Below are 288,358 nucleotides of genomic sequence, written 5' to 3'. Positions count from 1 at the left end.
ACCCTTATCCCATCACCCTTATCCTCCATGGTCCATTTTGCTGCCACTCCCTTCTGCCCTCCATGTTCTTTTGTGCTGCCACTGCTCCTCCTGCCTACCCTGCATGGTCTTTATGAATCTCCTTCCCTGCCTACTTTTGCCTGTGTCCATCCCGTACCCATTCCTTCTGTCCTCCATGGCTCTTTGTGCATGCCCCAGCCCCCACTCTCTTTCCCACCATGACTGTTGTGCTTCCACTAACCCTCCCACTTGCTATGAATTCTGTACCACCACAGACCCTTCCACCTGCCATGTGTGGTCACCTTGCTGCCCCTATTCCCCCCGCCTTCCTTCCTTCCGTTGTCTGTGTGTATGTCATTATAGTCTCACTACTGCCCTCATGGTGTGTTGTGCTTCCACTGCCCATCCCGTCTGCCCTCCATGGTCAGCTTGCTGCTTCAGCCCCCTCTCTTGCCCTCCTTTTTCCATGTGCATGCCCCTATCCCCTCCCTCATGCCCTTCATGGTCTGTTATGCTGAAACTGTTCCTCCTGTCTGTCCAGAATGGTCAGCTGACTACCCTTGCCTCTTTCCTCTCTGCTGTTCATGTGCGTGGCCCAGTCCCCTCCCTATCACGTGCCATGGTCTGATGTACTGTATTGATGTCCTTCTTGCCTTGTGTGGTGTATTGTGCTGCCGGAACCCCTGACACTTGTCCTGTAGGATCAGTTTAGTGCCCCTGCCCATCTCCTTCCTTTCTTCTGTTATCCATGTCCCTATCCTATTCCTCCTGTCCTCAGTGATCCAATGTACCATCCTTGCCAACATTTTGAACTTAGTGAGAGAGAGATTTTGAAAACAAAAACCTGATGAATTGATTTTCCCCACTGACATAAAAACAGGAGATTTTAGGCAGGAGACTGATAAAATAAAGCCCTTTTGGGTTTAAAAACATTGTGAGTCTCCTACATGAATCGAGCCTGTTGGCAGGTATGGTTGTACTGTCACTGCCTATTTCTTCTGCTCTCAATGGTCTGTTATATTGCCACAGCCTTTCTTGCCTGGCCTGAATGGTCAGGCCCCCATTCCCCTGCTCTCCATGGTCCCTTGTGCTGTCACTGCCCCTCCCGCCTGCCCAGTGTGATCAACTTGTTGCCTCTGCACCCTACCCTACTCTCAATAATCCTAGTCTGTGTCCCTGACATCTGCCTCCCCAGGGTATTCTATTGTACAGCTAGATTGCTAACATTCTATATTTATTACAAATTTGTGGCACGCCAGACATCATCTTGACGTAATCAAAACTGTAATACCTAAAGCATTTCCTTTAGAAATTATAAAAATGAGAGTCTTATTCCCATTGAGATTATGGTTAGAGCTATAAAAAACTAAAATGAGGAATATTTTCAGAGTTCTCGAATACCAACAAAGCACTTTTAAATTATTTGCTATCTTGATTTTTTTATCCAGTTGATCACTTGATTATATGTTGCAGTGATGTTATGTTCAGAGCTACAGACTTTGCAACTAGGGACCCAGGTTCGAGTTTCAGCGTCCTCTCAACATTCTGTGATTCTGGGCAAATCACTTAATCTCCCCATGCCTAAAACCCTAAAGGAATGTGTTCTTGTGTAATTTAAGTGATGCCCATGTAAAGCACTCTAAAACCTTCTGGTCAAGAATGTACTTTATAAAACAGGAAAAAAAGTGTTTTGCGCACTTCTGTCATTGGGCTAAACTTGGGCAACATTTGGGTGATATTTGTAATCTATTTGGGCTCTTTTTTCTGTGGTGGGAGACTCCTTTGTTATGAAGCTCCCTAATCTCATCATTTACTGCAGTATTCACAGTAAAAAATGCTTTCAGTTATCTACTTTGATTCCATCAAGATGGCGGTCCGATGTGCCACACTTTTGGGATTAGTTCAGAAAGTGCATGTTTCAGTCTACATGTAAGAATGTTTTAATTAAATGGAATGGGAAGATATTTGAGAGCTCACTTAAAATGTGTCCTAATTTTCCTTTCTACAGCACTAACCATAGTTTCTATGATAAATAAAACCTCTCATATTGATGTTTTCTAAATTAAGGCCCATATTGATACTTTTTTAGCGCCACATTTGTGCGACTTTTTAGCGCAAACAGTTGCGGCATACAGTTGTATTTTGTAAGTTTGCGCCTCTTTTGCGTCAAAAAATGACACAAATGCGGCGCTAAAAAAGTATAAATATGGGCCTAAATGATTTAAGTTTGACCAGTTTCATTCAATAAAGGTGGCTTCTCTTTTGCCACACTTTTGTCAGATGTAAGACTGTTAACGCTATAGTTGTTCTTTAGAACACTCTGGCAGGCTGCAGTAGAACACAACGGAGTCAACTGACAGGCCCCTCCTGTTGAAGTACAACAGGAAGATATTTGAGAACACACTTAACACATGTCCTATCTTTTCTTTCTACAGCACTAACCATAATTTCTATGACAAAATGAACCCCCTGATTCTGTTCCTTTCTAAATTTAAGTTTTACCAGTTTGATTCAATCAAGATGGCTTAAGGGGCACCACACTTTGGTCCTAAGTAATACTGTTAGCACTCTAGTTGTTCTTCATAACACTCTGGGAGACTACAGTCGAACACAAGGGAATCAACTCACAGGCTTCTCCTGTTCGAAGTCCATGTTTTATCGAGAATGTCATACTTCATCCTCGTATGGCTGAGAAAGATAGTAGGAATTTGCAGAAAATATGATCTCATTTTAGCTTTTGGAGCACGTTCCATAACGTCTGTCAGAAAATCATGAGAAAACAGTTTTCTCTCAAACATGATTCATGAAATCCCAGCAGAAGGCTTTTTCACAGGGTAAAAGCACCTTAGCAACAAATGGCTTATATTACAACTAAAATCTGTTTTCACACTTTATATACTCTCCTTTTGTGACCCTTAGAAGTTGCCATTCACTATAATGTATTTCAATGAGTGTTATCATGGATATTGGTCCCACGATGGCTGGCATCACTTTCTGGTTGAAGTGCTGACAGACAATCAGATCTCACCATCAGATCTGTGCGTAGGCTCTGCCCAGAGATACACATTTAGATTTGCTCTAATATCTTGAAAACTACTGAAGAGAATTACACCAAATTAAAAAAGGATGATCTGCGGACCTAAAGTTACCTTTTTGCCACATTTGGTGTAATTCCGTCCAGCGGTTTGGCCTGCAGGTGTGTCTAAAGAGTCTATGGGAAATGAACTTTTTGCACCACCCTTTTTCTCGACCCACGCTTGACTGATCATCCCAAAACCTTCCATGCACAAGAAAACAAGTGGACACATGTCTTTAGGAAAATTTCGTGAAGATTCGTCAAATGACACCAAAGATATGGCTAAGTCATTAAAAAACTTTTTCTATGGAAACTAGGTCCTAACTGTAACTACCTATTGGCGAACACCAGTACTGGCGAGCACCAGTAGATTTTATATATATATATATATATATATATATATATATATATGTATATATATACATATATATTATATATATATATCACTCCATCTCCCGTGATCAGCGGCACCATCACAGACTCGTCCACAGCCAAAGGATGATTTTTCAATGATGATTCTTTATTGATGAATATAGCTACACAACACAAACAAACATATAGCCTTTAACTGGGCATACTTATTCATCATGATAGACACCATTATAATACATTGTCCTTTTACGATTTCATTGGCCCTTAAACATTGGAGTGGTCAATCCCACACCCCTTTGGCATACTTCATTTTGTTCTCATGGTAAATTCAATTTCAGGTGGCAATCCATGCTTGACCAGTGATACATTTTAAGATTGCCTTTATGTTTCACTGTACATCAATGCCACTCGTTTAAGCCACAAAATCCAAACAATCTTAATTTAAAGTCACCTTTAGAGTACCAAACCACAAGTCAATTCCATGTATCCAACGGTGACCCATGACCATATTCCTGATACATAATCACCAAATACACTCAGAATACATAATTCTTTCACCATTTTCCATTAGTTTAACATACCGCATCGGGGTAGGCCATTATCAATATGCAATAATTCAATGATTCACATAAGTTAGGTACTAGCAAATTAAGACATGAAAGAAAAGTAGTGCTACCATTTATTTTCTTAGCTGAGCCCCCGGGAGAGAAAACATAAATAAAAGCACACATAGGTCTTCAGGATAGAGGTATCCTGACTCCATAGGATATATGGAGGGGTCTCTAAGGAAACCCTCATGGGCAAAAAAATTCTCAGTTTTTTTGCAGCGGATCACAGCACAACACCCCACTGTAAATCTGTGATGGATCTACGGATCGAAGCCCAATGGAAAAAAAAACTCATCCACTCACACACCATGCCCCTGTTGTGCGCTGCGTGAGGTGAATGTGGGGAGGTTGGCCACAGGCGCTGTGGCCAACCCCTGCCACACAGGGCGCGCGGCAGTGAGTGTATTCATGTACAGTATTTATATATAACTTTACGTTAAAAAACATAGAAATTCAGTGAAATAAATAAAGGTTACAGGGACATCATAGTTAGGTTCACGTTTTACTCACAAAAAAACATAGAAATTCAGCAGCTAGAGTTACACTTATAGTTATACTTATCTGAAGAAACTATAAACATATGCCGTAAATATCTTTAGTCCACAGATTATAGTTTCTTAACATAAGTACGGGTATGTGTTTCTTCATTTAGCTGAGATCAAGGAGAAGAAAGGGTGGGCCTCACTTGAAGGGTCTTTTTGACCTTGAACAGAATGCCTATGCAGCTCTGCCCCTCTGACAGTCAACTGTCAAGGGGCAATGCTCCGTAAAGTTTATTCAGCAGCCCCTTGCTAACAAAGAGAGCCCAGTCACCATCCCCTTAGCATCAGTGTCTAGATCTCTACCTTTCAGCAACAGGAATGTGGGCAATACACTTCTGCTGTACGGAGAAGCTCTCTTTGCCATCCAACATTTGACTTGGTACAATGAGGGGCATCAAAAGGGATCCAGTTTGCATTTATAATTAATAGGGTGAGCCAAACGTGAGTATGAACATCACAGGACATCCAGCCTAACATTTACAGACTTTTATTCTCAATGTTTTCTTTATATCTTTTCTCACATTGCTATGATTTTGAGGTTACTGCTTCTTTCTGGCACAGTCTGAAACTCTTGGTATTTCCAAGTACATGTCTAGACATTACTCTTCACATTCAACCCTTCACCTAATTAGCTCACCTTGCTGGAGCAGTGGTTTAGCGGACATAAAGCAATGGTCAGTCTCACATGATTCCAGTGGCTATCAGAAGTGTGCCATATATTACTACCTTTGCTTGCAAATTATGCTGTTTCTCTTTATACTCTTGTAACCTCAAAATGCATTCTGTCTCAAAAAGCATCCTTTATATTTCTAAATCCAGCATGAAAAACCGACCTTTAATTAGGACTTCTGATTGTTGCCTCTCCCATTATTTTAAAGGGCCCTCTCCTATTTCATCCATGCCATGCCTCCTCTCTCTAAGCACAACCTCTTTAACTCACATGCATCTTTGCCTTAACACATAAAAATATATGTTGGACTTGGCCCTCCCTGCAGGGTCATCCGCAAACCTTTTGCCTTCAACCTCATGTTTTCTGAACCCATTTTTGTCATTTTTTTATTGCTTTGCATACTTTACCATTGCTAACCAGTGCACAGTGCTTGTTCTTTGCTCCTTACACATGCTAATATTGGCTTATACCTGATTGGAGCATTTCATGTAAATTTTCCTAGTAGTTTATGAAGGAAAGTGTTAATTTTATTAAAGGCACAGAGGCGTGTATTATGCTTTTCTGTTCTAGCTTTAATTCAACAGCAGCAGTCAAGAACCAAACAAAAAACTACAAATCCCATGGTCTGGAGGACAGCAGGTCAATGGGAGAGAACTGTGTAGGATCACAGTGACCAATAACAGTATAGTACTACCTATAATACTCAGCTGGACTGGAAAGTCCTCTTTTCTTGCTGCCCACAGTCAAGATAAGTATTTCCTAAATATATATATATATATATATATGTATATATATATATATATATATATATATATATATATATATATATATATATTTAGAGAGAGAGAGAGAGAGATACTTTCTTATTTGGTCTCTTTTAAGTTTAGTTACATGATATGGTGTATCTACTTATGAATTGTATGTACCGGCCTCCGTAGTGTTTTTCTTTTCATTGGCATGTTCCAGCACTCCCTCAATCGGTAGTGAATACACTTACCAGTCCCAAGATTCACAGCTTTGTGACCTCAAGGTTCATTGGTTTTTGATAAATGGATGCAATTATATTCCAACATAGTCCTTGCTGGAAATTATTTGTATTCATCAACACGATATGTGTTTATTCTTCTCCATCAATAATGAAATAAAATCTCTTCTCTCGAAAGATAGCCATGTATATACCAATGTACTTTCATTGGAAACGTTCAACAGTTCCACAAGACCCAATGCATTTTGGGCCCAAAGGCCCTTCTTCAGGGGGTCAGTAAAAAAAAACAATAATTGTACAACATTGTGAGAACCACACCGCTACCCTTATAACATATATGACTATACAAAGAGGTGTCGATTCACCCCGTGTTGCATGCGGTTAACTTGTGTAGCATCACAAAAAGTGCTACCCCAAGTACCCCTCTCAACACAAAACTTTAAATTAAAACTTAACCATGGTCTCACTGAACCTCAGCATGCTAATGTCATATTGGTTAATCTTTAACTCCACAGTTCAATGAAACACCATCCTCCATGGGGGGCATGTCATCACTATCTCTCCACACCCCGGTAAGAGAAAAACTAAAGTAAAAAAATATTGCATTCATTGTGCCACTTTGTAACCCTTAGCTCCACATTATGAATGTATAATGTGTGCAAAGGGTCCGTTCCCGCCGTTAGGTGGATTGCAAAAATGGGGCAGTGGAATCTAAGAAATTCCACTGAGTCATTTGTTTGCAGCTACTTTTAATGCCTGCTCAGAGCAGGCGTTAAAAGGAGGCACACCATTGGTTACATTGGGCCCCTGTGTACTGTTCAGGGTTAGCGGTATCATTTTGGCTCTAACCCTGACCAGTACATCAATAGCGTAAAAAATGTTGATGCTATTGCCCCCTACCCTGCGCCATGGTGCCCCATATTTTAAATACGGCACACACATGGTGGTGGTAGTGGGGCGCCAAGGGGCGCAAGAAAAGTGATGCTGCACTGAGTGCAGAGCCACTTTTCTCAAATCTGCCCCACAGTTAGCCCTGTATTAATGATAATTAATGCTACAATCAATTAAACTAACATACCCGCGTGTGTAAAAAACTAATTTCGAATCCACTTAGCAGTATCAATATGCATCCAACGCATTTCCCGCAAGCGTTCACCCAAATGTGAAAAACAAATGCCCTGCACTGACCTCTCCATTAAAGGCCCTATCCCATCCTAAAACCCAAAAAATAAACCACCCGTACACTGTGCATGGTGTTCCCTATGATGAACCATGAAGCAAAAAACAACTGAGCGAAGGAGGGTCGGGGTGTTCTAAATATGACGATGTGTTTCACAGCAGTGAAACACATCAACAATGTGCAAGATATATGGATATTCATATAAATCACACATTGAACTAGTGTCTACAAAAGGTGTTATTCAAGCTCAAGATGTGTAAAAACACGTGAATCACAGAGTCAATGCATCAAAACAGTAAGACTTATAAAACCTAAAAAAATCAAATGAATTGCAAATACAGAAAATAATAATCAACATCAACATCTTGGGCCAGATGTATCAAGATTCCAGTTAGCGATTCTGAAATAGTGATTTTTAAGATATAGCTATTTAAGAAATCCAAAAAGCAATGTATCAAAATTGAAAATCACTAATAGCGATTTCTTAAAATTCACAAACGCAATTTGCGAGATGTAAATACCGAATCTCTAAAAAAATTGCGATTCGGTAATTGAAAATTACAAATAGGGAAAACGGCAAACCGGAACAGCCTGATGACATCACAACCACGAAGTGAGTCAGCCCATGCTGTTTCCAGGAGCCACACCCACAGGAGCAGGGAGAGAGACACAGCCCAGCACCAGGGAGCCAGCATGTGAGCAACCCAGGACCAAACAGTAACATGGCCAATGCTGGAAATGGGAAGGAGAAGGGAGACAGGAAGAGGAAGAATTGGAGGTGCTCACTGAGGAGGTTGTTAGGAACCGTGACAAACTATTTGGCAAGAAGTCACTCCAAGTATCTGAGAGTGAGAAGCAGAAACTCTGGTCTGACATCCAGACAAACATTTGCGCAGTGGGTGTTGCGCAGCGCTCTGTGGAGGAAATACACAAGTGATGGTACGACTTGCGTTCCCATGCCAAAGAGAGGGTGGCCAGCAGGCTAAAGGAGGCAAGGAGCACCGGAGGCGGACCATCCACCCAGACACCGTCCACCCCCATGGAAGACCTGGTGGAGTCCACATTGCTTCCAGAAGCTGTCAGTGGCGTTACTGACATTGACACCTCAGGGACACCCAGAACCAGCAAAAGTAAGGCCAGTAATTATGTGTATCCCCATATGTGCATGTACAAATGCCCCTTAGGAAATAGATATTAGCTTAATGCAGAGTGAAAAGTAGTCCATGTCACATCTTACATACAACACAACTATGCCTTATGGGAGTGGTAGTACACAACCCTAAGGTGAATACACAACATAGATAGCAAGATAGTGGTCAGCCGCATAGAGAAACACCACAAACAACTTATAGTGACACGATTTAATTGTACATTTAAAGCAACAATGCGAAATTCTGTGAAAAATGCAAAAACTATCATGCTGCACATTGTCCTTGCAGATGCCCCAGTCCTTGCTGCTGCAGGATCTGAAAAAGTGGGGGAACCAGAAACACAGCCACAGTCTGACTCAAATACCAGTGAGTCCTACAGTATTGCTCCTACTAGACGCAGGGCAAGGGTGTTACCACTCCCAGAGTATAACCTGGACTCAGATGAGATGCCAGAAGATGAACCCACACCACCCCCAGAGGCTAGTCCCACAGGAAGACAGCAGTTCCTGCGGCAGTGACAGTCAACTCCCCTCAGGAGACGCCACGATGCAGGCAGACAGTGCACAGATGAAGGAGAGGCCCATCAATCTTTGGCGGCCTTGAAGCTTCCATGCTGAAGATGCAGCACCTGCAATGCAAACACATGAGGTCACTGCACAAACAGTTTGTGTCTCACAACTACAATATGGGATTACTATACAAGCAGTTGGAGACTCTGACTGAGGGTCAGCAAACAGCAGCTGAAAACACCAAGGAGTTGACACACGCCATTGGGGAACTCTGCACTAAGATACGGCAGGAGCGCGTCAGCCAACGCAGGCGCCATCACCAATTCTTGGGAAGGTTTGATAGCTTCTGTAGATCCATCAATCGGCTCGCAAATTCAACAGCCTTGATATCACGGCATGCCGTGGCCACACAGGTGGAGATGGCACATTGCAGTCAGGACGTTGCACAGGGATTGGTGAAAATAACCAACGTATTGGATGCAATGCAAACAGCATGCAGTGCCACAACCAGCAAACTGGGTGTTGGGGATAGTGAGGAGTCCTCTACCCTCAGCAGTCTGACAGTCCCTGTGATTGATCCGAGGCGTCGCAGTGCCAGACACAGTACTGCATATGAACCGCTACAAGAGGTGCCAGCGAGGGCACTGAGCACTCAAGTGGAGTGCGTGGACGTAAGAAGTGATGTTGAGGGCTACAGGGGACTACCTAAACATGTAGGTATACAGTTATACTATGATACTAATAGTGTGACACTGTTAATTGTTCATGTCTGCCTATTGTGCATAGCTATGTCCTATTGACACATGTGTTACCTGAAGTCAAGGTAAAAAAGATGCTAACTACAGAAATACATATTATTGAAGTGGAGTTGTCATTACTTACATCAAAAATGGTTGCTCGTGATGTCAGCACGTCTTTGCCTGCCCTCTGCTGCACTGCTCCTCTGCTGGTTGAAGGGGTGGTAAGGGATCATCATCCTTATCTGAGTCCGGCTCCGTGAGTTCCACTGGTATGCCCCTGGTGGTTGCTATGTTGTGCAAGATAGCATGTGTGGCCACAATTTTGCATGTCGTCTCTGGGCTGTACTGTAGTGTACCTCCACTCTTATGGATGCACCTTAAACGGCTCATCAGCAGCCCAAAAGTGCGCTCCACCACATTGCGGGTTGCCCTATGCGCAGCATTGTACCTCCTCTCTGCTGGAGTTGCAGAGCACAGGTAGGGCATCAACACATAGGTGCGCACAGTGTAGGCACTGTCTCCTAAATGCACAGAGAGTAAAATGAGTATTTGTGATATCTGACGTCACACTTACCTCAATGCAAAATTGTAAATTATCAAATTACCTAGCAGATATCCTTCACCAAACTCCCCAGCTAGCAGTCTTGCATGAATCCCGCTGTGGCGAAAGATGTACGGGTCATGTGTGCTCCCTGAGTATCTGGCCACGAGATCGGTAATGATGTAGGAGGCATTGTATATCACCTGTATGTTCATAGATTGATTGTTTTTACGGTTGCAATACACATACTCACTGGCCGATGGTGGACAGATTGCTACATGTGTCCTATTGATGGCACCTAGGACATATGGGAACTGTGCAATCTGGTAGAAATTCATTTTAGTTTGTTGTAATGCCTGTGGGGTGTTGGGGAATCTTATGTACAGTTGTATTCTTCTCAGCATGGCATTGAGGAATGCGTTGAAAAATCTAGAGAGGGCACTCTGTGATACCCATCCTGCTGCTGCTATGACCCCTTGATAGCTCCCTGAGGCTAGCAGGTGCAGGGAGCATGATATCTACACATGGGTGGGTATGCTGTTGGTCCTGTGTGTTGTGCGCTGCAGCATGGGTTGTAGCTCAGCTATCAGGTCAAGTCTCATGACTGAGCTTAACCTGTACTTCTCATAAATTTCCTCCTCAGTCTGGTCAAAAAGGGTAATGTGCACTCTGAAAATGCGCTCCTGTCTCCTCCTCCATCTCCTCAAACCTGCCAAGATCCTCATTCTCCTCACCATGACATAGAGTGCAGCCATTGTGGAAGAGTAGCTGAGGCATTCTGGGCCTCTTTATATAGGTTGCATCTGGTTACCACCTGGTTTCAATTTGTGATGAATTGCATGTGAAAAAGGCCATTCTGCGAATAATCGCAATTTGCGATTTTTTGATACATCGCATTGCGAATCGGTTTTTGCGTGTCACAATCAGCGTATCGCAAATAGCGGCCCGATTTAGTGGATCGCTATCTGCGATTCGCTAATCGGTGTCTCAATTTGCGTTTCGCAATTAGTGATTCGGTAATTCATATCGCTATTTGCGATACGCTGTTTGCGACCCGCAAATTCATGTCTCATTCGCAAAAAATCACTATTTTAGTGATTCTTTATTTTTGCACTGCGAATGGCTTTCATACATTGCAAAAGGCATTTTTGCATTCACAAACGGCTGATTTTGCGATTCGCACCGTTTGCGAATGCAAAAAGCTTTGAGACATCTGGCCCCTTATGCACTACACCTTTTTTGCTGTTGCCTTAAAGATATATGTTCTTCGCTCTTTGTATGAAGCACACATATTCCAACTTACCGAAAATACCATGCGGTTACATAGGGGGTCATTCAACGGTGTTGCAGGTGTGCGACGGGTGCAGTTGCACCCGTCGCGCTTTTCACTGTCTGCTAGGCAGACAGTGAAAAGCAGGCTGGGGCCCTGTTAGGGGGCCCCTGCACTGCCCATGCCAGTGGCATGGGCAGTGCAGGGGCCCCCAGGGGCCCCAGGACACCCGTTCCCTCCAGCCTCTTCCTGGCGGTGTAAACCGCCAGAATCAGGCTGGCGGGAAGGGGGTCAGAATCCGCCGGACCCGGTTTTCTGACCGCAGCTTTACCGCCGCGGTCAGAATGGGCAGGGAAGCACCGCCAGCCTGTTGGCGGTGCTTCCTCCATTCGCGCCCTGGCGGTCGGAATGACCCCCATAGTGTCTTATCCAAAACAATTCTGTTTGAGAATGTTTTTTCCAATTGTCAGTCCCAGGTCTAAGAGGTACTACTTCTAATATCTGAAACCGTAGTTACGAGCTATTATGTCCTCTATCAACCCAATGGTTGGCTACACTAAAGTGCTTGTTCTTATTACTAATGTTACTTTTGTGTTCTGTGAAATTAGTTTTAATTTTTCTTTCCATCTTCACAACGTATGCCATGCCACAAGGGCACTGTAATATGTACACCAAATCCTTAGAATTGCATTCAACAGAATTTTTCAAACTGTAATATTCACACGTCTAGGGTGTGCAACAGTGTTCCCCACAGTAACAGTATTGCAGTGAATACAATTTAAGCATTTCTGCATGCCACAACACTTGCCCTCTTTCTCACAAGGTTTGGAGGACAAAACTTCCTTGGTATTTCTTGATCTGTTGTGCCCGAACAAGGGCTTTTCAACAAATAGGTCCTTGAAATCTAGTTCACATTAAATGATTTCCCAGTGTGTGTTGATTATAATTTTAATTGCCTGTGACTTATCCTGTGGAATATTTTAACACACAAACCATTCTCTTAGAATCTGATTTCACAGTTTAGCAAGAAGGTTTTCCCTTTGTAATGTTTGAACTCAGTGTATTGATTGATCCAACACTGATTGGGTTCAATCCCTGGAAGGAAACCTGATTTGGAATTAAATATGTGCCACTTACAATTCTTCTTGATCAGAAATAATTCTCTTCAGCCTGATCAATTGCTAGAATGGTAGATGACTTTTCAGAGCTGGGTGATGGAAATTTATAAGTCACCAGTAAAATAGGGCCTGAATAGCCCATAAGGCAGGGTACAGTGTATTTAAAAAATGGTACATGTACTTTTAACTTTTACATGTCCTGGTATTGGAAGGCCTACCTCTCAATAGGATAAAATTGGGTAAACATATTACATTGAACAAATGACAACCTTCAATTGGGAGCAGGTAGGAATCTCACGTTTGGTGGCTAAAGAACTGTAGTTTAAATCCACATTAATGGTAAAGTAGGATTTTAAGTCACAATTTTGAAAATGCCACTTTTTGGCATTTTCTTGTTACATCCAACTGGTGTCTGCAGCCTGTATCCTGGGTAACGTGACTTGGTATAGCTGACAGTTGATCTTTGTGCATTGCTCCCATACAGTGAGACAAAGAGGTAATAGGCATTGACAGGATGGGCCATCTTGACTTGATGAGGGGAAGGAGCTGTCTCTTACCACATTTGCACATCAAAAGGACTATGCCTGAGCATACCCACAAAGAGTTTGACACTAGTCTTTTGTGACCCAAGACAAGGCTGAGCCGGGTCAAAAGGCAGAAAATGACAAACACCTCCTAGGGCTGAAGCCTCTAGAAACTTCTCCTACTTCAAAGTGAGTACCAGCTATAGATAATGGACACTCAGACTGAACTCTTCAGCAACCCTTCCCACTAATAAGCACACAAAACCCCTATTGATTTTAATCTACAACAGAGGAAACTTGAAGGGATGTTTGAGTGCCCTAAACTAATTCCAATAAATATTAATTCTGGAAAAAACACTAAACTTGGGTTCCAGAGTAGCATGCTGTCCAGTGTATAGCGCATCAATGCCAAATCAGGGGTAGTAAGAGCTACATAAATGTAAATATATTTACAATTGAATAACATACGTTGCTGCAGCTAGCCCAGTCAAAACTGCACCAAGACACCCTGCTCCCCTCATCAGACACAATTTGTGAACACAATACTGAGGCAGCATAATACTGATGCCATCTCGGGCCTCTTCAATCCTTATAAAGCCACTCCATGTCCCCCTCAGCTCCCTCTTGAAGCTGTTTTCTCCCTTTGTGACGCTTTTTTGTTTTCCCCTTCCTCCGTCGTTCCCTTATGTGTCTTTTGCTCGCAGCAAATGCTTGGGGCAGAAGAGCAAGCCCCGTCCCTCAAAAATAAGTGCCGGTGCTCAGCACCGGAAACAACAAACACAAATTAAGCACTGAGTGTACCCCACTTACGACCAGTACTACACAATGATACCCAACATTAAGATCCTCTGACAGCACTGCCGGCGCACTGTGGTGGAGTTGTCATCATAATAGAATGGTGATGCTTTTACAGTATTAACACTTTCCACCTTGTGCTTGCACATTCTGCATTATCCAATTATGTATGGTTTATTTTCTGCATGGTTTATTGTCACTAATTAATGTTTGTTTAAAATATTAATGCTTTTCAGTTTTAGAATTAAAGTGGTTCAAAAAGCATTCAGAGAGCATCCTTCCGCCTTTTTAAACATGCTTGATGCTCCGGCTATCATCCAAGGTTTTTGTGTACCAGCCAATGTCAAGTACAAGCTGGACGCATCGTTCAATACAAAAAATATTTTATGATTATGGGAAACATTCCAAGCATTGATATTATGCAGGTATAAGAGATAATTACAGTTAAAAAACTAGAACAGAGAAGGTAACAATAGTTTATTTTTTGTGGTTTGAACTGGACCATGCCACGTCGAGGTTCCCCCTCGATCAAGAAGAAATTGAAAAATGTAAAGATCTGTGCAGGTGCTAACGGTTATTTAATGTCATTGCTAATTTTCTAAGACCTGAAGGTGAGGACATTATAACTGTATTCCAACCAATGAGATACCTGAATAAGATAACTGGTTTAGTCTCCCATAAAAGCTCTGATAATGAGGAATGTGATCACATGAAATAAAGCAGCCCTACATCAGCAGGCAGATTGTTTTACAGTCTTTAATATAGCAGGGCAGGTTGGGATTAGTTTGATAGGGTTACTGTTCAATTCAACCAAGGAAAGGAAGAACTACATTTAAATGCAAAGTGCTCCTGTCTGTAAAGGTAGGACTGGCCAAAGGTGTGTGTCATAAAAGGCACAGCAACGTGGCAGCAACTTGGTTGAATACAAAGCCACTGTAAGAATTTTGTAAAGCTCCCACAATGAATAACAATCCTTACATCATCCACTGCTGTGCCACTACTAAGACATTCAATGAGCTCTTAGAGATTAGCACATTAGATGGTCTTGCCACTCTTCAAGAATAACTGAAACACCTCATTCTACGTACAGCAGCACAGGGCTAATCTGTCAGAAATGAAATATTCATCCATTTGGATTTGATAAGGAGGCAAAGCCTGACTGTCCCCAAACTAATAATGCAAGATTACACTGAACAATAAAGAGAATCCATCGACCACACAAGTAGAGTATGGATATCAGATGAGCGGACACCATAACCATCCATAACCACCCAAGAACTAGAATGTTTACCCATCAAGGGATGGTAGACACAATTATGTTCCAACATATCACTGACTGTGCTTGATTCTACTTCAGATATAGGAGCAGCAACACAAGTGCACTTGTGCGAAATATACACATTTATCATGCCTAACACCAAACTTTTGGATTTGTTTTTGCATTTGTCGCCCCAAGTGTGAAGGGTATCCCAGACGTGGGTCCCGTGCTTGCTAAGCCACCAGATTCAAGCTAGTCTGGTTGATGAAGGGTGATTCCCTGAAACCGGTGCCAGGATGATTCTTTCTGGTCTAGGGAAGACCTGGCCCTGCAGTTCGGGCCGGGCTGGTCCCATGGGGAACACGGTCAAGACTGATTTGCATATGGCTGGGTCCAAACTGGAATGGCATGGCAAGCAAAATAACTGATGGATTAAACCCAGATCTGTGACTGAGGTCAAAGTTTGATTTGTTCTGCATTCCGTCCATCATCTGTTGTTGTTTCAACACCAAAATATTAGCTGCTTAGACCACAATCGCAACCCGCATCCTTCCAACCAAGCACAAAAATTACAACATGCTCTAGTGTTCTATCTATTTATTAATTCTATCTGTCCCACTGCAAGCTGAAGCAGAGAGAGAGAGAGAAGGCTGTATAAGAGTACTAGCCTGATGATAAAAATGAACACCAAAGCATACCCTACAGTGTAGTGTTCTACTCGCCTGTTAATGCACACCAAACCCCAGCTCCTGTCAGGACAGCTAAATAAATACAGCTACAAAACAAGGTATGATGTTAAAGCACGTCCAGCTTTCTAACATATATCAAGGGGTCAATGCATCTATTGCATAGATCAGAATAACTTGAAAATTCCCAGGGTCTAATTTGCAACTAATATCATTAAGTTGAGAATTTATATCACCTATAACCAATCTGAAGGTAGTTCCACTAATGTTTTTTTAATATATTTTATTAATTTTCTCTGCATATCTGAGGCGTTGTGTCAACCCGCTGAATAAAATGAGTTTCAAAGATCCTATATTAGAGATTACTAAAAGCTCTAGAGCTGGTTCTTGTTAGACTCGGCATCCTTGGCGTGGTTTCCGCTGATGTTTTGCCCTATGACCTCCTGTTTTTCTTACTCATTTTTGCTGCCTTTTTGGATTCTGTCCTCTTTGCCACCGCTGACCAGTGCTAACGTGTAGGTGCCCTGTACTCTATAAAACATGATAACATTGTCTTCACCACAGTGGGCAAATCTAATTTACCTGAAAGTACGTAATATGTGGGCCTGTACATTAAACATTCCAAGTCGGCCTGCAGCACTGATTGTGCCACCCACCACAGTAGTCTTTTCAAACATGTCTCAGGACTGACACTGAAGAACCTGTGTGCAGTTTATTGTTGCCATTTCAACCTGAGAAGTGTACCCACTTGCCAGGCCCGAACCTTCCTTTTTATTACATGTAAGACACCCTTCAACTAGGCCGTAGTCAACCCCAAGGGCAGGGTGCATTGTATTTAAAATGTTAGAGAAGTACCTTTAAGTTTAACGTGTCCAGATAGAGAAAAACTCTGAAATTAGTTTTTCCCTATTGCAAAGAATATCTCTCCCATAGCATTGGGATTACCTTAAAACATCCTTTAACCCCTTCGCTGCCAGGCCTTTTCCCCCTCCTGTGCCGAGCCTTTTTTTGGCTATTTGGAGCAGTTCGCGCTTAGGCCCTCATAACATTTTGTTCACATAAGCTACCCACGCCAAATTTGCGTCCTTTTTTTCCAACATCTTAGGGATTCTAGAGGTACCCAGACTTTGTGGGTTCCCCAGACGGAGGCCAAGAAATTAGCCAAAATACAGTGACAATTTCGTTTTTTTCAAAAAAATGGGAAAAAGGGGCTGCAGAAGAAGGTTTGTGGTTTTTGCCCTGAAAAGGGCATCAACAAAGGGTTTGCGGTGCTAAAATCACCAGCTTCCCAGCTTTCAGGAACAGGCAGACTTGAATCAGAAAACCCAATTTTTCAACACAATTTTGTCATTTTACTGGGACATACCCCATTTTTACGATTTTTTGTGCTTTCAGCCTCCTTCCAGTCAGTGACAGAAATGGGCATGAAACCAATGCTGGATCCCAGAAACCACAACATTTCTGAAAAGTAGACAAAATTCTGAATTCAGCAAGGGGTAATTTGTGTAGATCCTACAAGGGTTTCCTGAAAAAGAAAAATATTGAAATTGGGGTGAAAAAAACATAAATTTTTCTCTACGTTTTACTCTGTAACATTTTCCTGCAATGTCAGATTTTCGAAAGCAATATACCGTTACGTCTGCTGGACTCTTCTGGTTGCGGGGATATATAGGCCCATATTTATACTTTTTGACGCTAAACTGCGATAACGCAGTTTAGCGTCAAAAAATTTTGCGCCGTCTAACGCCATTCTGAAGCGCCATGCGGGCGCCGTATTTATGGAATGGCGTTAGCCGGCGCAAGCAGACCGGCGCTGCCTGGTGTGCGTGGAAAAAAAACACGTAGACCAGGCAGCGCCGGCGTTAGGCAAAAATGACGTTAGGGCGTCTTAAAATGGGGCAAGTCAGGTTGAGGCAAAAAAATCATCTTAACCCGACTTGCGCCATTTTTTAACGACGCCCATCCCCCATCAACATGACTCCTATCATTGTAAAGATAGGAGTCATGCCCCCTTGCCCAATGGCCATGCCCAGGGGACTTCTGTCCCCTGGGCATGGTCATTGGGCATAGTGGCATGTAGGGGGGCACAAATCAGGCCCCCATATGCCAAAAAAAATTATTAAAAAAAAAAAAAAAAATACTTACCTGAACTTACCTGAATGTCCCTGGGGTGGGTCCCTCCAGCCTTGGGTGTCCTCCTGGGGTGGGCAAGGGTGGCAGGGGGGGTCCCTGGGGGCAGGGGAGGGCACTCTGGGCTCATTTTGAGCCCACTTGTCCCTTAACGCCATGCCTGACCCAGGCGTTAAAAAGCGGCGCAAATGCGCCGTTTTTAGCCACGCCCACTCCCGGGCGTCTCTTTTGCCCGGGAGTATAAATACCACGTAAAGGCCTGGGAGTCATTTTTTAAGACGGGAACGCCTCCCATGCATATCATTAACGCAAGGAAGGGGTTCACGCTAAAAAATGACGCACATTCCGGGAACTTTGGCGCTAGACGCCTCTAACGCCATAGTATAAATATGGCGTTAGTTGGCGTTAGTTTAGCGTCGAATTTGCGTCGAAAAAAACGACGCAAATTCGGCGCAAACGGAGTATAAATACGGGCCATAGGGCTTGTAGGTTCATCAAGAACTCTAGGTACCCAGAGCCAATAAATGACCTGCACCCTGCAGTGGGTTTTCATTCTATGCCGGGTATACAGCAATTCATTTGCTGAAATATAAAGAGTAAAAAATAGCTATAATGAAAACCTTTGTATTTCCAAAATGGGCACAAGATAAGGTGTTGAGAAGCAGTAGTTATTTGCACATCTCTGAATTCCGGGGTGCCCATACTAGCATGTGAATTACAGGGCATTTCTCAAATAGACGTCTTTTTTACACACTGACTTACATTTGGAAGGGAAAAATGTAGAGAAAGACAAGGGGCAATAACACTTGTTTTGCTATTCTATGTTCCCCCAAGTCTCCTGATAAAAATGATACCTTATTTGTGTGGGTAGGCCTAGCGCCCGCGACAGGATATGCACCGAAACACAACGTGGACACATCACAGAAAACAGAGCTGTTTTTAGCAAAGTGCCTACCTGTAGATTTTGGCCTGTAGCTCAGCCGCCACCTAGGGAAACCTACCAAACCTGTGCATTTCTGAAAACTAGAGATGTAGGGGAATCCAAGATGGGGTGACTTGTGTGGCTCTGACCAGGTTCTGTTACCCAGAATCCTTTGCAAACCTCAAAATTTGGCTCAAAAAACACATGTTCCTCACATTTCTGTGGCAGAAAGTTCTGGAATCTGAGAGGAGCCACAAATTTCCTTCCACCCAGCGTTCCCCCAAGTCTCCCGATAAAAATGATACCTCACTTGTGTGGGTAGGCCTAGCGCCCGCGACAGGAAACGTCCCAAAGCGCAACGTGGACAAATCCAAATTTTTGAAAGAAAACAGAGGTGTTTTTTGCAAAGTGCCTACCTGTAGATTTTGGCCTGTAGCTCAGCCGCCACCTAGGGAAACCTACCAAACCTGTGCATTTCTGAAAACTAGAGACCTAGGGGAATCCAAGATGGGGTGACTTGTGTGGCTCGGACCAGGTTCTGTTACCCAGAATCCTTTGCAAACCTCAAAATTTGGCTAAAAAAACACATGTTCCTCACATTTCTGTAGCAGAAAGTTCTGGAATCTGAGAGAAGCCACAAATTTCCTTCCACCCAGCGTTCCCCCAAGTCTCCCGATAAAAATGATACCTCACTTGTGTGGGTAGGCCTAGCGCCCGCGACAGGAAACGCCCCAAAGCGCAACGTGGACACATCCAAATTTTTGAAAGAAAACTGAGGTGTTTTTTGCAAAGTGCCTATCTGTAGATTTTGGCCTGTAGCTCAGCTGCCACCTAGGGAAACCTACCAAACCTGTGCATTTCTGAAAACTAGAGACCTAGGGGAATCCAAGATGGGGTGACTTGTGTGGCTCGGACCAGGTTCTGTTACCCAGAATCCTTTGCAAACCTCAAAATTTTGCTAAAAAAACACATGTTCCTCACATTTCTGTGGCAGAAAGTTCTGGAATCTGAGAGGAGCCACAAATTTCCTTCCACCCAGCGTTTCCCCAAGTCTCCCGATAAAAATTATACCTCACTTGTGTGGGTAGGCCTAGCACCCGCGACAGGAAACGCCCCAAAGCGCAACATGGACACATCCACATTTTTTAAAGAAAACAGAGGTGTTTTTTGCAAAGTGCCTACTTGTAGATTTTGGCCTCTAGCTCAGCCGGCACCTAGGGAAACCTACCAAACCTGTGCATTTCTGAAAACTAGAGACCTAGGGGAATCCAAAATGGGGTGACTTATGTGGCTCGGACCAGGTTCTGTTACCCAGAATCCTTTGCAAACCTCAAAATTTGGCTAAAAAAACACATGTTCCTCACATTTCGGTGACAGAAAGTTCTGGAATCTGAGAGGAGCCACAAATTTCCTTCCACCCAGCGTTCCCCTAAGTCTCTCGATAAAAATGGTACCTCACTTGTGTGGGTAGGCCTAGCGCCCACGAAAGGAAATGGCCCAAAACACAACGTGGACACAACATGTTTTTTGCAAAGTGCCTACCTGTGGATTTTGGCCTCTAGCTCAGCCGGCCCGGGGGGGGGGGGGGGCAGAAATTCCCTAAAATAAATTTGACCCCCCAAACCCCCCCTGCCCAGGAGCGAGCCTTGCCTACGGGGTCAGTCCCCCTACGTGACATTGGCGCCTAAAAACAAATCCCCGGTGCCTAGTGGTTTCTGCCCCCTTGGGGGAAGATTGACCTAAAATCGGCCAATCTGCCCCCAAGGGGGGCAGAAATGGTCTAAATACAATTTGCCCCCCAGGGGAGCGACCCTTGCCTGATGGGTCGCTCCCCATCTCTAAAAAAACAAACAAACAAAAAAAAAACACAAAAAAAAAATTGCCCTGGCGCCTAGAGGTTTCTACCCCCCCCCGGGGGCAGATCGGCCTAATAATAGGCTCAGGAGGGGCAGAAATGGCCTAAAATAAATTTGCCCCCCCAACCCGCACCCCCCCGGGAGCGACCCTTGCCTATGGGGTCGCTCCCCCTGCGTGACATTGGCGCCAAAAAACAAATCCCCGGTGCCTAGTGGTTTCTGCCCCCTTGGGGGCAGATTGACCTAAAATCGACCAATCTGCCCCCTAGGGGGGGCAGAAATGGTCTAAATACAATTTGCCCCCCAGTGGAGCGACCCTTGCCTGATGGGTCGCTCCCCATTGCTAAAAAAACAAACAAACAACAAAAAAAACACCCCAAAAAATTTGCCCTGGCGCCTAGAGGTTTCTGCCCCCCCTGGTGTCAGAACGGCCTAAGAATAGGCCGATCTGCCCCCAGGGGGGGCAGAAATGTCCTAAAATAAATTTGCCCCCCCAACACCCACCCCCCCCCGGGAGCGACCCTTGCCTACGGGGTCGCTCCCCCTGCGTGACATTGGCGCCAAAAAACAAATCCCCGGTGCCTAGTGGTTTCTGCCCCCTTGGGGCAGATTGACCTAAAATCGACCAATCTACCCCCAAGGGGGGCAGAAATGGTCTAAATACAATTTGCCCCCCAGGGGAGCGACCCTTGCCTGATGGGTCGCTCCCCATCTCTAAAAAAACAAAAAACACAAAAAAAAACACAAAAAAAAAATTGCCCTGGCGCCTAGAGGTTTCTGCCCCCCCCGGGGACAGATCGGCCTAATAATAGGCTCGGGGGGGGCAGAAACGGCCTGAAATAAATTTGCCCCCCCAACCCCCACCCCCCCCCCGGGAGCGACCCTTGCCTACGGGGTCGCTCCCCCTGCGTGACATTGGCGCAAAAAAAACAAATCCCCGGTGCCTAGTGGTTTCTGCCCCCTTGGGGGCAGATTGACCTAAAATCGACCAATCTGCCCCCAAGGGGGGCAGAAATGGTCTAAATACAATTTGCCCCCCAGGGGAGCAACTCTTGCCTGATGGGTCGCTCCCCATCTCTAAAAAAAAAAAAAAAAAAAAAAAAAACACAAAGAAAAAGATTTGCCCTGGCGCCTAGAGGTTTCTGCCCCCCCTGGGGGCAGATATGGCCTAAAATAAATTTGCCTCCCCCCCCCCCGGGGAGCGACCCTTGCCTACAAGGTTGCTCCCCTTGCGTGACGGCGCAAAAAAAAGATCCCTGGTGCCTAGTGGTTTCTGCCCCCCTTGGGGGCAGATTGACCTAAATCGGCCGATCTGCCCCCAAAGCGGGCAGAAATGGCCTAAATACAATTTGCCCCTCCAGGGGAGCGACCTTTGTCCAAGGGGTCGCTCCCCATCTGTAAAACAAAAAAAACAAAAAAATCCCTGGTGCCTAGTGGTTTCTGCCTCCCTTGGGGGCAGATCAGCCTAATCAAAATAGGCTGATCTACCCCCCAGGGGGGCAGAAATGGCCTAAAATAATTCCCCCCCCAGGGAGCGACCCTTGCTTAAGGGGTCGCTCCCCTTGCGTGAAATTCACGCAAAAAAAAAAACCTGGTGTCTAATGGTTTCTGCCCCCCTTGGGGGCAGATTGGCCTCATCAAAATTGGCCAATCTGCACCCAAGGGGGGTAGAAATGGGGGGGAACCCCACAGAGGGAGCGCTAGCGCTCCCTCTGGGTTCTGTGCACAGGACGTAATGGTTATGGTAGGTGACAGCTATACTTTGTGACTTACCTCTAGATAGCCCCAAACAAATGACACTCAGATGCATCTCCATTCATCTGCATACTGATGAGTTTTCCTAGGCAGAGGGAACAGGAGAGCTTGGCACTTACACTTCAATAGGTGGTATCCTGTCTCCACACAAAGGTCTGATTAACCCCCACAGATAACCCAGCAGATAGGGCTAGGATGAAAGGGACCCTTGTGCACTTCATTGAACTGCATTGGCGGTGTCCAGTTCAGCGGTGCTTGAGACGGCGGTGCCCAGTTCAGCGGTGCTTGAGATGAAGGGCCCAGTTCAGCGGTGCTTGAGACGGCGGTGCCCAGTTCAGCGGTGCTTGAGTGAAAGGGCCCAGTTCAGCAGTGCTTGAGACGGCGGTGCCCAGTTCAGCGGTGCTTGAGACGGCGGTGCCCAGTTCAGCGGTGCTTGAGTGAAAGTGCCCAGTTCAGCGGTGCTTGAGAGGGCGGTGCCCAGTTCAGCCGTGCTTGAGACGGCGGTGCCCAGTTCAGCGGTGCTTGAGATGAAGGGCCCAGTTCAGCGGTGCTTGAGACGGTCGTGCCCAGTTCAGCGGTGCTTGAGATGAAGGGCCCAGTTCAGCAGTGCTTGAGTGAAAGGGCCCAGTTCAGCAGTGCTTGAGACGGCGGTGCCCAGTTCAGCGGTGCTTGAGTGAAAGGGCCCAGATCAGCGGTGCTTGAGACGGTGGTGCCCAGTTCAGCGGTGCTTGAGTGAAAGGGCCCAGTTCAGCGGTGCTTGAGACGGCGGTGCCCAGTTCGGCGGTGCTTGAGACGGCGGTGCCCAGTTTAGCGGTGCTTGAGATGAAGGGCCCAGTTCAGCGGTGCTTGAGACGGCGGTGCCCAGTTCAGCGGTGCTTGAGTGAAAGGGCCCAGTTCAGCGGTGCTTCAGACGGCGGTGCCCAGTTCAGTGGTGCTTGAGACGGCGGTGCCCAGTTTAGCGGTGCTTGAGACGGCGCTGTCCAGATCAGCGGTGCTTGAGTGAAAGTGCCCAGTTCAGCGGTGCTTGAGTGAAAGGGCCCAGTTCAGCGGTGCTTGAGACGGCGGTGCCCAGTTCAGCGGTGCTTGAGTGAAAGGGCCAAGTTCAAAGGATCCGACCATGGTGTGCAGGTCATTTGCCACCTGTCCTGTGGCTGGCGGGGCCTTCCTGCCCATCTGTCGGGTGGCTGGCGGGGCCTTCCTGGTCTGCAGTACCAGGCCTGTTGGTGTCCTCCTGCCCACCTGGGATGGGGCGGGTGGGCCCTCCTGGCCAGCTGGGCTGATGGCGGTCTCCTCGGGCGTGCTGCCCTTCCCAGCCTTCCCTGTTCGCCTGTGGCCCTTCCCCACCTTGGGCGGTGTGCCACCTGCCTCCACACTTCGTGCCGGAGCCATGGTAGGGATTTTAGTGCCTGGGGTTTTCACCCTCTCGCGCCGGCCGCTGACTATCTTCGGGTGTTTCTCCGGGGGTGGGCTGCCCGTGCCTTGGCTCCGTACTGAACTGGCTGCCCTTGAGGGTGGGGGACCCCACAGTCCATGGCAGACTGTCATCCCAGGGCCCGGTTTTGTGGTGGATGAGGTGCTGACTGGAGTCCTATGAGATGGACGGGGTGGGGGAGTTGTAGGAAAGAGGTTAAGTTTGGACAGGAATAGCAATTTAGGACCAGTGGGACGGGTAGGTGTAGTGGGTATGGGAGTGGAGGAAGAGGTTGTGGTTGTAGGAGTCTTAAGTCTGATGTCTTTGGGTGCAGGTGCTTGGGCTGGAGGCTGTCGTGAGGTGGATGGCTGTTGGGTGGGTGGCTGCCTGCGTTTGTGTATTTTGGAAGAGGGGGAGACAGACACACTGGGAGAGGACACAGGAGACGTGTAAATGGTAGTGGGGGTGATGACTGCACGTGTGCGGGGGGTTCTGGTGTGTGTGCTGGAGATGGACGTAGTGGCTGAAGATTTTGTGCATGCAAGTGTGAGTGGAGACGTGACAGGGAGAGAGAAGGGAGACGAGGAGGAGGGGGACACAGTTGAGGCAGTGGGTGTTGGTATGTCTGTATGTGGATGTTGCTTGTGTGAATGCTTGTGTGATGTGTGGTGCTTATGTCTGGATGAGCTTCCCTTGGGTGTTGAGGTGTGTGCAGGCTGGTCTGATGGTGTGTCTGGGATAGGCAGAGGTACAGGTGATAGGGTATGGGTGGAGGAAGTTGGAGGGGGGAGGCTAGAGACAGGGACAATGGCTGCCATCAGTGCTGAGGCCAGAGTCTGGAATGATCGCTGATGGGCAGCCTGACCAGAAGGAATGCCCTCCAGGTATGCATTACTCTTGTGCACCTCCCTTTCTACACCCTGGATGGCATTCAAAAGGGTAGACTGCCCAACAATGAGCGTCCTCAGGAGGTCAATGATCTCCTCACTGAGGGCAGCATGGGTGACAGGGGCAGGGCCTGAGGTGCCTGGGGCGAAGGAGATGCCCACCTTCCTGGGTGAGCGGGCACGGGCCAAACGCTGAGGGGCTACTGGGAGGGCGGTGCTGGTGCGCTGGGTGGCGGCTGTACCTGTTGTTGCGGGGGCACGGATGTTGCCGCCACCACAAGGGAGCTCCCTTCAGAGGACGAGTCCGTGTCACTAATGTCTGCACGAGTCCCCGCTGTGGAGCTCCCCTCGCCCTCCGTCCCACTGGTGTATTCGGAATCCGTTGCATGGCCCTCCATGGCCATGTGGGATGCAGCTCCCTCGTGCTCCGATGCCACTTCTCCTCCGCCTGATGATGCTAATGCACACATGAACAGGAAGACCACAAAAAAGGGGGGGGGAAATAAAGACATGTTGAGTGCATGCATTGGCGACACCGTTGGCGGAGAGGACAGACACAGAAGCCCCCTGCACTACGCCGCGAACTTGGGGTCCACTACTCAATACGTGGGACATGGCCTACAAGCCTATGACGACAACTGCACACATAGATGACACAGGGCCATGGATAACTGTACTTGGCACCCTACAGAGGTGGGGGGCGGGAGCACAGGGCCATGCCTTACGGAGGGGCCTAGCCTACAGAAATCGCCCTGGCCTAGGGATACCCACAGCCCTCCTCCCCCACCCAGACACCTCCACTGCGCGCAAAGTCAGCAGAATGAGGTTGTACTCACCCCCTTGTGTCTGCTGTGATGTCCTCACGCGCCCATCCAAATCGGGGTAGGCCACCGCCAGGATCCGGGACATCAGGGGGGTCAAAGTCCGACTGGCACCCCTCCAACGTTGGGAGGCCATCCCAAGCTGAGCGTCCGCCGTCTTCCTGCTCCAGCGTCGGATGTCCTCCCATCTCTTCCGGCAGTGGGTGCCCCGTCTGTGGTGGACCCCCAGGGCCCGGACGTCCTTGGCGATGGCACGCCAAATGTCTATCTTCTGGTGGGCGGTGACCTATGTGAAATGTACAGGGGGAGAAAAAGAGTCATCACCTTCTGCACCCTCAATGTGAGTGGCCCCCCCATCCCTACCCTTGCCATGTGGCACATCCTGTCATCCGTCGTTTGATGCATGCCTCATTCGCTCCCCTCCCCACCATCTTTCATCCACCCGACTCAACACAGGCATTGGCCACAAAGCATGGTCCCAGTGTACTTACCTGTTGGTCTGGAGGACTGTAGAGTAGCGCATACTGGGGGAGGACCCCATCCACGAGTTTCTCCAATTCCTGAGCAGGGAAGGCAGGGGCCCTTTCCCCAGTCGCATGAGCCATTGTCTCTTCCAGACCGAGGTCACAGCAGCACGTGCAGTGTAGGTCCTCTCCTGTCGAAGATCAGGTATCGAGTGTTTAAGCAGATAGAAAATGGCGGTCACGCCCGCGGCGGTGCGTTCCGCGGCGGTGCGTACCGCGACCGCCGGCGAACATCGTCATTGGCTCCTGAGACCCATAGGGTTCAATGTTAACCAATGCTGCTTTGCACCGCGGTCTTCGACCGCCTACCGCCACGGTGTGCCACGCCAGCGCATTGACCTCACATCTCATTGTCACACTTCACAGGTCAGGCAGCCGCCATTTCAAGGGCCCACATGGCTTACTTTTAACTGCGTCACACATACCTAGGCCTTGCATCAACACTCATACAATCCATTCCATGCATTCGGAATCGTGTTTTGTGCAAACTGTGGTTACGTACCTGTGGGCTGATTGACTCTGTGCTCGCTGTTGTCCTTCATAGGCACCGTCCGCTGGGACATGCGAGGAGATGGAGGAATCTTCCTGTGTACAGACCGCTGGTAGACCTGTCGACAATGGAGGAAAGACATGTCATACTGACATACAGGCTTGACCGAGCCACTATTCAGGAACTGTGTGCCCAGCTGGAGCCACACCTGATGTCACCCATCCGCCAACCCACAGGGATCCCACCTCTAGTGCAGGTGCTGCCAGTACTCCATTCCTTTGCAAGTGGGTCATTTCAAACAACAGTGGCCATATCATCAGGGATGTCCCAGCCTATGTTTTCCAAGGTGTTGTCCAGAGTGTTGTCTGCTCTTCTGAAATACATGCGGAGCTACATTGTTTTCCCTGAGGTGGAGGATTTGCCTACAGTGAAAGGCGAACATCGTCATTGGCTCCTGAGACCCATAGGGTTCAATGTTAACCAATGCTGCTTTGCACCGCGGTCTTCGACCGCCTACCGCCACGGTGTGCCACGCCAGCGCATTGACCTCACATCTCATTGTCACACTTCACAGGTCAGGCAGCCGCCATTTCAAGGGCCCACATGGCTTACTTTTAACTGCGTCACACATACCTAGGCCTTGCATCAACACTCATACAATCCATTCCATGCATTCGGAATCGTGTTTTGTGCAAACTGTGGTTACGTACCTGTGGGCTGATTGACTCTGTGCTCGCTGTTGTCCTTCATAGGCACCGTCCGCTGGGACATGCGAGGAGATGGAGGAATCTTCCTGTGTACAGACCGCTGGTAGACCTGTCGACAATGGAGGAAAGACATGTCATACTGACATACAGGCTTGACCGAGCCACTATTCAGGAACTGTGTGCCCAGCTGGAGCCACACCTGATGTCACCCATCCGCCAACCCACAGGGATCCCACCTCTAGTGCAGGTGCTGCCAGTACTCCATTCCTTTGCAAGTGGGTCATTTCAAACAACAGTGGCCATATCATCAGGGATGTCTCAGCCTATGTTTTCCAAGGTGTTGTCCAGAGTGTTGTCTGCCCTTCTGAAATACATGCGGAGCTACATTGTTTTCCCTGAGGTGGAGGATTTGCCTACAGTGAAAGGTGATTTCTGTGCCCTTGGACATATCCCCAACATCACAGGTGCTATTGATGGGACCCATGTGGCTTTAGTACCCCCCAGCAGGAGTGAACAAGTGTACAGAAACAGAAAGAGTTATAATTCGATGAATGTACAGATGGTGTGTTTGGCAGACCAGTACATCTCCCATGTTAATGCCAAGTTCCCTGGCTCTGTGCATGACGCCTACATCATGCGGAATAGCAGCATCCCTTACGTGATGGGCCAACTCCAGAGGCACTGTGTGTGGCTAATTGGTGACTCTGGTTACCCCAACCTGTCATGGCTACTGACCCCAGTGAGGAATCCCCGGACAAGGGCAGAGGAACGGTACAATGAGGCCCATGGGAGAACTAGGAGGGTGATCGAGCGGACCTTCAGCCTTCTGAAGGCCAGGTTCTGCTGCCTCCATATGACAGATGGATCCCTATTGTACTCACCAAAGAAGGTGTGCCAGATCATCGTGGCCTGCTGTATGCTTCACATCCTGGCTTTGCGACGCCAGGTGCCTTTTCTGCAGGAGGATGATCCAGATGGTGGTGTTGTAGCAGCTGTGGAGCCTGTGGAGAGTGAAGAAGAGGAAGCCGAAGAGGACGACATAGACAACAGGAACACAGTAATACAGCAGTATTTTCAATGACACACAGGTAAGAATACACACCGGCATATTACATATACTTAACCCCTACTACCTCTCTACTGTCTGACCATTTCCCCCTGTGTATGGTAACTGAGTTGTGACTTTCACTTCCAATTTCAGAGATGTGGGCCGTACTGCGTGACATCTGCTTTGTTTCCCCATGGACTACAGCTGTGTGACAGTGGTATGTTGGCATCACAATGTAAATATGCATTTTGGGACGGTAATGTCTAATACATTAGTACAAACTCACAGCCAGACTCCTGATTGTTTTGTCGTATAACTGTTTATTTCAGTGATCTATATTGGTGGGTGGTTGCAAGTCGGTGAGGGGTGATGGTGGAGGATTGTCCATGGCAGAGTCCAGACTATTAGTATCACAGGTGCATTGTCCAAATGCCTGTGGAAAGTGGAGCATGGGCAGTATAAGAATGGACAGGGTGTCAATGTGGGACAGTGGGATGACAATCAGGGAGGTATCCTTTGCTGGCGGGGGTCTTGGCATCTTACTCTGTCTTGTTCCTGGATCTCAGGGCCCGCTTGCGGGGTGGTTCTCCTTCTTCAGGGGGTGGGGTGCTGGTGGCCTGTTGGTCCTGTGGCGGGGCCTCCTGTCCACTAGCGCCGGCGGAGGTGGTAGGCAGTTCTTGGTCCATGCTAGTGTCAGGGGCCCTTTGTGGTGCCACAGTGTCCCGCAATGTGGTGACTACCTGATTCAGAGCCCCTACAATGGTGGCCAGGGCGGAACTGATGTTTCGTAGTTCCTCCCTGAACCCCAAATACTGTTCCTCCTGCAGAAGCTGGATCTCCTGAAACCTGGCCAGGACCGTCGCCATCGTCTCCTCCGAGTGGTGGTAGGCTCCCATGATGGAGGAGAGGGCCTCGTGGAGAGTGGGTTCCCTGGGCCTGTCCCCCCTCCTGTCACACAGCAGCCCTCCCAGTTCCCCTGTTTCCCTGTGCCTCTGTCCCCTGGGCCGTGTGCCCACTACCACTGCCCCCAGGTCCCAGTTGTTGTTGGGGTGGGGGGTTAACCTGGGTGCCCTGTAGTGGTGGACACACCGCTGATTGACGTGTCCTGGGGACTGAGGGATGGGCCCGCTGGGTGGGTGCTGTGCTGGTGTTCCCAGAGGGGGGAAGGTCTGCTATGGGCTGTGTCTGTCTGAGGGGAACCGACTGTCCCGAGGTCCCCAATGGGCCGGGCTGGTAATCTAGATCCAGGTCGACAGAGGTGCTGTCCTCACTGTGGGCCTCTTCTGGGGGTGGAGTGGACATTTGTGGACCCTCCTGCGCGGTGACGTGGCGTTCGGGTCCTGCAGGGGTATAAGAGTATGGTTATTGCTTCTGTGTGTGCCATAGCGTGTAATGGGTGGGTGCCCTTGTACCCCAGTGCTGGCATTCCCGTGTGGGGGCTTTTGTGACGGTGATTTGGTGGGGGATGGGTATGTGCAGTGGGCATGCTTTGCTGATGGGTGTCCATGCTTTGTGGTCGCATGCAGGGATTGGTGTTGGGATGGGTGGGCTGTGATGGTGAGACATTTGCAAGGAGCAGGATGTGATGGGGGTGAGGGTGGGGGTATGAGTTGGTATGCTGGTGGGGTGGGGGGGATGAAGTAGTGATGATTTGACTTACCTGAGTCCATTCCTCCAGATACTCCTGCGAGGCCCTCAGGATGCAGGATCGCCAAGACTTGCTCCTCCCATGTTGTAAATTCTGGGGGAGGAGGTGGGGGTCCGCCGCCAGTCCGCTGCACCACGATGTTGTGCCTGGATACCATTGAACGCACCTTCCCCCGTAGGTCGTTCCACCGCTTCCTGATGTCGTCCCTATTTCTTGGGTGCTGTCCCACAGCGTTGACCCTATCGACTATTCTGCTCCATAGCTCCATCTTCCTGGCAATGGTGGTGTGCTGCACCTGTGTCCCGAAGAGCTGTGGCTCTACCCGTACAATTTCCTCCACCTTGACCCTGAGTTCATCCTCGGAGAACCTGGGGTGTCTTTGCGGTGCCATGGGGTGGTGTGGGTGATGTGTGGGGTGGATTGTGTGGTGATGTGTATTGGTGTGTTGTGTGAAGTGCGTGGAAATATTGCTGGGTGAAAGTAAAATGCGCGTCTGGGTCCTCAGTTCTCTTTTTCTCAGTGCGTGGTCCCGATTCTGTAGAAGTGGGGGTTTGTGGGTGATGTGGGTGTGTGTTTTATATTGTGTTGGGTGTGTGGGAGTGGTGTGTGTTTGTGTCTCAGGTGTGTGTATTTTGAATGGTCCAATGTGGATGTGTTTTGTAGGAGTGTGTGTATTTTGAGCGCGGCGGTGTGTACCGCCAATGGAATACCGCGGTTGAAAGACCGCCGCGTGGATTTGTGTGTCGTGATTGTGTGGGCGTATTTCTGTTGGCGTGACGGTGGAGGTTTGGTCATCGCCAGTTTCTCGCTGGCCTTTGGTGTGGCGAACTTTTGTGGATGTCTGTATTTTGGCGGTTTGCCTGTTGTGGGTCAGAATGACCGTGGCGGTTTACCGCGGCGGTATGTTGGCGGTCTTCTGACAGCGGTAAGCGGCTTTTACCGCCAAGGTTGGAATGACCACCAAAGTGACACTTGCATTAAAGTATCATTTCCTCACAATATTCCCAATCTAATAGCAGCCAGTAAAAAACCTATGGTCCATCATCCAATGATGTTCAGATTGTAATAACTGCAAGTAATACAAGGCTGGTCTGCATTTCCTGATATTAAAAGACCTAAGCAGTGGCATGAGAAACTGCTTCCTAGGAACAGCATACAATTGACAGAAGAAAAAGAAATGTAACATGGACTGAGTAGACTTTAAGTCACAAGGTCATTGGTCCAAGTCTGAGCCACTGTATGTATGTCTGGGGTATGAAACTAGAAGGTGCACTATGTTAAATCTAAATCTGAGCAAATACAAACGCTGATAATGATGCTGTATACGTATACAAATAGGGCTCCATGAAATCAGCTGTTACTAATAAATTTTGGACAGTCAAACTATGTTTGCTGAGCTCTTGACTTTTCCTTCTCCGATCCTGCATGGAGAAAAATTCAGCTTTTAAACATTTTTTTTTATATAGTAGCAATGTCCTGTGGGCTATAAAAGCAATTCGGCCTCCTGTGCAGGGTAAATTGTTTCTTGATGTACCTAAGCCACGGTACAGGGTGAGCATAATCTAACCGTAGACAGTCAATAATTATATATTGGTTAAAATGAGTTTCCTGCTTGACCAGATGGAGTGCCACAACAACAATGATGCCAACTTAACACGATCCTCTAGGTATGAAAGGCCCAAATTAGCGTGACAATCATAAATAGGTACACAAGTAGGAACAGATAATAATTTCTTTAAAAAACATTCTCATTAGTCTGTAGGTGCAAAGTGTTGGCATAACCCCAAAGTACAAACGGAGCAACATCAGGTCTTATAAATATTAATCAGTTGCTTCTATAATTTTATCAAACTGAGATTTTCTAACCCTCATAAGTTGTGACCATGTACATTGGGAGTCAAAGGGTACCCCCACGTACACTAAAGATGAGACACATAACATTTTGGTACCATTTATACACTGGGATTTCAAATTGCTCGAGACATGCCCACAGACCATAGTGTGTCTTAGGGATGTTAGTCGAGAGGCCATGACCACTCATGAATGATACAATTAATCAGCAGCCCTTATAGACCCACAGCTGTTCTCAAAATGAGGACATAATTGTGCGCATATAGCAATGCAGGGATAATTCTGGACCCCACCCTAGGCACATCTGCCTCCACAAGTGACAGGTTTGCATCCAAATCATGAATGTACAAACAGAAAAGGAAGGGGGTAAGTACACCCCTGTCTCACCCCTTGTTTAATCCTAATTGAATAGGTATATTCACCATTAATCGCATATCTGATGCAACCTGTCATTTCGGCTGAAAACTGGACCAATGGATCGTCCATCCCCATGTTTAGCATTTTCCCCCATACCTGCCCTCTGTTGACTCAGTCAAAAGCTTAACTCAGGTCCATAAACGCTAAGTGTAGATGACCAATCTTAGACAACATGTATTTTCTAATAATTACGTGTAAATTTAGGCACTGCTCGACAGTCCAGAGGCCCTTGTTAAAACCGATCTACACTGCAGAGAAGATAAATGTTTCAGTGACCTTTGTCTCCAATGATCCAAGAGGATCCTATCAAGTTTATTAGCTGTACAATCAATTAAAGGAATGGGTCGGTAACACCGAGGATGGGCTCCATTGCCCTTCCTGATAATGGGTACTATGATTGAGTTCCACCAGGACTTAGGTGGGCCTACAGTCACTGCACTCCTTAGGTCATTCACAATTAGGGGAGCCCATAAGTCTACTTTATCTTCAAAAAGATCAGTTGGTACCTCATCTGGGGGCCATGTTACTGGGAATGCGTTTTAGTATAGATTTAATTGCCCCTAAAGTGATCTGTGCCAACTCTGATGTACCTTATTGGGGAATGTCTACCATAAAACCATTGCAATTATCTAGATCAGAACTACTGTCATAGACTGTGGAGTAGTGCTCTACCGATTTATGTTGTGGTATGGTGACATCCAGGTCTCTCCAAAAAAAGGAGCATTAACAAATTTCCAAAAGAGACAAGAGTCGCTGTAAATGCTAGCTACATGGAGCTGTTCCCATGCTTCTTGCATTATGGCCAACTTCCTCCTAGTTATAGCCTGTTGGTACTGCCATCTACATTGCCTTGCTTCCACCATCACTTGGGTGTCCACTTGAGGGCCAGAAGGAGATTTCCATGTGTCAATGAACAAGCAGCATTAAACCCCTTCTGATGGGGGGGGGGGGGTTGCCAATATTCTCAAAGATCAACATTTCAATTATGATGCTGCAGATGTCATTATGTGCATTCAGAATTCAAACTGAGTTTTCATCATCTGACAGGCATACCAACAGTTGATTTCATTTCCTAATTACAAGGTCAGCTAGGAAGATTTTTGGGTCCACTGTTGCCCTTTTGCAATGGATACCTTTATTGCGGTTGGCCATTGAGTAGAATAGAGTAGGCAGGGTAGGACTGGACCTTGCCCACAGGTAAAAAAAGGGTCAATGCTTTTTGATCACTCATACAACTATCTAAGATCGAAAAATCAACAGCCTTGTGTCTACATTTTTCTGAGAAAATAATAAAATCAACTAACCTCCCAGACTGTTTGCCAGTGAGGGTAGTCTGTTTTCTTTTTTGGAAAGCCGTAAACTCTAGTGCAAATGAGAGCAAATGTCTAGTAATCAATTCTTAAAGAGCATCATCACAGGGGTTAAGATCAAAATGAGAATAGTCCTCATTATCGCATCCATCATCACCACAAACAGAGGTTCTAGAGATGTTGCTGAGCCTAAACTTGAAAACTCCATCCATTGTTTACCGTAACATCTCCTTTTAGGGTGTTCAAGACCTTAATGAGAGCTAGGTAGAGTGAGTCTATTATTTCTGTGTTTTCAGACTAAGGGGGTCATTTTGACCTCGGCGGTCTTTTGACAAGACCGCCGAGGGACCGCCGTGGCGAAGACCGCCAGTGGTGGCGGTTTTCGGCTCGGCGTATTATGACTGCTGGCAGCTCTCTGTCCTTTTTCGGACGGAGAGCCGCCAGCAGCCATACTGGTGGTCGGCGGGGAAGTGGAGGTTGTTCCACCTCCACCGCCACGTCAACAGAACACCGCCCACCGAATCACGTCCTGTGATTCAGCGTGGCGGTGTTCTGTTGACGGTGTGGTGGCGGCGGAGCAGCCCCCATGGATCCTGTCCCCTCCCGGAGGATCAACAGACCAGGTAAGTTGATCGTCCGTTAGGGGAGGGCGGTGGGGGGGTGTTGTGTGTTGTGTGGGTGCATGGGGTTGTGCGTGTGTGTATGTAGAGGGGGTGTGTGAGTGCGTGTATGCTTGCGGGGGTGTTGTGTGTATGGGAATGAGTGCATGTATGTCTGTAGGTATGTCTATATGGATGTGTGCGTGTATGTCTGAATGTGGGTGTGCGTGAATAACTGTGTGTGGGGCTGTTGGCATGTATGTTGGTGTGTGTGTGTATGTGTGTTGGTGGTGCCTGCGTGCGTGTCGGGTGAGTATGTGTGATGTGATGTTGGGGGTAGGGGTGGGGAGGGGGGTCCTGCCACCTTTGGGGGGTGGCAGGGGTGGTGGGGGGTGTAGGGGAAGGACTCGGGTGGGGGTGGGGGATGGGGGAGACCCCTATCAGTGCCAGGGAAGGAATTCCCTGGCACTGATAGTGCTTACCGTCATGGATTTCATGGCGGTTCCAAACCGCATGAAATCCATGGCGGTCAGCCGGGTCAAAATACCGCCGGCGGTATTGTGACGACCACCGGGCTGGAGACCCAGGTCTCCAGCCCAGCGGTCATCTCCACCCTGGCGGGCGGAACGGAGAACTGGCGGATGACCATGGCGGTAACCGCCATGGTCCTAATTGCAAAATTGTTACCGCCAGCCTGTTGGCGGTCTTACTGCCGCTTCTCCGCCATCCGCCAGGGTCGTAATGACCCCCTAAATTATTAAGATAAAATTAATACTAATAAATGTTCCCTTGGACTCTAACAATAAACATATTATCTGGAAATTTGGTGAATCAAGGTTCATTTTAAAAATCTTGCCATATAGGGGGTAATTCCGACCCCGGCGGGCGGCGGGCGCCGCCCGCCGGGCGGAAACCACCCAAACACCGCACCGTGGTAAAATGACCGCGGCGGTGATCACAACTTTCCCGCTGGTCCGGCGGGCGATCTCAAGCAGATCACCCCGCCGGCCCAGCGGTTAAGCCCCAGCAAAGATGAAGCCGGCTCCGAATGGAGCCGGCGGATTTGCTGGGGTGCGACGGGTGCAGTGGCACCCATCGCGATTTTCAGTGTCTGCTTTGCAGACACTGAAAATCTTAATGGGGCCCTGTTAGGGGGCCCCACGACACCCGTTCCCACCAGCCTCTTCCTGGCGGTGTAAACCGCCAGGAAGAGGCTGGCGGGAAGGGGGTCGGAATCCCCATGGCGGCGCTGCATGCAGCGCCGCCATGGAGGATTCCCTGGGGCAGGGGAAAACCGGCGGGAAAAAGCCGGTTCCCCTTTTCTGACCGCGGCTTTACCGCCGCGGTCAGAATTGCCCCGGAAGCACCGCCAGCCTGTTGGCGGTGCTTCCTCTGCCCTCTGCCCTGGCGGTTTACAAACCGCCAGGGTCAGAATGAGGGCCATAGTGTGGCAGAGATCAGAGTTAATAAACCATCCCTATGGTGGCCCATTTTAGAGTAGCTAGCCACAGTGAATACAGAAACAAACCCCTCAAAAATAGTGAATTACATGCCGAACCCTCTTGTAAACATAACGTGTTGGTTTCTAATAAGGTCAGACCAAACCGCAGTGTTCAACTTATCTAATAAACCAGCTACATTCCAGAATAGGCAATCCAGGACTGACATAGACACACTTTCTTGTGAGATGGAGGATGCATCAGCTATAGGCTACAATGCTTCTGCCTAAACAGTTTCCCTCTTTATTCTTTAGCTGAATAAACTCCTCAGCTTGGTTGTTATGTAGCATAGGGATATTCTTAAGCACTATCATAAAACGGGTAGCTTGCAGTGGAAATTGCTAAACCCTTTTGCCTAACCTGGGGACATGACCCTCATTGGTGTGATCCACCACCCTGCTCTCCATTGCCATTTCTTTGCCTGGTGCAAGTGTGTAGGGGACTCTCCCCAAGTTCCTAGTGAGTGGAATAAGGCTCTGCCAGCACGGGTGTCCCATTAGACGGCACAAAGCCGCCCAATGAGGCTAATGGTGGCTTTGTCAGTGGGCAATCATTCTCTTTTACAACCATACTCTTCTCCCGGCTATGCCCTTATCTACCCTCATAGATAATGGAGGGGAGCTCAGGACCCCTGGACTTCTATGTACAACCTTACTAGCCTACCATCATCAAGTTTAATGATGCATCTATGCTCTAAAGTACTTGGGTTCAAGAGATTTGGCCAGAGTTGCCTCTACCTCCTTGATTTAAGCATGTTACAAAGTAGTTTTATCATGGGCCGGCGTAGGGGGCAAAGCATCAACTCTATTATTTCTGCAAGCAGAAGATACATTAGTATCAATTTTACTTAAGGAAGTCACTTTAGAAATGTTTGTCGGCTTTCTGCTGCATATATTTGCCAGTCACCCTTGACCTTATGGTGTGGGGGAATCAATACTTTCCGTACTATCAATGGGGGAGTTACTGGTATTAATTACTAACTCCTCATTGAATACACATGGATTGGCAGACATCTTTCTGGATTCTTTGCTTGACACATGAACAGGGAGAGTGCCGACCACATTAGTTCCGGAATCTTGGCCCGATTTAACTGCTTTCTTAGTGACCCCAAGTCTTTCTTCCACACATTTAGGGCCTGATTACAACTTTGGAGGAGGTGTTAATCCGTCCCAAATGTGACGGATATACCACCAGCCGTATTACGAGTTCCATAGGATATAATGGACTCGTAATACGGCTGGTGGTATATCCGTCACTTTATCGTCACTTTTGGGACAGATTAACACCTCCTCCAAAGTTGTAATCAGGCCCTTAATCTCTTTATTAAGGAAGCCTATAGCAGTTGTGAGGAAGCTAGCTATATTATGGTTAAGCATCGGTCTTTCGAAGGGGACAAATGTATAACTGATTTTCTTTTACCCATGACAAAGGAGTCCACCAGTAACTATTAAGTTCCTCACAAACAATAAATAAAATACAATAAAATGAAACCAAGAGTGATGGCCCAGCCCAGCCTTAGTTGGCATCCGACGGGTGCAGACTGGCCTGCTCTTGGCCTGGTCTTCTCCCAGGTGCATGCCACACATGTCCTGCATGCAGAAGAGCACTGCGCATTAAAGAGGACTTCTCCAGTGGCCCCCTCCTCCTCTCTGGGGCAAGGAATGCCAAGTCGATAAAAGGCATTCAATAAAGATCCAGGTGACTGCTGCATGTGGGAGGGCAGTCTGTGTTAAGTAACTTTTTCCCCACGGCCCCCTCCTCCTATCTGGGGCAAGGGATGCTGCTCAATGTAGTCCCAGCAGGATAAGTGGCATGCAACAAAGATCTAGATGAGTACCATTTCCCGGGGAACCCCCATGGTGCAAGAGTACATTTGGAATATTGCTGAATTATTGATTACCCTTTAAATCAATGATTTTGAGAGGGAGACCATGGCAAAAGTATGCTCACGCCCCTCGGAATGATGGCCAAAGTGCTCTCTTACTGTAATGAACTATGTGATCTTACTTAGAAAAATGATTATAATTAAATGTTAATGATTTTTAATATATAAAAGGGAAGCCTTCGAAGGGGTCTCCTTTCGATACCTTGTAGGGCGTGGGTGGGCCTCAAGTTCCATTAGGTCACTGGGCTGAAGAGATTTCAGCTTTTTTTGACGAATTGTTTTGTCTCTAACCTCCCATAAATCTATCCCTTTACTCTTCTTTTGTCGCTTCCCTTAAAGGACGTAGTTGATTTGTATGCAATTTCTAGATAAAACATCTCTTTTTCCTTCGTCCTCTTCCGCTACCTCTTTCTCACATTTTTACGCACCCTTTTCCCTTTCTTTCCTTCCCCTCTCGCTCGCTCTCTCCACCCCAACCACGATCATGTCGCCGTATGGCCCTGATTATAGGTGTGCCAGATTTCACAGGTACAAATCGGATATTCGCCCACTACCCCAGCCCAGGATGCAGTAATTAGGGGGTCTACAATTTGCTCTTGACTTTCAATTTGACACATCGAAATGGAGAATGCTGTGCAAATTGTGATTAACATCTCTATTTCTGGGGTGTGCAAACCTGCGTGTTTCCCTAATTGTGGATTGATTCACCCACTCTGGGGTCTCCAAAGTGGCATGTTGCCGCTAGTTGCCTCCAGATGCCTGGCTCAAAATAGAGGCATTGTGCCTAAGATGACCACCCGTCAGTAAATTTCACGGACTGTCCGTGAATTTTCTTTTATGTCCATTGCCCATGAAGGAAGTTTCCACGGATGGCATTTGTTTGTAATTTTAGCTTTTGTGCCAATTAGCCTTTGTGCAAAAGGACAAATAATTGACAAATAGTTGATATGGCTCAGCTGAAGCAGAAGGAAGTGGGTCTCCTGTGCAGTGATTCTGAGGGAGGGGCGGATAGGTATACTAGAAACCAGCATTCTTGTCAGGGCATAAAGGCTGCTTGAGTGCCCTATATGTGTTAATTGATAGAGTTCACTTTAAGCTGTCTGAAGTGAAAGAGTTCTTCTTTTTGAGAGGTATTGTTAGGGTGTTCTATGCAGAGCTGTGAAGTGTGTGCTTTTAATGGACAGTCTTAAAACTGTTTGCACAAGGTGCAATTTGCATATTATTAAAATGTACACTTTTTATCTTTAACCTAAATTTATTTCGGCATTTTGTGGCAGTCAACCTTATAATGTGTGCAATGCAAATTTAAAATAGTGACTTTCAGATTCACAGTGCTTTCTGTGAGGGGCAGGGACCTCTTACCCAGGCTGCTGTAATTATGTGATTTTGCAGCGATTTTCAGATAATTATAGATTTTCCACATTTGCTATATAATCCATAATCTGCAGCACAATCTGCAGATTTTAACAAAAAAGAATTGTTTCTACTTCAAACGTTCAAAAGTTACTCAAAATGCAGCAGCAAGTGTTGCCGCGCAGTGAAAGACCTTTGGCAAAGGTGGACTTGTTAGCTTTTTGTTGCTTATTGATATATTTGTCCATTAACATGGTACTAATAAGGTGCAACCAATGCCCAGACATTGTTACCAAGTTAAACTAGCATTTGCAATGCAACAGATCTCGCATTTATAACTGGACTTCTTTTGCTACATTAATTGGTCAACTCATATTTTGGTCCTTTTTGCCACATAATTCCAGTGGCCCTGCATATGACTAAAGGGTTAGTAGGCCACTGGAATGTTTTTTCTAACACAGCCCTAAAAATACAAACTACTCTAAGGTGCAAAGAAAAGTTCCAGCCATGAGAGAGCTTTCAATAAAACTGAATGGTGGCATGGTTTATTATCTTGGGGTCCCCATTAACATAGTGTGGGCACCCATAGATGATGTAGACAGAATGAGCAAATGGTGAACGTTTTGAAGGTGGTCCCATTGTCCTAGGGCCACCACAGGCTGAGTTAGGAGCAACATTATTTTGTGAAAAGGAAAATCCTGCAAAGCATTATGGGCCGAGTTTCCAAATGCTACAGATATTGTAGTATGTTGACTGTAATGCTCAGAACAACCCCTAGAGGGCACCACAATAAAAATAGAATTTCTGGGAAACAAGGACATGTAACCATATAGTTGCCCCCTAGAGAGCAGAACCATATGAAAACAAAATGGCAGAAAATATTGTAGTGCCACCATAAATTCAGCCCCTTGAGTGCATAGTTCATTACATATTTTAAGGACTAGCAGGCATACTGAAATTATATTAAAAACGAGGCCCTTAAAACACAAACTACTCTCAGCTGTAAAATAAAAGTTCCAGCGATAAGAGAGCTTAAAAAGACAATCCATGGGTTATTATTTTTGGGTCTGCACTAACCTTGTGTGGAGATCCAGTGCAGGGACCCAGTGATGATCCAGAAAGTTAAAGTGTGTTGTGCTGAACATTTTGGTGGTGGTTCCATAGTCCTAGGACTACCATATGCTGAGTTACGAGCAATTTGTTTTCTAAAAGGAATGCCTGCAAAGCATTATGAGGTGAGTTTCCAGACTACTGTGAATATTGTAGTATTGTCTCTCCCGCAGTGCCAGGAGAGCTGCTTTGAGGATTTCTGTGTTTTTTACGTAAAGCATTTATCAATTACAAACATTTTTGTAAAAACTATGGAGTGTGAAGGGGAGAGCCAAAAGAAATGACTCTGATTATGTAACAGTGTGAACAATGTGACTAGCACTTCATTAGAGCCAATGGCGTTTGCGTTGCTGTTCTGCACTTGGAGCACCATGGCCACCATGGAGCATGAAGAGAAGAGAAAAAAGAAAAAATGGTTTTCCCACTCATGCAATCATGCAATAATCCATGTAACAGGGTCTGTGTGCAAGGTGGTAACAAAACTTCCCCAAGTGAGACAAATGTAAAGCATTTATCAATGACATCAAGGGATTTTTGAGAGGCAAGCCCACGAACGAGTGAAGGTGATGAGCGGGAGTTGGGCATGGTTAAAAGCCCTCAGAATACTTACAACATTTAGGGAGACTCTAGCAACACAAAAGGATGATGGACTTTCAAACACTCAACCCCAATTTGTGTTGCTAAAGTCACCCTAAGTGACCAGGGTATGCCCAGATGTAGGTCCCTTGCTCATTACGCCACTGGATTCAAACTAGCCTTGCTGATGAAGGGTCAGGCTGGAGTGTTCCCATGGGGAGCAGGGTCAAGACTGATTTGCATATGGGTGGGTCCAAACTGGGGTGACATGGTGATGAAGCAGAAAATGAAGGTTTTGGTTTATTAACGCTTAAACGTAGTGCTGAAATAATCATGTGTGACTTTAACCGAACTAAATAAGATTGTACGGGGATAAAATGTGCCCTCAGAGTAGTTTGCCATCATTTATATGCGTGCTTTATATAACGTGGTGTATTAGAATTGCACTAATCCGACATAATCATAAACGTGTGCTACGATTTGCTTGTTTGAAATGTTTTAGCTTAGCATTACTTTAGCGGAGGCTTTGGCCTAGTTGCCTGGTCTCACGGTTTAGATGCTCGTATTTTTCCACTGTGCTAATAAACGTGTATTTTTGCTTGAAGCTGTACTTTTCCACAGAAACTGTTCACATGCTTATCTTAAAGTTAGTGCCAGCTTGGCATATTTTCTCTTTAATTCAAGGTCGACTTGCAGGTGCGGACAATGGAGGCTCTGAAAGTGAGCTAATTGGGAAACAATGTTGCGATTTGCGTACCCATCTCCAAGGATAATGTATGCTTAAGTAAAAGCTTGAGAACTGTCGTTTTTGATTGGTCAATTTGAAGCTAACCTATGAACCCTCCAATGGAGACCCTACAGGACTCGAACTGTTGTCTATAAAAATCAGGTGCACGAGAAGAAGGTAGCCATTTGCCCGCGATTACGAACATTCGGACATCGTAGCTATTATGGCCCACTTTGCTGCGACGCCATTTTGAAAGAGACTTTGATTCTTTCTCTAATCGAGAGAAAGAGACTTTAATGATTCTTGCCCTAGAGACTTTAACTTTGATTTGTCCCTTTGCATGAAGTAGTAGTAGTTTTACTTTGCCGCCGAGAGGCAGTTGCCCCGTCCACCCTGCCCCTTTTGTCCCGTCCCATGCTGATCGAGGAACAGTACCCATGCTGACCGAAGAACTGTACCTGTGAGACGAAGACTTCCTTGTATGCTGATCGTAATTGGTAAATATGAAAGGAAAATTGTAAAATTGCATTGTGTTTCTTTTAGGTAACCAACTGCTGATTTTGATAAGGGCCCTAGCTAGGAGTTTTCTAAATTAATGTTGCTAAATTATTTTTGCATGAAGTCCCACATGCCGATGCTAATTTGAGGTTAGATGAGGATTCCATATGTCGCACGATGCAATTGGAGATCTTGTTATGCTGACTAAATGTATGCCATTAGTTCATTACAGATTATTGTATTAGTGATTTGCATTGCTATTATCGAATGCCTTGTGATTCAAATGCTACATAGATTACACTTGTTTCGACGTTATGGACAGCTATTAATGTTCATATATGTTTATCACTTGGTGTTGAGAAACATTTATATTGTGCTAGCTTTGTTAATATAGGGAAATAAATTCACTAACTTTGCAATAAACTGGTGTGGTTCTTCCTGACTGAAAGGTCAGGGTTCGCCGAAATGTATTCTGGATTAATTGTTAAGTGTTATGTTGTTCAAGGTGTTGCTTATGTTCGTTATTGATTATTGATTTTGATGAGTGTTAGACTTTTGCTTATGCAGGGTCATCCCCAGTCTTTTTTTTGCTTCCTGCCTCCTATTTTTTTCGGACCTGTTGCTGTTGGCTTTTCAACTCTGAGCACTTTACCACTGCTAACCAGTGCTAAAGTGCATATGCTCTCCTGTTTAAATTGTATGTAAGTGGTTTATCCATGATTGGCATATTTGATTTACTAGTAAGTCCCTAGTAAGGTGCACTAGAGGTGCCAGGGCCTGTAAATCAAATGCTACTAGTGGGCCTGCAGCACTGGTTGTGCCACCCACATAAGTAGCTCTGTGATCATGTCTCAGACCTGCCACTGCAGTGTCTGTATGTGTAATTTTACACTGTAAATTCGACTTGGCAAGTGTACCCACTTGCCAGGTCTAAACCTTCCCTTTCCTTACATGTAAGGCACCCCTAAGGTAGGCCCTAGGTAGCCCCAAGGGCAGGGTGCAGTGTATGGATAAGGTAGGACATATAGTAATGTGGTTTATATGTCCTAACAGTGAAATACTGCCAATTTCGTTTTCACTGTTGCAAGGTCTGTCTCTCTCATAGGATAATATGGGGGCTACCTTTAAATATGATTAAAGTGTAGATTCCCCTAGAGAGTAGATGGACATGTGGAGTTTGGGATCCCTGAACTCACAATTTAAAAATACATCTTTTAGTAAAGTTGATTTTAAGATTGTGAGTTTGGAAATGCCACTTTTAGAAAGTGAGCATTTTCTTGCTTAAACCATTCTGTGACTCTGCCTTGTTTGTGGATTCCCTGTCTGGGTCAGTTGACAGTTGGGTTGTTTTTCACCTCACACCAGACAGTGACACAAAGGGAGCTGGGGTGTGATCTGCATTCCTGATTAGCCATCTCTGCTAGGAGGGAGGGGTGGAGTGGTCACTCTCATCTGAAAGGACTGTGCCTGCCTCTGACAATGCTGTCTCCAGCCCCCTGGTGTGTGTCTGAGGCCTTGCCTGGGCAAGGCAGGATTTCACAAGAAGGTGTGAGTCCCCTTTGAAGAAAGGTGACTTCAAAGACTAAAATGGGTATAAGAAGGGCACCCAAACTTACAAACTTCAGAAACACTTCTGGAATCAAGGGGAACCTCTGCCTGGAGAAGAGCTGATCGCTGAGGAACAAGTGCTGCCCTGCCTGTGACTGTGCTTTGTGGAGCTTTCCTGCAGTGCTGCTTCTGCCAGAGTAAGAGGGCAAAGACTGGACTTTGTGTGCCTTCCATCTTGAAGAAGAAATCTCCAAGGGCTTGATGTAGAGCTTGCCTCCTGTTGTTGAAGTCTCAGGGATAGCAAAGACTTCTTCCTGCCAGCACCTGGAGTCTCTGGAGAGACCCCTACTCTGCTCTGTGGTGCCCTTCCAGTTCCTGGGACCCTGAAAGGAGAGGCTGGCAGCCTAAGGACAAAAATACACGCACCGAGCACCGTGCGGAGAAAAGATCGACGCGAATCCGATCGCGGCTGAGAAAACGACGCGACGCCGGTTCCGCAGCTGAGAAACGACGCCGCAGGAAACGCGACCGAAAAACCGACGCCCGGAGCAGGAGAAACGACGCGCAGCATCGCTGACGGAGGCTGAGAGATCGCACCCTGTGCCGCGGGACTTTCGGATCGTCGTGTGGCTGGCTTTTTCAACGCGCACCGCCGTGCCGAGTTGTTTTCGACGCACACAGCCGTGCAGGGATACTTTCGACGCACACCGCCCGTGCGGGGTTATTTTTGACGCAAACCAGGTACATTTACACGCTAGCAGCGCTAGTGTGTTGTTACAACTACCTAAAGACTCTTTTTATTTTAAACCTTTAAAAAATCATAACTTGACTTGTGTATGTTGGATTTTTGTCGTTTTGGTCTTGTTTTGTCTAGATAAATATTTCCTATTTTTCTAAACTGGTGTTGTGTCATTTTGTAGTGTTTTCATTAAGTTACTGTGTGTGTTGGTACAAATACTTTACGCCCAGCACTCTGAGGTTAAGCCTACTGCTCTGCCAAGCTACCAAGGGGGTAAGCAGGGGTTAGCTGAGGGTGATTCTCTTTTATCCTAACTAGAGTGAGGGTCCTTGCTTGAACAGGGGGTAACCTGACTGTCAACCAAAGACCCCATTTCTAACAATGAGATTGATCGATTATGAGTACAGAGAGTTCCCACTAAGTCAAAAGATTCATCGGCCTAAAGAGCGTCCAAAACAGGTAAAATTATTAGTACGGTTCGCTCTATCAGTAGATGGTAGCAGAGGATGGTTACATCTTTTGGGACCCTGTACTATTAAAGTACATGGTGTTGAAATTAACAGTTACGTCTTTTGGGACCCTGTACTATTAAAGTACATGGTGTTGAAATTAACGGTTACGTCTTTTGGGACCCTGTACTCCTAAAGTACATGGTGTTAAATTAACGGTTACGCATTTTGAGACCCCATTCGAGAGGTTGAATTAGATTTTTCTTGGATAAAACGGATTGACAAGATGATGATGGGCTAGGTCCACCGCGACTTTCCCGGGATCTCGGAGCTTGCGAATGGAGAGAACGGAGGTGTGGAAACAGCGCTGGCGGTACTTGTGATGGTATGAGTGAAGTTAGGGTTTTGCGCTTGCACAGCTTATTGCCGCAGGGTGTGTGAAAAGGTTGCAAGGATTTTTTTTTTTTTTTCTTTTTGAGGATAGCGGAGGTGCGACTCCGAGTGTAGAAGTAGTGAAGTCGTCGAACTTCATAGAGATATCGGAGGTGCGGCTCCGAGTGTGAGAGTAGGGAAGTCGTCGAACTTCATGTGCGTCTGGCGCTTTGTGCATAAAAAGGTCCACGTGGTTGTTGTTGTTGAGACGGGCCCTGCGAGGTCAAGAGACTCCGGAGTATGTTGATCCATGTTGTGGTCTGGGCGGTTTAGTAGGTTGATCGGGCGTGGTCAACGAGTCGGTACGTGTGTTAGGGAGTGAAAGAAACTTCGACTTCGGGCTTTGACAAAGATTCTAAGTGCACTAGAACAGATCATTGACAAGTTGAGAGTAGGTCTGCGGGTCAGATTTGCTTGCGAATGTGGGGACTGAGAAAGACGGAATAGCGGCCAGAGGCTAGTGAAAAGTCCCGAGGCTAGTGAAAGGTCCCTAAGGTCCTGAAGCGATTGTGTTACCCTTCCTGTAGTAAACCAACAGATCTGTTTTATTTTTTGGTAGCTCGCAATATATGCAAGAAGTTGTTACGAGGGGAGGTGAGTGAAGGAAGACTAGCTGCGAGGCTTTGTCAGCCGCAGTGTGTGTGAGTGTGACGTCACTAAGAACCGCGCTGGGATAGGTTGGTTGCAGAGAAGGGTCGCGCACGGATTGGACGCAGTCCGTGGGACTCGATTGGAAGGGGAAAGGCAGGTGAAGAGTATTCCGGGAATTAAAGTCACCTATTGATTACAAATTGTGTGGAATTAAAGTTACCTATTGATTATAAACTTTGTGAAATAAAAGACGAGAAAATGAAATTCCTTAAAGCATTTAGGAGCGCGATGAAGGGGGAGTCTTACATTAAAGCGAGCGTAGGGGAAGAGACGCCGCCCGAGGGTACACCAGCTTACATTGTAATGGAAGAGAAGGGGGTAGCTCCGTGTCTTTGGCTAAAGCAATGGCACAAGTTGACAGAGAAACATGGGAGCGTAGCGTTCCCAATATATGGGACTTTCAATATAAAGATTTTAGAGAATTTGAGGTTCACGATGTACGACATGAAGGTGCCTCCAAGGCCAGCACAGTTTGAGGCTCTAGCAATATGGGAACTAATGGCCAGACAGCAACAGCAGAAGAAGTTTGAAACAAGAATGAGGAAGGTAGAAAAGACACTAGCGGATGCTAGGTGGGATAATGCACAGAAGGTGTGGAGATCAGATGTATTACAGGGGATAAAATTGTTCCCAGCAATTACTAAGGAAGGAGAAGAGACAGGTAAGAAAGCTACCTGTAAGACAGACAGAAAGTGTCCCAAGGATAGAGAGGACGAGGAAAAGTTGAGAAGAGAAGAGGAGTTAGAAGATGAGGAGTTAATAATGGAATTGCTGAACGACCGTCCACCACCTTATGCGGAAAATGGACAAGGTCCAAGTACCAGTTCTGCCCCTCCGGCACCGGTACAGAACAGTGAAACTCAGAGCCCAGGAGCATCATCGGGACCAAAGGACCCGAGTCTGCTGTTCACCCCGCAGGTTAGTAGACTATATCCAGATGTGCCCGTGTTGAAACCAGCAGAAAATTATCAGCCGCAAATGCCAGGGTACTACAACAGTGATAACAGTGGAGGAATGATCCTAGATCCAACCGTAAGGGGCGTACAGAATGGTTACAACCCAACAGTGGCACAAGCTGAATCAGCTCAGTTTTTGATGCCTCAAAAGCAGATGCAGGGAGGAAACGTACATGCTCAAATGACGGGGAGCCAGATGGGCATGCCGGCAATGATGACCCATGGTGTGGGAATGAACATGCCTCAGAACATGGGGAATGGACAGAACCCAGACGCGATATCACTACCCATTACTGTAGGTCCAGCGGTACCTCTGTATAGTCAGCCTAATTCGGGTCTGAGCAGTCAGGGATCAATGCTGCAGAATGGGACAGAAAGAAGGTGCATAGAAAACACTCCGGGGATAACTCCGATAGCGACTCAGCCCAATGGGTCTGGATCCTTGATGGAGTTTAGTCCCATATGTGCTCAGTCAACACTGGTGAGGTCGAGCCCCCCACTGATAATACCTCTCACGTCGAACACTGAAAAGCTGCCACAGCCATCGATGGCAGTCGATGTGAACGCCACGCTGATGGGGGTGAATGCGCAACAATTGACACAGTGGTTCAACAGTCTAAATTCCACGCAAAGTTGAGGCAGTGGGAAAGGAGAAGAGTACCTGAATAGGATGAGGCTGAACATGGAAGCACAAGAATTGGTGGAAGGGAATATGGGTGTGAACAGATTAGAGTCCTACACGGAAGAAGAGCTGAGGTATCTATGTCCAAAGATCACGAAAGAAGTAAACAAGGTGCATAGAAGTTTGCAGGAAGTAGCGGACAGAAATGGGATTGACATAGGCAAGACGAAACACTTGAGCAGGAGCTATAGGTTGGATTTTAGGACTACAGATTTTGAACACATGAGATCAGCAGGCATGAAGGCACACCTTAGAGAATTATTGCAGAGTGCACAAGTGTGGAGATGCTTAGACAAGTGGGAAAGCAGGTGGGTAAAGAGGAAGGATAAGAGGAGGGACAGTGCTACAGAACACAATGAGAAAAGACCGCAGAGTAGTGATACAGTAACAATGTTACCAATGAGGGAGACAGCAGGAGGAAAATTGGTACATGTACCATGGCACAGAAGCGACATTCAGTCTTTTACGAATGATTTTCCCAAACTAAGAGAGAAGCCGATTGAATGGTATCAACAGACTGATAGGTTTGTGAAGCTTGCGAAATGTCTCTGGGAAGACCTGAACACTCTGTTCGAGATTGTGGTTCCGGCAGATTTGTGGGAAGATTGCAAAAGAGCTGTAGGTTGGCCGACAAGTGAACCAGAGAGAGATAGAGAAACGGGTGCACCATCACCTATGGTGATGAGTTTGTACTATAAGGTGATTGAGCATTTGAAGACGAAGGTTGCCGCGAAAAATGTGGATTGGCAGAAAATTGATCGAACTGCCCAAGAGGTTAAAGAATCGATTCATAGTTACTATGAGAGGTTGTTGAAGGCGTTCAAGAATTACAGTGGCACGGAAACGATTGAGGCAAAGGACATGCTCCATTTTGTGTTCAGATTTGTGGAAGGGCTGAGACCAGAAATAAGCCAAATGATAAAGTCGCATTTGATTTGCTGGCAGTCGAAACCAATTGATGAGGTCTTGACTTATGCGAAATACTGTAGCGACGAAATTGAAGTAAAACAGAAAAGGCTGAAAGAGAAGGTGATGATGATGCAGCTTAAGGCAGCTCAAACAGGTTTGCAAGGTCTGCAAGGTTTGCAGGGTTTGCAAGGGATGCAAGGGTTCCCACAGCAGGTACCGCAACAGCAGTTGCAGTTGCAGGGAAACATGGCGTTTCAGCCACAGGCCAGAGGCAGAGGAGGTTTTGTGAATAATGGTCCGGATTTGAACACTGTTGTGACGGGTGTGCAGGCAATGAAGAAGGTGAAGCCGTGTCACGTGTGCGGAATCGTCGGTCATTGGAAACGCGAGTGCCCGATGGTGGTGCAGGAAGGTGCAGGTGTAGGTGCAGGTGTAGGTGCAGGTACAGGTGTAGGTGTTGGTCAGCAAAACAATGATGTCAATGCATTTCAGACAATGAGGGGACCGAAATTGAGAGGTCCAAACTCAAATTTTCAGACTGTAAATCAATTGCAGGGATTACAGCCTATGCAGCCGCAGCAGATGCAGATGCCTCGTATGCAGATTACGCAAATGCAGCCGATGCAACAGCAGTTACCTATGGTACCTAATCAGCAAATGCAAATACCTTTGGCACCAATGAGTCAGCAGCAAGTGATGGTTCCTCCGCAGGTAACGGGTCAGGTAATGAGTACAAACGGCACAGTACAACAGTTCCCATTACACAGTGAGAGTGGAATAAACAACGTATGGGAGAGTGAAAGTTCAGGAGAAGAAGGAGATTGTGTGCTAGCGGCATCCTTGGAGGTTGATCAAAGGGGTCCGTACGTAGAGGGAAGACTGATGGGTCATCGTGTCTCATTCTTGGTTGACACGGGAGCCACACGGTCAACAGTTAAGAGCAGTGAAGTTCCAAATTTGCCACTCTCAGGGAGGACAGTTCAAGTGGTGGGAGTAGCAAACAGACATCTGACGAACCCAATTACAGATCCGGTACCAGTCAGCATCGGTAACTATCAAGGGGTACATCAGTTTGTGGTATGCGACTCAAGCCCGATAGCACTGTTAGGGAGAGACCTGTTATGCAAATTGGGTTGCTCGATCATGTGTTCAAACGAAGGGATAACAATACAGACGAGCAGTGATGGGGAAGAAGAGGACAGTGTAGAGGGGGATGAGATGGAAACTGTAGATGAAGAGTATCCTCTGATTTGTCTTTTCCCGATGATAACTGAAGAAGATATCCCAGCAGAATTACGGGAAACAGTCGGAAAGGAAGTGTGGGACATGACAGGGAAAGAGGTGGGATTGATGAAAGGAGTGGAACCAGTAAAAGTGATGGTAAAGCCCAATGCGATCTTTCCCCAGACCCCACAATACCACATGCCACAAGATACCCTCATGAAAGTTGCCCAACTCATTTACGAATTTGAAAAGCAGGGAGTACTGAAAGAAGTGTTAAGCAGCCCATGTAATTCACCGATAATGGGACTAATAAAGCCAAGTGGGAAAGTCCGACTCGTGCAGGATTTGAGGAAAATAAATGACATCATAATAAAGTGCTGCCCAGTAGTACCGAATCCAGCTGTGATAATGTTTCAAGTCCCTTGCGATGCTGAATGGTTCTCAGTCATCGATTTGTCACAGGCATTCTTTTCTGTGCCTCTTCATGAGGACAGCCAATTCCTCTTTTGTTTCAAATTCCTAGACAGAGTGTACAGTTGGTGTCGAATTCCTCAGGGGTTTTCTGAGTCACCGTCAATATTCAATCAGGTTTTAAAGAAAGATTTGGAAGAATTAGAATTGCCATTCGAGTCAACCTTAGTACAGTACATTGATGACTTACTGGTTGCATCAAAGACAGAAAGCAACTGCACAGCTGATACCATTGCTCTATTGAATCATTTGGGAAGGAATGGACATAAAGTGTCCCCTTCCAAATTACAGTTCTGTCAGAAGAAAGTGAAATACTTGGGTCACCAAATAGAGAAAGGGTCACGGAGAATAATGAAGGAAAGAGTTACAAGTATACTCCAAATGAGTCCACCAAAGACAAGGAAGGAGGTGAGGAAGTTTTTGGGAATGGTGGGATATTGTCGCCAGTGGATTCCCAACTTTTCGTCTCTAGCAAAGCCCCTACTGAAATTGACCCAGAAGGATGCCCTGGATGAAATTGAGCTGAAAGGAGATGAGATGGATGCTTTTGTTGAACTGAAGGAATGCATGTGCAGGGCTCCAGCTTTAGGTATGCCTGATTACACGAAGCCTTTCACATTGTTTTGCCATGAACGTGATGCATGTTCTTTGTCTGTCTTGACCCAAGCCCATGGTGGCGTGAACAGACCAGTAGCGTATTTTTCAGCTACTTTGGATCCGGTTGCAGCAGCACTCCCAGGGTGTTTGCGCGCCGTAGCAGCAGTTGGTATTAGCCTCACTCAGAGTGAAGGAATAGTGATGGGACACCCAGTAACAGTCATGGTCCCTCACTCAGTTGAGATACTTTTGACCCGCTCCCGAACACAGCACATGACTGGAGCAAGACTCACAAGGTATGAAACGATAATTCTGGGCTCACCGAATGTGCAGCTGAAAAGGTGCACTACGTTGAATCCAGCAACCTTGCTTCCTGGAGAAAATGCTGAAATTGAGAACGCTGAAGACGTCGAGCATGACTGCCTTCAGGTGACTGAATTTTGCACAAAACCTCGACCAGACATCAAGGATACTAAACTTGATGAAAACGACCAAATTCTTTTTGTTGATGGTTCATGTCTAAGAGATGGGATGGGGATTTTGAAAGCAGGATATGCTGTATGTACTGTAACAGGGGTCTTGGAAGCGGGATGGCTTCAAGGAGTCTATTCTGCACAAGTAGCAGAACTTGTAGCCCTTACCAGAGCATGTCAATTGTCTGCTTTGATGAAAGTCACCATTTACACGGATAGTCAATACGGGTTTGGGATTGTGCATGACTTTGGACAACTATGGTCACAGAGAGGTTTCCTGACTTCTTCAGGATCCCCAGTGAAGAACGGGGAAAGAATAAGGGAATTGTTACATGCCATTCAAGTGCCAGCCGAAGTTGCAGTGGTAAAGTGTAGTGCTCACACGAAAGGACAGGACTATGTGTCTCTAGGAAATGCATATGCGGATCAAGTCGCAAGATTCTGCGCCTTGAACTGTATATTACTAAGGGATGATTGGAATACAATAAGTGAGCCAGAGTTAGAACCAGCGGAAGCATTTGCCTTGAAGGTTGTAGATACAATAGAGGAACTAAAAGCATTACAGAATAATGTCAGGGAGGATGAAAGAGATTCCTGGATCAAATCACAATGTATAAAGAGACAAGATGAGTTATGGGTTTCACATGAGGGAAAATATGTTTTGCCAAATAGTCTCTTACCACAGCTTGCGCGGTTCTATCATGGGCAAGCTCACCTAGGAAGAGATGCCATGATAAGATTGTTCAAAACTGATTGGTTTAACCCCAGATTTCGCCAAGCTGCAGAAGCAGTTTGCCATCGATGTGTCACTTGCCAGCAGATGAACCCAGGGAAGGGAACAGTTGTGAACGTGAGTCACATTGGTAGGGCAAGCGGTCCTTTTAGCCGTATGCAGATGGACTTCATTGAGATGCCTGTGCATGGAGGTTTAAGATATGTGTTGGTGATTGTGTGCATTTTTAGTCACTGGATTGAGGCATACCCCACACGTAGAAATGACAGCCTTACAGTTGCCAAGCTATTGTTGAGGGAGTTAATACCACGTTTCGGATTCCCGATCTCTTTAGAATCAGATAGGGGAAGTCACTTCAATAACGAGGTGATAAAGTTACTTTGCGAAGCACTGAACATTGAGCAAAAGCTGCATTGTAGCTATCGCCCTGAAGCATCAGGACTGGTGGAGCAGATGAATGGTACGCTGAAATCGAGAATGGCAAAAATATGTGCATCGACAAATTTGAAATGGCCTGACGCATTGCCCTTAGTGCTAATGTCAATGAGAAACACTCCTGATAGAAAAACTGGATTGTCTCCGCACGAAATTCTCATGGGCAGGGCTATGAGACTTCCTGCAGTTCCCGCAAACATGCTTTTGAATATTACAGATGATATGGTGTTAGACTACTGCAAAGGACTAGCTGACGTGGTTCGCTCTTTCTCTCACCAGGTGGAAGCGACCACCTTGCCACCGATCCAAGGTCCAGGACACGCACTGAAAGCAGGTGACTGGGTCGTGGTAAAGAAGCACGTGAGAAAATCGTGTCTGGAACCCCGTTGGAAAGGCCCTTTCCAAGTGATCCTGACGACAACTACCGCTGTGAAGTGTGCGGGGGTTCCCAACTGGATTCACGCCAGTCACACAAAGAAGGTGTTGTGTCCCACAGATGAGGAAGTTGAAGCGCTGAAAGTGCCAGTGCCTGATAAAACAGTACCGAGTGCTGAGAAAGAACAGAAGCGAATTGAAAGCGAACAAGCAGAAGTGGGAGAAAAGGAGATATTATTGGAAAACGAAGAGTGCGACTCACTTGGGGAAGACCAAGTAGAAAGTTCAGACAGCGACGAAGAAGCTGCAGGTGACAAAGAACCTGAAGCAGCTGAGGGTAGCAAAAAGCCTGAAGCAGCTGAAGGTGACAAGGAGCCTGAAGCAGCTGAAAGTGATAAAGAGCCTGACGAAAGTAACGGTGACGAAGGGCTCGAAAAAGGTGAAGAGCCGGGAGAGCCTGATCAGAGGAGGGCTTTCCCAGAAGCAGACGATACAGAAAAAGAAAAAGAGAACGTGATCGATTACCCGGAAGAAGGGGATAAGGCAGAACAGAACGAAAAGGTTCAAGCTTCCACAGAAAAGATCGCAGGTCCATCAAACGGACACGGTGCAAAAAGAAGACTAAGTATCTCACCGATAAAAGAAAAGGGTAAAGAAGGTTTGAACGAGGGAGGAAGACCAAAAGTGAAAGAGAAAAGAAAGGAAGTGACTGTCGTGGAACAATCGTCAAGTGAAGAAAAAGACTTGACAAAAGAAGAAAGTACCAGCGAAGCCGAGTCGAAAAGGGAAGCAAAATTGAAAAGAAAAAGGATACCAAATAGGAGGTATTCCGGTCCTGAATGGGCATATGCAGTCAATGACGATTGGACTGACGAGTTTGTATCTCTAAGCATCGAGAACGAAGAAGAAGAAGAGATACCAATAGAAAAGAAAAGTTTCATAGACTCTGTTGATTGAAAGGGTAATAAATGTTTGCTACAATATAACGTGAAGGAAACCACCAGCTGAGACATTGCTAAATCGGATGAGACCTTTGCTATACTGATAAGGACGGAGTTATTGCCGAATTGAGACAAATGCTGCTAACCGATAAGTGACTGGCCTTTTGAAGAAGACGGTGTGAACATTGTGCTCGTTCAGCTTCGTAACTGAATTGCTAAATAGTTTCATTTATAAGTGCTTCTAGCTCTCTGATTCTATACAGATCATGACGCAAAATAATAGAAAGAAATATTGTAAATATGTGTGTATAGGCTTGGTAATTACATGTGTAATAATAATAATGACAATTGTGTTTGGAATGCATTGAAAGGGTGAGAATGAGACTATTGCTGCTTCTACTATTGCTCCTGTTACTGCCACCGAACTAACCCCGTTGAAAAGGCTAGCACAGGATGAGAGACTCTTACATGATAAGAAAGAGCTTTCGTATAACGTTTTCTATCGCTTACTAACAGAGTATGTTGAAACTATGGATGCGAAAGATTGTTATGTGTGTACCCAGATACCGACATCAGTAAAGGAAGGGGTAACCTATCACCACATGCCTCTTACATATGGGATTACATGTAGTATAGTAATGTCTAGGTTTTATGGTCAATCTAACATACAGTATTTTTACTCGAATTATGATGTTACCTTTGCTTATGTTCCTATAATAGCGCAGCTAAGCCAGACTGCAAAATATTGGGATTATAAAATTATGAGGGACTTTTTCGAGCCAATGCAACCTTTTGAAACGGCTCATGTTCATAGGGAGAATCTTACTTGCTCAGTCTCTGCTGTAGAAATAAGCTTTTTAGATCGCACAGATGATAGAAGGGCACAAATGAATGCGAAATTAGAAAAGGAGCTGCATAAGAGGACTTCAGTAGATAACTATGATTTTGCTGCTATAAAGACACAAGGGAAAATAGCTTTAGATGCTTGTTCTGTAGGGAAGTTTTGTATATATCGAGGTGAATCTTATTATGACAATATTTTTGTAGGAGCGAGTGAATGCAAACATACGTTTATTTTTAAGGCCAAATGGACATTCATGATGAACGGACTTGACCCTGTCATTCCAGGGGTATATTACATTTGTGGGCATAATGCTTATTATCGTCTTCCAAAGGGATGGTGGGGGAGATGTTATTTGGGTATAGTGTTCCCAAAGGTTTATCAACTGGATGACGTATCGATGATTCAAAAGACATCTGGATCTCATAGTATCCAGAAAAGAGAGACCGCAGCTGCTGTGGTAGGTGATATATTTGGAGCCATGATTCCTTCATTGGGAGTTGTGCTGAATTCCATCAAAATAAGAAAGTTGTCTACTATAGTGGATAACATGTTGACAAAGTTTTCAGGTGCTATAATCCTGATAGATGCTGAGCTTGCAGCGGAAAGAGCTATGACTCTTCAAAATAGGCTTGCTTTAGACATTCTTTTAGCAAAGGATGGAGGCGTTTGCAAAATGATTGGTGCACGTCACTGTTGTACCTATATACCGGACAATAGTGTGAAGATTAAAACTATGCTTGCTAATCTAACAAAAGAAAGCGCAGATTTGAAAGAATTGAAAGAACCAGGAGTGTGGGAAAAGATTGGAAAGGGAATAGCTTCAGTGGGACATTGGATTGGGGGAATTTGGAATGGAATATTATTGAAAATAATAGAAGGAATATTAATATTAATAATTTGTGTATTTGGAATTTGGGGAATAAAAAGGGGAATAATAATGATTATGGAAAGAATAAAAAGAAGAAAGGAGGAGAAAATAATGAAAAGAATGGCAGAAGAATACAAAGCGCAAACTAGGGGAACTAAAAGGAAGAGGGAACTGACAGAATTTTAATGGAATAAAATTTGTGGGCGTGGTTTGTGTGATGACAAGTAGTCATCAGAGGAGGGATTGATGAAGCAGAAAATGAAGGTTTTGGTTTATTAACGCTTAAACGTAGTGCTGAAATAATCATGTGTGACTTTAACCGAACTAAATAAGATTGTACGGGGATAAAATGTGCCCTCAGAGTAGTTTGCCATCATTTATATGCGTGCTTTATATAACGTGGTGTATTAGAATTGCACTAATCCGACATAATCATAAACGTGTGCTACGATTTGCTTGTTTGAAATGTTTTAGCTTAGCATTACTTTAGCGGAGGCTTTGGCCTAGTTGCCTGGTCTCACGGTTTAGATGCTCGTATTTTTCCACTGTGCTAATAAACGTGTATTTTTGCTTGAAGCTGTACTTTTCCACAGAAACTGTTCACATGCTTATCTTAAAGTTAGTGCCAGCTTGGCATATTTTCTCTTTAATTCAAGGTCGACTTGCAGGTGCGGACAATGGAGGCTCTGAAAGTGAGCTAATTGGGAAACAATGTTGCGATTTGCGTACCCATCTCCAAGGATAATGTATGCTTAAGTAAAAGCTTGAGAACTGTCGTTTTTGATTGGTCAATTTGAAGCTAACCTATGAACCCTCCAATGGAGACCCTACAGGACTCGAACTGTTGTCTATAAAAATCAGGTGTACGAGAAGAAGGTAGCCATTTGCCCCCGATTACGAACATTCGGACATCGTAGCTATTATGGCCCACTTTGCTGCGACGCCATTTTGAAAGAGACTTTGATTCTTTCTCTAATCGAGAGAAAGAGACTTTAATGATTCTTGCCCTAGAGACTTTAACTTTGATTTGTCCCTTTGCATGAAGTAGTAGTAGTTTTACTTTGCCGCCGAGAGGCAGTTGCCCCGTCCACCCTGCCCCTTTTGTCCCGTCCCATGCTGATCGAGGAACAGTACCCATGCTGACCGAAGAACGGTACCTGTGAGACGAAGACTTCCTTGTATGCTGATCGTAATTGGTAAATATGAAAGGAAAATTGTAAAATTGCATTGTGTTTCTTTTAGGTAACCAACTGCTGATTTTGATAAGGGCCCTAGCTAGGAGTTTTCTAAATTAATGTTGCTAAATTATTTTTGCATGAAGTCCCACATGCCGATGCTAATTTGAGGTTAGATGAGGATTCCATATGTCGCACGATGCAATTGGAGATCTTGTTATGCTGACTAAATGTATGCCATTAGTTCATTACAGATTATTGTATTAGTGATTTGCATTGCTATTATCGAATGCCTTGTGATTCAAATGCTACATAGATTACACTTGTTTCGACGTTATGGACAGCTATTAATGTTCATATATGTTTATCACTTGGTGTTGAGAAACATTTATATTGTGCTAGCTTTGTTAATATAGGGAAATAAATTCACTAACTTTGCAATAAACTGGTGTGGTTCTTCCTGACTGAAAGGTCAGGGTTCGCCGAAATGTATTCTGGATTAATTGTTAAGTGTTATGTTGTTCAAGGTGTTGCTTATGTTCGTTATCGATTATTGATTTTGATGAGATTGATCGATTATGAGTACAGAGAGTTCCCACTAAGTCAAAAGATTCATCGGCCTAAAGAGCGTCCAAAACAGGTAAAATTATTAGTACGGTTCGCTCTATCAATGGTGAACAAAAGAACAATGGATTTAACCCGATCTGTGACTGAGGGTGAGTGTTTGAAAAGCTTGAGTACTCAGTCCATCATCCTTTTGCGTTGTTTTAAAAAATGCCCCGTAGAAGAGAGTATGAGACAAATAGGAAAATATGCGAACATGAGATCTTAATGTACACATTCATTACTTGCAGAAAATGTTCAGGAAAAAAATATTTTTTTGTTCATTGCCATATTGGAGTATCACAGGGACATTTACTTAGGACAAGCTGTACGTAGGTGGTGCTCCTCATTCCCTAACTGCAGGCACAGCACTTACTACCCCTCATACATCATGAAGATAAAGCCGGAAGAATGAGTAGAGTTGTAGAAGCCATATTTAATTTGGTAGTTTAAAATCATTGACCGAGCCAATGCTCTACAGCAGCATATAGTAGTCCATTGGTAAATTAGGAGATCTGAGAAGGTCAACAAGGGTCATGTCAACTAGAGTCAATGAGTGCCTAATGTTACCTCTGTTATCACCGGCTTTTTTGGTGGATTTATGTTTATAGAGTATCATATTCAGCATTGAAGCTTTGCTGAAGAGAAACGGATCGGTCTCTACTGCCTGGCTCTGCACTATCTTATTTGATACACAGCTTCTTATCTGACTGTCTATGAACTGGCAGAGTTAATTATATTAACTGGCAGTTCTCCTTAATGTGCCACTGTGGTACAACCTGACAAATGTATTCTAGTCGATGTCATGAGCTGTGCGGTGTACGATGGGTGTGACATGCTCATTTCTCGACTCTACTGGTAGGGCTTCACAGCCATTAATCATTTTGATTTAGCCTGAACTGTACCGTAAATAAATAAAAAATCTGTCAACACAAGCTAATTTTTATCAAATAAACAATGTGATACAACCATGCCTGTTTATGTAAACTTGAAAGTTTTTGGTCAGGGAGGAACTCATGTTTTGTATTATGTAGTGTGCCATAGATCCTGACAGTCGTGAAGTTGTGCTCTTGGCTGCTGATGGTGGGCAGCAGTACTCATTTATGCGAACTGTTTTTTCATCATTTGAAATTGAGCCAGTGCAGACAAAAGGCAGTAAACAGAGAAAGGAGCAGGAGGATGTGATAAAGGAAAACAGTGGAAAGAGGGAAGACCGTCAATGAAAAGAAACCTGGAAGAAGAGTGAGAGAAAGAGAACGGAAGTGTATGTGGCTGGAAAAAAAGAAGCAGGAAATGAAATTGATACTCAGCAGTCCTGTTTTTTGCCCGAGCTAGTGACAAACTCCTACATGAAACTTTAGGCTCCCACACTTATTGACATAAATAAATGTGATGTCTGCTTGCAGTAAATTTGTCCCCCTACAGTTTCTCAGTTCTTGTGTCTTTTACTTGTGATGTCACCAGTAAAAGATTTCAGAAATGCAGTAAATCGCAGTTTGAACGCAGATTTGTTTTTACTGTTGTCCAGACTGTCAAAGGCGGAATATAAGACGGGCCCTGACCCGTGGTTGAAGCCATTCATCGGGAAAAGCACTTCCGTGTCCTCGGTTCTACGGCTCCTACTGGTTGGTAAATTCAGCCTTCGGTCTATTGTTCTGTGGTTTTTCAAAGAAACTCAGATATAAACATTTGCATGGTGCTAACTTTTTGTGACAGGGGGAGGTATATCGGTAATGTTAAACCAATATAAAAAGTTCAAAGCTAACTCACTGAGGACTGATTTGCAAAAAAACAAGCAACGACATGTGGGGGTGATGGGGACGGCCAGACACGAACAGGAGACTCAGGGGCGGATGAGAGGTGATGGGGACGGCAGTGTGAGCTGATTCAAATCGCCATGGCCGCCATGAGCATCAGCGAGAAGGAGGGAAACAACAAAAAAAGTAGCTCAGTCACAGTAAAAGATATCAACAATCATGCAATAATCCATGTAAAAGGGTCAGTCCTCAAGGCTGAAACAAAACTGCCCCAAGGCGGGATAAACATAAAGTATTTATCAATGTCATCAAGGGATTTTTGAAAGACAAGCCCATGAACAAGTGAAAGTGATGGACGTGAGTTGGGGGTGGTTAAAAACCCACAATATTTACAACAGGTCAAAGCGCTTAGGCGTTCGACCTAAAAATGATGAAATAATGAAATAATACTATTAAAAATTGTGCCGTATTATGCTACATAATTTGCCTTTTCATGCTGCATAATTTACTTAACACTGCCACATAATTTGGCCCTTTGCTGTCGCATAATTCCAGTGGCCCTACTCTTAGCACTAAAAATATACAAGTCACTATTCCCTGCTAACGAAACAAGATTCAATTCCATGTGTCTCTGGTTGCCCACACATACATCTGCAGTGATCACATTAATCAACATAGGTTTCATAATATAAAATTGTGTATTTTCCACTGATTTTTCATTTAAGGTATGTATTATGTTATATGCAAATGCCTGATGGTGAAAGATCAACAAAATAGTAATGGAATATTTTGCTGTTTTTAGCCACACCTATGATTCCGCCTCCACGCTCATTGAACTCATCCGAATTGCGCTTTGACTGCTGCATTGACTAGCTATGTAAAGTCTGAAGAAGCTAGTGGTGTTGGCATATGGTTTCCCGTAGTCCCTCACCTTCACTATCTACCTTTTTTGATTTTGGGTTTGATACTGTGTCAAATTAACCTGTGATCCGCTAGAATTAGTCATCCCAGTGGTCTGGCGGTTTGGCGGTCATGGCCGTCATGGCGGTCCTAATCCACCTGGGCAACGCTGCAAGAAGCGCTGCCTTGGGGATTATGACTTTGTTCTCCGCCAGCGATTTCATGGCGGTAGGACCATCTTGCAAAGGCTGGTGGAGAACGGGTGCAGTTGGCATGGGCAGTGCAGGGGCTCCCCAGGCCAGCTCCATCACAATCTTGTACACCCTGCGCACTACAGCATTGCCGCCGGCTCGATTATGAGCTGGCGCCAATGCTGAAGGGGGTTTTCCGCTAGGCCAGTTGGTGGAAACTGAGGTCACTGCCGCTGACCCAGCGGGAAACCCATAATGGGCCGACAGGGAGGCTGCCTCAATGGCGGAAACCTCCCCATCTGAATTTCAGCGGATAGGCTTTTCTGTCTGCCAAAATCGTAATGAGGCCGTATGTGTGACCAGGAGCCTGGGTTCAAATCCCGGCTTACTCACACAACTAAATTGTGTGATTTAAGTCAAATCAACTTACTTAGGGGGTCATTCTGACCTCGGCGGTAAAAGGCACTTACCGGCGGTCAGAAGACCGACATAACACCGCCGCGGCCACGGGAAACCGCCACGGTCATTCTGACCCGCAACAGGCAAACCGCCAAAAACCCGACATCCACAAAAGTCCGCCACACCAACGGCCAGCGAAAAACTGGCGATGACCAAACCTCCACCTTCACTCCAGCAGAAATACGCCCATTCCATTACGACCCACGAATCCACGCGGCGGTCTTTCAACCGCGGTATTCCATTGGCGGTACACACCGCTGCGGTCAAAATACACACACAGCTCCAAAACACTGCCACATTGGTCATTTTGAAACACACACACCTGATACACATACAAACACCACTCCCACACACCCAACACAATATAAAACACACACCCACATCACCCACAAACCCCTACGACCACCATTTATTGACTAAGGCCAGAGAGAGACACCACCAGCTAGTACAGAGCATTCACAGGCACATAACACTATCACTCACACAACATCCACGCACAAAACACCACACACCACCACACTCACCACACTCATCACCACAAACGCCACCCCACACCTCATCCACACCACCCCATGGCACCCCAAAGACACCCCAGGTTTTCAGATGCTGAACTCAGGGTCATGGTGGAGGAAATAGTTCGGGTAGAGCCCCAGCTCTTCGGGGCACAGGTGCAGCACACCACCATTGCCAGGAAGATGGAGCTATGGCAATGAATAGTGGACAGGGTCAACGCTGTGTGTCAGCATCCACGGAATCGGGACGACATCAGGAAGCGGTGGAACGACCTACGGGGGAAGGTGCGTTCCATGGTATCCAGACACAACATCGCGGTGCAGAAGACTGGCGGCGGACCCCCACCTCAACCCCCAGAATTTACAACATGGGAGGAACAGGTCTTGGCGATCCTGCATCCTGAGGGCCTCGCAGGAGTAGGCGGAGGAATGGACTCTGGTAAGTCTAATCTCAACTACTTCATCCCCTCCCACCCACCGGCATGCCAAATCATACCCCGCCCTCCCCCCCACCCCCATCACACATCCTCCTTGCTAATGTCTCACCATCACAACCCACCCATCCCAACACCAAGCCCTGCATGCGACCACAAACCATGGACACCCATCACCTAAGCATGCCCACTGCACATACCTATCCCCCCCCCAAACCACCGTCACAACAGCCCCCACAAGGGAATGCCAGCACTGGGGTACACGGGCACCCACCCATTGCACGCTATGGCACACACAGAAGCAATAACCATACTCTTATACCCCTGCAGGACCCGAACGCCACGACACCGCCCAGGAGGGTCCAGAAATGTCCATTCCACCCCCAGAAGAGGCCCACAGTGATGACAGCAGCTCTGTCTCCCGGGACCCAGATGACCAGCCCGGCCCATCGGGGACCTCGGGACAGTCGGTTCCCCTCAGACAGCCACAGGCCACAGCAGACCTACCCCCCTCTGGGAACACCAGCACAGCACCCACCCAGCGGGCCCATGCCTCTGTCTCCAGGAAACGTCAATCAGCGGTGTGTCCACCACTACAGGGCACCCAGGTTAACCCACCACCCCAACAACAACAGGGACCTGGGGGCAGTGGTAGTGGGCACACAGTCCAGGGGACAGAGGCCCAGGGAAACAGGGGAACTGGGAGGGCTACTGTGCGACAGGGGGGGGACAGGCCCAGGGAACCCACTCTCCACGAGGCCCTATCCTCCATCATGGGAGCATACCACTGCTCCCAGGAGACGATGGCGACGGTCCTGGCCAGGTTCCAGGAGATCCAGGTACTGCATGAGGAACAGTTTATGGGGTTCAGGGAAGAACTCTGAAACATTAGTTCCGCAATGGGCACCATCGTTGTGGCTCTCAATCAGATTGTCAGCACATTGCGGGACCATGTGGCACCACAAAGGGCCCCTGTAACTAGCATGGACCAAGAACAGGCTACCACCTCTGCCGGCGCTAGTGGACAGGAGGCCCCGACACAAGAACAACAGGCCACCAGAACCCCACCCCCTGCAGAAGGAGAACCACCCTGCAAGCGGTGCCTGAGATCTAGGAAGAAGACAGAGTAGGATGCCAAGACCCCCGCCAGGAAAGGATACCCCCTGATTGTCATCCCACTGTCCCACATTGTCACCCTGTCCAACCTTAAACTGCCCCTGCTCCACCTTCCACAGGCATATGGACAATGCACCTGTGAGACTGAAAATCTGGACTCTGCCATGGACATTCCTCCACCATCACCCATCACCGAATTGCAACCATTACCCAAAATTGAGCACTTTAATAAACAGACTTATTGCACAAAAATAATCTGGAGTCTGCCTGTATTTTTGAACAAATGTATTACACAGAACTGTGCCAAAATGTCCAGTTACATTGTGATGACAACATACCACTGTCACACAGCTGTAGTCCATGGGGAAACAAAGCAGAGGTCACAGTGTGGGGCCCACATCTCTGAAATTGGAAGGGAAAGTCACAACTCAGTTAACATACACTGGGGGGAAACTCAGACAGTAGAGAGGCAGGAGACTTTAAGTAAATGTAAAATGCCGGTGTTGATTCTTACCTGTATGTCATTGAATATACTGCTGTATCACTGTGTCCCTGTTGTCTGTGTCGTCCTCTTCGTCTTCCTCCTCTTCACTCTCCGCAGGCTCCACAGCTGCCACAACACCACCATCTGGACCATCCTCCTGCAGGAAAGGCACCTGGCGTCGCAAAGCCAGGTTGTGAAGCATACAGCAGGCCACAATGATATGGCACACCTTCTTTGGAGAGTACATTAGGGATCCACCTGTCATATGGAGGCACTTAAACCTGGCCTTCAGGAGGCCGAAGGTCCGCTCGATCACCCTCCTAGTACGCCCATGGGCCTCATTGTACTGTTCCTCCGCCCCTGACCTGGGATTCCTCACTGGGGTCAGTAGCCAGGACAGGTTGGGGTAACCAGAGTCACCAATTAGGAACACACGGTGTCTCTGAAGTAGTTCCATCAGGTAAGGGATGCTGCTATTTCGCATGATGTACACGTCATGCACTGACCCAGGGAACTTGGCATTTACATGGGAGATGTACTGGTCAGCCAAACAGACCACCTGGACATTCATGGAATGATAACTTTTCCTGTTCCTGTACACCTGTTCACTTTCTCTGGGGGGTACCAAAGCCACATGGATCCCATCAATGGCACCTATGATGTTGGGGATATGTCCAAGGGCATAGAAGTCACCCTTCACTGTAGGCAAATCCCCCACCTCAGGGAAAACGATGTAGGTCTGCATGTGTTTGAGCAGGGCAGACAACACTCTGGACAACACCTTGTAAAACATAGGCTGAGACATCCCTGATGAAATGGCCACTGTTGTTTGAAATGACCCACTTGCCAAAAAATGGAGTACTGACAGCACCTGCACTAGAGGGGGGATCCCTGTGGGTTGGCGGATGGGTGACATCAGGTCTGGCTCCAGCTGGGCACACAGGACCTGTATAGTGGCTCTGTCAAGCCTGTATGTCAGTATGACATGTCTTTCTTCCATTGTCGACAGGTCCACCAGCGGTCTATACACGGGAAGATTCCTCCATCTCCTCGCAAGTCCCAGCGGACGGTGCCTAGGAAGGACAACATGGAGCACAGAGTCAATCAACCCACAGGTACGTTCCCACAGCTTGCACAGTACACGGTTCTCAATGCATTGAATGGCTTGTATGAGTGTTGATGCACGGCCTAGGTATGTGTGACGCAGTAGAAATTTAGATATGGGGGCCCTTGAAATGGCGGCTGCCTGACCTGTGAAGTGCGACAGTGGGATGTGAGGTCAACGCGCTGGCGTGGCACACCGTGGCGGTAGGCGGTCGAAGACCGCGGCGCAAAGCCGCATTGGTTAACATTGAACCCTATGGGTTTCAGGAACCAATGAGGATGTGCGCCGGCGGTCGCGGTATGCACCGCCGCGGTAGGCACCGCCGCGGGCGTGACTGCCATTTTCTATCTGCTTAATCACTCGATACCTGATCATCCACAGGAGAGGACCTATACTGCAAGTGCTGCTGTGACCTAGGTCTGGAAGAGACAATGGCTGCCGCGACTGGGGAAAGGGCCCCTGCCTTCACTTCTGAAGAATTGGAGAAACTCGTGGATGGGGTCCTCCCCCAGTATGCGCTACTCTACGGTCCTCCAGACCAACAGGTAAGTACACTGGGACCATGCTTTGTGGCCAATGCCTGGGTTGAGTGGGGTGAATGAAAGATGGTGATGTTTGTTTCATTTTCTCCCCCTGCACATGTCACATAGGTCAGTGCCCATCAGAAAATCGACATTTGGCGTGCCATCCCCAAGGACGTCCGGACCCTGGGGGTCCACAACGGACGGGGCACCCACTGCCGGAAGAGGTGGGAGGACATCCGCCGCGGGAGCAGGAAGACCGCGGAGGCTCTGCTGGGGATGGCCTCCCAACGTAGGAGGGGTGCCAGTCGTGCTTTGACCCCCCTGATGTCCCGGATCCTGGCGGTGCCCTACCCCGATTTGGATGGGCGTGTGAGGACATCATAGCAGACACAAGGGGGTGAGTACAAGCACATTCTGCTGATTTTGCGCACATTGGAGGTGTCTGGGTGGGGGAGGAGGGCTGTGGGTATCCCTAGGCCAGGGCGTTTTCTGTAGGCTAGGCCCCTCCGTTAGGCATGGCCCTGTACCCCCGCCCCCACCTCTGTAGGTTGCCTAGTACAGCTAATCATGGCCCTGTGTCACCTATGTGTGGAGTTGTGGTCCATAGGCTTGTAGGCCATGGCCCACGGATTGAGTAATGTACCCCAAGTGCGCGGCGTAGTGCAGGGGGCTTCTGTGTCCTCTCCGCCAACAGTAGCGGTAATCCATGCACTCAACATGTCTTTCTTTCTCCCCCTCCCCTTTTTTGTGGTCTTCCTGTTCATGTGTGCATTAGCATCATCAGGCGGAGGAGAAGTGGCATCGGAGCACGAGGGAGCTGCATCTCACATGGCCATGGAGGGCCATGCAACTGACTCTGATTTCACCAGTGAGACGGAGGGCGAGGGGAGCTCCACAGCGGGGACACGTGGTGACACCAGGGACACAGACACGTCCTCGGAAGGGAGCTCCCTTGTGGTGGCGGCAACATCCGTGCCCACCGCAACAACAGGTACAGCCGCCACCCAGCGCACCAGCTCCGCCCTCCCAGCAGCCCCTCAGCCTTCGCCCCGTGCCCGCTCACCCAGGAAGGTGGGCATCTCCTTCGCCCCAGGCACCTCAGGCCCTGCCCCAGTTACCCCTGCTGCCCTCAGTGAGGAGGTCATTGACCTCCTGAGGACGCTCATTGTTGGGCAGTCTACCCTTTTGAATGCCATCCAGGGTGTAGAAAGGGAGGTGCACCGGAGTAATGCATACCTGGAGGGCATTCATTCGGGTCAGGCTGCCCATCAGCGATCGTTCAACGCTCTGGCCTCAGCACTGACAGCAGCCATTGTCCCTGTCTCCTGCCTCCCTCCTCCAACTTCCTCAACCCGGTCCCACTCCCCTGTACCTCTGCCTATCCCAGACACACCTACAGACCAGCCTGCACACACCTCAACACCCAAGGGAAGCTCATCCAGACATAAGCACCACATAACACACAAGCATTCACACAAGCAACATCCACATGCAGACATGCCAACAGCCACTGCCTCCTCTGTGTCCACCTCCTCCTCGTCTCCCTCCTCCCTCCCTGTGACGTCTCCACTCACACTTGCATGCACAACATCTTCAGCCACTACGTCCATCACCAGCACACCCACCAGAAGACTCCGCACACGTGCAGTCACCACCCCCACTACCATTTACACGTCCCCTGTGTCCTCTCCCAGTGTGTCTGTCACCCCCTCTTCCAAACCACACAAACGCAGGCAGCCACCCACCCAACAGCCATCCACCTCACGACAGCCTCCAGCACAAGCACCTGCACCCAAAGACACCAGACTTCACTCTCCTACAACCACATCCTCTTCCTCCCCTCCCATACCCACTACAACTACCCGTCCCTGTCTTACTAAATTGCTTTCCTTTCCAACCTTGACCTCTTTCCATAAACTGACCCACCCCCTCCATCTCATAAGGCTCCAATCAGCACCTCAGCCACCACAAAACCTGGAGCAACAAAGACAATAGTCCAAGGATTTTGGAGTCCACCACCTTCAAGCCCAGCTACTTCGGCTAGGAGTAAAGAGACGGCCAGCCCACCCCCTGCAAAAAAAGCCAAGAAAGCCAGTGCCCGGCGCGCGAGGCCAAAGACAGCAGGCTCCAAAAGCACTACCCTGGCACCGTCTGGGAGTGGGGTGCCACCTGGCACACCGGCAAAGGGAGGAAAGGGCCACAGACGAGCAGGGAAGGGTGGCAAGGGCAGCATGCCCGACAAGTCCAGCCACAGCCCAGCTGCCCAGGAGGGCCCGCCAGCCACAGCCCAGCTGCCCAGGAGGGCCCCGCCAGCCACAGCCCAGCTGCACAGGAGGGCCCCGCCAGCCACAGCCCGTAATGAAGGAGCACCAGCCACAGCCCAGCTGGGCAATGAAGGAGCGCCAACTCAAGCAACGCTGAACATGGCAAGGACTGCCAAGGCAAGCACCGCTGAACAGGGCCCTTCAAGTCAAGAACCGCTGAACAGGGCACTGCCATCTCAAGAACCGCTGAACAGGGCCCTTCAAGTCACGAACCACTGAACAGGGCCCTTCAAGTCAAGAACCGCTGAACAGGGCACCGCCATCTCAAGCACCGCTGAACAGGGCCCTTAAAGTAAAAAACCGCTGAACAGGGTACCGCCATCTCAAGAACCGCTGAACAGGGCACCGCCATCTCAAGACCCGCTGAACAGGGCACCGCCATCTCAAGCACCGCTGAACAGGGCCCTTCAAGTCAAGAACCGCTGTACAGGGCACCGCCATCTCAAGAACCGCTGAACAAGGCCCTTCAAGTCACGAACCGCTGAACAGGGCACCGCCATCTCAAGCACCGCTGAACAGGGCCCTTCAAGTCAAGAACCGCTGTACAGGGCACTGCCGTCTCTGCACCGCTCCTCTGGGCCCTTCATCTCAAGCACTGCTCCGCTGGGCCCTTCATCTCAAGCACCGCTCCGCTGGGCACCGCCGTCTCTGCACCGCTCTGCTGGGCCCTTCATCTCAAGCACTGCTCCGCTGGGCCCTTCATCTCAAGCACCGCTCCGCTGGGCCCTTCATCTCAAGCACCGCTCCGCTGGGCCCTTCATCTCAAGCACCGCTCCGCTGGGCCCTTCATCTCAAGCACCGCTCCGCTGGGCACCGCCGTCTCAAGCACCGCTCCGCTGGGCACCGCCGTCTCAAGCACCGCTGGCCCATTGGCAGAAGGGGCAGGCCCGCATCTGTGTCGGGCAGGGCTGCACGAAGCACTCTGGGCACCATGCCTCCTCCAGAACCAGTGGAGTCAGTAATCCACTTGTGAGACTGTGGCTTTGCACTCCCCAGGATGGCACAGTGGGCAATCCACCCACTGTAGAGACTTGTGAGACTGTGGCTTTGCACTCCCCAGGATTGAACAGTGGCCATGGAAGCCCCTCGTGGATCTGGCGTCGTGGACTCATCTGGCTGAGGTGCCCCCCCTTCCCTTCCCCCTGAGGTGCCTGTAGTTTTGCTATCTGATGCCCCTGCAGTGTTCTCTCCATTGGAGCCGGGTATCCTGTGTGGGCTTTGCCCATGTGTTTAGGCCCATTGGCCCACGAACAATGGCTAATACCCAATTTGGACTGGACAATTTACATATGTATATATAGTTATAGATGTTTGATATATTTTTTTACTTAGCCGTACAATATACTTCAAATTTCATGATCATTTTGTTTTGTCTTTGCATTCTTCCGGGGGGTTGGGGGTGTCACTCTGAGTTGTTGCTCTGCATTGATGTGTATGTAGTTGTGGGTGAGGGAGAGGGTGAGTGTGTCGCGTATGTGTGTCCCCGTAATTTTTTGCCTCCCCCCTCCCCTGTGTCGTAGGTGCAGTACTCACCGTTGTCTTCTGCGCCGGCGTTCGTGCTCCTGGTAGAGGAGCAGGAAGACAATAGCTGGTAGGATGTGTAGTTCGGGTTCCATGCTATCCAGATTCCTTGTGGAGTGTGTAGAGGTGAGCGTTTTCCATTCGTAATGGCTGTTTCCGCCGTGTTTTTATCGGCGGGGCTACCGCCCCAGAAAAGGTGGGGGATTGGTGGGTTGTGATAGGGTGGGCGGTACATTGTCTCCCGCCTGTCTGTTGGCGGTTTCCGCCAGGGTCAGAATTCCATTTTTTACACCGCCTGCCTGTTGGCGGGTGGCCGCCGCTTTAACACCGACCGCCAGGGCTGGAATGACCCCCTTAATGTGAGAGCACTTTCAAATAATTCAGTTCAAGATGGATCCTATACAAAAATCTCACTTGTGCATGCTTTAGCGGTCTGTAATGTACCACCAGCCATAGAAATATTATTGCCCATTATATAAGGGACACCAGACAATTGGTTCTCTTTGTTCACTTGTGGCTTTGTCAGAAGGGAGGGTTAATAAATATTTTAAAGTTCATGTTTAAAAATATTAAATTCAAGCTAATATCAATGCAATGCTGTGATCTAATATACTAAATTGAAACACTTCCATGGGTTAAAGAAACACTTTCTACATTTTAAAGTCTTTCTTATGTTCTTACATTTTGTTTGTTGTGCAATCAATTTGCATCCCAAATATTCTGAAGATTCTACATCTTCTTTGGCCTTAGGGATGAGCCAGACAATTGGCTCAGGATTGGCTCAACTGCAGAGCCATTTCAAGACATAGAAAGAGTGGACAATTGCTTAGAGCCACTTTCCAAAGGGACCAGGCCCTGCCTGCCCAACAGAAGCACAACCAATGGACCATTGCACTGGCAGAGTTTGTCAGGGTGGGTGGTCGCTGCTTACTCTACCACTTGACAGTACTTCTTCTGATTCTGGCCGCTCTGCTGAGACTACTCTCCATGTATGAAGTAATTTGCAATACTCATTGAGGGCCTATCTGATTTAAGGTCCCGTCTTCTTCTCTCCCTTAATTGTCCAGTTCTTAGCAACGCCCTTTTGAAGCAGTTGCTATGGATTTCCCATCTGACCTCAATTTTATCCTGCTTTTTTATTCTCTGTCTTGTGACTGGGCTCCCAGTTCTGAGATAAACATAGAGTCCCTGAAGCATGCTCTACTGTATCAGTTGGGTCTTCTTGGTGCTGTGAGAGTACAGAAAAGTTGTAGGTACTTCACAGCCTGACATTAGGTGTGAGAATGTTAACCACACCATCTGCCCTGCCTTATTAATTTGTATAGGTGTGATGCCTAGTGTAGGGTAGGAGATGAACAGAAGGTGAAAAAGTCACTTACCTTAATGTTTCCCAAACTGTTTGCAATGGGTATTGAAATGTTAAGAAACAAAATCAACATTTTGCTGTTGCTTTCTCTCCACGAAAGATTGGGTAGGAGTGATGCCCTTGCCACCAGGCAAAAAGGCATCAATTCACAGTTTAACAAGGACAGTGCACCATCTGAAAATAGCATACCTAGAAACATTCTCACAAAGCACAGTGCATAAAAATAGTAAATAGGAGCAAAATATTTTTTTTTTTAAAAATGCTTTGATAAAGCAGTAGGGTATGGCCGCATCTCTAATGTGTCTGTAAAACTGGCCTTTTGTCCTGAATTTTCGTCCTGAATTTTGACCCTTTGTATTGACTTTTTTACAATCCTGTTCTGAATTTGCTTCTGTGCCAGGTGCTCACCCTGATTGTGCCAGGCATGTCATCTAAAACTGGTGCTTTCATCTAGAAATGGGATTTGTTTTGCAGTCCAAATCTCAGTTGCGACTGGCAACTTGAAAATGTGGCTCGGCAGGGGGAATAAAACAAAAATAAACAATACAAACAATAAATGAAAAAACTTACCTGAACGTTGCTGTCACTCTCCGCCACTCTCCGCTACACTGAAGGACCCAAGCCTGTCCTGCGGCAATCATGATGCTGCTCAGAGCATACCCGGACCCTGTGCAGGCTCTCTTCAACTCCGCAACACAGTGCTGGGTTGGAGAGAGCCCTTGTGTGCATGTGCGTTTGGCGGGCCCGAGACAGCCAGCCAAACATACATGGGCACTGAGGGGGTGCTTTGTGCACTCCTCTCAGCGCTCGTCACCCCATTACTCTGCCTCTTTAGAAATAAAAGAATAATAAACATTGTTTAAAAACTTTTGCAGCTCCTGGTGCTGCTGGTGGTGGGGAGGCGACGCTCCTCCGCCCAAGCGGAGGAGCTGCCCCTGCCAAATGTAACCTGGTCGCGCGTGTCTTTATAGCAGAAGGAGGATTCTGTTCAGCTAATAGAATGGGTGGGGGTTCAAGATTAGCTGTGATGTTAAACATTTAGGTGATCAAAGATAAAAGCAAATTCGTTTTTACACAGAAAAAGTAAGTTGGAGTGTGTTGATGTGTGGTGAAAGGTCTACGGCAGAAAAGATTTGTAGAGTTCGATTGTCCCCACTTCTTTCCTTTCACTTTAAAATAGACAACTTCTGTTTCTATGCCCCTTAGTGAGCTCTCTCTCATTCAGTTGCTGCAAATCTTAACCCTGTTCTACTGACTTCAATCTTCCTGATTCCAGGCCCCATAAATATGTTTTGACAGCAAGCTGTCCAAGACAAGATGAAATGAAAATCTTACATTTCCAATATTTTTAAAACACACAGTTGGCTGGCTCTTCATATCACCAGCTTTCAATTGACAAACAACCTCACAGTACATGCCCCTTCATAAGATGGTGATGATGAAATTTCATTTCTCTCTCTTTATTATTTCTCTGTAGTTCCTGCGGTGATGTGCTAGGGTGGAAATTCTGATTGCTATTCTGTCACAAAGTGACATGATGTAAATATAAACCTGCCTGCAATCTGTCCTTTTTCCCCAGAATCTGGATAAAGATAAAACCTCCTGTGAGATTCTTTTGTATACTGTGCGAAAAATGATCTTACTGAAGTGAAATAATTTTATTCAGGCTCTGAAGGCCAACTCCCTTCTAATTCTGTGTCTGAAAGAGAACAAGAAAGGGAGAGAACAGAGGTGATGCCACGGAGGAGACAGGTGTATAATGTCTGACGAAGAAGAAGGTAACCCAGAGAAATAAAAACAGACGAAATAGAAGACGAAAAAAAATGAGTGAAAGAAGAATAGAGAAAAGGCTTGTCAAAGACCGAGCCATGACTAAAGGGATAATAAGAGGCGGGCGAATGAAAGAGGGGAAGGTTATTTGAGAAAGAAACAGAGGAAGGTGCCAGAGCAAGAACATGGACGTCAATTCCCTAAAATGCCAAGGGTAGCAAAAATAACATCACACGCCCTTTGTGCATCAATTTCTCTCTCACATACCCATGCGTACAAATACACACATATATTGACGCTCACACACACTTTCTCGCTCGTAAACACACACTCACTCACAAGCACGCAGACAACATACATTTAAAGCTATTTTTATTTGCTTGAGCTTCCAGGAAGGTCATATTCCGGCTCCCTATACTCTAATAGTGAAAAATTAGACATTATTCACTATTAGTGTAATAAAAACGAGTGAAAGCAAAAAGAGCGAAGTCCCAATTGATGTATATTAGATCTGACAGCCTTAGGGTGGTGTACCTCCAACTTTTTGCCTGCCTTCCTCCATTTTTCTTATCTCGTTTTTGCTGGTTTTAGGACTCTGCGCACTTTACCACTGCTGACCAGTGCTAAAGTGCTTAAGCTCTCTCCACTAAACTTGTAACATTGGCTCATACCCAATTGGCATATTTAATTTATTTATAAGTCCCTAGTAAAGTGCTCTATATGTTCCCAAGGCCTGTACATTGAATGATGCTAGTGGGCCTGCAGCACTGATTGTGCCACCCACAGACGTAGCCCCTGAACCATGTCTCAGGCCTACCATTGCAAGACCTGTGTGTGCAGTTTGACTACTTCTTCGACTTGGCATTTAAGACTACTTTCCTAGCCTTAAACTTCCCTTTTAGTACATATAAGTCACCCCTAAGGTAGGCCGTAGGTAGCCCACAGGGCAGATGCTATATAAGTAAAAGGCAGGACATGTACACCCAAAGTCGTTTTTCACTATTGTGAAGCCTGCCCCTCTCATAGGCTAGCATTAGGAATTCCCTTATAAACCTTTAAGTGGTAATTTCTGATCTGAGAGGAATGGGTTTGTCATCAGAAATCCTACTCACTGGTGAAGTTGGATTTAACATTACTATTTTAGAAATGACACTTTTAGAAAGTAGCTATTTCTCTGCTCTTACTGCTCCTTGTGCCTTCGAGCCTCTCTCTGCTATAATGGCCCTCACTCATTATGGGCGCCATTGGATTTTGAAAGGCAACCAGTTTGACGATGGTGCACCTTCACAAGCGGCCTCCATCACTATTGTGGGTTGACAGCCTAGCCTTCTAAGCTCTCTCTAAACCCACCTGTATTGTATTAGAACAATTGTCTCCCTTTAAAAACTGCCCACTGAGAGAGAAGCTTCACACTGGCGAGGGCAGAGGATGGAGTAGGTCACGGGCCGAATACGCTCCTGTAACCTGTGAGTATTTTATTTGCTGAGAAGGAGGAGAGCCTTGTTCTTAACGTGCTTTGTGAGTAGCTTATCAGTGATTTGAGTAACTGCTTTCTTGTTCTCTGTGATTCACAGAAGTTTTTCTGACATGATTCAAAATTAATGTTTCTTTTGCCACTCGCATGGGGCTATTTAGGGCGGACAAGTTGGTAAGGCAATGTATTTTGCAAAAAACTGGTGCTCACTCTATTGAGCACTGCAGGATAATTAATGTATTTTTTATGTGTTTACTTGTTTGTAACGGTCCTGCCCATGTCTTTGATAAGCAGGTACATAAACTTTGAGGAGCTTATACTTCGTTACTTGTATATCAACCCTGAAGCACAGTAATACTATTTTGGTCTCATTTCTCTTTATCTATTTCAATTACAGGTCAGGTTTTGAAACTACATGTGCACTTCAACTTAGTTTTTTCACATTTGGGGTAGGACTTCACCCTTGCCTTCAGAATAGGACAACCCTCTGAGAGGCAAGAATCATGTGGGCCCTCCCTTTTGCTCCACACATTTAAAGCCTGTAGGATCATTGTACCCATTCCTGGTCAGTGTCATTTTTAAACATGACAAGGATTCCCGTATATTAAGCTAGTTAGGGAAATTCCTTAGTTATTTTTAACTTTCACCTACACCAATCTACTCACTTTATCATACTACCAATATTTTTTGCACCTCACTCTTCACATTGGTTGGTGAATAATCAAAATAAACCTCCAGCAAAGAGTCCCCTTGTGGGGCCCATTGGGCATTGCTGTGCCAGCCCAATGAGGAGCTGCCCGATGAAGAAGCATCACACCCTTTTGGGGTGTGTGAGGGTCCTTTATTCTGAGCAAGCAGATCTCCTGATCAGTTTGCTTAGGTTGAGCCTGACTTGTTTTAGTTGTACACTCTGACCACATCTGGTCTGTGATGGTTGACAGCTCCCCTTGTGCATTCCACCCAGTCGGCCATAAACACAGGACACTCAACTGCATCTGCATTCATCTGCATACTGATGGGCCTTCCTGGGGTGGAAGTGTAGAGGGGGGCTCTCACTTACAGTTCAAAGGCTAGTGGCCTGACTTCACACCAAGGACTGATAAAGTTCAAAGGCTAGTGGCCTGACCTCACACAAAGGACTGATAACCCCCCCACAGAGGTCCTGACAGACAGGACTGGGTTGAAAGGGGAAGTGGTGTCCTTCAAAACCACTCTTTGAAGTCTCCTCTACTTCAAAGGTACTTTTGGGTATATATACGGGATCTGTGACCCCCTAAAATCAGACACTTCTGGACCTACAACTAAACTCTGTCAGAGAGACTGCCATGCTGCTCAAAGGATTAATCTGGACTGCTTTTCTAGAAGGACTGCTCTCCTGTTTGTTGCCCTGCTGTCTGCTGCTCCCTGACTCTGCTGGAAGGCAGTGGCGGTTTCTGTGCACGGGCGTCTGGGCTCCGCCCCCTTTATATTTACAATTTTCAAAGGCAATCATTCCAATGTTATATGTTTTTAATTTAAAAAAAAAAAAACCTCTTGTAAGTTTAAAGAACGGGGAGCACTGTCTGCCCCAGTCGCCGACACCAATGTTGTAGTTTCTGTGTTTAATAACAATGCAGACACGTGACTGACACTTTAACTGCTCTCCCAGCGTGCCCACAGTCTAAGTATTTGCTGGGATGACAGTCTCACAGCCCTGAGGGCTGTGATGGCATCAGCTTGGCAAAGACCTAGCATCGAGGCCCAGTCTCCACCCACTGATGACGTAGAGGTAAAGTTAGCCCTGGGCGTTTTTAATGCAAGCCCTGTAGGGCTTATCCTCCACGTCAATCAGAGAGTGGAGAGTAATGTCACCCCACCCTTTCCTAACTTGTTACAGGGTGTGGGTGGGACCCCACCCTGTGACAAGTTGGGAAAGGGTGTGGCAGGTGGAAAGCCATGAAATCGAGTCTGCGCACATTCGACTTGAATGGTGTCTGAGACTGCCAGTACTCCCAGGCTTGAGTAGGTGACGCCATTTTAGTAACAGTGCATGCTGTGTGTCTGTTGCGATAGATCCATGATTCAGATACAGTGCCTCGTTGACATATGTAAAGGAGTCAGGCCAGCATTTGGCAGTTTACCAGGTAAGGTCCATAAAAAAGATATTAATAGCTGCCGGGCCCAGGGTTCACTTGCATAGCTGTAATTGGGCCATTGTACGTGGGGGTGTACTGCAGCAGCAGGCCTTGGGGCCGGGGAGCATTTTGCCTCAGGAGTTGAGTATGAATATAAAACATGACTCGAGCCACTTAACATACTTTGCACTGTCTGCCCCACTCACGGACATATGTCCGTCCGTGCCTAACCCTTGGCATCTGGCATGATTTATTACTTTGTGTACAGGCAGAGGGCAGAGGCATGTAAAATGATGGGGGCCCTGTAAGCACAAGCATATTATGGGAAAGTGCATTCTTCAAAAGGACTGTGCATTTTCTGTTGAAATTCGGTACTATTTAAAAAATTTCTTCTCTTGACAGCTGCACACATCGATAAGAAGGAAATGAGGCTTTCCTAACTATCCAGGCTCACAAAACTTATTCCTCAGGGTCCCTTTGCTGCGTGCTCTCTTGTGCCTGGTGTCTGGCAGTGTGTGTTCCTGACGTTCTCTCATACCTGGTGTACAGCAGTGGCAGGGCTCCAGGATCTCTCCTAGCAAGTGGCTGACCCTCGCACTGGCTTGTGCCCAGTATGACAAAAGTTGTGTCCCGTAACCTCACAAGCCCATGGCCAAACCAGCTGTGACTAATAGGTCTCATTTCTTGTGTTTAAGGGTGGTTGTCCCTAAATCTCTCTCGTGTTTCTCAAGTGTCTCACAGAGGCTGTGCACAGCTTCAGCTCTCGCATAACGTGCTCAAACCTGCAGCTTTTTGTTTCTTTTATTTTTAAAAATGTAGCTGGAAAATGCAGCTTTTTACCCCATTTTTGTTAAATTGGATTTGCACAAGAAATGGCGACTAAGCTCTCCAAAAAATGCTGCATACTGCCCTCTCTCCCTCACCCCTCGGACCAAGCCCAGCCCCACCAATGACAAACCTCACCAGCCGCAACTGCTGGAAGGACTTTGCCTTCCCCCACAAATGATCTCCAAGGGCTTGCACTGAGCTTGCCTCCTGTTAAGAAGTCTCTGTGCCAATAAATACTTCACCAGAGAGAGAAAATCCACTGCTTTATGAAAAATCAAAGCAACGCTGCAAAAATCAACACATCACCTGCAGAATCGATGCAGCATCTGTCTTTCAGCTGGAAAATTGCTGCAGCGCCTACCGGGATCGACACAGCATCTGTTTCATCCTTGCAGAGCATTTTGAATTTTCAACACATCGTCCCTGGGAGTCAAACTATCCCCACACCGCAGTATAGAGCCAAGGCTGTGCACCCGGAAATTGATGCAACCGTTGCCCGTGCGGAAAGAATAGACGCATCACCTGTGATGTGCTGGAAAAATCAACCCATTGCTTTACTTTCCAAAGCATCACCTCCTCTGCGGCCCTCTGCATCATTATTTTTGACGCATCCCAGGAACTTTGCGTTAAAAAGATGTATACATTGATTCCTATCCACTATGACTTGCTAAACCTCTAAAAAGTGATATCTTGTCTTGTGCATATCGTATTCTTGTTGCTTTGGTCTTATTTTATTCAGATAAATATTACATATTTTTCTAAACTGGTGTGGAGTACTATTTGTGGTGTTTTTACTGTGTTGCTGAATGAGTTACTGCACAAATAATTTACACATTGCCTTCTAGAGTTAAGCCTGTCTGCACTGAGCCAAGCCAACGGAGGGTGATCACAGGATAATTTAGGTTGTGTTATGACTTACCCTGACTAGGATTGTGGTCCCTACATGGACAGGGTGAATACCTCTGCCAACCAGAGACCCAGCACCTGTGGCGTGGTGTGATCACAACGCAACAAAGTAACGGCATTATCTTGACCTATTGGATTCATTGACCCCGCTGGAACATAAGGAACCGAAGCCTCGCTACCGATGCTGCATCACCTCCCCTGCAACCGTAAGGAACCAATGCCTCACCTCTGACACATCTGCTCCAGCGATGCTTTACCTCTCCAACTCTGTGCAACAGCTTTCTTTCCTCCTCGTTTTCTTAGGGTTCTTAACACTGTGTTCCCAGGACGGATTTTGCCACCTCCGAGGCCAGGGAATCTCAAAGACAATGGCAGGGGTCACAAGGGCGCAAACTAGATGTCACGGCTGTGACCTCCTGTGACCCTAAAATGATGTCCATGAGCAAGAAGAAGCGGGGGAGAAAACTGATCAGGATATTAAGGAATAAAGAGCCAAAGAGAAGATGGCAGGAGAATGAGAATACCCTCCTGAAAGAAAGAAGGACCAGGGAAGATGGGACGAAAAGAAGGAGAAGCAAAGAGGAAGAAGAGGAGTAACAAAAGAGAATAGAATGAGGAGATGATGTAAGAGAGGAGAGATAAGAAAAAAGAGAAAGGAAACTTATGACAATGGAAATATACAATCATTGGCAAAGCCAATAGGTATTGCCTTTGGGACCAACTGGAATTTGCCAATGGAATTGGGAATTTGTCACTGTATATAAATCACATATTTTACATAAGAAGTGATTTTGAACTTGTTAACATTTGTACATTATCTTTGCTTTAGTGCAATTTTGTATTGTAATTGTAATTGTCTTTACTAAGTATTGCCAAATCCATGTGATTTTGGCTCTAAAAGCCTGAACTATTGGATTTTCTGTTACTTGTATAGTACATGTGAGCTCAGTGGCATTTAGGTGTCCTGGTGAGTTCTAGGTGTAGGAGAGTGGTCATTATAGGGTATGAGTGAGAGTTATAGAGCTAAAACTGAAGGCTGCGCAAGTCAGTGGGTCATAATAGTAATCAAATTATATGCTAATTCATTGGCCTCGCTCCGGTGCACACAGAGTAATGGAAACACATGTACCACTGGTAATTATCAATTTTAAATACCTTAAATCTGCGGCTGGCAGATAGTGGTCTGGTGCTCCCCTGGAGTGCCATGGTGCTGAGGACTTCGGGAGGGGGGAAGAGATAAGCCATGCATTTTTTGAAGTTTGTCTTAGTGGTGCTGTTGTCTGAGAGATAACTCATGAGCTGGATGTTGTCAGCAGAGGAGATGATGTTGATTAAGTGGGATCTGATGACGTTAGCCAGAGAAGTCATGCGCTTATTGAACACTGTGGGGTGAGTGATGAACCATTTGGGACCCTGAAGATGATTTCCTTGGGTTCTGGTGTGAACGGTATGAGCCTGACTCATTGTGTTCTTCCGAAGAGGAAGGAAGGGAAGCCATGTATGGTATATGCGATCATTCTGTAGTAATGTTTAAACATGAAGAGGCGTAAAATATAAGGGAAAATCTTCACAATTATAATAATATGATAAGGAGTGAATAAAAAATGCAGGTTTATCTCGCAATGTCCTGGCACTAATGTGATGAACAACCTCGGGGTGTACTATGCACAGTTGACATATGTTGACACCCAACAATTTCTAACAGATCAAACAGGGACTGTTTATGTGATGGATTCAATGTATATCATGCACAAATTAATGTGTTTGACTTCCACTACTCATGTTTAATTGTATCCCTTTGTGTTTTTTAATTGTATCCCTTGACTATCATTGTATGCTTGAAATTTGAGAGACAACTATTTAGGGCATTCATACATGAATTAATGGAACTATGACATTTGAGCATTCTATGTGTGCTTACTGTAGATCTGAGGAAGCCTGTGATAGGGTGAAACGTGTTGGCTGTGCATTGGCCAAGAAAAGAAATAAAGGGATATAAAGAAAGACAAAGACATCTCCACACATTCTTAACAATTTGACTGCTTACTTTTGGATTATGTTGTGTCTCTGTTATTTATAGATGTGTAGAGTCACACAGAACTGTGTCCTAGGTCCCACATTTGGTCATCCTTATTCATTCTTTTGAACTTACCTTCGTGTGTAGGTTTATTGTCAACGTAAACATCTTGCCTTAAGACATTTTTCCAGCTGCTTTCACCAAATGAATGTTCCAACACTTGCCCTATCTTATCTTTGACAACAAAAGAGGCTGTTATTTTTGGTAGCTCTCTCTGATATATGATTAGTGGTTGACTTCAGTCCTTCCCATCTGTGCTGAAATGTGTCATAATCTAGAAACCATCTTTGCCAGTTCGCTCGCTATTAAAATCCACCTTTATTGGTTTATTCTTGGGAACATTTCCAGCTTCCTCCCACAAAACCATCTCATTGCACTTTGGCTAATGCAAATTGCTCTATTTGTGACTTCCAAAGTACCTTCTTGCCATCCTGAGGCATAGCTACATGTATTTGCACCTCACCAACAGGCACTCGCTACCTATTGCCAAAGGGGCCTCATTTGCTTCTCAAAGTTCTTCATAATTATGGCCCTTTCTTCCTACGCTATCATATTGCCAGGTAAGCATGACAATAGAGTTGTTTGTTCGGCCTCCGTCACTCTGGAAGTTACTCCTCACATCAGGCACAAGCACTTTGGAGACTGAACCTTTTTTTCCTTTTTCAGTGATTGCTGAAGAGGTCTGGAACTCTTTGGCAGACTCTTTTGGACACATCCATTCCTACACCCTCTTCAGAATGAGACCAAAGATATGGCTCTCAGTATCACTGCTTTATTCTACCTAATCTTGCTCTCTCTGCTCCTGTCCATTCACTTTGTCTTCCACATTTGATGTCATATTTTAATTCACCCCAGGTTTTTATTATTACCCAATTTAAGGACAGTTTTACTCCTTACTCAGCTGGAGACACACTCCAGGATGTAACAACATAACCCTCGCCTCTATCAGATTGTCGTTTGAAACACTGACTTCCCCTTGATTTTAAACCTCTTATGAGATCCCAGACTACAACACTGTTGAAATCAAGCTCATATTGGGCCCATTGGGATTGAAGGGCATCTCCTGACTGTAGTGGTACCTCACACTCAATGCTTTTGACTCCCTTCCACACCTGCATGCTCCCTGGCCACCTTTCTCAGAAAGCTTACTGATGACAACAGGCATGCGGCAAAGGAGGTCCAAGTCTCCTTGCCATTCCTTCCAACCTCCAACTTGTACAATTTAACTGTTTACACTATATATACTACAGCCCAGAGAAACTATGGTGGATAGGAAAGTCTGCGTCTGCTCGCTGCCTGTATAACAGGGACGAGGACGGGTCCTTCTTTCATGTTGTTTGGACCTGCCTGCCCCCTACCAACTGGGTATTTGCACTCCATACACACCAACATCACACACCTCCTCCAGACACCTACAGCGTTGGACCCCAAAGTGGCCCTTCTCGGAATTATGGAAGGCTGAGGTCCCACTAGGCATGCACAACTTTTTGGAAGTTTAGACTACTTAGACAAGAGAGACAATGCCATGTATTAGCGGTTCCCCATTCCCCTCCCACAGGTCTAGTCCCAGGGGAAGGAATTCTGCTGCAGGGCAGAAAAATTCATATACTAATGGAGAGGTTGCATGAGCAAACACCACAAGATTTGGGGCCCATGGCTTACTTCTATGTCTCACAACAGCACCTGAATAGTCATGTTTGTGCTAAATCATTTCATAGGGGTTGGAGTGTAAGTTCTTATAATGCATCTCTATGCAGTGATGTTTACTTATGTGCTGGGTCCGTGTTTTGTTGTACTGTTGCCTTTTACCTAGGAACATTGAAACTAATAAACAGCTTTATTTAAAAATAATTAAGAATGGGAAAGCATTTTTATGGAGTCCATTGCTTTGCCGTTGGTTATGGCCTTCATACCCTTTGTTTTTTTTCCTTCTAAACACATGTGAAATTTCCCTCCTAACAAGCCATTCATACATTTGGAGAGGGTTCAGTAGAGCACACTGTGGGCTGATCCGAAATAGTTTTAGTGTACTTAGCAGAGTCAAGACTGATTTGCATCTGGCTGGCCTAAACTGGGGTGACGTGGCGAACAAAATAACAATGAATTAAACTCATATCTGTGACTGGGGGTGAGTTTGAAAAGTTTCAACACACTGTCCATCATTTTATTTTGTGGAATTGCTGTTTAATATTTTGGCACATAGGTGTAGCAAATGAATGCTTCAATCCAGAATTCAGTAAATGCTTTAAATGTACCAGAATCAATGCTAAATATAAAATGCTCATTATTACTATATTTAATGTAGTGGGGTTCTTGCCATTTGCATACTGGTTTACTAAAGTCTAATTACAACACGGCGATTTCAGTTTAGTGGCAACAACATGAGCACCCTCCTATTTTTTATTTATTGTTGCAGAATGTGGGATCTCATTCTTTCAGCAGTTTGAGTGAAGGAGAATGTCAATCTGAACACTGAAATCTCCACAGTGAAATAGATGTATACACCATAATGACAACGTTCAAAAGTTTTCTTATCTAATAGACTGCTTCCACTTTGTCTAACCTGTCTATTTATTATAGCTCCATAGGCAAAGATGCCAATGCTGAAATAAGGTACACAATGCTGATAAATAAATAATCATCCACATCGTTTCTTTGGGTTTAAAACATCATTTTGTTTATTGAAACCTAAATAGGCAATTGTAAATGTACTTTCCAGAGACATCACACCCTATTGATAGGTCTTCTATTTCTCTGCTATTCGAACCTATGTAAGGATAGCATTCACAATTTCTTCCTTAAATGATAACACCTCGGTTTTAATATATTAATTACATGGTTCTAAAAATGTTGTCCCAGATAAGGTCCTGTCACAAATATTGTTCATCCCCTTGACACATAGGCCCAGATTTAAGAGGGCCTAGATAATTCCAGCGCCATTAGCGTCATTTCTTTTACGCTAATGTGGCGCTGGAAGGCCAAAAATGCTGCACCATATTTACAATGTGGCACAATGCTTGCATTGCGCCACTTTGTAACCACTTTGCGACACATTATGCCTGCACCAGGCATAATGTATGCAAGGGGGGTGTCCCAGCTCTAGGGGGCCTGAAAAAATGGAACAAAGATATCTAAGTGATTTCTTTGCATCATTTTTATCTGCATTTTTAACACCTGCCTAGAGCAGGCATTAAAGGGAGGCCCCATTGTGAGTTTTCTGCTATTGCATCCAAACATATCACACAACAATAAACATATGGCTAAAACAAGCTAGGCCTATTAGCTTTGTAAGTGATTGTTAGCTGTTTGATATGAGTAAAAACAATGATTTTGTTGTAAGTATTTAAAAGTATGCAGTGAAAGCTGCAGTTTCAGGCCTCTTGTGCAGCGGCCTATCCATGTGGCCGGTGCACAAGAGGCCTGAAACAGCACCCTTCTTTTGCTGCCTATGGCCCTGGCCTGAATTCATGCCAGGGCCATTGGCAGTGAAAGCTGCTGTTTCAGTCCTTGTTGATGCACCAGTGTGCACAAACGATGACAAAAAAGAGAAGAGGACTTACTTGGGGCTTCCCCGGGGGTCCTCCTCTCCAACGAGTCCTCCTCTCAACACGGCTGCCTCCCTCCCCTACTTCGGTGCGTGCTGCAGCCCAGTTATGGGCTGCACATTGCAAGCACAGACTGTCTGCGCTTGTGCTGTGCACCCCATAACTGGGCTGCAGCACACCCCGGGTAAGTTTCACTCGGCTGGCAGGGCTAGAGGAATTTTTTGGACAACTCCGCACTCCAAGCGGAGCACGGAGTTCCAAAAACTCTGTGAGCTCCGCCAAAGGAGTGGAGCTCCCCGCACACCCCTACTTTTAACAAATATCCAAATAACAAAATGTCCACCTGATGTTTTGATCGAAGAGAATCTCTACCAGAAATATAATAATGCATTTTTGGTTGTATTTTGCTGTTAGAAAAAAAACAATAGGGGAGGCATATGTGGCATCTCAACTGTGTAATTTTTTTCTTTAGTCACACTGACCACAGTGCGGGGCCAACAGCACCAGCGCCGACACGTCTACAGGAGCGGATATCAGGGGAGTCTCTGCGGCAGGAGTGGTGGGTGGTGTCCTATTGATTCCTTATTGACAATGGGTACTATATAGTCACTACAAGGGTGTACTAGTGTTGTTGACACACTCATCAACACCCTTCTTTTGTAGATGCAGTGGGAGTCAAGTAAGTATTGGGCTCTTCTATCTGCAGCTCAGCAGACTAAGTTTAAAAAATGAACTTGAACTCTGTGTTTTGGAAAATTGAAAAAAGAATGGAAGTAGAATGGATGGGTAAAATATAATATAAGTGAAAGGATGTGTGTGTAGATGTGGATGAAAGGGTGCAGAATAATAATCATGTAGGTGGGTGATGTGGAGGATGATCGGATGCATATGTGGGTGAAGGATGGATGAAAGGGTATACGGGTGAACAATGCCAGGCCAGGTGGGTGAAAGGATATGGGTGAAGTGATTCCATACCTGGATGGGTGAATGGACTCCTCGTGTGGGTTAGATCTCTTGGATGGGTGAATAGGTGTGTGACAGGCCAGACTGTGCCGACCCGCACATGTCTACAACTTGTGCTAACTCTGCCTATGGCTTACCGGACACACCCCGCAGAGCCGTACCTCCCTATTGGTTCCACGCAGTGTCCGCGGGAAGATGGTGCCATTATAAGGACCGCAGGGAAAATGCTGTGGCGTCCGTTCCAGAGGAGGAGAACAGAGGAGCCGACCGGCGAAAGGAAGACAGAAACAGGAGAAGAACACGAAGGAGCCATAGCAGGAGATTTCCGGCGTGACTGGGAAGAAGACGGTTCGGAGGACCCGCTACCCTCACGATCCCGACCCCTGGATGAAGACTGCTGGCCCTGGGGGGCACACGCCTAGGACCTGCCACGCTTCAGGAGAAGCGTGGCTAAGTCAGGTACGAAACTCAACACTGGGAAAAAGGGGGGGAACTGGGAGGGGGTGAGGGTTTATGGGCACAGAAAACACGGGCACGAACGGGGTGGGACTAGAGTTAAGAAAGGGTAGGGAGGGGAGATAAAACCAGCACCAAAGAGAGAGAGAGAATATCAAAAGAAGAAAGAAAGGAGGAAACAGAGGGAGATCCAATAAAAAAAGAACAGAAGACAGAGGTTGATGCAGTAACAGGCCTCACAAGCATCCAAGGACAGAAACAGAAGGAGATAGCAAGTGGCTAACAGAATCCAGCTCAGAGAGGAAGAGCAGGACAGGGAAAACAAAGACGTAGGAAGCCCAGGAGAGATAAGAGCCAATGAACAAAGAGAAAAGAGATGATACATTAAACTGAAGAAAAGAGATAGAGGAAGAGAAAGGAAGAGAAATAAGTACTGAGAGCACAGTAAAGAGAAGAAATAGAGAAAGAGAGAAAAGACGTTAAACAATCACTTACCGTACCTCTTCTTCTGTCCCTACATGCTTCCCGAGAGGCCTATTGACGAGGAAGAGAAAGAAGAAGACGAAATTAACATTCAGACGAAAGAACAATTCTATGAACAATCAACCATATCCTTGCCTGCCAAGAAACAAAGCCCACCAAAACTACTCTGTAATTATACAATAAAATATACGTACCCACAGAAAACGTGAAGCCTGGTGTACTTACTCAGCCACCCTACGACAAGGTTAAAGAACGAATGGGTGGTTATTGGCTATATGTATGTTGGTGAAAGGTTAGTATAGACCCATGTTTGGAATTTGAAAAATGGCGAAGGACTGGATGAGAGAATGTAAAGCTTAGCTGAAATAGTGCTTGGAATGTTTTTTATCAAAGGTTTGTTGCAAGGTTTGGATGGTATTTCAGAATATTCCCTTCACTCATAGTATTTTTCAAGTGAGGCAGATAATAATAAGTATTCCAGCATCCATTAACCACCGCCTCCCTCCCTTGCTATGGCCTCTCACCAATGCCACCCGTGATGACCTAACAGCTGCATGGTTCAATTCGGCAGAATCGGCACTGCAATGTTGGCTGTGCAATGTACGTCTGTCAGCTTAAGTTAATGTGACTAACACTTTACAATGCATGGCAATGCTAAATAAATATGTGTTTCCCAGTTTCCTCACAATGCCCACTGTGTCAGTCCATCTTACTTCACTCCGTTAATCTGTCTTAAGTTCTGTCCCAGACTTCAGAATAATTTGGGAAAATCAGTCTTTGGTTGTGCCACATTTTTCAAGTGGAGTGCTAAATATAAATCATTATGGCTTCCATAATGGATTTACTTCTGTTCTAATTTTTCCCTTTCAACATTTGCCAACACAGTGAGCCACACTACTAGCCAAACCATAGGCACATGATGATGATGATGAGGAATTGATTGATTTGTAAAGTGTGTACTCTACCTACCCATCCTAATCAACTCTACCTTACCCTGCACTTAAGTACGTTAAGAAGATTCCTTTTCTTACTACAAAGCAAATGCTATATATTTTTGCAAAAAAGTAGGGGGGCCTGAGGACAGTGAGCAAAGTGGTCCATAAGTAAGTGCCTTGATTTTCCTGAAGGGGATAGTCTGTGATGATGCAAATGTGCAGCATACAATCTAAATCCCATTCCTTAATCCTTTACCACTACTGCAGTGCGTTGCTTCTCCCACGCCTATCTAAATGATTGATTATATTATGTGGCGTGTTTTGTTCTTAGTATTCATCGGCCTTGTAGTCCAGGTAAAAAGAAGAACAGGGCCATTGGAATAAAATAATTTTCAAGTACAGCTGTCCCAGCTGCAGACAGTAACGGGTACGACGATGGCACCAGCTGCGCTAGCAATGCCACCATTAATTTATTACAACAGTAGAGAGAAGAATACTTGTACTCCATAGTGCATATTATGGCTGTGACAGTTATCACCTTAAAATTGAATGGCCTGAGGTGACCACCAAATGTACTGCCACTGTGCCACTACGCTACACGATGTTAAACAAGTGCTTTGCTCAAAGTCTTTTTTTACAATTTCTCTTGTTTCTTTCTTTCTTGATATAGATATTCCTGCTGGTCCACCATCATTGCAGGAAATAGCAGCCTGCCTGCAGCGGACAAAGCTGGAGGCCATAGTGGGCAAGTACCAGTGGCTGGTGGTCCTCGAGACAGAGGAGGAGGCTGCAGCAGCAGTCGCTGCTGCCGGTACTCAGGGACCCAGCCAGGCCCCAGTACCTCCATCCCAGCAACACCTATACCACAGTGCCAGGGCAGCCACCAGCCGTAACATCATTCCTGCCACCTCCCTCCCGAGATCGTCTTGCAATGCCACGTCCTGCGGAGGCTGGGGCAGATAGAGGCCCGTCCGACACGAATGGAGGGGCTCCTCTGGAGACTCTTGGTCTGCCGGTAGTGCCCTCCTCCACCCCTTTTTTAACCTTTTATTTTGGTGGGTGGACTTGTTGTGGTTAGAGAGGGTAGGAATTATTTTTTGTGGACTTTTTTTGCCATGGACAATTTATTGGACATATTTTTTCTGTTTTGGACATTCTGTGAGGAAAGCGACAATTGTTTGGGGATGGGGTGGGCAAGTTGTGAGTGGAAGGGGTGGGTATTTATTTATTATTATTTTTGTTAGGGACGGGGTTTAAAATAAATAGTTATGTACAGTTCTTTATGGGTAAAAAAAAATTGGGGGTGTTTTACTTCACACTGCTGCCTTTATTCTGCATGTTTTCTAAATCTATTGATAATGTCTTCCTTTTAGAGCAGCATGCTATACAAATCTGCTGATAGTGTATAAGAATTATTTATGCAGTTAGGTAAACTTGTCCCAATACTCTTCTAGTCTCTGTAGTGCATTCTTCAAAATTTGGCCCATAGGAGTGGGGGGAGCGATTTTCCATTGACAATTTTATTGCCTAAAGTAAAGGTACAATAATACTCCATAATTATCTTACCTGAATGGATAAAGCGAGGGCTGCATGGTTTCTCAAGGTACTATGGTGGTGTAGCAGTAGCATGCTCAGTGAAGGCATGAAAGCGAGATCCCACTTTACCTAGGTGAACTGAAATGAAGATCCTGCCCACTGACTTGAGGTTGCTTCTAGCACATCTGCCCCACCAAGTGTGCGATTAATCAATGGGGTAAATTATGAAGTAACACCTCACTCAATCACACAGCCCAGGAGAAGAGGGTTAGGGATTTGATGAATTGATGGGGAAGGGATTTGGGGAAAGGTGTGACAAAAATAAAAATAGAGCACAAACACAATATTCACCTGGAAAATGATTATGAGCATGTTGTGGGAGAATTAGAAAAATAAAAATGTGAATATGTATGACACAGAGACCCAAGTTGTCTATATCTAAAAAATTTCAGTCAGCTACGTTTGCAAAATAGTACATAATATAATAATTAATCTTGCGGTGAAGGTAACACACACACAGTTCTGAAAAAAGCATATTGAAAGAAAAATTATACTAGTCTATTGCCAAATTTGATGGTGCATCTGCAATCTTCTTGGATTGCCGTGTCAATCTTCTTGGGTGCCAACCTGAAGCGATCCGATAAGGTAAGCATGAGTGTTATGGTGTAGGAGAAGAGAAGACCTATGGATTTTAAAACCGAAATGATTAGTATCATGATATTGTAGAATAAAGAAGTATGGAATGGAAGGTAAGCTTCATGGGGAGTAGTGTACCAAGAAGACTTAGAGGGGGCAGAACAAGAGAAAAGACATTTGCAGTCATCCAGCAACAATCACAGACAGGTGTCAGCAGCATGTATCGGGATGATTGAACTCGAAACTGTAATGTTCATCATAACATTTAGCCTACAACACTGCATAATGTGACATTAATATCATCCATCACATGTCTGTCTCCTCCAGTTTCCTACAACAGCCCCTGCTAAACTACAGAGTTTCAAGTTTGATCGAGCCAGCAGACACACAGCAGCTTTGCATTTCACAAATCAAGTTATTGACACACCCCTCACCACCAGTCCACAGATTAGAATAGGCCTCTTAGACTCTTCCTCATATCACCCCTGTTGATTTCCATGAAATTGATAACTTCCTTCTTCTGGCAGTTGTTTAAGTTGTCAAGTCACACTCTGATTCCTTTCATCATACTCAAGTCCAGACTCTGCTTGATTATTTTATGTCCAACTCAAGTCCATACCAACTCCTGCTATTGAGATTCTCAGTCAGGACCCAATTGAGCTAGAGCGACCTGTAACTGTTTAACAAGAGAAACATTGATAACTTTTCTATTTTCTGGACTAGAATTTTGTTTTTTAGCTATATAAACTGGTCGGGTCTTCTTTGACAAATGTAAACCTGAAAGCAGAGCACCAGAAAATAGCAGTGTGAAAACGCCGGCTCACACATTTTAGTAAGTGTGAAAAGGGGAAGGAGAAAAAAAATCACCTTCAGGAAAACAAATATCACCAATTATGCTACCAACATTGTAAATCGATCACAACACAAACACAAGCCAGCATTATATATTTAAATAAAACACTCACTCTCACTATCTGCCACCACTAGACATGATGAGTCACACCCACCATATCAGTTCTCAACATTGAAACAAATATTCCTCATATCAATCTTTGAGGCATATATTGCATTGCTTACCTGTTCCAGTCAAGCATAGTGGCACATTGCTGATCCTCTTCGATTCAGGTAACAAAACACACATTGGACAGTAAGTTGTAAATTAACTATGTGGGTAGTCCCGCTAGGGAACAAAAGAAAGGAAAGGCACAGAATGGAGGCAGGCATTGTCTTTCAAGTCTCCTTGAAGTGATTTTGGTGGGTATGGGGCTTTCTAAATGCACACTGGTTCAACTACATTTCTACCATGCATGTGCCTAAAACAGTTGTGGTTCATTAGTAATTTAGACAGAAACAAACAGTATACACTGATAAGGTTCCCACAGCTAGCAATTTTTTTCTCAAAGCTGTTCATAATAGAAAGTAGAAAGCTTTTGGTGCCCCAGTTCTAGTGAGGGAAGTAGAGTCCCTCCTCAAACTCAGGTGTTCCATCCAGAAGTTGGTCAGCTAACACACTACCATGACATGAGTCTGACCAATCATCACTCTCATCCACCTCCGGTTGTACTTCAGGTATGCTATAATTTGGTGGTATAAAGTGCTGATTCATTTTTATCATGGTCAATCTCTCGACATTTTGGGGTGAGAGACTGGTCCTTCTCACTCTCACAACTGCACCAGCTGCACTGAACACACGCTCAGAAGACACACTGGCTACAGGGCAAGCCAGATATTCTATTGCCAGCCTGCTGAGCTCTGTCCATTGGTGCCTTTTCTCAATGAAGCAAGGTGCTCCGCCTTGGCTCAAGCTCAGTTGCCTTCGCCACTGTGGTGGACTTAAGCCCTGCCTTCAGAAACCAATGAAATGCAGATTTTGGGGCTGCTCCTCCTGCTCCTGTTGTTTTTGCTTGTGTTGATTTTGGGCTATGGAAGTTGTAGGCTGCACCCCAGGACTTCTGCACATGAGTGGGCCTCTAATCTCCATCCGTTCTTTTTCCAGGTCTCTGGCTTCCTCAGCAATCCATGTTTTGTATGTTGAAACATCCCCATCAGAAAAAGGAATCAAAGTGGCCAGTAATTGTTTGTACCGTGGATCAAGAATTGTGGTACAGATAAAATGTTTGGATGACACAATGTCTCTTTGAACCCTTGTATTAACGGATAAGCGAAGGATTAACCTCTCCACCAACTCCAGCGCATCTGTTTTTGCATTCGCACCTGTGTACATTTCAGACACCTCCTTTAGCTATTTCTGCAGCAAATGCAACAGTGGGATAGCTTGACCCATGGTACATTCCTCCTTACTGACTTCCTGTGTACAAAATTTTAAAGGGAAGCAGCATCTCTGTCAGGCATTTGATCAGTCCTCATTGGTCCATCTCAGTGATCATGCCTTTCACAGTTGTATCCCCTCTTTGCATGACATATTCCTTGATCTGTCTGTACTGCTTAAACAGATGTTGTAGCATGTAATAAGTAGAATTCCAACATAATGGCACCTCCTGTATGATGGCTTTAACTGGCATTCTATTGGCATGCTGAATAAGCCTCAACAGCTTGCAGGCTTTAAAAGAATGGCTAAAATGAGTGCAGATTCTTCTGTATGTGGACAGTAAGTTACTGACTCGAGGTTCTTTTATTAGGAAGTCCTGTACAATGATGTTTATGCAGTGTGCCAAACACAGGACCCTGAAATAGCCACCATCTGGCATGGCCTTAACTACATTACTGCCATTGTCCGTGGCAACGAATTCAATATTAAGGCCTCTGGGGCACAACCATTCAAAGACATTGTTGTTGAAGTCATATAAGATGTTTGCAGCTGCATGGGATTTCTTCATGGCAAACATAGCTACTGTTGCATGCTTCCGGGCACCATTAAAAATTTCAGCTGCGTCAACACCTGCAGATTTCAAGTCTCTAACCCCCGGGTTGGGTGGTTGCATTTGTACTGCCTAAACATGGCAGTAGTAGTAGCCTGGATTTATTTTTTTGCTGGTGCCACTGATGCAGGTAACTTAGAAGGTGGTGGTAGGCTCAATGTGCATCTCAGGTGGGCAGCTATTGTAGGTTTTTACCTTGGTGTTTCAACCTGACTGTGCCATTGTGATGTTGCTGATTTGGGCAACAATACTACTGCACTGCTGGGGACAGGGCTGATTTCTGTACCAAAAATGTCACCCTCTTCTTCACCTTCCACCATGTTAGGATCAGATTCCATGCTTTCAACACCTTCTCTAACAACACCTGCAGGCTTTTCCTTTTGGCCGCTAATGTGCACCTCCCAGCGGATTTTGTGGTGTTTTCTCAAATGGATTGTGTGGGCTATGGTTCCATGATTTATCCCAACTAACACTTGCTCTGCAAATGGACCATATGGCAATGTTTGGCTCCTTTTCACTAACCGTAAAGAAGTCGCGAACTGGGGAGGTCAACTTTCTGACACAGGGGCTACTGCCAATGTCTGAAAAAGTGGCGGTATGTACATGTTGTTTTGATGATGTTTGCCCTCTGCATCTGCAGTAGCTTCTTCTACTGAGGTGATTGTGGATGTAGGTTGCACCCGGGGCCCTGTAAATATGGAAGCTGGTGAAGGTGGTGGTATTACTGCCACATCTCTCTGAGCAGGTTGAGAAGATGGGGTAATGTTTGACTCCACTGGGGCTGAGCTGACATCCATGATGACTGGCTCATCGTCAGACTCATCATCCTCCTCTTCTTCATCCAGAACTCTAAGGCTTTCAGGAACCTTTCTTTCCACTCCTAGCCACTACTAGACTGAGCTGGCATCCAAGTGGAGTCTTGATCATCAGAAGGGGGCCTTAAGGAACAAGATGGTAGAGTTCTGGAAGACAGTGGGTCTTGTGAAAGAGGGGCTTCTTCAGCTTCCTCTGCATTAATCTCACCATTCTGTTGTGCTCCTACTTTGGGAAGAACTGCTACTGGCAGCTGCAGCTGTTGTTCAATGGCTTGAGTTTCCGGCAACGATTGGGTACTACTTTGAGAAAGAGATAAGTCCAATTTAACATCGCTGCTCGTCGGCGTTCCTGTGATTAGAGAGGCTGCCTCTGTGCCAGACATGGGCTTGGGCCTACTTTGGAATGGGGCCGCTGATGTGGGAGTGGTGCTCCCAGGCCCGAGCGTCTGGTGCGGCAGGCACATGTCTTTTCCCAATAAAGGTCTGGGGCGACATACCGGTGGTGGGAAGCTGCTTCTTATCACCGGCTGCTTTCTTGGTAGCAGCTTTCTTTGGGGCCATCTTGAAGCTGTGAGTTGGCAGTAGCACTCAGCTTCAGCAGCTGAAGAGATGTCTGTGTGGTCGTGTAAGCGTGGTCACTTGTCACATCGCGCACAGGCCTTCTGTTTGGCAGTACTGTGGGTGATGTCTCTTTCTCTTCGTGCACTTAAAAGCAAACATGCAAGAAGGATCAGTGAAAAGTGGCATTGTTGTTGCAGATGCATTAGTGGTAGAAACACACAATATCATAGAATGGTTACTTAAATAAAAGTGTAAATATTTTTGAAATACAATGTATCCATTCGTAAAAACAATACACCAACATCAACTTTCATTAGCATGTAAGTCATGAAGAATAAGAGAGAGCAACAACGTACAGAATGTAACTATAAGCTTTATCTGTCTGCATCATGTAGGCATGTGGCACTCAGGGAGGTGCTGGTGACAAATGGAATAATAATAATCCTTGAATAATGTAATGTTATTAAATGTAGTGCAACTTTACGCTTATAGCAGACATGGGGCTAATGGGCAAAAATTTGGAAAAAAAATATTTATGTTAAAAAAAATCGAAAGCAAGAAAATTTTTTTTTAAAAAAAATCAAATATTATTATTATTATTATTATTACTATACTGATATTACAAAATAAAATAAATGCTGTGAAAAAATAGAAGAAAAGGATAAACATAGTTTAGAATGGGTTGCCATTGCTGATGTACTAGGGGCAGGGGACTACCATGAAAAAAACACAGGGAGTTGGGAGGCAATGAGTGGTGGAGGTGAAAAATAAAATGCAAAAAACATATATAAACATAATAAAACTGAGCATGCACTACATTTAGTAATAAGCATCATTGACCTACTAGGCCTGAATAAACAACACAGAAAATAGCCGCCAGCCACATGGCCAAAAACAACCAGCAGGGGGGCATGGCCACCAACACATGCAGGCCTAAAGTACACTGGCTGCCTTCACAAAATGGCCACCAGCCACATGATCAAGCAACAACCAGCAAGGAGGAATGGCCATGACAATAACAGAAGAAACACATGCAGGCCTAAAGCACACTGGCTGCCTACACGAAATGGCTGGCAGCCACATGGTCAATCAACAACCAGCAAGGAGGCATGGTCACCACAACAAAGAAGAACACATGCAGGACTAAAACACACTGGCTGCCTATACAAAATGGCTGCCAGCCACATGGTCAACCAGCAAGGAGGCATGGCCACCACAACAAAGAAGAAACACATGCAGACCTAAAGCACACTGGCTGCATACACAAAATGCCCGCCAGCCAAATGGTCAAACAACAACCAGCAAGGAGGCATGGCCACTGCAACATAAAAGAAGACATGCAGGCCTAAAGCACACTATCTGCTTACAGAAAATGGCCACCAGCCAAGTGGCCAAACAACTAGCAAGGAGGCATGGCCACCACAACAAAGAAGGACTCATGCAGGACCACTGGCTGCCTAAACAGGGAAGGAACCTCCTGTGGTGCGCATAATAAGGGGTTTAGAAGAATCTCCTCTAACATCCCCATGGTTGCTTGACCACTAGTCATCAGGAAAGTATGCTGTAGTCTAAGACCTAGGGCTTAAGAACTTAACTCCCCTGGGCTAAAAGCACAGAAACCTACTAATGCCGAAAGGTACTCTCTGGGCTATCTTGCCATCTTCTGTCCTGACTCATAACTGACATCTTGCTGCTTCTGTCCTTTTTATTCCTTTCCAAGTCGGTAGCATCTGATGGTTCAGCTCAGGTGCTGATGTATGTGACATGCCTTTGCCACCCTTCATTGAAAGAATGAATGAACTTTGTAAAGCGCAATAACCACTTCTAGAGGCATCTTGACACTAACAACCCTAAAAAAAAAAAAAAAAATCTGACTCTCTAGAGAGTAAAAACTTAAGATTGAAGGGACAGCCATGTTTTCAGAAGCTTTCTAAAAGTAGCAGGTTGGCAGCTTCCAATACAGCAAGTGGAAGATTGTTCCACACCTTTGACCCAAGAACAAATAGAGTTCTGCCCCCTCTTAGATTGTAACCTGAACTTCAGGATAGCTAAAAGATTATTACAGGCAGATCTTAACATTCTCTGTGGCCAGTAGGGAAAAAATGACCAGAGAGGAATTTGGGAACAGTTTGAAAATAGTCCCTGTACAGAACAGTTAAAACTCTAAAAAGAATCCATTTACTAACTGGTAGCTAATGGAGGTTCCGCAAACAATCGTGATGGAACTATGATGAGAGAGTTGAAGTTCCATTCTCACAGCAGCATTTTGTACCACCTGTAGTTACTGGATGAGATAATAAGAGAGACCCAAGAAGAGATTATTGCAGTGAATTCTACAGCAGTGACAGGTTGGGGGTCAACTCCTCTGATTAAGAGAACAATCCTGAGGGAGTGGTTGCTATTAAGTTCATAAAATGCCCTTGGGTTTCAATAATTAATTATCAATGGTACTGATTCTAATTATTCCTGAGAACAACTAAAAGGAGTAATAGGGCTATTCTTTCCTATAGTTCAGTAAGATTCAGGTGACACATGGATAAAAGTGACACTCAAAGAATTTTCCAAACTGTCTGATCTGATTATGGATGTAAATAGACATAAATGTTGTCTAATTAGCTCCAGATGGCTTGATTCACCAAAATACCAGGAACAGCAAAATAGACATTATGCAGGCTTTGAGTCCTCATGACATCATAGGGTTGAACCTTTGCCCTACAATTAATCTCTCAATAGCTTCCTCTTTGCTGATGCCCGGCTACTGGAAGGGTAAGGACTGTAAAAATACAGAAGGCAAATAGAGCCCTCTAAGCCCTTTTCACTTTCTGTTCCTGTAACCACCTTTATGAATCCTGCAATCAGTGATAGTAAGGGAAAAGGACAACCTAGGGACAGCAGCTGCTACCACTGGCTACCACTAATAAATGTATATATTTAGCTTTGCCCTGAAAGTGTGGAGCCTTTCCAGTTGTCATTGATCTTACATGGAGGATGCCCATGATAATGGAGACGAAGAGTTCTAGCCTCTGCCTTGAAGAAAATAACTTTCAATGTCATTGGCAGGGTCACTTTTCTGTGGTTCAACCTGCAAAGTATTTATTGCAAATGTAAGTAGACTGTGATTCACAGAGTAAACCAACAAGCCAGATCTCGCTAAACCTGCAATAGAGACAAGCTACCTGAGGGAAGGCAAAATGCAGTTTCTATTAATGATCACATAACTGCATTCTCACGAAGAGCACAAGCAGGTGCACAGATGAACTTATAAGCGAGCATGTAGCTTGCCTTTATATGTACCAAGAATGTAAACATCCACTGTATCCATGAAAATGATGCAGATTTCTTCCTCAGAAACCAGTTCTTGGGCTACTGAGGCTACATTAATAGTCAAGAAAAACCTCTTGACCAGACAAGAGCATTGTCAAGACCACAAGAGTGACATGAGTTGTGTAGCTTTCACATTTAGAATTAAAGGGCCTGACTTAGATATTGGTGGATGGATTACTCTGTCACAACAGTGACAGATATCCCATCTGCTGAAATCTAAATCCCATAATGTTCTATGCGATTAAGATTTCGGCGGACAGGATATCTATCCCATTTGTGATGGAGTAACCAGTCTGCCAATATCTAAATGAGGCCCAAAGTGCCTATATGGGTGTACGTCAGTGTATTGTTTCTTCTATCAAAAGTGATGGCATCATAGGCTTGCACCCATTCTACTCAGTTGAAACAGAGCTAACATGAATAAAGGTTGAGGGACTGACTGTATTGACTGGGAACCTGCAGGAAAGCATTGTCTTTGTATATTGATCGCAGTGGGCTCCATGTGGTTGACTTCTTCTAGTCCGTCCTCCAACAATTTTGAAACAGCCACAACATTAACCAATCAAATGGGCTTGTTGTAAATGGAGCTGACTAGACTGAATATATGATCAGGTAGACAAGAAGCTTATTACTACTGGGGTCACAGGCCATAGCTATGACCAGGATGAGGGAGGTGCCTTGTTCCAACTATTTGGTGCACCTTCGTAGGCAAGTGCTCTTCTGCCTACAGAATCTCTCAGCTCTGTAGTCCACTGCCAACGTGATGTATGGATCAAGAAGGATCTTGGCAACTGACAGAGAGGTTGGTGATGAGCAGAATCCGGAATGCCAATTTGTGGAGGTGTTGGCGAAGAGAAGAATCTGGAATGGACCTACCGACTAGGTTTGAAGAGATGACCTTTCTTGTTGTACCTCGACATGAACAAAATCGTCACCCTGCAGTTCATGGTAGGCTGTAGTCTGACCAGTGGGAGAAACACATAGAATCTGAAAATAGAAGCTTTTGAGACAAGTGCAAATCAAGTAAGTCGGATGAGACTGGAGGAGGAGAGGAGTGAATCATAGGTATATCCATTATTATTTCATGAGGTCTGAACTAAGTTTTTTCGTTTAAGAATGGCTCTCATTACCTTTAGGGCTGAGGGTATGGCATTTGGGCATTTCAGTCTAAGTCACGTCTTTGATATTTGTCAGTGTTCTTTCAAATCACTCCACCCTCCCCAAATATTCAGAATGAGAGGCAGAGTGAAATCGTTGTTAGATTCCTAATACGTATTTTTCAGTGTTGCATTAGTGCTAGATATCCAAAGCCTCTTACAGTTTCAGGAGACATAAATGAACTTCTTAGTCACTCCTTAGATCAGTCTTTTGAATACATAATAGCATCAGCCAGGCACATGCTTCTACAGAAACCCAGAACATACAGACTGAAACTAAAACATAACACATGAGAGCAATATTGTAGCATTTGAAAGCAGCTAACTGCATGGGCCCCATGAAGCAGGATGGGCAGCTCATAAGTCTGCATGCTCTTAAAACATTTTCAGCTTGATAAGTGGCACAGGAATGACAATAATGCTCGACAATGAAGCAAAAATATGGTGCATGAGTCATGCCCCTTTTGACTCGGGTGAAATTCTGTGATAAAAATGGGCTACACTGAGTAAATATTTCCTAGAAGCAACCATTTTACCATGTACAGAGCCACTTCATTCTCTGTGCCTCATTTTTTTGTTATTTATAATGGAACACAAATTAATAGGAGCCAGGTAAATCTTTGAAAATGTATGCAATACCGCACACCATCTCTAGTGTTTTCTTTCATTAACTTCTGATCAGTTTGAACTAGAAGCATCTTTTAAAAAGTGTAAGTTGGCAAATTATGCACCAGATGGTGGGTTCCATGGCGAGTGCAGTATTAGTAAAATGAAAAAGTGGCTTGACGTTTTAGAGATGAACATAAGTGGATAATGGGCAGCATAAGTGAGACAGGCGTTAGATGATGAGTGAGAGAGTACTGTGTGATTTTAGGAGTATGCACGTACAGGATGGGTCTGTCTGTATGCTGCTTATGAGAGGTGCAACATATGAGACAAGGTACATTTGGTTAGGGGACACCATGAGTGAGTGATTAAGACGATTATTGCATGTATAAAGAACAGATTGAGTAACCCAATGAAGGAGTGATTAAATGGATGAAGTTAGAGTAAATGTAAGATAGAGAGGCTGAAGCATAAAGATAACGAATAATGAATAACGAGAGGAGCCTCTAGAACGGAAAACTTTGTCTAAATAAAATGGTAAGCATGGCTACGTGAACAAATGCAGTGGACTTATGTGTGAAAGAAAGAGCATGGTTACATGGTTGAGTCTGGCAAGCAGGGAAGTCTCTATATACCCACTGTATGCAGTATCCCTCCCCCCCCATACACACATTCTTTGTAATGTACAGAATGGTGCTGGTAAGGCCTCCATAGAAAATTAGAAAAATATTCATAAGCATGAACTATTGACATAAGAATTAACTGCTAGGCCCGAAAAAACGCTATTGCTTGAATGCTTACAACATGCTCTGTAGTCTACTTAACCTGTGCTGCATGACTTGCAGAACTCCCTGGAATTTTATTTCTCTAACTGTTTCTTTTATAACTTTTTTGTGATCTGTACAACATCTATCTTTAAAACAATAGAAGCTGTATTACTTACACTTTTTACCCAACTACTAAACTGTTTTACAATGTGCTGAGGTGTATTAAAAGTAACCATGACAAAACTAGAAACATTAACATTTACATGAATAGTGTGAATTACGTGGGTGTTATATTCATACATTAAATTGCTCAGCGGATGGAAAACTGAAGGAAAGTAGCCAACCCTGTCATCCAACAAGAAGATTTATTGTTTAAACGATGTTGAATGTTCTACATTGTAACAATCAAAATGTTATATAAAGTGTCATAGGGAGAGTATGGGGGATTCTTCTTCTTCATCTTTCTGATGCTGCTGGATCTTGGTACGGTGTGATGCTGTGATTCCTAGCTGAGAAAATCTGAGAGATGAACACTGCCTCCAGAGTTACTGATTATTACTGCAGCTGCTGCTGAAGCTAAGAGCTACAGGTGAATATATAATTAATTAGGGAATTAGGCTGTTGAGAGTTGACTGTGTTAGGGAAATAGAACTAACAGATAGTATTGTGAGAGCTTTCTAGACTTAGAATATTTAGATACAACAGGGTTATTCTTTCTGCTGCAACATTGTTTTGACTCCTAGAAAAGTTGTTTAATTGTTTCAGAGGAACCCTGATAGCTATAAGCACATGGGACTGATAACTGTGAGATTATTGTCCAATGTAACATAATGACACTCTATTCTCAGACTAAGAACTGTGTTAGATAAGATACATTACATTTAGAGGACAGAAACAAACAGAATAGGGACAGATTCAGGACACTCTTTATGAGTGTTTCTGTAGATTGAAGTTTCCAATTAATAAACTAAATTAAGAATCTTCAAAACAGATGTATTTACGGGCGGTGCACCCAGCAAATCATTCTGGTAGCAGAGGGATGGTTGAGTGCTAAGAAAGGAAAAAAAAATATTTATTAAGCTGCAAAAACATAAAAAGATTACAGTATAATGCGAAGCTTACGGCCGACTTCTGACTTCAGTGAATAATCAAGATGTGTCTGATGGTGGTCACATGAGCCAGCAGCTGAGTGGCACACATAAGTATGAATATGCTGTATGATTTTGAATGTAGAATAATTTTTGTTGTGTTAAATAAGAAGAGGTTATCAGACTAAGAGATAGTCTAAGATCCCAGGATAGATAATTGGGTTGTTTTGTCTCTTACAGAAGTGTAATTCATAAGACATCGTCGATTAAACAAAATTAGGAACTAATATTTTTCATGGCATAAATCTACTAATAGGTATTACTGATTGGGGAACTTCATGCACAGAGGCGGCTCATCACTAATAAGGTGATTTTCCGCTTGTCCAGAGATCACTTGGATAAACTTGATCAATTGAGATACTATCTATTGATTTCTTTAGGAAAAGCAGACAAAGATTTTGTTTTAGTTTGTGTTGGTGAAGTTTTGTGAAAAACGAAGAAACATTGTAAAGGAGACGTAGCCACTGCAGGGAGTGAGTTGTGAGGTAATAAGTGGTTGCGCTGCTATTGGTTGGTTGGCGTAGGTTTGTGCAGGGATTGAAGGAATTTCGGCAAAGAAGACTTTCTGTTTAGTGTTTAATTAGCCCAAGTTTAGACAAAAATGATGATTTTAATAGCAATAAGAAGGGTAACAGGAGGTGATATGAAGATCCCAGTTAGAGAGGGATAGGTGAAGCCTCTGGAAGGACACCAGGCTACCATATGATCATTGAAAGGGGGTTACATACATGTTTGGCTTCAAGAATGGAACCAGTTCACAGAAAAAGAGGGTGATTTCAGTTTTCCAAGATGGGAAACATTTAATTTGACAATAATGAGACATTTAAAGGAAACAGTGTGTGAATTAGATCCACCTGCTAGACCCACCCAGTGCGAAGCATTACGCAAAGGAGAAAGAGTGGCATTCAAATTTGACAGGAAAATATACATTAAAAGAAAAAAAGAGCAGTAAAGAATTATGAAGATGCAATTTGGGACCAAAAGGCACAAAGGTGAAGAAAAAGTATAGCTGAAGGGGCAAAACTATTCCCTATGCATGTCAACGAAGAGCAGAAGAGACCAAGGGAAGATCATAGGACACCAAGAAAAAAGTTTAAGGGGGAAAATAAAACACAGGAAGAACCCCAAATAGATACAGACTCTGATTCAGGGGATGACTTGTTGGAGGGGATGTTATCAATGCTTCCTCTGCCTTATGTTGAAGCCTTTAGAGAAAGTGCTGGGAATAGTTCGGCAGAAGCCACTGTTCCTGTAGACCCCGCAACTTCACAGCTTACTAGCTAATTGCAAACACTGATGCCTGTAAATATGCCATGATGGAATGACAGATTCAAACTCATTAACAGTTCAAATGATTATTCCACAGACTATTACTACGCAACCTTTGACACACCAAGCCATCGTTAGCACTCCTGCTTAAGTTATAACTGCACAACTGATACCTCTTTCTGAGGGTCCTGCAGGTCAAGTTATGGTTACACTGAATATTAGATTAGTGACAACGCAGACAGAACCTGTATAAGATACATAAACTGCAGAAATGCAACAACGGTTGAACTGCCATGAAAAGGCTGGTGGAGATCATGGTTGTAATCAGCAGGGCGGCACTAACTTCAGTGCCGTCATGGCTGAATACAACCAAGACTTCCATCAGCCCATCAGAATCAGAGATCCTGGCTGAGATGGTGTTATTTTGGCGGTCAGACAGCCAGTCTTGTAATGTGGCAGTTGGACCACCACAGCCCCGGCTGTGCGACACAGCCGTGATGGTCAGACCACCACTGCGAGTCTGGCTGTCTTGAGACCACCAGACTCGTAATCTGTCCCTAAGTATAAGGAGGTGATCGAGATTCTGAAGAAGAGAATTCCCCTTAAGGATCTTAGTTATTTGAAACTGAACAGAATCCAGCAAGAAATAAAGAAACTGTGCATGAGTTTTATGAGCGATTAATGAAAGTATTTCAACAACTCACAGAGCAGATGCATTTAGATCGAAGATATATGGGTTTCTTTATTACAACTTTTGTACTTGGCTTGCAACCTGAAATTTGTCAGAATATGCAGCAGAATGTTATTTGTTGGCAGATAAAATCTCTAGACAAAATTGTAAAGTATGCTCAGCATTGTAGTGACAAGCAAGAAATGAAGCAGAGAAAAATTAAGGAGAAATGTATGTTAGCACAGAAAAAATTGGAACAGCAAGGGTTTCAGAAGGCAGATAGTCTGACAGTGATTCAAGGGATGAGAGGTATGACACAGATAGAAAATTAAATGGGCACAGGTGCTGACATTGCGACCTTAAAGATATTTGTAACAAGATAGGGCACTGGAAGCAGCATTGTCGATTTAATCCTGATAAGAATCAAGGAACTCAGATGCAGGGGATAAATCAGGCCCAATTGTCAAATGTCCCTACAAGACAAATGCAACCCCACATGCAGAATCTAAATCAGTTAATGCCTATACCACAGTCCCCTATGATACAACCTAACATAAATGGACTCCTTTTTAATCAAAATCAGTTGTCTTGAGTGACCCAAAATGTAACACAAAATCCTGAACTAATATTGCAGTTCTCAATGTTCGATGAAGATGAGGTATCAAATTTTGGCACATCACAATGATGGTACCTGAGAGGGGAGGCAGATTGCATGCTTGGTGCAATCTTAGCAGTAGACCACAGTGAACCATATTTAGATTGGGTTGTTAACGGCTACTCAGGAGTGTTTTTGATAGACAGTGGGGCTACCCGTTCCATTGTGAGGACTGCAAAAGTGCCAGACCTACCTATTTAGGGAAAAATAATACAAGTAAAAGGGGTTGCAATCAAACTGGTCACAAACCCAATCTTAGAAGCAGTCTCTGTAAGAATAAGATCTTTTAGGGACAAACATCAATTTGTTGTGTGTAATTCAAGTCCTGTTAATTTGTTAGGAAGGGACCTATTGTGCAAGTTAAAGTGCACGATTAGTTGTACTCCTTAGAACTGAGTCATTTTCTCAAATTCATGATGACTAAAATGTAGCAATCAGACCAGGTTAGAGAGAAAATGCTGAATTTTTTCCTACGATAATATTGAACAATTTGCCCACAGAACTGATTGAAAAAGTGAAAGCAGATGTCTGGGATGTTACAGGGTCAGATATTGGATTCATAAAAGGAGGTGAGCTAGCACGAGTAAAAGTCAAGCCGTATGCAATGTTTCACAGAACACCATCATACCCAATGACTCTAGAAACAGTAGCAGGGATTACTCCCTTAATAAATGAGATGCTAGAGAAAGGAATCTTAAAATAACAGATTGGGAGTCCATGCAACTCACCAATCATGGGATTACACAAACCAAATGGCAAATACAGAATATTACAAAATTTAGGACAAATAATTGAAATTGTAATCCCATGTTGTCCCGTGGTTCCGAATCCTGGCACTATATTTTACCAAATACCGTGCACAGCTATATGGTTCACTGTGTGTGACCTTTGCAATGCCTTTTCCCCCATTCCCGTACAACAGGGCAGCCAGTATTTATTTTCCTTCGTGCTCCAAGAGAAGGAAATCACATGGTGTCATGTCCCACAGGGGTATACTGAGAGACAATCGCACTTTAATCAGATTTTAAAGAAAAACTTAGAACCATTAAAGTTGCCAGGAAACTCAGTTTTGATCCAGTACATTGAAGACCTACTGATCGCGCCAAGTAAGGAAGAAAATTGTCAGGAAGATTCTATAGCATTGTTAAACAATTTGGTTGAAAATGGAAACAAGATGTCACCATAGAAATTGCAGTACTGTCAAAAAGAAGTCCAACACCTGGGACACATAATTGAGAAAGGAACAAGAAAAGTGTCAAAAAACAGCATTGAAATGATACTGAAAATGAATACCCCAAGAATGTTTCTTGGGATGGTTGGCTACTGTTGACAGCAGATACCCAACTTTTTCCTGGTGGCAAAATCATTGCTGAGAATGAATCACAAAGATATTACTGATCCAATTCATTGGGACAACAAATGCATGACAGCATTTCTAGAATTGAGAGAAAGCCTTTGTCACACACCTGCATTGGAAATGCCAGATTATACTAAATATTTCATTTTGTTCTGCAGTAAGAGAGAAGGGTGCGCTCTTTCAGTGCTAACTCAAGTTCACTGAAATTACAAAAAGACCCATTGCATAGTTCTCTGTAACTCATGATCCCGTTGCAGCTGCTTTGCCTGGTTGTTTGAAAGCGGCACGTGCAGTGAGTGCAAGCCTTGAAAAATGCGAAAACATTGTGATGAGATTTCCATTGACTGCTATGGTCCCGCATTCAGTTGAGGTGTTACTAACCAAACCTAAAACTCACCACCTCACAAATTCACAACTCACAAAATATAAACAACAAATTTTGTCTGGAAAAAACGCGCTAAAAAGGTGTAATGTTTTGAATTCTAGTATGTTGTTGCTGATTCCTGAAGAGGGAGATTCTGATCATTATGAACATGATTGCCTTGATGGCACGGGCCCATGCACCAAAAGCAGCCCTAACACAAAAGATGAGACTTTGATTTAACCTGATGTTGTGCTTTTCGTTGATGGCTCATGTTGAGAACAAACAAGGGTTGCTTAAGAGCAGAATATGCAGTCTGCACCATACAAGAGGTGGTTGAAGCATTGTGGTTAGAGGAAATTAATTCAATACATAGAGCTGATTGCTCTTACCAGAGCCTGCAAACGAACAATGGGGCTAAAGGGTAATGATTTTTACAGTCAGCCAGTAAAGGTCTGGTGTTGCCCATGACTATGGGCAATTATGGTCTCAACAGGGTTTTATAACCTAAGCTGAAATGCCCATTACACATGGGCAACAGGTAAAAGATCTTTTGGAGGCTTTACAAGAATCCATCGAAATAGCGGTTGTGAAATGTTCATCACATAGGAGTGACTTAGCTATGTCACCATCGGTAACAGATATGCTGAAGAAGTGGCACGTTACTGTGTGATTATGTCTTGCACCTACAACGGTTCGTACATGACAGAAAAAGAGTAAGGGAGCATACTTGCTATGTTTTTGAGAATAGCAGAAAATTGTAATGAATTGAGACGAATGCAAGATAATACACCAGTTGAATAAAAACAACGTTGGATAAAAGCAGGATGTGGAATTGATGACAGGAGTGAGCGGATTTCATTGTAGTGTCAACCAGTGCTGCCAGACAGTTTGCTAATTTCAATGACACGGTCAGGCACATGTAGGTAGAAATGCCATAGTCAGAAAATTTAAACAATACTGGTACAACCAGAAATTTAGATCTCAAGCAAAAGAGGTTTGCAATAGATGTGATGAATGTCAGCAAATGAACGTTGGAAAAGAAACACATGTTACACTGAACCACGTGAGAAAATCTGGAGGGCCTTCCAACAGAATGCTGATGGATTTCATTGAGATGCCACCTCAAAATGGGCTGTGGTACTTTTTGGTGATTGTCTGTACCTTTTCCCAGTGGGTGGAAGCTTCAAGAAGAAATGACAGTCTTACAGTAGCAAAATTACTACTTAGGGAACTGATAGCAAGGTATGGTATGCCTGTTTCTCTAGAAACATATCCATGTACTCACTTCACAAGGCAAAATATTGTGTGCAGCATTGAGAATTGATCAGAAACGTCATTGCAGTCATCGTCCAGAAGCCTCAGGAATTGCTGAGCAGGTAAATGGTATGATTAAATCAAGATTAGTTAAAACCTGTGCATCCACGTCTTTGAAATGGCCAAGCATATTGCCCTTAGTCCTGATGAGTCTGTGGAAGACACCTGACCGAAAAAACGAGTTTCCCCCCATGATGTGTTGATGGGGAGAGCCATGAGACTACCTTCTATACCAGCAAATGTACTTGTGAACATCACAGATGACATGGTACTCGATTACCTCAAAGGCCTGGCTGATTTAGCCCATTCTGTGTCCAACAGGTTGAGGCTGCAACTGAAAAACCAAGTCAAGACCAGTGCCATGATTTGAACCCTGGAGAATGGGTTTATGTTAAGAAGCATATGAGAAAATCCTGTTTAGACAGCCAGGCACACTAACCTATTGATGGTCAACATAGAAACCTTCTTACCCTTAGCCACACCCCCAAAGGACACAAAGAGTACAAGTTCTAAACCCCTGCAGGCTCAAATAGCCACTCATTGAGCAGCCAAGGTAGACTGGGTAAGATCCTCCAGAAACCCATCCCTGAAAAACTCAAGTATTTTTGTCAGCTCCCCAGCAACAGGATCTACCGCTTGAGAGGGACACCACTTGACAAAGGAGACCCAGTGGTTATTAGACGATTTTAAGGTGGAAGCCCTGCAGGAACGTTGAATATCCAGCACCACCAAAGAGGAACAATGCAAATACTCCAAATTCAAACGTTCAAGAGGCAGACCATCAGTTTTAGCTGACAGAGATGGGGCAAGGACAGGCTGTGGAACTGAAGACGGGATCACTGACAACTAGACAAACATCAGCAGAAGTGGACACCACAGGTAACAAGGCCAAGATGGGGCAATCAGGAGAACAGATACCCTCTCCATCCGAATCTTCTGCAGCAGAAGAGGGAAATGGGAAGAAGGCATACAGAAGGCCAGAGGGCCAGGGGATTGAAAGGACATCCACCGTCCACACCTGGGGACATATCACCTCGGAGCAGGACCAGGGAAGGAGGGCATTGTGAGGTGAGGCAGAGAGGTCTAACCATGGCCCCCCGAAGGAAAGGCAAATGTTCCTGAACAGGGGTCCTGACAGGTAGTACAGAACTGAAGAAGGCAGATTGCGGCTCAGGCTGTCCGAATGAAATTGACCCTGAATGTAAACAGCCTGCAAGGCCCTGAGATGAGACTCCACCCAGGAGCAAATCAGGGAAGCCAGATGATTCAAAGAGGTGCACTGCGTCCCCCTTTGGTGATTCAAATATTAGTGAGCCTCATGATTGCCGATGCAAACCAACAAGTCTATCCGTTGCAGGTGAACCTGAAACAACTGCATCACCTGCCAAATGGCTGCCAACTCCCACCCATTTGAAAAGCAGGTGCTGTGCTCCTGAAACCACTGGCACTTGGCCTCCAGAGACCCCAGCATGGCCCTCCCAACCCCAGAGTCTGGCATTGGTTGTGAGCAACAGAGGAGAAGGAAGCTGGAAACTGATCCTCTTCTCCAGGCTGGGGGTGCGGCACCACCAACCCAGGTATCAGACCAGAGCAGGAAAGATAGGGACCAGAGAATTGCAATCTGAATGGGAGGGATCCCAGTGGGACAACAGATGATTCTACAGAGATCTGAGGTGCAGGCAAACCCAGGGAACTACCACTGTGGTAGCAGCCATCAACCCCTGAACCCTCAACCAAGTTCGAGCCGGGACCAACTGCTGAGTCAAAAGAATGTTGCAGTGTAGCAGGGCAGGAGGGAGAAATATTGCTCCTATCTGAGTGTCGAAAAGACCACAGAAAGACTGCATCCGCTTAACAGGGTCAATATGAGACTTTGTCAGGTTCAGCTTGAAGCCCAAGTGTTGGAACAAGTTCATGGTCGCTTCCACTGCCAGCTGAGTCTTAGGAAGAGAGGAAGCAGAAATCAAACAATCATCAATATAGAGAAACCCAGAGAAACCCAGAAGCGACAAAATCACCACAGCTGGAGCCAGTACCTTAGTTAAAGTCTGGGGAGGGGTGGAGAGACCAAAAGGCAACACCTGAAACTGTTAATGAGCCCGTTCACAGCAAAACTCAGAAACCGCTGGCTGTCTTGGTGAAAAGGCACATGCAAATATGCTTGCTCCAAATCCAGGGCTGCAAAAAAATCACCCACTTAGATTAGTTGAATGATGGACTGCAAGGTGGTAATCCGAAAGGATCCAGCTTTACCTATTCATTGAAAGCCTTCAGATTCAGAATGGTGCGGAAAGAACCATCTGATTTTGGGACCAAGAAAAGAGCTGAGTAGAATACCAGGCCTCTCACCGCCTCTGGCACCTCAACATTAGCGCCCTTTGCAAGCAATTTCTCCACCCCTAACAACATAGCAGTCTCCTTCATGGAATCTCCTAACAACGGAGTAACCCAAAATGGAGTCTAGGGACCCACAAATGGGATCCGATAGCCCTCACTGATGACTCACAGAACCCACTGGTTGTAAATCAAGATGGGCCATCAATCCTGGAACAAATGTAGTCTGATTTCCACCCCGGCATAGTCATTTCTGACCAGCTCCTAGGGGCTTCTAGTCCCGGAGTTGGGACTTGTTGGAGAACGCAGCGCCCCAACCCAGGGTCTGTCCACAAAAGGGATTAGAAGAGGAGAGAACACCACCATGTTCAACTCGTCCCCAAACAGCTTAGGACCTTCAAAGGACAGTTTATGAATTTAGGCCCTGTGTGCCACCTCCAGATGCCAAGGTTTTGTCCACAGGGACCATCGTCCAGCCACCGGCCCTTGCAGAGGAGGAGAAAGCTCACAGGATATCAAAGGTGACGTTGCACAGAAGTTCAGCCAACACCTCTATCTGCACCAAGATAGGAGTGGGATCCCACAATCCTGAAGACAGTCAAACAAGTTCTCAAAATCCTTAATGAGAACTTGCAAGGCTTATGTGGAATAAGTGCTTGCATTGATCCCAAAACAAGATGAGCTGTATGCCCGCTTCAATGCAGCCTCCACCTTCCTGTCAACAGGATCAGAAAGTGAAGCATCCTCAGGAGACAAGTAAGAGAAAGAAGCCATAGAGGACAATGGAATTGAACTTAGGGACCTGTAGAAAGTGCTCATCAAACTGCGCCAGGCGATGCCTCTTATTCAGAAGGTGTGGAACTCCCTGCTAGCGATATCTTTCCATTCTTTTACAAAGATCTCCTTAACGATATCATGCAATGGCAAATCAGCCACCACAAGCCACTATCCTGGGAATAGAAGCCATCATAAACCAAAGTTTTAGGCTCCAACCCAAGCAGATCCCAAATTTGGGCCAACATTGAGCATATTTGCCCTTTGGGGAATTGTCCAGCTCCTCATCCTCATCCCCTTCATGTCAATGCAGCCTGAACTGCAGAATTAATCAAGTCCTGGAAATCAGCCCTGGAAATCTTCAACAGGTCATCTTCCCCCAGGACCTGATCAGGCACAGATCCCTCATCCCCCATGACTGGAAGAGGTGAGCAGGAAGTGAACAAGAACAACTTCCTATTTATAACTGTTTCCTAGCAATTAAGTCTCAACCTCACAAGAATTCAGCAGCACTGCCGCCCTACCCTTGCAGCCCCATACAATGCAGACACAGCTGTGGGGGCCGGGTGCTGGTAGAATGTCCCCAGCACCTGAGTGGCCTGCCTGCGACTGCCCAGAACTTTCCCCACCCCAGCACACCGCATAGCGAAGAGCGGGTTGGGAACAGAGCAGGAACGGAACTTACCGGCCATACACTAAGGACAGTGCAAGCCGTCAAACAACGGCACAGTACAGTTAAAACAAAGCGAGCACATTAAATTGAGCCAAAAGATCGAAATACAAAAATACGTACTCACAAAGAATGCCGTTAACAGCATACCGCATTCTAAAACCCCATCAAGTGACAGGAAAACAAGCAGGCATGGCGGAGGATGGGATGGGTTTATATAGTTCAACTAAAAAATAGACTGGTGTTTCGGGGGCCTGTCAGGAGGCAGGATTGCCTTAATTAATATGAATTTGGACAAGGAGGTCCTTTGAGGGTTTAAAGCCAATGCAGGGTGTGAGGCATTCATTAGCAGTTAACGGGTCAGCTGTAGATTTGTTTCTTGAGATCCATTCCTGTAAATTGCCGCTATGCATCAACAGTTCCGCTGCTTTCTCTGACATCAGAGGTGCTTTCTACTGTGTTTGAGACCATGAGGTTGTTACACAAACATTGCCTTATTTAAGTGGGTATCACCACCTTTTTAGGTTGCAGCCTAGAGGACATCACAGCTGTCTGTTTTGCTAAAGACATCTTGAGGACTTTCAGAAAGTTGACCTATGAATGCATTATGCTTTTTGATTACCTTTGGCTTTGTGGTTTGTAAATTACACTTTCTGGCTTTCCATTTGCTGGTTTATTTGCGTTAGACTCTCCAGGTTCAGTGTGTCCCTCCCATTGACTAAATCATGTTTTCTGCATTCTTCCACAAATTCACTTTCTGTTAAAAGGGCTTTAAATCTTCTTCTTATCTCATCACATTTGCTGTGCATTCAAAGGCTGAGATCAAATGTCAGGCATTGTTTAACAAGGGTGCTAGTCCTGCTAGTTACTGGGGGGTAGAAAATTGTTTTTTTCTGCCACACAACAACATTTAAATCAACTGTGTAAGTATTTCAGAATATATGAGAATTATAAACACACAAATAAAGTAAATTTTTTGTTATTTCTGAAGTGTGTTGGAAACAACTACTTTAATATGATCAAAACAAATCGTTAAACTAGGTGATGCGGTTTCCACACATTTTAGTCTGTGCACCATATAGTTTTATTAGTACAACTGTATACCTGTGCCGATGTAATGGCCATTTTGATTAAAAATGTGTTGTCTATATTAGCAGAGTGCCACCACACCATGAATACTCCACTGTACGCCACTCCACTCCACTCTCCAGCACTCCACACCACTATACTCTACTCTGCACCGCTCCACTTTATACCACTGCACACCACTGCACTCTGCATTACTCCACTTTACGCCACTACATTCTACAGCACTTCAAGCAACACCTCTCTACTCTACCCTGTACCACTGTACTCTATGCCAATGCACTCTTTGACTCTCTACTATATACCACTGGACTCTTTGCCACTGCACTCTACACCACCCCAGTTTGGCCACACTAATCCACTCTGCATAACTCCACTCTATGCCACTGTACTCCAGCCACTCTGCAAAACGTCACTGTACAACACTGAACTCTATGTCAATATACTCTATACCAATGCACTTTACTCAGTAGCACTCAACTCTATGCCCCTCCAGTCTACACCAATCCCCTGTATGCCACTCTAATCTACTCTGCACCACTGCACTCTATGCCACTGCACACTTCAACACATTATTCTATGCCATTACATTCTTTGCACTATACCAACTAAACTCTACCTTGCACCACTCTGCTGTACGCCACTTCACTGTACTCTGAAACAATCTACTCTACGGCACTGCACTCTATGCCACTCTTTACCACTCCACTCTATGTCACTCTCCACCACTCCACTCTATGCCACTGCACCTAATGCCACTCTACTCTTAACCACGGCACTCTACACCAATGCACTCTACACAACTGCACTCTATGTCAATGCACTCTTCTCTGCATCACTGTACTCTAGGTTACTGCTCTCTACGCCACTCTGCTTCACTCTACACCACTGCATTCTGACAATCTACTTTGTACACTGCACTCTCCACCACTGAACTCTACCCCACTTCACTCTGCACTACTTCACTGTATACCACTGCACTCTATGGACCTATACTCTACTCTGTACCACTCTATGTTACTCTACTCTGCACCACTCTACACCACTGCACTCTATGCCACTGTATTCGACTCAGCCTTCTATGCCACTGCACTTTTTGCTACTCCACTCTATTCTGCACCACTGCCCTCTGCAACACTCAACTCTACGCCGCTCCACTATGCACCACTCTATGGGCCAGATGTAGGAAAAAAGCAAATTGCGACTTGCAATTTGCGAGTCCGTGCGATTTGCAAATTGCAAGTCGCAATTTGCTATGCAGAAAGGTGTCTCAGACACCTTCTGCAACTCGCAATGGGGTCGCAAAGACCCACCTCATAAATATTTATGAGGTGGGTCGCAGTTTGCGACCCCATTGCGAGTATGGGCACTCACGGGGATGGTGGCCTGCTGGAGACAGCAGACCACCATGTCCGTGACTGCTTTTTAATAAAGCAGTTTTTTTTTTTTCTATCTGCAGCCCGTTTTCCTTAAAGGAAAACGAGCTGCACTTAGAAAAAAAAACGAAACCTTTTGTTTCGGTATTTTTCAGAGCAGGCAGTGGTCCATAGGACCACTACCTGCTCTGAAAAATTGTTTTTGTGATCATTCACAAAGGGGAAGGGGTCCCATGGGGACCCCTTCCCGTTTGCGAATGGGTTACCATCCACTTCAAGTGGATGGTAACAGCGATTTCATTTGCGAACGCTTTCGCGGGCGCAAATGAAATTGAATAGCATTGCGAGTCGCAAATAGGAAGGGAACACCCCTTCCTATTTGCGAGTCGGAAATGCATTTTGCGAGTCGGATCCGACTCGCAAAATGCATTTCTGCATAGCAGAGAGGCTTTTGCGCCTTACAAACGGCGTTTTTCGCCGTTTGCGAGGCGCAAACCCTTTGCTACATCTGGCCCTATGTCATTTAACTCTACACCACTGCACTCTATGTCACTGCACTCTATGCCACTCTACTCTGTGCCACTCTACTCTGCACAACTCCACTCTGTACCAAGCCACTCTGCACCACAGCACTCTACTATGCACCTAAGCCACTGCATTATATAGCGCTGCATTGTACGTCACTGAACCCAATGCAATTGCACTCAATACCACTGTAGTCTATGCCACTATAGTATGCAGCATGCTACGTCATGCTACACCAATGCGCTCTACACCAGTTCACTGTACTTTATGCCACTGCAGTGTATGCCACTATACATGTCTACATACTATGCCACTCCAATACAGTACGGTACAATACACTTTCTGCCCTTCCACTCTACAATACTCTACTCAGCTCTTCACCATTACTCTCTAAGACATTCCATGCTACTACCCTCTATGCCAATAACTTTTAGCCAGGCTGAATAGCAGACACACTGGTGAATAACATGGCTAAATCACATTGGCAAGGCCAATAGCTCCTGCAGTGGCAAGAACTATTGGCTTTGCCAGTGCTTCTACTACATGCGCATGCACTGTGAGATGCTTTTTTGTTTTATTGTGAATAGATTAAAGGAAGGTTAACATTCACTACTTTATCAAAATAGAAGATGCAGCGAGAAGGGAAGTACATTTGAGTCAATCAAAGAGCAAGTGGAGGAGTGTCCCATTCCTCCTGACATTTTCTTAAGAATGAGGAGCCCGTAAGTGTGGATTTCTTAAGTCCTGGGCCAATGTGGCACAGGCATGTTTGGTGTGTTTGGAATGGTAGTGAGAAATACTGCTTACTGGTGTAGGTGGATTTTACATTACTATTTTAGAAATGCCACTTTTAGAAAGTGGGCATTTCTCTGTGCTTATAACTCCAGTGCTTTGCAGCCTAAGTCCAATCCATGTCTGAGGCAGAGTGACAGCTCCACTTTCTGCAAACTCTCCAGACAGCCAACAATCAGGGAGGGTGAGGTATGACAGGGTTACATAGGCATTCATCTACATACTGATGGTGTTAGTGGGCTGGGAGAGAGAGTGGTGGTGTGCACTTTACACTTGTATTGGTTGTGTCGTGCCCTCACACGAAAGCCTCATTTACCCCCTACTGATGTCTGGAGCCAGAGTAGGTGAGGAGGGAAACTCCAAAAGTGAAGTAATGAGATCAACACAGCATGAAAAATAAGTTAGGCGAGATAATAGATATATACATATGTACAGAAAAAGGGACACAACCCAGTCCACAAATAGCGTAGGCCACATGGCCACATGCCAAAGTCCAAGGCCACAAATGTCACCTGCTTCAACACGGAGAGAACACTGCAGGGGCATCAGTTGGTACATAGGCAGGTACCTCAGGGGGACGGGGGCACCTCAGCAAGGAGATGTAACCAGACCACTGGTTCTGGAGTGGGCAACATGCCCTGTGATTAGTTCTGTGGAGTGCAACGTCATAGTCTCTCATGTGGGTGTCTCACCCACTGGTTCTGGGGGGGGGCAACATGCCCTGTGCTTGATCTTGGGAAGTGATGGGCCGCAGTCCCTCATGTGGTTGTCTCACCCACTGGTTCTGGAGGGGGCAACATGCCCTGTGCGTGATCCCGGGGAGTGATGGGCCACAGTCTCAAAGGTGGGTGTCATACCCACTGGTTCAGGAGGGGGCAAAATGCCCTGTGTTTGATCCTGGGGAGTGATGGGCCAAGGTCTCTCATGTGGGTGTCTCACCCACTGGTTCTGGAGGGGGCAACCTGCCCTGTGCTTGATCCAGGGGAGTGATGGGCATGTGGGTGTCTTACCCACTGGTTCTGGAGGGGGCAACCTTCCCTGTGCTTGATCCTGGGGAGTGATGGGCCACAGTCTCACAGGTGGGTGTCATACCTACTGGTTCTGAAGGGGGCAATGTGCCCTGTGCTTGATCCTGGGGAGTGCAAGGTCACAGTCTCTCAGGTGGGTGTCATCCCCACTGGTTCTAGAGTGGACAGGCTGCACAGCAGCCCATGGAGGCAGGATTACATACCGTCCGCCGGCGGTGATGGCTGCACAGTGGTGGTGCTGCTGGTGGGGGAAGGCACCTGCCCATCCCCTGCAACCTCGGACGGCTGGACAGTGTGCTTGTGTACTTTAGGAGGGGGAGGACAGACACAATGGGAGAGGACACAGGGGACGTGAGCATGGCTGTTGTGGAGGTGTCTGCCAGTGAGGTGTGTGTTCTGCTTGGTGTGGTGATGCTGGTAATGGATAATGATGTAGTGCAGGCAGCTGTGAGTGTGGACGGAACTGGGTGGGAGGTGGAGGAGGAGGGTGAGACAGTGGAAATAGTGGATGTTGGTGTGTCTGCAACTGGATGGTCTTTGTGTGAGTGCCTGTGGGATGAAGTGTGGTGCTCGTCTTTGCCTGTGACACTCTTGGGTGTTGTCATGTGTGCATGCTGGTCTGGCTGTGTACTTGGGATGGGTTGGGGTTGAGGGGAATGTGATTGGGCCGTGGAAGTTAGAGGGGGGATGGTAGGAACAGGGACAATGGCTGCCATCAGAGAGGAGGTCAGAGCCTGGATTGATCTCTGTTGGGCCGCCAATCCAGTGTGAATGCCCTCCAGGAGTGCATTAGATTGTAGCATCTGGGGTGCCAGCCTCTGGATGGCATTCACAATGGTTGAATGCCCAACAGAGATGGATTTCAGGGCAGCAGGGCTCACTGGGGCAGGCCCTGAGGTGCCTGGGGTGAAGGAGATGCCCACCCCACTGGGTGAGCGGGCATGGGCAACTCGATGAGGGGCTGCTGGGAAGGCGGTGCTGATACAGGGGTGGCGGCTGTACCTGTAGCTGGGGTGGTCACAGAAGTGTCCGCCACCACCAGGGAGCTTCCATCGGAGGAGGTATCTGTGCCAGAACTTCCCCTCCAGTCTCCGCCGTGGTGCTTCCCTCGCCCTCCGTCCCACTAATGCCCTAAGTGTTGGTGGACACTGCCTCCTGGGTCCTGTTGGGTCATGTTATTCATTGTGCACAATCATTTCATGGCATTTATAAACCTTTGTGGAAATCTGCAATGTGCGCAATTCATGTTCCGTCATTTTAAGAAAACTAAAGTGTTAGAATTCTAGATGTTATATTGTATGTGCATAATAAGTCCATCTAGTACAATTCATATAATGTTATAGAAACCTTTCAGATTATTTCCTGGTCCTCATGCAAAGACTATTCTTGAATTTGAAAGTGTAATGCTAGAAGGTTCTGATGTTTCTAATCCATGTGTAACATTTCATTGAGTGGTTCATTAGAAAATGGTACTAATCTTTCTTGATTCTCTCACAGGTATCCAGACATCTTGAGGCCTAGTTATTTAAGTTCATGCTTAAGTTATCCATGTTTCCAATATGAAAATGCATAGAGTCATAGCCTAGTAATGATTAATATGGTATAATCTTGATATTGTGTGTTTCAACCTTTTGCTTCCTACAGGTCCCCTTCCCAGCTGTTCCCTACCTAATCCCCTTTTCCCCACTTGGACTCTCTTAGACTCTGTGACACTCTAATCAGAATATTGGAGCTGGCTTTTGGTGGACTTGTTGGGAACGTGCACAGACCCGAGGATCTGGTGACTCTGACATCAATGACATTTCTTTGATTTTGTGTGGGAATGGCATGGTGATATTTCCCACTTCTATGCCCACTTACTGTTTCCTCAGGCAATTCATTTTGCAGATGTTGGTGACCTCACATATACTCCTGGTGTGATCACTGCAGCCAGCTACAGGTCATTAATCTATGCTCATTTTCTGTACAGTTGGTTTGCCATGTTTTTACCTGTTTCAAAGAATACATATTTGTAATACATGACATACTCCAAACTTCTTTTTTCCAAATGTGTTTATTGAAGTTCGAAAATATTGAGGGGCAAGTGCAATGGGATGGGGTGATGATGGAGGAAAGTACAGGGTATTGTTCCAGTCTTTTTGTAGCACAGGTGCATTGTCCAAGGGGACATAGGAAGGGGAGCAATGGCAGTTCAAGGTGGACAGGGTGACTGAGTGGGACACAAGGGTGGCAATCAGGAGAGTTTCATTTACTGGCGGTGGTCTTGGCAAGTGTCTCTGGCTTCTGTCTGTATCGCAGGGAACATTTGCGTGGTGGTTCTCCTTCTACAGGGGGTGGGGTGCTGGTGGCCTGTTGGTCCTGTGGCGGGACCTCCTGTCCACTAGCGCCGGCGGACGAGGAGGGCTGTTCAGATGTCTGGCTAGTGGTAGGGGCCTGCTGGTGTGAGACTGCCTCCCTCATTATATTGGCCATGTCTCCCAGCACCCCTTCTATGGTGGTGTTAATGGCCTGCAAGTCCTCCCTGATTCCCTGGTACTGTTCCTCTTGCAGCCACCTGTTCTCCTGCTCATTGTCAAGGATCTGACCCATCGTGTTCTGGGAATGTTGATGGGCTCCCAGTGATGTGTAGCCATTTTAATTATAGCTCCATGCAAGTTATTTTAACATACTAGGCCGCTGTGCACTTTAACCTAGATATATTTTATTCGGCTTCGCATTGTTATTTTTACAATAACCATTTTACAGTCTTGTTTTATTTTTCATCTATCTAACTGTTTTTCTTAGCCCAGCATGTGTTCTCAAACAAGACATTCTTGATCACCCTGTGCTTCATTCAAGGCTACAGTTTGGTAAATTGACGGTGAACGTGGTAGAAGTTTAGTTTCCCACATTAGTAGAAAATACACATCCTTACGTAGGGACATTTTCTTAGAACATCAGCTGTGTTATTATAAAAACACTTCCTAGTCCCATTATACGTTAAGAGGGAGATTCCAGCCGGGGAACCACAACTGTATGCTGATTGCTGAATGATTCACTACAGATGCTAATGCAGACTACAGGCCTTTGCTCAGGTATGAGGGTTGATGTCTCCCCGGGGAAACCTGAAGGCAGAATTAAAGCTTAACATGCTGTGCTCAGATTATGATTTAGACAGGAAATAATCCATCGATCATAGTGACAATATGATAGTGTTATTCTTATGCTTCACTCTTCTCGTCACCATTTTAATACTGTCATGTTGTGTCGTCCTGGTTATTGCAGCTCACGCTTTGCTATCTATGATGCAGTAGTTTTATTAAACCAATCATTAAAACACATACTGCTTCTGTTTGTCATTTATATATGAGACTGAATTGTTAATGAGAGAACCAGATGCGACCTGAGTGACCACGACTTCCCTGAGAAGCCTAGTTTGTCATGCGCTCGGCTGCCCAATCATCACTATCCCATGGTAGAGATGAGGCACTGCTAGTTAGCCAGAGCAAAACCCAGATTTAGAGCGACAGGTGTCACCCACAGTGGGTTAGACTCAGTCTCCCACACCGTGGACGATCTTGCTGCTCAAAATCCAGTAGTCTCATTAGAATAATGAGAGCCTACGCAACACCAGGATCTTGGTGAGTGCCTCCTGGAGAGTCGGTTCCATGGGCCTGTCCTCCCCCTGGCACACAGCACTCCTCCCAGTTTCCCTGTTGGCCTGTGCCTCAGTCCCCTGAACTGTGTGACCACTGCCACTGACCCCAGGACCCTGATTGTCTTGGGAATGTGGTGTTCCATGGGGTCCCTGTAGAGGTGGACACACTGCTGATTGAAGTGTCCTGGGGACAGAGGTGTGGGTACGCTGGGTGGTTGCTGTGGTGGTGTTTCCAGATGGGGGAGGCTCTGTGGTGGTCTGTGACTGGGCCAGGGTAACTGGCTGTCCAGAGGTCTCTGATGGGCCAGGTTCTTCATCCAGATCCTGAAAACCAGAGTTGCTGTCATCACTGTGGGCCTCTTCAGTTGGGGGACTGGATAGTGCTGGTACCTCCTCTCCGCTGACATTGGCTGGGGTACCTGTGGGGATGTAAGTGATGTGTTATGGTTTATGTGTCTGACATATTGTGCATCCGTGGCTTGCCCTCTTTGGTTGGATTTGCCCTGGCAGCTTTCACTTGTGTATGTTGGTGTGTGGTGGAATAGTTAGTTCTCTATAGTGTGCATGCTTTAGTTATGAGTGTCCATGCAGGGCTGTGAGTGGTGTCCATGCATTGTTAGAGCATGCAGGGCATGGCATTGGGGTGAGTGAGATGTGTTGGTGGGGTGTGTGGGATGTGGTGGGGTAATGGGAGTGAGGGTGGGGGTATGTGATGGCATGCAGGTAGGGAGGTAGTAGTAGTAGAGAGTTGACTTGCCAGAGTCCAGTCCTCCTCCTACTCCGGCCAGGCCCTCAGGATGCAGGATTGCCAAGACTTGCTCCTCCCATGCTGTTAGTTGTGGGGGAGGAGGTAGGGGTCCACCGCCAGTCCTCTGTACAGCGAGCTGGTGTCTTGCTGCAATGGAAAGCACCTTTCCCCCGTAAGTCGTTCCACCTCTTCCTGATGTCATCCCTAGTTCTTGGGTGCTGTCCCATGACGTTGACCCTGTTCACGATTCTCCACCATAGCTCCATCTTCCTAGTAATGGATGTCTGCTGCACCTGTGATCCAAATAGCTGTGGCTCCACCCGGATGATTTCCTCCACCATGACCCTTAGCTCCTCCTCTGTGAAACAGGGGTGTCTTTATGGTGCCATGGGTGTTCAGTGAGGTGTAAACAAATCAATTGTTGACGGTGCACCACACTAAACAAAAAGCCTTTTTTTCCTCACATTTCTGATGTAGGAGCAAAGAATGGTTCTGCAATATTGCCGTTTATTTCCGCATGCAAGGTTTTGATACGTACTGCACTGGATGAATAAGAATATGACTGCTTAATATGCATTGAATTTATGGCCCTGAAGAAGTCCCCTGTATGGACGAAATGCGTTGGCTGTGGCTGTCTTTTATTGTGATATCTGGTCTATTTTAAAGAAAGATAAGAAGAATAAAGAGAAGATTTAAAACGAACTGATATTAAGGAATTGGACTTGTTGAATTTTGTTTAGGGTGGTGCACCGTCAACAATTGATTTGTTTACATTTCCTTTTATAGGATTGCACTTAGGGAGCAGGTATGTGAATGTGTGCACACATTTTTCCTACTTTGAGCATTCCAATATTAGTAAGGGGATAGTGGTTAGGTGCATGGAGCTATAGCCCGCTACCTTCTGTTAGATAAATTCAGAGAGGTGTGTTGGTGAGGGTGTGTCAGGTAATGTATTGGGGTTTGTGATGTGGAGTGAGTGAGTGGTGTATAGGTGTGAGTAGTGTGTGGCTCTAGTTGTGTCAGTGGTCTTAGTGTCTCTCTGTGGCATTGGTTTGAAATGGTAAAGTGTTGTGGGTAATGTGGGTGTGTGTTTTATTGTGGTGTGGGGGTGTTTTGTACGGTGTGTGTATGGGTGTCAGGTGTGTGTTATTTACATTGACCAATGTAGTGTTATTTTGTTTATGTGTGTCCATTTAGAGTGCGGTGGTATGTACAGCCAATGGTTTACTGCCGTTGAATGTCCGCCATGGTGATTCGTGGGGCATAATGTGGTGGGCGTTATTCTGTTGGCGTGATGGTGTGGGTTTTGAGACCGCCAGTTTATCATTGACCTTTGGACTGGGGGTTTGTGTCTGTGGCTGAATTCTGTCGGATAGGTGTATGTGTGTCATATTATGGTGAACGGATATCCGCCGCGGCGGCGGGAAGTTGGTGGCCGTCAGCGTGGCGGTTAGCGGGATTTACCGCCAATGTCATAATGAGGGCCTATGTGTACAGTTAGAAATGGGGTCTTTGGTTGGCGGTCAGGTTACCCCCGTCCAAGCAAGGACCCTCACTCTAGTCAGGGTAAAGGAGAATCACAATCAGTTAACCCCCGCTTATCCCCTGGGTAGCTTGGCACCAGCAGGCAGACTTAACTTCAGAAGCAATGTGAAAAGTATTTGTTCCAACACACACAGTAATACAGTGAAAACACTACAAAATGGACATCACACCAGTTTAGAAATAGAGGTAATATTTATCTAAATCCAATAAAGCCAAAAGGACAAAAATCCAACATACACAAGTCAAGATATGAATTTTAAAAAGATTCGCAAAATTCGGCCGTTTGCGAATGCAAAAATGCCTTTCAAGATGTATTAAAGGCATTTGCAATGCAATTTCAAGGAATAGCTAAAATAGCGATTCCCTGAAATTGCGACTCCATTTAAAGAATCGCAAATTGCAATTCTCTAAAAAGGAAATCGCAAATAGGGAATTCCTATTTGCGCTTTCCAAAGCACATGTATCAAGCATTTCTTAAATGCGAATTGGGCATTTAGGGAATGCAATTACAACCAAATCCAAGTTGGTAAGAAGCATGTGTAATTTAAAAAAAATGCATTATAAATGCATTTTTAAAAATGACATGTAGCAGATGTCCGCAAATATTTTTTTGGGGTGCATCAAAGGTGGCCATAGGCCCCCAGCACCCTGGGGTTTTCATTACCTAATTTGCGAATTCCCCCAAAAAATTAGCCTACAGGCCCATAGGGATGAATGGAGTTCCATTCCCTAATTGCGATTCGGTAATAGCGATTGCGACTTTTAAGAAATCACTTTTACTGACTCACAATTTCATACATCCCATTTTACATTTCTTAAATAGCGATTTCTTAAAATTTGCTATTTAAGAAATGCAAACCGGGAGCTTGAAACATCTGGCCATTAATCCTTAGAAAACAGTGAGAATGCTGTTGTTACACAAAGTACCTGGTTGGCGTAAAAAATAAAGCTACATGGGCAAGGGTGCATCGGAAAAGGGTAGCGATGCGTCAATTCTTTACTGGCAAGTGAGGCCGTGCCTCGTTTCCTTCTCTGGTTGGGTTGGCGACGTGTCGTTTTTCTCCCTTGTAAGAGAGCGATGTGTCGATTTCCAGAACGGTACATTGGATCCGCGCAGAGCCGGGTTGACTTGGACGCCCAGGGATGATGCATGGAAAATCCGGTCGCACTGTATCAGAAAACCGCGCTGTATGGGTTTGCTGTAGGAAAGTATCATCTTGCCTGGCAGTTTACCCCCATTTTTACATGTATGTAAGTTTGTTTTTGCCTGTTTCACTGGGATCCTGCTAGCCAATGTAGGCCACACTTATGACCATCTATTGCGTCAGCCAACTGTAAAAATACTGTGAAGGGAGTAGTGGATCATGTTCTGCTGCAGTATGATGTCACACATGTGAACATACACCATCAACACCATACTGTCTTCAATTAGCCAATCTCTGATGTGTTCAAGATGTAAAATAACCAAAAAACAAGTAAAAATGCCCCAAACCTAGCGGTGCGCGTCATTTTTTGACAACCAAAACTGTATTTGCGTCATTTTTTTTGACGCACAGGAGTGAAATTTAACCCGTATCCAGATATTTGTACCGTCCATGTATCATTATGTGGATGCGGGTTAATATTCACGTCTGTGCGTAAAAAAAAATGACGCCAATACAGTTTTGGTTAAAAAAAAAATACGCATAACGCGAAAAAGGCGGGACTTTTCATACAGGAAATGATGTAATAGGATATCCTGTTTACAGATCATGTACAGTGGGTGTACTTTCACTTTCACTTTGCAGTCTATGATCCTTCTAGACTGTGTGGCTGTGTAGAGAGTGTTGTCCTGAGATTTTGTGCTGTTTTTGTCCTGTGTGCTATCTGTAAAGACCTTTTGTGAAATAAATATTGTTTGTGTATACTGTAGTACTGTGTTTTGTCTACATTTGTCCATTTATCTTGTGTTTTTCTTGTTTGTGGGAGTCTGTTGTGGGTAGTGTTAGTTTGGGGATAGTTGGGCTCTTTTAGTGTTTAGGTTTACTTTTTTTCTGTCTTTGTACCCCTACTTTCACCCTTTTCCCCTTTCTATTTCTTTTACCCCTGTTCCTTATCGTCACTTATAAGTATGCCTGGTAGGCCACGTCTTGGCAGGATGGGGGAAGAGGATTTGGGGGGCTTCATCTGGCTGGTGACGCATTTGTTGCCGCTCATGATCCAGGCAGGGGGCAGGGTGATACAGGGGTATCCGACAGAGGCGCGCAGAATCCGGTGGGGAAAGGTGCTGCATCACCTGCAGCGTGTGTATGCCAGCCAGAGGAGTGACCACCAGCTGAAGCACCGGTGGGCTGACCTCATCACCAGTGAGCAGGATCTCTTGGACCACCTGGGAATCATGATTGGTTGCACTGTTGGTGAGTACAACTTATGTTAATGTGCACGATTAAATGCTCTGTAGTGACATCAGGGGATTAGTGCAATGTCTGCCAGCTAACTTGCTGACTGTGTGTAATGCTGGGGAAATATAAGGGGATCATTGATGCACTATGGCAAGGATAACAATTGCTAGCTGTCAGGTAGCACGTGCTGAGCAAACTTACAGGTTACTTTTCCATGAAGGAAATTGGTGCGGCCTTTTTGTCAGAACAGCTAACAAAATAGGAGCCAGTCATGTCTATATAGGGTACTATTGACAGAGAAGTACAGATGTACCAACATTTAGGCCAACTATGTTGACGCAATTGCTAGACTGACTTTAGAATCACTACATGATGCAGAAAATGAGTGCTGCCTTCAGGTCAATTGATAATAGCAAAGTGGCTCAGACATATGTCTCATGTGAGTCTGGTGAGTGTGGAAGGAAAGCGTTCACAGAAGTACTATGAATGTGTGGGATTATTGTGTTCCTTGATCTTTTTGGATACATGTCAGTTGATTTGAAAACATTGTGAAAAGGTGTAAGGTGCCCCCAGCTAACACCTTAAGATGTTTGTTGGAATTAGTTGAGCCACAATCCAAATATGGATGGCAGTCCAAGTGTATGCACATGGCTTCACATCTCCATGGTTGGTGCAAATCACCATAGCTGGGCCACATCAATTGACAATACTGTAACAACAGGATGTTTACAAAAGTCCCTGCCCCTCCCTCTGTATATTGGGCCTATGTGCAATAAATGTGCCATGGCCACAAGGCATGTTTGACTGGTAATGCAGTCCTCAAGTAACCAGGCTTCGGATGTATCTCTTGGATGCACATTATGAGAAGATTACACTCCATTTTTCTTAGTGCTCACCAATTATGGGGCATGTTTGCAACCACATGATAGTTAGGGCCAATGTATGTGTGCAGATATGTGTGTAACTGTCACAGGAGACCCATGCTATGTACAAGTTGGCCGTGATATATCAGATGCAGTACCATCATGTCTGAATGGCTGCCATTTCATTATTAAGCCTACACATTGTAAATGTTTATGAAATTGTTGCACTGTGCACAGATTTTGAGCTCATTTCTTCCTTCCATACCTTACAGGTGGACCGGCACCCACACTGTGGGAGAGGTGGCAGCATTTGAGGACCCCGACCACTCCAGTAAGTGTTGATATGTCTGTTGTGTTTGCTGGTTATGGACTCGTGTGAGTTGGACGCATAGCAAGGTGTGATGCGTTGGGCAAGCTTTTCACTTGTTCCATGAGTGGGAATGCAGTTCTCACATGTTTTGAGTTTGCCAATGCGTATCCAATGGTATCATGTAGGGATTGTAGGACATCCCTGTAGGCCCCACTGTGAGTACAGGGGATAGTCATGTGTATGACACTTGTATCACCAAGAGTCGCAATGGAAGTCAGCCCCAATTTAGTCAGCCTGTCAGACCCACATTCTCCAAGATTGGTAGAGCTAATAGCTTTCCAATAGACATCTGCTTCCCTATTTACCTACGTTAGTTTTGAAACAGTAGGTAGAACCTCCTTGCAGCATGTACTTCCACATGTAGTGCATCAAGTCTGTGGAACCTGAGTGCAGTGGCCTAGGTGTGCATGCAATTCATGATCATGGGTGTTCTAGCAACTCTGTGTCTGATGTAAGTCAGGCCTCACTGGAAGTATATGTTGTGTACTAAGTTCTGCATTTCCTGACATGTCTGACCCTATGAGTGCTCTAGGGTTTGCTGACTCTTAATTGTAGATAGACCTTACCTGTGGTGTGTCTGTAGAGACAAACATGTGTGGAGTTTCCTATACACTCCTTGGTGTACATGTTGTTGGCAAATTATAGTTCTGTATCCACCGCCCCCCCTCAAACACGGCCATGGGTTTGTGAGTGGGGTACCTAGTACTGATGCTACCAGTGTGTTACACATACATGTGAATAAGTGACTGTTTGGTTGCATACTAGTATACACACTCAGGTTTGGCACTTGGTACTATACTGGCAAGTCCAGTCACAACTTGCAGACCATGTGGCTTTAGTTTTGCTTTCCGTACACTGACATTTGTAGCCCAGCTCTTGGCGGAGGATATGCAGCATGATTCTTAGATGATAACTGTCAGAACTCAGATTGCAAGTCAAAGCCAGTTATTACCCATCTTGTAGGTTATGGATGTGCTTTGTGTGATGTGACCTTTGTAGTCTGGCCTCAGGGACATTCAGGGCCATATTTATACTTTTTGACGCAAAACTGCATTAACGCAGTTTTGCGCCAACAAAATTAGCGCCGGCTAACGCCATTCTGAAGAGCCATGCGGGTGCCGTATTTATTGAATGGCGTTAGCCGGCGTTAGCCGACCGGCGCTGCCAGGTGTGCGTGAAAAAAAACGACGTACACCAGGCAGCGCCGGCGTAGGGAAAAATGGCGTTTGGGCGTCCCAAAATGGGGCAAGTCAGGCTGAGGCAAACAAATCGTCTTAACCTGATTTGCGCCATTTTTTTTGGGCGCCCAGACGCCATTAACATGACTCCTGTCTTAGCAAAGACAGGAGTCATGCCCCCTTGCCCAATGGCCATGCCCAGGTGACTTATGTCCCCTGGGCATGGTCATTGGGCATAGTGGCATGTAGGGGGGCACAAATCAGGCCCCCCATGCCACAAAAAAAAAAAAAAAAATACTTACCACAACTTACCTTTTCTTCCCTGGGATGGGTCCTTCCATCCTTGGGTGTCCTCCTGGGGTGGGCAAGGGTGGCAGGGGGTGTCCCTGGGGGCAGGGGAGGGCACCTCTGGGCTCATTCTGAGCCCACAGGTCCCTTAACGCCTGCCCTGACCCAGGCGTTAAAAAGAGGCGCAAATGTGGGGTTTTTTGCCCCGCCCACTCCCGGGCGTCATTTTTGCCCGGGAGTATAAATACCACGCACATGCCTGGGAGTCATTTTTTAAGACGGGAACGCCTACCTTGCATCTCATTAACGCAAGGAAGGTGTTCACGCCAAAAAATGGCGCTAACTTCATGAACTTTGGCGCTAGACGCGTCTAACGCCAAAGTATAAATATGGAGTTAGTTTTGCGTCGAATTTGCGTCGAAAAAAACGACGCAAATTCGGCGCAAACGGAGTATAAATATGCCCCTCAATGCTCTGTATTGTGATATGAACTGTTACAAGTACAGTAGATGTAATGTCTGATTAACTTGCTGTGCCGTTTCACACAATGCAGTTACTAATGTAGCATATCTGCATTTGTCTTCACAGCTGCTAACATGACTCCAGACCAGGTCCGTGAATTTCAGCGCCGGGCCATGCGATATCAGCACATCCTGCTGGTGGAGTCGGGGTTCCGGAGGATGGCCCGGCGATATCGCCATGAGCGGGCCTCCGGGGCATGGCGAGCCTTCCCACAGGGAGGGCCTACTTTGCCCACCACAGCCACCACCAGCACAACCACCAATCAGAGCCAGGTGGCCCCACCCACAGCTGCCACTGTTGGTCCAACATCTGCTGGACTTCCTGGTCCCAGCATTGCCACCGGTGCAGGACAGCCCACACAGACCTCCTCCACCGGTACCCATACTGCCACTGCTCCATCTGTTGACCCTGCAGTCTTCAACAGAATGGAACATAAGATGGACAAAGTGCTGCGCAAGTTGAGCCACCTGAGCCGGGACGTGCAGCACATTAAACGGCGGGTCAAGGACATTAAGAGGACCCTCCGGAGGGCCAACCTCTAGACACTTTTTTTGATGGACATGATTCCCTCCCCTCCCTCCTCTTTCCTTGTTCTTATAGTTAGTGGGCTTAGGGGGCTTAGTGTTAGGTTAGTATAGGCTGTTAGTTTAGTTAGTGTTAGTGGGTGTAGGGTGGGGGGCCTGCTTGTTTCTATTTAATTTTACTTATTACATGTGTTGGCTATGTTGGGGTTCTTGTGTGTAAAAAAAAAAAACATACAAAAAAAAAAAAAAAAAAAAAAAGAACAAAATTACAACAAAATATATATTTGTTTAGGATAGTATAGTATGTGTTTAGGTTAGTATGTGTTGTCCTCCATGTGTCCCGTCTCATAAGGGGGTTGGTGGGTAGATGTTTAGAACGTTTTGTTACATGTGATAAATAAGTGTAGCTTAGGTTAGTTAGGGACAGTTGTGGGTAATGAGTAGTCAGGGTAGATTAGGGTAGGTAAGATTTTTCCTTCAGTTTCCTCATCTATGGTTAGCATTTAATAAATATTTGGTTACCCCTTAATAGTATGTGTTGAATGGTACTTGATCGTGGGTTTGGATTCAGTGTACATCAATTTGGTACTATAACATCTGTGGCCTATGCTACAAACAAATCCCAACTGAGCTGTACGATTGGCAGCTAGCCCAGAGCTACCTTGCAAAGTGTCGACCCTTTGTTGCAACTACCAATCACAGTTAATATGGATCCCAATGTGTTTCTATTGATAAGTGTGTTTTCGAAGTCACTAACAGTGCTTCCAGACTTGATATTGGGGAAACAGTTTTAGGTCTGACTGTAGTGTGATGATCATGCACACCCTTATAAGATGAGTTCTCATTGGCAATCTTGTATTCTTGTCTTCATGACCCTCATACATCATTTGTGACACAGTTCGGCATGATTACCTATTTGTATATGACGCCTTCATTTGTGCAGTTTTTGTAGTGTTTACTTAGATTAGTGTGGCATGTTTATTGTGTTATTTTTGCATGGTGACAACATTTTGCTAACACTATTTGATTACTTAGTTATCCCCTGAGGAAGCATTCTTCTGTCCAACATAGCATGATGGTGTATGGTTTCTCACTTCATCAGATTTGTCCCTCAGGACAGTTGTATTGACAAGCTACGTAATTTGACAGTAGGCACATTTCAGTTATCTACTGCACATTTGATATGCCACATTACCCAGAGACAGATTTGTTGTGTAAGTGCTATTTATTGAAAAGTGCTGTAGTGCTATCTACATTGTCCATGATTGTGAGTCCATTATAGTGACATCTTACATTGTGATCCAACACAAGGGTTTACCAAAATGCTTTTGACATGCTGGGGTTGCTGTTTCAGACAGTGCAGAGGGACAGAATTTGCCAATGAGTAGGAGAGAGACAATCACTGGGCTGGGTGACAAGATATACAGTGGTTTGCAGAACAGTGCTTGAGTACAGTTGTTTCAAGACTGGCAAGTTACAAAGCGCAGGGCCTTGGTAATAGTTGGCCATGTGGCAGGGACTAGTGCTTCCGGGTCATTTTCCTTGTGAATGTGATCAGTTCCATGTCTTCTTCTTCTGATGTGTGTGTTGCCTCCACTGTCCTTGTTGTTGTTGGTTGTGAAGGGGCAACACGTCTTTTAACACGTGGAGTCAGACATTCTGGTCGCTGCTCCCTGTGAAGGTCTTAAGGGCAGTACTGCAGCAAGGAGGATCTGCTGGTTCTTGAGAATAGCAGCCACATCACGATGGTAGGCAGCCAGGTCGGCTCTGAGGGGTTCAATGTTGCATTCGTGCACGCGTTGACAGGATTGCTGTTGTAGGTGTTGGGTCAACTGTATTACAGCTGTGCTTATTTCCTTCTGGGTTTTCTGCAGTTCCTGCAAGATAGATGTTAGGGCTTGCATAGCTGCTGCCTGATCTGCAGATGACATCATGCACGAACGCATCCCCTCAAGGCTGGCTGCCATAGTTTGCATCCCCACCCGCACCTCCTTGGCCAGCTCCCGCTGTACTCCAACTACAGTTCTCTCAAAGCTGGTGCCAGTGTCGTCTGAGTCCTCAGCTGTATTGGAGCTGGCAGGTCTTACAATTGGGGTGGTGGGTGGTTCCTCTGCGATGGCTGATTGTTCTGTGCTCCTCCTTGTGACAGAAGGTGGGGTGTGGAGGGTTTCAAGGACCTTTTGGATGGTCTCCTGGGGAATGTTTATCGGCTCGTCATCCATGTCATCAGGGAAATCTGGGACAGGCATATCGGCAGGAGATCCATCTTCCTCTGCAATGAAACAGGGTACAATTAGTGTGTCTGTGTTGTGGCAATTTTGATGTGACGTGCCTGCCTTTTGATGAATTCACTTTGTGATCTTGTTTTGTGTTAATTTCTCCAGTTCTTCAGATGGGCATTCTTCCAGGCCTATGGCCCACCTGTGTGTCACATGTATGTTATTGAGTTATCAGACTTGTCAGCCTCATCGCCTCTAGGTGTTGATTTATGCCAAATAGAGAATTGCCACCTTCTTTTCCTACTCGACCCTCCGTGTACATCCATTCTCATGGTGAGACCTTTCACTGGCTGTGGGTGTACTGATGGCCCTGGCAGCACACTTAACAATCTGGACCTGCCCCAATCTCTGATCGTTCACATCCACTTAAATGTAATTGACATGTGGCATATCCTATGCATGGCAATGTTATGATCCGATATGGATGTTGACATTGTTAATGTGTCCTGCTGATGTTGGGGAATGTGTGTTACATTGGATTGCCCTGATAGTCGTATCAGTGTCCTATTTCCTCCTCTGACTGTGCAGGTGTATTTCAGTGACCAGTTACATGTGTCCCCTCCTCAATGCTGTTGTCTGAGAAGTATGACATTTGGGATGTTGCCTTGTTACCCAGGCATAGAATGGACCCTGACATATGCAGCATGGGTGTGTCCTTAGTGCTGTGTAGCTCCTATTGTTGTTTACATTGGCTGATGTTTGCGACAACTATGGGCATTGACATTTGAGAGTACTGGGGCCTTTGTCTTGTTTCTGGGGATTGTTGCAGTTGTCATCCTCACCCCCTAATTTAGGTGTGTATGATCCATGGGGATGTTACTGCCATTGGCTACTTGAGCTGCACACAGAGCAGAGATGGTAGTGGCAACTGTTATCGCAGTTACATTCCAGTTGTCGGTATGGCTAGAGGATTGCTAATAGGGCCCTAGTTGATGTAGGGGGTATGTTGGCTGACGTGTGCCAGGATGTCAGTTTGACGTAGTGGCCTTCCCTCCTGTCGTGGCTTTCCCTTTACTCCATCGTTGGCATGACAGCATGCCCCCATGGGACTGTTGTTGGTGTTGTGTAATGGTGTGCCACAGGTCTTCTCAGAACGGGCCATACCCCCCTGCCGTGCCCCTTTACCCATGCCACTCCATGTATTAGATGACTTCCATGCATTTAGTGGTCGGTATCCCCCCCCGGTTGTAGATGACATTATTGCATTATAATTCCCCATGCGACTTACCCTGCATGTGTGTTGTCTCCTGGTAGTCTGCACTGTCCTGTCCTTGAATCCCTGTGACGATCTCCTCAGGGATGACGGCTGCGACCATCTCCTCCATGTGGTCCAGGGCCTCCTGGTGTGCTGGACTCCCCCCTCCAGTCTGCAATGCTTCCTTCCTGTTCCTGGCCATCTTTTCCTTGGTCCTGCGCTTGCAGTCATGCCAGTGTTTCTTGCACTCGATGACTGTTCTGCGTACTTCAGCCACACTGTTAATCTTGTCGACAATTTACTGCCATATAGCCTCTCTCCTACTGATTGGCAACTTTGATGTGACAAACAGTTGGTGCTGGTGTTCCGTCACCTCTTTAACCAGAATTTCCTGCTCCTCTGCACTAAAGCGACACTTTATTTTCTTCTTAAAAGTGTCCTGGTTCTTGTGTAGGTGCTCCTGGCTAGTTCCTGGTCTGCTGTCATCTTCCTGGGGTCTGTAGTGGCATCTGGGATCCATTTTGGCTCCCTCTGGTGAAATGGCTGTGTTCGCTGTTTTTTTTTACGCTATTGCGTCAAAAAAAACTGCGCATATCCGGTTTGCGGTGTCGTAAATCGACCCACAGTCATTTCCACCGCGTTAACGTCGTTTTCCTTTACGACTTGACGCCACGGTGTGCGTCAAAAATAATGACTCCCACCTGTTGTTTGCGCCGCCGTGCGTCAAAGTATAAATATGACGCCCGCACGGCACACCAAAATGGCGTTAGCCGGCGGTAATATTTTTGACGCAAAACTGCACCGGCGCAGTTTTGCGTCAAAAAGTGTAAATATGGGCCCTAGTGTTCTAGAGGGCAGTGCAGACCAAGATGTGAGGCAAGTGAGGGCGGCACCCGGCGCCGCTGCAGTCATCCATCCATGCGGGGGCCAAGCTCAGGAGAGAAGGCAATTGGGAGGAGACCCCAGACGAGAGACGTAAATAAGCTGGAGAGGTGCCTTCACCCTCGAGACTGAGCAGGCCACAGTGGGAGGCTGGTAGAGGGAGGGCATGCAGCTGCCTGACAAGCACCCAGTAGAACAAAGGTAGGCCCAGATGGAAGAGAGACTGAAAGAGTTCTCAGACGTGAGGAGCGAGAGTGCCCAAACCCATCAGAGAGTTATCCCCCGCAAGACCGCATGACATGTGTTGAAAGGCGGACGGGAGAGACATGCACTGGTGTCACAGGTTCCATTTCAGGCACAGATAAATAGTGGCCAGTTGGCCGGAGGGGCATTGCTGGACTGTGGCCCGGGGGAGCAAGAGACAAGTGGCCAAGAGAGCGCTGATAGAAAGTGGTCTTAGCTGGGTCACAAATGATACACCAGCCACAACACCGGCCCTAGAAATAACCCTCAAATCCCCCTTTTTCTTTTTCTCTACCCCTCCCTGATGCCCTTCAAAGATTTTAGGAGGGGGGCATGTCACACCATCACCAACTACTGCCCAACGCGGGTGGGTCCATCCGGTCCAGCGCATTGCCAATCCGGATGGACCGTTGCTGAAGAAGGACCTACCCATTTAAAGAGGAGGTGCAGGATAACAAGACTGGGATGGGGGGGTGGGGCAGCCTCCCACTACAGGATATATGGAAATACATCTTCCTCCTGCTTGAGGGAGACCACATCCCCCGTACAGATTCCGTTGCTCACGGCCCTAGGAGGTGGCTAAATGGTGCATAGTTTGAACCCGAAGAGAGCACTGAGCTTCTGCCTAGATTGCACCAAAGCACACTGGGTAGATGATCAGCTCTTTTTGGGATCCTCTGGAGTGAAAAAAGGCAAGACAGAGCAGAAAAACATCCACTGGATTGTGTTCTGCATTAATATCTGCTACGCATTAGCCGAAAAGCAGCCACCTGAAGGATTGCATTCTCATTCTGGCAGGGCCAACACAGCTACCTTTACATTGGCAAGTGGGTTCCCTGTCCTAGATTTTGTTGGGTGGCTGGGGGGGGAATCTCTTCATATGTTCATGAAGAATTATTGCTGCATATTCACTGGTCGGCACATTTACCCTTGAGTCCATTCACAGATTCATTTCCAAATAGTTATTGCTTTGGTATCTATTCAGAAGGTGAGGAAAATACAGCTGGAAGTCTGTCAGAAGAGCAAGTTACTTACCTTTGGTTATGTTCTTTCTGGTGGAAACTTGATATAGCCAGAGAATCCTCACATCCTCACCGCCTACCCATCCTCCCCATTCTGTGATTGGACTCAATCTATTAATAAGATCCCAAGTCAGTGCACAGGAGTAACACCTCCATAGGCCCAGCACATCATTTCCAGAACACAACAGTGTCAGTGCAGAAGAAAAAGGGGTCACTTTCTCGCACAAAAAGTACTTCTGAAAAGTTGAAAGATCCAGTCTGGAGTTTTGGGAATATTCAAAAGGTGAGGAATCTATGGCTAGATAGCCTCTAACAAAAGCAATATTACTAAAGGTAAGTAACTTTTTCTTCCTAAATCTTAAAGAAAATATTTTCCCACGGTAATGATAAAGATAGACTCTTTCTCAGTGTGATGATAAAGATAGACCCCATCCCACCATACATTTGCAGGTCAAGCTATTAAGATGAACAAATGTGTCTCCATTCTTCAGCACTTACCTCTGCCCTATGTTAGCTCTGTGCATCTACTTTGGCCTTAACGCCATAACTATGGTAATGATCCCCAAATCTATATTTGACTTAAGAAGGCTAAAAATGTTAACCTCTGCTAACTTGGAAGTTGACAATGCTTCTTTGTTTGGTGTCTGTTGGCAACGGGAAACTAGATGAATGTGGATCATCTCAAATCTAAACTTCCAAATTGGGCCTGAATATCACCTTGAGCTGTCTAGCCTTTGAAAGCCTTTGAAAGCAGAAATTGATTTTCCACCTGTAGCAAACCATTGTTTAAAACCCTTAAAATTCACACTGAATGTGTCTGTTCCCTTGTGCTGCAGGTCAAATACACAGTTAAACTCTTTAATTCACATGTTGAGACTTCAGTGCAACATAGTCTGATTCTATGAATTTCTCCAGCAGGTTCAGGATATTATAGGCATAGTTCTAGCCATACTAGACTTTTTGAAATTAGTTATAGGAGCAACATTGTACTGAATGCATAGGATACAAACCACTGCCACAAGACTTCTATTCACTGATGCCTCACAGCAGGTCAGATCAGCAAGTTCTGAAACCAATGGGGTGATGGAATATTTCAATAAAACATTAAAAGAGACAATTTAATTTGGAATGATAAGTGGTATTGGACTAAAAGAACAATTGTTTGTGTGCCAGATGTGTACCCATACTACCAGTGGGTGGTCCCAATTTCAGTTGTTAGGGGAAGGAAACCTAGCACTTGTATTTCTCCTGGGTTGATGTTGTGGCAAAAGGGGTACCTGGATGACTTAGGAAGTGGAGTGGGATAGATCATGATAAAAACAACTCTCAATGATTCTATATTTACTACTAAGTGTTCATAATGTAAAGTTGGTGACCTGGTCAAAATCAAAGACCTGTGAGATATGCATTTTGGTCTAAATTTACATGCCTGAAATAGGTGATAAACGTTTTCTAACATGCTGTAAAAATGGAGGATCATAACATTTTAAATCTGAGCTGGGTTTCTAAATGTCCTTCATGGTTTTCCGTTATCAAGTGGTGGTTATGATGAGACTCTCAAAGGGTTACTGTGATTGATTATGTTCAACAAGATAACTCTAGTAAAAGAAGTTGTTAAAGAGTGATACGAACGCCTGCATACTCGGAAAAAAATATTTGCTTCATTGTAGTTGGATGTCTCTATGTTTACGGTTCAGCTTCAAAATGAGTTTGTGTTACATATTATATTTATTTAGTGCTGGAAAGTGGTTTATTAATAAGGGCAGGTAGGTACCTACATTCAGTAATAAGGCCACAAGCACAAATAAGATGCAGTCAATATCTCAATAAATTAATCCTTGATCAGCCCTTCGTAGCTTGGCCCATGAGAAGTTAGGCTCAACTTAGGGGACAGGTGTGCAAGGCATTTAATAACAACAAAACTGTAAATAAGTAAGAACACTGCACACAATAAAAATCTAACACCAATTTATAAAAAAAGAAATATTTTCTATCTTCAAAATGACACAAAAATGGCAAAAATCTGATATAGAGAACCAGTGATCTGAATTTCTCAAGAATAAATTAAAAAATGTGCATTCTGGTGCTTAGAAGCAAAAAGCACCAACCACGGCTATCTGGTTGTGCTGGAACGGGTCAAAATCAAAGTGTTAAGCTGACCGTGATGGAGTCCAAGTTGGAAACACTGAGTGGTAGGCCTTAATCAAAATTTTACCTCTGGAGTTTAGGCCACATTACAAATGTGGCGGTTGGACAGGAAGACCACCATGTTGGTGGATTTTCAGACCACCTTATTACGAGTTATAGAGACAGGACTGTCGACCACCAACTAAAAGAGGGAGACCACCGGTGGCGTAGCAGCCTGAATATAGGTGGTCTGACCTCCAGTGCCAAGCACCACAACCAACCACCGACCTTATTACAAGCACGCAGTGGCGGTATCCCATGGTGGTCAGCCAATGGCTGTCAGAACCACAGCGGTTCACGGTTAGCAAAGTAATACACAACTGCACATTGGATGAATTTGAAAACCACACAGCTGACACACAATGCCACATTGGACACACCTGCAAAGGACACTATAAAACACACCCCTTCACACACAACAAACCTTTGCATTTTCAATGCAAGACAGTAGCCAGAATGTTTTTTGTCCACTGAGTCCATACATTAGGCATCCTTTTCTCACCAACCTATTGAACACCCTGCACACACTTTTGAATATTCACACCCTTTTCAATTGTCACCCATAGTATTTTTCCACTGTGTCACATTTAAACAATCCCTTTTTTCAGAAGATGAGTTAAGAGACATGGTGGGTGAAATCACAAGAGTAGAGCCACAATTGTTTGGAGCACATGTCCAGCATACTCCTCTCAGTAGGAAAATGGAAATGTGGGACAGGATTGTTGCTAGAGTGAATGCTGTAAGCACCACTCTGGGCACATGGGAAGAGATCAGGAAGAGGTGGAATGACCTAAGGGGCATGGTCCCATCTCAGGCCTCCAGGTACCAGCTGGAGGTCAAGAAGGCTGGAGGTGTCCCTCCCCGTGCCCTATTACATCTCTATCCCTGGGAGGAGAAGGTCTTGGCCATCCTGCATCCTGAGTGCCTGACAGGAATACCTGGGGGAGTGGAGTCTGGTAAGTCACAACACAAACAATTTCACCAAAATGCAATGTCATGCATGCTCATAGCTCACCTTTTGCCTCATTTACTGTTACTCACTCACCAGCCCAGTGTTCACCTCTTCAAAGTCCTCTATTTGGCAACTCTCAGTTGAAGTGTACGCACCTGGGGAGATGGCATTTGTATAGTGTGTGTTTATGGGGACTGACATGACTGCAACTCCTCGTAGGAATTGTTTTTTAACTCCAAACAGCAGACCAGTATTTACTTGTCCAAATAACCCTGATTATTATCTCTAAATTTAAGAGTACACATCTGGGGAGATAACATTTGTCAAATGTGTGTAGTACAGGGACTGGCATGACTACAAGTCTCAGGAGGCACTATTCCTGGTACTTCAAGCACTAGCCCAGTGGTCTCATGCCACAATACATCTGTTAGTGAACTCTCAATAGAATTGTACTCACCTGGGAGGAAAACATTGGTCAAGTGTGTGTAGTAGATAGAGTGACGTGACAGCAACTCACAGAGAGCACTTTTTCAGAAACTTTAAACAACAGCAGAGTGGTCACATCTGTTTCACAATTATCAATTGAGGTGGACTCATCAGGGGGGATAACATTTGTATAGTGTGTGTAGTGGAGAGAGTGATCTGACTGCAACTCACAGGAAGCCCTGTTACTGTAACTCCAACCACTGGCACAGTAGACGCATGTCCAAATACATTTGTTTCACAATTAGCAGTTGAAGTAGACTCACCTGGGGGAAATACCACTTGTATAGTGTATGTAATAGAGAGAGAGATGACTGCAACTCCCAGGAGGTACAGTTTTTCTGCCCACCAACACCAGACCAGTATTCACTTGTCTAAGGACCACTGTTTGTTAACTTTCAAATTAAGTTTACTCACCTGGGGGGTAACATTGTTCAAGTGTATGAAGTAGATGGAATAACCTGATTGCAACTCATAGGAGGCACTATTTCTCTGACTCCAAACACCAGAACAGCGATTACTTGTCTAAAGACCCCTGTTTGGCAATTCTCAATGTACATTTACTCAGCTGGGATTATACAATTTGTCAAATGTGGGAAGAAGAGGGAGTGACATGACTTCTAAGGCCAGGAAAGCCCTGTGTCTGTAAAACCAACCACCAATCCACTGCTCTCTTGTCCAAATACCATTGTTTGGAACTCTCAATTTAAGTTTACTCATCTGGAAGGTTCCATTTGTATAGTGTGTGTACTGGAGAGAGTAGCCTGACTAAAATTCCCACAGGCCCTGTATCTGTAACTCCAAACACCAGCCCAGTGGGGACTTGCCATATACCCCTGTTTGTCAACTCTTAATTGAAGTATACTGTTTTAGGTCTAGAGCTCGCCCCCCACGTCCGCAGCACCACCTTGCTGTCTCGTGCCCCTGACCCCCGCCCACGCTGCTGCTAGTGTGTTCGAGCCCCCAGAGCGTGTCTAGTGGACTCTGCTAAGCTTCGCTAGACCCGTGTGCTCTCTGCCGCTTTTCGCCGTATATGTAAGTGTTTTTCTACTGCTCAGCGCCTTGCCTCCTTGCGCTCTTGCCCCCATCTGTGCCCCCTCTGATTGCTGTATCAAGTGGTGGTTATGATGAGACTCTCAAAGGGTTACTGTGATTGATTATGTTCAACAAGATAACTCTAGTAAAAGAAGTTGTTAAAGAGTGATACGAACGCCTGCATACTCGGAAAAAAATATTTGCTTCATTGTAGTTGGATGTCTCTATGTTTACGGTTCAGCTTCAAAATGAGTTTGTGTTACATATTATATTTATTTAGTGCTGGAAAGTGGTTTATTAATAAGGGCAGGTAGGTACCTACATTCAGTAATAAGGCCACAAGCACAAATAAGATGCAGTCAATATCTCAATAAATTAATCCTTGATCAGCCCTTCGTAGCTTGGCCCATGAGAAGTTAGGCTCAACTTAGGGGACAGGTGTGCAAGGCATTTAATAACAACAAAACTGTAAATAAGTAAGACACTGCACACAATAAAAATCTAACACCAATTTATAAAAAAAGAAATATTTTCTATCTTCAAAATGACACAAAAATGGCAAAAATCTGATATAGAGAACCAGTGATCTGAATTTCTCAAGAATAAATTAAAAAATGTGCATTCTGGTGCTTAGAAGCAAAAAGCACCAACCACGGCTATCTGGTTGCGCTGGAACGGGTCAAAATCAAAGTGTTAGGCTGACCGTGATGGAGTCCAAGTTGGAAACACTGAGTGGTAGGCCTTAATCAAAATTTTACCTCTGGAGTTTAGGCCACATTACAAATGTGGCGGTTGGACCGGAAGACCACCAAGTTGGTGGATTTTCAGACCACCTCATTACGAGTTACAGAGACAGGACTGTCGACCACCAACTAAAAGAGGGAGACCACCAGTGGCGTAGCAGCCTGAATATAGGTGGTCTGACCTCCAGTGCCAAGCACCACAACCAACCACCGACCTTATTACAAGCACCCAGTGGCGGTATCCCATGGCGGTCAGCCAATGGCTGTCGGAACCACAGCGGTTCACGGTTAGCAAAGTAATACACAACTGCACATTGGATGAATTTGAAAACCACACAACTGACACACAATGCCACATTGGACACACCTGCAAAGGACACTATAAAACACACCCAATCACACACAACAAACCTTTGCATTTTCAATGCAAGACAGTAGCCAGAATGTTTTTTGTCCACTGAGTCCATACATTAGGCATCCTTTTCTCACCAACCTATTTAACACCCTGCACACACTTTTGAATATTCACACCCTTTTCAATTGTCACCCATAGTATTTTTCCACCGTGTCACATTTAAACAATCCCTTTTTTCAGAAGATGAGTTAAGAGACATGGTGGGTGAAATCACAAGAGTAGAGCCACAATTGTTTGGAGCACATGTCCAGCATACTCCTCTCAGTAGGAAAATGGAAATGTGGGACAGGATTGCTGCTAGAGTGAATGCTGTAAGCACCACCCTGGGCACATGGGAAGAGATCAGGAAGAGGTGGAATGACCTCAGGGGCATGGTCCCATCTCAGGCCTCCAGGTACCAGCTGGAGGTCAAGAAGGCTGGAGGTGTCCCTCCCCGTGCCCTATTACATCTCTATCCCTGGGAGGAGAAGGTCTTGGCCATCCTGCATCCTGAGTGCCTGACAGGAATACCTGGGGGAGTAGAGTCTGGTAAGTCACAACACAAACAATTTCACCAAAATGCAATGTCATGCATGCTCATAGCTCACCTTTTGCCTCATTTACTGTTACTCACTCACCAGCCCAGTGTTCACCTCTTCAAAGTCCTCTACTTGGCAACTCTCAGTTGAAGTGTACGCACCTGGGGAGATGGCATTTGTATAGTGTGTGTTTATGGGGACTGACATGACTGCAACTCCTCGTAGGAATTGTTTTTTAACTCCAAACACCAGACCAGTGTTTACTTGTCCAAATAACCCTGATTATTATCTCTAAATTTAAGAGAACACATCTGGGGAGATAACATTTGTCAAATGTGTGTAGTACAGGGACTGGCATGACTACAAGTCTCAGAAGGCACTATTCCTGGTACTACAAGCACTAGCCCAGTGGTCTCATGCCACAATACATCTGTTAGTGAACTCTCAATAGAATTGTACTCACCTGGGAGGAAAACATTGGTCAAGTGTGTGTAGTAGATAGAGTGACGTGACAGCAACTCACAGAGAGCACTTTTTCAGAAACTTTAAACAACAGCAGAGTGGTCACATCTGTTTCACAATTATCAATTGAGGTGGACTCATCAGGGGGGATAACATTTGTATAGTGTGTGTAGTGGAGAGAGTGATCGGACTGCAACTCACAGGAAGCCCTGTTACTGTAACTCCAACCACTGGCACAGTAGACGCATGTCCAAATACATTTGTTTCACAATTAGCAGTTGAAGTAGACTCACCTGGGGGAAATACCACTTGTATAGTGTATGTAATAGAGAGAGAGATGACTGCAACTCCCAGGAGGTACAGTTTTTCTGCCCACCAACACCAGACCAGTATTCACTTGTCTAAGGACCACTGTTTGTTAACTTTCAAATTAAGTTTACTCACCTGGGGGGTAACATTGTTCAAGTGTATGAAGTAGATGGAATAACCTGATTGCAACTCATAGGAGGCACTATTTCTCTGACTCCAAACACCAGAACAGCGATTACTTGTCTAAAGACCCCTGTTTGGCAATTCTCAATGTACATTTACTCAGCTGGGATTATACAATTTGTCAAATGTGGGAAGAAGAGGGAGTGACATGACTTCTAAGGCCAGGAAAGCCCTGTGTCTGTAAAACCAACCACCAATCCACTGCTCTCTTGTCCAAATACCATTGTTTGGAACTCTCAATTTAAGTTTACTCATCTGGAAGGTTCCATTTGTATAGTGTGTGTACTGGAGAGAGTAGCCTGACTAAAATTCCCACAGGCCCTGTATCTGTAACTCCAAACACCAGCCCAGTGGTGACTTGCCATATACCCCTGTTTGTCAACTCTCAATTGAAGTATACTGTTTTAGGTCTAGAGCTCGCCCCCCACGTCCGCAGCACCACCTTGCTGTCTCGTGCCCCTGACCCCCGTCCACGCTGCTGCTAGCGTGTTCGAGCCCCCAGAGCGTGTCTAGTGTCCTCCTCAAAACACGCTCCGCACGAAAGCACGCCATTGAGCTCTGGGACCTGCTCGACACCATCGCCCCAGACATAGCCTTCCTGACCGAAACCTGGTGGAACAACTCCTCGGCCCCAGACATCGCCATCGCCATCCCTGATGGCTACAAGATCACCAGAAGAGATCGCACCAACGGAATCGGTGGAGGGATAGCCATCGTCCACAAATCCACCCTCAAGATCCACACCCACACGGATGACACCCTCAAGACAGCAGAACACCTCCACTTCCAGATCCACACGGACCCCAACACTACCCTCAGAGGAACCCTCATATACCGACCTCCAGGACCAAGAGCCCCTTTCAGTGACACCATCGCCGACCTCGCAAGCACCCACGCCCTCGCTTCTACGGACTACATCGTCCTGGGAGACCTCAACTTCCACCTGGAGAACAACAACGACGCCAACACCGCATCTTTGACCGCCAACCTCTCCAACCTCGGACTCAGACAACTGGTCAACACACCCACCCACATCGCCGGTCACACCCTTGACCCACTCTTCACTGCAAGCAACCACATCTCATTCAGCCACACCTCCGAACTCCACTGGACCTACCACCACTGCATCCATTTCACTTTCAAGAAAAACACCGAACACCACTGCATCCCACTACCACCTCTCCGCCGCTGGGGAAAAGTCACTGAAGACCAACTAACCAGCACCCTCGCCAAGAACCCACGACCCGACCCCACCGACCCGGACTCCCCCGCCATCAACCTCCAACAGTGGATCCTCAACTGCGCCAACATCCTAGCACCACTCAAGAGACCCTCCGTCAACCAAGAAAAGAAAAAAGCAGCCTGGTTCACAGACGAACTGATCACCTCCAAACGCAACTGCCAGAAACTCAAGAAAAAATGGATCCTCGAGCGCACACCCGACAACCTAGCAACCCACAAGGAAGCCAACCGCAAACACCACCAACTGATCCGACTCGCCAAACGCTCCCACTTCACAGAACGCCTAAATAACAATGCACACAACAGCAAGGATCTCTTCTGCATCGTGAAGGAGCTCTCAAACCCCAACGCCAACGTCAACGACGTCCCACCATCCCAGAAACTCTGCGACGCTCTCTCCACTTTTTTTTACCAGAAAATCGCCGCCATCCACGACAGCTTCAACACCACACCTCCGCCTGACCTCTCCCCCAACAACCCCTCCCACGCTGACCACCTCACCACCTGGACCCACGTAGACGACGCCGAAATCCTAAAGACCATGAACTTCATCCACTCAGGATCTCCCTCGGACCCCTGCCCACATCACGTCTTCAACAAAGCCGACGCCACCATCGCCCCCCAACTCCACAAGATCATCAACCTTTCCTTCAACACCGCTACCTTCCCAGACAGCTGGAAGCACGCCGATATCCAACCCCTCCTCAAGAAACCCAAGGCTGACCTCAACGACCTCAAAAACTTCCGACCGATCTCCCTCCTCCCCTTCCCAGCGAAGGTCATCGAGAAGATCGTCAACTCACAGCTCTCCCACTACCTCGAAGACAACTCCATCCTAGACCCCTCCCAATCTGGTTTCAGACGCAACCACAGCACAGAGACTGCGCTCCTCGCCGCCACAGACAACATCAGACAACAAATGGACAACGGCGAAACTTCAGCCCTGATCCTCCTAGACCTATCCGCCGCCTTCCATATGGTCTGCCACCGCACCCTACTAACTCGCCTCCACGAAGCCGGAATTCAAGACAAAGCCCTCAACTGGATCTCCTCTTTTCTCTCCGGTAGAACCCAGAGAGTCCGACTCTCACCCTTCCGCTCCGAAGCCACCAACCTCATCTGCGGCGTCCCCCAAGGCTCCTCACTAAGCCCAACGCTGTTCAACGTATACATGGCACCCCTCGCACACCTGGCCCGCCAACACAGCCTCAGCATCCTCTCTTACGCCGACGACACCCAGCTCGTCCTCTCCCTCACTAAAGATCCACACACCGCCAAAGCCAACCTCCACGAGGGACTGAAATCCATCGCCGAATGGATGAGAAATAGCCGCCTGAAACTAAAGTCCGACAAGACGGAAGTCCTCATCCTCGGTCGCTCCCCCTCCGCCTGGGATGACTCTTGGTGGCTCTCCGCTCTGGGCCCCCCACCCACTCCAGCCAACCACGCACGCAACCTCGGCTTCATCCTTGATTCCGCTCTCACCATGTCCAAACAGGTCAACGTAGTCTCCTCCTCCTGTTTTAACACCCTCCGCATGCTCCGCAGAATCTTCAAGTGGATCCCGACGGAAACCAGAAAGACTGTGACCCAAGCCCTCGTCATTAGCAGACTTGACTACGGCAACGCACTCTACACAGGCATCCCAACAAAGGACATCCAACGACTCCAACGCATCCAGAACGCATCCGCCCGCCTAATCCTCGACATACCCCGCCGATGCCACATCTCCCACCACCTGAAGGAACTCCACTGGCTCCCCATGGACAAGAGGATCACCTTTAAACTCCTCACCCACGCGCACAAGGCACTACACGACGCCGGACCCACCTACCTGAACAACAGACTCAATTTCTACGTGCCCTCCCGCCAACTCCGCTCTGCCAACCTATCCCTCACCATCGTTCCCCGAATCCAGCGCAAGACCTCCGGCGGCAGATCCTTCTCCTACCTCGCTGCCAAGACCTGGAACTCACTCCCGACCTCCCTTCACCAGACCCAGGACCTCCTCACCTTCAGGAGACTCCTCAAGACATGGCTCTTCGACCGATAGCAGCCACCCCCCCCCCACTCCCCTAGTGCCTCGAAACCCTAACGGGTACATAGCGCGCTTTATAAATTTAATGATTGATTGATTGATTGATTATACTGACCTGGGGGATACCATTTGTATAGTGTGTGTGTAGTACAGGGAGTGACATGACTGCTAATGCCAGGAGGCTGTGTTACTGTTACTTCACTCACCAGCCCAGTGTCCTCCTCTCCAAAGACCCTTGTTTGGTAACTCACACATGAAGTTTACTCACCTGGGGGTATGATAATTTGTATATTATGTGTAGTACAGGGAGTTACATGACTGCAACTCCCAAGAGGCTCCGTTACTGTCACTCCAACCACCAGTCCAGTGTTCTGTTCTCCAAATACCCTTGTTTGGGAACTTATAAATGAAGTGTTCTCACCTACGCGGGATAACATTTATCAAGTGCTTGACGTAGAGGGAGTGGCATTACTGCTAAGGCCAGGAGACTGTTTTTGTAACTCCAAACTCAACTGCAGTGTTCACTTGCCAAAATACTCATGTTTGTTAACTCTCAAATGAAGTTTACTCACCTGGGAGGATACCATTTATACAGTAGTGGGAAGTAGAGGGAGTGACCTGAATACAAAGCCCAGTAGACCATGTTTCTCTAACTCCAACCACAAGCTCAGTATTCACTTGCCCAAATCCATCTATTAGTGAACTCTCAAATAAAGTTCACTCACCTGCGAGGTTAACGTTTGTCAAGTGTGTGTAGTATAGAGAGAGACATGACTGTAACTCCCAGGAGGCACTGCTTCTCGAACTCCAAACACCAGACCAGTGTTCACTTGTCCAAAGACCATTGCTTGCTAACACTCAATTGAAGTTTACTCACCTGGGAGTGACCGCTATACAGCTCATGCCCAACTCAGAGATGTGTCTGTCTACCTAGCTCCATCTTGACCTGCTAACCCAAGATGAAACTATTGAGAATAAGATTGGCACCTTACCCAGTGTATATAACAAGTATTCCTAAGGCCTCAAGATGCATCACCAGATTGGTATTGGCAGCAGACTCATTCACACTGCACCATGCACATGATGACTCAAGTCACATATAAAACAATGTCATGGGTCTGCCTGCATCACACTCAGCTAGGCCTCCAAATGGTCAAAGCCATATGCTGCCTAGTCACTGTCATGCTTGCACTGGTGGCAATATGTAATTCTCAGCCCATCTGCCCAAGTACTAATGATCTGCATATTTCAGCAGATGGTTCACTGAAAACGATCTGGCATGTTCCACAAATGTCATGTCAAAACAACCAATAACATGGATGGTTGCCACAAATGGATTAACTGCAACTTAACTTTATGCAAGGTCTATGCTTACTGTAACTCTAAACTATTGGACGTAGATGTCACAATTGTACCTTTCACATCAACAGGTCGAGCTGCCACTGGGCACACAGTGGCCACAGAAGAGACCCCCCTGGATGAAGCCCTCAGTGAAGAAGACACTCCTGGAAGTCCTGACGTGGAGGATGGCCATGGCCCATCTGGGCAACCTGGTCAGACATCAACAGTGAGTCTCACTGTGTCCATATCAACACCTCCCTGAGTCCTGTTGTCTCAACATCAGAGGCAGCCTTGCCCCCCTCCAGCCTGTGTACCAAGCACAGTGTCTACCATCTTGTGCCCCCAGTACTGGATTCTGAAGTGCAGCACAAGACTTCAGACAATGAGGTTTCAGGGCCCAGCTGGAGAGGACACCCTGTGGCAAGGGCACATGCCCATAGGGCTAGGGTACATGGGAGGGCTGCATGGGATTGGCCCCAGTGGGGTGAGGCCACTGGGGCTACTCCTGGCCAGGACTCCATCAGACACATCGTGGAGGTCTATCGGGAGTCCTAAGGCGTGACGGAACAGGTCTTGATTAAATTCTGGGAAATCAAGCAGCTATAGCGGGACATGCATAGGGACATGCGAGAACAGATGGAGACCCAGAAAACCAACATGGCCTCCCTAATAGAGGTGCTGAGGGACATACACACAGCCTGAAGCAGGGCTTTTCAAAACCAATCTTCCTCTTCTTTTGGCTCATCAACACCAGGCCCATCAACATCGCTGCCAGCCACTGGAAGGGAGATCCTGCCAGGAGAAAACTCCACCCCAGACACCCCTGCCTCCATAGCAGCAGACACCCCCAGATAAGAGGGTGCGTCTAACAAAAAATCCAGGAGGCGCAGATGTCAAGACACCCACCACTGCCAGCATGTGACCTCTTCCTAATGGATCTCCTGTGTGTGCCACACATTCACTCTGTTGACTGATCCTCAATCATCTATCAGTTCTAATGGGAGGAGTACTCTGCACTTTGGACTACCAAAGGTGTGGCATCTATTTCAATGATTTCATTCACCATGACTGACCCTTTTACTTTTTTTTACTTTCTGTCAAAAATTCTGCATTAGCAATGTGAAAAATTTACCCATCACAAATTCATTGTCTGCTTGATTTCCACATTTTGCTTTGTAGAGATGTAAGAAGATGTGAACCATATGATAAAGACACATGCTACTTGTGCAAGGAGGGATATGTTACAGGTACAGTGTCGTGTTCAGGATCACAACCATTACACACAAACATAATACCACAAGTGTCTGGTCAAAACAAAAAAAAGATTTCAGGGTACAGCACATAGGCTGCCTATATGTCTGGAGAAACAAGAATGTGTGACTCACACTGAGTCAAACTACATATTCCGAGGTACAGCACACCAGACCATGGAAGGATGGGATTTTTCAGAACTTCTCGAGTAGAATAGGCAAACATTAAAGTGTGTGATGTCACCAGCTTGAGCTTTATCACACACCACACCAAAGTAATCCAACATCACACAGTCCAAGATACAGACAGATGGCAGTACAACAGTCTCTATTCACAGGGCCATCATAATCCAATGCCCATACAGCTGGTAGTATGACACAAACATCTGACAGTGTTGTGGCACAGGCACTGTGGCCTACAATGATGAAATGCATCTGCAGCTACATAGAGGTCAGACAAAAAGAGTGTTTAGCCACTGTGAATGAAAAATGACTTGGTCATAGGTTAGGGCTACATATTCGATGATGACATGATTACACACATGATACATCAGGCCCAACACAGCACACAAAACAAGTCCAGTGGCAGTTCTGAACTTCCACCCAAACACTGTGAACGCTGTCTTGGCACAGGTCTCATACACTCAAACTCTGTTAACTATATTACCTGGAACAATACATGTCCACGCTCTATGTCAGAACAGCATCAGATACCTGCCAATGTCACAACTCTGAAATGCCCACATAAGGATGCCATAGTGATGGACACAAATGAAATAGCAGGCATCTGGAAATAAATTACATTGCAATCAAATTGACACAAAGCAACACAATCAAAAGCTATCTCATCAAGCAGCCTTTGGTTGAATATTGCAGAGTCTCAGCTCCCTAGTTGTTTCTAAACCAATAAACTCCACACATTCTCACAACTAAAGTTCATTGCACAGTTACAGTCATTACATCACATGGCATACATACACTCATGAAAAGTAGCTGTTGATGAGATCTTCCCGCAAGTCAGATCCTTCCTCTTCGCCACTATCATCTTCACTTGGAATGCCAGGAGTCTCACACGGTGGCACTGCAGGCTCCCCCTGCTATGGGATGGTGGGATATTCCTCCCGAGGGCAATGCATCATGCAACAGTGATCTGAGACACTTTCCCGGTTGAGTAGTCCAGCCGGTTGAGTAGTCCAGCCCAGACACCTAAATCTGACCTTCAGGAGCCCAAAGGCCCAGTGCATTACTTGCCATGTTCTTCCATGAGCCTTACTGAAGCAGACTCCCCCTGGTGTAGGTCGATTTCTCAGTGGTGTCAACCAAGGATGGTTTGGCTATGTGGAGCCTCCTGTTAAGGAATTGGACATATATGCAACTATGAATCGCTCACTTACTGATTGTAGCACCTGACATTGCACACACATTCAGGACAGTTGTGACTTACCAATCTGCCAGCTAGGATCTTTCTGGGTATATTTGTGACATCAGCTGGGGTATGGTGCTGTTCTACATTATGAACGAATTATAGGCTAAACCAGGATAACATGCACAGACATGTGAAATTTAGAGATCCGTAAAACATATGACTTGCACATTAATGGAACGGAAGTTCTTTCTGTCACTATAAACGTGTTCCTTGGCCTGCAGTGGCAAGTCAACATGTTTGCCATCAATGGACCCCACCACATGTGGGGGCGAGCAAAACTATAAAAGTCAGCATTCACATTGGGTAAATCCTCACATCAGGGAAACCTGGTATAGCTGTCAAGGTGTTTCATTATGGCGGAGAGGGCATACTTCAACACCAGACTGAACATAGGTTGAGACATACCAGCAGATGGAGCCACTTTATGTTAGAAGGACCCTTGGCTACGAAGTGCAATACTGATATGGCTTGTACAATGGGTGGTATGCTGGTTGGATAACTAATAGCTGGCATCAGAACTGGCTCCAACTGACGAACTAGGTCCACTATTGTTTGCCTATCTAGGTGGTAGTATATGATTATGTGGCATTGCTCCATGGTCTGAAGGACTGGCATGATTTGTAACATTAGTCAGTATGTCCATAGCAACATACATGATGCATGCCAATGATATCATGTGACAAAGCATTTATGGCTGTATAGGCATCGCACCCAGTACACATCACAGCTGGCAGCTACATGACCCAGATGGTTCTCAAAACATGTGCCCACAACATGATTTGGACCAAACTCAAAGATGTGCAACACAAGTCCCCTCAAAATGTGACTGTATATTCCAACCACCAAAATGACTGTCAGCGGGCGTGGACTGTGAACCGGTGTTAAATGCCAACTGTGCCCTGCAACATATTACAATGGAGATTGAGTAGAAGGACCTAGGGGGTCATTACAACATTGGCGGTAAAAGGCGCTTACCGCTGTGCAGAAGACCGCCAATACACCGCTGCGACCGCGGAATCCCGCCACAGCTATTATGACCCACATCTCGGAATCCGCCGAAATTCAGACACCCACACCAGTCCGCCACAACAAAGGTCAGTGTTAAACTGGCGAAAACAAAACCTCCACCTCCACGCCAACAGAAACACGCCCATGATGTTATGATCCACGAATCCACGCAGCGGTCTTTCAGCCGCGGTATTCCATTGGCGGTACACACCGCTGCGCTCAAAATACACACACATCTCCAAAACACCGCCACATTGGACAATTCTAAATACACACACCTGATACACATACAAACAACACTCCCACACACCCAACACAATATACAACACACACCCACATCACCCACAAACCCCTACGACAAAAAAATAGAGACGAAGGCCAGAGAGAGAGCACAGAATAGACAACCCCACCACACAGAGGCACACAACACCATCACCCACACAACATCCACGCACAAAACACCACACACCACTACACATCACCACACTCATCAACACATACACCACCCCACACATCACCTACACCACCCCATGTCACGCCAAAGACACCCCCGGTTTTCCGAGGAGGAGCTCAGGGTCATGGTGGAGGAAATCCTACGGGTAGAGCCACAGCTATTTGGCTCACAGGTGCAGCACACATCCATAGCCAGGAAGATGGAGCTATGGCACAGAATCGTGGACAGGGTCAACGCTGTGGGACAGCATCCAAGAAATCGGGAGGACATCAGGAAGAGGTGGAACGACCTACGGGGGAAGGTGCGTTCAGCAGTCTCCAGGCACAACATCGCGGTTCAGCGGACTGGCGGCGGACCACCACTCTTCCCCCACAACTAACAACATGGGAGGAGCAAGTCTTGACCATCATGCATCCAGAGGGCCTCGGAGGAGTCGGTGGAGGAATGGACACTGGTAAGTCAAATCTTAACTATCATATCCCCCACCCTACCTGCATGCTATCACACACCCCCACCCTCACACCCTCCCCTATCACTCCAACTCCTCACTAATGTACTAATAACACAAACCACACATCCCAACACCAAGCCCTCAATGACACAACTAAGCATGGTCACCCCTCACCAAAGCATGCTCACTGCACATACCCAGAACACCCCCCCAACCATCATCACACAAGCCCCCCCACAGGAATACTTGCACTGGTGTACACAGTGAGCCACCCATTGCACACCATGACACACACACATGCAATAATCATGCACTTATGCCCCTGCAGGATCACGAAGGACCGTCACCACACCGGAGGGTCCAGACAACTCCACTCCACCCACAGAAGAGGCCCACAGTGACAATAGCAGCTCTGCCCTACTGGATCCTGTTGACCAGCCCAGACCATCGTGGGCCTCGGGACAGTCGGTTCCCCTTGCACAGGCACAGCCCAACACTGACCTTCCACCCTCTGGTAACACCAGCACAGCACCCACCCAGCGGGCCCATACATCCCTACCCAGGACACGTCAATCAGCAGTGTGTCCACCACTACAGGGAACCCAGGATAACCCACCACCCCAACAACAACAGGGACCTGGGGGCAGTGGTAGTGGGCACACGGTCCAGGGGACGGAGGCACAGGAACACAGGGGAACTGGGAGGGCTGCTGTGCCACAGGGGGCGGACAGGCCAAGGGAACCCACTCTCCACGAGGCCCTATCCTCCATCATGGAAGCATACCACAACTCCCAGGAGACGATGGCGACGGTCCTGGCCAAGTTTCAGGACACCCAGCGCCTGCAGGACGAACAGTATTTGTGGTTCAGGGAGGAGCTCAGGACCATCAGCTCCGCCCTGGGCACCATCGTAGGGGTGCTGAAGGAAATACAGCAGACCTTGAGGGACACCGTGGCACTCCAAGGGGCCCCTAAAACTAGCATGGACGATGAACTGCCCACCACCTCCACCGGCGCTAGTGAACAGGACGCCCCGCCACAGGACCACCACACCAGCACCCCACCCCCTGCAGATGGACAACCACCACGCAAGCGGTCCCTGAGATCCAGGAACAGGACAGAGCAAGATGGCAAGACCCCTGCCAGGAAATGAGACCACCCTAATTGTCCTCCCACTGTCCCACTTTGTTACCCTGTCCATACTTTAACTGCCCCAGCTCCACTTCCTTTGCCCATATGGCCAGTGTACCTCTGTGACCAATGGACTAGACTCTGCCATGGACATTCCTCCACCGTCCCCCATCACCATAGTACAACCCTCCTCCATTTGTGAGCACTTCAATAAACACCCTTGAACCACCAAAAAATCTGGAGTCAGTCTGTCCTTTGGTAAAATGTATTATCAATGACAGTGTCAAAATAAGTTTCTAGTTGTAAAGCCAACATACCTATGTCACACATCACAAGTCCTTGAAGGATGCAAGCAGATAACACACGTTGGTAACCACACCTGTGAAACCGTAATGGAAAAGTACACCTCAGTTACCAAATAATGCTATGAAATTACACACAGGATAGAGGAAGACGTGTGACAGTGAATGTAATGGTAAAAATGAAAATGTTCTCACCTGTGTGTCACTGGAAATATTGCTGTGTGACTGACTCCCTGTTGTCGTTGTCTTCTTCCTCAGCTTCCTCCTCATCACTGTCCACAGGCTCCACAGGCTCCACAGCTGCCACAACACTGTCATCTGGACCATCCTCCTGCAGAAAAGGCACCTGGCGTCGCAAAGCAAGATTGTGAAGCATCGAGCAGGCGATGATGATCTGGCACACCTTCTTCCATGAGTAGAATAGGGAACCACCTGTCATATGGAGGCACCTGAACCTGGCCTTCAGGAGGCCGAAGGTGCGTTCGATCACCCTCCTAGTCCGCCCATGCGCCTCATTGTAGCGTTCCTCTGCCCTGGTCCTGGGATTCCTCACTGGGGTCAGTAGCCAGGACAGGTTGGGGTAACGAGAGTCCCCTAATAGCCACACGCGGTGCCTCTGGAGTTGACCCATCATATAAGGGATGCTGCTATTGCACAGGATGTATGCGTTATGCACTGAGCCAGGGAACATAGCATTTACCTGGGAGATGTACTGGTCTGCCAAACATACCATCTGTACATTCATGGAATGATAACTCTTCCGGTTCCTGTACACCTGTTCACTCCTGTGGGGGGGGAACCAGAGCTACATGGGTCCCATCAATAGCACCTATGATGTTGGGGATGCGTCCAAGGGCATAGAAGTCACCTTTTACTGTAGCCAAATCCTCCACCTCAGGGAAAATGATGTAGCTCCTCACGTGTTTCAGCAGGGCACCCAACACTCTGGACAACACGTTGGAAAACATAGGCTGGGACATCCCTGATGCCATGGCCACTGTTGTCTGAAAAGACCCACTTGCAAGGAAATGGAGCACTGACAGCACCTGAACGTCAGGGGGGATTCCAGTGGGATGGCGGATTGATGACATCAGGTCAGGCTCCAACTGGGTACATAGTTCCTGGATAGTGGCACGGTCAAACCTGTAGGTGATGATTAAATGACGCTCCTCCATTGTCAACTTGTCCACCAGTGGTCGGTACACCGGAGGATTCCGCCATCTTCTCAATTGTCCCAGCTGACGGTGCCTAGGAAGGGCAACAGCGACCACATAGTCATCAAATTTCTAGGTATGTACCCACAGATACACAGAACACGAAACCAAACACAAAACCATTCCTGTATGTGTGTTGAGTGTAGGCCTAGCTATGTGTGACGCAGAAGTAAATGAAGCCATGTGGGCCCCTGAAATGGCGGCGGCCTCACCTCTAAACTGGGACAATGGTATTGTGAGGTAACTGCGCTGGCGTTGCACACTGTCGCGGTAGGCGGTGGTAGACCGCGGCGCAATGCAGCATTGGTTAACATTGGACCCTATGGGTCCCAGGAGCCAATGAACAAGTGCGCTGGCGTTGATGATACGCTCCGCCGCGGACGTCACCGCCGCGGACGTCACCGCCATTTTCTATCTATTCAATCACTCGATACCTAACCTTCGACAGGAGAGGACCTACACTGCAAGTGCTGCTGTGACCTCGGTCTGGAAGCGACGATGGCTGCTGCGTCTGGGGAAAGGGCCCCTGCCTTCACTGCTCAGGAGTTGGAGAAACTAGTAGACGGGGTCCTCCCCCAATACACGCTACTCTACGGTCCTCCAGACCAACAGGTAAGTACACAGGGAGCACGTTGTATGGGCTAGGCCTGGGTGGAGAGGGCTGGTTGTAAGAGGGAAGGGGGCAGAGTTCATGGAACATGAATGCATGTGCCACATGGCAAGGGTAGGGAGGGGGGACACTTACATCGACGGTGCAGTTGGTAATGACTTCTCTTCTTCCCTTGTGCATGTCATGTAGGTCAGCGCCCACCAGAAGAAGGACATTTGGCGTGCCATCGCCAAGGAAGTCCGGACCCTGGGGGCCCACCAGAGACGGGGCATCCACTGCCGGAAAGATGGGAGGACATTCGCCGCTGTAGCAAGAAGACGGCGGAGGCTCAGTTGGGGATGGCCTCCCAACGTGGGAGGGGTGCCCGTCGCACCATGACCCCCCTGATGTTCCGGATCCTGGCGGTGGCCTACCCTGAGTTGGATAGGCACTTGAGGGCATCACAGCAGACACAAGGGGGTGAGTACAAAATCATTCTGGGGACTTTGCACGCAGTTGAGGGGTCTAGGTGTGAGAGGAGGGCTGTGGGTTTCCCTAGGCCATGGCGACTTCCATAGGCTAGGCCCCTCCGTAATGCAGGCCATGTGGCACTCCACCCCACCGCAGTAGAGTGCCAAGTATAGGTATACATGCCCCTGTGGCATCCATGTGTGCAGATGCCCACCATAGCCATGTAGTCCAGATCCCAGGAATTGCATCTGTAGAGGCCAGGAGCACGGCGTAGTGCAGGGGGCTGCTGTGTCTGTATTGTCCGCCAACGGTAGCGGTATGCCATGCACTCAACCTGTCTTTCTTCTGTCGCCCCCCCCCCTTTTTCTGCTCTCCCTGTTCTGTTGTGCATCAGCATCATCAGGCGGAGGTACAGTGGCACCGGAGCACGAGGGAGCTGCATCCCACATGGCCATGGAGGGCCACACCACGGACTCAGAATGCACCAGTGGGACAGAGGGCGAGGGGAGCTTCACGTCAGGCACCGGATCATCAACCAGCGACACGGACTCGTCCGCCGATGGGAGCTCCCTTGGGGTGGCAGCACCATCTGTGCCCCCCACTTCTACAGGTACAGCCGCCACCTCCCCTACCAGCACCGCCCTCCCAGCAGCCCCTCAGTGTTCGCCCCGTGCCCGCTCACCCAGGAGGGTGGGCATCACCTTCGCCCCAGGCACCTCAGGCCCTGCCCCAGTCACCCCTGCTGCCCTCAGTGAGGAGGCCATTGACCTCCTCAGGTCACTCACTTTTGGGCAGTCTACCATTGTGAATGCCATCCAGGGTGTAGAAAGGGAGTTGCAACACAGTAATGCATTCCTGGAGGGCATTCATTCTGGTCAGGCTGCCCTTCAGCGAACTTTGCAATCTCTGCCTCAGCACTGATGGCAGCCATTGTCCCAGTGTCTAGCCTCCCCCCTCCAACTTCCTCCACCCAGACCAAATCCCCTGTACCCCAGCCCATCCCAAGCACACCATCAGACCAGCATGCACACACCTCAACACACAAAAGTAGCTCAGGCAAACATAGGCTCCACACATCCCACAGGCACTCACACAAGCATCACACACATACAGACACAGCAACATCCACTGCCTCCACTGTGTCCCCCTCCTCATTGTCTCCCTCCTCCCTCCCAGTGTCGTCTACACTCTCACCTGCATGCACTACATCTACAGGCACTAGGACTCGCACCAGAACACCCAGCACCACACCCCGCTCACCTGCACTCACCACCCCCCCTCCCATTTACACGTCCCCTGTGTCTTCTCCCAGTGTGTCTGTGACGCCCCCTCCAAAAGTACACAAACACGGGCACCCACACACAAAACATCCATCCACCTCACGACAGCCTCCAGTACCTGCACCTGCACCCAAAACACCTAAAGTGACACCTCCTACAACCTCCTCCTCTTCCTCCACTCCGAGACCCCCTCCAGCTACCCATCCCAGTGTTCGTCAGAAACTGTCCCTCTGCAAAGTTGACCTTTTTGCCCCCACCCCCACCCCTCCAATTCATCAGTCCTGTCGTAGCGCCTCAGCCAAAAAGCCTCCAGTACCAGTGGTGCGTGTTCAAGTTGTGTGGAATGCACCGGCCACCAGGGCAGGCAGTGTGACACGGAGCCAAGGCACTGCCAGTCCACCCCCTGTAAAGGCTCTGAAGTTGGAAAGTGGCCGATGGGACCGGCTGAAGACTCCTGGAGGCAAAACAACTCACAGGGGTCCCAGGGGGATTGCAGAGTCAGCTGTGACTCCTCCAAAGGTGGGGAAGGGCCAGAAGAAGTCTGTACAGCCTGGTGTGAGCATCACGGCGGAGAAGGGCGGCATCCTTCCCGGCAGCCCGGACGCCACCGCCAGCACCGTCGTCACTGGTCATGAGACCACTGCCATAGGCATTGCCCAGGAGGGCACAAGTATCGTCACTGGTCAGGAGACCACCGCCAGAGTCATTGCCCAGGAGGGCCCAAGTATCGTCACTGGTCAGGAGACCACCGCCAGACTCATTGCCCAGGAGGGCCCAAGTATCGTCACTGGTCAGGAGACCACCGCCAGAGTCATTGCCCAGGAGGGCCCAAGTATCGTCACTGGTCAGGAGACCACCGCCATAGGCATTGCCCAGCAGGGCCCCGGCAGCCACAGCCCCGCTGGGCAATGACGGACCATCATGCCACACACCAATGCCCAGTCCAGAGACCGCCATGGCAAAGCACCGCTGAACAGGCCAAGCATCGCTGAACAGGGCAAAGACCGTATTGGCAAGCACCACTGAACATGGCAAACACCGCTGAACAGGGCAAGCACCGCTGAACAGGGCATTCACCGCTGAACAGGCCAAGCATCGCTGAACAGGGCAAAGACCGTATTGGCAAGCACCACTGAACATGGCAAACACCGCTGAACAGGGCAAGCACCGCTGAACAGGGCATTCACCGCTGAACAGGGCAAGCACTGCTGAACAGGGCAAGCACCGCTGAACAGGGCAAAGACCGCCATGGCAAAGCACCGCTGAACAGGCCAAGCACCGCTGAACAGGGCAAAGACCGCCATGGCAAGCACCGCTGAACAAGGCAAACACCGCTGAACAGGGCAAGCACCGCTGAACAGGGCAAACACCGCTGAACAGGGCAAGCACCGCAGAAGAAGGAAAAGACCGCCACATCAAGCATCGTTATCCCATGTGCAGCTGGGACTGTGACGGGACAGGAACTGTCACGGGGAGACTAATCCAGTCTGGGCACCAGTCCCCCTCCAGAACCAGTGGAGAGATCCATCCACTACCTCTGTCCTTCACAGGATGAAACACTCTGGGCACCAGTCCCCCTCCAGAACCAGTGGAGGCTGTTATGTACTTGTGATACTGTGACTTTGCACTCCCCAGGATGAAGCAGTGGGCAAACCACCCACTGTAGAGACTTGAGAGACTGTGGCTTTGCACTCCCCAGGATGAAACAGTGGGCAAACCACCCACTTGTGAGACTTGAGTGACTGTGGCTTTGCACTCCCCAGGATGAAGCAGTGGGCAAACCACCCGTTGTAGATACTTGAGAGACTGTGGCTTTGCACTCCCCAGGATGTAACAGTGGGCAAACCACCCACTGTAGAGACTTGAGAGACTGTGGCTTTGCACTCCCCAGGACACATCAATGGGCATGGAGCCCCGTCGTGGATGTGGCGTGGTGCTGTAATCCGGCTGAGGTGCCCCCCCTTCCCTTTCCCCTGAGGTGCCTGTTGTTTTTCTCTCTGGTGCCCCGGCAGTGTTCTCTCCGTTTGTGGACAGGTATCTTGTGTGGGCCTCGCCCATGCAATTTTGGCATAGTGGTGCACGGACATTGAGATGTGCATATCTGCACTACTTCTCGTACTGTATATACCTTTGTCTGAGTTTATATATATCTGTATATAATTGACACATGTATATTGATACATTACAATGTTTGAACTGATTTAGTTTGGTCTTTGCATTCTTCCGGGGGTGTTGGGGGTTGTTACTGTGATGTTTGTAATTGCATTGGTGTGTTGCGTGTGTGTCCCCCTGACTTTTGCCTCCCCCCTCTCCTATGTCTTAGGTGCAGTACTCACCGTTGTCTTCGCCGCCGCCGGCGCTGCTCTTCGTAGATGAGTAAGAAGAGAAGGGCAGGTAAGATTTGTAATTCCGCCTCCATGGTGTCCTCCTTCCTCGTGGGATGTGTTAAGGTGAGCGTTTTCCCATTGCAGAAACTGTTTCCGCCATGTTTTTATCCACGGTGAATCCGCCCCGGAAAAGGTGGCGTATTGGCGGGTTGTGATACTATGGGCGGTACATTGTCTTCCGCCTGTCTGTTGGCGGTGACCACCGCGCTGCTTGTCTGTACCACCGTGGCGGTCGGAGTGTTAAAGTGGCTGTCTTTGTTGGCGGTTTCCGCCACGGTCATAATTCCCTTTTTTTGTCCACCGGCCTGTTGCCTGTATTATCGCACCTTTAACACCGTCCGCCAGGGTTGTAATGACCACCCTAATGACAAAACAGGATAAGGATGTTTGTGAGGTAACAAAACATGTTTTGTAGGTGTGACACAGTTTATAAAGCCCAATACAGCATTTAAGGCCACAAAAATCGAGGATACCTGACCTACTCCACTGGACATTAGGACTTGCCCATGACTGCGGCAGAGGACGTCATGACGGTAGGCATTTGCAAATGCGGTGGACACAGCCATAAGCTAACATTGTTGCCAGTGGCAGTCACAGGCCAATGGCAGTGTCGGCCAGTGGTGATGACTGCGTACGTGGTGAACCTGACTGCCATGTTGTGCAGATTCACTCACTTGACTCCTGATGCTGCTGCCAGCAATACCTCCATGAACTGAGCTGCTGTGTGCCTCCTCTGGGAGCAATCATGCCACATCCAGCAGGTGAAAGGGCCCCTGCCTTCTCTCTAGAGGAGCTGGAGAGGCTTGTTAATGAGGTCCTATGCCTGTATGGACAGCTCTATGGCTCACCAGATGAGCAGGTAAGTAGCTCATGTGCACAATTTTCTCTTCACTTCACCATCCTTTTTCTCCTCGTAGGCTACAATGTTCCCCTGCATGCCAGTTAGACTTACTGTGTGTCTGTTGTTGCATTCTGTGTGTCATCAATGGGATGTACTGTTAAGTTCAGTCACATTGTGTTTTGTGAGGTTTTCGGGGTCCTAGACCCTCCTCGTGTTGGCTGCACATAACTAGGTAAGGAGACATTACTACTACCCAATGACATTTATTTCTTTATGATTGTTGTAAATGTTGGACAACATGTATGTGTATGACAGCATGAGCTGTGTATGCATCTTATATGACTCATCTGAGAATCATGTGAGCAATGTGCATAGTGCCACAGGTCTTTCAACCCACATCTGGCCTTGCAAAACTGTTGTGTGGAAGGCATATCATGACTCACTCTGCCCTTCAAGTTGACACACAACCTACATGCAAATTGCTGATTGCCACATGATGTATTGCCATGAATGGAAGTGATGGAAATTGAGGGGCATGTAGGTTGTGTCTGCTCAGCCTGCAGATACCAGGGCCTGTCAAATGTGTCTCCCATTTTAGGGCCTAGACCAGGCTGTGGGAGAGTTTCTATGGCTATGCAACTGTGGCACTATGCCCACTACCTGAACACCAGCAGATCCTGTCATGTGGCCAATATTATCCTCTAGTAGCAAAACTGCCCTGAATGCCTCAGTCCTTTGACTAGATTAGGAATGAGTACATAGGTAAATCATTAAACTAGTCCATATGTGTATTTTGCATCATTGTCAATGTGTGTCTTTGACTCATGGGAGATCCCTTACTATCACAGAGTTGTCACCATCACAAAGGTCATATTTGTCCTGTACAGGCTTATTGCACAAATGACAGTCCCACAGTGCGGACAGTGTGATAATTCCTGTGAGGCCATGATATATGACACAGTAGCTTGGTCACATAGCAGAGACTGTACAATGCATGCCTTTGCATGTTGAATGCCATCCCTGTAGGATAGGCATATATGTCCAAAGGACTGTTTTGTGGTACAGGTACATACCACAGAACCTACCCCCTGAAGTGGCATGAGTCTGCATTTGTTAGTCCACCTGTCCACACATGGACAAGGAAGATACTTTCTATATCCATCATTCCAGCCCCTTGATTATCACTCATGTGTAATGGTGAAGTTTGTACTAGGGCAGTTGCTGGTAGGGACTGTATGCAGTGAGTGAATGTGTTGGTCCATTCCAGCCTTAAGAGTTTACCCTTCAGAAGCCACAGAGGTGTGTAGTGTTTCATTGTGGCTAACATCACTATACAGGCTTGCCGCATCAGGGGCTACCTAATGTCAGTAAGCTTGCTTAGTCATTGTAGGCCCTGAACAGGGAAGTGGATTAGGCTGCAGATGCAAATACATATGTCTATAGTCATGACCCTGTACTTATTGGCTTGTGTGTTTCACACTTGTGGAGTATTAACAGATTGAAATGTTCTAGATTGGTGTTTCTGACACGTATGTGACTCAACCATTTGTGCCAAAACTTTTGATTATAATCTCTTGATTTGTGTTTTGCATCCATGCAGGTCAACACCTATCAGTAGAAGGAGCTATGGTGAACCATTGCCCAGAAGGTGCAGAGAGCCCACTGTCGGAAGAGATGGGAGGACCTGAGAAGCTGGGCCCAGAAGATCTCAGAGGTCCACCTGGGGATGTCCTCCCAATGTGGATGGGGTGCACGTTGGACCATGACCTCCCAAATGGCCCGCATTCTGGAGGTGGCCTACCCAGACCTTGATAGGAATTTGAGGACAACACAGCAGCCACAAGGGGGTTAGTACAGAGCATAGTACTGCCTTTCACATTGCCAAATGAATAGGTTCTGACAGCTTCCCCTGACAATTAGGGATGAGCCATGTGCAACCCAGTATATGAGTGACTGTTTGGTATATGAGTGACTGTTTGTGTAGGCATGTCATGTGTTGCATACTCATAAGGACACAGCTGTGTACAATCCACAAACAGTTTGCTCTCCAGGGACAACATATGGCTGTTTACATTGATCAATCAAGTACTGTTTGTTGTTGTATTATGCAACAGACCACTACTCCTCAGTGTTACACGCCAAAAGAAAGGTAGTGATGCATCACTATCCTCAGCCATGTGTCTGGTGAAATTAGTATATTAGTATATTGGCCTCTGCCACCCAGAGGCTGCTTGTCTTCAGTATATGATGGGTGCTGGTTCCTCACTACTGTCTATAATGTGAAGTTGGCCATCATAAATATGACAGTGCATACATTTTTTTAGGGTACAGCCATAGAGCAATACTTTCCCGTAGTAAGTGGGAAAATGTCCATTGACATGATTTATATGCCATCACTGTTGCCAACATTGCTTGTGCCTACATGTTAGCATGTGTTTCGTTCGTTCTCTTCTGAAAAATATTTGTAAGCTGCTGTTTCATGCATAGTCTACCTGTGTTAAGCGTATAATTTCTGTATTCCCTCACAAATATGTGCATGCCAACCTATGCGTGGAATAGGACAAGAGCGCTTCATAATTGATTATTAGCTGACACCTACCGTCACCCATCGTAGCATGTCATTAGGCACGTACAACTGCAGTAGCAATGAGGGACATTATGGGTAGGCTTAGAGTTTTTACCCACAATGTGCATTTGCATGCCATTGATGTATACCCATGATCATGTAGCAAAGTGCTTTGCACATGTGAAATGGGGAAGGTTTGTAACCTGACTATTGGCATGCATCATGGAGTAACTTGCAGTTATGTTGGGTACAAGCATTCATCCACAGACATCTGGGTTTACATGAACAAAATGGAGACAATGATCTAGCTTCCCATTGGGCAACATGCGGAGGGCCTTCTACAAGTACTTCCAAATCTCTGAGCCTCTCAAGCATCCAAAGGACTAATGGCATCTACTGATGCACTCATAGTATGTCATTGTAAGGGGTGCCAGACATTAGTGTTGATTTCCCTGGGACTTGCTGATTCATTGTGTTTTGGATTTTAGAGACATATGTTTCTGTCATTTTGCACATTTTGTGTACATTTCCAAGCCAAATGTGTGGCACATCTGAGCAGCATTAGTACTACCTCCATGACTTCATTGGGAAAAATTTCAATGAAGTGTGCATTGTGGACATGTTTCCAGTGTGACATGAGTATTTCCATGTCACTTTCTCCAGGCTATTGTACTGTTGTCAACAGCATGACATGTTCTGGGAGCATCATTTCCTATTGTTGTGTTATTCTTTATGTGACAAATAGACGTTGTGTGGGATCTGTGGGAATGGAGTTGGCATTGGGTTACTATTGTCTGACAACAGGTAAGTGATGTATGCTCCATGAGGCAAAGTATTGAAGGTTATGCGGTCTCTTACTTGTTCAATGGTTACTGTGATTGACAACTTCAGCCATGCAAATGTAGTTGTCTGAGATCCTTATTTTCCTGTGGGCAACTGTTGACAGTTCACGTGGTATGCATGCATATGGTATGTAGAGGCCACTTAGGTGGAGTCTGTTGCTGGGGCCTACTTGACCTCATGGTAATGATTGCTAATCACAACTGTTGTTCAAGTGTGATCATGGACATGTGATGACCCTATTTCTCTTTCTACTTGCAGCATCAGCACAGAAAAGCACAAGAGGAAGGGCACAGCTGAGCCGGGAAGCATCTGGCCATATGACCTCAGGTCAAGGCACCACCAACACAGAGGGACCCAGTGCCCCTGAGGGTGAGGGAAGTGCCACTGGGGAAACTGGATCTACATCCTCGTCATCATGGGATCTTTCTTCCAGTGGTCACTCCCCAGTGGAGGTAGACCCATCAGGACATATTCTTGTACCATCTTTGTCCATCACTCCCAGGTCTATTGCCACCCTCCTTGTTACTCCCCACCCAGTTGGCCGTGCTCGCTTACAAGCGGGTGGGCATCTCCTTTGCTGCAGGCATCTCTGCCCCAGCCTCTGTGAGCCCTGCTGCCCTGAGTGAGGAGGCTATTGACCTCCTGAGAAGTATCTCAGGGGGTCAAACTGCCATTGTGAATGCCATCCAAGGGTTGTTCACCGAACTGCAGCAGACTAATGCATTCCTGGAAGGCATTCATAGTGCAATGTCTGGCCCACAGAGATATTTTCAGGTTCTGGCCTCCTCACTGACAGCAGCCAGTCACCCACCACTGTCGATCCCCCTTCCACCTCCCTTTTCCTAATCCTGATCCACGTTAACCTACCCATCCCAAGCACACAGACAGATCCGCATGTACCCACCTCAATACACAAGAGCACCACTCATAAATAGAAACACTACAAAACACATTGGCACACAAGCACTCAACAGACACCCACACACACATCAGCCACCACTTCCCCAGGCACCCCCACTACCCCCCGTACCACACACCACATCAAGCATACCCACAGGCACCACCACAACAGTCAATGACACACTCACCACCACCCCAACAGACACACAGACATCAACCACATCCACCATACCTGCAGACCCCAACAGGCACACAGACATCTACCACATCCATCATACCTGCAGACACCACCCCAATAGACACACAGACATCAACCACATCCACCATACCTGCAAACCCCATGACAACAGGCACACAGACATCTACCACATCCACCATACCTGCAGACACCACCCCAATAGGCACACAGACATCCACCACATCCATCATACCTGCAGACACCACCCCAACAGACACACACACATCCACCACTCCATCACCCAGCACCTCCATCTCCCAGCCCCAAGACACGCAAACACACACATTCACACACACAACAGACATCACCCACACATAAGTCTTTTTCACACACACACACACACACTCAAGACATCCACACCGACACAACAAACAGCCACTCCCTTGACCTCCAAATCCGCATCCCCTTCTGCTGGCGATCCCCATGTTCCTAAGAAAGATTTTTTGTTTGAGCTTGTTCTTTACCCCTGTTCCTTCTATCCCCTGTCCCAAACCCAAGAGGCCCTGACATACATCCCAACCTATCTCTTCCACCTCAAAGTCCTTCTCTGTCACACCTGCCCACCCTGCAAGCATCCGTAGCCCTCCCCCCAAGATGAAGCCCACCCCTTGAAAGAAGCAGTGCACCCTTCCCAAACCTGAAAACACCAATTATAAATATGAGCCACCCCACACTCCAAGGACGATCCTTGAGGTACCTTCCTGTCCACTTGATGCCCCTTCCTGTGGAGGTTTCCTGGCATTAATGGGAGTCAAGTGTTGGCAAAATACTGTGCTATCAAGGACTATGATATGGACTGGACAATGACCTTGAGCAATTTACATTTGGTTTAAAGTAAACTTTTTGGGGTATACATTTGTCCTGAAAATCCTCTTCTACCTTTATGGTATTCCTGGTTAATTTTTGTTGTGTGGGTGTTTCAACCTGCTTGCTGATCCATTTGCTGTTGCTTGCAATATCTGACTTTGTGGGTTTTGCTAATGTCACCCAAGACAAAGGTATCTGTTGACTGTATGAATATGTTGGGGTAAATGCAATAGTGGTGTCATAGCATTATGTTCTGCTTGGTATGATAAGTATTTCATCTTGTGTTGTCTAATGTGAGCATGTATGGTGTTGGACTTGTCCCCTTGATAAAGATTGTAGATTCCTTTCATGTGCAGCTTGGGTTTTCTTAGTGCAGACGTGCAGAGTGTTAAATTAGGCTACCTTTATTTGCATTTGACTGTGCATGTGTCCATTTAGCTATGTGTACTTTGCAGTACTATGCAGCAACTTCATGTAGCTGTATGACTCATGCAGTTGGAGTTGTATTTGATTTGTTGACCTGCACTTCCACATTGTACAGATCGGCATTGACTCTAGTATCATTTGTCCCTGAGATACATACAGGGTCAGTTCCTGTGCAACTGTTGTTTTAGGGGCAAGTGCAAAGTGAAATGTGTCCCAGTGCAGCATTCTTCTTTGAGTGCTCCTGATGCCCCCATCCCTGCTGTGAAGGTATTGTTTGCATAGTTAGCCTTGATATTTGTCTCTCTGATTACTGTGCATTCCACTGTCCTTCCACTGTGTTGCAATGTGGGTGATGTGTGTGTCCATTGCAGGGCTGTTTAATGGGAGTGGTGTTTGTGTTCTATGACGCATCCACACATATGTTTTTTGAATGTGACAGCAGACTCTGGCATGTGTGCAATGTGAGTTGTATTTGTAGATGTAATGTTGCTGTGTTGTTGCTTTTGTGTGATACATGTGTAGACTTCACTGTCCCTGTGCATGAGATGAGCAGATGTGTGTTTTTGTGTAGTGTTTCAGTGCAGAGTGTGTCCTGCCCAAAGGGTGTGTTTCATGACTGTGATTGTGTCCTTATTTGTGAATGATTCTGATCCAGGACACAATGATTTGTGCTTGATGCCGTAGCATAACTTCCATCTCATGTGGATGACAGTAAAATGATTTGTTGTTAAGCATAATGACACAGGTCGGTGTGTGTATTTATGGTTGGTTGCATCCGAAGCAGTGTGAATTTTGTGCACCTTTGATGATTAGCAGCAGCGACAGGACATATGTGATGGGCTCCATGGCATCACAGGACATGTAAGGCTGCCTGCATGTGAGTGTCTCCTTCTATTCTGTCTGCTTTCTCTGCTGCAACATGGTGGTTGGACCGCCACAGTCACATTGGCAGTGTGTAACCTCCTAATGAGTACGGCGCAAAAACTGTCTCTGCCAGCCTGTTTGTGCTGCCTCACGACCGCAACAGTCTGTTCTGCCTGGCGATGCTGGCAGAACCTCGGCTGTCTTTGCTCAGTAGGCCTGCATGACTCGCAATACGGTGGAAGTCTGACTGCCACCCTGACAGCAGTCACACTGCCACCTCCGCCAGGGCGGTCCATGGACCGCCAAACTCGTAATGAAGCCCTTAGTCTCTTTTCTGGTTCTTTATCCCCTCAACCTCAAACGAGGGTCCTTGGCAGGCCAGCTTGTGGTTCGGCAACAGTGGCTTGCTTCAGTGAGAGGCCTCAGTGAAATCCTGGAGGTCTTGGTTCTTTTCATTAATAGCGAAGAGCTCTGGAACTCCAGCAAGGCAACCCTGAAATTTAGGCCAGGTCACAGTTTGATGCCGCCGGCTTCACTCTCGACAATGGGTCCTTTACCTTGTGGAGCGTTTTTCCAAAAATGCTCCAAATGTCTCCAAACTTTTGGATCTTCTTCCAAAAGGTCATTTTGGAGTCTTGAAGGATACACAAAACCAGCCAAGGTTCCAGAAGTTCTGAGTTGCTTCTTCGAGTTGGGATGACATATACTACAATGCACCTGGTAAAATCCTTAAAAGTCCACTGTATGCTGTCAGCTAGGCTCTTGCAGCAGGAGTTGATGCAGGGAACTCTTGGTAACTCCTTTGTACCTGTTGCTTACAGGGAGTCCGCTCCTAGATCTTTTGAAGCAGAAGGCAAAGTCTTCCTTGTGGTGAAGCCCGGAGTATGCAGCCAGTGTAGTCCCTCAAAGTGAAGTTCTTCTTGGTGCAGACCAGTGTTTCAGCAGGGAATTCTCTTCTGATTTTATACAGCAGGGATCTGAGTTGCTGGGCAGCTCTCTCACTTCTATCCAGATTTCTGTGCTGGCAAGTAGGGGGACACCCCTGACCATTGGGGTACAGGGTGCACCCTCTGTGATGACAACATCATGGGAAGTGTGGCACATTTTTGTCTCAGAAAGCACTGTTTCTCAAAAATTCAAGATGGAGAAAGTCTCTCCTGGAGGTTCAGGTCTGGCTAACCCTACAGGTAACCTTTCCCTGCACTCCCCTTCCAGATCATTTCCAAATCTATTTAAAGGGGCTCCCATCTTTCTGGTGTGGAGGAAATGGGGGAGATCTGTGTCTGTCCCAACTGTCTTTCCCCTTTTGAAGACCAGTTTGGCTACATAGCACCCTTCCTGCTCTGGAATCTGCTGCTGTAATTCTCCTCCCACTAGATGCTTCCTCTGTCTTCGCTTAGGCCACTCCACATCTCATCAAAGCTGCCTGGCCAGCCTGTTAAAGGCTGACCAATCAGGATAGGCTGCTACAGGGCTAACTTTAGGTAACTTTAGGAAAGAGTTCTAAAACTCTTTCTCCGTAATAGTTATGATAGATCTAATATTGGCAAGTTGTTAGATTGATATTAACTATCATTTTACCACTTTGAAGCACATGTTTATCTCACTTCTATCAAACAATAGACTTTATTAGTTTTAAATAAAGCCTTCCCATATTAGCATATGGAGCTAATGTACTATAATAAGGAAAAAGGAAATTGGCAGTTTTTCCCTCAACAGTGCTTACAAACATCTTTTATAATGTCCCTTCTTATAATTACAAGGCACTCTACACTTGTGGCATGTAGGGCAGACATTAGTAATGCCTTCTAAGTACAAATAGGTTAGTTTGAGACCTTGAAAGTACTTTGAATTCCAAAGTAGAATTTGGGCTTCATTTTATTTTAAAAGCAGACAGCAAGGCAGGGCTGCCTTTCAAATGACAGCAGACACCACAGCAGTTCATCCATAAGTCCCTTAGCTCTACTAAGGTCCCTAAACCTACATGCGCCCCCTTTACTAGGTACTTGCAGGTAGGTTGTCAGAGCCAAACATAATTGTACCTTTTAAACAGAGCACTGTCCCTGAGCCTGGTTAGCAGAGCCCAGGCACAGTCAGAGTCAGTAACCACCAGTAGCAGTCAAAAAATGTGGGTGATCAGGGAAAAAAGATGACTTTCTAACATTCAGGCCCTCATTACAATCATGGTGGTCAGTGTTAAAGTGGCGGTAATACCGCCAACAGGCCGGCAGTAAGAAAAATTGGATCACGACCAGGGTGGAAACCGCCAACACAGACAGCCACTTTAACACTCCGACCACCATGGCGGTAGCAACAGACAGACGGAAGACAATGTACCGCCCACCCCATCACAACCCGCCAATCCGGCAGCTTTTCCGAGGCGGTACCAACGCCATCAAAAGCACAGTGGAAACAGAACACAGAAGGGAAACCACTCACCTCTCGACACTCAACGAAGAACCAGGACGCCATGGAGCCTGATTTACAGGTCCTGCCCATGATGGTCTACCTCTATATCTACCAGGAATACGAAAGGTGGCGGCGACGACCACGGTGAGTACTGCACCTAGTACACAGGGGTGGGGGGGGAAAAAGAGAGTGACACACACACGCAACACCCCCACCCCCACCCCCACCACCATACACACAAACACATGGAACAACATTACATTTACACCCCGTAACCCCCTGGAAGAACGAAAGGACAAAGGGAATTGAGTAAAATCAGTGATATATTTGAAATAGGCAGATATACGTAACGAATACAAAAACAGTATTTACAAAAATATACAATATGTACATAAGGCCGTACATTGTCCCTTACAAATGTCCGTGGGCCACTGGGCCAAAAATCATGGGCCAAACCCACACTTGACTCCTGCCTCAATACGAAGAGAACACAGCAGGGGCATCAGGGCGAAAACACACAGGCACCTCAGTGGGACGGGGAAGGGGGGCACCTCAGCCGGAAGATGGGACAACGTCACTGCTCCTGGAGGGGGCTCCATGCCCACAGCGATGTCCTGGGGAGTGCAAGGCCACAGTCTCTCAAGTCTCTCCAGTGGGTTGTTTGCCCACTGCTTGGTCCTGGGGAGTGCAAAGCCACAGTCTCTCAACTGGGTGGTTTGCCCACTGCTTGGTCCTGGGGAGTGCAAAGCCACAGTCTCTCTAGTGGATGGCTTCTCCACTGGTTCTGGAGGGGGCCTTGTGCCCAGTGTGCTTCATCCTGCCATGGAGGGGGTGAGTGGCTGCATATCTCCACTGGTTCTGGAGGGGGCCTTGGCCCAGTGATGCAACACTTGGGGTGTGGCAGTTCACATTCCCTCACCTGGGTGTCTGAGGCATGAGATTTGCAGGGACCAGGTTGCATGATAGTCCATGGAGGCAGGGCTAGACTCCATCCTGCGGCGGCTAAGGCTACAAACTGGTGGTAGTGCCGGTGCTGGTGGGGGTGCTGCCAGTGGTGGTGGGAGGCTCCAGCCCGTCTCCTGCAGCCTCGGACGGCTGCCCACTGGGGCTGCTGCTGCTGGTAGTGGTCCTACTGTCAGCGATGCAGGTGGTGGTGCTTGCGGCGGTGCTTGCGGCGGTGCTTGCGGCTGGCTTGCGGCGGTGCTTGCAGCGGGCTGCTGGTGGTGCTGACCATGGTTCAGGTGCTGGTGCTGCCAGTGGTGGAGGGAGGCTCCAGACCTTCTCCTGCAGCCTCGGACGGCTGCCTACTTGGGATGCTGCTGCTGACAGTAGTGGTGCTAGCGGTGCTGCAGGTGGCGGTGCTTGCGGCGGGGCTGCTGGAGGTGCTGCCTGCGGGGCAGGTGGTGGGGATGGTGGTTGTGCTGGTGGGCACCAGGCCTTCACCTGCAGCCTCCAACAGCTGAAGTGCCTTGCCTTGGGTTTTCTGCCCCTTCCTCACCTTGGCAGATACTGTTGAGACCTTGGCTCTGGCAGCTGGAGTTTTAGAGGAGGCCCTGCTGGGTGGTTCGTGCTCCTTGCCCTTTGCTGCATGCTGTCCCCTTCTTCACCTTGGCATTTGGCAGAATGGTTTTATCCTTTGCATGAGTTGGTGGCACGCTGGCTGGGCTGACGGTTGCCCCCTTTAAGCCTCTGTGAGTTGCATGTACCATAGCGGATGCCGACTTGGTGGCTAAGGTGCTGGCCTGGGTTCTGGACACCCTGGCCCGAGTGGAAGGATGGGGGGAGGGGTAGGGAAGAGGTCAATGTTTGCCAAAAAAAGTTTTTAGACACACTGGGGTGGGAAGAGGGAGAGGGTTTGGGAGTGGAGGAAGAGGGAGTGGTTGTAGGAGGTCTCTGTCTGCTGAGTTTGGGTGAAAGTGCATGGACTGGATGCTGTTGTGAGGTGGATGGCTGTTGGGTGGGTGGGTGCTTGCGTTTGTGTACTTTGGGAGGTGGGGTCACTGACACACTGGGAGAGGACACAGGGGATGTGTGCATGGATGTGGGGGTGGTGACTGCCAGTGAGGGGTGATTAGGGATGGGCGGGCTGGTGATGGAGGTAGTGGATGAGGATGTAGTGTATGCAGGTGTGAGTGGAGACACTACTGGGAGGGAGGTGGACGAGGAGGAGGAGGGGGACACAGTGGAGGCAGTGGATGTTGGTGTGTCTGCATGGGGATGGTGCTTGTGTGAGTGCCTGTGGGATGATGTGTGGTGCTTGGGTTTGCCTGAGCCACTTCTGTGTGTTGATTTGGGTGAATGCTGGTCTGAAGGCGTGCTTGGGATAGACTGGGGTTGAGGGGATTGGGACTGGGTAGAGGAAGTTGGAGGGGGAGGCTGGAGACAGGTACAAGGGCTGCCATCAGTGTTGAGACCAGCGCCTGAAATGCACTCTGTTAGGCCGCCACCCCAGAGTGAATGCCCTCCAGGTATACATTTGTTTATTGCAAATGCCTCTCAACACCCTGGATGGCATTCAGAATGGTTGACTGCCCAACAGTGAGGGATCTCTGGAGGTCAATAGCCTCCTCATTGAGAGCAGCAGGGCTGACTGGGGCAGGGCCTGAGGTGCCTGGGGCAAAGGAGATGCCCACCCTCCTCGGATGTCTCTGCCCCCCCCACATGTGGCTTACATACACAGCACTCCATACATTCATGGCCTACGCATCATGCTCACAGTGTACTCACCTGTTTGTCTGGAGGACCATAGAGTAACGTGTACTGGGGTAGGACACCATCCACCAGTTTCTCCAACTCCTCCACAGTGAAGGCAATGACCCTTTCCTCAGACACATGTGCCATTGTCGCTTCCAGACACAGGTCACAGCAGCACTTGCAGTGTAGGTCCTCTCCTGTTGATGGTCAGGTAGCAAGTGAATGAACAGATCGAAAATGGCAGTGACGTCTGCAGCGGTGTGTACCGTCACCGCCAGCGTACATCGCCATTGGCTTCTGAAACCCATAGGGCCCAACGATAACCAATGCGAAGTTGCGCTGCAGTCTTCGACCGCCTACCGCGACAGCACACAATGCCAGCGGAATTACCTCATTTCCACTTGTCCCTCCTCACAGGTCAGGCAACCGCCATTTCAGGGGCGCACACGGCATGGCACCTAACTGCGTCACAGCAGACATTGGCACAGCAAATGATTGTCGGATTCACATCTTGTTTCTTTAGAGTAAACAAATCATCATTAGTGCAATAGATGTGTGAATAGGACCCTCTGCTCACCGTTTTCTTCCATAGGCTTCAACCACTGAGGCTGAATATGAGATGGCAGCATCTTCCAGTGTACAGACCCCTGGTGGACCTTGCTACAATGGAGGACAGACACATGATCATAACCTACAGACTTGATTGTGCCACAGTCCTAGAGCTGTGTGCAAAATTGGAGCAGACCTGATGTCAGCTATCTGCCAGCCCACAGGTATCCCCCCTCTAGTGCAAATCTTGTCAGTGCTCCATTCCCTGGCTAGTGGTTCCTTCCAAATAACAGTGGCCATGGCATTAGGGATGTCCCAGCCAATGTTCTCCAACGTGTTGACCAGAGTATGCTGAAACACATGCGCAGCTTCATCGTGTTCCCCCAGGTGGAGGATTTGGGCACAGTGAAAGCTGACTTTTATGCCCTGGATATCCCCAACATCATTGGTGCCATTGATGGTACACATGTGGCATTTGTCCCCACACCCCCGGAGAAATGAACAAGTTTTCAGGAATAGAAAAAGCTATCATTCTATGAATGTGCAGATGGTGTGTTTGGCGGACCAGTACATCTCCCATGTGAATGCCAAATATCCTGGCTCTGTGCATTACGCCTTTATCTTGAGGAATAGCAGCATCCCAAATGTGATGGGCCAACTCCAGAGGCACCAAGTGTGGCTAATAGCTGAGCCCAAGGTCCCCACACAGTACGAGTAGGTGTCTGAGTATGGGGTTGTCCCTAAGGGTTAGTGTGTTTCCTCGATATTTGCAGGTGACTCTGGTTACCCCAACTTCTCATGGATACTAACCCCAGTGAGGAATGCCAGGACAAGGGCAGAGGAACATTACAATGAGGCACATGGGCGTAGAAGGAGGATTATTGAAAGGACCTTCGGCCTCCTGAAGGCCAGGTTCTGGTGCCTCCATCTGGCAGGTGGCTCCCTGTACTACTCACCCAAGAAGGTGTGCCAGATCATCGTTGCATGTTGCATGTTGCACAACCTGGCCTTGAGACGCCAGGTGCCTTTTCTGCAGGAGAATGTGCCTGGAGATGGTCTTGTGGCAGCAGTGGAGCCTGTGGACAGTGAGGAAGAGGAGGCAGAGGAAAAAGATGTTGACAACAGAAGCAATATAATTCAGCAGTACTTCCAGTGACACTCAGGTAAGACACTATAAGTTCACTTTACATTTCAGTTTTCTGTTGGACATTGTACATGGCAGCCTGTTTCCCTATGTCTATGGCCACTGACTATACCCTTTGGCATCTCTATTTTCGGATCTCTGTGCCCCACTCTGGCTCCTGCTATGTGTACTGCTGCCCACCAAAGGTCATTACAAAATATATTTCACTGTACATTTGAGTTGTAATGCTTTGATAATGTTGTACTAATACATATGTGAATCATTTGACAGACTCCAGATTAGTATTTGTTCCAAGGGTGTTTATTTAAGTTCTTATAAGTAGAGGGGGATGTGCAATCGGCTGGGCTGATGGTGAAGGAAAGTCCATGGTAGAGTCCAGTCTCTTGGTATCACAGGTGCATTGTCCAATGGGGCGTAGGAAGGGGAGTAATGGCAGTTCAATGTGGACAGGGTGACAGAGTGGGACAGAAGGGTGACAATCAGGAGAGTCTTATTTCCTGGCGGGGGTCTTGGCAATCGTCTCTGGCTTCTGCCTGGATCGCACGGACTGTTTGCAGGGTGGTTCTCCTTCTGCAGGGGGTGGGGTGCTGGTGGCCTGTTGCTCCTGTGGCAGGGTCTCCTGTCCACTAGTGCGGGTGGAGGTGGAAGGCTGTTAATCGGTTTGGCTAGTGTCAGGGGCCCGTTGTTGTGCCATGTCCCTCATGGTCTTTCCCATGTCAGCCAGCACCCCTGCAATGGTGACCAGGATGGTGTAGATGTTTTTTAAGTCATCCCTGATCCACAGGTACTATCCCTCCTGCAGCCGCTGGGTCTCCTGCAACTTGGCCAGTATGTGGCCCATCATCTCCTGGGAATGGTGGTATGCTCCCAGGATATTGAAGCGTGCCTTGTGGAGAGTGGGTTCCCTGGACCTGTCCTCCCCCTGTCGCACAGCAGTCCTCCCAGCTTCCCTGTTGTCCTGTGCCTCTGTCCCCTGAAACGTGTGCCCATTGCCACTGACCCCAGGTCCCAGATCGTCCTGGGTTTGTGGGGTTGCCTGGTGTCCCTGTAGTGGTGCACACACTGCTGATTGATGTGTCCTGGGGACAGTGGCATGGGCCCGCTGGGTGGGTGCAGTGCTGGTGTTTCCTGAGGGGGGGGGCTCTGTGGTGGGTTGGGACTGTGGCAGGGGAACCAACTGTCCAGAGGTCCTGGATGGGCCAGGTTGGTCATCCTGATCCAGGTGTGCAGAGCTGCTGTCGTCACTGTGGGCCTCTTCAGGGGGGACTGGATGTAGCTGGCACCTCCTCTCCGGTGACGTTGAGTATGTGTCCTGTGGGGATGCAAATGCACTGTTAGTGTATCTGCGTGTGTCATCTTGTGCATGGGTGTGTTTCATTGTATGATTGTGATTTCCCTGTCAGCTTGGCCTTGTGTGAGTGGTGAGTTTGTGGGCTTGGTGAGTCTCTCTAGTGGGCATGCTTTAGTGATGGGTAGTCATGCAGGTCTGTGTTGGGGGTCCATGCATTGGTGTTACATGCAGGGCTTGGTATTGTGATGGGTGGGTTGTGATGTGGGGTATGTGTGAGGTGGTGGAGTGATGGGGGTGAGGGTAGGGGTAGGAGTTTGTGATGGCATGCAGGTAGGGTGGGGGGGAAAAAGTAGTAAAGATTTGACTTACCAGAGTCCAATCCTCCTGCTACTCCTGTGTGGCCCTCAGGATACATTAATGCCACGACTTGCTCCTCCCATGTTGTTAGTTGTGGGGGAGGAAGTGAGGGTCCACCGCCAGTCCTCTGTACGGCTATCTGGTTTCTTGCAACCACAGAACTCACCTTCCCCCGTAGGTCGTTCCATCTCTTCCTGATGTCATCCCATGTTCTTGGATGCTGTCTCACGGCGTTGACCCTGTCCACTATTCTCCGCCATAGCTCCATCTTCCTTGCAATGGACGTCTGCTGCACCTGTGATCCGAATAGCTATGGCTCTACCCTGATGATTTCCTCCATCATGACCCTTAGCTCCTCCTCTGAAAACCTGGGGTGTCTTTGTGGTGCCATGGATGCGGTGTGAGTGATATGTGTGACGATGTGTGGGGTGATGTGTGGGGTGATGTGTTGGGGTGTATGCTGTGATGTGCATGGATGGTATATGGGTTATGGTGTTCTGTGGCTCAGATTGAGTGGGTGCTCCTGGCTTGTCTCTCTCTGTGTTGGCGATCTTGTTTTTCATTGAAAGGGTTGTGGGTAATGTGGGTGTGTGTTTTATAGTGGGGTGTAAGTGTGTGTGTGTGGTGTGTATATGTGTGTCAGGTGTGTGTAGTTAGAAGTTTCCAATGTGGTGGTGTTTTGTAAATGTGTGTGTATTTTGAGAGCGGCGGTGTGTACTACCAATGGTTTACCGTGGTTGAAAGACCGCTGCGGTGATTCGTGGCTCGTGATAATGTGGGCGTATTCCTGTTGGCGTAACGGTGTGGGTTCTGCTATCTCCAGTTTATCACTGACCTTGGTGTGGCGGACTTGTGTGGGTGTAAGTATAGTGGCGGTATTCTCAGTGTAGGTCATAATACCCGTAGCGGAATACCGCCGCGGTCACGGTATGTTGGCGGGCGTCAGCGCGGCGGTAGGTGGCATTTACCGCCAGGGTTGTAATGAGGGCCTCAGTATTTTGCTTGGTTCATTTCAATCTCAAGATTTTAGGATTTTATTTCTTTTATAAAAGTATATCTTCACACTTTGTTTTATGAAAAGCAGAATCTTAAGTTTTTCATCCTTAAAGAATATTCATGTTAATGTAAAAAGGAAGAATTCTGATATCTTGAAATATTGGCGCTAGGGGTTTCATGTGGTGTCAAGGGAGTTCTATGTTGACAGTTGGTGGCCGGTGCTGGTGGGCGAGATCTGCTATTAAACATCGTCCATTCAACCTTGCTTCATTCAATTTATTGATGAACGTTACAGATGGAAGCGATTGCGTGCATATGTCTAATGAATTTTAATAAGCAGCCCTAATGCCTTAGCAACGGCTTTAATATTCCACAACATGCCAACAGTCCTGGAATATTGCCTCTTTAATGCTGTCCACCAAGAATGATGATGTTTTCAACCTAGAACTGTAAATCTTTTTCAGGTGCATTTGTTTCTATAAACGATTTCCTCGATTTTAACTAACGCTTCTTCTTATCCAGATGAAGCAGAATACAAATTAGAGCACTGCATGACAAAACTTTCTGGGCCAGATGTAGCAAAGAAACATTTTGTGACTTGCAAATAGCGAACTCGCAAAATGTTATGCAGAGCGGTGTCTCAGACACCGTCTGCGAGTCGGTATGGGGTCGCAATGACCCACCTCATTAATATTAATGAGGTGGGTCGCAAATTGCGGCCCCATACCGACTATGGGCACTCACAAACATGGAGGCCTGCTGTAGTCAGCAGACCTCCATGTTCGTGACTGCTTTTAAATAAAGCAGTTTTCTTTTTTTAAGTGTAGCCCGTTTTCCTTAAAGGAAAACGAGCTGCACTTAAAAAAAAATCCGAAACCTTTAGTTTCAGTATTTTTTCAGGGTAGGTAGTGGTCCCTTGGACCACTACCTGCCCTGAAAAAATAATTTGGGGTCCATTCACAAAGAGGAAAGGGTCCCATGGGGACCCCTTCCAATTTGCGAGTGGGTTACCATCCACTTGAAGTGGATGGTAACTGCGACACCCTTTGCGACCGCATATGCGGTCGCAAATGGTATTGCATACCACTAGGAATCGCAAATAGGAAGGGAACACCCCTTCCTATTTGCGATTCTGAAATGCATTTTGCGAGTCGGTCCCGACTCGCAGAATGCATTTCTGCATAGGAAAATGCGATTTGCGACTCGCAAACAGCAGTTTTTGCCGTTTGCGACTCACAAATCCTTTCCTACATCTGGCCCTCTGTTCATTCTACGTTAGTACATCACCAAATATTATTTCCTCTTTCTATTTTTTATACAAATTAACACAAATGCAATTACAGAAGAATCAGCAATTTTGCATTCTTCTGACCAAATCACTGTAATCATCCAGAGAGGGATGATTCAAGCCTCAGTGTTTGTAATAAAATTTCAATTTTCTGTAAACGTTTCAAAATCACATTTTATCATAAGGCCAGAGATTCTCATTACGTTCAGTTCAAGGGACTTGCTCCACACACCTGAATACTTATTTAATGGGCTTGATGTGAAATGTTACAAGTGTTAAATCATTGGGCCAATCTGAGGAAATAACTCTTCAAACTTCCACCATTCACAAAAATAATTAAAGCCGTTGATCCTACCACTGAACCAGCACCAAACTGTTCTACAATAATCTCAGATTCTTTCACATCATATTGAACTCATCATACAATCGTAGCTACGGCAAATGGCATGTGGTTTCACCTGTGCAATCATCAGCTGAATCGTATGAGCTGAATCTCACCTCATATTTCTTCAGACATCTCATCATACAACTTTGGTTGTGTTAGAAATTGGGTCTCTCGTTGCCAGACATATGCACCCTGTCCAAGTAGGGACCACAATCCCTATCAGGGCAAGTCATATGCACAATCTAAGTTAACTTGGGCTCACCCTCTGGTAGCTTGGCATACAGCAGCCAGGCTTAACTTAAGAGGCAATGCATAAAATATTTGTGCAACACTTAAAATACAGCTCAATGCACTGACTCAATGAAAACACCACAAAAAAGATCTGCTGAAACAGTACCTTTGATAGGGCAAAGCGTCAACGTCGATGGCATGATGCATTTATATGTTACATGCAGTCGGGTGACTACATCGTCATTGGGCTCCGATGAAGTGAATGCGTTGTGTTATCAACAGGCCGCACAGAGCGTCCTCATGGGGCCAGGCAGGCTGTGAATACATCAGCTTTGAATGAGTGATGCAACAAAATTTTACACAAACTCGAGGTGATGTGTCGTTTTTTGCAGAAATCAGCTGCAGAACCCACTTCTGAGGCCCAGGACTGGAGAGGGGGCACTCCAGGCAAGGGTAGGACTCACAGATGGCAGAGTCCAGTAGCACCAGGAGAGTTGCAAGCAGTCTTTCATGTCCCTGAGACTGCAGAAGAACAGGGGGCAAGCCCTTGGAAATGTTCTGGCCAGGAAGACGGGTCCTGTCATTACCCTCAGCAGGGCAGAGATCAGCAGGCAACAGGGCAGCTCACCAATGCAGAGAAGCAGTTCCTTGGAACAGTCAGTGTAGGCAGAGTGGCAACCCTGAAAGCACAGTAGTCTTTACTCCAGCAGAGTTCTTCCCCAGTCCAGTAGTGATCTGATTTGGGAGAGGGGGGGGAGGGGTCTGTGACCCACTAGTTAGACTCCAAAATGACTTTGATATGGGAGATGACTTCAAAGGAACTCTCTGAATGGCACCTGCCAGGCTATCTGTGGGGGGTAATCAGTCCTTTGTGTGGGGTCAGGCAACTACCCTTGTAAGTGTAGACCTCTATGCTCCTCTCTGCCCAGGAAGCCCAGTCAGTATGCAGGTCAGTGCTTAATTTGTGCTTGTTGATTCCGGTGCTGAGCACCCGTACTTATTTGCTGCGAGCAAAAGACACATATGTGAAAGACGAAAGAAGGAAAAACTAAAAAGGGTCATAAAGGGAGAAAGTAGAAAGTTGCAGGATGAGCTGCAGGGGCAGGGGTTGCCGTAAATGGATTGAAGAGGCCTGAGATGGCTTCAGGATTACGCTGCCTCAGTATTCAGTGCTGGCAGATTTAATTACAGCAGCCTCGTGTTTAAGAGAAGGTCTTTGAGCACCGGCACCTCTTGATTTACAAATTAATCACTGATGTAGATGAATGCAGATGCAGCTGAGTAACCTTTGTTTTGGCTGTCTGCAGAGAATGAACACATGCAGCTGTCACCCAGCCCCGTCTAATTGTGTATTGGAGACAGGCTGTCTGGCACACAGAGCAGTAAGAGCAGAGAAATTCCCATTTCTAAAAGTGGCATTTCGAAAATAGTAATGTTAAATCCGACCTTACCATTAAAGAGGATTTATCATTACCATTCAAATGAAATCAATCTCTTCTGATTGAGAATTACAGCTTAAAAGTATATTAAAGAATTCCCAGTGCTGGCCTAGAAGAGGAGTAAGCCTCATAGTAATGAAAAACAACTTTATTTGTTCTTCATTACCAAGAAATGTGCAACTTACAATTAAATGTCGTGCCTTTTACCTACATAGCACCCTGACCTATGGGTTACCTAGGGCTTACCTTAGGGGTGAGTTATATGTACAAAAATTGGAGTTTAAGGCTTGGCAAAGGGTTTTAAATGCCAAGTTGAAGTGGCAGTAAAATTGCACACACAGGATCTGCAATGGCAGGCCCGAGGCATGTTTAAGGTCACTGAAGTGGGTAGCACAATCAGTGCTGCAGGCCCACTAGGAGGATTTAATTTAGAGGCCCTGGGTATATGGCATACTCCGTTACAAGAGACAAGTAAATTAAATATGCCAAACAGATGTAACCCAATGTTACCATATTAAGAGAAGAGAGCACATGCACTTTAGCAATGGTTAGCAGTGGTAAAGGGTTTAGAATCCAAAACGGCAATAAAAGGGTCAGAAACAGAGGTGGAGGAATACAAAGGGGCATATTTATACTTGTTTTGCTCCAAATTTGCGTCATTTGTTTTACTCAAATTTGGTGCAAAACTAACTCCATATTTATACTTTGGCGCTTGACCCGTCTAGCGACAAAGTTATGAAGTTAAAGTCATTTTTGGGACGTGGAAACCTACTTTTGGCAATGAAATCCAAAGTAGGCGTTCCCGTGCAAAAAATGACTCTATGGCCATAGAGCCATATTTATCCCTCTGTGCTAAAATCACGCATGGGAGGAGGAGGGGTCAAATAATGGTGCAAAGCTTGCTTTGCACCATTATTTAACGTCTGGTTCTGGACAGGCGTTAAGGGACCTGTGGGCCTATTTCCAGGCTCCAGGGACACCCACACCAGAGGGACAGCGGAGGATGGAGGACACTATCCCAGGTAAGTATAGATAAGTTCAGGTAAGCATTTTTTTTAAGTGCCATTGGGGGCCCTGAAATGGGCCCCCCTGCATGACACTGGGAGCAATGGCCATGCCCAGGGGACCCTGGTCTCCTATGCTGGCCATTGGGGTCGTGGGCATGACTCCTTTCTTTTCTGAGACAGGAGTCATGTGGTATGAATTGTTTTGTGTCAGAAAATGACACTAGGCTGGTTAGATTCATTTAATTTTTTTACTCCAACCTGCCTAACGTCATTTTTTGGTGCAAAACTCCCTTCTTCCATACCGCCAGCCCCACCCGGCTAACGTCATTTTTTTTACGTAGCCTACCCTTTCCACCGGCTTGCTCCATTCCCTAAATATGGTGACCGGTTGGTGCTCAGAAATAGTGCAAGACAGTGCTAAACCTTTTAGTGCAAAACTGCGTTAGTGCAGTGCTGCACCAAAAAGTATAAACCAGGGCCAAAATGTTTGGGGGTAACCCTGCAAAAAGGGCCATTTCCAACAGGTTGTTAATGGATATTTCACCACTCTGGAAGATGATTTTGTTTTCATGCTAACATTAAAAAAACACCGTCAAGTGTCTAAAATATATCATTTGTATCGAGAGTCTTGACATCAGAGATACAACTAAATTACACCAAAGGAGCATCATCAGCTTCCTAGCTGTTTCAGATTTAAAGCACAAATGACTTCCCAAGTGTAAAAACGCATTCACATCTCAATAGCTGTGTACTTAAGGCTTCCGACGTCTCTTGGAATGAATGCACTAAATTCATTTACAAACCAATGCGTTTCTCCCCCCACCAAAATACCTTAAATCTAAACATGGCCTACTGCTATTGGAATGCACTGATTGTGCAGTAACTGAACTCTTTCCTATACATGACTTTCAAAAAATTCACCACCACTACTATAAATTAACCTACAGGACCCAATTCAGAACACCAATTGGTATTGTTAACGCGTCCAGCCCTTATAAATTACCTGCACCTGGACACGTTGGAGGTCGGTGAATCTTTTAACCGAGTCGGGCTCTCCTCATCCTAAAATAGTCGAGTCACTCAGATCAATAATCAATAACTATTGTAGTTGGTAATCAATACTCAATTAATAGATCAATATAGCACATCAAAATCAATAACGGTCGGTATTTCGGCGCACCATGACCTTTCAGTCATGAATAACCACACCAGTTTATTAAAAGTTAGTGAGTTTATTTCCCTATATTAACAAAGCTAGCACGATATATATATGTCTCAAAACCAATTGATATATGAATATTAACATTACTAGCTGTCCATAACGGCGGAAGAAATGCAATCTCCGTAAAATCTGAATAATGATACACTCTGTTATCGCAATGCAAATCACCAATATGACTAACTGTATTTGACTAATTGCATACATTGGTCAGCATAACAAGATTTCAATTTAGCATGGTACATTGAATGGATACCTCGACTAACCTCTAATTAGCATCAGCATGTGGGGCTTCATGCAAAACGAATTTAGTCAACACAAATTTGGAAAACTTCTAGCTAGGACCCTATCAAATAGCAGTTGGTACCTAAAAGGAAAAACACAATGCATAATACATTTATTCTTTCATATTTACCAAATACAATCAGCATTCAAGAAAAGTCTTCGTCCTTCAGGTACTGGTTGATCAGCATGGGGCAAGTTTCAAGGGGGTAAAGTTAAGGGCAATCTCCCTTGCGGCGGCAAGGAGAATGGGGCAAAGTTAATGCATGGGCAAGACGGGGCAAATCAAAGTTAAAGTCTCTAGGGTGAGAATTCTTAAAGTCTCTTTATCTCAGATAGAGAAAAGGGCATCAGGGTGTCGTCCAAAATGGAGTCTGGCATCAGGCTTCAAACTGGCATCGAGGAAAAATGGCTGACTTCTCTTTGTCCGGTGGGTTTAAGTAAGAAACATTCCAAATTCTGCAGGGTCTTCCATTGGAGGGCTCATAGGTTGGCTTCAAATTGTCCAATCAAAATTGTCTCTTACTAGCGCTCATTTATGCATACACTGTCCTTGGAGCCTTGGAACACAAATTGTAACATGGTTTGCCAATTATTTTACTATCTGTACCTTCATTGTCCGCACCTGCAGACTGACCTTGTATCAAAGGGGATGAAACCGGCCTAGTACGAAACCTTGGAGATAAGTGTACCAGTCAGCCCTACTGGAAAAATACAACTTCAAGCAAGAATATATGTTTCATTAGTTCAAGGAAAAAAAACCACGCAGTTAGAATTTGAAACCAGGCAACTAGGCCAAAGCCTGTACTAAATTTAAGCTAAGCAAAACAGTTTTCAAACAAGAAATCATGGCATATATTTGCGATTATGACGGATTACTACATTTTCAATACTTTATGATTAATAAAGCTTGTTTACAATGATGGCGAACTACCCCGAGGGCACAATTTCCCTCGTACATTATTTTCTTTACTAAAATCACACTTCATTATATGTATTGATTACACGATATGTATGAATATATGTCGGACCTTCTTTTTCTGCGTCATCAATCCCTCCTCTGATGACTAATTATGTCATCACATCAAATCTACCCACAAATTTTATTCCATTAAAATTCTGTATAGTAATTTGGCACTTCAGTCAATTCCCTTTTTCCACCATTTTGTTCTCTATTTTCTCTTCTCTTTTCCTTTTGTTCCTTGCTTTTAACATTTTGAAAGCTTTCCATGTTCCCCAATAACCTAATAGACAAATCAATATTATTAATATTCCCTTTACTATTTTTAGTAACAATCCGTTCCAAACGATGCTGAGCCAATTTCCCCCAGAAGCAAATCCTTTTCCAACTTTCTCCCAAACTCCGGGTTCTTTCAATTCCTTTAAATCCACACTTTCTTTAGTTAAGTTTGTAAGCATTGTTCTAATTTTCCCACTGCTGTCTGGTATATATGTACAACAGTGACGTGTGCCAAGCATTTTGCAAACGCAGCCATCCTTTGCTAAAAGAATGTCTAAGGCAAGCCGATTTTGAAGAGTCATAGCTCTTTCTGCAGCAAGTTCAGCATCCATCAGGATTATAGCTCCTGAAAACTTTGTCAGCATGTTATCCACAATAGTAGACAACTTTCGTATTTTGATTGAATTCAATATGACTCCTACTGAAGGAATCAATGCTCCAAATATATCTCCTACCACACCAGAAGCTGTCTCCCTTTTCTGAACATGATGTGATTCAGACAGCCTTGGAAATTTCCTTAAGTCGTCTAGTTGGTAAACTTTTGGGAACACTATTCCCAAATAACACCTCCCATACCATCCTTTAGGAAGACGATAATAGGCGTTGAGTCCACAAATATAATATACTCCAGGAATGACTGGGTCTTGTCCATTCAGCATGAACGTACACTTAGATTGAAATGCATACGTATGTTTGCATTCACTCGTTCCCACAAAAATTGTGTCATAATATGATTGAAATCTATGTATACAAAATCTTCCCACATGCAATGTATCTAAAGCTATTTTCCCTTGTGTCTTTATTGCAGCAAAAGCATAATTATCCACAGACGTTCTTTCGTGTAATTCCCTCTCTAATTTCTCCTTCATTTCATTCTTCCTATCATCAGTGCGGTCTAAAAATTCTATTTCTTCTGGTGAAAGCAAGCATGTAAGGTTCTCTCTATGTGCGTGAGCTGTGTGAAAAGGTGACATCGGTTCGAAGAATTCCCTCATTAATTTGGCATAATAATCTCGAGCTATCTTACTTAGGTGCCCTATTATGGGGACATATGCAAAAGTAACATCGTAGTTAGTGTAGAAATAATGAATGTCCTTTTGACCATAAAATCTGGAAGCTATTATACTACATGTAATTCCATACGTAAGAGGCATGCTGTGATACGTTACCCCTTCCACTACTGAGGTAGGTATTTGTGTACACACATAACAATCTTTCGCATCCATGGTCTCAACATACTAACTCAGTAAGCGATAGAAAACGTTAGATGAAAGTTCCTTCTTATCATGCAAGTGTCTCTCGTCTTGCTCAAGTCTCTTCAGAGCTGTTAGTTCAGTAACGATAATAGGTTTAGAAGTAGAAGCATCATTCGTCTCACTCTCATTTTTACCATGCATTCCAAGAACTATTGCTACAATGATTAGTACGCATGCAGTTATTAAGCCTATACACATGTATTTACAACACTTCATCTTACGCCCCTGTGTAGTGAAGCTAGTCATGATCTGTATAGAATCAGAAAGTTGAAGACACTTTATCAAGGCGTGTTTGCAGGTATTTACAAAGCTGAACGAGTCCAATGTTCACACAGTTTTCTTTAGCAGCTTAGTCTCTTATCGGTTAGCAGCGTTGTCTCAAAATCGGTTACAAAGTCAATCAAGTTAGCAATGTCTTAGCCGGTTGAAAAGTCAATCAGGTGATCAATGTTTTCAATCAACAGAGTCCATAAGGTTTTTATTTCCAAAATGAAGTTCTGCCTCTTCGTTCTCAAGACTGAGGGATACGAATTCGTCTGACCAATCGTTATTGGCTACGTATGCCCACTCCGGACCGGAATACCTTCTGCTCGGTATCCTTTTTCTTTTCAATTTTGCATCTCTCTTTGATTCTTTCTCACTGGTACTTTCCTCTTTGGCCAAGTCCTTTTCTTCACTTGGTGTTGGTACTACAACAGACACTTCCTTTCTTTTCTCTTTCACTCTTGGCCCTTCACTGTCATTCAACGTTTCTCTAGTTCTTAGTTTTACTGGCGATATGCTTTGTCTACGTTTTGCACTGGGTCCACTTGACGAACCCGCAACCTCTTCCGAAGGAGTTTGAACAGTTTCACTCTGTCTTGTTTCGTCTTCTCCCTCTGGGAAATCAATCAGGTTTTCCTGTTCCCTTCCTGTATCGTCTGCTTCTGGGAAAGCCTTCCTCTGATCAGACTCTCCTGCTTCTTCACCTGTTTCGAGCCCTTTGTCACCGTTACTCTCTTCAGGCTCTTTGTCACTTTCAGCTGCTTCGTCGCTGTCTGAGGCTCCTCCTTGGTCTTCCCTAAGTGAATCAGTTGCTTCGTCCTCAGAGAATATTTCTCCCTCCTCTATTTCTGCCTGTTCGCTTCTAGTTCTTTTTCGCTCTGTCTCAGCGCTTGGTACTTTATTATCAGGTACTGGCAACTTCAGCGCTTCAACTTCCTCGTCTGTGGGACACAATACCCTCTTTGTGTGACTGGCGTGAATCCAGTTGGTAACTCCCGCACACTTCACAGCGGTGGTAGTCGTCAAAATCACTTGAAAAGGTCCTTTCCAACGGGGTTCCAAACACGACTTCCTCACGTGCTTCTTTATCACGACCCAGTCACCTGCTTTCAGGGCGTGTCCTGAACCTTGGATCGGTGGCAAGGTGGTTGCCTCCACCTGGTGAGAGAAAGAGCGAACCACATCAGCTAGACCTTTGCAGTAGTCTAACACCATATCATCTGTAATATTCAAAAGCGCATTTGCAGGAACTGCTAGAAGTCTCATAGCTCTGCCCATGAGAATCTCGTGTGGGGACAGTCCAGTCTTTCTGTCAGGGGTGTTTCTCATTGACATTAGCACCAAAGGCAATGCGTCATCCATTTCAGATTCGTTGATGCGCATATTTTCGCCATTCTTGATTTCAATGTGCCATTCATTTGCTCCACCAGACCTGGGGGGTCATTCTGACCTCGGCGGTAAAAGGCCCTTACTGCCGGTCAGAACTCCGCCATACTACCGCCGCGGCCGCGGTAAACCGCCACGGTCATTCTGACCACCAACTGTGAACCCCGCCAAAAACCCGACATCCAAGGAAGGCCGCCTCATCAGCGGGCCGTGGAAAACTGGAGATGACCAAACCTCCACCGCCACGCCAACACAAACACGCCCATGCCATTCTGACCCACGAATCCACGCGGCGGTCTTTCAACCGCGGTATTCCATTGGCGGTACACACCGCCGCGGTCAAAATACACACACAGCTCCAAAACACAGCCACATTGGACAATTTGAAATACACACACATGACACACATACAAACAACACTCCCACACATCCAATCAACTATAAAACACACACCCACATCACCCACAAACCCCTACGACCGAAGATCAGAGACGAAGGAGAGAGAGACACATCACAGAATAGAGAGCTACATCACACAGAGGCACACTACACCATCACACACACCACATAGAAGCACAAAGCACCACACACCAACACACTCTTCACCATATACACCACCCCACACCTCATCCACACCACCCCATGGCACCCCAAAGGCACCCACGCTTTTCGGACCAAGAACTCCGGGTCATGGTGGAGGAAATCATAAGAGTTGAACCCCAGCTCTTCGGCTCACAGGTGCAGCACACCACTATAGCCAGGAAGGCGGAGCTATGGCAGCGGATCGTGGACAGGGTAAACGCGGTGGGACAGCATCCCAGAAATCGAGACGACATCCGCAAACGCTGGAACGACTTACGGGGAAAGGTGCGTTCGATGGTCTCGCGACACAACATCGCAGTGCAGAAGACTGGCGGGGGACCCCCACCCACTCCACCCGAATTCACAGCATGGGAGCAAGAGGTACTAAACATCCTGCATCCTGATGGCCTCGCTGGAGTACACGGAGGAATGGACTCTGGTAAGTACAATCTCAACTACTTCACCCCCCCCCAGCATGCTAACCCCCACCACCACCCTCACCCCCAACCCCCCATCACACATCCTCCCTGAGAATGTCTCTCCAGCACAACCCACCCAACACCAACCCCTGCATGCCACCACAAACTATGGACACCCATCACCTAAGTATGACCACTGCACATACCCCCCCCCCAAAACACCCCCACAACACCTCCCCCAAGGGAATGACAGCACTGGGGGACAAGGGCACCCATAAATCGCACACAATAGCACACACAGAAACAATAACCATACTCTCTTACCCCATGCAGGACCCGAACGCCAACACACCGGCCAGGAGGGTCCAGAAATGTCCATCCCCCCCCCCGGAAGAGGCCCCCAGTGATGACAGCAGCTCTGTCGACCTGGAACCTGATGACCAGCCCGGACCATCTGGGACCTCTGGACAGTCGGTTCCCCACACACAGGCCACAGCAGACCCAACCCCCTCTGGGAACAACAGCACAGCTCCCACCCAGCGGGCCCATGCCTCTGTCTCTAGGACAGGTCAATCAGCGGTGTGTCTGCCACTACAGGGCACCCAGGCTAACCCACCACCCCAACAACAACAGGGACCTGGGGGCAGTGGTAGTGGGCACACCGTCCAGGGGACAGAGGCCGGGGGAAACAGGGCAACTCGGAGGGCTGCTGTGTGACGGGGGGGAGGAGAGGCCCAGGGAACCCACTCTCCAAGAGGCCCTCGCCACCATCATGGCAGCCTACCACCACTCCCAAGAGACGATGGCGACGGTACTGGCCAGGTTCCAGGAGATCCAGGCACAGCAGGAGGAACGCTACATGGGGTTCACCAATCAACTCACCAACATCTCTACCGCTATGGGGAGCATAGTCCAGGCCCTCAACCGGATAGAAGACACGTTGCGGGACCATGTGGCACCACACAGGGCCCCTGTCACTAGCCCGGACCAGTAACAGCCTACCACCTCTGCCGGCGCTAGTGGACAGGAGGCCCCACCACAACGACAGGCCACCAGAACCCCACCTCCTGCTGAAGAACAACTACCCCGCAAGAGGAGCCTGAGATCCAAAAAAAAGACAGAGTAGGATGTCAAGACCCCCGCCAGCATGAGATACCCCCTGAAGTCATCCCACTGTCCCACATTGCCACCCTGTCCAACCTTGAACTGCCCCTGATCCATCCTTCCACAGGCATATGGACAATGCACCTGTGAGACTGAGAACTGGACTCTGCCATGGACATTACTCCACCCCCACCCATCACCGTGTTAATATCATGTACCATTATCTTGCACCAAAAATAAATCACTCAATGCACTGAAATCATGCTGGAGTCAGGCTGTATTATTTACAAATGTATAACACATTACCGATCAATTATGTTCTGTTAACTTTGTGCTGAACACATACCGAGATCAATAAGCATTAGTCCATGGGCTAACCAAGCAGAAGTCACGCAGTGGGTCATACAGCACTGAAAAGGGAAGGGAAAATCAAACATCAGTTTTAAAGAACTGGAGGGTCATAGACAAAGTTGAGAAGCAGGAGGCTTTCAGGAAAAGTAAAATGGCGTGTGTGATTCTTACCTGTGTGCTACTGAAAATACTGTTGGATAACTCTGTCCCTGTTGTCTGTGTCGTCCTCTGAGTCTTCCTCCTCTTCACTCTCCACAGGCTCCACAGCCGCTTCAACACCACCATCTGGACCATCCTCCTGCAGGAAAGGCACCTGACGTCGCAATGCCAGATTGTGAAGCATACAGCAGGCCACGATGATCTGGCACACCTTCTTTGGTGAGTACATCAGGGATCCCCCTGTCATATGCAGGCACCTAAACCTGGCCTTCAGGAGGCCAAAGGTCCTTTCTATGATCCTCCTAGTTCGCCCATGGGCCTCATTGTACCGTTCCTCAGCCCTGGTCCGGGGATTCCTCACTGGGGTCAATAGCCAAGGCAGGTTGGGGTAACCAGAGTCACCTATTAGCCACACACGTTGTCTCTGTAGCTGTTCCATCACATAAGGGATGCTGCTATTACGCATCACATACGCGTCATGCACTGAACCAGGGAACATGGCATTCACATGGGAGATGTACTGGTCAGCCAAACAGACCACCTGGACGTTCATAGAATGGTAACTTTTCCTGTTTCTGTACACCTGCTCATCGTCTTTTGGGGGGACTAAGGCTACATGGGTCCCATCAATGGCACCAATTATGTTGGGAATATGTCCAAGGGCATAAAAATCACCCTTCACAGTGGCCAAATCAACCTCCTCAGGGAATATAATGTAACTCCGCATGTGTTTCGTCAGGGCAGACAACACTCTAGACAAAACTTTTGAAAACATTGGCTGAGACATTCCAGATGACATGGCCACTGTTGTCTGGAATGAGCCACTTGCAAGAAAATGGAGGACTGACAGCACCTGCACCAGAGGGGGAATTCCTGTGGGTTGGCGGATGGGGGACATCAGGGCTGGCTCCAGCTGGGCACACAGTTCATGGATAGTGGCACGGTCAAGTCGGTATCTTAGTATGATGTGGCGTTCTTCCATTGTCGACAGGTCCACCAGCGGTCGGTACACGCGAGGATTCATCCTTCTCCTCGCAAGTCCCAGCGGACGGTGCCTAGGAATGACAACATGGAGCACAGAGTCAAGCTAATCACTGGTACGTTCACCACAGCTTGCATAGCACACGGTTATCTATGTATTGAAAGGCGTGTATGTGTGGCAATGCAAGGCCTAGGCCTGTGTGTCGCAGTAGAAATTATGCCATGTGGGCCCTTGAAATGGCGGCTGCCTGACCTGTGAAGTGGGACAATGGGATGTGAGGTCACTGCGCTGGCGGAGCACACTGTGGCGGTAGGCGGTCGAAGACCGCTATACGGAGCCGCATTGGATAACATTGAAGCCTATGGGTTTCAGGAGCCAATGACGATGTGCGCCGGCGGTAGCGGTACGCACCGCCGCGGTACGCACCGCCGCGGGCGTGACCGCCATTTTCTATCTGCTTAATCACTCGAGACCTGATCATCCACAGGAGAGGACCTATACTGCAAGTGCTGCTGTGAACTCGGTCTGAAAGAGACAATGGCTGCTGCGACTGGGGAAAGGGCCCCTGCCTTCACGTCTGAAGAGTTGGAGAAGCTCGTGGATGGGGTCCTCCCCCAGTATGCGTTACTCTACGATCCTCCAGACCAACAGGCTCAGTACACCGGGTGCACATGGAATGGGCGATGCCTGTGTGGAGTGGGGTGGATGTAAGTTGGTGGGGTGGGGGGCGAATGAGGAGTGCAACGCACGACAGATGAGAGCATGTGCTATATTGCAAGGTTGGGGAGGGGGGGCCAATCACATCTAACATGCAGTAAGTTGATGAATGTTTCCTTCCCACCCTGTACATGTCACATAGGTCAGCGCCCATCAGAAAGTCGAGATTTGGCGTGCCATCGCCAAGGAAGTCCGGGCCCTGGGAGTCCACGTCAGACGGGGCACCCACTGCCGCAAGAGGTGGGAGGACATCCGCCGCGGAACCAGGAAGACCGCCGAGTCACTGCTGGGGATGGCCTCCCAACCTAGGAGGGGTGCCAGTCGTACCCTGACCCCCCTGATGTCCCGGATCCTGGCGGTGGCCTACCCTGATTTGGATGGGCGCTTGAGAGCATCACAGCAGACACAAGGGGGTGAGTATCAGCACATTCTGCTATCTTTCTGCGCAGTGGAGGCGTCTGGGTGGGGGAGGAGGGTTGTGAGTGATATTAGGCCAGGGCGCTTTCTGTAGTGTAGTCCTCTCCCTTAGGCATGGCCCTGTGCTCCCGGCCCCCACCTCTGTAGGGTGACAAGTACAGCTATTGATGGTCCAGCCTCACACATGTGCGCGTTTGTCATCAATTGACCTGTTGTCCTAGTCAGAAGTACTGAGTAGTGTACCCCGAATGCGCGGCTTAGTGCATGCAGCTCCTGTGTCTGTCCTCTCCGCCAACGGTGTTGACATTGCATGCACTCAACCAGGTCTTCTTTTTTCTCCCCCCACCCTTCTTCTTCATCTTCTTGTGCATGTGTGCATTAGCATCATCAGGCGGAGGAGATTTGGCATCGGAGCACGAGGGAGCTGCATGTCACAAGGCCCCGGTGGGCCCAGGAACAGACACCGAGGGCACCAGTGATCCGGAGGGCGAGGGGAGCACCACAACGGGGACCGGTGGTGAGAGCAGCGACACAGACACGTCCTCGGATGGGTGCTCCCTAGCGGTGGCGGCAACATCCGTGCCCCCCGCCTCTACAGGTACAGCCGCCACCCAGCGCACCAGCCCCGCCCTCCCTGCAGCCCCTCAGCCTACGCTCCGTGCCCGCTCGCCCAGGAAGGCGGGCGTCTCCTTCGCCCCAGGCACCTCAGCCCCTGCCCCTGTCACCCCTGCTGCCCTCAGTGCGGAGCTCATTGACCTTGTGAGGACGCTCATTGTTGGGCAGACTACCCTTTTGAATGCCATCCAGGGGGTAGAAAGGGAGGTGCATCGGAGCAATGCCTACCTGGAGGGCATTCATTCGGGTCAGGCTGCCCATCAACGATCATTCACTGCTCTGGCCTCAGCACTGACGGCAGCCATTGTCCCTGTTTCCAGCCTCCCTCTTCTGACTGCCTCCACCCTGTCTCTGTCTCCTGTTCCTCAGCCTATCCCATCCACACCATCTGACCAGCCTGCACACACCTCAACACCCAAGGGCAGCTCATCCAGACACAAGCACCACAGATCCCACAAACACTCACCCAAGCAACACCCAGATGCAGACATTCCAACAGTCACTACCACCCCTGTGTCCCCCTCCTCCTCGTCTCCCTCCTCCCTCCCTGTGACGTCTACACTCACACCTGCATGCACACCAACATCAGCCAGTGCTTCCATCACCACCACACCCTCCTGTACAGTCCGCACGCGTGCAGTCACCACCCCCACTGCCATTTACACATCCCCTGTGTCCTCTCCCACTGTGTCTGTCACCACCTCTTCCAAGACACACAAACGCAGGCAGCCACCCACCCAACAGACATCCACCTCACGACAGCCTACAACACCAGCACCTTCACCCAATGACAGCACACCTGACTCTCCTACAACCACATCCTCTTCCTCCACTCCCATCCCCACTTCTCCTACCCTTTACCTTGGCCCTAAAAAACTTTTCCTGGCTAATCTTAACCTCTTTCCCTCCGATGACCTACCCCCTCCATCTGCAAAGAGTCCCAAGAGCACCACAGCCACCACCAGCCCAGCTTCGGGTGTCACTGTTGTGCATGGGTTCTGGAGTCCACCCTTTGCCAGCAGTGACACCTCAATCAGCAGCAAGGACACATCCAGCCCCCCCCCCGGCAAGAGGACCAGGAAACACAAGGGCCGCCGTGCGAGGACTGAGACGGCTGCCCCCAAGGAGCAGAGTTCGCCCACTTCACCAGCCACAACATCTAGGGGAGGCAAGGGCCCGAGAGCCCCATCTAAGAAGCGTAAGGGCAGCAGGGCGGAGAAGTCAGCCAGCAGGAGCGCAGAGCAGGTGGGCCCCACATGCCACATCCCAGCTGTAAAGGAGGACACCAAAGGGCCCAGGACTCCGTCACCGAAGGGTCCAGAAACATCACGGTCGGAGGGCGACTGAGCAGGGAGTCCAGCCCAGGTCTGGCTCCCTTGACCTACTGGATGTGCACCGCTGAACAGGGCCCGCCGTGCAGAAGAGCACCGCTGAACAGGGCCCGCCGTGAAGATAGGCACCGCTGAACAGGGCCCGCCATGAAGATAGGCACCGCTGAACAGGGCCCCGCCGTGAAGATAGGCACCGCTGAACAGGGCCCGCCGTGCAGAAGAGCACCGCTGAACAGGGCCCGCCGTGCAGAAGAGCACCGCTGAACAGGGCCCGCCGTGAAGATAGGCACCGCTGAACAGGGCCCGCCGTGCAGAAGAGCACCGCTTAACAGGGCCCGCCGTGCAGAAGAGCAGCGCTGAACAGGGCCCGCCGTGAAGATAGGCACCGCTGAACAGGGCCCGCCGTGAAGATAGGCACCGCTGAACAGGGCCCGCCGTGCAGAAGAGCACCGCTGAACAGGGCCCGCCGTGCAGAAGAGCTCTGCTGAACAGGGCCCGCCGTGCAGAAGAGCACCGCTGAACAGGGCCCCGCCGTGCAGAAGAGCACCACTGAACAGGGCCCGCCGTGAAGATAGGCACCGCTGAACAGGGCCCGCCGTGAAGATAGGCACCGCTGAACAGGGCCCGCCGTGCAGAAGAGCACCGCTGAACAGGGCCCGCCGTGAAGATAGGCACCGCTGAACAGGGCCCGCCGTGAAGATAGGCACCGCTGAACAGGGCCCGCCGTGAAGATAGGCACCGCTGAACAGGGCCCGCCGTGCAGAAGAGCACCGCTCCGCTGGGCCCCGCCGTCTCAAGCACCGCTCCGCTGGGCCCCGCCGTCTCAAGCACAGCTCCGCTGGGCCCTTCCTGTCAAGCACCGCTCCGCTGGGCCCCGCCGTCTCAAGCACCGCTCCGCTGGGCCCTTCCTGTCAAGCACCGCTCCGCTGGGCCCTTCCTGTCAAGCACCGCTCCGCTGGGCCCCGCCGTCTCAAGCACCGCTCCGCTGGGCCCCGCCGTCTCAAGCACCGCTCCGCTGGGCCCCGCCGTCTCAAGCACCGATCCGCTGGGCCCTTCCTGTCAAGCACCGCTCCGCTGGGCCCCGCTGGGCCCCGCTGTCTCAAGCACCGCTCCGCTGGGCCCCGCCGTCTCAAGCACCGCTCCGCTGGGCCCTTCCTGTCAAGCACCGCTCCGCTGGGCCCCGCCGTCTCAAGCACCGCTCCGCTGGGCCCCGCCGTCTCAAGCACCGCTCCGCTGGGCCCTTCCTGTCAAGCACCGCTCCGCTGGGCCCCGCCGTCTCAAGCACCGCTCCGCTGGGCCCCGCCGTCTCAAGCACCGCTCCGCTGGGCCCTTCCTGTCAAGCACCGCTCCGCTGGGCCCCGCCGTTTCAAGCACCGCTCCGCTGGGTCCTTCCTGTCAAGCACTGTTTATGGTTCACTGTGCCCACCATGCCTCCTCCTTGACCAGTGGAGACTGTCATCCACCTGATGGACTGTGGCTTTGCACTCCCCAGGATGGCACAGTGGGCAAGCCACCCACTGTAGAGACTTGAGAGACTGTGGCTTTGCACTCCCCAGGATGGCACAGTGGGCAAGCCACCCACTGTAGAGACTTGAGAGACTGTGGCTTTGCACTCCCCAGGATGGCACAGTGGGCAACCCACCCACTGTAGAGACTTGAGAGACTGTGGCTTTGCACTCCCAGGATGGCACAGTGGGCAACCCACCCACTGTAGAGACTTGAGAGACTGTGGCTTTGCACTCCCCAGGATGGCACAGTGGGCAAGCCACCCACTGTAGAGACTTGAGAGACTGTGGCTTTGCACTCCCCAGGATGGCACAGTGGGCATGGTGGCCCCTTCGTGGATCTGGTGTCGTGGACTCATGTGGCTGTGGTGCCCCCCCCTACCCTTCCCCCTGAGGTGCCTGTAGTTTTTTCATCAGATGCCCCTGCAGTGTTCTCTCCAAAGGACTCAGGTCTCCTGTGTGGGCTTTGCCCTTGTGTCGCTACACTGTAGCCCACGGACTGTTCTATTTAACTTTGATGTAGAGGACTAATTGCCTCGGTTCTCCATGGCAGTGTATATAGTATTATTTTGTTATGGATATTTTGCATAGTTGACCGATACATATCAGAGTCTATTTTTTATATAACTTTTTCTTCACAATTTAATTATGTCTTTGCATTTTTCAGGGGGGTTTGGGTGGTGTCAGATGCATTGTTGCTCTGCATTGGTGTGTACATAGTTTGGGGGGGTGGGGGTCGCATATGTGTGTGCCCGTAACCTTTCCTCCTCCCCCCTCCCGTGTGTCGTAGGTGCAGTACTCACCGTTGTCGTCTGCGCCGGCGTTCGTACTCGTGGTAGATGAGAAGGTAGACGAGAGCAGGTAGGATGTTTAATTCGGGTTCCATGCTGTCCTCCGTACTCGTGGAGTGTGTTTTGGTGAGCGTTTTCCCGTCCGTAGTCTGTTTCCGCCGTGTTTTTATCGGCGGGGCTCCCGCCCCGGAAAAGGTGGCGGATTGGTGAGTTGTAATACTGTGGGCGGTACATTGTCTGCCGCCTGCCTGTTGGCGGTGACCGCCGCGCTGTTTGTCTGTACCGCCGTGGCGGTCGGAGTGTTAATGTGGCGGGCTGTGTTGGCGGTTGCCGCCAGGGTCAGAATTCCATTTTTTCGACCGCCGGCCTGTTGGCGGGTTGGCCGCCGCTTTATCACCGACCGCCAGGGTTAGAATCACCCCCCTGATGCTTCAGGGCGGTAGCTACAATGCAGCTTTTGCTCAATGTTCAGTGCTGCACAAAGCAATTTTATTACTTCATTATTGAAGTGACTTCCCCTATCTGATTCTAAAGAGATCGGGAATCCAAAACGTGGTATTAACTCTCTCAAGAGTAGTTTTGCAACTGTGAGACTGTCATTTCTGCGTGTAGGGTATGCTTCAATCCAGTGACTAAAAATGCACACAACCACCAACACATACTTCAAGCATCCATGCACAGGCATCTCAATGAAGTCCATTTGCATCCTGCTGAATGGACCCCCTGCTCTTTCAATGTGGCTCAAATTTACTACGGTTCCCTTCCCTGCTTTCATCTGTTGGCAAATGACGCAACGGTGGCAAACTGCTTCAGCAACTTGACGGAATTTGGGGTTAAACCAATCAGTTTTAATCAACCTAATCATGGCATCCCTCCCAAGATGAGCTTGTCCATGGTAAAATCTGGCTATCTGTGTCAAAAGGCTGTTTGGAAGAACGAATTTCCCTTCACTTGAAACCCATAATTCATCTAGTCTTTTTACACATTGTGATTTGGTCCACGAGAGTTTCTCATCCTCACTGACATCATTCTGTAAGGATTTCAATTCGTCCATCGTATCTATCACCTTTATAGCAAATATTTCGCTTGGTTCGAGTTCTGGTTCACTTATCAAATTCTATTAATCCCTAAGCAATATACAGTTCAATGCGCAAAACCTTGCGACTTGATCGCCATATCCATTTCCCAGAGAAACATAGGGGGTGATTCTGACCCCGGCGGTCTTAGACCGCCGGGGCCAGGGTCGGCGGGAGCACCGCCGACAGGCCGGCGGTGCCCCGCAGGGCATTCTGACTGCGGCGGTAAAGCTGCGGTCAGACCGGCAACACTTGCAGTCTCCCACCAGTGTACCGCCGCCCTATTGAATCCTCCAAGGCGGCGCAGCTAGCTGCGCCGCCGAGGGGATTCCGACCCCCCCTACCGCCATCCAGTTCCCGGCGGTCCGCCCGCCGGGAACCGGATGGCGGTAGGGGGGGTCGCGGGCTGGCATGGGCACTGCAGGGGCCCCCGTAAGAGGGCCCCTACAAGTATTTCACTGTCTGCTTGGCAGACAGTGAAATACGCGACGGGTGCAACAGCACCCGTCGCACCTTCCCACTCCGCCGGCTCGATTACGAGCCGGCATCCTTGTGGGAAGGGAGTTTTTCCCTGGGCTGGCGGGCGGTCTTTTGGCGACCGCCCGCCAGCCCAGGGAAAAACTTAGAATACCCTCCGCGGTCTTTCGACCGCGGAGCGGTATTTCGGAGGGGGAAGTCTGGCGGGCAGCCTCCGCCGCCCGCCAGACTTAGAATGACCCCCATAGTCTTGTCCCTTCGAGTGTGCACTGCATTTTACCACTGCTACTTCTCCTGGTAGTTGGATGGCATGTAACAATTCTTTTATTCTTTCACCATTTTTCACTGGTGATCCTGAAGAGGTCATGAAGCCTCTCTGTGACCACAATTGTCCGAAATCATGCACTATTCCAAACCCGTACTGGCTGTCAGTGTAAATGGTAACTTTCATCAATGCAGACAGTTGGCAAGCTCTAGTAAGGGCTACCAATTCTGCTACCTGTGCAGTATAAACTCCTTGAAGCCAAGATGCTTCCAAAACACCTGTTACTGTGCATACAGCATACCCTGCTTTCAATACACCCAGTGCATCTCTTAAACATGAACCATCAACAAAAATAATTTGATCATTTTCTTCCAATCGGGTATCTTTGATATCAGGTCTTGGTTTGGTACAAAATTCAGTCACCTGAAGACAGTCATGCTCGATGTCTTCAGCGTTCTCAATTTCAGCATTCTCACTGGGAAACAAGGTTGCTGGATTCAACGTAGTGCACCTTTTCAGCTGCACATTAGGTGATCCCAGAATTATTGTTTCGTATCTTGTGAGTCTAGCACCAGTCATGTGCTGTGTTCGGGAACGTGTCAAAAGTATCTCGACTGAGTGAGGGACCATGACTGTTAAAGGGTGTCCCATCACTATTCCTTCACTTTGAGTGAGGCTGATACCAACTGCGGCTACGGCGCGCAAACACCCTGGCAGTGCTGCTGCGACCGGATCCAAAGTAGCTGAAAAGTATGCTACTGGTCTGTTTACGCCACCATGGGCTTGGGTCAAGACAGACAAGGAACATGCATCACGTTCATGACAAAACAATGTGAAAGGCTTTGTGTAGTCAGGCATGCCTAAAGCTGGAGCCCTGCACATGCATTCTTTCAATTCAATAAAAGCATCCATCTCATCTCCTTTCAGCTCAATTTCATCCAATGCATCCTTTTGGGTCAGTTTCAGTAAAGGTTTTGCTAGTGTTGAGAAGTTGGGAATCCATTGGCGACAGTAGCTCACCATTCCCAAAAATGTCCTCACCTCCCTCCTCGTCTTTGGGGGACTCATTTGGAGTACACTTGTTATTCTTTCCTTCATTATCCTACGTGACCCCTTCTCTATTTGGTGACCCAAATATTTCACTTTCTTTTGACAGAATTGTAACTTCGAAGGGGACACCTTATGTCCATTTCTTCCCAAATGGTTCAATAGGGCAATGGTGTCGGCTGTGCAGTCACTTTCTGTCTTGGATGCAATCAGTAAGTCGTCAATGTACTGTACTAGGGTTGACTCGAATGGCAATTCCAACGCTTCCAAATCCTTCTTTAGAATCTGATTGAAAATTGACGGTGACTCCGAAAACCCTTGAGGGATTCGACACCAACTGTAAACTCTGTCTAAGAATTTGAAACAAAAGAGAAACTGGCTGTCCTCATGAAGAGGCACAGAAAAGAATGCTTGCGATAAGTCGATAACTGAGAACCATTCAGCATCACAGGGAATTTGAAACATTATCACAGCTGGATTCGGTACTACGGGACAACATTTTACTATTATGTCATTTATTTTCCTCAAATCCTGAACAATTCGGACCTTTCCACTTGGTTTTAGTAGTCCCATAATTGGTGAATTACATGGACTGCTTAACACTTCTTTCAGTACTCCCTGTTTTACAAACTCATCAATGAGTTGGGCGACTTTCATGAGGGTGTCTTGTGCCATATGGTACTGTGGGGTCTGGGGAAAGGTTACATTGGGCTTCACAGTCACTTTCACTGGTTCCACTCCTTTCACCAATCCCACCTCTTTTCCTGTCATATCCCACACTTCTTTTCCAACAGTTTCCTGTAACTCAGCAGGAATGTCTGCTTCAGTGATCATCGGATAAAGGGTAATCAGGGGATACTCTTCATCGACAGTCTCCATCTCATCCCCTTCTACACTGTCCTCTTCTTCCCCATCACTGCTGGTCTGAATTCTAATTCCATCATTCGAACACATAATCGAACATCCCAATTTGCACAATAGGTCTCTCCCTAACAGTGATATCGGTCTTGAGTCACATACCACAAAATTATGTGTCCCTTGACAGTTACCAATTCTGACTTGTACTGGATCTGTGATTGGGTTCGTCAGGTACCTGTTTGCTACTCCCACTACTTGAACTGTTCTCCCTGAGAGTGTCAAATTTGGCACCTCAATGCTCCTAACAGTGGAACGTGTAGCTCCTGTGTCAACCAAGAATGAAATGCGATGACCCATAACTCTTCCCTCCACATACGGACCCTTTTGATCAACTTCCAAAGATGCTGCAAGCACGCAATTTCCCTCCTCATCTGAACTTCCACTCTCCCATACATTGTTTATTCCATTCTCGCTGTGTAGTGGGAATTGGTGTACTGTGTCATTTTGACTCATTCCCTGACCCGTGACTTGTTGAGGAAGCATTGCTTGCTGCTGATTCATTGGTGCTAAGGGTATTTGCATTTGCTGATTAGGTACCATAGGAAACTGCTGTTGCATTGGCTGCAATTGTGTCATTTGCACACGAGGCATTTGCACCTGTTGCGGTTGCATGGGTTGTAGACCCTGCATCTGGTTTATATTGTTTTGAAAATTTGGGTTCGGACCTCTCAATTTATGTCCTCTCATAGTCTGGAATGCATTGACATCATTGTTTTGCTGACCTACACCTTCCTGTACCATCATTGGGCACTCCCGTTTCCAATGCCCGACAATTCCGCACATGTGACATGGCATCACCTTCTTCATTGCCTGTATACCATTTGGAATCATAATGGTATTCAAATCAGGACCATTATTCGCAAAACCTCCTCGGCCTCTGCCTCTCATCTGCGGCTGAAACATAGCATTTCCCTGCTGCTGCTGCTGCAGCATCTGTTGTTGAAAACCTTGCAAACCTTGTAAACCTGTCTGAGCTGCCCTGAGCTGCATCACCATCACCTTTTCTTTCAATCTTTTCTGTTTGGTCTCAATCTCATCACTGCAGTATTTCTCATAATTCAATACTTCATCGATTGACTTTGACTGCCAACAAATCAAATGCGATTTAATCATCTGGCTAACTTCGGGTCTCAGCCCTTCCACAAACCTGAACACAAAATGGAGCATGTCCTTTGGCTCAATCGTTTCCGTGCCACTGTAATTTTTAAACGCTTTCAACAATCTCTCATAATACGCGTGTATAGATTCTTTAATCTCTTGGGCGGTCCTGTCAATCCTTTGCCAATCCACATTTTTCGACGCAACCTTGGTTTTCAAGTGCTCGATCACCTTGTGGTACAAACTCATTACCGTAGGTGATGGCGCACCTGTGTCCCTATCTCTCTCTGGTTCACTCGTCGGCCAACCTACAGCCCTTTTACAATCTTCCCACAAATCTGCCGGGACCACAATTTCAAATAAAGTATTCAGGTCTTCCCAGAGACATTTCGCGAGTTTCACAAATCTATCTGTCTGTTGATACCACTCAATCGGCTTCTCTCTCAATTTGGGAAAGTCATCCGTAAAGGACTGAATATCGCACCTGTGCCACGGTACATGTACAAGTTTTCCCCCTGCTGTCTCTCTCATTGGTAACATAGTTATCAGATCGTCATTCTGTTGTTTTTTTCTCATTCCGTTCTGGAGTATTTTCTTTCTTTTTGTCCTTTTTCTTAACCCATCTACTTTCCCACTTGTCTAAACATCTCCAGACCTGTGCACTCTGCAGTATCTCCTTAAGGTGTGTTTTCATCCCTGCGGATCTCATGTGTTCAAAATCTTTTGTCTCAAAGTCTAACCTGTAACTTCTGCTCAGGTGTTTAGTCTTACCTATATCGATCTCGTTTCTGTCTGCAATTTCTTGTAACTTCTTATGTATGTTGCTCACTTCTCTTGTAATCCTAGGGCACATGTATCTTAGTTCTTCCTATGTGTATGATTCTAATCTGTTCAAACCCATTGTTCCCTCAACCAGTTCATCTGCCTCCATACCCAACCTTATTTTATTCAGGTATTCTTCTCCCTTCCCGCTAGATGCACTCTGTGGGAAGTTCAGGCTGTTGAACCATTGTGTTAACTGTTGCGCGTTCAGTCCCATCAGTGTAGCAGCTACATCAACTGCCACTGACGGTTTCTGTAATGTTTCAGTCTGTGAGGTTAACGGTACTAATAGTGGTGGCTGTGACCTCACCACGGTTGACAGAGCACAAATTGGAATTGGACTAAATTCCGACAAGGACCCAGATCCATTTGCCAGTGCCGCTATCGGAGTTGTCTCTGGAGTGGTTTCTATGCATCTTCTCCCTGTCCCATTCTGTATCATTAACCCTTGGTTGCTGGTGCTTGAATTTGCCTGTATGTACAGTGGTACTGGTGGACCTACAGTGATAGGTAGAGATCTTGCATCTGGATTCTGTCTGCTCCCCGAATTCTGTGGCATGTTAATCCCCACATTGTGATTCGTCATTGCTGGCATACCTAACTGGCTTTCTATTACTCGCACTTCTTGTGTCTGCTTTTGGGGCATCGAGAACTGTGTTGATTCAGCTAGAATCAATGTCGGCCTCTGATAGTTTTGTCCTCCCTGCGCCATTGAATCAGAAGTCATTCCCATATTATGCTCATCGCAACAGTGCCTTTGAACCTGTGGCTGATAGTTATCAGCAGGTTTCAATGTCGGCACGTCTGGGTACATTCTCTGAATCCGTGGTATTCGTGGTGAGAAAGGCATGTCGGAGCTGCTCGGTCTCTGAGATATCCTCAAATTTGGTGTTACCTTACCCTGTATTGGTTCTGGAGGGGCAGTACTAATGCTTGAGCCTTTTTCGCTTTCCACGTATGGTGGTGGGCGATCATTCAGCAATTGTATAATGAACTCCTCATCATCTGACTCGTCTCCCCTTTTCGAGTTTCTATTGCTCTCTTTCTTTCTGGACTGACTCCTATTTGTCTTATAGGTGGCTTTCCTTCCTTCCGTCTCCGCTTCATCAGTAATCGCTGGAAACAATTTAATCCCCTGCAATACGTCTGATCTCCAAACCTTTTGTGTGCTGTCCCATCTAGCATCCGCTAGTGTCTTTTCTACTTTTCTTATTCTTGTCTCAAATTTCTTTTGTTGTTGGTTTCTAGCTATTAGCTCCCAAATTGCTAGTGCCTCAAACTGTGCTGGTCTTGGAGGTACTTTCATGTCGTATAGCGCAAATCTCAGATTTTCTAAAACTCTTAGATTAAACGACCCGTGGATAGGGAACGCTACACTTCCATGTTTCTCTGTTAATTTGCACCATTGTTTTAACCAAAGACATGGCGCTACACCCTTTTCTTCAATGACAATGTAAGTTGGTGTACCCTCAGGCGGTGTTTCTTCTCCTACATTTGCTTTATTAAAACATCTCCCCTCATGGCACTCTTAAATGCTTTGAAAAATGTCATCTTTCCGTCTTTTGTTTTTCTAAAATATGTAATCAATAAGCGACTTTAATTCCCGGAATACTCTTTGCTTGCCTTTCCCCTTCCAATTGCGCTTCACGGACTGCGTCCAATCCGTGCGCGACCCTTCTCACCAACCGACCTATCCCAGCGCGGCTCCTAGTGACGTCACACTCACACACTGCGGCAGACAAAGTCCCGCGGCTTGTCCTCCTTTCATTCGGCTTCACTCATAAACTAATTTCTGCAGTATAACGCAAGCACTTAACCAAAAGAATAAAACAGATCTGTCGGTTTACTACAGGAAAGGTAATACAGTCGCTTCAGAAACCTTAGGGATTTTTCACTAGCCTCGGCAGTTATTCCATCTTTCTCGGTTTCCCACTTTCGCAAGCAAAATTTGACCCGCAAACTTTACTCTCAACTGATCAATGAACTATTCTAGTGCACTTTAGAATTCGTCAAATCTCAAAGTCGAAGTTTTCTTTCACTCCGCAACATTCATACCGACTTGTTGACCACGCCCGATCAACCTATTAAACCTGACCAGATCACAACATCAAACAAGTGTCACATACACTTTCAACATACTCCGGAGTCTCTTGACCTCGCAGGGCCCGTCTCAACATCAACAACCACGTGGACAATTTTTCTGCTCAAAGCGCTACACACACGTGAAGTTCGACGACTTCCCTACTCTCACACCTTTGGATTAACACTCCTCTAATATCTTTTATCCCCCCTTAAAATCCTCACAAACTTCTCAATTAATCTGCGGCGATAAGCTGTGCAAGCGCAAAACCCTAACTTCACTCATACGGTCACTAGAACCGCTGAGACCATTCTCATACCTCCATGTTCCTCATTTGCAAGCTCCGAGATTCCGGGAAAGTCATAGGGGACTTAGGGCATCATCATCTCTCCAACTTGTTTTATCAAAGAAAATTCTAACTTGACTCTGTCTATTGTTCGGATGGGGTCCCAAAGGGCTAAACCATCAATCTCTGCTACCATCTACTGTTAACGCGTCCAGCCCTTATAAATTACCTGTACCTGGACACGTTGGAGGTCGGTGAATCTTTTAACCGAGTCGGGCTCTCCTCATCCTAAAATAGTCGAGTCACTCAGATCAATAATCAATAACTATTGTAGTTGGTAATCAATACTCAATTAATAGATCAATATAGCACATCAAAATCAATAACAGTCGGTATTTCGGCGCACCATGACCTTTCAGTCATGAATAACCACACCAGTTTATTAAAAGTTAGTGAGTTTATTTCCCTATATTAACAAAGCTAGCACGATATATATATGTCTCAAAACCAATTGATATATGTATATGAACATTACTAGCTGTCCATAACGGCGGAAGAAACGCAATCTACGTAAAATCTGAATAATGATACACTCTGTTATCGCAATGCAAATCACCAATATGACTAACTGTATTTGACTAATTGCATACATTGGTCAGCATAACAAGATTTCAATTTAGCATGGTACATTGAATGGATACCTCGACTAACCTCTAATTAGCATCGGCATGTGGGGCTTCATGCAAAACGAATTTAGTCAACACAAATTTGGAAAACTTCTAGCTAGGACCCTATCAAATAGCAGTTGGTACCTAAAAGGAAAAACACAATGCATAATACATTTATTCTTTCATATTTACCAAATACAATCAGCATTCAAGAAAAGTCTTCGTCCTTCAGGTACCGGTTGATCAGCATGGGGCAAGTTTCAAGGGGGTAAAGTTAAGGGCAAGCTCCCTTGCGGCGGCAAGGAGAATGGGGCAAAGTTAATGCATGGGCAAGACGGGGCAAATCAAAGTTAAAGTCTCTAGGGTGAGAATTCTTAAAGTCTCTTTCTCTCAGATAGAGAAAAGGGCATCAGGGTGTCGTCCAAAATGGAGTCTGGCATCAGGCTTCAACCTGGCATCGAGGAAAAATGGCTGACTTCTCTTTGTCCGGTGGGTTTAAGTAAGAAACATTCCAAATTATGCAGGGTCTTCCATTGGAGGGCTCATAGGTTGCCTTCAAATTGTCCAATCAAAATTGTCTCTTACTAGCGCTCATTTATGCATACACTGTCCTTGGAGCCTTGGAACACAAATTGTAACATGGTTTGCCAATTATTTTACTATCTGTACCTTCATTGTCCGCACCTGCAGTCTGACCTTGTATCAAAGGGGATGAAACCGGCCTAGTACGAAACCTTGGAGATAAGTGTACCAGTCAGCCCTACTGGAAAAATACAACTTCAAGCAAGAATATATGTTTCATTAGTTCAAGGAAAAAAAAACACGCAGTTAGAATTTGAAACCAGGCAACTAGGCCAAAGCCTGTACTAAATTAAGCTAAGCAAAACAGTTTTCAAACAAGAAATCATGGCATATATTTGTGATTATGACGGATTACTACATTTTCAATACTTTATGATTAATAAAGCTTGTTTACAATGATGGCGAACTACCCCGAGGGCACAATTTCCCTCGTACATTATTTTCTTTACTAAAATCACACTTCATTATATGTATTGATTACACGATATGTATGAATATATGTCGGACCTTCTTTTTCTGCGTCATCAGTATCACGCTTTCTACGTGAAAAAATATCTATTTCTTGTCTTTTCTTGTTCCTGATGCCCACACCTCTTTGACCAAATACTATGCTTCTTCTTCCTCGCTGTCCAGGGACCCTGGAAATATTCCATGCAATCAACAGTAGCTGATTTCTTAAGATAATTTTCTGTCGGCTCCTCAGCAAACCTAGGAACAAAATAAACTCTATATTTGTGCTCATCAAAGTAGAGAGCCAAGCCTGTAGCCTTCACCACAACACATTCAAATACAGACAAACTAGGCTTTTGGTATCACTGAAAAAGGCGGAAACGTTTAATATCTCACTGGTTGCCATCCCTGAAGAAAGGCATCCACTGACTATGACTCAGGGCCAGGGCCTAGGCTCCAAATGGAAAACCTCTGAAGACATTTCAACACCCTTGATTTAATACGATCACTATTTGCGGCCCCATTTGTCCTGTAACAGAAACACACTCTGTTAATTTATGCATCTGCCACAGCACCTGTTTGACCCCCTCCATTATCTGATAATCCAAAAATAATGCCAAAATTAATTTGCCAATTGTGCTTGCTTCCTCGACTTGGTATCCCCCACATTCGGTTTGCATTCTGAACTGCCGAAACACCCTTAAATACACAGCTTAGTTTCTTACTTCTACTAAACATCTTATAGCAGAATAAAATGCTAGCATCTACAACTGATAAGTAATTTTTTTTTCTTGTTCTGTGCATTCTCACCTGAATGGCACTTTTTCCTCCCAAAAATAGTTGAGTCGCATCCAACTCTATTACAATCTCTACTTTGTCTCCAAACAGTTGCCTCCATATTCAGGATTTATCATAACATTTCCTCTGTCACCTCAATGCTTAACCTCACCTGATGTCAGGTAACTCAGTACAAGTAATTAACCGAAGTACTGACCTTGGCTTGCCTTATCCAGCAAGAGCAATGTTCAAAGGAATAATTTGCCAAAGCCCAACAGTGCTAATCCTAAAGAGCATTGGAACAACCCACCAGAAGGACACATCGAGGGGAAAAGAGGGGAAGAAAACAAGGTAAGTAGTGGAAGAGAATCCACTAGAGTGTCTTTTCCAGTCATCTGTGTCCATCCGCTGGAATGTCTGCTCATGGATACGCTGGGTTGTGAATCGGTGTAATGGACCAATGCCCCTAGAATCTCTGTGATCCTGGTAGAGAGATTACTATTGAAACAAAAACAACAAACACTCAACTGGCTGTGTTTTACGTGCAATGACTGATTGTTTTGTATTATTTTTAGTACCTGATGCAGTATTAGCGAAGCCATGTACAAGATGGCCTGTAGATCCTGCTGGGTCATGTGGCACATTCCAGACGTGTCCTGGATAAGGCCAAACTCGACTAGGGGTCAAGGGTAACTTGAGGGGTAGAAACTCTTGAATGTAGAGCCAAAGGACAGTTGGAAGAAGACTTTCTATGGTTCTGTTTAGGTATTCTCACTCACTCCCCATTCGGACTATGGGCCTACACACTCACTCACCTCACGCACAATATAGATGTTAAATGCAAAAACAATAGATGATGGACAGAATGCAGAACAAATCAAACATTCACTCCCAATCACAGATCTGGGTTTAATCCATCAGTTTTTTTGCTTGCCATGCCATTCTAGTTTGGACCCAGCCATATGCAAATCAGTCTTGACCCTGTTCCCCATGGGAACAGTCAAACCAAAGCTGCCAGGCCTGGTCCTCCCTGGACCAAAAATAAGCAAACTGGGGCCAGTTTCAGGGTATCACCCTTCATCAGCAAGGCTAGCTTGAATCTGGTGGCAAAGCAAGTACAGGACCCACGTCAGGGCATACCCTTCTCACTTACGGTATCTTTAGCAACACAAAAGTTGCTATGCCAACAGATTCAAGCTAGGCATGAGGAACAGGGTCAAGACTGATTTGCATATGGCTGGGTCCAAACGGGTGGCATGGTGAGCAAAAGAACGATGGATTAAACACAGATCTGTGACTGTGGGTGAGTGTTTGTATTGTTCAGCACTCTGTCCATCATCCTTTTGTGTCACTATAGATGTTAGTCGCTTCACTAGTCGTACTGACACTCATACTGATGAAGTGATCAGTAATGAGTGCCTCAGTACTGAGATGTACTCTGAGCCTTTTGTCCTTTAAGCCAACTCTCATACCAACATCCTGTGCCGGTATTCTGTGCCCCAATGCTTGCCGTAATAGAATGACAGAGGAACTCCCCACCAGTCCTAGCTTTCAGGCTCTAAGGCCCTCATTATGACATTGGCGGTAAATCCCACTTACCGGCAAGCTGACTGCCGCCAACATACCGCCGCAGCAGCGGATATCCGTTCACCATGTAATGGCACACACACACCAATCCGACAAATCCACCACACCAAAGGTCAGTTATAAACTGGCGGTATCAAAACCCACACTGTTACGCCAACAGAACTACGCCCACCACATTATGACCCACAAATCACCACAGTGGACATTCAATGGCAGTAAACCATTGGCGGTACATACCGCTGTGCTCAAAATACACACACTCAAACAAAACAATACCACATTGGAAAATTCAAACTGCACACACCTGACACACATACACACACCACACCCATACACCCACAACACTATATAACACACATCCACATTACCCACAACCCTTTACCAAAACAAATCATTGGCACAAGACTGATACAACGACCACAGCCAAGACCAGAGCCGCACATCACCATCACCTATACACCAACCATGCACCTCACAACTCACACCCCAACACATCACCCTACACATCCTCACCCACACTACTCACACAACACCCATGGCACCACAACAAAACCCCAGATTCTCTGAGGAGGAACTAAGGGTCATGGTGGAGGAAATCATTCAGGTAGGGCCTCAGCTATTTGGAGCACAGGTGTAGCAGATATCCATTGCTAGGAAGATTGAGCTATGGTGGAGAATCGTGGACAGGGTCAACGCCATGGGACAGCACCCAAGATCAAGGGATGATATCAGGAAGAGGTGGAACGACCTACGGGGGAAGGTGCGTTCCATTCAGCACGACCCCAACTCGCTGTACAGAGGACTGGCGGTGGAGCCCCATCTCCACCCCACAACTAACAACATGAGAGGAGCAAGTCTTGGCAATCATGCATCCTGAGGGCCTGGCATGAGTAGGAAGAGGACTGGACTCTGGTAAGTCAACTCTTTATCACTACTACCCCCCTACCTGCATGCCATTACATACCCACAACCTCACTCCCATCACTCCACCACTTCCCACACACCCCACCATCACATCTCACTCATCCCAATGCCAAACCCTGCATGCCATACCAATGCATGGACACCACTCACAAACCTGAATGGACACCTATCACTAAAGCATGCACACTAAGGAGAATCACCTAGCCCACCACATACCAAGTCACACAAGTTAAAGATGCCAGGGCAAACACAACCAAAGAGGGCAACACACCCATGCTCAATATGTCACACACAGAAACCATAACACTGCATTTACATCCCCACAGGTATCCCAGCCAATGTCATCGGAGAAGACGTACCAGCAATTTCCAGTCCCCCCACAGAAGAGGCCCACAGTGATGACAACGACTCTGGTCGCCTGGATCTGGATGACCAACCTGGCCCATCAGGGACCTCTGGACAGTCGGTTACCCAGGCACAGTCACACACCACCAAAGAGCTTCCCCCCTCAGGAAATACCACCACAGCACCCACCCAGTGTACCCATACCTCTGTCCCCAGGACACATCAATCAGCAGTGAGTCCACCACAACAGGGACCCCAGGGCACACCTTATACCCAAGACAATTAGGGACCTGGGTCAGTGACAGTCGGCACACTGTTCAGGGGACAGAGGCACAGGACAGCAGGGACACTCGGAGGACTGCTGTGCACCAGGGGAAGGACAGGCCCAGGGAACCGACTCTCCAGGAGGCACTCACCGAGATCCTGGTAGCATACCAACATTCCCAGGATATGCTGGGCCAGATCCTGGACAACATGCAGGAGAACAGGCGCCTGCAGGAGGGACAGTACCAGGGGATCAGGGAGGACTTGCAGGCCATTGACACCACCCCAGTCTCCATTGTGGGGGTGTTGACAGACATGGCCAACATCATGAGGGAGGCAGTCTTACAACAGCGGGCCCCTGCCACTAGCCAGACTACTGAACTGCCCTCCACCTCCGCTGCCGCTAATGGACAGGAGGCCCTGCCACAGGACCAACAGGACACCAGCACCTCTCCCCCTGCAGAAGGAGAACTACCCCGCAAACATTCCCTGAGATCCAGGCAGAAGTCAGAGACTATTGCCAAGACCCCCTCCAGGAAATAAGACTCTCCTGATTGTCACCCTTGTGTCCCACTCTGTCACCCTGTCCACCTTGAACTGCCATTGCTCCCCTTCCCTATGCCCTGTGCCTCCTTGGACAATGCACCTGCACTACCAATAGACTGGAACAATACCCTGGACTTTACTCCATCATCACCCCAGCCCATTGCACTCCCCCTTTTCTTCATAGCACTTCAGTAAACACACTTTGAAAAAATACAAGTATGGAGTCTGTCAAATGATTGAAGTATGTATTCGTTTCACAAGGTTCAAACATTGCAAATCAACTGTATAGTAATGTGCACATAGGATAGACCTGTAGTTGACTGCCTCCTCATCTTCACTGTCCAGAGGGTCCACTGTTGCCACACAGACATCTCCAGCCTCCTCCCCCTGCAGAAAAGGCACAAGGCGTCTCAAGGCAAGGTTCTGCAACATGCAGCATACCACGAGTATCTGGCAGACCTTCTTGGTTGAGTAGCACACGGGATCCACCTGTTACATGGAGGCACCGAAACCTGGCCTTCAGGAGGCCAAAGGTACGTTCAATGATCCTTCTTGTTCACCCATGTTCTTCATTGTAACGTCTCTCTGCCCTTGTCCTGGGAATCCTCACAGGGGGCAGTAGCCATGAGGGGTTGGGGTAATCTGAGTCACCTGCAAAAATTGAGGGACAACATTTAGCAACACTATGCCATATGGCTCACACCAGACCCATACACCAACATCCACTGGGTGGGAACCAGGGCTCACCTATTAGCCACACCCTGTGCCTCTGTAGTTGGCCCGTCACATTTGGGATGCTGCTATTCCTCATGACAAAGGCATCATGCACAGACCCAGGATACTTTGCATTGATGTGGGAGATGAGCAGGGCCGCCAGGCATACCATCTGGACATTAATTGAGTGAAAACTCTTTCGATTTCTGAACACCTGTTCATTTTGCCGGGGGGGAACAAATGCAATGTGTGTGCCATGAGTTGCCCCAATGATGTTGGGGATATGTCCCATTGCATAAAAGTCAGCCTTCACTGTGGCCAAATCCTCCACCTGGGCGAAAACAAAGTAGTTGCACATGTAAACACATGCAGCACTCTTGTCAGCACTATTGAGAACATTGGCTGTAACATTCCAGCTGCCAAGCCCACTGTCACTTGGAAAGAACCAGTTGCCAAGAAATGGAGCACAGATAGGACTTGCACAAGAGGGGGGATCCCAGTGGGGTGACGGATAGCAGATATCAGGTCAAGCTCCAGTTGGGCACACAGCTCCATGATTGTGCCCCTTTCAAGTCTGTAGGTGAGGATAATGTGCCTGCCCTCCATTGTTGCCAAGTCTACCAGGGGTCTGTACACGGGGGGATGGCTCCATCTCCTATTCGTCCGCAGCAGTAGCAATCTATGGGGAAAAGAGAGAGGAGCCTGTCACAAATTGTACATTATAGCCACAACAGTACAATGTACAATGAAATGTATAAGTGGCATGTGTTTTGTAGGTACAATTGTGAAGTGTGACACAGTTATAATCCAGGGCCTGCCCCTCCCAAAATGGCATAAGCCTGTCCTGTGTGGAGGGACAGGTGGAAGTGAGGTAATTCCGCTGATGTTGTGCGCCGGTGCGGGAGGTGGTCGGGAACCACCGTGCAGCGCCTCATTGGATAAAATTGGGCCTTATGGGGTACAGTGGCCAATGGTGATGTCCGCCGGTGGTGACGGTATGCACCGCGGCGGACGTCACCGCCATTTTCCATCTGTTCACTCACCTGCTTCCTGACCTTCAACAGGAGAGGACTTACACTGCATGTGCTGCTGTGACCTGTGTCTGTGACTGACCATGGCACGTGTGACTAGGGAAAGGGCTCCTGCCTTCACCTCGGGGGAGTTGGAGAGACTGGTGTACGGAGTCCTACACCAGTACCGACTGCTGTATGGGCCTCCAGACCAACAGGTGAGTACACTGTGAGCACGATGCATGGGGCATGAATGCATGGAGTGGTGTGTGTGAAGGCCTCATGTAGGGGGGTTGGTGGGTGTCCCCTGGGTGTCGTGCAGCTGGTGTGCTGGGCCAGGTCTGTGCTAACGGGGGTGGGAGGACCTGAGATGCTGGGCACGGAAGATGGAGGAGGCCCAGCTGGGGATGGCCTCCCAACGAGGAAGGGGTGCCAGTCGAACCCTGACCACCCTGATGGCCCGCATACTGGTGGTGGCCTATCCGGAACTGGATGGGCACTTGAGGGCATTACAGCAGCCTCAAGGGGGTGAGTACAGTCCCCATCATTACTACTTACGCCTGGTGGGGTGGTATCCGGGTGGGAGATGTGTGTCTGTGGGTGCCCCTAGGCCATGCCTGACATTGCAGAGTAGGTCCGATGTTGGCCAGGGTTCTGATCTGATAGTCCTCCTACCTAGCTTGTAGACATCCACTTCTGGGCAGCGCTATGTGGATCCCAGGAATGCTGCAGTTGGCGGTATGTGTCCCTCCCCATGCCCTGGTGACTAGCATTGATACTTGTAGTGCATTGCATAGTGCATAGGACTGTTCCCTGTGTTTGAGTGTGCTGTGTACGCCAACAGTGGTTTTTGTGCAGCCATTGGCCCAGTGTATCCTTTGTCTCTCCCCACCTTTTTGTTTTGTCATCCTGTCATTATGTACATTAGCATCATCTGGCGGAGGAGCAGAGGCACCGGCGACGGAGGGAGCTGCATTCCACAGGACCCAGGAGGCAGAGTCCACCGACGGTGAGGGCACCAGTGGGACGGAGGGCGAGGGGAGCACCACGGCGGAGACTGGAGGGGACAGTTAGGACACAGATACCTCCTCCGATGGAAGCTCCCTGGTGGTGGCGGACACCTCTGTGCCTACCCCAGCTACAGGTACAGTGGCCATCCCTGTACCAGCACCGCCCTCCCAGCAGCCCCTCAGTGAGTTGCCCGTGCCCGCTCACCCAAGAGGGTGGGCATCTCCTTTTACCCCAGGCACCTCAGGCCCTGCCCCACTGAGCCCTGCTGCCCTGAGTGAGGAGGCTATTGACCTCCTGAGATCCATCTCTGTTGGGCAGTCAACCATTGTGAATGCCATCCAGGGTCTGGCAGCCCAAATGCAACAGACCAATGCATTTCTGGAGGGAATTCACACTGGCTTAGTGGCCCATCAGAGATCAATCCAGGCTCTGGCCTCCTCTCTGATGGCAGCCAATGTCCCTGTTTACACCCTCCCCCCTCCAACTCCCTCTTCCCAGTCCCATTCCCCTTAACTCCAATCTATCCCAAGCACACAGCCAGACCAGCATGCACACAAGACAATACACAAGAGTGGCACAGGCAAACACAAGCACCAACATCATCCCACAGGCACACACACTAACACCATCCAGATGCAGACATACCAACATCCACTTCCTCCACGGTGTCCCCATCCTCCTCCTCCTCTTCCACCTTCCTCCCAGTTCCTTCTACACTCACACCTGCATGCCCTACATCCACATCCACTTCCGCCATCACCAGCACACCTATCAGAACACACTCCTCACCTGTCAGTCACCACCCCAACAGCCAAGTACACGTCCCCTGTGTCCTCTCCCACTGTGTCTGTCCCCCCCCAAGGTACAAGCACTCAGACACTCAACAGCCATACACCTCACAACAGCATCCAGCTCATCCACCTGCACCCAAACACAGCAGACAGACACCTTCCACAACCACACCCTCTTCCACCACTCCCATACCTTCTCCCTTTCCCCGCCCTAATGTCCCCAAGCAGCTTTCCCTCTCTACCATTGACGTTTCCCTACCCCTCCCTCCCCCCTGTCCTTCACATCTGGCCAGGGTGGCTAAAACCCAGGCAAGCACCTCAGCCACCCAATCAACGGCCCCAGTAGTGTCCACACACACTTGTGGTGGTAAAGGATCCAGGACACCAGGCTGCCTCACAGAAAGGGTGCCTGCACCAAGTGCTGCCAGGAAGGGCTAGGAGCCTGCCCCAAGTGCTGCCAAGAAGAGCAAGGAGCCATCCCTAGCTGCTGCCAGGAACAGCAGGGAACATGCCCCAAGTGCTGCCTAGAAGAGCAAGGAGCCATCCCCCGCTGCTGCCAGGAAAGGCAAGGGGCCTGCACCAGCAGGCAGGAAAGACAAGGGACCTGGTGCTGGGACTCAGTCGGAGCCCCCACCACCAACAATGGTTGTGCATCCATCCGAGGCTGCAGGGGATGGGTTGGAACTTCCCCCACCACTACCAGCGGCAGCACCACCATCAGTGGGCAGCCATCTGAGGCTGCAGGGGATGGTCCGGAGCTTTCCCCCACCACTGCCAACAGCAGCAGCATCACCACCACTGCCACCACTGAACAGCCGTCACCGCCGGGGGACGGTCTGTAGTACTGCCTCCCTGCCTCCCTGCAAATCCTGTAGGAATGACACCCAGCTGAGAGACTGTGACCTTGCACTCCCCAAGATCTGCATCACAGGGCACAATGCCCCCTCCAGAACCAGTGGGGAAGCCACCCATTCGCCCCATCCTCCCCAGGATGAAGATCACAGGGAACGATGCCCTCTCCAGAACCAGTGAGGAGCTACCCACTCACCCCATCCTCCCCAGGATGAAGTTCACAGGGCACGATGCCCCTTCCAGAACCAGTGGGGAAGCCACCCACTCACCCCATCCTCCCCAGGATGAAGATAAGATCACAGGGCACGATGCCGCCTCCTGAACCAGTGGGCAAGTCACCCACTTGAGAGACTGTGGCCTTGCACTCCCCTGGACAGTGCACAGGGCATGTTGCCCCCTCCAGAACCATTGGGCAAGTCACCCACTTGAGAGACTGTGCCCTTGCCCTCCCCAGGACTGTGCACAGGGCATGTTGCCCCCTCCAGAACCAGTGAGCAAGTGTAGGAGGCTGGCCTGGCTTACAGTGGGTACCTTGTGGTACTTACACCCTGTGCCAGGTCCAGTTATCCCTTATTAGTAGAATAGAGGTATTTCTAGCAGCTTAGGCTGATAGAAGGGAGCTATGGCAAAGCAAATCAGAGGGTTGAGCACTGCAGGACGGAGTGCGGGGGACCCAGGCTAGGCTGTGCACAAAGGAATCCTTGGAGATGTGCACAGAAGCCGGAGCAGCTGCAAATCACGCTGTACACAGATTTGCAGTCTAGCGTGGGGAGGCAATGACTTACCTCCACCAAACTTGGACTGAAGGATCACTGTACTGTGGGAGTCACTTGAATAGAGTTCCTGTGTTCCAGGGACCACGCTCATCAGGATAAGCGGGGAACCAGGGGACCGGAGATGCAGTCTTTTGGTGCCTGCATTAGCAGGCAGAAGATTCCGTTGACCCACGGAAGATTTCTTCTTGGCTTCCAGTGCAGGGTGAAGGCAGACAGCCCCCAGAGCATGCACCACCAGGAAACAGTCGAGAAAGCCGGCAGGATGAGGCGCTACAATGTTGCTGGTAGTCGTCTTGCTACTTTGTTGCGGTTTTGCAGGCGTCCTGGAGCAGTCAGCGGTCGAACCTTGGCAGAAGTCGAAGAGGGAAGTGCAGAGGAATTCTGGTGAGCTCTTGCATTCGTTATCTGAAGAATAACCAAGAGGAGAGACCCTAAATAGCCAGAAAAGGAGGTTTGGCTACCAAGAAAGGAGGATTGGCTACCAAGAAAGGTAAGAGCCTATCAGAAGGGGTCTCTGACGTCACCTGCTGGCACTGGCCACTTAGAGCAGTCCAGTGTGCCCCCAACACCTCTGTTTCCAAGATGGCAGAGGTCTGGGACACGCTGGAGGAGCCCTGGGTACCTCCCCTGGGAGGTACTGGTCAGGGGAGTGGTCACTCCCCTTTCCTTTGTCCAGTTTCGCGCCAGAGTAGGGCTGGGGGATCCCTGAACCGGTGTAGACTGGCTTATGCAGAGATGGGCACCATCTGTGCCCATCAAAGCATTTCCAGAGGCTGAGGGAGGCTACTCCTCCCCAGCCCTTCACACCTATTTCCAAAGGGAGAGGGTGTAACACCCTCTCTCAGAGGAAATCCTTTGTTCTGCCTTCCTGGGCTGGGGCTGCCCAGACCCCAGGAGGACAGAATCCTGTCTGAGGGGTTGGCAGCAGCTGCAGTGGAAACCCTGGAAAGGCAGTTTGACACTACCCGGGTTCTGTGCTAGAGACCCGGGGGATCATGTTACATGACCATGTTCGGAGTTACCATTGTGACGCTATACATAGGTAGTGACCTATGTATAGTGCACGTGTGTAATGATGTCCCTGCACTCACAAAGTCCGGAGAATTTGCCCTGAACGATGTGGGGGCACCTTGGCTAGTGCCAGGGTGCCACACACTAAGTAACTTGGCACCCAACCTTCACCAAGTGGGGGCTAGACATATAGGGGACTTATAAGTTACTTATGTGCAGTGAAAAATGGCTGTGAAATACCGTGGACGTTATTTCACTCAGGCTGCAGTGGCAAGCCTGTGTAAGAATTGCCTGAGCTCCCTATGGGTGGCAAAAGAAATGCTGCAGCCCATAGGGATCTCCTGGAACCCCAATACCCTGGGTACCTAAGTACTATATACAAGGGAATTATATGGGTGTACCAGTGTGCCAATGAGAATTGGTAAATGTAGTCACTAGCCTGCAGTGACAAATTTAGAAAGCAGAGAGAGCATAAACACTGAGGTTCTGGTTAGCAGAGCCTCAGTGATACAGTTAGGCACCACACAGGGAACACATACAGGGCACATACTATGAGCATTGGGGTCCTGCCTAGCAGGATCCCAGTGACACAAGGGCTAAAACAAACATACATACAGTGAAATTGGGGGTAACATGCCAGGGAAGATGGTACTTTCCTACAGCAAGTCACCCACTTGAGAGACTGTGGCATTGCTCTCCCCAGGACAAAGCACAGGGCATGTTGTCCCCTCCAGAACCAGTAGATTTGTTCCATCTGCCGGCTGAGGTGCCCCCGTTCCCCATCCCCCTGAGGTGCCTGCCTATTTTCGAACAGATGTCCCTGCAGTGTTCTCTCCATATTGTTACAGGAGACAAGTGGGGCCTTGGACTTTGTCATGTGGCCCTGTGGCCCACGCACATTGAGGACTGGGCAGTGTCCCTTGAAATGCCCATATGTATATACTTTTAGATGGGATGTACGTATTTGTAATGTATTTTTATTATTACACTCACTTTCATCTATTCGTGTTGTCCTTGCATTATTCCTGAGGGGTACGGGGTCAATATGTTTTCTTACTCCATCTGATTGTGTGTATGCTGTTGGGGGTGGGGCTGTGTGTTGTGCATCTTTGTGTCACTCTCTTTTTCCTACCCCTCTCTCCTGTGTGCTAGACGGCTGTACTCACCATGGTCGTCTTCGCCATCATTGGTATTCGTGGTGGAGCATGACGTAGAGGAGCATCGGAAATATCTGCAGCTCAGGCTCCATGGCGGCGTGGTTGTTCCCTGTGTCTCCAATGGTGAGTCCTTTCCCTTCTGTGCAGGCTGTTTCCGCCAGGCATTTGATGTCGTTGGTACTGCCCCGGAAATGGTGGCTGATTGGGCTGTCATAAGACAGTGGGCGGAACATTGTCTTCCGCCTGGCTGCAGGCGGCCACCGCCATGGTGCCTGTTGTTTCCGCCCTGGCGGTTGGTGTGGTAAAGTGTCTGTCTATCTGGGCGGTGTCTGCCATGGTCATAATTTGGCGGTAATTACCACCAGCCTGTTGGAGGTATTACCACCACTTTATCACCGACAGCTAGGGTTGTAATGAGGGCCTAAATATCTTTATCGGTGCCTTTGATGCAAGTTGTTACAGTTTTTCAATGTCCCAGATTTGCACATGCACTTCCTCCGCCTGCTTAAAAGTGGTACACATCTTTCTCTTCTTTTCCGTTTATACAGGTGGTTTATGTGGGCCTTGAAATTGCCGTCTCTGAAGACTGAAGGCCAATCCTGTGCTTGGAGGATGCCGATTCAGGTAAGCAGGAGATGCTGCTGCTTTGGGTGCTGGATTTCAAGCAAGGCATGGCATGGGGCATGGCTATTTATAGATTTGTGGCCTAAGAATTCTAAGTCTCGTGCAGCCTTGGAACTGCCAATCTCCTGCAATCAATTTCCTTTTAGTCCTCTAAAAAAGCTGTCTACCTTTGAACACAAAACTGTTTTGGCTTTTCTTCTTTAACAGCATCCCACACCGAAGGATCAAAATGTATCTTCCTCTAACCTGGAACAAACTGCCTCAAGTTACCTCTTACCTGTGGTGGGATAAAATTGGTATGGATAGAACAACTCACTTAAGAGGTTTCCTGATACTTGATTTCTACTTCAGTTGTTGTTTGTTTTACCACCTCCTCCTCTGCCTCTCAGTGGATGGAATCCAGTTGCAGCTTGGAGCCTGAAAATAATTCCCCATTCTCTGCTAACTTGCGTTCACATCTTGTAGAACCCAAGAGGTCTAAATTGCTACTTCCAGGTAATTGATTCCTCAATCTCCCAGTCGTGCTCGAAAAGTCATGCCAAGCACGTTCCTTATTGAACTCTGTTTTTTTTCTTTCAACTGATCATTGTTGCACCATATACACCCTGTTCTTTAAGGGAGCTACACCAAACACAAAGCATTAACACTTTGTACACTCGCAGCTAAAGCTACATTTACCAATAGTGCGTTGTATCTCATAAGGGTAGGTATACACATTTCAGCAGAAAACACTACATTTTTGTTCCCTAATAAGCATACCATTATTTGTATCCTACCCTTGAGCCTGCCAATGTCAATTTGAATCCCTTTATGATGGCTTCTCACTCATTTAAATGTTAATATTGGATAAATCAATGCACAGGACAACAAGACCCCTTGATACACGAACGATACATTTTCATACACAAAGTAACATCATTCCTGTTGGATTCCCCGTCATAAACTTTCTGTCAATGGCAGCACCTAGGTAGGTGGTCAGGCAAGCTCTGTGGCCCAGGCTTGAATTTTAATGAATGACAGGTTACAGGTGGGGTAACAGCCAACAGCTAGATCAGAATCCACAAATAGGCAGCAACGATACAATGTTCCCTGAGATTGGCCCCAATAGAGCACAAATGTCCAGAGTGAGGCATGCATTCTCAAAACACCATAAAGTTAGATGCCACATGTAGTTAGGTACACTTAGCCAATCAGGGCACAGTACACACAGCACATAGAGAACCGCGCTCCCCTCAGGTCGGACATCTGGACACATACTCGCTGACCCACATAGTGTCCAGGACAGGTCAAGGCCCACCTGCATTCCCTGTCTGGAAATGGTATCTATGACTCCTTGTCAAAAGTTCACATATCACATCAGGAAAAAAATGTTTTATGTGTTTATTCCTCCGAGAGAAATGTGTAAAACATGGGTCATTTTGATGTTCTGTGAAAGACAGTTCTCAGACTCTGGTGCTGTAACTGCTCTCGGGCCATAATGTTTAATTAAACAAACCGTTTTCTGTTTTGCCAGATGCCTTTTGTCTGTTGTTTTTTAAGGTAAATCCACATTCAAGCAATATTTTGGAGGGCCAGTGAGGAGCTGGTTGGTCCTTCGAACTGGACTGCGACCCAACCCCACCCGGACAGATTAATATTCAGGCAAACAAGGTGAGCAGATGCCGCAATTGATTGAAAGTTCTATTGAATCTGCAGGGTGGAGGTCCATCCTGAAGCCCCCATCCCAAGGGTAAGAGACTACATCAGAGCCTTAGTCCTAGCATGTAGTGTGTAGCAAACTAAGAAAAATAATAATCCGCTAAAGTCAATTTCTTGAGTGTCAGCATCAGGAAGGGTGATCACATGGACCACTGGGTGTAACACAGCCGGTATTCTTGACCCCTGGGTGTAATACAGGGTTTTTTGATTGCTGGCCGCTTGGACCCCTGGGTGTGACAAAGATGGGATGCATGCATAAGGCGCTGGGTGTGACATAGGGCCAGCTTTCTGTTTTAAGAGGTACCTTTTCTTGGACTGCTGCTCGAGATGCAGTCGGTACACATATGCTCTGGGTATATTATAGGGCCCACATCTCAATCTTATTAGGCTATCGTGGGTTTCTCAGTGGCAAGTTTCTTAACACCTGTGGTATTTGAAAGAAATGAGAGGTGTGCTTCGCTTTGACTGCTGGGCGTGACACAGATGGTATGCAGGACCCCTGGGTATGACATAGGGGGAATTCAGACGTTAGGGTACTAGAGTGATTGAGATCCCTAAGATTAGGCATAGCTGTGTTTTGCCAAGGAGGGTCTATGGTCACTGAAGTAAGTCCTTTCTTTCTCCACATATAATATTACACAATTTTCCCTCTAAGCAGATATCGGCAGGATTATCAGACTTCCCTAACTTCATGCAGAGCAGAGCTTCTCTTGGTCAGAGGATAACGTGCACTAGGAGTAGACACAGCTAAGGCAGTTCCCCTGATTTTTTGGAGCTTAGTCAGCATCTCCCCAGCAGTTGAAATGGTGTTGTTTTGATGTTATGATGCTGGTAGACCAATGTGACTCTGTTTGTCTTAAATGTTGAATGTTCTGTTGTTGTTGATGTTTAATGTAAACATGAAGAAATTGTTGATTTGCACAATTTGTTGTTTGATGCCAAAGTAAGGCCCACAGAGACAACACTAAGTTGATCTAACATCAGCTAAGAAAGACCACCCTTGTCAGGGGCAACGTTGGCAGGAAGCATGAAAATGGCACAGTCATAAAGGGAACTCCACCGCAGGACACCCCCAGGGTTCCTAAATGGTTACAATGGTGACCCAGTGATGTGTAAAAATTAAACGTTTGTAAATAACATATTTCGTCCAGAACCACTTTCGAGGCCACCGCTTGGTGCCACACCAAAACACATGGAGAGCACAGAAATTCTTAAGGATTAATTGGCAACATACAGATATGCAATGTTTTCCATAACACTAAACATAGCTCTTGTCCAAAAGGTCTGCAGATGTCAATTAAAGATATACCCCATGAAGAAGTCAATGAGCCGAGGCCAGGCTTCACAGAACTCCCGTCCACAGAATCAGACCTAGGGAAATGTAGCAGCACCTTATACTCAGCCGCATGAAAATTAGTCCACTACTACACCACTGCAGCAGAGGTCAGGTAATTGACCAGAGCATGGCATCAGGAGCCACAACAAGAGAACCAGGTCCATCATGGATCAGGCCACAGCCACAACAGGGGGGGTAGTCATTTGGGTCAAGGTGGGCACTTCATGGCCTCGAACCCAAAGACAAAGTGGGACGGGTTCCAGCCAGGACCTAAAATGTCTTTGTTGTGTGGTCCTAACAGCAATAATGCCTCCAACGGCCCCAGCCAAATGGGGGCCTCATTTTTGTTCCAAAACCAAGCTGTCCTCCACTGTTGGGAGACAGGCCTTCTGTGGTCTTGGGGTAGCATGCCTACATAACACCCAGCACACGCATGAGTTCCAGCAAGGCACCGCGCGGCATTGAGTCAGTAGGAAGGGGGTTCACCAGGACATCCAGTCACCCCAGTACATTCCCATAATGCAGACAGAACTCCAACGAGGTCTTGGCCTTGCTCCTGACTTTGCTTCAGACTGCCCATGCTGCAATATCCTTTGCCTCCACATATCCCTCAGGCCTTACTAATAGTGGCCAGGAACAGTAGACCCAAAAAGATATGGTCGGAGGGAGAGGGGGGTGCTAGGGAGGGGAGTTCAAAACATTCATTGCATCCCTGACCAGAACACAGGAGTAAGCTCACCCTCACAATAAGTTTGGCAATAGGGCTCACGGAAGATCAGAGGAGTGCAAGTGACACAAGGGCACATTGTGTTCACTGATCAACGTTCACTGTGAGACGCCTCCTGTTTTGCATCCCCCCACACGTGTAGGCCAGAAACATTACCTTGCACCATTGACACTGCCTCCTGCACACACTGGGGTCCTGAAGGGCTGGCAATGTTAACATAGCACCAATCAGAAGGTTAAAAAACACCTGTTACACAAGAATAACCCTGTAAAACACACCATCCAAATGTATACTTAGTTAAGTTCTGAGAGGGGGGAGACCCAATGATGTGTAAAAATTAAGGCCCTCATTACGACCTTGGTAGGCGGCGCCGCCAATGTAACCGCACTCCCTCCACAGCCATTAGGAGATCCCCGCTGGGCCAGCGGGCCGAAACCTGGCGGTGTTGCGGCCGTGCGACGGGTGCAGTTGCACCCGTCGCGCCTTTCACTGTCTGCATAGCAGACAGTGAAAAGCTTCATGGGCCCTGTCAGGGGGCCCCTGCACTGCCCATGCCAGCGGCCCCCTAGGGCCCCACGACTCCCCGTACCGCCAGCCTTTTCCTGGTGGTTCAAACCACCATGAAAAGGCTGGCGGTAGACGGACTCGTAATCCCCTGGGCAGTGCTGCTAGCAGCGCTGCCCTGGAGGATTAAATCTGCCGGGACCAACGTGGCGGTAAACCGCCGGTCCCGGCAGTGCGACCACGGAGCTTCCGCCGCGGTCATGATACCATGGGAAGCACCGCCAGCCTGTTGGCGGTGCTTCCGTCAGAACAGCCCTGACGGTCTTGGACCGCCAGGGTTGTAATGACCCCCTAAATGTTTATAAATAATATATTTCGTCCAGAACCACATATCGAGGCCACTGCTTGGTGCCACACCAAAACACTTGGAGAGCACAGAAATTCTTAAGGATTAATTGGCAACACACAGGTGTTTTCCATAACCACCAAACATAGCTCTTGCCCAACAGGTCTGCAGTTGAGCCATTAAGTGCACCACATGTACAGTGGACCATTATCTTCTCAGTGGCTGCACCAGAATACCCACTAGGATCAAGAGCCACAACACACTCAAAGGACTTTTTTTGCATGTATACTCCCAACAGGTTCCCATACCACACCTTGCTCCAAGGACCGTTTCTGAACTGATTTTCAAATTTGGAAGAAAGCTAGCACAGATTATGCTTTCGCTTATTTGGTGTACATCCATTCAGTAGTTTTTGAGGTATTAAAGAAAACCCAAATTTGTATATCTGTGATCCTGAATAATTTGCAAATATTCGCAAATTTTTGCGAATGCGTGCTCGAATAGAAGCACTGTAATTGGCTAGCCACAACCTGAACAGTAAGTTGAGGCCTCCATTTTAGGTAATGGAACACGGTCCCTGAGGCTAATAAACAAATTGAAAAGTAGCAAAAGGTGTCAGGGTGTAGGGGTATTTGAGAGTCAAATTATAGTTTTAAATGATTTTTTCTTCACCATGCGTGCTATTCATGGTTAGTCAAGATTAATCAAGATTTATCAAGAATAGGCAAAAAAACCTTTTTTAATTCACTTATTCATACACTAAGGGGGTCATTCTGACCCTGGCGGTAATTACCGCCATGGCGGAGGTCGGCGGTAGCACCGCCAACAGGCTGGCGGTGCACCGCTGGGCATTCTGACCGCGGCGGTTCAGCCGCGGCCAGAAACGGAAAGTCGGCGGTGTACCGCCGACTTCCCGCTGCCCTTGAGAATCCTCCATGGCAGCGGAGCGCGCTCCGCCGCCATGGGGATTCTGACACCCCCTACCGCCATCCTGTTCCTGGCGGGTCTCCCGCCAGGAACAGGATGGCGGTAGGGGGTGCCGCGGGGCCCCTGGGGGCCCCTGCAGTGCCCATGCCAATGGCATGGGCACTGCAGGGGCCCCCGTAAGAGGGCCCCACGAAGAATTTCAGTGTCTGCTTTGCAGACATTGAAATTCGCGACGGGTGCAACTGCACCCGTCGCACCTTCCCACTCCGCCGGCTCCATTCTGAGCCGGCGTCCTCGTGGGAAGGGTGTTTCCCGCTGGGCTGGCGGGCGGACTTTTGGCGGTCGCCCGCCAGCCCAGTGCGAAACCCTGAATGACCGCCGCAGTCTTTTGACCGCGGTACGGTCTTCTGGCGGTTCCCACTTGGCGGGCGGCTACCGCCGCCCGCCAAGCTTAGCATCACCCCATAATTCATTTACTCATGCATGCGCTCAGAGACTCATGCACGCACTCACAAACCCACTCACACCCTCAAGCACCCACTTACAGACCCACTCAGAGGCTGACGCATCCACTCACAGACCCACTCAGAGGCTGACGCATCCACTCACAGACCCACTCAGACCCTCATGCACGAGCCACAGACCCACTCATGCACCAACTGACAGACCAACTCAGACCCTCATACACCCACTCACAGACCCACTCAGACACTGATGCACCCACTCACAGAACCACTCAGACACTGACACACCCACTCATAGACCCACTCAAACCCTTATGCACCCACTCACAAACCACTCAGACCCTCATACACCCACTTTCACACCCAAACAGACATTCTCACACACAGAGACACCATCTCACGCCTATTCTCACACGAAGAGAGACAGACTGTTCGACTGTACATGGTGTGGGGTTGGGTGGTTATGTGGGCTGGCTGCGGCCAGGCCCTACAGCCAACCTCCACTGAGCATTGTTTTTGGCTGTAAGTAGCACAGGTTTGGGTAGTTGTAGGGGTCAGCTTAACCATCTCTTGCTGCGTACAGCCAAAGGTTATGCACAGTGTAGGGTTGAGTTGGTATGCAGGGGCTGGCCATGCGTGGCAGTGGCTGGATCAACGTATAGTAATAAAAATTACTTTACTTTAAAAAAACTGTGGAAAGGTTACAGGGACGTTATAGTTAGGAAATTGAATTAAGAAAAACCTTAGAAGTTCACTTAAAAAACAAAAGCTATAGGGATGTTTTATTTAGGGTCTGAATTTACTAGTACAAAGCCACAGAAATTCATTAGCTATAGTTAGAGTTCTTTCAAGTAACTATAACTCTAAGGTAACTATAGACTCTTGCAGGATTGTGAAAGCAGAAAGGAGTAGGTGAAATTTGAATATACTGTAGTATGCACCCTTGTTTCAGTGGGAAGGAGCCTTACTGGAGATGGTGTTTATCAGAGTCTATTATTTATTTACGCGCTTTGGTTTGTTATGAGTTGTGAGTAGGGTAGTGTCTTTATCCACACCCTACTATGTACACCCATTATCAGAGAGAGGGACATTAGCAGGGAGGACAGTCCCTGAATAGAGCATACTAAGCACACCTGTCTTCTGAGAAAGAGATCTCAGTGGAGAGGCCAGTCACTCTCCACACACCCTACTATGCACACCCTTCATATGAGACAGAGGTACCAGTTGAGAGGCCAGTCTCTTTCCATGTACCCTAGTATACACACCCCTCATCAAGAGAGAGGTCTGACAGGAGAAGACAGTCCATGTACACACCCTATTAAACACACTCATCATTTGAGAGAAAAGTCTCAAAGAAGAGGCCAATTGCTCCCCATACACCATACTATGCACACCTGTCATATGACAGAGAGGTCTAGAAGGAGATGCCCGTCCATCCACACACCCTTCTATGCATTTCTGTCATCTGAAAAAGAGCTTTGAAAGGGGAGGGTAATCCATTCTCATAACCTAGGATCCACAACTATTATCTAAGAGACGATTGTCAGTGGAGAGGCTAATCCCTCTGATATACTCCTATTGTCCCACATTTGTGTTGTGATCTCACATGAAACTCACAAGAGTAGTGTGCAAGCTTCAGGGAGTGAAGCTTGCCGCATGGGGTTCATTTAATGTAATGAGCATCTCACCACACATGGAAAATTATTGAGACTGCTACAAGACGTTTCACGATCCCATAGAAATCTTGTAAAATTGTGTGTAGCAAAGTAGAGCAATTGGGCCAATAGCTACCATTCTTATTACATGGTTGAAGAAATGCTGTGATGTAATTGGGTGCAGAACCATAGATAGCTCAGATTTTCCTTGGTGTTTTAACCCCTTCGCTGCCAGGCCTTTTCCCCCTACTGTGCCAGGCCTTTTTTTGCCTATTTGGGGCAGTTCGCGCTTAGGCCCTCATATATAGGGCTTGTAGGTTCATCAAGAACCCTAGGTACCCAGAGCCAATAAATGAGCTGCACCCAGCAGTGCGTTTTCATTCAGTGCCGGGTATACTGCAATTCATTTGCTGAAATATAAAGAGTAAAAAATAGCTATCAAGAAAACCTTTGTATTTCCAAAAAGGGCACAAGATAAGGTGTTGAGGAGCAGTGGTTATTTGCACATCTCTGAATTCTGGGGTGTCCATACTAGCATGTGAATTACAGGGCATTTCTCAAATAGATGTCTTTTTTACACACTCTCCTATATTTGGAAGGAAAAAATGTAGAGAAAGACAAGGGGCATAACACTTGTTTTGCTAATCTATGTTCCCCAAAGTCTCCCGATAGAAATGATACCTCACTTGTGTGGGTAGGCCTAGCGCCGGCGACAGGAAATACCCCAAAGCCCAACGTGGACAAATCCAATTTTTAGAAAGAAAACAGGGGTGTTTTTTGCAAAGTGCCTACCTGTAGATTTTGGCCTCTAGCTCAGCCGGCACCTAGGGAAACCTACCAAACCTGTGCATTTTTTAAAACTAGAGACCTAGGGGAATCCAAGATGGGGTGACTTGTGGGGCTCTGACCAGGTTCTGTTACCCAGAATTCTTTGCAAACCTCAAAATTTGGCTAAAAAAACACATGTTCCTCACATTTCTGTGGCAGAAAGTTCTGGAATCTGAGAGGAGCCACAAATTTCCTTCCACCCAGCGTTCCCCCAAGTCTCCCGATAAAAATGTTACCTCACTTGTGTGGGTAGGCCTAGCGCCCGCGACAGGAAATGCCCCAAAGCGCAACATGGACACATCCAATTTTTTTAAAGAAAACAGGGGTGTTTTTTGCAAAGTGCCTACCTGTAGATTTTGGCCTCTAGCTCAGCCGGCACCTAGGGAAACCTACCAAACCTGTGCATTTTAGAAAAATAGAGACCTAGGGGAATCCAAGATGGGGTGACTTGTGGGGCTCTGACCAGGTTCTGTTACCCAGAATCCTTTGCAAACCTCAAAATGTGGCTAAAAAAACACATGTTCCTCACATTTCTGTGGCAGAAAGTTCTGGAATCTGAGAGGAGCCACAAATTTCCTTCCACCCAGCGTTCCCCCAAGTCTCCCGATAAAAATGATACCTCACTTGTGTGGGTAGGCCTAGCGCCCGCGACAGGAAATGCCCCAAAGCGCAACGTGGACACATCCAATTTTTTGAAAGAAATCAGAGGTGTTTTTTGCAAAGTGCCTACCTGTAGATTTTGGCCTCTACCTCAGCCGGCACCTAGGGAAACCTACCAAACCTGTGCATTTTAGAAAACTAGAGACCTAGGAGAATACAAGATGGGGTGACTTATGGGGCTCTGACCAGGTTCTGTTACCCAGAATCCTTTGCAAACCTCAAAATGTGGCTAAAAAAACACATGTTCCTCACATTTCTGTGGCAGAAAGTTCTGGAATCTGAGAGGAGCCACAAATTTCCTTCCACCCAGTATTCCCCCAAGTCTCCTGATAAAAATTATACCTCACTTGTGTGGGTAGGCCTAGCGCCCGCGACAGGAAATGCCCCAAAGCGCAACGTGGACACATCCAATTTTTTTAAAGAAAACAGAGGTGTTTTTTGCAAAGTGCCTACCTGTAGGTTTTGGCCTCTAGCTCAGCCGGCACATAGGGAAACCTAGCAAACCTGTGCATTTTTGAAAACTAGAGACCTAGGGGAATCCAAGATGGGGTGACTTGTGGGGCTCTGACCAGGTTCTGTTACCCAGAATCCTTTGCAAACCTCAAAATTTGGCTAAAAAAACACATGTGTTACTCACATTTCTGTGGCAGAAAGTTCTGGAATCTGAGAGGAGCCACAAATTTCCTTCCACCCAGCGTTCCCCCAAGTCTCCCGATAAAAATGATACCTCACTTGTGTGGGTAGGCCTAGCGCCCGCGACAGGAAATGCCCCAAAGCGCAACGTGGACACATCCAATTTTTTGAAAGAAAACAGGGGTGTTTTTTGCAAAGTGCCTACCTGTAGATTTTGGCCTCTAGCTCAGCCGGCACCTAGGGAAACCTACCAAACCTGTGCATTTTTGAAAACTAGAGACCTAGGGGAATCCAAGATGGGGTGACTTGTGGGGCTCTGACCAGGTTCTGTTACCCAGAATTCTTTGCAAACCTCAAAATGTGGCTAAAAAAACACATGTTCCTCACATTTCTGTGGCAGAAAGTTCTGGAATCTGAGAGGAGCCACAAATTTCCTTCCACCCAGCGTTCCCCAAAGTCTCCCGATAAAAATGATACCTCACTTGTGTGGGTAGGCCTAGCGCCCGCGACAGGAAATGCCCCAAAGCGCAACGTGGACACATCCAATTTTTTGAAAGAAAACAGAGGTGTTTTTTGCAAAGTGCCTACCTGTAGGTTTTGGCCTCTAGCTCAGCCGGCACATAGGGAAACTCACCAAACCTGTGCATTTTTGAAAACTAGAGACCTAGGGGAATCCAAGATGGGGTGACTTGTGGGGCTCTGACCAGGGTCTGTTACCCAGAATCCTTTGCAAACCTCAAAATGTGGCTAAAAAAAACACATGTTCCTCACATTTCTGTGGCAGAAAGTTCTGGAATCTGAGAGGAGCCACAAATTTCCTTCCACCCAGCGTTCCCCCAAGTCTCCCGATAAAAATGATACCTCACTTGTGTGGGTAGGCCTAGCGCCCGCGACAGGAAATGCCCCAAAGCGCAACGTGGACACATCCAATTTTTTGAAAGAAAACAGGGGTGTTTTTTGCAAAGTGCCTACCTGTAGATTTTGGCCTCTAGCTCAGCCGGCACCTAGGGAAACCTACCAAACCTGTGCATTTTTGAAAACTAGAGACCTAGGGGAATCCAAGATGGGGTGACTTGTGGGGCTCTGACCAGGTTCTGTTACCCAGAATTCTTTGCAAACCTCAAAATGTGGCTAAAAAAACACATGTTCCTCACATTTCTGTGGCAGAAAGTTCTGGAATCTGAGAGGAGCCACAAATTTCCTTCCACCCAGCGTTCCCCCAAGTCTCCCGATAAAAATGATACCTCACTTGTGTGGGTAGGCCTAGCGCCCGCGACAGGAAATGCCCCAAAGCGCAACGTGGACACATCCAATTTTTTGAAAGAAAACAGAGGTGTTTTCTGCAAAGTGCCTACCTGTAGATTTTGGCCTCTAGCTCAGCCGGCACCTAGGGAAACCTACCAAACCTGTGCATTTTTGAAAACTAGAGACCTAGGGGAATCCAAGATGGGGTGACTTGTGGGGCTCTGACCAGGTTCTGTTACCCAGAATCCTTTGCAAACCTCAAAATTTGGCTAAAAAAACACATGTGTTACTCACATTTCTGTGGCAGAAAGTTCTGGAATCTGAGAGGAGCCACAAATTTCCTTCCACCCAGCGTTCCCCAAAGTCTCCCGATAAAAATGATACCTCACTTGTGTGGGTAGGCCTAGCGCCCGCGACAGGAAATGCCCCAAAGCGCAACATGGACACATCCAATTTTTTTAAAGAAAACAGGGGTGTTTTTTGCAAAGTGCCTACCTGTAGATTTTGGCCTCTAGCTCAGCCGGCACCTAGGGAAACCTACCAAACCTGTGCATTTTAGAAAACTAGAGACCTAGGGGAATCCAAGATGGGGTGACTTGTGGGGCTCTGACCAGGTTCTGTTACCCAGAATCCTTTGCAAACCTCAAAATGTGGCTAAAAAAACACATGTTCCTCATATTTCTGTGGCAGAAAGTTCTGGAATCTGAGAGGAGCCACAAATTTCCTTCCACCCAGCGTTCCCCCAAGTCTCCCGATAAAAATGATACCTCACTTGTGTGGGTAGGCCTAGCGCCCGCGACAGGAAATGCCCCAAAGCGCAACGTGGACACATCCAATTTTTTGAAAGAAAACAGAGGTCGTTTTTGCAAAGTGCCTACCTGTAGATTTTGGCCTCTACCTCAGCCGGCACCTAGGGAAACCTACCAAACCTGTGCATTTTAGAAAACTAGAGACCTAGGGGAATCCTAGATGGGGTGACTTATGGGGCTCTGACCAGGTTCTGTTACCCAGAATCCTTTGCAAACCTCAAAATTTGGCTAAAAAAACACATGTTCCTCACATTTCTGTGGCAGAAAGTTCTGGAATCTGAGAGGAGCCACAAATTTCCTTCTACCCAGCGTTCCCCCAAGTCTCCCGATAAAAATGATACCTCACTTGTGTGGGTAGGCCTAGCGCCCGCGACAGGAAATGCCCCAAAGCGCAACGTGGACACATCCAATTTTTTGACAGAAAACAGAGGTGTTTTTTGCAAAGTGCCTACCTGTAGGTTTTGGCCTCTAGCTCAGCCGGCACATAGGGAAACCTACCAAACCTGTGCATTTTTGAAAACTAGAGACCTAGGGGAATCCAAGATGGGGTGACTTGTGGGGCTCTGACCAGGTTCTGTTACCCAGAATCCTTTGCAAACCTCAAAATGTGGCTAAAAAACACATGTGTTACTCACATTTCTGTGGCAGAAAGTTCTGGAATCTGAGAGGAGCCACAAATTTCCTTCCACCCAGCGTTCCCCCAAGTCTCCCGATAAAAATGATACCTCACTTGTGTGGGTAGGCCTAGCGCCCGCCACAGGAAATGCCCCAAAGCGCAACCTGGACACATCCAATTTTTTGAAAGAAAACAGAGGTGTTTTTTGCAAAGTGCCTACCTGTAGATTTTGGCCTCTAGCTCAGCCGGCACATAGGGAAACCTACCAAACCTGTGCATTTGTTAAAACTAGAGACGTAGGGGAATCCAAGATGGGGTGACTTGTGGGGCTCTGACCAGGTTCTGTTACCCAGAATCCTTTGCAAACCTCAAAATTTGGCTAAAAAAACACGTGTTACTCACATTTCTGTGGCAGAAAGTTCTGGAATCTGAGAGGAGCAACAAATTTCCTTCCACCCAGCGTTCCACCAAGTCTCCCGATAAAAATGATACCTCACTTGTGTGGGTAGGCCTAGCGCCCGCGACAGGAAATGCCCCAAAGCGCAACATGGACACATCCAATTTTTTGAAAGAAAACAGGGGTGTTTTTTGCAAAGTGCCTACCTGTAGGTTTTGGCCTCTAGCTCAGCCGGCACCTAGGGAAACCTACCAAACCTGTGCATTTTAGAAAACTAGAGACCTAGGGGAATCCAAGATGGGGTGACTTGTGGGGCTCTGACCAGGTTCTGTTACCCAGAATCCTTTGCAAACCTCAAAATGTGGCTAAAAAAACACATGTTCCTCACATTTCTGTGGCAGAAAGTTCTGGAATCTGAGAGGAGCCACAAATGTCCTTCCACCCAGCGTTCCCCCAAGTCTCCCGATAAAAATGATACCTCACTTGTGTGGGTAGGCCTAGCGCCCGCGACAGGAAATGCCCCAAAGCGCAACGTGGACACATCCAATTTTTTGAAAGAAATCAGAGGTGTTTTTTGCAAAGTGCCTACCTGTAGATTTTGGCCTCTAGCTCAGCCGGCACCTATGGAAACCTACCAAACCTGTGCATTTTAGAAAACTAGAGACCTAGGGGAATCCAAGATGGGGTGACTTATGGGGCTCTGACCAGGTTCTGTTACCCAGAATCCTTTGCAAACCTCAAAATTTGGCTAAAAAAACACATGTTCCTCACATTTCTGTGGCAGAAAGTTCTGGAATCTGAGAGGAGCCACAAATTTCCTTCCACCCAGCGTTCCCCCAAGTCTCCCGATAAAAATCATACCTCACTTGTGTGGGTAGGCCTAGCGCCCGCTACAGGAAATGCCCCAAAGCGCAACGTGGACACATCCAATTTTTTGAAAGAAAACAGAGGTGTTTTTTGCAAAGTGCCTACCTGTAGGTTTTGGCCTCTAGCTCAGCCGGCACATAGGGGAACCTACCAAACCTGTGCATTTTTTAAAACTAGAGACCTAGGGGAATCCAAGATGGGGTGACTTGTGGGGCTCTGACCAGGTTCTGTTACCCAGAATCCTTTGCAAACCTCAAAATTTGGCTAAAAAACACATGTTTTACTCACATTTCTGTGGCAGAAAGTTCTGGAATCTGAGAGGAGCCACAAATTTCCTTCCACCCAGCGTTCCCCCAAGTCTCCCGATAAAAATGATACCTCACTTGTGTGGGTAGGCCTAGCGCCCGCGACAGGAAATGCCCCAAAGCGCAACATGGACACATAAAATTTTTTGAAAGAAAACAGGGGTGTTTTTTGCAAAGTGCCTACCTGTAGATTTTGGCCTCTAGCTCAGCCGGCACCTAGGGAAACCTACCAAACCTGTGCATTTTTGAAAACTAGAGACCTAGGGGAATCCAAGATGGGGTGACTTGTGGGGCTCTGACCAGGTTCTGTTACCCAGAATTCTTTGCAAACCTCAAAATGTGGCTAAAAAAACACATGTTCCTCACATTTCTGTGGCAGAAAGTTCTGGAATCTGAGAGGAGCCACAAATTTCCTTCCACCCAGCGTTCCCCAAAGTCTCCCGATAAAAATGATACCTCACTTGTGTGGGTAGGCCTAGCGCCCGCTACAGGAAATGCCCCAAAGTGCAACATGGACACATCCAATTTTTTGAAAGAAAACAAGGGTGTTTTTTGCAAAGTGACTACCTGTAGATTTTGGCCTCTAGCTCAGCTGGCACCTAGGGAAACCTACCAAACCTGTGCATTTTAGAAAACTAGAGACCTAGGGGTATCCAAGATGGCGTGACTTGTGGGGCTCTGACCAGGTTCTGTTACCCAGAATCCTTTGCAAACCTCAAAATGTGGCTAAAAAAACACATGTTCCTCACATTTCTGTGGCAGAAAGTTCTGGAATCTGAGAGGAGCCACAAATTTCCTTCCACCCAGCGTTCCCCCAAGTCTCCCGATAAAAATGATACCTCACTTGTGTGGGTAGGCCTAGCACCCGCGACAGGAAATGCCCCAAAGCGCAACGTGGACACATCCAATTTTTTGAAAGAAAACAGAGGTGTTTTTTGCAAAGTGCCTACCTGTAGATTTTGGCCTCTACCTCAGCCGCCACCTAGGGAAACCTACCAAACCTGTGCATTTTAGAAAACTAGAGACCTAGGGGAATCCAAGATGGGGTGACTTGTGGGGCTCTGACCAGGTTCTGTTACCCAGAATCCTTTGCAAACCTCAAAATTTGGCTAAAAAAACACGTGTTACTCACATTTCTGTGGCAGAAAGTTCTGGAATCTGAGAGGAGCCACAAATTTCCTTCCACCCAGCGTTCCACCAAGTCTCCCGATAAAAATGATACCTCACTTGTGTGGGTAGGCCTAGCGCCCGCGACAGGAAATGCCCCAAAGCGCAACATGGACACATCCAATTTTTTGAAAGAAAACAGGGGTGTTTTTTGCAAAGTGCCTACCTGTAGGTTTTGGCCTCTAGCTCAGCCGGCACCTAGGGAAACCTACCAAACCTGTGCATTTTAGAAAACTAGAGACCTAGGGGAATCCAAGATGGGGTGACTTGTGGGGCTCTGACCAGGTTCTGTTACCCAGAATCCTTTGCAAACCTCAAAATGTGGCTAAAAAAACACATGTTCCTCACATTTCTGTGGCAGAAAGTTCTGGAATCTGAGAGGAGCCACAAATGTCCTTCCACCCAGCGTTCCCCCAAGTCTCCCGATAAAAATGATACCTCACTTGTGTGGGTAGGCCTAGCGCCCGCGACAGGAAATGCCCCAAAGCGCAACGTGGACACATCCAATTTTTTGAAAGAAATCAGAGGTGTTTTTTGCAAAGTGCCTACCTGTAGATTTTGGCCTCTAGCTCAGCCGGCACCTATGGAAACCTACCAAACCTGTGCATTTTAGAAAACTAGAGACCTAGGGGAATCCAAGATGGGGTGACTTATGGGGCTCTGACCAGGTTCTGTTACCCAGAATCCTTTGCAAACCTCAAAATTTGGCTAAAAAAACACATGTTCCTCACATTTCTGTGGCAGAAAGTTCTGGAATCTGAGAGGAGCCACAAATTTCCTTCCACCCAGCGTTCCCCCAAGTCTCCCGATAAAAATCATACCTCACTTGTGTGGGTAGGCCTAGCGCCCGCTACAGGAAATGCCCCAAAGCGCAACGTGGACACATCCAATTTTTTGAAAGAAAACAGAGGTGTTTTTTGCAAAGTGCCTACCTGTAGGTTTTGGCCTCTAGCTCAGCCGGCACATAGGGGAACCTACCAAACCTGTGCATTTTTTAAAACTAGAGACCTAGGGGAATCCAAGATGGGGTGACTTGTGGGGCTCTGACCAGGTTCTGTTACCCAGAATCCTTTGCAAACCTCAAAATTTGGCTAAAAAACACATGTTTTACTCACATTTCTGTGGCAGAAAGTTCTGGAATCTGAGAGGAGCCACAAATTTCCTTCCACCCAGCGTTCCCCCAAGTCTCCCGATAAAAATGATACCTCACTTGTGTGGGTAGGCCTAGCGCCCGCGACAGGAAATGCCCCAAAGCGCAACATGGACACATAAAAATTTTTGAAAGAAAACAGGGGTGTTTTTTGCAAAGTGCTTACCTGTAGATTTTGGCCTCTAGCTCAGCCGGCACCTAGGGAAACCTACCAAACCTGTGCATTTTTGAAAACTAGAGACCTAGGGGAATCCAAGATGGGGTGACTTGTGGGGCTCTGACCAGGTTCTGTTACCCAGAATTCTTTGCAAACCTCAAAATGTGGCTAAAAAAACACATGTTCCTCACATTTCTGTGGCAGAAAGTTCTGGAATCTGAGAGGAGCCACAAATTTCCTTCCACCCAGCGTTCCCCAAAGTCTCCCGATAAAAATGATACCTCACTTGTGTGGGTAGGCCTAGCGCCCGCGACAGGAAATGCCCCAAAGCGCAACGTGGACACATCCAATTTTTTGAAAGAAAACAGAGGTGTTTTTTGCAAAGTGCCTACCTGTAGGTTTTGGCCTCTAGCTCAGCCGGCACATAGGGAAACTCACCAAACCTGTGCATTTTTGAAAACTAGAGACCTAGGGGAATCCAAGATGGGGTGACTTGTGGGGCTCTGACCAGGGTCTGTTACCCAGAATCCTTTGCAAACCTCAAAATGTGGCTAAAAAAACACATGTTCCTCACATTTCTGTGGCAGAAAGTTCTGGAATCTGAGAGGAGCCACAAATTTCCTTCCACCCAGCGTTCCCCCAAGTCTCCCGATAAAAATGATACCTCACTTGTGTGGGTAGGCCTAGCGCCCGCGACAGGAAATGCCCCAAAGCGCAACGTGGACACATCCAATTTTTTGAAAGAAAACAGGGGTGTTTTTTGCAAAGTGCCTACCTGTAGATTTTGGCCTCTAGCTCAGCCGGCACCTAGGGAAACCTACCAAACCTGTGCATTTTTGAAAACTAGAGACCTAGGGGAATCCAAGATGGGGTGACTTGTGGGGCTCTGACCAGGTTCTGTTACCCAGAATTCTTTGCAAACCTCAAAATGTGGCTAAAAAAACACATGTTCCTCACATTTCTGTGGCAGAAAGTTCTGGAATCTGAGAGGAGCCACAAATTTCCTTCCACCCAGCGTTCCCCCAAGTCTCCCGATAAAAATGATACCTCACTTGTGTGGGTAGGCCTAGCGCCCGCGACAGGAAATGCCCCAAAGCGCAACGTGGACACATCCAATTTTTTGAAAGAAAACAGAGGTGTTTTCTGCAAAGTGCCTACCTGTAGATTTTGGCCTCTAGCTCAGCCGGCACCTAGGGAAACCTACCAAACCTGTGCATTTTTGAAAACTAGAGACCTAGGGGAATCCAAGATGGGGTGACTTGTGGGGCTCTGACCAGGTTCTGTTACCCAGAATCCTTTGCAAACCTCAAAATTTGGCTAAAAAAACACATGTGTTACTCACATTTCTGTGGCAGAAAGTTCTGGAATCTGAGAGGAGCCACAAATTTCCTTCCACCCAGCGTTCCCCAAAGTCTCCCGATAAAAATGATACCTCACTTGTGTGGGTAGGCCTAGCGCCCGCGACAGGAAATGCCCCAAAGCGCAACATGGACACATCCAATTTTTTTAAAGAAAACAGGGGTGTTTTTTGCAAAGTGCCTACCTGTAGATTTTGGCCTCTAGCTCAGCCGGCACCTAGGGAAACCTACCAAACCTGTGCATTTTAGAAAACTAGAGACCTAGGGGAATCCAAGATGGGGTGACTTGTGGGGCTCTGACCAGGTTCTGTTACCCAGAATCCTTTGCAAACCTCAAAATGTGGCTAAAAAAACACATGTTCCTCATATTTCTGTGGCAGAAAGTTCTGGAATCTGAGAGGAGCCACAAATTTCCTTCCACCCAGCGTTCCCCCAAGTCTCCCGATAAAAATGATACCTCACTTGTGTGGGTAGGCCTAGCGCCCGCGACAGGAAATGCCCCAAAGCGCAACGTGGACACATCCAATTTTTTGAAAGAAAACAGAGGTCGTTTTTGCAAAGTGCCTACCTGTAGATTTTGGCCTCTACCTCAGCCGGCACCTAGGGAAACCTACCAAACCTGTGCATTTTAGAAAACTAGAGACCTAGGGGAATCCTAGATGGGGTGACTTATGGGGCTCTGACCAGGTTCTGTTACCCAGAATCCTTTGCAAACCTCAAAATTTGGCTAAAAAAACACATGTTCCTCACATTTCTGTGGCAGAAAGTTCTGGAATCTGAGAGGAGCCACAAATTTCCTTCTACCCAGCGTTCCCCCAAGTCTCCCGATAAAAATGATACCTCACTTGTGTGGGTAGGCCTAGCGCCCGCGACAGGAAATGCCCCAAAGCGCAACGTGGACACATCCAATTTTTTGACAGAAAACAGAGGTGTTTTTTGCAAAGTGCCTACCTGTAGGTTTTGGCCTCTAGCTCAGCCGGCACATAGGGAAACCTACCAAACCTGTGCATTTTTGAAAACTAGAGACCTAGGGGAATCCAAGATGGGGTGACTTGTGGGGCTCTGACCAGGTTCTGTTACCCAGAATCCTTTGCAAACCTCAAAATGTGGCTAAAAAACACATGTGTTACTCACATTTCTGTGGCAGAAAGTTCTGGAATCTGAGAGGAGCCACAAATTTCCTTCCACCCAGCGTTCCCCCAAGTCTCCCGATAAAAATGATACCTCACTTGTGTGGGTAGGCCTAGCGCCCGCCACAGGAAATGCCCCAAAGCGCAACCTGGACACATCCAATTTTTTGAAAGAAAACAGAGGTGTTTTTTGCAAAGTGCCTACCTGTAGATTTTGGCCTCTAGCTCAGCCGGCACATAGGGAAACCTACCAAACCTGTGCATTTGTTAAAACTAGAGACGTAGGGGAATCCAAGATGGGGTGACTTATGGGGCTCTGACCAGGTTCTGTTACCCAGAATCCTTTGCAAACCTCAAAATTTGGCTAAAAAAACACATGTTCCTCACATTTCTGTGGCAGAAAGTTCTGGAATCTGAGAGGAGCCACAAATTTCCTTCCACCCAGCGTTCCCCCAAGTCTCCCGATAAAAATCATACCTCACTTGTGTGGGTAGGCCTAGCGCCCGCTACAGGAAATGCCCCAAAGCGCAACGTGGACACATCCAATTTTTTGAAAGAAAACAGAGGTGTTTTTTGCAAAGTGCCTACCTGTAGGTTTTGGCCTCTAGCTCAGCCGGCACATAGGGGAACCTACCAAACCTGTGCATTTTTTAAAACTAGAGACCTAGGGGAATCCAAGATGGGGTGACTTGTGGGGCTCTGACCAGGTTCTGTTACCCAGAATCCTTTGCAAACCTCAAAATTTGGCTAAAAAACACATGTTTTACTCACATTTCTGTGGCAGAAAGTTCTGGAATCTGAGAGGAGCCACAAATTTCCTTCCACCCAGCGTTCCCCCAAGTCTCCCGATAAAAATGATACCTCACTTGTGTGGGTAGGCCTAGCGCCCGCGACAGGAAATGCCCCAAAGCGCAACATGGACACATAAAATTTTTTGAAAGAAAACAGGGGTGTTTTTTGCAAAGTGCCTACCTGTAGATTTTGGCCTCTAGCTCAGCCGGCACCTAGGGAAACCTACCAAACCTGTGCATTTTTGAAAACTAGAGACCTAGGGGAATCCAAGATGGGGTGACTTGTGGGGCTCTGACCAGGTTCTGTTACCCAGAATTCTTTGCAAACCTCAAAATGTGGCTAAAAAAACACATGTTCCTCACATTTCTGTGGCAGAAAGTTCTGGAATCTGAGAGGAGCCACAAATTTCCTTCCACCCAGCGTTCCCCAAAGTCTCCCGATAAAAATGATACCTCACTTGTGTGGGTAGGCCTAGCGCCCGCTACAGGAAATGCCCCAAAGTGCAACATGGACACATCCAATTTTTTGAAAGAAAACAAGGGTGTTTTTTGCAAAGTGACTACCTGTAGATTTTGGCCTCTAGCTCAGCTGGCACCTAGGGAAACCTACCAAACCTGTGCATTTTAGAAAACTAGAGACCTAGGGGTATCCAAGATGGCGTGACTTGTGGGGCTCTGACCAGGTTCTGTTACCCAGAATCCTTTGCAAACCTCAAAATGTGGCTAAAAAAACACATGTTCCTCACATTTCTGTGGCAGAAAGTTCTGGAATCTGAGAGGAGCCACAAATTTCCTTCCACCCAGCGTTCCCCCAAGTCTCCCGATAAAAATGATACCTCACTTGTGTGGGTAGGCCTAGCACCCGCGACAGGAAATGCCCCAAAGCGCAACGTGGACACATCCAATTTTTTGAAAGAAAACAGAGGTGTTTTTTGCAAAGTGCCTACCTGTAGATTTTGGCCTCTACCTCAGCCGCCACCTAGGGAAACCTACCAAACCTGTGCATTTTAGAAAACTAGAGACCTAGGGGAATCCAAGATGGGGTGACTTGTGGGGCTCTGACCAGGTTCTGTTACCCAGAATCCTTTGCAAACCTCAAAATTTGGCTAAAAAAACACGTGTTACTCACATTTCTGTGGCAGAAAGTTCTGGAATCTGAGAGGAGCCACAAATTTCCTTCCACCCAGCGTTCCACCAAGTCTCCCGATAAAAATGATACCTCACTTGTGTGGGTAGGCCTAGCGCCCGCGACAGGAAATGCCCCAAAGCGCAACATGGACACATCCAATTTTTTGAAAGAAAACAGGGGTGTTTTTTGCAAAGTGCCTACCTGTAGGTTTTGGCCTCTAGCTCAGCCGGCACCTAGGGAAACCTACCAAACCTGTGCATTTTAGAAAACTAGAGACCTAGGGGAATCCAAGATGGGGTGACTTGTGGGGCTCTGACCAGGTTCTGTTACCCAGAATCCTTTGCAAACCTCAAAATGTGGCTAAAAAAACACATGTTCCTCACATTTCTGTGGCAGAAAGTTCTGGAATCTGAGAGGAGCCACAAATGTCCTTCCACCCAGCGTTCCCCCAAGTCTCCCGATAAAAATGATACCTCACTTGTGTGGGTAGGCCTAGCGCCCGCGACAGGAAATGCCCCAAAGCGCAACGTGGACACATCCAATTTTTTGAAAGAAATCAGAGGTGTTTTTTGCAAAGTGCCTACCTGTAGATTTTGGCCTCTAGCTCAGCCGGCACCTATGGAAACCTACCAAACCTGTGCATTTTAGAAAACTAGAGACCTAGGGGAATCCAAGATGGGGTGACTTATGGGGCTCTGACCAGGTTCTGTTACCCAGAATCCTTTGCAAACCTCAAAATTTGGCTAAAAAAACACATGTTCCTCACATTTCTGTGGCAGAAAGTTCTGGAATCTGAGAGGAGCCACAAATTTCCTTCCACCCAGCGTTCCCCCAAGTCTCCCGATAAAAATCATACCTCACTTGTGTGGGTAGGCCTAGCGCCCGCTACAGGAAATGCCCCAAAGCGCAACGTGGACACATCCAATTTTTTGAAAGAAAACAGAGGTGTTTTTTGCAAAGTGCCTACCTGTAGGTTTTGGCCTCTAGCTCAGCCGGCACATAGGGGAACCTACCAAACCTGTGCATTTTTTAAAACTAGAGACCTAGGGGAATCCAAGATGGGGTGACTTGTGGGGCTCTGACCAGGTTCTGTTACCCAGAATCCTTTGCAAACCTCAAAATTTGGCTAAAAAACACATGTTTTACTCACATTTCTGTGGCAGAAAGTTCTGGAATCTGAGAGGAGCCACAAATTTCCTTCCACCCAGCGTTCCCCCAAGTCTCCCGATAAAAATGATACCTCACTTGTGTGGGTAGGCCTAGCGCCCGCGACAGGAAATGCCCCAAAGCGCAACATGGACACATAAAAATTTTTGAAAGAAAACAGGGGTGTTTTTTGCAAAGTGCTTACCTGTAGATTTTGGCCTCTAGCTCAGCCGGCACCTAGGGAAACCTACCAAACCTGTGCATTTTTGAAAACTAGAGACCTAGGGGAATCCAAGATGGGGTGACTTGTGGGGCTCTGACCAGGTTCTGTTACCCAGAATTCTTTGCAAACCTCAAAATGTGGCTAAAAAAACACATGTTCCTCACATTTCTGTGGCAGAAAGTTCTGGAATCTGAGAGGAGCCACAAATTTCCTTCCACCCAGCGTTCCCCAAAGTCTCCCGATAAAAATGATACCTCACTTGTGTGGGTAGGCCTAGCGCCCGCTACAGGAAATGCCCCAAAGTGCAACATGGACACATCCAATTTTTTGAAAGAAAACAGGGGTGTTTTTTGCAAAGTGACTACCTGTAGATTTTGGCCTCTAGCTCAGCTGGCACCTAGGGAAACCTACCAAACCTGTGCATTTTAGAAAACTAGAGACCTAGGGGTATCCAAGATGGCGTGACTTGTGGGGCTCTGACCAGGTTCTGTTACCCAGAATCCTTTGCAAACCTCAAAATGTGGCTAAAAAAACACATGTTCCTCACATTTCTGTGGCAGAAAGTTCTGGAATCTGAGAGGAGCCACAAATTTCCTTCCACCCAGCGTTCCCCCAAGTCTCCCGATAAAAATGATACCTCACTTGTGTGGGTAGGCCTAGCACCCGCGACAGGAAATGCCCCAAAGCGCAACGTGGACACATCCAATTTTTTGAAAGAAAACAGAGGTGTTTTTTGCAAAGTGCCTACCTGTAGATTTTGGCCTCTACCTCAGCCGCCACCTAGGGAAACCTACCAAACCTGTGCATTTTAGAAAACTAGAGACCTAGGGGAATCCAAGATGGGGTGACTTGTGGGGCTCTGACCAGGTTCTGTTACCCAGAATCCTTTGCAAACCTCAAAATTTGGCTAAAAAAACACGTGTTACTCACATTTCTGTGGCAGAAAGTTCTGGAATCTGAGAGTAGCCACAAATTTCCTTCCACCCAGCGTTCCACCAAGTCTCCCGATAAAAATGATACCTCACTTGTGTGGGTAGGCCTAGCGCCCGCGACAGGAAATGCCCCAAAGCGCAACATGGACACATCCAATTTTTTGAAAGAAAACAGGGGTGTTTTTTGCAAAGTGCCTACCTGTAGGTTTTGGCCTCTAGCTCAGCCGGCACCTAGGGAAACCTACCAAACCTGTGCATTTTAGAAAACTAGAGACCTAGGGGAATCCAAGATGGGGTGACTTGTGGGGCTCTGACCAGGTTCTGTTACCCAGAATCCTTTGCAGACCTCAAAATGTGGCTAAAAAAACACATGTTCCTCACATTTCTGTGGCAGAAAGTTCTGGAATCTGAGAGGAGCCACAAATGTCCTTCCACCCAGCGTTCCCCCAAGTCTCCCGATAAAAATTATACCTCACTTGTGTGGGTAGGCCTAGCGCCCGCGACAGGAAATGCCCCAAAGCGCAAAGTGGACACATCCAATTTTTTGAAAGAAATCAGAGGTGTTTTTTGCAAAGTGCCTACCTGTAGATTTTGGCCTCTAGCTCAGCCGGCACATAGGGGAACCTACCAAACCTGTGCATTTTTTAAAACTAGAGACCTAGGGGAATCCAAGATGGGGTGACTTGTGGGGCTCTGACCAGGTTCTGTTACCCAGAATCCTTTGCAAACCTCAAAATTTGGCTAAAAAAACACATGTTTTACTCACATTTCTGTGGCAGAAAGTTCTGGAATCTGAGAGGAGCCACAAATTTCCTTCCACCCAGCGTTCCCCCAAGTCTCCCGATAAAAATGATACCTCACTTGTGTGGGTAGGCCTAGCGCCCGCGACAGGAAATGCCCCAAAGCGCAACATGGACACATAAATTTTTTTGAAAGAAAACAGGGGTGTTTTTTGCAAAGTGCCTACCTGTAGATTTTGGCCTCTAGCTCAGCCGGCACCTAGGGAAACCTACCAAACCTGTGCATTTTTTAAAACTAGAGACCTAGGGGAATCCAAGATAGGGTGACTTGTGGGGCTCTGACCAGGTTCTGTTACCCATAATTCTTTGCAAACCTCAAAATGTGGCTAAAAAAACACATGTTCCTCACATTTCTCTGGCAGAAAGTTCTGGAATCTGAGAGGAGCCACAAATTTCCTTCCACCCAGCGTTCCCCAAAGTCTCCCGATAAAAATGATACCTCACTTGTGTGGGTAGGCCTAGCGCCCGCTACAGGAAATGCCCCAAAGTGCAACATGGACACATCCAATTTTTTGAAAGAAAACAGGGGTGTTTTTTGCAAAGTGACTACCTGTAGATTTTGGCCTCTAGCTCAGCTGGCACCTAGGGAAACCTACCAAACCTGTGCATTTTAGAAAACTAGAGACCTAGGGGTATCCAAGATGGCGTGACTTGTGGGGCTCTGACCAGGTTCTGTTACCCAGAATCCTTTGCAAACCTCAAAATGTGGCTAAAAAAACACATGTTCCTCACATTTCTGTGGCAGAAAGTTCTGGAATCTGAGAGGAGCCACAAATTTCCTTCCACCCAGCGTTCCCCCAAGTCTCCCGATAAAAATGATACCTCACTTGTGTGGGTAGGCCTAGCACCCGCGACAGGAAATGCCCCAAAGCGCAACGTGGACACATCCAATTTTTTGAAAGAAAACAGAGGTGTTTTTTGCAAAGTGCCTACCTGTAGATTTTGGCCTCTACCTCAGCCGCCACCTAGGGAAACCTACCAAACCTGTGCATTTTAGAAAACTAGAGACCTAGGGGAATCCAAGATGGGGTGACTTGTGGGGCTCTGACCAGGTTCTGTTACCCAGAATCCTTTGCAAACCTCAAAATTTGGCTAAAAAAACACGTGTTACTCACATTTCTGTGGCAGAAAGTTCTGGAATCTGAGAGGAGCCACAAATTTCCTTCCACCCAGCGTTCCACCAAGTCTCCCGATAAAAATGATACCTCACTTGTGTGGGTAGGCCTAGCGCCCGCGACAGGAAATGCCCCAAAGCGCAACATGGACACATCCAATTTTTTGAAAGAAAACAGGGGTGTTTTTTGCAAAGTGCCTACCTGTAGGTTTTGGCCTCTAGCTCAGCCGGCACCTAGGGAAACCTACCAAACCTGTGCATTTTAGAAAACTAGAGACCTAGGGGAATCCAAGATGGGGTGACTTGTGGGGCTCTGACCAGGTTCTGTTACCCAGAATCCTTTGCAGACCTCAAAATGTGGCTAAAAAAACACATGTTCCTCACATTTCTGTGGCAGAAAGTTCTGGAATCTGAGAGGAGCCACAAATGTCCTTCCACCCAGCGTTCCCCCAAGTCTCCCGATAAAAATGATACCTCACTTGTGTGGGTAGGCCTAGCGCCCGCGACAGGAAATGCCCCAAAGCGCAAAGTGGACACATCCAATTTTTTGAAAGAAATCAGAGGTGTTTTTTGCAAAGTGCCTACCTGTAGATTTTGGCCTCTAGCTCAGCCGGCACCTAGGGAAACCTACCAAACCTGTGCATTTTAGAAAACTAGAGACCTAGGGGAATCCAAGATGGGGTGACTTATGGGGCTCTGACCAGGTTCTGTTACCCAGAATCCTTTGCAAACCTCAAAATTTGGCTAAAAAAACACATGTTCCTCACATTTCTGTGGCAGAAAGTTCTGGAATCTGAGAGGAGCCACAAATTTCCTTCCACCCAGCGTTCCCCCAAGTCTCCCGATAAAAATGATACCTCACTTGTGTGGGTAGGCCTAGCGCCCGCTACAGGAAATGCCCCAAAGCGCAACGTGGACACATCCAATTTTTTGAAAGAAAACAGAGGTGTTTTTTGCAAAGTGCCTACCTGTAGGTTTTGGCCTCTAGCTCAGCCGGCACATAGGGGAACCTACCAAACCTGTGCATTTTTTAAAACTAGAGGCCTAGGGGAATCCAAGATGGGGTGACTTGTGGGGCTCTGACCAGGTTCTGTTACCCAGAATCCTTTGCAAACCTCAAAATTTGGCTAAAAAAACACATGTTTTACTCACATTTCTGTGGCAGAAAGTTCTGGAATCTGAGAGGATCCACAAATTTCCTTCCACCCAGCGTTCCCCCAAGTCTCCCGATAAAAATGATACCTCACTTGTGTGGGTAGGCCTAGCGCCCGCGACAGGAATTGCCCCAAAGCGCAACATGGACACATACAATTTTTTTAAAGAAAACAGGGGTGTTTTTTGCAAAGTGCCTACCTGTAGATTTTGGCCTCTAGCTCAGCCGGCACCTAGGGAAACTTACCAAACCTGTGCATTTTTGAAAACTAGAGACCTAGGGGAATCCAAGATGGGGTGACTTGTGGGGCTCTGACCAGGTTCTGTTACCCAGAATTCTTTGCAAACCTCAAAATGTGGCTAAAAAAACACATGTTCCTCACATTTCTCTGGCAGAAAGTTCTGGAATCTGAGAGGAGCCACAAATTTCCTTCCACCCAGCGTTCCCCAAAGTCTCCCGATAAAAATGATACCTCACTTGTGTGGGTAGGCCTAGCGCCCGCTACAGGAAATGCCCCAAAGTGCAACATGGACACATCCAATTTTTTGAAAGAAAACAGGGGTGTTTTTTGCAAAGTAACTACCTGTAGATTTTGGCCTCTAGCTCAGCTGGCACCTAGGGAAACCTACCAAACCTGTGCATTTTAGAAAACTAGAGACCTAGGGGAATCCAAGATGGGGTGACTTGTGGGGCTCTGACCAGGTTCTGTTACCCAGAATCCTTTGCAAACCTCAAAATGTGGCTAAAAAACACATGTTCCTCACATTTCTGTGGCAGAAAGTTCTGGAATCTGAGAGGAGCCACAAATTTCCTTCCACCCAGCGTTCCCCCAAGTCTCCCGATAAAAATGATACCTCACTTGTGTGGGTAGGCCTAGCGCCCGCGACAGGAAATGCCCCAAAGCGCAACGTGGACACATCCAATTTTTTGAAAGAAAACAGAGGTGTTTTTTGCAAAGTGCCTACCTGTAGATTTTGGCCTCTACCTCAGCCGCCACCTAGGAAAACCTACCAAACCTGTGCATTTTAGAAAACTAGAGACCTAGGGGAATCCAAGATGGGGTGACTTATGGGGCTCTGACCAGGTTCTGTTACCCAGAATCCTTTGCAAACCTCAAAATTTGGATAAAAAAACACATGTTCCTCACATTTCTGTGGCAGAAAGTTCTGGAATCTGAGAGGAGCCACAAATTTCCTTCCACCCAGCGTTCCCCCAAGTCTCCCGATAAAAATGATACCTCACTTGTGTGGGTAGGCCTAGCGCCCGCAACAGGAAATGCCCCAAAGCGCAACGTGGACACAAACAATTTTTTGAAAGAAAACAGAGGTGTTTTTTGCAAAGTGCCTACCTGTAGGTTTTGGCCTCTAGCTCAGCCGGCAGATAGGGAAACCTACCAAACCTGTTTATTTTTGAAAACTAGAGACCTAGGGGATTCCAAGATGGGGTGACTTGTGGGGCTCTGACCAGGTTCTGTTACCCAGAATCTTTTGCAAACCTCAAAATTTGGCTAAAAAAACACATGTGTTACTCACATTTCTGTGGCAGAAAGTTCTGGAATCTGAGAGGAGCCACAAATTTCCTTCCACCCAGCGTTCCCCCAAGTCTCCCGATAAAAATGATACCTCACTTGTGTGGGTAGGCCTAGCGCCCGCGACAGGAAATGCCCCAAAGCGCAACATGGACACATCCAATTTTTTGAAAGAAAACAGGGGTGTTTTTTGCAAAGTGCCTACCTGTAGATTTTGGCCTCTAGCTCAGCCGGCACCTAGGGAAACCTACCAAACCTGTGCATTTTAGAAAACTAGAGACCTAGGGGAATCCAAGATGGGGTGACTTGTGGGGCTCTGACCAGGTTCTGTTACCCAGAATTCTTTCCAAACCTCAAAATGTGGCTAAAAAAACACATGTTCCTCACATTTCTGTGGCAGAAAGTTCTGGAATCTGAGAGGAGCCACAAATTTCCTTCCACCCAGCGTTCCCCAAAGTCTCCCGATAAAAATGATACCTCACTTGTGTGGGTAGGCCAAGCGCCCGCTACAGGAAATGCCCCAAAGTGCAACATGGACACATCCAATTTTTTGAAAGAAAACAGGGGTGTTTTTTGCAAAGTGCCTACCTGTAGATTTTGGCCTCTAGCTCAGCCGGCACCTAGGGAAACCTACCAAACCTGTGCATTTTAGAAAACTAGAGACCTAGGGGAATCCAAGATGGGGTGACTTATGGGGCTCTGACCAGGTTCTGTTACCCAGAATCCTTTGCAAACCTCAAAATTTGGCTAAAAAAACACATGTTCCTCACATTTCTGTGGCAGAAAGTTCTGGAATCTGAGAGGAGCCACAAATTTCCTTCCACCCAGCGTTCCCCCAAGTCTCCCAATAAAAATGATACCTCACTTGTGTGGGTAGGCCTCGCGCCCGCTACAGGCAATGCCCCAAATCGCAACCTGGACACATCCAATTTTTTTAAAGAAAACAGAGGTGTTTTTTGCAAAGTGCCTACCTGTAGATTTTGGCCTCTAGCTCAGCCGGCACCTAGGGAAACCTACCAAACCTGTGCATTTTTTAAAACTAGAGACGTAGGGGAATCCAAGATGGGGTGACTTGTGGGGCTCTGACCAGGTTCTGTTACCCAGAATCCTTTGCAAACCAAAAAATGTGGCTAAAAAAACACATGTGTTACTCACATTTCTGTGGCAGAAAGTTCTGGAATCTGAGAGGAGCCACAAATTTCCTTCCACCCAGCGTTCCCCCAAGTCTCCCGATAAAAATGATACCTCACTTGTGTGGGTAGGCCTAGCGCCCGCGACAGGAAATGCCCCAAAGCGCAACATGGACACATCCAATTTTTTGAAAGAAAACAGGGGTGTTTTTTGCAAAGTGCCTACCTGTAGATTTTGGCCTCTAGCTCAGCCGGCACCTAGGGAAACCTACCAAACCTGTGCATTTTAGAAAACTAGAGACCTAGGGGAATCCAAGATGGGGTGACTTGTGGGGCTCTGACCAGGTTCTGTTACCCAGAATCCTTTGCAAACCTCAAAATGTGGCTAAAAAAACACATGTTCCTCACATTTCTGTGGCAGAAAGTTCTGGAATCTGAGAGGAGCCACAAATTTCCTTCCACCCAGCGTTCCCCCAAGTCTCCCGATAAAAATGATACCTCACTTGTGTGGGTAGGCCTAGCGCCCGCGACAGGAAATGCCCCAAAGCGCAACGTGGACACATCCAATTTTTTTAAAGAAATCAGAGGTGTTTTTTGGAAAGTGCCTACCTGTAGATTTTGGCCTCTACCTCAGCCGGCATCTAGGGAAACCTACCAAACCTGTGCATTTTAGAAAAATAGAGACCTAGGGGAATCCAAGATGGGGTGACTTGTGGGGCTCTGACCAGGTTCTGTTACCCAGAATCCTTTGCAAACCTCAAAATGTGGTTAAAAAAACACATGTTCCTCACATTTCTGTGGCAGAAAGTTCTGGAATCTGAGAGGAGCCACAAATTTCCTTCCACCCAGCTTTCCCCCAAGTCTCCCGATAAAAATGATACCTCACTTGTGTGGGTAGGCCTAGCGCCCGCGACAGGAAATGCCCCAAAGCGCAACGTGGACACGTCCAATTTTTTGAAAGACAACAGAGGTGTTTTTTGCAAAGTGCCTACCTGTAGATTTTGGCCTCTACCTCAGCTGGCACCTAGGGAAACCTACCAAACCTGTGCATTTTAGAAAACTAGAGACCTAGGGGAATCCAAGATGGGGTGACTTATGGGGCTCTGACCAGGTTCTGTTACCCAGAATCCTTTGCAAACCTCAAAATTTGGCTAAAAAAACACATGTTCCTCACATTTCTGTGGCAGAAAGTTCTGGAATCTGAGAGGAGCCACAAATTTCCTTCCACCCAGCGTTCCCCCAAGTCTCCCGATAAAAATGATACCTCACTTGTGTGGGTAGGCCTAGCGCCGCGACAGGAAATGCCCCAAAGCGCAACGTGGACACATCCAATTTTTTGAAAGAAAACAGAGGTGTTTTTTGCAAAGTGCCTACCTGTAGGTTTTGGCCTCTAGCTCAGCCGGCACATAGGGAAACCTACCAAACCTGTGCATTTTTGAAAACTAGAGACCTAGGGGAATCCAAGATGGGGTGACTTGTGGGGCTCTGACCAGGTTCTGTTACCCAGAATCCTTTGCAAACCTCAAAATTTGGCTAAAAAAACACATGTGTTACTCACATTTCTGTGGCAGAAAGTTCTGGAATCTGAGAGGAGCCACAAATTTCCTTCCACCCAGCGTTCCCCCAAGTCTCCCAATAAAAATGATACCTCACTTGTGTGGGTAGGCATCGCGCCCGCGACAGGCAATGCCCCAAATCGCAACCTGGACACATCCAATTTTTTTAAAGAAAACAGAGGTGTTTTTTGCAAAGTGCCTACCTGTAGATTTTGGCCTCTAGCTCAGCCGGCACCTAGGGAAACCTACCAAACCTGTGCATTTTTTAAAACTAGAGACGTAGGGGAATCCAAGATGGGGTGACTTGTGTGGCTCTGACCAGGTTCTGTTACCCAGAATCCTTTGCAAACCTCAAAATGTGGCTAAAAAAACACGTGTTACTCACATTTCTGTGGCAGAAAGTTCTGTAATCTGAGATGAGCCACAAATTTCCTTCCACCCAGCGTTCCCCCAAGTCTCCCGATAAAAATTATACCTCACTTGTGTGGGTAGGCCTAGCGCCCGCGACAGGAAATGCCCCAAAGTGCAACATGGACACATCCAATTTTTTGAAAGAAAACAGGGGTGTTTTTTGCAAAGTGCCTACCTGTAGATTTTGGCCTCTAGCTCAGCCGGCACCTAGGGAAACCTACGAAACCTGTGCATTTTAGAAAACTAGAGACCTAGGGGAATCCAAGATGGGGTGACTTGTGGGGCTCTGACCAGGTTCTGTTACCCAGAATCCTTTGCAAACCTCAAAATGTGGCTAAAAAAACACATGTTCCTCACATTTCTGTGGCAGAAAGTTCTGGAATCTGAGAGGAGCCACAAATTTCCTTCCACCCAGCGTTCCCCCAAGTCTCCCGATAAAAATGATACCTCACTTGTGTGGGTAGGCCTAGCGCCCGCGACAGGAAATGCCCCAAAGTGCAACGTGGACACATCCAATTTTTTGAAAGACAACAGAGGTGTTTTTTGCAAAGTGCCTACCTGTAGATTTTGGCCTCTACCTCAGCTGGCACCTAGGGAAACCTACCAAACCTGTGTATTTTAGAAAACTAGAGACCTAGGGGAATCCAAGATGGGGTGACTTATGGGGCTCTGACCAGGTTCTGTTACCCAGAATCCTTTGCAAACCTCAAAATTTGGCTAAAAAAACACATGTTCCTCACATTTCTGTGGCAGAAAGTTCTGGAATCTGAGAGGAGCCACAAATTTCCTTCCACCCAGCGTTCCCCCAAGTCTCCCGATAAAAATGATACCTCACTTGTGTGGGTAGGCCTAGCGCCGCAACAGGAAATGCCCCAAAGCGCAACGTGGACACATCCAATTTTTTGAAAGAAAACAGAGGTGTTTTTTGCAAAGTGCCTACCTGTAGGTTTTGGCCTCTAGCTCAGCCGGCACATAGGGAAACCTACCAAACCTGTGCATTTTTGAAAACTAGAGACCTAGGGGAATCCAAGATGGGGTGACTTGTGGGGCTCTGACCAGGTTCTGTTACCCAGAATCCTTTGCAAACCTCAAAATTTGGCTAAAAAAACACATGTGTTACTCACATTTCTGTGGCAGAAAGTTCTGGAATCTGAGAGGAGCCACAAATTTCCTTCCACCCAGCGTTCCCCCAAGTCTCCCGATAAAAATGATACCTCACTTGTGTGGGTAGGCCTAGCGCCCGCGACAGGAAATGCCCCAAAGCGCAACGTGGACACATCCAATTTTTTGAAAGAAAACAGAGGTGTTTTTTGCAAAGTGCCTACCTGTAGATTTTGGCCTCTAGCTCAGCCGGCACCTAGGGAAACCTACCAAACCTGTGCATTTTTGAAAACTAGAGACCTAGGGGAATCCAAGATGGGGTGACTTGTGGGGCTCTGACCAGGTTCTGTTACCCAGAATCCTTTGCAAACCTCAAAATTTGGCTAAAAAAACACATGTGTTACTCACATTTCTGTGGCAGAAAGTTCTGGAATCTGAGAGGAGCCACAAATTTCCTTCCACCCAGCGTTCCCCCAAGTCTCCCGATAAAAATGATACCTCACTTGTGTGGGTAGGCCTAGCGCCCGCGACAGGAAATGCCCCAAAGCGCAACGTGGACACATCCAATTTTTTGAAAGAAAACAGAGGTGTTTTTTGCAAAGTGCCTACCTGTAGGTTTTGGCCTCTAGCTCAGCCGGCACATAGGGAAACTCACCAAACCTGTGCATTTTTGAAAACTAGAGACCTAGGGGAATCCAAGATGGGGTGACTTGTGGGGCTCTGACCAGGGTCTGTTACCCAGAATCCTTTGCAAACCTCAAAATGTGGCTAAAAAAACACATGTTCCTCACATTTCTGTGGCAGAAAGTTCTGGAATCTGAGAGGAGCCACAAATTTCCTTCCACACAGCGTTCCCCCAAGTCTCCCGATAAAAATTATACCTCACTTGTGTGGGTAGGCCTAGCGCCCGCGACAGGAAATGCCCCAAAGCGCAACGTGGACACATCCAATTTTTTGAAAGAAAACAGAGGTGTTTTTTGCAAAGTGCCTACCTGTAGATTTTGGCCTCTAGCTCAGCCGGCACCTAGGGAAACCTACCAAACCTGTGCATTTTTGAAAACTAGAGACCTAGGGGAATCCAAGATGGGGTGACTTGTGGGGCTCTGACCAGGTTCTGTTACCCAGAATTCTTTCCAAACCTCAAAATGTGGCTAAAAAAACACATGTTCCTCACATTTCTGTGGCAGAAAGTTCTGGAATCTGAGAGGAGCCACAAATTGCCTTCCACCCAGCGTTCCCCAAAGTCTCCCGATAAAAATGATACCTCACTTGTGTGGGTAGGCCAAGCGCCCGCTACAGGAAATGCCCCAAAGTGCAACATGGACACATCCAATTTTTTGAAAGAAAACAGGGGTGTTTTTTGCAAAGTGCCTACCTGTAGATTTTGGCCTCTAGCTCAGCCGGCACCTAGGGAAACCTACCAAACCTGTGCATTTTAGAAAACTAGAGACCTAGGGGAATCCAAGATGGGGTGACTTATGGGGCTCTGACCAGGTTCTGTTACCCAGAATCCTTTGCAAACCTCAAAATTTGGCTAAAAAAACACATGTTCCTCACATTTCTGTGGCAGAAAGTTCTGGAATCTGAGAGGAGCCACAAATTTCCTTCCACCCAGCGTTCCCCCAAGTCTCCCAATAAAAATGATACCTCACTTGTGTGGGTAGGCATCGCGCCCGCGACAGGCAATGCCCCAAATCGCAACCTGGACACATCCAATTTTTTTAAAGAAAACAGAGGTGTTTTTTGCAAAGTGCCTACCTGTAGATTTTGGCCTCTAGCTCAGCCGGCACCTAGGGAAACCTACCAAACCTGTGCATTTTTTAAAACTAGAGACGTAGGGGAATCCAAGATGGGGTTACTTGTGGGGCTCTGACCAGGTTCTGTTACCCAGAATCCTTTGCAAACCTCAAAATGTGGCTAAAAAAACACGTGTTACTCACATTTCTGTGGCAGAAAGTTCTGTAATCTGAGAGGAGCCACAAATTTCCTTCCACCCAGCGTTCCCCCAAGTCTCCCGATAAAAATTATACCTCACTTGTGTGGGTAGGCCTAGCGCCCGCGACAGGAAATGCCCCAAAGTGCAACATGGACACATCCAATTTTTTGAAAGAAAACAGGGGTGTTTTTTGCAAAGTGCCTACCTGTAGATTTTGGCCTCTAGCTCAGCCGGCACCTAGGGAAACCTACGAAACCTGTGCATTTTAGAAAACTAGAGACCTAGGGGAATCCAAGATGGGGTGACTTGTGGGGCTCTGACCAGGTTCTGTTACCCAGAATCCTTTGCAAACTTCAAAATGTGGCTAAAAAAACACATGTTCCTCACATTTCTGTGGCAGAAAGTTCTGGAATCTGAGAGGAGCCACAAATTTCCTTCCACCCAGCGTTCCCCCAAGTCTCCCGATAAAAATGATACCTCACTTGTGTGGGTAGGCCTAGCGCCCGCGACAGGAAATGCCCCAAAGTGCAACGTGGACACATCCAATTTTTTGAAAGACAACAGAGGTGTTTTTTGCAAAGTGCCTACCTGTAGATTTTGGCCTCTACCTCAGCTGGCACCTAGGGAAACCTACCAAACCTGTGTATTTTAGAAAACTAGAGACCTAGGGGAATCCAAGATGGGGTGACTTATGGGGCTCTGACCAGGTTCTGTTACCCAGAATCCTTTGCAAACCTCAAAATTTGGCTAAAAAAACACATGTTCCTCACATTTCTGTGGCAGAAAGTTCTGGAATCTGAGAGGAGCCACAAATTTCCTTCCACCCAGCGTTCCCCCAAGTCTCCCGATAAAAATGATACCTCACTTGTGTGGGTAGGCCTAGCGCCGCGACAGGAAATGCCCCAAAGCGCAACGTGGACACATCCAATTTTTTTAAAGAAAACAGAGGTGTTTTTTGCAAAGTGCCTACCTGTAGGTTTTGGCCTCTAGCTCAGCCGGCACATAGGGAAACCTACCAAACCTGTGCATTTTTGAAAACTAGAGACCTAGGGGAATCCAAGATGGGGTGACTTGTGGGGCTCTGACCAGGTTCTGTTACCCAGAATCCTTTGCAAACCTCAGAATTTGGCTAAAAAAACACATGTGTTACTCACATTTCTGTGGCAGAAAGTTCTGGAATCTGAGAGGAGCCACAAATTTCCTTCCACCCAGCGTTCCCCCAAGTCTCCCGATAAAAATGATACCTCACTTGTGTGGGTAGGCCTAGCGCCCGCGACAGGAAATGCCCCAAAGCGCAACGTGGACACATCCAATTTTTTGAAAGAAAACAGAGGTGTTTTTTGCAAAGTGCCTACCTGTAGATTTTGGCCTCTAGCTCAGCCGGCACCTAGGGAAACCTACCAAACCTGTGCATTTTTGAAAACTAGAGACCTAGGGGAATCCAAGATGGGGTGACTTGTGGGGCTCTGACCAGGTTCTGTTACCCAGAATCCTTTGCAAACCTCAAAATTTGGCTAAAAAAACACATGTGTTACTCACATTTCTGTGGCAGAAAGTTCTGGAATCTGAGAGGAGCCACAAATTTCCTTCCACCCAGCGTTCCCCCAAGTCTCCCGATAAAAATTATACCTCACTTGTGTGGGTAGGCCTAGCGCCCGCGACAGGAAATGCCCCAAAGCGCAACGTGGACACATCCAATTTTTTGAAAGAAAACAGAGGTGTTTTTTGCAAAGTGCCTACCTGTAGGTTTTGGCCTCTAGCTCAGCCGGCACATAGGGAAACTCACCAAACCTGTGCATTTTTGAAAACTAGAGACCTAGGGGAATCCAAGATGGGGTGACTTGTGGGGCTCTGACCAGGGTCTGTTACCCAGAATCCTTTGCAAACCTCAAAATGTGGCTAAAAAAACACATGTTCCTCACATTTCTGTGGCAGAAAGTTCTGGAATCTGAGAGGAGCCACAAATTTCCTTCCACCCAGCGTTCCCCCAAGTCTCCCGATAAAAATGATACCTCACTTGTGTGGGTAGGCCTAGCGCCGCGACAGGAAATGCCCCAAAGCGCAACGTGGACACATCCAATTTTTTGAAAGAAAACAGAGGTGTTTTTTGCAAAGTGCCTACCTGTAGGTTTTGGCCTCTAGCTCAGCCGGCACATAGGGAAACCTACCAAACCTGTGCATTTTTGAAAACTAGAGACCTAGGGGAATCCAAGATGGGGTGACTTGTGGGGCTCTGACCAGGTTCTGTTACCCAGAATCCTTTGCAAACCTCAAAATTTGGCTAAAAAAACACATGTGTTACTCACATTTCTGTGGCAGAAAGTTCTGGAATCTGAGAGGAGCCACAAATTTCCTTCCACCCAGCGTTCCCCCAGGTCTCCCAATAAAAATGATACCTCACTTGTGTGGGTAGGCATCGCGCCCGCGACAGGCAATGCCCCAAATCGCAACCTGGACACATCCAATTTTTTTAAAGAAAACAGAGGTGTTTTTTGCAAAGTGCCTACCTGTAGATTTTGGCCTCTAGCTCAGCCGGCACCTAGGGAAACCTACCAAACCTGTGCATTTTTTAAAACTAGAGACGTAGGGGAATCCAAGATGGGGTGACTTGTGGGGCTCTGACCAGGTTCTGTTACCCAGAATCCTTTGCAAACCTCAAAATGTGGCTAAAAAAACACGTGTTACTCACATTTCTGTGGCAGAAAGTTCTGTAATCTGAGAGGAGCCACAAATTTCCTTCCACCCAGCGTTCCCCCAAGTCTCCCGATAAAAATTATACCTCACTTGTGTGGGTAGGCCTAGCGCCCGCGACAGGAAATGCCCCAAAGTGCAACATGGACACATCCAATTTTTTGAAAGAAAACAGGGGTGTTTTTTGCAAAGTGCCTACCTGTAGATTTTGGCCTCTAGCTCAGCCGGCACCTAGGGAAACCTACGAAACCTGTGCATTTTAGAAAACTAGAGACCTAGGGGAATCCAAGATGGGGTGACTTGTGGGGCTCTGACCAGGTTCTGTTACCCAGAATCCTTTGCAAACCTCAAAATGTGGCTAAAAAAACACATGTTCCTCACATTTCTGTGGCAGAAAGTTCTGGAATCTGAGAGGAGCCACAAATTTCCTTCCACCCAGCGTTCCCCCAAGTCTCCCGATAAAAATGATACCTCACTTGTGTGGGTAGGCCTAGCGCCCGCGACAGGAAATGCCCCAAAGTGCAACGTGGACACATCCAATTTTTTGAAAGACAACAGAGGTGTTTTTTGCAAAGTGCCTACCTGTAGATTTTGGCCTCTACCTCAGCTGGCACCTAGGGAAACCTACCAAACCTGTGTATTTTAGAAAACTAGAGACCTAGGGGAATCCAAGATGGGGTGACTTATGGGGCTCTGACCAGGTTCTGTTACCCAGAATCCTTTGCAAACCTCAAAATTTGGCTAAAAAAACACATGTTCCTCACATTTCTGTGGCAGAAAGTTCTGGAATCTGAGAGGAGCCACAAATTTCCTTCCACCCAGCGTTCCCCCAAGTCTCCCGATAAAAATGATACCTCACTTGTGTGGGTAGGCCTAGCGCCGCGACAGGAAATGCCCCAAAGCGCAACGTGGACACATCCAATTTTTTGAAAGAAAACAGAGGTGTTTTTTGCAAAGTGCCTACCTGTAGGTTTTGGCCTCTAGCTCAGCCGGCACATAGGGAAACCTACCAAACCTGTGCATTTTTGAAAACTAGAGACCTAGGGGAATCCAAGATGGGGTGACTTGTGGGGCTCTGACCAGGTTCTGTTACCCAGAATCCTTTGCAAACCTCAAAATTTGGCTAAAAAAACACATGTGTTACTCACATTTCTGTGGCAGAAAGTTCTGGAATCTGAGAGGAGCCACAAATTTCCTTCCACCCAGCGTTCCCCCAAGTCTCCCGATAAAAATGATACCTCACTTGTGTGGGTAGGCCTAGCGCCCGCGACAGGAAATGCCCCAAAGCGCAACGTGGACACATCCAATTTTTTGAAAGAAAACAGAGGTGTTTTTTGCAAAGTGCCTACCTGTAGATTTTGGCCTCTAGCTCAGCCGGCACCTAGGGAAACCTACCAAACCTGTGCATTTTTGAAAACTAGAGACCTAGGGGAATCCAAGATGGGGTGACTTGTGGGGCTCTGACCAGGTTCTGTTACCCAGAATCCTTTGCAAACCTCAAAATTTGGCTAAAAAAACACATGTGTTACTCACATTTCTGTGGCAGAAAGTTCTGGAATCTGAGAGGAGCCACAAATTTCCTTCCACCCAGCGTTCCCCCAAGTCTCCCGATAAAAATGATACCTCACTTGTGTGGGTAGGCCTAGCGCCCGCGACAGGAAATGCCCCAAAGCGCAACATGGACACATCCAATTTTTTGAAAGAAAACAGAGGTGTTTTTTGCAAAGTGCCTACCTGTAGGTTTTGGCCTCTAGCTCAGCCGGCACATAGGGAAACTCACCAAACCTGTGCATTTTTGAAAACTAGAGACCTAGGGGAATCCAAGATGGGGTGACTTGTGGGGCTCTGACCAGGGTCTGTTACCCAGAATCCTTTGCAAACCTCAAAATGTGGCTAAAAAAACACATGTTCCTCACATTTCTGTGGCAGAAAGTTCTGGAATCTGAGAGGAGCCACAAATTTCCTTCCACACAGCGTTCCCCCAAGTCTCCCGATAAAAATTATACCTCACTTGTGTGGGTAGGCCTAGCGCCCGCGACAGGAAATGCCCCAAAGCGCAACGTGGACACATCCAATTTTTTGAAAGAAAACAGAGGTGTTTTTTGCAAAGTGCCTACCTGTAGATTTTGGCCTCTAGCTCAGCCGGCACCTAGGGAAACTTACCAAACCTGTGCATTTTTGAAAACTAGAGACCTAGGGGAATCCAAGATGGGGTGACTTGTGGGGCTCTGACCAGGTTCTGTTACCCAGAATTCTTTCCAAACCTCAAAATGTGGCTAAAAAAACACATGTTCCTCACATTTCTGTGGCAGAAAGTTCTGGAATCTGAGAGGAGCCACAAATTTCCTTCCACCCAGCGTTCCCCAAAGTCTCCCGATAAAAATGATACCTCACTTGTGTGGGTAGGCCAAGCGCCCGCTACAGGAAATGCCCCAAAGTGCAACATGGACACATCCAATTTTTTGAAAGAAAACAGGGGTGTTTTTTGCAAAGTGCCTACCTGTAGATTTTGGCCTCTAGCTCAGCCGGCACCTAGGGAAACCTACCAAACCTGTGCATTTTAGAAAACTAGAGACCTAGGGGAATCCAAGATGGAGTGACTTATGGGGCTCTGACCAGGTTCTGTTACCCAGAATCCTTTGCAAACCTCAAAATTTGGCTAAAAAAACACATGTTCCTCACATTTCTGTGGCAGAAAGTTCTGGAATCTGAGAGGAGCCACAAATTTCCTTCCACCCAGCGTTCCCCCAAGTCTCCCAATAAAAATGATACCTCACTTGTGTGGGTAGGCCTCGCGCCCGCGACAGGCAATGCCCCAAATCGCAACCTGGACACATCCAATTTTTTTAAAGAAAACAGAGGTGTTTTTTGCAAAGTGCCTACCTGTAGATTTTGGCCTCTAGCTCAGCCGGCACCTAGGGAAACCTACCAAACCTGTGCATTTTTTAAAACTAGAGACGTAGGGGAATCCAAGATGGGGTGACTTGTGGGGCTCTGACCAGGTTCTGTTACCCAGAATCCTTTGCAAACCAAAAAATGTGGCTAAAAAAACACATGTGTTACTCACATTTCTGTGGCAGAAAGTTCTGGAATCTGAGAGGAGCCACAAATTTCCTTACACCCAGCGTTCCCCCAAGTCTCCCGATACAAATTATACCTCACTTGTGTGGGTAGGCCTAGCGCCCGCGACAGGAAATGCCCCAAAGCGCAACATGGACACATCCAATTTTTTGAAAGAAAACAGGGGTGTTTTTTGCAAAGTGCCTACCTGTAGATTTTGGCCTCTAGCTCAGCCGGCACCTAGGGAAACCTACCAAACCTGTGCATTTTAGAAAACTAGAGACCTAGGGGAATCCAAGATGGGGTGACTTGTGGGGCTCTGACCAGGTTCTGTTACCCAGAATCCTTTGCAAACCTCAAAATGTGGCTAAAAAAACACATGTTCCTCACATTTCTGTGGCAGAAAGTTCTGGAATCTGAGAGGAGCCACAAATTTCCTTCCACCCAGCGTTCCCCCAAGTCTCCCGATAAAAATGATACCTCACTTGTGTGGGTAGGCCTAGCGCCCGCGACAGGAAATGCCCCAAAGCGCAACGTGGACACATCCAATTTTTTTAAAGAAATCAGAGGTGTTTTTTGGAAAGTGCCTACCTGTAGATTTTGGCCTCTACCTCAGCCGGCATCTAGGGAAACCTACCAAACCTGTGCATTTTAGAAAAATAGAGACCTAGGGGAATCCAAGATGGGGTGACTTGTGGGGCTCTGACCAGGTTCTGTTACCCAGAATCCTTTGCAAACCTCAAAATGTGGCTAAAAAAACACATGTTCCTCACATTTCTGTGGCAGAAAGTTCTGGAATCTGAGAGGAGCCACAAATTTCCTTCCACCCAGCTTTCCCCCAAGTCTCCCGATAAAAATGATACCTCACTTGTGTGGGTAGGCCTAGCGCCCGCGACAGGAAATGCCCCAAAGCGCAACGTGGACACATCCAATTTTTTGAAAGACAACAGAGGTGTTTTTTGCAAAGTGCCTACCTGTAGATTTTGGCCTCTACCTCAGCTGGCACCTAGGGAAACCTACCAAACCTGTGCATTTTAGAAAACTAGAGACCTAGGGGAATCCAAGATGGGGTGACTTATGGGGCTCTGACCAGGTTCTGTTACCCAGAATCCTTTGCAAACCTCAAAATTTGGCTAAAAAAACACATGTTCCTCACATTTCTGTGGCAGAAAGTTCTGGAATCTGAGAGGAGCCACAAATTTCCTTCCACCCAGCGTTCCCCCAAGTCTCCCGATAAAAATGATACCTCACTTGTGTGGGTAGGCCTAGCGCCGCGACAGGAAATGCCCCAAAGCGCAACGTGGACACATCCAATTTTTTGAAAGAAAACAGAGGTGTTTTTTGCAAAGTGCCTACCTGTAGGTTTTGGCCTCTAGCTCAGCCGGAACATAGGGAAACCTACCAAACCTGTGCATTTTTGAAAACTAGAGACCTAGGGGAATCCAAGATGGGGTGACTTGTGGGGCTCTGACCAGGTTCTGTTACCCAGAATCCTTTGCAAACCTCAAAATTTGGCTAAAAAAACACATGTGTTACTCACATTTCTGTGGCAGAAAGTTCTGGAATCTGAGAGGAGCCACAAATTTCCTTCCACCCAGCGTTCCCCCAAGTCTCCCAATAAAAATGATACCTCACTTGTGTGGGTAGGCATCGCGCCCGCGACAGGCAATGCCCCAAATCGCAACCTGGACACATCCAATTTTTTTAAAGAAAACAGAGGTGTTTTTTGCAAAGTGCCTACCTGTAGATTTTGGCCTCTAGCTCAGCCGGCACCTAGGGAAACCTACCAAACCTGTGCATTTTTTAAAACTAGAGACGTAGGGGAATCCAAGATGGGGTGACTTGTGGGGCTCTGACCAGGTTCTGTTACCCAGAATCCTTTGCAAACCTCAAAATTTGGCTAAAAAAACACATGTGTTACTCACATTTCTGTGGCAGAAAGTTCTGTAATCTGAGAGGAGCCACAAATTTCCTTCCACCCAGCGTTCCCCCAAGTCTCCCGATAAAAATTATACCTCACTTGTGTGGGTAGGCCTAGCGCCCGCGACAGGAAATGCCCCAAAGTGCAACATGGACACATCCAATTTTTTGAAAGAAAACAGGGGTGTTTTTTGCAAAGTGCCTACCTGTAGATTTTGGCCTCTAGCTCAGCCGGCACCTAGGGAAACCTACGAAACCTGTGCATTTTAGAAAACTAGAGACCTAGGGGAATCCAAGATGGGGTGACTTGTGGGGCTCTGACCAGGTTCTGTTACCCAGAATCCTTTGCAAACCTCAAAATGTGGCTAAAAAAACACATGTTCCTCACATTTCTGTGGCAGAAAGTTCTGGAATCTGAGAGGAGCCACAAATTTCCTTCCACCCAGCGTTCCCCCAAGTCTCCCGATAAAAATGATACCTCACTTGTGTGGGTAGGCCTAGCGCCCGCGACAGGAAATGCCCCAAAGTGCAACGTGGACACATCCAATTTTTTGAAAGACAACAGAGGTGTTTTTTGCAAAGTGCCTACCTGTAGATTTTGGCCTCTACCTCAGCTGGCACCTAGGGAAACCTACCAAACCTGTGTATTTTAGAAAACTAGAGACCTAGGGGAATCCAAGATGGGGTGACTTATGGGGCTCTGACCAGGTTCTGTTACCCAGAATCCTTTGCAAACCTCAAAATTTGGCTAAAAAAACACATGTTCCTCACATTTCTGTGGCAGAAAGTTCTGGAATCTGAGAGGAGCCACAAATTTCCTTCCACCCAGCGTTCCCCCAAGTCTCCCGATAAAAATGATACCTCACTTGTGTGGGTAGGCCTAGCGCCGCGACAGGAAATGCCCCAAAGCGCAACGTGGACACATCCAATTTTTTGAAAGAAAACAGAGGTGTTTTTTGCAAAGTGCCTACCTGTAGGTTTTGGCCTCTAGCTCAGCCGGCACATAGGGAAACCTACCAAACCTGTGCATTTTTGAAAACTAGAGACCTAGGGGAATCCAAGATGGGGTGACTTGTGGGGCTCTGACCAGGTTCTGTTACCCAGAATCCTTTGCAAACCTCAAAATTTGGCTAAAAAAACACATGTGTTACTCACATTTCTGTGGCAGAAAGTTCTGGAATCTGAGAGGAGCCACAAATTTCCTTCCACCCAGCGTTCCCCCAAGTCTCCCGATAAAAATGATACCTCACTTGTGTGGGTAGGCCTAGCGCCCGCGACAGGAAATGCCCCAAAGCGCAACGTGGACACATCCAATTTTTTGAAAGAAAACAGAGGTGTTTTTTGCAAAGTGCCTACCTGTAGATTTTGGCCTCTAGCTCAGCCGGCACCTAAGGAAACCTACCAAACCTGTGCATTTTTGAAAACTAGAGACCTAGGGGAATCCAAGATGGGGTGACTTGTGGGGCTCTGACCAGGTTCTGTTACCCAGAATCCTTTGCAAACCTCAAAATTTGGCTAAAAAAACACATGTGTTACTCACATTTCTGTGGCAGAAAGTTCTGGAATCTGAGAGGAGCCACAAATTTCCTTCCACCCAGCGTTCCCCCAAGTCTCCCGATAAAAATGATACCTCACTTGTATGGGTAGGCCTAGCGCCCGCGACAGGAAATGCCCCAAAGCGCAACGTGGACACATCCAATTTTTTGAAAGAAAACAGAGGTGTTTTTTGCAAAGTGCCTACCTGTAGGTTTTGGCCTCTAGCTCAGCCGGCACATAGGGAAACTCACCAAACCTGTGCATTTTTGAAAACTAGAGACCTAGGGGAATCCAAGATGGGGTGACTTGTGGGGCTCTGACCAGGGTCTGTTACCCAGAATCCTTTGCAAACCTCAAAATGTGGCTAAAAAAACACATGTTCCTCACATTTCTGTGGCAGAAAGTTCTGGAATCTGAGAGGAGCCACAAATTTCCTTCCACCCAGCGTTCCCCCAAGTCTCCCGATAAAAATGATACCTCACTTGTGTGGGTAGGCCTAGCGCCCGCGACAGGAAATGCCCCAAAGCGCAACGTGGACACATCCAATTTTTTGAAAGAAAACAGAGGTGTTTTTTGCAAAGTGCCTACCTGTAGATTTTGGCCTCTAGCTCAGCCGGCACCTAGGGAAACCTACCAAACCTGTGCATTTTTGAAAACTAGAGACCTAGGGGAATCCAAGATGGGGTGACTTGTGGGGCTCTGACCAGGTTCTGTTACCCAGAATCCTTTGCAAACCTCAAAATTTGGCTAAAAAAACACATGTGTTACTCACATTTCTGTGGCAGAAAGTTCTGGAATCTGAGAGGAGCCACAAATTTCCTTCCACCCAGCGTTCCCCAAAGTCTCCCGATAAAAATGATACCTCACTTGTGTGGGTAGGCCTAGCGCCCGCGACAGGAAATTCCCCAAAGCGCAACATGGACACATCCAATTTTTTGAAAGAAAACAGGGGTGTTTTTTGCAAAGTGCCTACCTGTAGATTTTGGCCTCTAGCTCAGCCGGCACCTAGGGAAACCTACCAAACCTGTGCATTTTAGAAAACTAGAGACCTAGGGGAATCCAAGATGGGGTGACTTGTGGGGCTCTGACCAGGTTCTGTTACCCAGAATCCTTTGCAAACCTCAAAATGTGGCTAAAAAAACACATGTTCCTCATATTTCTGTGGCAGAAAGTTCTGGAATCTGAGAGGAGCCACAAATTTCCTTCCACCCAGCGTTCCCCCAAGTCTCCCGATAAAAATGATACCTCACTTGTGTGGGTAGGCCTAGCGCCCGCGACAGGAAATGCCCCAAAGCGCAACGTGGACACATCCAATTTTTTGAAAGAAAACAGAGGTCGTTTTTGCAAAGTGCCTACCTGTAGATTTTGGCCTCTACCTCAGCCGGCACCTAGGGAAACCTACCAAACCTGTGCATTTTAGAAAACTAGAGACCTAGGGGAATCCTAGATGGGGTGACTTATGGGGCTCTGACCAGGTTCTGTTACCCAGAATCCTTTGCAAACCTCAAAATTTGGCTAAAAAAACACATGTTCCTCACATTTCTGTGGCAGAAAGTTCTGGAATCTGAGAGGAGCCACAAATTTCCTTCTACCCAGCGTTCCCCCAAGTCTCCCGATAAAAATGATACCTCACTTGTGTGGGTAGGCCTAGCGCCCGCGACAGGAAATGCCCCAAAGCGCAACGTGGACACATCCAATTTTTTGAAAGAAAACAGAGGTGTTTTTTGCAAAGTGCCTACCTGTAGGTTTTGGCCTCTAGCTCAGACGGCACATAAGGAAACCTACCAAACCTGTGCATTTTTGAAAACTAGAGACCTAGGGGAATCCAAGATGGGGTGACTTGTGGGGCTCTGACCAGGTTCTGTTACCCAGAATCCTTTGCAAACCTCAAAATTTGGCTAAAAAACACATGTGTTACTCACATTTCTGTGGCAGAAAGTTCTGGAATCTGAGAGGAGCCACAAATTTCCTTCCACCCAGCGTTCCCCCAAGTCTCCCGATAAAAATTATACCTCACTTGTGTGGGTAGGCCTAGCGCCCGCGACAGGAAATGCCCCAAAGCGCAACCTGGACACATCCAATTTTTTGAAAGAAAACAGAGGTGTTTTTTGCAAAGTGCCTACCTGTAGATTTTGGCCTCTAGCTCAGCCGGCACATAGGGAAACCTACCAAACCTGTGCATTTTTTAAAACTAGAGACGTAGGGGAATCCAAGATGGGGTGACTTGTGGGGCTCTGACCAGGTTCTGTTACCCAGAATCCTTTGCAAACCTCAAAATTTGGCTAAAAAAACACGTGTTACTCACATTTCTGTGGCAGAAAGTTCTGGAATCTGAGAGGAGCCACAAATTTCCTTCCACCCAGCGTTCCACCAAGTCTCCCGATAAAAATGATACCTCACTTGTGTGGGTAGGCCTAGCGCCCGCGACAGGAAATGCCCCAAAGCGCAACATGGACACATCCAATTTTTTGAAAGAAAACAGGGGTGTTTTTTGCAAAGTGCCTACCTGTAGGTTTTGGCCTCTAGCTCAGCCGGCACCTAGGGAAACCTACCAAACCTGTGCATTTTAGAAAACTAGAGACCTAGGGGAATCCAAGATGGGGTGACTTGTGGGGCTCTGACCAGGTTCTGTTACCCAGAATCCTTTGCAAACCTCAAAATGTGGCTAAAAAAACACATGTTCCTCACATTTCTGTGGCAGAAAGTTCTGGAATCTGAGAGGAGCCACAAATGTCCTTCCACCCAGCGTTCCCCCAAGTCTCCCGATAAAAATGATACCTCACTTGTGTGGGTAGGCCTAGCGCCCGCGACAGGAAATGCCCCAAAGCGCAATGTGGACACATCCAATTTTTTGAAAGAAATCAGAGGTGTTTTTTGCAAAGTGCCTACCTGTAGATTTTGGCCTCTAGCTCAGCCGGCACCTAGGGAAACCTACCAAACCTGTGCATTTTAGAAAACTAGAGACCTAGGGGAATCCAAGATGGGGTGACTTATGGGGCTCTGACCAGGTTCTGTTACCCAGAATCCTTTGCAAACCTCAAAATTTGGCTAAAAAAACACATGTTCCTCACATTTCTCTGGCAGAAAGTTCTGGAATCTGAGAGGAGCCACAAATTTCCTTCCACCCAGCGTTCCCCCAAGTCTCCCGATAAAAATGATACCTCACTTGTGTGGGTAGGCCTAGCGCCCGCTACAGGAAATGCCCCAAAGCGCAACGTGGACACATCCAATTTTTTGAAAGAAAACAGAGGTGTTTTTTGCAAAGTGCCTACCTGTAGGTTTTGGCCTCTAGCTCAGCCGGCACATAGGGGAACCTACCAAACCTGTGCATTTTTTAAAACTAGAGACCTAGGGGAATCCAAGATGGGGTGACTTGTGGGGCTCTGACCAGGTTCTGTTACCCAGAATCCTTTGCAAACCTCAAAATTTGGCTAAAAAAAAACATGTTTTACTCACATTTCTGTGGCAGAAAGTTCTGGAATCTGAGAGGAGCCACAAATTTCCTTCCACCCATCGTTCCCCCAAGTCTCCCGATAAAAATGATACCTCACTTGTGTGGGTAGGCCTAGCGCCCGGGACAGGAAATGCCCCAAAGCGCAACATGGACACATACAATTTTTTGAAAGAAAACAGGGGTGTTTTTTGCAAAGTGCCTACCTGTAGATTTTGGCCTCTAGCTCAGCCGGCACCTAGGGAAACCTACCAAACCTGTGCATTTTTGAAAACTAGAGACCTAGGGGAATCCAAGATGGGGTGACTTGTGGGGCTCTGACCAGGTTCTGTTACCCAGAATTCTTTGCAAACCTCAAAATGTGGCTAAAAAAACACATGTTCCTCACATTTCTCTGGCAGAAAGTTCTGGAATCTGAGAGGAGCCACAAATTTCCTTCCACCCAGCGTTCCCCAAAGTCTCCCGATAAAAATGATACCTCACTTGTGTGGGTAGGCCTAGCGCCCGCTACAGGAAATGCCCCAAAGTGCAACATGGACACATCCAATTTTTTGAAAGAAAACAGGGGTGTTTTTTGCAAAGTGACTACCTGTAGATTTTGGCCTCTAGCTCAGCTGGCACCTAGGGAAACCTACCAAACCTGTGCATTTTAGAAAACTAGAGACCTAGGGGAATCCAAGATGGGGTGACTTGTGGAGCTCTGACCAGGTTCTGTTACCCAGAATCCTTTGCAAACCTCAAAATGTGGCTAAAAAAACACATGTTCCTCACATTTCTGTGGCAGAAAGTTCTGGAATCTGAGAGGAGCCACAAATTTCCTTCCACCCAGCGTTCCCCCAAGTCTCCCGATAAAAATGATACCTCACTTGTGTGGGTAGGCCTAGCGCCCGCGACAGGAAATGCCCCAAAGCGCAACGTGGACACATCCAATTTTTTGAAAGAAAACAGAGGTGTTTTTTGCAAAGTGCCTACCTGTAGATTTTGGCCTCTACCTCAGCCGCCACCTAGGGAAACCTACCAAACCTGTGCATTTTAGAAAACTAGAGACCTAGGGGAATCCAAGATGGGGTGACTTATGGGGCTCTGACCAGGTTCTGTTACCCAGAATCCTTTGCAAACCTCAAAATTTGGCTAAAAAAACACATGTTCCTCACATTTCTGTGGCAGAAAGTTCTGGAATCTGAGAGGAGCCACAAATTTCCTTCCACCCAGCGTTCCCCCAAGTCTCCCGATAAAAATGATACCTCACTTGTGTGGGTAGGCCTAGCGCCCGCAACAGGAAATGCCCCAAAGCGCAACGTGGACACATCCAATTTTTTGAAAGAAAACAGAGGTGTTTTTTGCAAAGTGCCTACCTTTAGGTTTTGGCCTCTAGCTCAGCCGGCAGATAGGGAAACCTACCAAACCTGTTTATTTTTGAAAACTAGAGACCTAGGGGAATCCAAGATGGGGTGACTTGTGGGGCTCTGACCAGGTTCTGTTACCCAGAATCTTTTGCAAACCTCAAAATTTGGCTAAAAAAACACATGTGTTACTCACATTTCTGTGGCAGAAAGTTCTGGAATCTGAGAGGAGCCACAAATTTCCTTCCACCCAGCGTTCCCCCAAGTCTCCCGATAAAAATGATACCTCACTTGTGTGGGTAGGCCTAGCGCCCGCGACAGGAAATGCCCCAAAGCGCAACATGGACACATCCAATTTTTTGAAAGAAAACAGGGGTGTTTTTTGCAAAGTGCCTACCTGTAGAATTTGGCCTCTAGCTCAGCCGGCACCTAGGGAAACCTACCAAACCTGTGCATTTTAGAAAACTAGAGACCTAGGGGAATCCAAGATGGGGTGACTTGTGGGGCTCTGACCAGGTTCTGTTACCCAGAATTCTTTGCAAACCTCAAAATGTGGCTAAAAAAACACATGTTCCTCACATTTCTGTGGCAGAAAGTTCTGGAATCTGAGAGGAGCCACAAATTTCCTTCCACCCAGCGTTCCCCAAAGTCTCCCGATAAAAATGATACCTCACTTGTGTGGGTAGGCCAAGCGCCCGCTACAGGAAATGCCCCAAAGTGCAACATGGACACATCCAATTTTTTGAAAGAAAACAGGGGTGTTTTTTGCAAAGTGCCTACCTGTAGATTTTGGCCTCTAGCTCAGCCGGCACCTAGGGAAACCTACCAAACCTGTGCATTTTAGAAGACTAGAGACCTAGGGGAATCCAAGATGGGGTGACTTGTGGGGCTCTGACCAGGTTCTGTTACCCAGAATCCTTTGCAAACCTCAAAATGTGGCTAAAAAAACACATGTTCCTCACATTTCTGTGGCAGAAAGTTCTGGAATCTGAGAGGAGCCACAAATTTCCTTCCACCCAGCGTTCCCCCAAGTCTCCCGATAAAAATGATACCTCACTTGTGTGGGTAGGCCTAGCGCCCGCGACAGGAAATGCCCCAAAGCGCAACGTGGACACATCCAATTTTTTGAAAGAAAACAGAGGTGTTTTTTGCAAAGTGCCTACCTGTAGATTTTGGCCTCTACCTCAGCCGCCACCTAGGGAAACCTACCAAACCTGTGCATTTTAGAAAACTAGAGACCTAGGGGAATCCAAGATGGGGTGACTTATGGGGCTCTGACCAGGTTCTGTTACCCAGAATCCTTTGCAAACCTCAAAATTTGGCTAAAAAAACACATGTTCCTCACATTTCTGTGGCAGAAAGTTCTGGAATCTGAGAGGAGCCACAAATTTCCTTCCACCCAGCGTTCCCCCAAGTCTCCCAATAAAAATGATACCTCACTTGTGTGGGTAGGCCTCGCGCCCGCGACAGGCAATGCCCCAAATCGCAACCTGGACACATCCAATTTTTTTAAAGAAAACAGAGGTGTTTTTTGCAAAGTGCCTACCTGTAGATTTTGGACTCTAGCTCAGCCGGCACCTAGGGAAACCTACCAAACCTGTGCATTTTTTAAAACTAGAGACGTAGGGGAATCCAAGATGGGGTGACTTGTGGGGCTCTGACCAGGTTCTGTTACCCAGAATCCTTTGCAAACCTCAAAATGTGGCTAAAAAAACACATGTGTTACTCACATTTCTGTGGCAGAAAGTTCTGGAATCTGAGAGGAGCCACAAATTTCCTTCCACCCAGCGTTCCCCCAAGTCTCCCGATAAAAATTATACCTCACTTGTGTGGGTAGGCCTAGCGCCCGCGACAGGAAATGCCCCAAAGCGCAACATGGACACATCCAATTTTTTGAAAGAAAACAGGGGAGTTTTTTGCAAAGTGCCTACCTGTAGATTTTGGCCTCTAGCTCAGCCGGCACCTAGGGAAACCTACCAAACCTGTGCATTTTAGAAAACTAGAGACCTAGGGGAATCCAAGATGGGGTGACTTGTGGGGCTCTGACCAGGTTCTGTTACCCAGAATCCTTTGCAAACCTCAAAATGTGGCTAAAAAAACACATGTTCCTCACATTTCTGTGGCAGAAAGTTCTGGAATCTGAGAGGAGCCACAAATTTCCTTCCACCCAGCGTTCCCCCAAGTCTCCCGATAAAAATGATACCTCACTTGTGTGGGTAGGCCTAGCGCCCGCGACAGGAAATGCCCCAAAGCGCAACGTGGACACATCCAATTTTTTTAAAGAAATCAGAGGTGTTTTTTGGAAAGTGCCTACCTGTAGATTTTGGCCTCTACCTCAGCCGGCATCTAGGGAAACCTACCAAACCTGTGCATTTTAGAAAAATAGAGACCTAGGGGAATCCAAGATGGGGTGACTTGTGGGGCTCTGACCAGGTTCTGTTACCCAGAATCCTTTGCAAACCTCAAAATGTGGCTAAAAAAACACATGTTCCTCACATTTCTGTGGCAGAAAGTTCTGGAATCTGAGAGGAGCCACAAATTTCCTTCCACCCAGCTTTCCCCCAAGTCTCCCGATAAAAATGATACCTCACTTGTGTGGGTAGGCCTAGCGCCCGCGACAGGAAATGCCCCAAAGCGCAACGTGGACACATCCAATTTTTTGAAAGACAACAGAGGTGTTTTTTGCAAAGTGCCTACCTGTAGATTTTGGCCTCTACCTCAGCTGGCACCTAGGGAAACCTTCCAAACCTGTGCATTTTAGAAAACTAGAGACCTAGGGGAATCCAAGATGGGGTGACTTATGGGGCTCTGACCAGGTTCTGTTACCCAGAATCCTTTGCAAACCTCAAAATTTGGCTAAAAAAACACATGTTCCTCACATTTCTGTGGCAGAAAGTTCTGGAATCTGAGAGGAGCCACAAATTTCCTTCCACCCAGCGCTCCCCCAAGTCTTCCGATAAAAATGATACCTCACTTGTGTGGGTAGGCCTAGCGCCGCGACAGGAAATGCCCCAAAGCGCAACGTGGACACATCCAATTTTTTGAAAGAAAACAGAGGTGTTTTTTGCAAAGTGCCTACCTGTAGGTTTTGGCCTCTAGCTCAGCCGGCACATAGGGAAACCTACCAAACCTGTGCATTTTTGAAAACTAGAGACCTAGGGGAATCCAAGATGGGGTGACTTGTGGGGCTCTGACCAGGTTCTGTTTCCCAGAATCCTTTGCAAACCTCAAAATTTGGCTAAAAAAACACATGTGTTACTCACATTTCTGTGGCAGAAAGTTCTGGAATCTGAGAGGAGCCACAAATTTCCTTCCACCCAGCGTTCCCCCAAGTCTCCCAATAAAAATGATACCTCACTTGTGTGGGTAGGCATCGCGCCCGCGACAAGCAATGCCCCAAATCGCAACCTGGACACATCCAATTTTTTTAAAGAAAACAGAGGTGTTTTTTGCAAAGTGCCTACCTGTAGATTTTGGCCTCTAGCTCAGCCGGCACCTAGGGAAACCTACCAAACCTGTGCATTTTTTAAAACTAGAGATGTAGGGGAATCCAAGATGGGGTGACTTGTGGGGCTCTGACCAGGTTCTGTTACCCAGAATCCTTTGCAAACCTCAAAATGTGGCTAAAAAAACACATGTGTTACTCACATTTCTGTGGCAGAAAGTTCTGTAATCTGAGAGGAGCCACAAATTTCCTTCCACCCAGCGTTCACCCAAGTCTCCCGATAAAAATTATACCTCACTTGTGTGGGTAGGCCTAGCGCCCGCGACAGGAAATGCCCCAAAGCGCAACATGGACACATCCAATTTTTTGAAAGAAAACAGGGGTGTTTTTTGCAAAGTGCCTACCTGTAGATTTTGGCCTCTAGCTCAGCCGGCACCTAGGGAAACCTACCAAACCTGTGCATTTTAGAAAACTAGAGACCTAGGGGAATCCAAGATGGGGTGACTTGTGGGGCTCTGACCAGGTTCTGTTACCCAGAATCCTTTGGAAACCTCAAAATGTGGCTAAAAAAACACATGTTCCTCACATTTCTGTGGCAGAAAGTTCTGGAATCTGAGAGGAGCCACAAATTTCCTTCCACCCAGCGTTCCCCCAAGTCTCCCGATAAAAATGATACCTCACTTGTGTGGGTAGGCCTAGCGCCCGCTACAGGAAATGCCCCAAAGCGCAACGTGGACACATCCAATTTTTTGAAAGAAAACAGAGGTGTTTTTTGCAAAGTGCCTACCTGTAGGTTTTGGCCTCTAGCTCAGCCGGCACATAGGGGAACCTACCAAACCTGTGCATTTTTTAAAACTAGAGACCTAGGGGAATCCAAGATGGGGTGACTTGTGGGGCTCTGACCAGGTTCTGTTACCCAGAATCCTTTGCAAACCTCAAAATTTGGCTAAAAAAAAACATGTTTTACTCACATTTCTGTGGCAGAAAGTTCTGGAATCTGAGAGGAGCCACAAATTTCCTTCCACCCAGCGTTCCCCCAAGTCTCCCGATAAAAATGATACCTCACTTGTGTGGGTAGGCCTAGCGCCCGCGACAGGAAATGCCCCAAAGCGCAACATGGACACATACAATTTTTTGAAAGAAAACAGGGGTGTTTTTTGCAAAGTGCCTACCTGTAGATTTTGGCCTCTAGCTCAGCCGGCACCTAGGGAAACCTTCCAAACCTGTGCATTTTTGAAAACTAGAGACCTAGGGGAATCCAAGATGGGGTGACTTGTGGGGCTCTGACCAGGTTCTGTTACCCAGAATTCTTTGCAAACCTCAAAATGTGGCTAAAAAAACACATGTTCCTCACATTTCTCTGGCAGAAAGTTCTGGAATCTGAGAGGAGCCACAAATTTCCTTCCACCCAGCGTTCCCCAAAGTCTCCCGATAAAAATGATACCTCACTTGTGTGGGTAGGCCTAGCGCCCGCTACAGGAAATGCCCCAAAGCGCAACGTGGACACATCCAATTTTTTGAAAGAAAACAGAGGTGTTTTTTGCAAAGTGCCTACCTGTAGGTTTTGGCCTCTAGCTCAGCCGGCACATAGGGGAACCTACCAAACCTGTGCATTTTTTAAAACTAGAGACCTAGGGGAATCCAAGATGGGGTGACTTGTGGGGCTCTGACCAGGTTCTGTTACCCAGAATCCTTTGCAAACCTCAAAATTTGGCTAAAAAAAAACATGTTTTACTCACATTTCTGTGGCAGAAAGTTCTGGAATCTGAGAGGAGCCACAAATTTCCTTCCACCCAGCGTTCCCCCAAGTCTCCCGATAAAAATGATACCTCACTTGTGTGGGTAGGCCTAGCGCCCGCGACAGGAAATGCCCCAAAGCGCAACATGGACACATACAATTTTTTGAAAGAAAACAGGGGTGTTTTTTGCAAAGTGCCTACCTGTAGATTTTGGCCTCTAGCTCAGCCGGCACCTAGGGAAACCTTCCAAACCTGTGCATTTTTGAAAACTAGAGACCTAGGGGAATCCAAGATGGGGTGACTTGTGGGGCTCTGACCAGGTTCTGTTACCCAGAATTCTTTGCAAACCTCAAAATGTGGCTAAAAAAACACATGTTCCTCACATTTCTCTGGCAGAAAGTTCTGGAATCTGAGAGGAGCCACAAATTTCCTTCCACCCAGCGTTCCCCAAAGTCTCCCGATAAAAATGATACCTCACTTGTGTGGGTAGGCCTAGCGCCCGCTACAGGAAATGCCCCAAAGTGCAACATGGACACATCCAATTTTTTGAAAGAAAACAGGGGTGTTTTTTGCAAAGTGACTACCTGTAGATTTTGGCCTCTAGCTCAGCTGGCACCTAGGGAAACCTACCAAACCTGTGCATTTTAGAAAACTAGAGACCTAGGGGAATCCAAGATGGGGTGACTTGTGGGGCTCTGACCAGGTTCTGTTACCCAGAATCCTTTGCAAACCTCAAAATGTGGCTAAAAAAACACATGTTCCTCACATTTCTGTGGCAGAAAGTTCTGGAATCTGAGAGGAGCCACAAATTTCCTTCCACCCAGCGTTCCCCCAAGTCTCCCGATAAAAATGATACTTCACTTGTGTGGGTAGGCCTAGCGCCCGCGACAGGAAATGCCCCAAAGCGCAACGTGGACACATCCAATTTTTTGAAAGAAAACAGAGGTGTTTTTTGCAAAGTGCCTACCTGTAGATTTTGGCCTCTACCTCAGCCGCCACCTAGGGAAACCTACCAAACCTGTGCATTTTAGAAAACTAGAGACCTAGGGGAATCCAAGATGGGGTGACTTATGGGGCTCTGACCAGGTTCTGTTACCCAGAATCCTTTGCAAACCTCAAAATTTGGCTAAAAAAACACATGTTCCTCACATTTCTGTGGCAGAAAGTTCTGGAATCTGAGAGGAGCCACAAATTTCCTTCCACCCAGCGTTCCCCCAAGTCTCCCGATAAAAATGATACCTCACTTGTGTGGGTAGGCCTAGCGCCCGCAACAGGAAATGCCCCAAAGCGCAACGTGGACACATCCAATTTTTTGAAAGAAAACAGAGGTGTTTTTTGCAAAGTGCCTACCTGTAGGTTTTGGCCTCTAGCTCAGCCGGCAGATAGGGAAACCTACCAAACCTGTTTATTTTTGAAAACTAGAGACCTAGGGGAATCCAAGATGGGGTGACTTGTGGGGCTCTGACCAGGTTCTGTTACCCAGAATCTTTTGCAAACCTCAAAATTTGGCTAAAAAAACACATGTGTTACTCACATTTCTGTGGCAGAAAGTTCTGGAATCTGAGAGGAGCCACAAATTTCCTTCCACCCAGCGTTCCCCCAAGTCTCCCGATAAAAATGTTACCTCACTTGTGTGGGTAGGCCTAGCGCCCGCGACAGGAAATGCCCCAAAGCGCAACATGGACACATCCAATTTTTTGAAAGAAAACAGGGGTGTTTTTTGCAAAGTGCCTACCTGTAGATTTTGGCCTCTAGCTCAGCCGGCACCTAGGGAAACCTACCAAACCTGTGCATTTTAGAAAACTAGAGACCTAGGGGAATCCAAGATGGGGTGACTTGTGGGGCTCTGACCAGGTTCTGTTACCCAGAATCCTTTGCAAACCTCAAAATGTGGCTAAAAAAACACATGTTCCTCACATTTCTGTGGCAGAAAGTTCTGGAATCTGAGAGGAGCCACAAATTTCCTTCCACCCAGCGTTCCCCCAAGTCTCCCGATAAAAATGATACCTCACTTGTGTGGGTAGGCCTAGCGCCCGCGACAGGAAATGCCCCAAAGCGCAACGTGGACACATCCAATTTTTTGAAAGAAAACAGAGGTGTTTTTTGCAAAGTGCCTACCTGTAGATTTTGGCCTCTACCTCAGCCGCCACCTAGGGAAACCTACCAAACCTGTGCATTTTAGAAAACTAGAGACCTAGGGGAATCCAAGATGGGGTGACTTATGGGGCTCTGACCAGGTTCTGTTACCCAGAATCCTTTGCAAACCTCAAAATGTGGCTAAAAAAACACATGTTCCTCACATTTCTGTGGCAGAAAGTTCTGGAATCTGAGAGGAGCCACAAATTTCCTTCCACCCAGCGTTCCCCCAAGTCTCCCGATAAAAATGATACCTCACTTGTGTGGGTAGGCCTAGCGCCCGCTACAGGAAATGCCCCAAAGCGCAACGTGGACACATCCAATTTTTTGAAAGAAAACAGGGGTGTTTTTTGCAAAGTGCCTACCTGTAGATTTTGGCCTCTAGCTCAGCCGGCACCTAGGGAAACCTACCAAACCTGTGCATTTTAGAAAACTAGAGACCTAGGGGAATCCAAGATGGGGTGACTTGTGGGGCTCTGACCAGGTTCTGTTACCCAGAATCCTTTGGAAACCTCAAAATGTGGCTAAAAAAACACATGTTCCTCACATTTCTGTGGCAGAAAGTTCTGGAATCTGAGAGGAGCCACAAATTTCCTTCAACCCAGCGTTCCCCCAAGTCTCCCGATAAAAATGATACCTCACTTGTGTGGGTAGGCCTAGCGCCCGCTACAGGAAATGCCCCAAAGCGCAACGTGGACACATCCAATTTTTTGAAAGAAAACAGAGGTGTTTTTTGCAAAGTGCCTACCTGTAGGTTTTGGCCTCTAGCTCAGCCGGCACATAGGGGAACCTACCAAACCTGTGCATTTTTTAAAACTAGAGACCTAGGGGAATCCAAGATGGGGTGACTTGTGGGGCTCTGACCAGGTTCTGTTACCCAGAATCCTTTGCAAACCTCAAAATTTGGCTAAAAAAAACATGTTTTACTCACATTTCTGTGGCAGAAAGTTCTGGAATCTGAGAGGAGCCACAAATTTCCTTCCACCCAGCGTTCCCCCAAGTCTCCCGATAAAAATGATACCTCACTTGTGTGGGTAGGCCTAGCGCCCGCGACAGGAAATGCCCCAAAGCGCAACATGGACACATACAATTTTTTGAAAGAAAACAGGGGTGTTTTTTGCACAGTGCCTACCTGTAGATTTTGGCCTCTAGCTCAGCCGGCACCTAGGGAAACCTACCAAACCTGTGCATTTTTGAAAACTAGAGACCTAGGGGAATCCAAGATGGGGTGACTTGTGGGGCTCTGACCAGGTTCTGTTACCCAGAATTCTTTGCAAACCTCAAAATGTGGCTACAAAAACACATGTTCCTCACATTTCTCTGGCAGAAAGTTCTGGAATCTGAGAGGAGCCACAAATTTCCTTCCACCCAGCGTTCCCCAAAGTCTCCCGATAAAAATGATACCTCACTTGTGTGGGTAGGCCTAGCGCCCGCTACAGGAAATGCCCCATAGTGCAACATGGACACATCCAATTTTTTGAAAGAAAACAGGGGTGTTTTTTGCAAAGTGACTACCTGTAGATTTTGGCCTCTAGCTCAGCTGGCACCTAGGGAAACCTACCAAACCTGTGCATTTTAGAAAACTAGAGACCTAGGGGAATCCAAGATGGGGTGACTTGTGGGGCTCTGACCAGGTTCTGTTACCCAGAATCCTTTGCAAACCTCAAAATGTGGCTAAAAAAACACATGTTCCTCACATTTCTGTGGCAGAAAGTTCTGGAATCTGAGAGGAGCCACAAATTTCCTTCCACCCAGCGTTCCCCCAAGTCTCCCGATAAAAATGATACCTCACTTGTGTGGGTAGGCCTAGCGCCCGCGACAGGAAATGCCCCAAAGCGCAACGTGGACACATCCAATTTTTTGAAAGAAAACAGAGGTGTTTTTTGCAAAGTGCCTACCTGTAGATTTTGGCCTCTACCTCAGCCGCCACCTAGGGAAACCTACCAAACCTGTGCATTTTAGAAAACTAGAGACCTAGGGGAATCCAAGATGGGGTGACTTATGGGGCTCTGACCAGGTTCTGTTACCCAGAATCCTTTGCAAACCTCAAAATTTGGCTAAAACAACACATGTTCCTCACATTTCTGTGGCAGAAAGTTCTGGAATCTGAGAGGAGCCACAAATTTCCTTCCACCCAGCGTTCCCCCAAGTCTCCCGATAAAAATGATACCTCACTTGTGTGGGTAGGCCTAGCGCCCGCAACAGGAAATGCCCCAAAGCGCAACGTGGACACATCCAATTTTTTGAAAGAAAACAGAGGTGTTTTTTGCAAAGTGCCTACCTGTAGGTTTTGGCCTCTAGCTCAGCCGGCAGATAGGGAAACCTACCAAACCTGTTTATTTTTGAAAACTAGAGACCTAGGGGAATCCAAGATGGGGTGACTTGTGGGGCTCTGACCAGGTTCTGTTACCCAGAATCTTTTGCAAACCTCAAAATTTGGCTAAAAAAACACATGTGTTACTCACATTTCTGTGGCAGAAAGTTCTGGAATCTGAGAGGAGCCACAAATTTCCTTCCACCCAGCGTTCCCCCAAGTCTCCCGATAAAAATGATACCTCACTTGTGTGGGTAGGCCTAGCGCCCGCGACAGGAAATGCCCCAAAGCGCAACATGGACACATCCAATTTTTTGAAAGAAAACAGGGGTGTTTTTTGCAAAGTGCCTACCTGTAGATTTTGGCCTCTAGCTCAGCCGGCACCTAGGGAAACCTACCAAACCTGTGCATTTTAGAAAACTAGAGACCTAGGGGAATCCAAGATGGGGTGACTTGTGGGGCTCTGACCAGGTTCTGTTACCCAGAATTCTTTGCAAACCTCAAAATGTGGCTAAAAAAACACATGTTCCTCACATTTCTGTGGCAGAAAGTTCTGGAATCTGAGAGGAGCCACAAATTTCCTTCCACCCAGCGTTCCCCAAAGTCTCCCGATAAAAATGATACCTCACTTGTGTGGGTAGGCCAAGCGCCCGCTACAGGAAATGCCCCAAAGTGCAACATGGACACATCCAATTTTTTGAAAGAAAACAGGGGTGTTTTTTGCAAAGTGCCTACCTGTAGATTTTGGCCTCTAGCTCAGCCGGCACCTAGGGAAACCTACCAAACCTGTGCATTTTAGAAGACTAGAGACCTAGGGGAATCCAAGATGGGGTGACTTGTGGGGCTCTGACCAGGTTCTGTTACCCAGAATCCTTTGCAAACCTCAAAATGTGGCTAAAAAAACACATGTTCCTCACATTTCTGTGGCAGAAAGTTCTGGAATCTGAGAGGAGCCACAAATTTCCTTCCACCCAGCGTTCCCCCAAGTCTCCAGATAAAAATGATACCTCACTTGTGTGGGTAGGCCTAGCGCCCGCGACAGGAAATGCCCCAAAGCGCAACGTGGACACATCCAATTTTTTTAAAGAAAACAGAGGTGTTTTTTGCAAAGTGCCTACCTGTAGATTTTGGCCTCTACCTCAGCCGCCACCTAGGGAAACCTACCAAACCTGTGCATTTTAGAAAACTAGAGACCTAGGGGAATCCAAGATGGGGTGACTTATGGGGCTCTGACCAGGTTCTGTTACCCAGAATCCTTTGCAAACCTCAAAATTTGGCTAAAAAAACACATGTTCCTCACATTTCTGTGGCAGAAAGTTCTGGAATCTGAGAGGAGCCACAAATTTCCTTCCACCCAGCGTTCCCCCAAGTCTCCCGATAAAAATGATACCTCACTTGTGTGGGTAGGCCTAGCGCCCGCGACAGGAAATGCCCCAAAGCGCAACATGGACACATCCAATTTTTTGAAAGAAAACAGGGGTGTTTTTTGCAAAGTGCCTACCTGTAGATTTTGGCCTATAGCTCAGCCGGCACCTAGGGAAACCTACCAAACCTGTGCATTTTAGAAAACTAGAGACCTAGGGGAATCCAAGATGGGGTGACTTGTGGGGCTCTGACCAGGTTCTGTTACCCAGAATCCTTTGCAAACCTCAAAATGTGGCTAAAAAAACACATGTTCCTCACATTTCTGTGGCAGAAAGTTCTGGAATCTGAGAGGAGCCACAAATTTCCTTCCACCCAGCTTTCCCCCAAGTCTCCCGATAAAAATGATACCTCACTTGTGTGGGTAGGCCTAGCGCCCGCGACAGGAAATGCCCCAAAGCGCAACGTGGACACATCCAATTTTTTGAAAGACAACAGAGGTGTTTTTTGCAAAGTGCCTACCTGTAGATTTTGGCCTCTACCTCAGCTGGCACCTAGGGAAACCTACCAAACCTGTGCATTTTAGAAAACTAGAGACCTAGGGGAATCCAAGATGGGGTGACTTATGGGGCTCTGACCAGGTTCTGTTACCCAGAATCCTTTGCAAACCTCAAAATTTCGCTAAAAAAACACATGTTCCTCACATTTCTGTGGCAGAAAGTTCTGGAATCTGAGAGGAGCCACAAATTTCCTTCCACCCAGCGCTCCCCCAAGTCTCCCGATAAAAATGATACCTCACTTGTGTGGGTAGGCCTAGCGCCGCGACAGGAAATGCCCCAAAGCGCAACGTGGACACATCCAATTTTTTGAAAGAAAACAGAGGTGTTTTTTGCAAAGTGCCTACCTGTAGGTTTTGGCCTCTAGCTCAGCCGGCACATAGGGAAACCTACCAAACCTGTGCATTTTTGAAAACTAGAGACCTAGGGGAATCCAAGATGGGGTGACTTGTGGGGCTCTGACCAGGTTCTGTTACCCAGAATCCTTTGCAAACCTCAAAATTTGGCTAAAAAAACACATGTGTTACTCACATTTCTGTGGCAGAAAGTTCTGGAATCTGAGAGGAGCCACAAATTTCCTTCCACCCAGCGTTCCCCCAAGTCTCCCAATAAAAATGATACCTCACTTGTGTGGGTAGGCATCGCGCCCGCGACAGGCAATGCCCCAAATCGCAACCTGGACACATCCAATTTTTTTAAAGAAAACAGAGGTGTTTTTTGCAAAGTGCCTACCTGTAGATTTTGGCCTCTAGCTCAGCCGGCACCTAGGGAAACCTACCAAACCTGTGCATTTTTTAAAACTAGAGATGTAGGGGAATCCAAGATGGGGTGACTTGTGGGGCTCTGACCAGGTTCTGTTACCCGGAATCCTTTGCAAACCTCAAAATGTGGCTAAAAAAACACATGTGTTACTCACATTTCTGTGGCAGAAAGTTCTGTAATCTGAGAGGAGCCACAAATTTCCTTCCACCCAGCGTTCACCCAAGTCTCCCGATAAAAATTATACCTCACTTGTGTGGGTAGGCCTAGCGCCCGCGACAGGAAATGCCCCAAAGCGCAACATGGACACATCCAATTTTTTGAAAGAAAACAGGGGTGTTTTTTGCAAAGTGCCTACCTGTAGATTTTGGCCTCTAGCTCAGCCGGCACCTAGGGAAACCTACCAAACCTGTGCATTTTAGAAAACTAGAGACCTAGGGGAATCCAAGATGGGGTGACTTGTGGGGCTCTGCCAGGTTCTGTTACCCAGAATCCTTTGGAAACCTCAAAATGTGGCTAAAAAAACACATGTTCCTCACATTTCTGTGGCAGAAAGTTCTGTAATCTGAGAGGAGCCACAAATTTCCTTCCACCCAGCGTTCCCCCAAGTCTCCCGATAAAAATGATACCTCACTTGTGTGGGTAGGCCTAGCGCCCGCGACAGGAAATGCCCCAAAGCGCAACGTGGACACATCCAATTTTTTTAAAGAAATCAGAGGTGTTTTTTGGAAAGTGCCTACCTGTAGATTTTGGCCTCTACCTCAGCCGGCATCTAGGGAAACCTACCAAACCTGTGCATTTTAGAAAAATAGAGACCTAGGGGAATCCAAGATGGGGTGACTTGTGGGGCTCTGACCAGGTTCTGTTACCCAGAATCCTTTGCAAACCTCAAAATGTGGCTAAAAAAACACATGTTCCTCACATTTCTGTGGCAGAAAGTTCTGGAATCTGAGAGGAGCCACAAATTTCCTTCCACCCAGCTTTCCCCCAAGTCTCCCGATAAAAATGATACCTCACTTGTGTGGGTAGGCCTAGCGCCCGCGACAGGAAATGCCCCAAAGCGCAACGTGGACACATCCAATTTTTTGAAAGACAACAGAGGTGTTTTTTGCAAAGTGCCTACCTGTAGATTTTGGCCTCTACCTCAGCTGGCACCTAGGGAAACCTACCAAACCTGTGCATTTTAGAAAACTAGAGACCTAGGGGAATCCAAGATGGGGTGACTTATAGGCTCTGACCAGGTTCTGTTACCCAGAATCCTTTGCAAACCTCAAAATTTGGCTAAAAAAACACATGTTCCTCACATTTCTGTGGCAGAAAGTTCTGGAATCTGAGAGGAGCCACAAATTTCCTTCCACCCAGCGTTCCCCCAAGTCTCCCGATAAAAATGATACCTCACTTGTGTGGGTAGGCCTAGCGCCGCGACAGGAAATGCCCCAAAGCGCAACGTGGACACATCCAATTTTTTGAAAGAAAACAGAGGTGTTTTTTGCAAAGTGCCTACCTGTAGGTTTTGGCCTCTAGCTCAGCCGGCACATAGGGAAACCTACCAAACCTGTGCATTTTTGAAAACTAGAGACCTAGGGGAATCCAAGATGGGGTGACTTGTGGGGCTCTGACCAGGTTCTGTTACCCAGAATTCTTTGCAAACCTCAAAATGTGGCTAAAACAACACATGTGTTACTCACATTTCTGTGGCAGAAAGTTCTTAATCTGAGAGGAGCCACAAATTTCCTTCCACCCAGCGTTCCCCCAAGTCTCCCGATAAAAATGATACCTCACTTGTGTGGGTAGGCCTAGCGCCCGCGACAGGAAATGCCCCAAAGCGCAACGTGGACACATCCAATTTTTTGAAAGAAAACAGAGGTGTTTTTTGCAAAGTGCCTACCTGTAGATTTTGACCTCTAGCTCAGCCGGCACATAGGGAAACCTACCAAACCTGTGCATTTTTTAAAACTAGAGACGTAGGGGAATCCAAGATGGGGGGACTTGTGGGGCTCTGACCAGGTTCTGTTACCCAGAATCCTTTGCAAACCTCAAAATTTGGCTAAAAAAACACATGTGTTCCTCACATTTCTGTGGCAGAAAGTTCTGGAATCTGAGAGGAGCCACAAATTTCCTTCCACCCAGCGTTCCCCCAAGTCTCTCGATAAAAATGATACCTCACTTGTGTGGGTAGGCCCAGCGCCCGCGACAGGAAATGCCCCAAAGCGCAACATGGACACATCCAATTTTTTGAAAGAAAACAGGGGTGTTTTTTGCAAAGTGCCTACCTGTAGATTTTGGCCTCTAGCTCAGCCGGCACCTAGGGAAACCTACCAAACCTGTGCATTTTAGAAGACTAGAGACCTAGGGGAATCCAAGATGGGGTGACTTGTGGGGCTCTGACCAGGTTCTGTTACCCAGAATCCTTTGCAAACCTCAAAATGTGGCTAAAAAAACACATGTTCCTCACATTTCTGTGGCAGAAAGTTCTGGAATCTGAGAGGAGCCACAAATTTCCTTCCACCCAGCGTTCCCCCAAGTCTCCAGATAAAAATGATACCTCACTTGTGTGGGTAGGCCTAGCGCCCGCGACAGGAAATGCCCCAAAGCGCAACGTGGACACATCCAATTTTTTGAAAGAAAACAGAGGTGTTTTTTGCAAAGTGCCTACCTGTAGATTTTGGCCTCTACCTCAGCCGCCACCTAGGGAAACCTACCAAACCTGTGCATTTTAGAAAACTAGAGACCTAGGGGAATCCAAGATGGGGTGACTTATGGGGCTCTGACCAGGTTCTGTTACCCAGAATCCTTTGCAAACCTCAAAATGTGGCTAAAAAAACACATGTTCCTCACATTTCTGTGGCAGAAAGTTCTGGAATCTGAGAGGAGCCACAAATTTCCTTCCACCCAGCGTTCCCCCAAGTCTCCCGATAAAAATGATACCTCACTTGTGTGGGTAGGCCTAGCGCCCGCAACAGGAAATGCCCCAAAGCGCAACGTGGACACATCCAATTTTTTGAAAGAAAACAGAGGTGTTTTTTGCAAAGTGCCTACCTGTAGGTTTTGGCCTCTAGCTCAGCCGGCAGATAGGGAAACCTACCAAACCTGTTTATTTTTGAAAACTAGAGACCTAGGGGAATCCAAGATGGGGTGACTTGTGGGGCTCTGACCAGGTTCTGTTACCCAGAATCTTTTGCAAACCTCAAAATTTGGCTAAAAAAACACATGTGTTACTCACATTTCTGTGGCAGAAAGTTCTGGAATCTGAGAGGAGCCACAAATTTCCTTCCACCCAGCGTTCCCCCAAGTCTCCCGATAAAAATGATACCTCACTTGTGTGGGTAGGCCTAGCGCCCGCGACAGGAAATGCCCCAAAGCGCAACATGGACACATCCAATTTTTTGAAAGAAAACAGGGGTGTTTTTTGCAAAGTGCCTACCTGTAGATTTTGGCCTCTAGCTCAGCCGGCACCTAGGGAAACCTACCAAACCTGTGCATTTTAGAAAACTAGAGACCTAGGGGAATCCAAGATGGGGTGACTTGTGGGGCTCTGACCAGGTTCTGTTACCCAGAATTCTTTGCAAACCTCAAAATGTGGCTAAAAAAACACATGTTCCTCACATTTCTGTGGCAGAAAGTTCTGGAATCTGAGAGGAGCCACAAATTTCCTTCCACCCAGCGTTCCCCAAAGTCTCCCGATAAAAATGATACCTCACTTGTGTGGGTAGGCCAAGCGCCCGCTACAGGAAATGCCCCAAAGTGCAACATGGACACATCCAATTTTTTGAAAGAAAACAGGGGTGTTTTTTGCAAAGTGCCTACCTGTAGATTTTGGCCTCTAGCTCAGCCGGCACCTAGGGAAACCTACCAAACCTGTGCATTTTAGAAGACTAGAGACCTAGGGGAATCCAAGATGGGGTGACTTGTGGGGCTCTGACCAGGTTCTGTTACCCAGAATCCTTTGCAAACCTCAAAATGTGGCTAAAAAAACACATGTTCCTCACATTTCTGTGGCAGAAAGTTCTGGAATCTGAGAGGAGCCACAAATTTCCTTCCACCCAGCGTTCCCCCAAGTCTCCAGATAAAAATGATACCTCACTTGTGTGGGTAGGCCTAGCGCCCGCGACAGGAAATGCCCCAAAGCGCAACGTGGACACATCCAATTTTTTGAAAGAAAACAGAGGTGTTTTTTGCAAAGTGCCTACCTGTAGATTTTGGCCTCTACCTCAGCCGCCACCTAGGGAAACCTACCAAACCTGTGCATTTTAGAAAACTAGAGACCTAGGGGAATCCAAGATGGGGTGACTTATGGGGCTCTGACCAGGTTCTGTTACCCAGAATCCTTTGCAAACCTCAAAATTTGGCTAAAAAAACACATGTTCCTCACATTTCTGTGGCAGAAAGTTCTGGAATCTGAGAGGAGCCACAAATTTCCTTCCACCCAGCGTTCCCCCAAGTCTCCCGATAAAAATGATACCTCACTTGTGTGGGTAGGCCTAGCGCCCGCGACAGGAAATGCCCCAAAGCGCAACATGGACACATCCAATTTTTTGAAAGAAAACAGGGGTGTTTTTTGCAAAGTGCCTACCTGTAGATTTTGGCCTCTAGCTCAGCCGGCACCTAGGGAAACCTACCAAACCTGTGCATTTTAGAAAACTAGAGACCTAGGGGAATCCAAGATGGGGTGACTTGTGGGGCTCTGACCAGGTTCTGTTACCCAGAATCCTTTGCAAACCTCAAAATGTGGCTAAAAAAACACATGTTCCTCACATTTCTGTGGCAGAAAGTTCTGGAATCTGAGAGGAGCCACAAATTTCCTTCCACCCAGCTTTCCCCCAAGTCTCCCGATAAAAATGATACCTCACTTGTGTGGGTAGGCCTAGCGCCCGCGACAGGAAATGCCCCAAAGCGCAACGTGGACACATCCAATTTTTTGAAAGACAACAGAGGTGTTTTTTGCAAAGTGCCTACCTGTAGATTTTGGCCTCTACCTCAGCTGGCACCTAGGGAAACCTACCAAACCTGTGCATTTTAGAAAACTAGAGACCTAGGGGAATCCAAGATGGGGTGACTTATGGGGCTCTGACCAGGTTCTGTTACCCAGAATCCTTTGCAAACCTCAAAATTTGGCTAAAAAAACACATGTTCCTCACATTTCTGTGGCAGAAAGTTCTGGAATCTGAGAGGAGCCACAAATTTCCTTCCACCCAGCGCTCCCCCAAGTCTCCCGATAAAAATGATACCTCACTTGTGTGGGTAGGCCTAGCGCCGCGACAGGAAATGCCCCAAAGCGCAACGTGGACACATCCAATTTTTTGAAAGAAAACAGAGGTGTTTTTTGCAAAGTGCCTACCTGTAGGTTTTGGCCTCTAGCTCAGCCGGCACATAGGGAAACCTACCAAACCTGTGCATTTTTGAAAACTAGAGACCTAGGGGAATCCAAGATGGGGTGACTTGTGGGGCTCTGACCAGGTTCTGTTACCCAGAATCCTTTGCAAACCTCAAAATTTGGCTAAAAAAACACATGTGTTACTCACATTTCTGTGGCAGAAAGTTCTGGAATCTGAGAGGAGCCACAAATTTCCTTCCACCCAGCGTTCCCCCAAGTCTCCCAATAAAAATGATACCTCACTTGTGTGGGTAGGCATCGCGCCCGCGACAGGCAATGCCCCAAATCGCAACCTGGACACATCCAATTTTTTTAAAGAAAACAGAGGTGTTTTTTGCAAAGTGCCTACCTGTAGATTTTGGCCTCTAGCTCAGCCGGCACCTAGGGAAACCTACCAAACCTGTGCATTTTTTAAAACTAGAGATGTAGGGGAATCCAAGATGGGGTGACTTGTGGGGCTCTGACCAGGTTCTGTTACCCGGAATCCTTTGCAAACCTCAAAATGTGGCTAAAAAAACACATGTGTTACTCACATTTCTGTGGCAGAAAGTTCTGTAATCTGAGAGGAGCCACAAATTTCCTTCCACCCAGCGTTCACCCAAGTCTCCCGATAAAAATTATACCTCACTTGTGTGGGTAGGCCTAGCGCCCGCGACAGGAAATGCCCCAAAGCGCAACATGGACACATCCAATTTTTTGAAAGAAAACAGGGGTGTTTTTTGCAAAGTGCCTACCTGTAGATTTTGGCCTCTAGCTCAGCCGGCACCTAGGGAAACCTACCAAACCTGTGCATTTTAGAAAACTAGAGACCTAGGGGAATCCAAGATGGGGTGACTTGTGGGGCTCTGCCAGGTTCTGTTACCCAGAATCCTTTGGAAACCTCAAAATGTGGCTAAAAAAACACATGTTCCTCACATTTCTGTGGCAGAAAGTTCTGTAATCTGAGAGGAGCCACAAATTTCCTTCCACCCAGCGTTCCCCCAAGTCTCCCGATAAAAATGATACCTCACTTGTGTGGGTAGGCCTAGCGCCCGCGACAGGAAATGCCCCAAAGCGCAACGTGGACACATCCAATTTTTTTAAAGAAATCAGAGGTGTTTTTTGGAAAGTGCCTACCTGTAGATTTTGGCCTCTACCTCAGCCGGCATCTAGGGAAACCTACCAAACCTGTGCATTTTAGAAAAATAGAGACCTAGGGGAATCCAAGATGGGGTGACTTGTGGGGCTCTGACCAGGTTCTGTTACCCAGAATCCTTTGCAAACCTCAAAATGTGGCTAAAAAAACACATGTTCCTCACATTTCTGTGGCAGAAAGTTCTGGAATCTGAGAGGAGCCACAAATTTCCTTCCACCCAGCTTTCCCCCAAGTCTCCCGATAAAAATGATACCTCACTTGTGTGGGTAGGCCTAGCGCCCGCGACAGGAAATGCCCCAAAGCGCAACGTGGACACATCCAATTTTTTGAAAGACAACAGAGGTGTTTTTTGCAAAGTGCCTACCTGTAGATTTTGGCCTCTACCTCAGCTGGCACCTAGGGAAACCTACCAAACCTGTGCATTTTAGAAAACTAGAGACCTAGGGGAATCCAAGATGGGGTGACTTATAGGCTCTGACCAGGTTCTGTTACCCAGAATCCTTTGCAAACCTCAAAATTTGGCTAAAAAAACACATGTTCCTCACATTTCTGTGGCAGAAAGTTCTGGAATCTGAGAGGAGCCACAAATTTCCTTCCACCCAGCGTTCCCCCAAGTCTCCCGATAAAAATGATACCTCACTTGTGTGGGTAGGCCTAGTGCCGCGACAGGAAATGCCCCAAAGCGCAACGTGGACACATCCAATTTTTTGAAAGAAAACAGAGGTGTTTTTTGCAAAGTGCCTACCTGTAGGTTTTGGCCTCTAGCTCAGCCGGCACATAGGGAAACCTACCAAACCTGTGCATTTTTGAAAACTAGAGACCTAGGGGAATCCAAGATGGGGTGACTTGTGGGGCTCTGACCAGGTTCTGTTACCCAGAATTCTTTGCAAACCTCAAAATGTGGCTAAAACAACACATGTGTTACTCACATTTCTGTGGCAGAAAGTTCTTAATCTGAGAGGAGCCACAAATTTCCTTCCACCCAGCGTTCCCCCAAGTCTCCCGATAAAAATGATACCTCACTTGTGTGGGTAGGCCTAGCGCCCGCGACAGGAAATGCCCCAAAGCGCAACGTGGACACATCCAATTTTTTGAAAGAAAACAGAGGTGTTTTTTGCAAAGTGCCTACCTGTAGATTTTGACCTCTAGCTCAGCCGGCACATAGGGAAACCTACCAAACCTGTGCATTTTTTAAAACTAGAGACGTAGGGGAATCCAAGATGGGGGGACTTGTGGGGCTCTGACCAGGTTCTGTTACCCAGAATCCTTTGCAAACCTCAAAATTTGGCTAAAAAAACACATGTGTTCCTCACATTTCTGTGGCAGAAAGTTCTGGAATCTGAGAGGAGCCACAAATTTCCTTCCACCCAGCGTTCCCCCAAGTCTCTCGATAAAAATGATACCTCACTTGTGTGGGTAGGCCCAGCGCCCGCGACAGGAAATGCCCCAAAGCGCAACATGGACACATCCAATTTTTTGAAAGAAAACAGGGGTGTTTTTTGCAAAGTGCCTACCTGTAGATTTTGGCCTCTAGCTCAGCCGGCACCTAGGGAAACCTACCAAACCTGTGCATTTTAGAAGACTAGAGACCTAGGGGAATCCAAGATGGGGTGACTTGTGGGGCTCTGACCAGGTTCTGTTACCCAGAATCCTTTGCAAACCTCAAAATGTGGCTAAAAAAACACATGTTCCTCACATTTCTGTGGCAGAAAGTTCTGGAATCTGAGAGGAGCCACAAATTTCCTTCCACCCAGCGTTCCCCCAAGTCTCCAGATAAAAATGATACCTCACTTGTGTGGGTAGGCCTAGCGCCCGCGACAGGAAATGCCCCAAAGCGCAACGTGGACACATCCAATTTTTTGAAAGAAAACAGAGGTGTTTTTTGCAAAGTGCCTACCTGTAGATTTTGGCCTCTACCTCAGCCGCCACCTAGGGAAACCTACCAAACCTGTGCATTTTAGAAAACTAGAGACCTAGGGGAATCCAAGATGGGGTGACTTATGGGGCTCTGACCAGGTTCTGTTACCCAGAATCCTTTGCAAACCTCAAAATTTGGCTAAAAAAACACATGTTCCTCACATTTCTGTGGCAGAAAGTTCTGGAATCTGAGAGGAGCCACAAATTTCCTTCCACCCAGCGTTCCCCCAAGTCTCCCGATAAAAATGATACCTCACTTGTGTGGGTAGGCCTAGCGCCCGCGACAGGAAATGCCCCAAAGCGCAACATGGACACATCCAATTTTTTGAAAGAAAACAGGGGTGTTTTTTGCAAAGTGCCTACCTGTAGATTTTGGCCTCTAGCTCAGCCGGCACCTAGGGAAACCTACCAAACCTGTGCATTTTAGAAAACTAGAGACCTAGGGGAATCCAAGATGGGGTGACTTGTGGGGCTCTGACCAGGTTCTGTTACCCAGAATCCTTTGCAAACCTCAAAATGTGGCTAAAAAAACACATGTTCCTCACATTTCTGTGGCAGAAAGTTCTGGAATCTGAGAGGAGCCACAAATTTCCTTCCACCCAGCTTTCCCCCAAGTCTCCCGATAAAAATGATACCTCACTTGTGTGTGTAGGCCTAGCGCCCGCGACAGGAAATGCCCCAAAGCGCAACGTGGACACATCCAATTTTTTGAAAGACAACAGAGGTGTTTTTTGCAAAGTGCCTACCTGTAGATTTTGGCCTCTACCTCAGCTGGCACCTAGGGAAACCTACCAAACCTGTGCATTTTAGAAAACTAGAGACCTAGGAGAATACAAGATGGGGTGACTTATGGGGCTCTGACCAGGTTCTGTTACCCAGAATCCTTTGCAAACCTCAAAATGTGGCTAAAAAAACACATGTTCCTCACATTTCTGTGGCAGAAAGTTCTGGAATCTGAGAGAAGCCACAAATTTCCTTCCACCCAGCGTTCCCCCAAGTCTCCCGATAAAAATGATACCTCACTTGTGTGGGTAGGCCTAGCGCCCGCGACAGGAAATGCCCCAAAGCGCAACGTGGACACATCCAATTTTTTGAAAGACAACAGAGGTGTTTTTGCAAAGTGCCTACCTGTAGATTTTGGCCTCTACCTCAGCTGGCACCTAGGGAAACCTACCAAACCTGTGCATTTTTTAAAACTAGAGACCTAGGGGAATCCAAGATGGGGTGACTTGTGGGGCTCTGACCAGGTTCTGTTACCCAGAATCCTTTGCAAACCTCAAAATGTGGCTAAAAAAACACATGTTCCTCACATTTCTGTGGCAGAAAGTTCTGGAATCTGAGAGAAGCCACAAATTTCCTTCCACCCAGCGTTCCCCCAAGTCTCCCGATAAAAATGATACCTCACTTGTGTGGGTAGGCCTAGCGCCCGCGACAGGAAATGCCCCAAAGCGCAACGTGGACACATCCAAGTTTTTTGAAACAAAACAGAGGTGTTTTTTGCAAAGTGCCTACCTGTAGGTTTTGGCCTCTAGCTCAGCCGGCACATAGGGAAACCTACCAAACCTGTGCATTTTTTTAAACTAGAGACCTAGGGGAATACAAGATGGGGTGACTTGTGGGGCTCTGACCAGGTTCTGTTACCCAGAATCCTTTGCAAACCTCAAAATTTGGCTAAAAAAACACATGTGTTACTCACATTTCTGTGGCAGAAAGTTCTGGAATCTGAGAGGAGCCACAAATTTTTTTCCACCCAGTGTTCCCCCAAGTCTCCCGATAAAAATGATACCTCACTTGTGTGGGTAGGCCTAGCGCCCGCGACAGGAAATGCCCCAAAGCGCAACGTGGACACATCCAATTTTTTGAAAGAAAACAGGGGTGTTTTTTGCAATGTGCCTACCTGTAGATTTTGGCCTCTAGCTCAGCCGGCACATAGGGAAACCTACCAAACCTGTGCATTTTAGAAAACTAGAGACCTAGGAGAATACAAGATGGGGTGACTTATGGGGCTCTGACCAGGTTCTGTTACCCAGAATCCTTTGCAAACCTCAAAATGTGGCTAAAAAAACACATGTTCCTCACATTTCTGTGGCAGAAAGTTCTGGAATCTGAGAGAAGCCACAAATTTCCTTCCACCCAGCGTTCCCCCAAGTCTCCCGATAAAAATGATACCTCACTTGTGTGGGTAGGCCTAGCGCCCGCGACAGGAAATGCCCCAAAGCGCAACGTGGACACATCCAATTTTTTGAAACAAAACAGAGGTGTTTTTTGCAAAGTGCCTACCTGTAGGTTTTGGCCTCTAGCTCAGCCGGCACATAGGGAAACCTACCAAACCTGTGCATTTTTTAAAACTAGAGACCTAGGGGAATACAAGATGGGGTGACTTGTGGGGCTCTGACCAGGTTCTGTTACCCAGAATCCTTTGCAAACCTCAAAATTTGGCTAAAAAAACACATGTGTTACTCACATTTCTGTGGCAGAAAGTTCTGGAATCTGAGAGGAGCCACAAATTTTTTTCCACCCAGTGTTCCCCCAAGTCTCCCGATAAAAATGATACCTCACTTGTGTGGGTAGGCCTAGCGCCCGCTACAGGAAATGCCCCAAAGCGCAACGTGGACACATCCAATTTTTTGAAAGACAACAGAGGTGTTTTTTGCAAAGTGCCTACCTGTAGATTTTGGCCTCTACCTCAGCTGGCACCTAGGGAAACCTACCAAACCTGTGCATTTTTTAAAACTAGAGACCTAGGGGAATCCAAGATGGGGTGACTTGTGGGGCTCTGACCAGGTTCTGTTACCCAGAATTCTTTGCAAACCTCAAAATGTGGCTAAAAAAACACATGTTCCTCACATTTCTGTGGCAGAAAGTTCTGGAATCTGAGAGGAGCCACAAATGTCCTTCCACCCAGCGTTCCCCAAAGTCTCCCGATAAAAATTATACCTCACTTGTGTGGGTAGGCCTAGCGCCCGCGACAGGAAATGCCCCAAAGCGCAACGTGGACACATCCAATTTTTTGAAAGAAAACAGAGGTGTTTTTTGCAAAGTGCCTACCTGTAGGTTTTGGCCTCTAGCTCAGCCGGCACATAGGGAAACCCACCAAACCTGTGCATTTTTGAAAACTAGAGACCTAGGGGAATCCAAGATGGGGTGACTTGTGGGGCTCTGACCAGGTTCTGTTACCCAGAATCCTTTGCAAACCTCAAAATGTGGCTAAAAAAACACATGTTCCTCACATTTCTGTGGCAGAAAGTTCTGGAATCTGAGAGGAGCCACAAATTTCCTTCCACCCAGCGTTCCCCCAAGTCTCCCGATAAAAATGATACCTCACTTGTGTGGGTAGGCCTAGCGCCCGCGACAGGAAATGCCCCAAAGCGCAACCTGGACACATCCAATTTTTTGAAAGAAATCAGAGGTGTTTTTTGCAAAGTGCCTACCTGTAGATTTTGACCTCTAGCTCAGCCGGCACATAGGGAAACCTACCAAACCTGTGCATTTTTTAAAACTAGAGACGTAGGGGAATCCAAGATGGGGGGACTTGTGGGGCTCTGACCAGGTTCTGTTACCCAGAATCCTTTGCAAACCTCAAAATGTGGCTAAAAAAACACATGTTCCTCACATTTCTATGGCAGAAAGTTCTGGAATCTGAGAGGAGCCACAAATTTCCTTCCACCCAGCGTTCCCCCAAGTCTCCCGATAAAAATGATACCTCACTTGTGTGGGTAGGCCTAGCGCCCGCGACAGGAAATGCCCCAAAGCGCAACGTGGACACATCCAATTTTTTGAAAGAAATCAGAGGTGTTTTTTGCAAAGTGCCTACCTGTAGATTTTGGCCTCTACCTCAGCCGGCACCTAGGGAAACCTACCAAACCTGTGCATTTTAGAAAACTAGAGACCTAGGAGAATACAAGATGGGGTGACTTATGGGGCTCTGACCAGGTTCTGTTACCCAGAATCCTTTGCAAACCTCAAAATGTGGCTAAAAAAACACATGTTCCTCACATTTCTGTGGCAGAAAGTTCTGGAATCTGAGAGAAGCCACAAATTTCCTTCCACCCAGCGTTCCCCCAAGTCTCCCGATAAAAATGATACCTCACTTGTGTGGGTAGGCCTAGCGCCCGCGACAGGAAATGCCCCAAAGCGCAACGTGGACACATCCAATTTTTTGAAACAAAACAGAGGTGTTTTTTGCAAAGTGCCTACCTGTAGGTTTTGGCCTCTAGCTCAGCCGGCACATAGGGAAACCTACCAAACCTGTGCATTTTTTAAAACTAGAGACCTAGGGGAATACAAGATGGGGTGACTTGTGGGGCTCTGACCAGGTTCTGTTACCCAGAATCCTTTGCAAACCTCAAAATTTGGCTAAAAAAACACATGTGTTACTCACATTTCTGTGGCAGAAAGTTCTGGAATCTGAGAGGAGCCACAAATTTTTTTCCACCCAGTGTTCCCCCAAGTCTCCCGATAAAAATGATACCTCACTTGTGTGGGTAGGCCTAGCGCCCGCGACAGGAAATGCCCCAAAGCGCAACGTGGACACATCCAATTTTTTGAAAGAAAACAGGGGTGTTTTTTGCAATGTGCCTACCTGTAGATTTTGGCCTCTAGCTCAGCCGGCACATAGGGAAACCTACCAAACCTGTGCATTTTTTAAAACTAGAGACCTAGGGGAATCCAAGATGGGGTGACTTGTGGGGCTCTGACCAGGTTCTGTTACCCAGAATTCTTTGCAAACCTCAAAATGTGGCTAAAAAAACACATGTTCCTCACATTTCTGTGGCAGAAAGTTCTGGAATCTGAGAGGAGCCACAAATTTCCTTCCACCCAGCGTTCCCCCAAGTCTCCCGATAAAAATGATACCTCACTTGTGTGGGTAGGCCTAGCGCCCGCGACAGGAAATGCCCCAAAGCGCAACGTGGACACATCCAATTTTTTTAAAGAAATCAGAGGTGTTTTTTGGAAAGTGCCTACCTGTAGATTTTGGCCTCTACCTCAGCCGGCATCTAGGGAAACCTACCAAACCTGTGCATTTTAGAAAAATAGAGACCTAGGGGAATCCAAGATGGGGTGACTTGTGGGGCTCTGACCAGGTTCTGTTACCCAGAATCCTTTGCAAACCTCAAAATGTGGCTAAAAAAACACATTTTCCTCACATTTCTGTGGCAGAAAGTTCTGGAATCTGAGAGGAGCCACAAATTTCCTTCCACCCAGCTTTCCCCCAAGTCTCCCGATAAAAATGATACCTCACTTGTGTGGGTAGGCCTAGCGCCCGCGACAGGAAATGCCCCAAAGCGCAACGTGGACACATCCAATTTTTTGAAAGACAACAGAGGTGTTTTTTGCAAAGTGCCTACCTGTAGATTTTGGCCTCTACCTCAGCTGGCACCTAGGGAAACCTACCAAACCTGTGCATTTTAGAAAACTAGAGACCTAGGGGAATCCAAGATGGGGTGACTTATGGGGCTCTGACCAGGTTCTGTTACCCAGAATCCTTTGCAAACCTCAAAATTTGGCTAAAAAAACACATGTTCCTCACATTTCTGTGGCAGAAAGTTCTGGAATCTGAGAGGAGCCACAAATTTCCTTCCACCCAGCGTTCCCCCAAGTCTCCCGATAAAAATGATACCTCACTTGTGTGGGTAGGCCTAGCGCCGCGACAGGAAATGCCCCAAAGCGCAACGTGGACACATCCAATTTTTTGAAAGAAAACAGAGGTGTTTTTTGCAAAGTGCCTACCTGTAGGTTTTGGCCTCTAGCTCAGCCGGCACATAGGGAAACCTACCAAACCTGTGCATTTTTGAAAACTAGAGACCTAGGGGAATCCAAGATGGGGTGACTTGTGGGGCTCTGACCAGGTTCTGTTACCCAGAATTCTTTGCAAACCTCAAAATGTGGCTAAAACAACACATGTGTTACTCACATTTCTGTGGCAGAAAGTTCTTAATCTGAGAGGAGCCACAAATTTCCTTCCACCCAGCGTTCCCCCAAGTCTCCCGATAAAAATGATACCTCACTTGTGTGGGTAGGCCTAGCGCCCGCGACAGGAAATGCCCCAAAGCGCAACGTGGACACATCCAATTTTTTGAAAGAAAACAGAGGTGTTTTTTGCAAAGTGCCTACCTGTAGATTTTGACCTCTAGCTCAGCCGGCACATAGGGAAACCTACCAAACCTGTGCATTTTTTAAAACTAGAGACGTAGGGGAATCCAAGATGGGGGGACTTGTGGGGCTCTGACCAGGTTCTGTTACCCAGAATCCTTTGCAAACCTCAAAATTTGGCTAAAAAAACACATGTGTTTCTCACATTTCTGTGGCAGAAAGTTCTGGAATCTGAGAGGAGCCACAAATTTCCTTCCACCCAGCGTTCCCCCAAGTCTCTCGATAAAAATGATACCTCACTTGTGTGGGTAGGCCCAGCGCCCGCGACAGGAAATGCCCCAAAGCGCAACATGGACACATCCAATTTTTTGAAAGAAAACAGGGGTGTTTTTTGCAAAGTGCCTACCTGTAGATTTTGGCCTCTAGCTCAGCCGGCACCTAGGGAAACCTACCAAACCTGTGCATTTTAGAAAACTAGAGACCTAGGGGAATCCAAGATGGGGTGACTTGTGGGACTCTGACCAGGTTCTGTTACCCAGAATCCTTTGCAAACCTCAAAATGTGGCTAAAAAAACACATGTTCCTCACATTTCTGTGGCAGAAAGTTCTGGAATCTGAGAGGAGCCACAAATTTCCTTCCACCCAGCGTTCCCCCAAGTCTCCCGATAAAAATGATACCTCACTTGTGTGGGTAGGCCTAGCGCCCGCGACAGGAAATGCCCCAAAGCGCAACGTGGACACATCCAATTTTTTGAAAGAAATCAGAGGTGTTTTTTGGAAAGTGCCTACCTGTAGATTTTGGCCTCTACCTCAGCCGGCATCTAGGGAAACCTACCAAACCTGTGCATTTTAGAAAAATAGAGACCTAGGGGAATCCAAGATGGGGTGACTTGTGGGGCTCTGACCAGGTTCTGTTACCCAGAATCCTTTGCAAACCTCAAAATGTGGCTAAAAAA

This window comes from Pleurodeles waltl, chromosome 3_1 (genome assembly GCF_031143425.1).
Source record: "Pleurodeles waltl isolate 20211129_DDA chromosome 3_1, aPleWal1.hap1.20221129, whole genome shotgun sequence".
Classification (NCBI taxonomy): domain Eukaryota; kingdom Metazoa; phylum Chordata; class Amphibia; order Caudata; family Salamandridae; genus Pleurodeles; species Pleurodeles waltl.
This window is presented reverse-complemented; position numbering follows the sequence as displayed.